The following is a 288,358-nucleotide window of genomic DNA, read 5'->3' on the forward strand; positions in this document are numbered from 1 at the left end:
CGTAGTCGGACGCTTAACCGACTGAGCCACCTAGGTGCCCCTGGGAGCCATTTGTTCTAAATGGCAGGGGAGGGCAGCCTCAACAGAGGGAGCACGGTTTCAGCTGGGTTTCAGGAGATGGAAGGGTCGCAGCTGGGGGCCAGCAGAGAGGGCAGATGGGGCTGTGAATCCTAGGCTGGGGGAAGACACTAGCGAGGCTGGAGCAACATCATGGCAGATGAGTCTGGAAAGTGGTTTGGAGCCAAATGGAAGAGGGTCTTGATCGCTGTGGTGATACGTGCACCGCGCATGATGTCAGCCCTCTGAGGGGTTTCACAGGTGTAGAAGCAGTGTGAGGTACCCGGATGTTGGTATCAGGCGGACTTAGGTTGAGAGTCCTATTACACCCCTCAGAGCCCTGTGGCCTTGGAAGGCCCTTCTGTAATGGTATTGCTGAAGTAAGAAGAGAAGTGCTGGAGGGACTGGGGATGATGTACATGGGGTGTTTGGTAGGTCATGGCCGCTCGGTGTAAGTCTGCTGCATGAAGAAACGACTCAGAGGGAGGTACGGGTATTTTATCTGATGTTATAGTTGAAATGTTTGAGGTTGAAAGAGTTTAACTAGCTCGTCTAAGCTGCCTGAGCAAGTAAGGATTCAGGTCCGGATTCTAGCCCAGAGCCCACATTCTTCCCTTCGAAATGTACTGCTTCATGGAGTGAAAGGTCAACCCGAGGAGGGCAGTATGTTATGGTGTGTGTCACTGTCCTCAAGGAGTTGACCATCCACCCCTTCTAACATGGGAAGATAGACTGTGAGTGTTGTGGTGCTGGAGGGGCTCAGAGGAAACGCGGTCCCTGCGAGAGGCCGGGGTGACGGGGGCATCCCTGGATTTCTCTGAAGAGAGGGAATGCTGGGGTGGTGCAGGCTGTGAGTGCTGCCCATGATGCAAGGCGGGTGACAGGCCCGGTCCTCTCAGCCAACTTGGAAAGACTCTGAAGGGCACCTCAGCCTTCCAGCTGCCGTGCCCCCACCCTTGCTCAGCTGAGGCCCTCCTTAAGGCAGCATCGCAGCTCAGCTGCGCTCTCCTCCCTTTCCTGCTGCTTTCCCCCAACCTACTGCAGGTGCTGACCTCAGAGCACTCCTTGACAGACATCTGCAAGCTTACTGTTATCTCAGCTTCCTGGGGGATCCCCACTTGTGATATCCAGATTCAGATAATAACCTATAGCTTTGGACTGTGGTTGAGTCTACAAAGGTCAGACCACTCCCTAGGTGCTGGGGCTAAGAGGACAGAGATCAACATGGAAGGTGGATGAATGCCCAAGAGCCCACTCTCTTACAGGACCTGCAACCTGTCTGGGTCCACCACCTTTGATCTATCCCCTTGAAATTCTTGTCTGGGATAGACATTCTCTCTTAGGCCTGGTGAGAGGAGCAGAGTATTTGTGTGTGTGTGTGGTGGGGGGGGGGGGGGGGATCTGACAGCAGTGGTCAGGAGGTAGGAGGAGGGTCAGTGGAGGCACCCATCTTTCAAATGCACCTGGGGCTGCTCTGTGGAATGGGGACAAGTGCAAAGCATGGGAAAGGAAAGCTGGAAGGCGCTGGTTGGGAATGAGGTACCACACGGAGTCGGAAGGAGAATCAGATTCTAGGAAGGGCACTTTAGCAATCTCAGTCTTTTGAGATCCTTTTATACTCCGAAGGAAGGCTGATGTGCAGAATGGAGAGCTCAACATCTGCTAACCTCCACCAGGAAAGTTCCATTGGGATGTCTTTTCTATAGTTTGGGTGATGAAAGAAGCAAGTTATTCTTTATTCCATTTTATGCATATAAAGCTGTAATTTTTAAGACTGAGATTCCCTGCCCCCACTCCGCTATTGGAAGCACTATCTTAGTATTAAGCCAGCAGCCTGAGGTGTTTTGATGTGAACCTGGAAAATCTGGCTGGCCAGGGCTATGAGGGTCCCTTCACTGCTGAGCAGCTCCTGGAACTCAGGAACCCCAGGAACTGTCCTTACACACCAGTGACGGGAGTATGCACACCTGGTTTGTCTGTGGTTTTACAAACTTAGCACTTGAATATCCAGTGAGTTTTCTGTGTGGCTCTCTGACCTTCCCCTGGCTGAGTTCTCATGGGCAAATGCTGGCCAGTTGGAAAGCCAAGACTCGGCAGGGGACTGGATCCCACTTGGGCATGACCTCCGAACATCCTTCTTCAAAGCTGTGTTGGAAAGGGTCTGCCCTGGTCCTGTGAATGCACAGGACCCTGTTTCTTCTTATTTTTAGGGCACTGAAACAGTGGGTGTACATTATATAATGAGGAGGTCACAGGTTTGGAGCTGTGTTCTAGAAATATTTGGCTTTGTCTCTCTGGCAAGTCCTAGCAGCAGCAATAGAAAGGGCAGACTGGGGGCAGGAAGAACAGTTTGGAGGCTCCCGTGATCCACTGCCTGGTAGTTACCAGGAGCCAAATTAGAATGACGGTGAAGGGACTGGAAAAGAGGGGATCATTTGAGAGACACTGGAGGCAGAATGTGTGGGAGGTTAACAGTGGCTTCCACAGAGAGAAGTCGGCTTTCAGCCCTGGGTGCGCAGTGGTTGATGATGCCATTAGAATAAACTGGGAAGCCTGTTCTCACAAACCCTATGAGACAGACTTCAAAAATAGACCTGGTTTCAAATTCTAGCTTTGTTACTACTAGCTGTGAGGGTGCCATTGGATATACGTTACCTCATGGAGTCTGATTTGTTTTTTTTTTAACTTGTAAATCTGAGATGATGATGAATACTTCATAGAGTTATTTATTGTAAAGAATAGATTTAATGAGAAAATGTCATGAAGCATGTACAGTGGGGCACCAACAATCAGCCCTCAAAAGGTAGAGACTGGGTAGAGTCTGATTGGTGCAATGTATGAGATTGGGGGTGTGGTGGTAGGATGCACCTGGGGAGAAAAGTGAACAGTTCTGGTTAAGTTGTTCAGGGAAGGCCCATAGAGGAGTCAAGGGTTTGTGCTGATGTTTCTTTAGATTTTCAATGTGTTAGAAGTCCAATTCTCTCAAGCACAGAAATAAATTGATTTATAAAATGGTCTCTCTCTCTCTCTTTTTTTTTTTTTTTTTTTTAAGAGTAGGTGCAAACAACAAGGATGAATACTGTTGATAATCTCTTTTATCCTTGCATAATGTTGGGATCATTTCCCTCCTTTTATTACCTTTTTAGCAGCAGCTGTTAATTTTTTTTAAAGGAGGATTAAACCATAGTGACATTTATTGTTTAACAAGAACATTTCAACCATGTTATTAAGGACGCAAGCTTTTCCCAACTTTCTGCTTCCCCATTCTTGTTGGGTTCTGTTCTTATGCTTGTTGCCTCATGGTTTCAACATGGTTGCCACAGTGCAAGACATCACACCTACATTCAAGACAGATGAAAGAGGAAGGTGCAGCAACACTGAGTTCTCTGCTATCTATCCCTTTTATTAGGAAAGCAAAAACCTTTCCAGAAGACTTGGCAAAGTTTCACTGACCAGAATTAGGTCACATGGTCACCTGCAAGGATTAAAAGACTCCGAGAAAGCAAAAATCTAGCCAAGAGGAAGGAGATTGCCTGAAAACAATTCCCTACCTTAGTAGTAAGGTTTTAGGTAGCTGGGATTTCAGCATAAGATTTTGGCAAACTTAGAATTCTGGTTTATCCAGTGATTTATCATTTAACTGTAGATCAACAGACATTTTCATGGCTGAGTAGGTAACACTCTGTTTTCTAGGAGGTAAGAGAGTTGAAAGACTATTTTAGAAGAAGAAATATGTTTGCCTTTTTGGTTTACCAGGACTTATAGAAGCTTTAATTCTCTTTCTTTTACTCCCTTTTTTTTTTCTTTTTTATTTCAGTAAACAAATACTCGGTCTTTCCACCCAGATAATAACTCAAAAATACTCGTGGACTTCAAGATCAAACTTTGTTGTTTCTGTTTAAATGTATCTATGAGTTCAGTGGTAGGCTCAATGGCACGCAAAGCTGAAATAACCGGAAGGAGGACCACGAAGCCAGTCCCGCCTTGTGCGGGAAGGGGTTTGTGCAGGAGTGATTAGCAGCTGCCCTCTTTTGCCCTCAGGCCTGATGGCCAGGCCCAGGCACCTCCTCGTAAAGGAAAACTTTCTTGACCTTCATGATTCAGCTGAAGATAGCTTAAGGGCTTACAGATCAGTACAGTGGTCTAACCATCAAAACCCGTGATAAAATGAATTAGAAAAAGAGTACATTTGATGTGATAGTGACCTTAGACTCAGGGATAAGAGAAGTTATTATAATAACTTCAAACACCTCTGGAATAATTAAGCCTGAATTAGTGAAATGAATGACCAAATAGTTACTTTTGTGAAGAGGCAATTAAAAAATACCAATAACAAAAGTCTGAAGATGCACAGTGGTGATGGCTGCACAGTAGAATGCCACTGAACTATACATTTAACACTCGTTAAAATGATAAATTTGTTATATATATTGTACCGTGATAAAAAAAAAAAATCTCCTGAGTGTAGTCTTGTTGAGAGACCTGCTCTAATGAATAGACAGAAAATTTGTAAAGAGGAAAACGCGCCATTGCACATTCCCTTCACCACATGCCTAGTGCACATCTTGATCACAGAATTCCTGGAGCTTTGGGCCTCTATACCCAATGGCATTCTCTCTGCTGTTCCCATCTTGCAAGCCCATCAGGTGCACCATGTCTCAAACTAAATTCCATGTCTTCAGGCCATCTGGGCATACCTCCTCCTATCTTCCCTGTCTTAGTTAAGGACTCTAACTAGCGCTCAATGGCTCAAGCCTGAGCCCTGGATTCCATTCTGGAATCCTACTTTTCCTTTATTCTCCATACCAAATCACCACTTTGGGTTAATTCTGTCTCCTCAGTGTTGCTCTAATCTGTCCATTTTTTCTTCCCCTCGACAGTTGCCACTGTGAGGCAAATAAAGAATCAGGAACTCTCATCTCATAATAAGCACCTGGCATCCATTCGCCATCCACTTAATCCTAAATGCCTGAAAATATTTCAAGGTGTTAAGAAGTAATTAAAATTTTTATTGTGGTAAGAACACAGCATGAAATTTACCCTCTTAAAAGACTGTTAAGGTCACAATACAGTACTGTTATCTATAGGCACAATGTTGTACAACAGATCTCTAGAACTTACTCATCTTGCCTAACTGAAACTTTATTCTTGTTTATTAGAAACCATTCTTTTTCTTTTAGATTTTATTTATTTATTTTGAGAGAGAGAGAGAGAGAGCGCGCGCGTGAGCGTGTGAGAGCAAGCACACAAGCGGGGGAGGGGCAGAGAGAAGGAGACACAGAATCCCAAGCAGGCTCTGTGCCATCAGCACAGAACCCGATGCAGGGCTTGAACTCATGAACAGTGAGATCATGATCTAAGCTGAGATCAAGAGTTGGAAGCTTAACTTACTGAGCCACCCAGGTGCCCCTACAAATCATTTTCTTAATCAAGGTGGATTACCTATTTTCCTTCTTGGATATATTATCTATTAACTTGGCCAACTGCTTTTACAAAGGCTCTCAGTCATAATTTTTGCCAGGTAGAAATGAGTGACACCTGAACAGGATTTCTACACATGCTTAAAACTTCTTACTCTTCCACAAACATTCATTCCCCCCCCCCCACATATAGCTTACTAATATTAATATGGTAAGTGTCATGTCCTCAAAGCATGTTGCAGAAGATGGCTTTCTTTCATCAGCAAGTGAGTGGTCCAAGTGGGCAAGGTTATGTCAGTTTTATTAATTCATTCATCAGTCTTACTGGACATATGTATGTATCAGGCATTGGTGGGTAGAGACATGGGACAAAGTCCCTACCCGCAAGGAATGTACAGCCTGGTAGTAGAGACAGATTTGAAACACAAATGGTTCATGCAGTAAAGGGATAAAAATCAAGCAGCGTGGCTTGGAGTCATCGAGGAGGGACATTCCTTGGAGTTTGGGAAAGGTTCCCAGAGTGAGAAAGATGTCTAGAGTTGAGATCAGTGCTGACTCCACATCAAGCCCTTTTTCCATCTCAACTAAGAATGTAGTCAGTGTCGCAGGCACTGGATTTTGAAAACCTCATTATTTTAATCTGTGTTTCCCTGGCTACAAGTCAGGTTGAACATCTTTCATGGCTATTGACCATTGTGTATTTCTCTTCTGTATATTGTCTATTCTTGCCATTTGTGGAAAATCTCAGTGTTGAAGATAGACCCTCTGAGGCCGGTAGGGAACTTGTCTGATGCTCTTTGAAGGATTAATTTCCTAAATCCCACACACATCTCTTGACAAAAATAAGGATCAGGATGTTTTCCTAAAAGCCCCCTTGCTTCCTGCCAATCTCTGCCTTCTCTCTTCGCTGAATCGGGTTTCCTCTTCTAGCCTGGTGGTGGATGAGGAAGGTCGGCAGGACGTGATGGAATCTGTATGTGCAGATGCTGTTGTCGTCTTTAATGGCATAGTTTTGTTTTCTTTTTCCTGTCAAAACTAGGGGAGAAATACTACACAGATGGACAGAGTTATGTGTAGGCTTACAAATGTGAGCACATCTGATAAAACAGAAGCATTTGAGTGTGCAGATCTTAAAAGAATGAGGTCCAATTTCATATGTGGTTTGAGAAATGTCTATAGATAAACCACTACATGGATTTGAGAATGACCCTCATTCAAGTCATGGACAATGCATTACCTTCAACCTTAGATATCAGTGTTTTGTTTCAAGTAACCCCGAGGACTCAACCTTCATATTTTGCCTGATAGCAGTCAGAACAACTTTGCAATGTGCCTTGTGTTCTAACCTTTTGGTGGCTAGAGGACAGACTCAGAGCTGCTGAGATGTAGGGGAAAGGGACGCCCAGAACTTGGAGCCCCAGGTACCTGGGTGGGACTGTTGGCTCTGCTAGTTAGCTGTGTTTTGTCAAACAGTTCTCTTCACCCACCTTGGCCTTGGGTTTCTTGTATGCAAAGTGGGGAAAATGCTTCCTAGTTCCCTTAGGTATTACAAGGATCAAATAATATTGTGATACCAGATGTTAGTACGTGTTGTATGCATTTTTTTCTACTTTCTCTTCTTTACCTAACTGTAGTTGGTACCTCATACTTGTACACTGCTTGATTATATAGGCAATGGTTCTCAAAGCATGGTCCCCTGGCCAGCGGCATCAGCATCACTTGGAAACAAATTAGAGACGCAAATTCCCAGAACTACTAAATCAGAAACTGGGTGGGGCTCAGCAATGTTTTACCTCCAGATGATTCTAATGCTCACTGAAGTTTGAAAACCACTGAAATAGAGTTTCCTTCCTGCTGTGGTCTATATAGCATGAGATTTGGTGAGAAGAAAAAAAAATTGTGTGTGTTTTCATGATATAAAAGCTATTTAAAGTCCCGGGAGGTGACTTTCATCTCATGTCAGGTTTTCCTTAAAATAGTGAGTGAAATATGTTTCAAACAGGAGAATTTTTTCCTGTTTTTCTATTGAAGAAAAGCACCCAAGTTCAGCTGAATGCAGGATTTGAGAGAAGCTATCAAGATGTATACCCTGAACTGAGCAGATAACTTCTTATCCTCTTTCTTTATAAATATTAATGAACTTATACACTAATGGATGCTACTGGAAGATCTGACATTATGATATTTTGCTATGCTATTTCTGATTAAATGTATTTTAATTTCATTGAAAGACAGAGCCATTTGCCTACGTTCATAATCATAGTGATTAAACATAATAGCTAGGTCCATTAACACATTTCTGCATATCAGTGAACATCTTGATGCTCTACCTGTATCAGGAAGTTTGTTCCTACAACCAAGAGTATAATCATTGTGGCAAATCTGTGTCAGGCTCATTTCTCGTACACTTTAATTGTATCTTCTTATTGTACAGTTTTTGTGAGTAACAGACATTAATGAACAGTTGTACCTAGTATGAGTGTTCCGTATTCAAGCATGCCTAAGCTTCTAATGAGAAATGCATCAACGCTCACTAGTGTATCTTCTGATCAGTAAGAGCCCGGATTTTTATTGTCTGTCCTTTGCTTTTGAGAAAGAACTCCTTTAACTATTTGAGGTCCAACTGATTCTATATGCAGAATGCATTCCTTAGTGCAGGAGGATCTGATGCTTAATGAACAAAGAATTCCATTTCAATGAATTTAAATAAACACCAGTTAAGTACTATTAAAAATATTCAAGAAAACAATTTAGGCGATGTAAACAAACTTTATTTAACACTTCAAAAAGTGAACAGTCTCCCTCTGGAGAACTGCAAAATAGGGTAGAAGTCAGGATGCTTTTATAGGTTAAAATATAAAGAACAGGAATGAGGAAAAATAGAAAGTATCTGATTGGTTGGGGCCACAACACTCAACCTTGTTTGGCGTGAGCAGACCCAGAGTTGGCTTGGGGTGTGGGGATTGGCCGACTGGATATATTGTGTTTCTGGTCAAATGGAACATTTACAGCGATTCAAAAGTTATTGAAGTTCTGGTTTGTTGACATAGCACCCTAGGCAAAGGAGGCTCCATCTTGGGCTTAGAATGTTCTTCCTTTCTTTTCCTTCCTTCCTTCCTTCCTTCCTTCCTTCCTTCCCTCCCTCCCTCTCTCTATCTCTATCTCTATCTCTCTGTCTCTCTCTCTCTCTTTCTCTCTTTCAAGTTCTGATTTGTTGACATAGCACTCCAGGCAAAGGAGGCTCTATTGTGGGCTTAGAATGTGTGCTTTTCTTTTTCTTTTTTCCTTTTCCTTTATTTCTCTTTTTTAGAGAGAGAGGGCACAAGTGAGTAAGGGGCAGAGAGACACAGACAGGGTGGGGGAGAGAGAGAGAAAAGCAGGGCTCACTTGGGGCTTGTGTTTTTCCCCAAAGCGGGGCATGAGCTCACCCGAAGCAGGGCTCACCTGAGACGGGACATGAGCTCACCTGATGTGGGACTCAAACTCACCAACTGCGAGATCATGACCTGAGCTGAAGTCAGATGCTTAACGACTGAGCCACCCAGGCACCTGAAAGTTATTTCAACAGTAACATAACAAATGTTTGATGAAAGAATAAGTAAAAATTGCTGGTAACGTTGAGACTATTAAATGTAATAGTTACCTACTAGATGTCGAGAGTCTACCGCATGTTGGGGAGTTGACTGAAGTTCTCTACTTTGATAAAAACACTAAGAGGCAGGTATTATTCCCATTTTACAGACACGAAAACTCTCCTCACAGTGTACCAAAATGGACATGTGCTGTTTGGTGCTGGCACAGCCAATGAACAGGGGGACAACTCATAAGGAAGTGTGTAGCTGGTTCCATAAACTGGCATCTGAGAAAGTGGCATGGCTGAATTGAAGCCTTTTTATGCTTCTCTATTTGAACTAATATCCTCAATTCAGTTGACATGTTTGTCAAAGTGCACCAGCAAACTGTGTATGTCTAAGCATGCTGCTGGTCTGGGGAGACTGACAAAGAACCATGATTCAGTGCAATGGAGAGCTCAGGTTTTGCAGGGCATGGAGGGGTCAGGCAGTGTAGTGAACACGTAGGCCACATTAAAATTCCTGAAAACTTGTCTTTAAAAAAAAAAACAACAAAAGGTGGGGGGTGCCTTGCTGACTTTAGTTGGTAGAGCATGTGACTCTTGATCTCAGGGTTATAAGTTCGAGCCTCACATTGGGTGTAGAGATTACTTAAAATCTTTAAAAAAGTTAAAAATTAAGTAAAACTCCTGAAAGAGCAGGGTAGCAAGTAGGTTTACAGTGCTTCCTTTATAATTTACTCAGGTAGTCTTTAGAATGTCAACACAAATACAGGTAAATTGTTGATAGCTGGAGTGAGCCAATGGAAACGAAACTCAAAAATACAGTGTAGGGTCTTCTCTTTTGTGAAGGAAAATATAGATCTGATTATTAGAAAAAATGGGTTCTTTCTATACACAAAAATCCGAATGGAAGAAAACCAAATTGTAAAGTACGTAAATACTGGGAAATGACGTGGACAGTGAGAAATGAAAAATTATGCTGAGTCCCCCACATTACTTTGTATCATGACAAACAGATGTAGATAGCATCAAACCTTATTTTGGGCACAGATGCACTGCATTCTTTGCGGCTTTCTTGTGTTCAGATTACTTCCCAAATTCTTGCTTGGTCTCAGTGGACTGAGGAGTAAGAAACAGATTGAAGGGACACTTGTCTATCCTTTTAAATGTTCCATAGATTTGAATGTTTCTAACCTTTGCTTTTCTTTGGCCCAATTATCTGATGTAAAACTGTTTTCAAAATGCTAGGTCTAGCCCTTAAGGGATGGAGTCCACCACACCTGTTGGCTCTACAACAATGCTATGTGTGAGCATCTTTTTGGCTTTTATCAATCTCAGCAGCAGTTACGTGATTCCAGGTACTGGCTCCCGTGGTCAGAAGCTGTTGTTAGAACATGCCCAGAACTGGAGAATTTTAGATGATCTTTGGCTTTTCACCTTTGCTTCTACTTTGACTGCATGGAACTATGATATTTATCTATCAGATTCTTTTCTTCCAAATATGTGCCATCAATGGCAGGAATGTGACTTACATTCCTGAAATCAAAGACCTCTGTTGCTTTCCTTTGAACAAATATCATAATTCCATCAAATGCTCGATACAGTTCTTGATGTTTCATGAATGAGTTTGCTTGGGGCAAGGATGGGAATAAGAAAAGACTTGTACATCAATACTGTCATATCTTTTGCTGAGTCTATCTCTCCCTCCACATCTTCTCTCCAAAATTCTCGGCAAAGATTGATACACTATCATAGTAAGCGAACTGCTTTACCAATCACTAGCCGAACAAAGGTTAGGCCCTCACTCTTGTGTTAATTCTAATACTTGACCTAAATCAGATTTGGGATTCAAGAGAATACTGAAGAAACTATATGGAACACTGCGATGAAGTATCAAAAGACCATTACAGTATCTGTCTAAATCTTTTAAGTCTTTTAGGCACAATGTGCAATTTCTAGGTTAATTCTTGAGATCAAGTTCAAGCACACACACATACACAGAATTCATTTATGACATGTTTCTTACTCCAAAATACCATTTAAATGTGAAACTTTAGTTAATATTTAATATTTTCTGAGGCTCAAAAATATCATAAATACCTGACTAAAAGTCATGAAACAGTAGAGTATAAATTATTCAGAACTTTTAGTAAACTTTACTATAGTTAAATCGACCAAGTGTCCTTAAGGAACTTACGAAAATGGCTTCATTCAACCCATACTGTTACTTTCAATTTCATCATATTTTCTACTTTTTTATGGTTGATGAGGATGACAGTGTGGAGTAATGATAACCAACATATGAAATGAAATAGCACATTGAGAGTCAGATCTGAGACTAATATAATTTTTTTAACATTTTGGCAGGTAGCCTCAGGCAAGTCATTAACTGGAGAATTCTTTCCTAGGGATCTCATAAGAATCTAACGAGTCATTGACGTGAAAATTCTTTGTAAAGCCAATGTCTCACATCATACTGTACAGAAAATGGCATTTTAGTGTAGAGAAGGAACTCTGTTAAGTGTTCACCACTGAGGAAAGAACATAATCTGACCTGTGGCATAACCTTTAAAAAGGGGCCTTTATAGTGGGATCTATTTTTTTTTTTAAACTTTTAATGTTTATTTTTGAGAGTGCAGAAGAGAGCGAGCGAGCATGGGAGGGGCAGAGACAGAGAGACACAGAATCTGAAGCAGGCTCCAGGCTCTGAGCTATCAGCACAGAGACCAATGTGGGGTTCAAACTCACAGATCGCGAGATCATGACCTATGCCAAAGTTGGATGTTCAACCGACTGAGCCACCCAGTCGCCCCTCACTGTATTTTTTTTAATGCGTTTGAGACACTTAGAGAAATTAAAATTTTTTTCCTAGTTCCTCCAATTGGTAAAAGCTAACACAACAGTTATTATGCGCCAGGCACTGTACTAAGCACTTAACATGAATGAGCTCATTTCTCCTTCACAACCACGTTGCGAAGTGTGTGCTAAGTGCTACGGTTATGCCCATTTTACAAATGAGGAAACCAGGGTCTGGGCTTGAGAAAAATCCACAATTAATCATGACCGTAGCCAGAATTCTATCCATATCCATTCATTCAGCAGTAGTCATTTTATTCTATATGTTTTGTTATTTGCTCCTACTCCCATAAATGAGACTCCTATAGAGGCTAGTACAGAACACTGAAGTACTTTTCAGTACTTTTGGGGTAAGAAGGAAATGCTGGACCACAAACCTGGGATCACGAAACTCAGCCTGGTGAACTGCTGGGTTCCTGTATTGGCGAAATATGCCACGTGTACAGCCACATAGTAAGTTGGAAAGAGGAGGCTACACAAGTTTCCGAAGCATGGGAGGAGGGCCGCGAGTTGCACTGAGCGTATGCCTGGGGAGCCTGCTTACCATAGCTCCCGAAATAGCTATTGCATTAAAAGGGCATGTAGAATATTTTCCAGATTTCCCAACCACAAAGACTTCACCCCAGCTTTGGCTTCGGCCATCAAAACTTGTGGTTTGGACATGAAACTGGAATCAATACTCTTTCTTGCACCCTGTACCTTTGCCGCCTGCTCCAAAACAGTGTGTTCTGTGTTCCATTCTTTTAGGATTTACTAGGAGATTAATCATTTAAGTTGATAAATCTGTTACAACTTAAGAGGCGATAACTTTATGCATTATTTATGTTGGGGTCTCCAATACCTTAGCCTTCAACAGGAGTGACTAATTTGGGAATTTAAGAGCACCACAGCAGCTCCCTGGGAAGCCGTTCTGGAGGTGGTCCTTTTATTATATACCTCATTGGCAGCTCGCGGTGCGTCAAGGCTGCCTAGACCAGCATCGGACGGCCTCAAAGGGAGCCCGGGGGCTGGAAATTCTAGTGGCAGTAAGCTTATTCAACTGCACAGTGTGCTTAAGCTTCCAGAAATGTGTCTAAACAGGGGCCACAGCGAAATATTAATTTATTTGGGGCACAATGATCCAAAAACTTTAATTAATTGAAAAGTACCCAAGCAGGAGGGAGATTTACTCCAACTCTGGGTTTTCCTTAAAAACAGGAGCAGACATAAAACCCCGGATAAGGCCCTAATACAAATAATGAAGGCACTCAGCAGAAAAACGAATCTTATTTTACAAAATTATCTGAAACGCCCGGGAAGAAAAATATCACGGTATGAGTACCTCCTAACCATGTGGCTTCTCTGAGCATTTTACACCCCATTTCTATTGTTAATTTTTCAGATCTTTCTTTTAATACAACCACCATCAAAAAATTCCACATAATTTACTCACAAAGGAAACACACCTGCAACTTTATTAATAACCAACTTTTTTTTTTATTAGAGCAGATACAGTTGTGAAAACTGTACATTATACATTTTGGTTTCAAGGATTATAAATAAAGGAACTCACAGGTAGGGAGTTCTTTTTCACAGCAAGAAACTTTAAATAAACAAGGTCATGTTTTATTAAGTACATTGGCAGACTTCATGTGCTGTCCAAAATGTAGAGTACAGTATAACAACCCATTAGAAAGAGCCTTTCATGTAAAATACAGCTGTGCACATTTTAGAAAAATACCAACAATTTGAGCTTTGTTTTTAAAAAAGCTTATAAATCATACACATATTTATAAATGGAACATGCTGACTTTATAAACATATCCTTTAGTTATCTGTTACCCATTATTTCCAAAGCATTACACGTTTTAAATAAACACTTAATAAGATTAAATATTTTGTTTTATTTTTTAAAAAAAATCCGCTTTCCCAGCATCAAGAGCTATGGGGTTAGGAAGGCGCAGTGAGAGTACGGAGACTGACAGGAGCTGAAACGTTTCTTGGCTAAAAAAACGTACTTCCTAAATTTAAAAGTCAAAGCAAAATGTAAAAAATAAATAAATATACAAGTTGTAATTTTCATTTGCTCTCTTTCTGCTTTCTTCTTTATTCCATATCGGTCACACCCAGGATTCTCAATATATTGCACTTCTGCAAGAAACACCACTGGGTTACTGCCCTGCAGGGGACAAAGCATTCAGTCCACACCTGTGCTAACCTGTGAATTGTCTCTTCTGCATTGAAAAGGTAGCAAACAAGGTAACAAGAATCTGATTAAACCATGCAGACTGTGAAAAATATTTAGGAATAGCTAGCTCCTTCTCCATGATGTAATGTCTTACAGAGATTTAAGATACCTTTCCTCCCCTGATTTCTTTTTAAATAATTATTTTTATAAAGACCACGTAGTGTCTCTAAGTAAGCATGCGTTTGAGTAATAAAGGATAAATTATAAAACAGCAAAAAAAAAAAATCAGATTATGTCAGAATAACAAAGGACTGCAAAAGACAAATATTTAAATAAAAACGTCTAAACCTTTAAAATGTGAAATAAAATTACGAAAGGACTTTGAAGGACACGAAAGGCATAAAATCGAGAAGCAGAGGTTTAACAAAGCTTTATGCTCTACCTGAATGTATTCAACAAAAATTTAAGTTGGAGGAAAAAAAAAAAGATTAGAGCAGTTATTAATAGCATCTTGCTTAACTTTCATGGGAATTAACATAGTCACTGACAAGATTTTATTTGGTTGTAAAGTACGTCAGCAATGAAACTGAATCCTTTAAACACCGATTACTGCAATCCATGCAACACTTTGACTATACTTCTTAGAATTCTGTTGTCTTTCAGCTTTTAAAATTTAGCACCTCCTAAGTGCATAAATAATTCATCTCGGTAATGTTAAAAATATTTCAATTTTTTTCTTAGGAAGGTATAATGCCTTCACATTGCTAAATTTTAAACAGCCTGTTACAGGTTTTGGAAGACTGCATGACATGAAAACAATGATGTATTGCTATCGAAATGAACACATCTTCTCTAGAATTGTGTCGTTTCTCTTCCTTGAGATGCAACAAGTGTGTTTCATCCAGCCGGGACCACACGTTGTAGAGGACTATACATCCTACTTCAATAAACGGCAAAAATGAACATAGTCGTGCACAAGCCAACGAAACGTTCTCTCCCAGAACATTCCAGGAGATGTTAAAGCAGCAGGTCACAGCATAAGACTGGTGAGTGATGCTGCTACCTATTTCTTCCAATGAGACAGGAGTGAGCATTGGAACCGTGGCCACAGCAACACAATCCTCCGACCGCATTCCTCGGGCAGTCGCTCGTTTCCCCAGCTCCCTACTAAAAACGTCCGATGGCAAAATAGTAAGGCAGCTGTTGACTTCCATCAAGAAAAAAAAAAAAATGCAGCTCCATACATTTCCAGTTTAGTCACACTCTGCTAGGACAGATGGAGTAGCCAATGCCAAGAACTTCGCCGGATGGGGCTGCTTCAGCAGATTTTAAAAAAGAATGATTATTAAGTTTTGCTCTCCAACACGGCTGCTTGCTTCAGCTCCCAGAGGACCCCAAAGCCACAAAGCATTCCCAGGGGAACATGAACAGGTCCTCTGGCTGAATTTTCCAAGTGTCATCTCTTTCGCGATCCCATCCTAATTCCAAGCCTCCTTCCCTGAGTCTGACTGGGGTGTGCCATTTAAAGGGCTGATGACGCCACGGCAGGGAAGTGTGGGCTAACACCGCTAGTTGTCATGACTTCACTGAGGGGTCAAAACAGTTATATCATTAAGTAACTATGTTGAATCACATTCAGGCACAGCCAAAATGAAAGTGAAGGACAATATGCAGTTGTTAAAAAAAAAAAAAAAAAAATTGAATATGGGAAAAGAACGTTAGAAACGGATTTTTATGTAGAAATTAAGGCTATTCTTACCTTTCCTAATTCCAATCAAGTTAGAAAGTGAACAAAAAGAATGGCCAACCCGATATTCAACAGCATGACAAGGACAATCATGACTGAATTAGGGCCCTGGAAATGAACAGAACAAAACAAGGCATAACATTTCCATGTTAACATCAATATGTAAACTAGCTCATAAAATCGATTACCGAAAATACAAAAAAACTCAACCCCGTTGCAGTAAATATGGCATGAACAAATGACAACAGCTCCAAAAAGTATAAACTAAAAATAGCAAAGCCGTATTTAGATGGAGCCATCTCTGCACTTTCACTATGAAATGACTCCAGTCTTGATTTAATCTAAGAAAATGACTTACAAATAATCTCAACATTCACCTCAAAACATTTGACAACAGTCTGGGTGAGAGAGAGTTTGCCACACTGGGGTCAGGAACTAATGGAAAGTGGGCATGACTTTTTGTTAAGGCATAATTTAGATGAGGAAGAATTGTTTCTTCATGAAGGCAGTTGGAAAGTAAGAATAAGATCTTTAGGATACTGAGGCCTCTCGGGAAAAATTTAGGAAAACTCAAAATGAGGGTCTCTCTTTTTCCTGGTCGTATTTTTCGACACCACCACATCCTTGAAGTAAAAATTGCGAGCGGGAAGTTGAACACTTGAAGAAATTATTTTACAGGTCTAATTCTTTACGTCTTTTCTCACAGCCACAACATTTCAGAAATCAAGTTCTATTTGATGAACTGCAGACTCCTATTTTGATAAATAAGGCTACAACAAATACCAGCTAGCCAAGGTACCCAAACTTTGTTTACTTGTTTAAACAAAAAGCAACCTTATGACCCATCTTTTCAGAGCTGCTCATGCTTGGCCATTTTTATTACAGAGACATGATCTTGGTATTTACTATTAAAATAGAGTCTAATTCTTAAGTAGTATTAAATGTGTTCTAAACTGGCTTTAGGTGGGTGGCATCGGTATTTTAATTCTTATTTCACAGATGAGGAAACAGTTGTGTGATTTTTGGTGGGGGGTGTTAAGAAAGACTGGAACTGTCATTGGTCCACTGCTCATGTCACAAGGTCTAGAGCTTGGGTCATACACCCTTCTAGGAGGTTTCCTCCCCAGATGGGCCCACAACCTCAGAGGCAGAGGTCAGAGTGTCCTGGTCGTTGTCTGTCCTGACACTTCATACTTTGTCACTTCTTGTTAAATTCTGTCTTTGTCCTAGACTGAGTTCCACAGTGGCCCTGCACTGATCACCACTGTGTGCCCATGCATACGGATTGTCCAATTCATTCAGGTTTCCATTATGGACACCTACTATCATCTGGTACTTTTCCAGGTACTGTGGGTGTGGTAGTTGACCTTATGAATTCATCATCTTAAATGATGAACAGGGTGATTAGTAAAGTCAGGGTGGTTGAGAAAAGGAAGTAAACACGGGTTGAGATAGGGAGTATTAGGAAGAAGAAAAACCCCAAGTAAATGGGAGGAAAAAGCAACATTTACTGCATATCTTTATATACCAGGCAGTGGGCTAAGCATTTCTGGGTAGGTTATTTCTTCTTCACAGGTGATTAGGAGTTCCATTTCACAGAGCTCTGAGAGGGTAAGTTTCTTGCCTGAGGTTACTCATCCAGTTTAAACAAATTACAGAACTAAAATTAAACTTTGTCTACTTCAGAGCCCCTTTTTTCCCCCACATCCCTATTATGGCCACAGGACTTAGTTTAAAAATAATTAATTTCTAATCAAGTTCTTAAAAATGGCATTTTCATCTATACCCTATGATTTCATGGTAGCAGAAAAAAAACATCAAATCTTGATAGAATACAACTATTCTAGAAGAACAGTTGGTCCTAAGTTACTAGAAGGGTCCTAATCTATGTAACTCATCAATAATGATTAACCTAAAATGTATAATGTAAGAAACATTTATACCTCAGAAAATAATTGAAATAATCTTTTAACATTGTAACTCAGCATGGAACTTAAGGAAATGCTATTACTATCACAAACTTTGATTAGATTTTGCTCAGGAGTATGTTAAGGAGTTTGGATTCACTTAACTCTTCTGACTCAGGGGATTTAATTTATAATTCCCAAAGACCATGATATGAAAGGCAAGGAAAAGTATATGGGGTCAGAACAACATAATGTAGAGTTCAGTGTTTTATAGTGGACCGAGGAAAAGCAGACTAACAGAGAAAGTGCCTTTGGTGAATCTAACTTCAAAAGTTTAAGGTGAGTCTGGACTTTTTACTTCCCATTTCATAAATCCGTACAAGTTCCCTGAATTTATCTTTTTGAATTGGTTAGCATTTTTGGATGGATACGTATGTATATATTGAACACCTACATATATTTATTTATCCAACTAGGACAACTCCATTTATGAAGCCATTTTTAAAGATGACCCGGTAAAGATGAGGGTGAGCCAGGCATAAAAAGTTCAAACAGCAACCAGGTGGAAAATAAATTCTGGGATGCTATGTTTAATAGGTAGATATTGCGACGTGACCTCTGTGTTCTTCAGATACCTAGGCTGGGCACGGGGTGGAAAGCTTTAAGGTGAAGTCTCATAAACATGACTGTGGTAGCCAGTTGTAGCTTAAAATAGCCAAATGAAAAAAAAAAATCAGTCTTGCTTTTCAAGACTGACTGAAACAGGTGGAATAAAAGAAGCTGTAGCCGGCAAAGTGCAAGTCTTGATTGGAAGAACTTTCAGTCAGTTAGAAAAGAAAGTGTAGGACGGCAAAATGTGGAAAGAAGTTCTAGCTCAAGAAATTTACCGTTTTTCCTTCAAAAGACTATTCCTCTTTTAAAACTGTGAGGAATAGTCTGGTGAGCTACTACAGTTTATGTTAAATCTAAAACTTCTCTAAAAACGTGGAAAGCACATAATTTAGTATTAATAGCCAAGTTTTTACATATTTACTGTTTTTAGGGTTTCAGGGTGTGTGTAACTTCAAGGGATGCCTTAAAGTTTTATAACAATTGAAAAGCAAGATTAGGTAAATTTCAAAATAGACTTGGAAGAGAGTAAAGGGTAAGAAAAAGTGCAGGTAGTTCTCAGAAGGAGTCAAGATTCCTGCTTAGGAGAGCCCTTGCTGGTCTGTTTGATAAGGCTGTGAAGATGTCTCTCGTAGCTCCTACAAGTTGTCAATGTTGCAAAATCCTACAAAAATGTTGGTACCACACAGAACGGTTTCCCTGGGACATTAGTCCATGTGCAACCATGGCCCATAGGAGTCACATGTTTCCTGAGAAGGGATGCTAGAGTAATCCCTTGGCATCACCTCCCTTCTCTTATTTGCTTAGTGTCAGCCTGTGTCCCAGAAGATTTTCTCTATTTCTAGAAGATCAATATCCAGGGTGATCCTGAGAATGGGTCCAAATCTATTGGAATATTTGTGAACTATTTTATGCTTTAGGAACTTCAGTGTTGAAACCGTAATAACCATTGTTTTTTGAGCACCTATCCAGGTGTTAGGCACTGTGCTAAGAACTGTGGAAGGAAGCACTAACTCAGTTGATCTCCTCAACAACACTATGATACCAGTGGAGATGAGCAACTCACAGAACAGGTAGGAAACCTGCCCCAGGGCCCATGGCTGAGAAGCAACACAACTGGGATTTGAACTTAGAGAAAATCTGGCACCAGAGTCCACACCCTTAGCCACCAGCCTATACTGTCTCAGTCAATAGGCTGGTGACTAAAAGTCCAGATTCCAGTGTATCCAACCAGCCTAAAAATGGCGATTCTGACTCAAACCAGATCTCTCAGCTGCCCACCGGGAACACCGATTCAGTCTGATTTTTCCGTCCAGTGTGTGCTTTATTGTGAATACTCCTATGAGCTTTCAAGTTATTTGTAAACCTCTAGCTTATACAGTGTCTATGTCAAAATTGTATGCACTATTCCTTTGTTCTAAAGGTGGTTCATTAACTACCTTTATGACGGTTTTATCACTTCTTAACTGTCAGGAAAGCAGTCACCAGGAGTGTGAAAGGCAGCTTTCTGTTATTATCAGGAAAAGAAGGTTAATTGTTAAAATCTTCACAAGGAGGTGCCAAGGCACTCTTGACTTCTGGTTCCTGTCACCCACAGAGGCTGTGGAGTGCTAGGCCTCGTGTACCTTAAGGTGTGGAAGGGACCCTAGAGACCGACCTACCCAGCTGGAGGGTGCCCAGCTACCTCCAAGAATCAGATGGTTCTGCACAGAAGTAAAAAAGATAACTTTTTCTAAAAAGGAGGTGGTGAATTTATCACATACTAGTAACATTTTAAAGAAAGTTTACAAGACACTGTATATGGCCTTGCATTGTTTGAATTTCACCCTTGTAAGTCCGGCAAACCAGCACTAATAGAGTTAGTCTGTTTTGAAAACCATTTATCCCCATGGAGGATGACTCTCAGGAAGTTAACGCAGTTAATCTAATTTATATTTAGATGATTAAAAAGATGAGAACTAGTGTTGTAAATATTAGCAAAATAAACCTAAGAAACATCAAAGGTAAGTTAATAAAAAAGATGAATTTCAATTTTTTAACATTGTTACTGTTTAATTGTAAACAGTTTAACCCTGTTAAACTTAACAGACAAAAGAAAAAAAACATTACAGTGGTATTATATTCTTGTTGCCCAATTTATTAATCTGAACATTTACGGAAAAGTCTCAGAAATTACTAAGTATTGGGTCAGCTGTGGCTTCTTCTCTAAGCTACATTTAACAAGCAACACCTTTGTTCCAAAAAACATGTGACTAGGTCAAAAGATCAGTTGGTCAGCTTCCAGATTTTATAAACTCTATAGAATTTGATAAAGTATGAATTCCTTATATCATTGAACAAATAAATCTCTACATGCTTATCAAATGACATTAGCAATAATATGGTTGAAGAATTAAAAACCTTAAGTGCTCCAGACTGACAATAAAACTAGCATTTACCAGGAAACTGAAATCTCTGACAAGTTAGAAGACCAAGGCAATTTTCTCAAGTAGTTGAAAAGAAAATGTTCTAGTTGCAAAGCCTGGCTAATTGAGTAAAATCCAAACTAAGTATTTAGGGGAATAATTCGCAATAGCTAGAAAAGATTTTTTTTTTAATTTTTTTAATGTTTGTTCATTTTTGAGAGACAGAGCATGAGCAGGGGAGGGGCAGAGGGAGACACAGAATCTAAAGCAGGCTCCAGGCTCCGAGCTGTCAGCACAGAGCCTGATGCAGGGCTCGAACCCACAAACTGCGAGATCATGACCCGAGCTGAAGTTGGACACTCAACCGACTGAGCCACCCAGGCGCCCCAAAGATGTTCTTTTTTCTAAAGATGCTGACTGGAGTAGCTTTTCCTACTCCTTCACTTTTAGTCTGTCTCTTTAGGTCTGAAGTGAGTCTCTTGTACGCATATACATACAGATAGGTCTTGTTTTCCATCCATTCCTTTATGTGTTTCGTGAGGGTCAAAAGCAGGGCTAAGAACCTAGTGAATGGTAGTGGAAAAGCCTCTTCCCAGCTAGGGCTCTGAGAGGTGCTGGCCCTGGTCAGGGTCCCATGACTCCTTTCTTAGCTACAGTTAAGGACTACATGTTTGTGTGTCTCCAAAATTTGTATGTTGAAACCCTACTTCCCAATGTGACGGTATTTGGAGGGGAGCCCTTTGGGAGATGGGCCCTGGGTCATGAGGGTGGGGACCTCACGAGAAGAGACACCACAGAGTATGCTATTTCTCTCTCTCTCAGCCATGTGAGGGTATGTACAGCAAGACGGTCTATGAACCAGGAATTGGGTTCTTGCCAGACATCAAGTCTATGGCACCTTGATCTTGGGACTCCCCAGCCTCCAGAATTACAAGAAAGAAATATTGCTTAAGCCATCTAGTTTATGGCATTTTTGTTACAGCAGCTCAAACTAAGTGACCACAAGACTTACCAAGAAGTGTGGGTAAAGGCTTGCTAACATGTGACACACCAATAGCCCGGCTAGCTGAATGATGTCTAAGGTGGGTGGCTGAGCCAGCAGGGAGGAATTTCTGCTCTGACAGTTCTTTGCTGTCTTAGGCTACAAAGATGCTAAGCTCTACCCTATACAGTCCTATGTTCATTCATCAGAACTTTCGCTAGCCGAGCTGTCATCGAGATGCAAGTTATCCTATGCCACTACCTGAAAAGAACCAAAAGAAAGAAAAAACACATCTTGCACAACTTACCGAATTGGCTGCTTTTTCCAAAGAAGGGCATGAATCGTTGCTTGCTGGATTCTTTGGTATAGCAAGTTCAGACTTCTTAGCTTTTGGCTCAGCTTTGCTTTCTTTGGCAACTGGTTTTGTCACAGATTTAGGGGGACTCCACTTGTTGGGTGATGGCTTGTGCACCAGCGCTGAGGAAGACTGGCTCGATCCTTCATCTTCCTCCATGTCTTCCGGGGGGTGCTGGGGGGCGTTCAGTTTCACGTAGTAGCCGTGATACTGAGAATGCAGCTCCCCGTTACTGGGGTTAGGGATGTGGTGGCGGCCAGAGTACTTGGAAAGGGGCACCATGGCTCCCACCTCCTTCGTGGGAGGCTTTGACATCAAAGGCTTGTTGACAATGGCTGTCACCTGCTCATCAGCCACACTCCGTTTGTCTTGGTTGAGTCTTGCCCCTGAGCTAGGGTTCTGCTTCTTCGTGGGTTTCGGGGAGGAGGGCTGGGGAGAGTGGCTTTGTTTGGGACTTGCTTCAGGAGACCTGGGGGGTGTCGTGCCTTTGCGATAAAAATGAGGAGATTCCTTTGGTGTAGGTGGCTTTTCTGGTACTTTTTCTTCTGGATTTTCTTTAGCATCTACACCTTCCTGAAATCTCTGTTTGATATAATCTGGGCCTGGGGAAAAATTGACAACAGAAGGGAAGGTAATAAAATAAAAGCAAGGCGTTAAGGCTTGTTCCTTAGGGCTATCTATATGCATTTTTTGCTAGTCAGATTAGCCATTCCTCTTGTTTCTTTTCCTTTAAAAATATTGACAAGGCTTGGATTAAGCATGAGCACACTTCATTTCCCAGGGGAAAAGATTATTTGTTGCTGAAAATGTTAACATTTACCATTATTTATACTATTGTGATAGCTATAAAAGTTAAACAGTTTTGACTTCTCTAATAATTGCATCATTCCTGCCTGCTTGCAGAACACCGAGGTGAAATTCAGGTTGATGCAGCACTGGTGATAACACCAGAATTAATCTGCATATTCAAATTATGTGGCATAATTAGAACACAGAGTACATACTCTACTAAACAGACAAGAGTCCGTTTAGTATATTAAAATATTTAAATTATTTAATAAACTGACATTTAATAAAGCGTCTACTGCGTAAGTAAGAATAGAACCCGCAGATGACATTTTTAACGCAACTTCCTCAATGGGTCATTCAAACTTCATGGAGTCTCTTCACAGGGGCTGTCAGCATTAAAGTCATGACAATGCAGTTGTTGTCTTTGACTCTGTAGTCCCAGGATTTTTTTTTCTTTTTCTAAATACTTTAGGTTTGTTTACAACAATCATGTTATCTTTACATATGGAAAAATCTGCCTTTCAAGAAAGTGTTGCTAGTTGGACTTATTATTTATTTATTTTTTTGCTTTCATTTGCATGGAGTATCTTCCTACTCTTTCCTTCATTTTCAGTCTACAGTGAGTCTCTTGTAGGCATATAGATATAAATGGGTCTTGTTTTCCATCCATCCCTTTACTCTGTCTTTTGGAACATTTAGACTATTTAAAGTAATTATTGATAGATATGTACTTATAAAAAGCTGGGATAGCAATACTTACATCAGACAAAACAAAGACTGTAACAAGACACAAAGAAGGGCATGACATAATGATAAAGGGATCAATCCAACAAGAAGATATAACAATTGTAAACATCTATGTACCCATCACTGGAACACCTGAATACATAAAGCAAATATTAACAGATATTTATTTTCTGCCTGGATGATCTACCCAAGTGGGTGTTAGAGTCTCCTACTGTTATTACATTACTGTCATTTTGTCCCTTTATAAGGGAACAGTGTCTTTGAATGATACATTAGACCAGATGGATTTAACAGATTATATACAGAACATACATTCTTTTCAAGTGCACATGGAACATTCTCTAGGCCAGATCACATGTTAGGCTGCAAAACAAATCTCAATAAATTTAAGAAGATTAAAATCCTGACCATAACAGTGTGAAACCAGAAATCAATTATAAGAAAAAAAAAAAAAAAAAAAGGAAAAACCCACAAACATGTGGAGACTAAACAACATGCTGCTAAACAACCAATGGGTCAACAAATAAAGAGGAAATAAAAAAATACACGGAGACAAATGAAAACAAAAACACAGTGATCTAAATCTTTGGGATACAGCAGAAGCACTTCTAAGAGGTAAATTTATAGCAATACAGGTTACCTCAAGAAAGATCTCAATACAGATTAGCAATACAGGTTACAATACCTCAAGAAAGATCTCAATCTAACCTTATACTTAAAGGAACTAGAAAAATGGAATAAAGTCCAAAGTTGGTAGAAGGAAGGAAATAATAAGGATAGAGCAGAAATAAAGGAAATGGTGAGTAAATATACAACAGAAAAAAATCAAACAAAACTGATAAACATTTAGCCAGACTCCTAAGAAAAATGAAAGGAAAAAATAGAAATACAGGGGGAACAACCAGCACCACACAAATATGAAAGATTAAAAGAGACTAGTACAAAAAATTATATGCCAACAAATTGGATAATCTAGAAGAAATGGATAAATTCCTAAAAGCATATAATCTTCCGAAACTGAATCAGGAATAAACAGAAAATCTTTTTTCAATGTTTGTTTATTTAGAGAGAGCTTGTGCACAAGCAGGGGAGGGGCAGAGAGAGAGGGAGAAAGAGAATCCCAAGCAGGCTCAGCGCAGAGTTCTATGCAGTGCTTCATCCCACGAACTGTGAGATCATGACCTGAGCTGAAATCAAGAGTTGGACACTTAACTGACTAAGCCACCCAGGTGCCCCAAGAAGAAATAGAAAGTCTGAACATATCAATTACTAGTAATGAAATTGAAATGGTAATCAAAAAACTCCCCCAAAATAAAGTCCAGGACTAGATGCATTCAAAAGGTGAATTCTACCAAATACTTAAAGAAGAGTTAATACACAGTCTCCTCAAATTGTTCCAAAAAATAGAAGGGGAAGTAAAGCTTCCAAATTTATTCTACATGGCCAGCATTACCCTCATACCAAAACCAGACAAAGACATTACAAAAAAAATACAGGCCAATAGATATGATGCATACAGATGCAAATACCCAACAAAACATCAGCAAACTTCATTTAACAACACATTAAATGAATCATTCACCATGAGCAACTGGGATTTATTCTGGGGGATGCAAGGATGATTCAATATTTGCAGATCAATCCATGTTATATACCACATTAACAAAATTAAGGATAAAAATTGTATGATCATCTCAATAGATGAAGAAAAAACATTTAACAAAATTCATCATTTACTCATAAGAACTGCCAACAAATGAGTTTAAAGGGATCATACCTCAACATAATAAAGGCCATATATGACAAGCCCATAGCTAACATATTCAGTGGTGAAAAACTAAGAGCTATTCTCTAAGATCAGAAATAAGTTAAGAATGTCCATCTTGCCCCTTCTATTGAACCTAGTTCTGGAAGTTCTAGTTATATCAATCAGATTAAGAAAAAGAATTAAAGGCATACAAATTGGTAACGAAGATATAAACTTACTATTTGCAAAAGACAAGATACTATATATAGAAAACCCTAAACACTCCACCAAAAAACTATTAGAACAAATGAATTCAGAAGTTGCAGGATACAAAATTAATATACAGAAATCTGTTGTATTTTTATATACTAATAATTTGTATAGAAACATTTAAAGAAAATTTTTTTGTAATGTTTATTCAGTTTTTGAGAGAGAGAGAATTTGAAGCAGGTTCCAGCTTTAAGCTGTCAGCACAGAGCCCAAAGTGGGGCTCAAACTCACAAACCGCGAGATTGTGACCTGAACTGAAGTCGGACGTTTAACCGACTGGGCCACCCAGGCGCCCCTATTAACAATTTCTAACAAAGTGGCAGAAAGAAATTAAGAAAACAATTGCATTTACAAGTGCACCAAAAACACTGATTAAAGAAACTGATAACACAAGGGAAAGATATTCCATGCTCATGGGTGGGAAGAATTAATATTGTTAAAATAACCATACTATACAAAGCAATCTACAGAATCGATGCAATCCCTATCAAAATAACAATAGCATTTTTCACAGAACAAGAATAATCCTAAAATTTGTTCAGAACTACAGAAGACCTTGAATATTCAGCCAAAAACAATCCTGAAAAAGAACAAAGCTGGAGGTATCACAATTCCAGATTTTGAGATACACTACCAAAACTATAGTAATCAAACAGTATTGTACTGGCACAAAAATATATTACTGGAACAGAATAGAGAGCCCAGACATCCATGCTTATATGGTCAACTAATCTATGACAAAGGAGGCAAGAATATAGAGTAAGGAAAAGACAGTTCCTTCAATAAATGGCTGTTGGAAAAACTGGATGACTACAAGCAAAAGAATGAAACTAGACCATTTTCTTACACCATATACAAAAATAAAAACAGATTAAAGACCTAAATGTGAGACTTGAAACCATAAAGCTCCTAGAAGAAAACATAGGCAATAATCTGTTTGGCATCAGCCTTAGCCAACACTTTTCTAGGCAAGAGAAACAAAAGCAACAATAAACTATTGGGACTACACCAAAATAAAAAGCTTTTGCAAAAAAAAAAAAAAAAAAAAAAAAAAAAAAAAAAAAAAAGAAAGCTTTTGCAAAGAAGAAACGAACAAATCAAAAAGGCAACCTGCTAAAACTGGAAGAGGATACTTCCAAATGATATATCTAATGAGGGGTTAATGTCCAAAACATAGAAAGAACTTATGCAACTCAACTCCCCAAACACCACAATCTGATTGAAAAATGGGTAGAGGACCTGAACAGACATTTTCCCAAAGAAGACATACAGATGGCTAACAGACACTTGAAAAAATGCTCAGCAACACTAATCATTAGGGAAATGCAAATCAAATCCACAGTCACTTTACATCTTTCAGAATGGGTGGTATCAGAAAGACAAGAAGTAAGCATTGGTGAGAAAGTGGAGAAAAAGGAACCGTTCCGCACTGTTGGTAGAAACATAAATTGGTGTAACCACTGTGGAAAACAGTATGGAGGTTCCTCAAAAAATTAACAACAGAAATACCATATGATTCAGTAATTCCACTATTGGGTATTTACCCATATAAAATGAAAATACTAATTTGAAAGATATATGCACCTCTATGTTCACTGCAGCATTACTTACAATAACCAGGATATGGAAGCAACCCAAGTGTCCCTTGATAGATGAATGGATAAAAACGTCATATATAGAAATACTGAAGTATTACTCAGCAATGAAAAATAAGATTTTTTACATTTGTGATAATATGGATGGACCTATAGGATATTATGCTAAGTGAAATAAGTCCACATGAAATACCACATGATTTCACTTACATGAAGAATCTAAAAAGCAAAACAAACAAAAAGCAGAAATAGCTTCATAAATATGGAGAACAAACTAATGGTTGCCAGGGGGGAGGAGGGTGTGGGAGGGGCAAAATGGGTGAAGGGGAGTGGGAGATACAGGTTCTTGTTGTGGATAATCAGCCACTCTCATCTCCTGAGGTCACAGAGTGCAGGTGGCTCTTTTCTCTGCAAACAGGCAAGAGCTGACAACATCATCTCTTGAGTAAATAGGGAGAAACCACCCCACCAATTTGTTTACAGAAATTGGCATCTGTTCACTTTCCTTCCTGTCCTCCACTCCCATCCCTCACACCAAACTTAAAGGATTTACAGAGGAGCTTAAGAACAATTATCCTTAATACTTAAAATACATACTGTCCACTTAGACTTTTAATTGCTCTTCCTGTGCTGAGTAGTAACTTATTGTTATGAGACTATGTACTATTTATACGAGGTATTTCCCAAAGTTTAAAGCCTCACCAAAATCTTAGGAAGCAGGCATTATTATCCCAATATGATATGAAAATAGCTATAGCTGAAAACCTAAAATCACATAGCTCCTGTGTTTCCTTAAGACAAAATATAATTCAACATATAATGTAATATCTTAAGCCAAGAAATGACAATTCCCAAGGATCCACAATTACAGGTTATATTCAGGGGTGAAAACATAGCAAACAGCATTATCCCACTTTCCATCCTCCAGAAGTTTGAAGGATGCAAACTTCCCAAATAGGATAAAATCCTATGTCACCAATTGTGCTTTCTTCTCTAAACCTGATAAGCTCCCTCAAAGGCTACCACCCCTTTTAAACTTGGCAATTTTCGGGGTGCCTAGGTAGCTCAGTCAGTGAAGTGTCTGGCTCTTGATTTCAGCTCAGGTCATGATCTCATAGTTCGTGAGATCAAGCCCCACATGGGGAACTGTGCTTAGTGTGCTTGGGATTCTCTCTCCTAACTCTCTGCCCCTTCTCTCTCTCAAAATAAAAAAAAAAAAAATAATAATAAATTTGGCAATTTTCTTTGAAAGTATGAATTCCTGGCCCAGAAAAGGTATCTCAGTGGAGCAAAGAGAAAGGGGGATCTGCAAATCCCTCAAAAGGTGAGATCTTCCTGTTTCTGAATTCTTTCTTGGTGCTGTGACCAGCACATACCTCCACCAAGAGAAAGAAGTGGCAGCGGCACCAGAAAGTGACCTTTCATCAACAGATTTGCCCCTATTTCAAAAAACCCATTAGGATCATTTACACTGGTGTTTCATGGAGAAAGAACCTCATTATTCTATGGCAGATTTATTTTTTTATAAAACCCCTCCTACCCTCCTGTGATAAGGGATATTATCTGATAGAGTTTGAGGCAGTGTGTTCCTTACATACTTTTTCTCTGACTCCTTCTACTCAAAATTTCATCAGAGTTGGTTGGTTTTATATGTACTTCACTATTATTCAATTTTACAGCATTACGGAAATACAGAAATTACAAAGTACTTTTATTTTTATTTTTTTAACATTTTATTTATTTTTGAGAGAGAGAGAGAGGCAGAGCAAGAGTGGGGGAGGGGCAGAGACAGAGGGGGAACAGAGGATCTGGAGCAGGCTCTGTGCTGATAACAGTGAGCCTCATGTGGGGCTCGAACTCATGAACCATGAGATCATGACCTGAACTGAAGTCAGATGCTCAACTGAGTTGACTGGGTACTCAACACCCAGGTGTCCCACAGAGTTCTTTTAATGTCTTCAATCTAAGGGGTACAAGCAAAAGTTATTTTTGCAAATCTAAAGATCAAATCTAAAGTTAATATTTAACTTAAATAGCCATACAGAAGAGAGTGGAGAAAAAACAGACTCTGGCAAACACGATTGCTTATACGTTCTTAAAGTTGTGAGGAAAAGATACAGTCACTGAACCATGAGAAATAAAGCTGTCACAAAGCCCATGTGCTTCATTTGGAAAATATGAGACCGTAACAGTGCAGCTTACAAATTTAGGATTTATCCAAATTTGTAAGGAAGAAATAAACTGTCACTATTTGCAGATAACATGATACTATATATAGAAAATCCTAAGGGCTCCACCAAAAAACTATCAGAACTAGTAAATGAATTCAGTTAAGTTGCAGGTTACACAATATACAGAAATATGTTGTGTTTCTATATACTAATAATGAAGTAGCAGAAAGAGAAATTAAGACAAGAATCACATTTACAACTGCATCAAAAAGAATAAAATACCTAGGGATAAATTTAAGCAAGGAAGTGAAAGACCTGTACTCTGAAGATTATAAGACACTGAGGAAAGACACTGAAGGTGATACAAATGAAAAGATATCCCATGCTCATGGACTGGAAGAATTAGTATTATTAAAATGTCCATACTACCCAGAGCAACCTACAGATCCCTATCAAAATACCAATAGTATTTTTCATAGAACTGGAATAGTCCTTAAATTTGTATGGAACCACAAAAGACTTCAAATAGCTAAAGCAATCTTGAAAAAACAAACAAACACCAGAGGCATCACAATCCCAGATTTCAAGCTATACTGCAAAGCTATATAGTAAGCAAAACAGTATGGTATAGGCACAACAAGAAACACATAGATCAAGGGAACCGAATAGAGAGCCCAGAATTGTACCTATGCTTATATGGTCAGTGTAGGATAAAGAAGGCAAGAATATACAATAAGGAAAAGACAGTCTGTTCAATAAATGGTGTTGGGGAAACTGGCCATCTACATGCAAAAGAATGAAACTGGATGACTGTCTTATACAAGACACAAAAATAAACTCAAAATGGTTTAAAGACCCAAACATCAGATTTGAAACTATAAAACTAATAAAACAGGCAGTAAGCTCTTGGGCATTGGCCTTAGCAAAGGTTTTCTAGATCCGTCTCCTGAGGCAAGGAAAACAAAAGCAAAAATAAAATATTGGGACTACACCAAAATAAAAATCTTTTGCATAGAGAAAGAAACCATCTACAAAATGAAAAGGCAATCTACTGAATGGGAGAAGATATTTCCATATGATATATCTGATTAAGGGGTTAATTTCCAAAATATATAAAGAACTCCTACAACTCAACACCGAAACCCCAAAATAATCTGATTAAAAAATGGGCAGAGGACCTGAACAAACATTTTTCCAAAGAGATATATAAATGGCCAACAGACACATGAAAAGATGCTCAATATCACTAATCATCAAGGAAATGCAAATCAAAACCACAATGAGATGTCACCTCACACCAGTAGGAATAGCTAGCTAGTATCAAAAAGACAAGAAATAATAAATGTTGAAGGTATGGAGAAAAAGGAACCCTTGGGGTACTTGGGTGGCTTAGTTGGTTAATAAGCATCTGACTGTTTGGCTCAGGTTCGTGAATTTGAGCCCCACACCGGGCTCTGTGCTGACGGTACAGAGTCCGCTTGGGATTCTGTCTCCCTCTCTCTCTGCCCCTATCCCACTTGCTCTCTAGTTCTCTCTCTCTCTCTCAATCAATCAATCAATCAATGGAACTCTTGTGCACTGTTGGTGGAAATATAAATTGGTGCAGACACTGTGGAAAACAGTACAGACATTCGTCAAAAAATTAAAAGTAGAAATACCATACGCTACAGTAGTAATCCCACTACTGGGTGTTTGCCACAAGAAAAGAGAAACACTAATTCAAAAAGATATATGCACCCCTATGTTTACTGCAGCATTTACAGTAGCCAAGATGTGGAAGTAACCCAAGTGTCCATTTATATATGAATCAGTAAGTAATATGTGGTACAAACACACACACAGAGGAATATTACTCAGCCATAAAAAAGAATAAGATCTTGCCATCTGTGACAACAATGGACAGACCTAGTGAGTATTTTGCTAAGTGAGGTAAGTCAGAGAAAGACAAATACCATATGATTTGACTTATATGTGGAATCTAAAAAACAACACACAAAAAAGAACAGAAACAGATTCATAAATCTATGAAGAGAACTGGTGGTTGAGAGGGCATTGGTGAGATAGGTGAAGGGGATTAAGAGGTAAAAACTAAATAAATCAAGGGGATGGAAATGACGGCACAGGGAATATAGTCAATATTGCAGTAACACTGTAATAACTTTGATGGTAACTACACTTAAGGTGAGGCTTGCAGAATGCATAGGATGGTCATATCAATCACAGTGTTGTACACCTGACACGAACACTGTATGTCAAGTTTATGACAAAAAAAAAATTACTAGAGTGGTGGACGTACATTCTAGGGCCTACTTTACATCTTAAAAAAATTCTCAACTTTACTATGCATTAATAAATGGCTAGGTAAGAAAATAAATGTACTGTAAAGCAGTGGCTCCGTATTTGCTGCCTATCAGAGGCACCTGGGATATGATTCCCAGAGACTTTGAATAACTATGAAGTGCAGCCTTGAAATCTTGATGTTTAACAAATGCTCCAGGTGATTCTAATGTACCCAGATACAGCCATTTAACAGCATGCCAAAAAAAACCCCAAAACAAACAAAAAAAACATTGACTAGAGATGGACCTAATGCCAGCCTTACATGATTACATCCAGCTGGCAATGGTTCCAACATGGTGTAGTCATGTGGACACTGGCCAGGAAGGAGGATATAGAGTTAGATTTTCTAGAGTGAGATTAAATGCTTTTTTAAACAAGACATATAATGCAGAGGACAGAAGTTTTTCCTGGACTATCTTCTTGGAAGGCATGTGTTGCGCTTGCTGCTTGTTCTGTGGAGTAATGTGGGTCAGGCAGGGCCACACCAGCGACACAGGATTGAGGAGCCACAGTAGTTCATTAAAAAGACTGGTCAGGGGGCACCTGAGTGGCTCAGTCGGTTAAGTGTCCAACTTCGGCTCAGGTCATGATCTCATGGTTGGTGAGTTCGAGCCCTACATTGGGCTCTGTGCTGACACAGCTCAGAGCCTGGAGCCTGCTTTGAATTCTGTGTCTCCGTCTCTCTCTGCCCCTCCCCTGCTCATGCTTTGTTTCTCTAAAATAAATAAACATTAAAAAAAATTTAAAAAAGACTTGTCAGAATATTTCCAGGAAGCAAAATTAGGATACATGTTGATAGTTGTTGCAGTAAGCATTTTCATCTATTTTTACAGACTGTATCTATGAATCCTGAGGGACTCTTCCCCCACCCCAGGGATTCATATGAGGAAGAAGTCAGATACAGGCCACACGACATCAAACAACATTCAGCACGTGTCATCCACCAACACTGAGAGGTTACTTGCTACAGTTGGCATGGAGGCCCTGAACAGATACGGCAGATGGTAACAGCAGGGTATGCACCTAGTTCCTCACAGGTGAGCCGTGGAGGGCTGGGTATGGGCAGAAGCAGTGCCATGAAGACTCCCCCAAACAAATGTCTGCAAGGACCGGGCGGATAGCAAATGCTTTATGGCAATGTCAGAAGTCATTAAATAGAAATCAGATATTTTCTGTGGAGACTGCCAATCAGTAAAGATTGGAAGATTCTAAACAGATTATATAAGTGGTAGCAGGATTACTTTTATATTCTATGTGGAAAGAACAGCCGTTTCCTACAGGACTTCAGAGTCCCATCCTTAAAAACACTGCTACTTCTTTGAACGTAGCCATGGAGCTCTTGTCTGCAGGCTGTGGTACGTCCATTCCGCTGCCTTGCGCAGGGCTGGCTCTTAGCACACGCTTGTGGAACCGAATATACTGAAATGAGTAAGCGGTAAGAATAACCAAACTCATGAATTATTAATTTCATGTCAATAGATCATTTTTAAATATTTTAAAATATTTTTTAAAATATTTGAGAGAGAGAGAGAGAGAGAGAAAGAGCACACAAGCAGGGGGAGGGGGAGAGACAGGAGAGAGAGTACCAAGCAGGCGCTGTGCTGTCAGCACAGAGCCTGACATGGGGCTCGAACTCATGAACCAGGAGATCATGAACCAAGCCAAAATCAAGAGTCAGATGCTTAACTGACTGAGCCACCCAGGCATCCTGTATTTCCCTTTTGCTGTGAAAACAGTTACTCTGAATTCTGGGTTTTGGAAAGTGAGTTTAGAAGTCATCTGTTTCAGGATACTTCCCTTTTCTTAACCAAAAATACTACATATTAATGATAAGCATAGACCATTAAATAATGAAAATATGCTTTGATTTCTAAAGATTTATCATTCATACCACAAACGTGACCTTAGTTAACCCTGGCTCATAATAACCTAAAGACTTCACTTTTACTTTAAATAATATACAGAGTGTATGTGTGTGCACATACATGCTATTATGGACTGAATGTATGTGTCTCCTGCAATTCATATGCTGAAGCTCCAACCCCCAATGTGTTCGTATTTGGAGGTGCGGCTTTTGGGAGGTAAGTAGGTTTACATTAGGTTATGAAGGTGAGACCTTCATGATAGTATTAGTGCCCTTATTATTATTATTATTATTATTATTGTTGGTTTATTTATTTGGAGAAAGGGACAGGAGAGCATGGGCAGGGAAGGGGCAGAAAGAGATGGAGAGAGCATTCCAAGCAGGCTCCACACAGTCAGCATTGAAGCTCCACGTGGGGCTCAACCCCATGAACCACAAGATCATGACCTGAGATGCAATCAAGAGTCAGACATTCAACTGACAGAGCCACCCAGGCACCCCAGTGCCCTCATTAAAGAGGAAGAGAAACCACAGTTCTCTCTCTCTCCATACACATGTACCCAGGAAAGCCATGTGAAGAGAGGGAGAAGAAGGCCATCTGTAAGCCAGGTCGATGGCTCTCTACCAGAACTCAACCATACTGGCACTGTGATCTTGGACTTCCAGCTTCCAGAACTGTGAGAGATAAATGTCTGTTGCTTAAGCCACCCAGTCTGTGGTATTTTACTTTGTTACAGCAGCTGGGCTGACTAATACACATGCTTAAACACAGAAAGGCAAAACTTGCTGAGGATGTTGCCTAGGGAATAAGCTGGCAATCTCTTAAGAGGGCTCAAAGTAAATATCTTTACCACATTCTGGGGCAGTGTTTTTCAGTCTTTTTTAGCCCAGTCACTCCCAATTGATAAAAATATAAGTTTTACACCTTACTTAATATCACTTGGAATTAAAAACAATCAAGCATCTTGATGGAAAGGAAATGTAAACAGTGGGACAAAGAACCACCACATAGTTTCCCAGTCATCCTCCCCTCCACTTCCCTAGCGGTCATGCAAAATCTCATCTCAGCTTTCCTGGCTTAGAAACCCAATTTCATCAGCACTTTGAAGTAGAGCCATCCCCTGGGGCAGAATCACATCACCAGAGCTCACAATCCTGATGTATAACACCAGAAGGTCAAGTCATTAGTTCACAATGGGCAATGTAAACATGACACAGGCCAAGGGGCTTACTCCTGGAACGCCAGTGCATGCTGTTCCTGATGGCAGACCTCCATGACAAGCTCACCCGAAATCAGAAGGTTACAGTGAGCATGGACTCAGGACAAGACGCATGGGATCAATCAAATATCTACAGGCATCAGGCTGAGCAGGGCTGATGCATCCATTTCCCCAGTCGGATGATCTTGCCAATAAGGCCATACACGGTTGGCCACAGTTCCCTGCATCCTGCCCCATAACACAAACGTCCCTGCCAATTCCACTGCAATACTCCAAGGTTCTGGCCACAGCTTCTCTGTCCTCTGGACAGTGTTTGGGTGGGCTTTGCCAATTTTTGCCTCTGTGGCTTTTTCTTTTTTTTTTTTCTATACTACTTTCCGTGACCAATTGTTTAGATGTTTTAATACACTTAGGTTACAAAGAAATCTTGCTGTGATACAGCTGTGCTATTACTTATGCTCACTTTGTATATCTTTGTGCAGCATCACAGGCTCATTTTAATATTTCACTCTCAGAGGGAACTCTCATTTCTGAGTTCCTGGGGGATGCCTTGCCGTGCCGCTCACACATGACAGTGTAGGTTTCTGTGTGTGTACACGTGCAATTATCTACACATACATTCACATACCTCCACAGGTATGCTTTCTGTTACTCATTAGAACTTAACCCTTTGAGTGACAAAGCCATCCCACATGCTCCTATTTTTCTCTTAGTTTTTAACTGAACTGTAGAATAATGTGGTTTTGAACTAAAAGCATTAGATTTAACTAAGATGGTAAATATCTGAAAATACTGCCTGCTCCTGAGAAAGTGTTCAAAGTGTAAGCTACAACAGACCTCCTTTATTCCAGGGCCAACAGCTTCTATGTACGACAAATGCGTTTCAAACAATGGAAATATTTATATCTAAGATATGTGAATTAAATGAGCAGCCTGACTTAGAAAAAGGACTTGAAAGCCCTTTTAGAAATGTCTATCTGATTTGATCACCCTATAAATGCAGAGTGGAAAGCTTGAGTTATGCTCCCTTGAGAAGATCAATAATACTTAGTACAGAAAAGGCTTTCTATCCAGCTGCTGAAGGAAGAGTTGGCTATGGGTCAAAGGGGATTGCAGCCTTCCCCTTAGCTCTTGTCTCCAATAGACCCGTTGTCATCTCGTGCTACTGTGATGTATTCATTACTGATGGACAACTTGCGTGTATGAAGCTGGCATGTTAGCTCCGAGGCTGGAATTACATTTTCCCACAATATTTTTTTTCCCTCCAATGCTTTTATGCCATAAAAGGCTTTTAAAACCATTTAGTCTGGGCAACTGAGATGACCTTCAGTATCACTTACCTCTTGGTAACACCTAACAGAAATCTATTGGGACGCTATTCCCCAGGAGAATTAACAACAGACAACAATACTAAGTTTGTCTGCTTTCCAAGTAGCTCCAGCCCAGGGCTCCTCCATGAAGCGGCACTAGCTCCTGACTGCTGAGCTGCTTCCCAATGGCAGTGTCACTGGGGAGGGCAAAGGACGGTCCCTCCTGGGTGGCTGAACTCTGTCTGCAGCTCTCACACCAACAGGTAGTGACTGACGTACTTAGGCACCAGAGAAGTGTGAGTTCATTTCACACCAGAACATAGTTTATTCCTAGCAGCGGTCACTGCAATGAGCAGAGTTTCCCTTTCTTAGAAATATATGCATGTATTAAATGGCTGAAATCTCACCCAGAGGTTTAAAAAGGAGGCACATGAAAGAAAACCCCCATGACTGTGGTTGTCTCCCTGGAAGTGAACTACTATGGAAGGTACTCTGACAGCCCTAGCGCTCAGCGGCTAGACTGGGCCCCTCTCCATTCTCCTAGAAGAACGGGGTCTTCTCAACCCAGCCTTTTACCCGGTCTTCATTCTTCGTAGGAAAAAAAAAATCACCATGTCCCTCATTCTCATTCCTCCATCCTTTATTACAGCCAAGTTTGTAGCTTTGGTATGGATCTTGTTATTCTGTGCACTTGGACCTGCCTTGTTCATTTAGTTACAGTGCCCTGTGGGCTCCAGGATTCTAGGACATTTATTGGAAGCAAACATGGATTGAACACCTGTGTTGTGCAGGGTGCTTGTTTTCCAGCTTAACAGAAACCAGTGTGGAAAGATTCTTTACCAAGAAACTATAAATTGTGATACTAAGAAATTTAAAGCATTGATTTTGATCCCTTCATCTAGAAATCTGTTGACCCCTCAAACACTAGGGAACTGTGGGTTCTAAAACAATGAAGAAACATATATAAAAAAGAGGCGAGCATTATAGAAAGGGATAGAAACAATCTACTAGGAAACCACTAAAAGGGACTTAAATATTTAAACCTACCGCAAATATTTGTATATTGCTATTTTAAGACATTTGAGAGATAGACGATCTGGATTGATTTTTTTTTTTTTGAGGTTATTTTAATTTCTTCTACTATGACCTGGAATTTCCTCTTAATCTGTGCAAATTAATCTGTTTTTAAGTGATTTACTTCCTTACCTAACCACAGTCCTTTGAACTTTAGTTCAAGTATATTAAAAAAATTAGTCACAGTAGTTACTAGCTCATTTCTTTACTACTGCTAATGGTATTGTTATACGTGCCTCTGATTTTGGAGATTTGTTACAACATCTGCAGTGGTCACTAACACACTAGCACCGTTTCTTAGAATCAGATGCTTCTTTTAGATTCCCATTTCATTTACTGCTGTCAGCTCCAAGTTTGTGGCCTAGGAGTTGGGAGGCAGGAAGGGAGAGACATTGGGCAATAAGCCAAATCTCCACCACTAACACTCAGACTTCAAATGCTTAGGACTTTTTGTACCTACTTGTTTTGCAGTACTGCTGGTATTCACGAAGCATAGACCTTTAAGGAGGGAAAAAAAAAAAAAAAAAAAGGAAACCAGAGGCAATACCCCTACCTCTCCCATCACCGGACAACAGTCTCACCTGGTTGGTAGAAGTCCGGCGACAGCTCCCTGGCCACAGCTCTTGCGATGTCACACTCCTGGCGGGCAGCCTGAGCTGCCTGGTCAGCGGCGTCAGCTTTCGCTCGTGCGTGTGCGGTCCTACACGGAGCACAAAGGGCGAGTCAGCAAGGGCGGCACCTTGTTAATCACACACGGACATGCAAGCTGTCTGCGGTCTGGGGAGGAAAATGCTGTGATCGTGGTCACACGTCTCCAACTGCAAGCTTTATGGTCATATTGTGAGAGATCAATGACGACGACATGGATGAAACCACCCGTATATTGCCTCAGTCCTTTCAAGGGAAATGAAAAGGGTGAGCAAGTTCTGTGCAGCTTGATGCAAAGCCTGGTTTTCAAAACACGGGATCAAATCTCCTGCTGACTCCTGCTGACTGATCAAATCTCCCCTGCTCCAAACCATGGAGAGTAGAGTTAGAGCTTATGAATATATAGTGTTCATGAATTTAATTTCCTATGGTAGAATCAAAATAAGAATTTGATCGACAAGGGTCTGCCCGATAGCATGCTGGAAGAGTAATTCTGGAAAAAAAGTAGTAAAACTCTTTATTTGTGGCACTGATTACTGTGGTATAAATACTCCCTCCTTGACCAACTGAAGCGACCAATGTGATGTCACTGAATGTGTAGCTGGGGAGACACGCACACAATGGGCTCTCACCAGCCTGTAGAAGCAGAGCACAGAGTGTGCTCTTAGGAATGTGCTCTGGAGGTTCTAAGGAGCCCATTTAACTTTATGTATATGTTTTTGTGTGAAACAAGGAGACAGAGTTGGGGAGGAAGAAACAGATGTCTTTCAATCTTCTACCTGCCCCTTGGCCCATCCTCAACTGACAAAACATCTTCTCTTTCCAGAGGACTAGGGTGAGGGTGAAGGCAGCTGGGTAGAGAATGGCGGGGGTGGGGTGGGGTGGGGTTCTTATGGCAAGGCAGGAGAACTGATGTCCACCTGCCCAAGCAGAGAGGATTTAGAGGGCAAGACGGGGAGCTCTGGGTCATCTCCTTCCAAAGAAGATCTTGTCCAGTTAGTATTTAGATGATAGTCATGGGCATATATTTCTTAGAATTCTGTTAACCTTCCATCCTATTTTACTAGCACCAGGCACGGCTGTAGATAACTAGTAGTAAAAGCTAAATGAAAGTCTGAAAGAGGTGCTTGCGCTTATTTCAGAAGCAGCAGGAGACGAAAAGTTGGGAAATAGCATTGTGCCCTAGCAGTTCTTAGTGGGGAAAACGCAGGTGGCAGCTGGTGCAGGCCAGCTGGGACTAGCTGCAGGAGGACGTGGGGAAGATGGGGTCTGACCTGAGACGGGGGTGGGGGCTCACTGGCAGGAGGTCCCGTTCTCAAATTCTCCAACTACCTCCTCTCATTCTGTGTCCTCAGGGGACCCCTCACTCCTCCGCAGGACTTAGCGAAGCTTGGAGGCTGGCCGTACTAGGATGTAAACTTCCCAAAGACCGGGATTTTACATTTCTGGTTCTCTGCTAGATTCTCAATGTGTACAACACTGCCTAGCACACAGGGTTTATTGGGGGCTCATTTTATGAATAAAGGATTGAATGATGCTTCCTTAGGAACATCTGGGTAGTTGCTTAAAAATGAACAGATTGACACAACGATAAAGCCAGTAAGAAGATAAGTGGTGGCCAAGGCTTCAGGGCAAAAGTGGGGGAGGAATGAAGAGGTGGAACACAGGAGAAACTGAGGGCAATGAAACTACTCTGTATGACATGTGACATTATGCATGTGTCAAAAGCCACTAAAGAAGAGTGAGCTCTAACGTCAACTATGGACTTTAGATAATATTAATATGTCAATACTGGTTCAACTGTACCAAATGTACTTCTCCTGCAAGATGTTAATAATAGGGGAAACTGTGGGTGTGGGGAGAGGAGGTATATATACATGGGAACGAACTCCATGCTTTCTGCTCAATTTTTCTATAAATTTAAAACTGCTCTAAAAAATAAAATACACTAATTAAAAATGAATGGATCAACTTCCAATCATCAAAATTGTTATTTCTGAATCACAGAGGACATTTTAGGTTATAAGGGACCATGAAATGGAAACAAACTTAACGGTTAGTCCCCGTGTTGAGTCTGAGAATCAATGGATGCTCTGTGTTATGTTCTTTCAGTTTCTCAGAATCCCCAACCCTTTTTCTCAGAATTATTTTCCATTTTATCTATTCTTAGATAGAGCCTATGTCTAGGCATCATAACTAATGAAGCCAGAAGAGTACAGTTATGCTGCCTTATAATAAAATCTGCTAGCCCTTCAATGATAAATTTGTAAACCTAAGTACAAACAGTTTATTCTGATACTATCACAATGCACCACCATAAAATGGTACCATTTATCTCCACCACTTTTTACAATATGCTAAGCTGGAGAATAAACAGATATAGCTTAACCTTTCTACAAATATATTTTGGAAGTACAGTGTCAGTAAGGCCGTGACCCTTTACTTTTTTACTTGCTCCTTCCTGTAAGCCCAAACAGGGAGGGGAACCTTTCCATCTAGTGCCCCACCCTGCATCAAGGCTCCTGCACAGCCAGCAAGATGAGTCAAAACCACATTCAAAACCTAAACGAGAGGCCTGCGTGAGTTCTTTTGGTCGCCCTGGACCCAAAGACAGGAAGCAGAAGAGAAAAGGAACCCATCTGAGTTTGCTGTCACCGCCAGCTTGGGGTGGCCAGGCCACTGACAGGTCTAGATATTAGCCCGGGGAAAAATCCGGGCTTAACTCTGGCTCATGTTAGTGAATTCATGTGTTCAAATCCCAGGCTCAGTTCCAGAGCCACACACAACCCCTTTATTCAGCCAAGTGGTAAGACATGCCATTGTTCATGGGTTGGGGGGGTGGGGGGTTCAGGCAAGTCGGTCTGGGGAGGTCAGCTGAAACAATGCAAAGTGGACGCCTTGCTGCTGTAGCTGGTCACGTGGAAAACACACACACACACACACACACACACACACACACACAAAGGAGCACACATGCCCAGTAAGTCTTTCACATATTCAAACACTGCTGATACCTATAAGTGGTCAGACCCTCACCAATCTCAAAACACCATGATCACATACACTCGCTCCCATAAAATGCAGTGAAAAGTAAGTAGAAAGCAACTTCTTTCAGTTGGGCATCGGCTGTCGACTTTCTGTTAGGGCCATAATTTTACAAATAGACCCACAGTTTTAGCTTGTAGAGAGTTACTACGTATGGGTGAAGAGGCAAAGAGACCTGAGAGGCTGGCTAAGCTCACACAAGCAGCTGGGTGATGTCCCCCCGGACATAAGCCCCACAAAGGTCAATGGTAAATGTGAAATTTCTGGATGTGAGGCATCCCCTGTATACAGGTACTTAATCTCAACCTATTTTTCCAATCAGTAATTTGATGATGAATATCGGAGTTTCTTTCTTTAATGAAATAGTTTTTTCACAAACTCTCAAGTCACCATGCTCAGAACAAAACAGTCCTGCTTTCCTGATTTTTCTTAAACCTAGTAACGCTTTTACACACACGCAAAAGTCTATCGACAATATATTAAACATGCCTGGCATATACTCACTCCTGCTAAGGTAACATGCTGACCGCTTGGATGTCTGTCCCAACTTCTAACTTCAACCTTTCACTCATCCACTCGCTGACACAGCTGATGAAGATTTTAATTTAGAATGGACAAACTGTATACCACATTTACAAATTTTGTTCTTTCTGCTTTTTATATATTCTCTCCCCAACAGTAACTGCTTTTTAAAAAATGGATTTTGAGGTCTTTTAAAATTTGTTATATTAAATCAAAGTCAGCTCACTGATAGGATTTAAAATTTGATGGCAGAATCTATGATCTACTTGGTTCAGGGGTCATACGTGTGATTTGCCTTGATGTCCCAACATTTAAAGAAGATTATTAGGAAAACTTTAAAATGAGAGCAACTGTGCATTAAGAATCCAAATCTCAGGTGATGGCAACCCCATTCTTCCAGTTCCTGAAGCCTACACCCTTGGAGTCACCCCTGAGGCCTCCCTTTCGGTCACACGCCACAGCCACAGTCGGCAAAACCAGCTGGAACTACCTCCAAAACACATCCTCAATCCAGCTGGTTCTTGTTCGCATCCCTGCGCCTGGTCTGGTCACAGCCACCGTCTCCCACTGGGGCTACCACAGAGGCAGAACAGACCCTGCTTCTATCTTTACTGCCGACCATCCTATTTCCCTTCTGGTTCTCTTGGAAATGCCTGATAAGAGCTAAAACTCTTTGCTGGGTTAAGACATCATGGTAAGAAAATGCAACAGATATGACCTGTTAGCCTTCCTTTTGGACTGTCACCTTATTCATTTACAAGAGACCCAGATTTGTGAAAGCCAATCATCTTGTGTATACAATTGTAGTCCTTTTTAAGAAGAAATCAGTCTGTTAAGGAATACTCCTGACAGGAGTAAGAGTGAGGTGACTACACAGACCTCGGCTTAAAAATGAGGCATGATTTCTGAGTTCTTGCACCCGGAAGAAACTGTTCTTTCAATCTTGATTTGATTCTCTGATAAGACCAGCCTGGCAAGGCTCAGCATATACTCCCTCCTGCTAAGGTGCAGATGGGCCCCTTAGATGCCTGTCTCAACTTTTTTTTTTTTTAATGTTTATTTTTTGAAAGAGAGAGAGAGAGAGAGAGAGACAGACAGAGTGTGAGTGGGGCAGAGAGAGAGGGAGACACAAAATCAGGCTCTGAGCTGTCAGCACAGAGAGCGACGAGGGGCTCAAACTCACAAACCACGAGATCATGACCTGAGCGGAAGTCCCAATGCTTCTTTTCCTAAAAGTGATAGCAAGTGATTGAGACATAAAACGTAAACGAAGGAGCATGATATTCCCATTGAAGTTTGGTATTTGATCTTTCAAGGGCTCAAACTTTCTCAGAGGTGTGATAACACCGGCTTTGAAAGCATTACTAGCCAGAGACTACACTGAGGCAAGTCTAGGCCACAGATGATTCTTGTCCCAGAGATCAAAAGTCAAACCACACCTCCTTAGCTATCATAGAAATCCCTTCATAGAATCATAATTCATATCAGACTTTTGGCTTTTTATCAAAGGGAGAGAGGAAGAACAAAGATCCATATGAAGAATGTTTACATAACTTTTGTAAAATGTTGTCCGTTATGTGTGACACCATTATGTTTATACAGACCTTGGTGACACATTCCTCTTACAGTTTAGTCCCAGGGGAAAAAAAAGGTCTCTGATGATAAATTTGTGCACCTCCTTGTATCATACGATGAGAACTACATAATCTATCATTTCTCTTTTTGTTAAGGCTACGAGGAATCTTGGGAGTAAAACTATCCTCAATCTATGTGTATGGTTATCTTCTCTAGCTACATGGCTTTAACATTCCCCAATGTCAGGATGCTACTATGAATGTGAACCATAATGTCCTGCAAATCCTTTTTTGGAAACTGGCAGGATATTGAAAAAAAAAAATCACCAGATCAATAAGCTCTTGTTATACTAAGTTTTCTGAACTCTAACCCCTCACTGTGTGTTAAAGCCGAGGAACACACATCATAACTTACGGATGAGCAGAGCCTACTATTCAACTTCGTTTATAGGATTTTCTTCTATATTCAGAACACTTTCAAGCTTGAAAAACAAATCTTCATTCTTATGTATATTACAGATTTTACTCTCTAACATTTGATCAAACTTAATAAGCTTAAAGGCTGTATTCTCTGGACAGGCCAGGTCAAAAGCACATTTATAGTCCTCAGCTGAAAGAGGCCAAATAAATAACTGGCTATCTTCTACTTTATTCTGAATTTTATACAACTTACCTAAAAGTCACCTCCCTATGTATTTTATGCACTGAGAAAAATCTGATGAAAAAACAAATTTAAGGTATGTTTTATTCTTTAAATAATTTTTAGAAAAAGTCCTTTTTAATGAAGGTCATTCTAAAGTTTAAAAACTAGCACTAAATAAGCACTAAATAAGATTACAACTTCTCTTTAAAATATAATCACTGGTAACTCACCGAGTGGGAGAAAAAATTTGCTGACCATTTATCTGATCATGGGTTAATATCCAGAATAATATGTAAGAACTCCTTCAACTCAGTAACAAAAAAGGCCAACTAAAAAAAGGGCAAGGGACTTGAATAGACGTTTCTGCAAAGAAGATATACAAATAGCATGGGAGGATGCTCACCATTGCCAGTCATAACAGAAATGCATGTGAAAATCACAATGAGATACTACCTCACACTCATTAGGATGGCTACTGTGAAAAACAAAAAGAAGAGAAAACAACAAGTGCTGATGAGAATGCTAAGAAATTTGGAAGCTCGTGCACTGCTGGAGGGAGCGCAAGATGGCACAGCTGTTATACAGAATAGTATGGAGGATCCTCAAAAAATTAAAAATAGATTTACCGTATGATCCACCAATTCTACTTTTGGGTGTCTGGCCAGAAGTGACAGCAGGGTCTCAAAGAGAGATCTGTACACCCATTTTCTTAGCAGCACTATTCATTCACAATGGCCAAACGGTAGAAACAACCCAAGTGCCCATTAGTGAATGAATCAATAAACAAAACATGGCGTATACATACACAGAATATTATTCAACATTAAAAAAGAAGGGAATTCTGACACATGCTATAAAACACAGATGGACCTTGAGGACATTACACTAAGTGAAGCAAGCCAGTCATAAAAGGACACACATCCAATGATTTCATTCACAGGAGGTCCCCAGAGAAGTCAAGTTCATAGGGACAGAAAGACGTGTGGTTGCCAGGGGGCTAAAGCAAGGGGAACAAGGAGCTATCATTCACCAGGTATAGGTTTTAGTTTTGCAAGATAAAAAAGTTCTCAAGATGGGTTGCATAATAGTGTGAATGTACTAAACACTATTGAACTGCACACTTAAAAATGGTTAGGACTGTAGATTTTATGTTGTGTATATTTTACAATAAAAAATTTAAAAAAATCACCCGATATACAAGTATTTATGGAGCATCCTAGGTGTGCTGGGGGAAGTGAGGAGAAGAGACCAAAGGTTAGGCTCTCAGATAAGAAGCCACTGCACTAGTCCAAGCCAGGGCATGCTAAGTATCTAGTGAGGGCAAGAGCTGGAAGGAATAATCCATGGACGTTTTAAGGGAAGGACTATCAGAAGTCTGAAACATGAGGGCAGCCTCTGTGTTAAGCCAGCTCTTAATAAAAATCCTGGAACAGAGGCTGAATACTGGTGGAATGGTAAATGGGTAAGGAGAGAAACACAGAAGATAACCCCAAAATACTGTATCTAACTCGGTATCCAGATGAATTGCTTACTGACTACAGATAGAAATGGTGCTGAAACAAGCACATTTAGAATCTGAGTAAGGGTTGATGGTGCTGGGGAAAGGGGAGGGCATAGGAGAGGCTGCTGAACTTGATAAGAACCTTTGAGAGGGTAGTACTAACAAGCAGTCCCACTGCAGAAGCCAGTCGGATGGGGGGCTGGTGAGGAAATGGGCAGAGGAAGTGGAGGAAGCAGGTGTGGGCCACATGCTGGAGACCTTTGACACAGAAAGGCAGGAGGAAATGTGGACAGTAACCAGAACGATTAGCTGGGCCAAGGGAAAAGACATTTTACTCTTAAGAAAATGAAAACTGATCTTATCACGAGGTGGGAAGAAAGATGCCCAGACAACAGCAGAAAATGAAGAATCTTTGAGGTGACAATTGCTGGAGACAGGTCCTGGATGAGGCAAAAGAAAGGAAACAGGAAAAAACATAAGAACAGTGATGGATCCATCCAATGTTTTAAGGTTATCTGAAAGATCCTTTGAAAGCCTGCAAGAGCTCGAGAATGCAGTGGGCTTTGAAACCAGACAGGCCTGGGTTTAAACTCCAGGTTATCACATACTGTATTCCTTTCTCCTCAATTCCTTATGTATAAAATGGGGCAGGGTATTACCTTGTAGAGTTGTTCTGGATCACAATTGATTGATATGAAATACTCAGTCCTAACTTAGGGTATGGAATCAATAAATGGCCATTATTAGTCTTCTGCTAAAATTTAGGGCCAGTGGGAAGAATCTGAGGGGTCAAAAAGGTGAAGATTTGGAATCAGAACTGTACAAAAGTTCTAGGGAATGGAAACAAGGAGTACTGGAATTGCTGAACAGGACCAGGAGGACCTGACTTCAGGTCTCCATGACTCCATCACATCTTCCTCTTGAAAGGCTCTCTCTTCTGGGAGAAGCATAGAAAGTAGAAGATGGCCTTGATGCAGGGTAGATGCATCAACGAGGAGGACAGAGACAGAACCTTAGGTAGGGAGACAGGGCACATAGCCAATGGTGGACTGTGGACCAGGGGAAACAGCAAGGGTTAAATAAGGACCAAGAGAAAAATGTAAAGGCAATTTGGTAATTGCGAAGTCCTGTCAATGCAGACTATTATTATAGTTTTAGGAGCTTTTTAATTGATCAAAGTAAGGCTTCTGTCTTTCCTATGGCAGATTCATAGAAACTCCTTATTCTGAGACCGAATCTGATATACTACTAAAGGGTATATTTTCAGTTCAAATTATCAGCCAGGAGGCTCTTAGTAACAAAAGATGGGTCAAATTATTTGAAAATGGATGCACGTTCAATAAAATGACACTAGACACCATGACTTTATTTTCTATTCAGCACTGTAACAGAAACATCTGGATGTGTCTGGTAAGAACTTTGCAACCCTCAGAACAGAGAAGACATGGGTAATAAGAACTGGCAAGTCAGGGGCACCTGGGTGGCTCAGACAGGTGGACGTCCGATTCTTGATCTTGGCTCAGGTCATGATCTCATGGTTTGTGGGTTCGAGCCCCCACAGCGGGCTCTGTGCTGACAGCATGAGCCTGCTTGGGATTCCCCCCACCCTCTCTCTCTCCCTCCCTCTTTGTCCCTCCCCTGCTTATGTGTGCTTTCTCTCTCTCTCAAAAGTTAATTAAAAAAAAAAAAAAGAATTGGCATGTCAATGCTATTTTTATTTCTTCATCAGTGTTGTTATACTTCTTGTCCTTTACCAGGGGTCCATTATGGCTACAAATTAAAGTACAGTATGACTAAGAAGAAGAGCAACTTAAGACTACCCAGCGATCAAGACACAAGATAGCAGCCAATGGCGTTCAGCTGAGTGACAGGTTAACAGGGTGACTGGCTCACAGGTGGACCTAATCTCCACCTTCCTGCCACCAATACCCATTAAATGTACACCCTGGTGCTCAAGCTATTCCATTTGATAAATATTTCTACATTAGGAAAAATTAAGAGAACAGCATTCACTCATAAAAATCACGTAAAACCCTCAGAATTCCTCCCTGAACTCATAGTTGAAACACATTCTCTTAGGTAATAAGATACCCGTTTTCTATCTCAGATGACCTAAAATGGCTCTCTAAATATCCCAAATCTACCAGTTTCCACTTCACTTTGTTCTATTTAGATATGCTTTGACGGTGAACAACAAGGAACCTATTCCTCTGTTGAACATTAGATGTGGAACAGTATTAGCAAAAGCTGACTTGGGACTGGCCGTGCAAAACCATCCTGCATCTTGAGCTCTGTCATGCTAAATGTGCATGTTTTGAAGGTGTAGAATTTATGAGACTTCTTTGACAGGGATGCCGAAACAGAAGGGATAAACAGTGGACCCTTGAACAATATAGGGGTGAGCGGCACCAACTCCCCGCATGGTCAAAAATCCACGGGCAACTTTCGACTCTCCCAAAACTTCACTACTAACTGCCGACTGTTGAGCAGAAGCTTTACTGATCACGTAAACAGTCCATTGACACGTATTTTTAAAATATGTATTAATATTCTTACAATCAAGGAAGTCTGAGAAAAGAAAATGGTATTAAGAACATAGTAAGAGAAAATATATTTACAGTGTATTGTGCCAAAAAAAAAAAAAATCCATGTCTAAGTTCAAGGGTCAGCTGTAGTTATTCTCTCAGCAAACTAGTTTTAGTCACTTCATGTTTCCTTGTAGAAACTGTAATTCAGGTAACCCAGTTATTTCATGACTGGTTTGTGACAACGAATCACTCAACAGTTCGACTAAGAATCCTTGACTATGTTTACTTTAAATCTTCAGTCTTTTGCTGCAACAGGTACTGGGGACAATATAAAAAGTATACAGGATTTGCTCTGATTTATGTTAATCTTCTGGTTTTGAGGAAGTGACTCTCGAAAGTTCTGCTTCACCAGACAGATGAAAAAACGCACTTAGAACTGGAAGGGCCTCTGAGAGCCCACACGGTCCCCAGTGGGATGAAAGGGCAGAACCCGTCTTTGAAACTTTAGGGCAAAGTGGGGTGACTATGTTGTGAAATGATTTCTGTATTATTATCCTCTGGATTTTGCTTTAGCAAACATTGTATTTAATTTCATTTTCCGGTAATAAACTTCTTTTTGCTATAAAAGTTCATTCATATCCATTGTTCTTATATTCATGCCTTTCTCTGTTGCCCTCATTTCTCTATCCAATGCTTTAAAATTAACAGACTTATGACTCCCATTGAAAAATGCAAATTTTGAGCTTTCTTCTTTAAATATTTTTAAAAAATCAGTCTTGGCTGACTTTCAAATGAAAATAACACAGCTTAGAAAACATCTCACTATAGACTATAGGAAAGATTCGGTTTTCATCAAGGGTATTCTTTAGCAGGAACATTTTTAGGTGGTGTTAAAAATACTACAGATTCATCCAACTCATAGTTGCCTTTCCCCATATCACCAAATCAGTAATTAACGCCTCCGACTTTAAAAGGAGATATCAGAAGATCATCCAGTTCTTCCGGAATTCTTAAAAAGTTTTCTTCTTCATCTCCATGAGAATCTCAAAAAATTTCTGTTGTAATTTTACCTGTATTCAGTATTTGCTGTGTTAAACTGAGAACAGCAATTTTTCATCCCAGTATTCAATAGATAAAATAATGGCCTACCCTGGGACACAGAAAAATGGAAACAGAAAACAGATATATAAACCAGGGTAACTGGTTTTCTGTGCTGCATCTTTCAATAAAAGTAACAATACGATTTGGGGGGCAGAGGCAGTCTTGAAGATGAATATATGTATACTGAGATAAAAATGTATATTTCATTAGCGATGGTGGTAGAAACACAAGGCAGGATTCAAAGGAAGTAAAAAAAAAAATCATGTTATATTCTGGATCAAATAATAATCGTTTCCTTCGGATCCCAATAGACTATGAGTGATCTGCTCCAATACTCCATTTTTATGGTGCTTATGCTACTTGGAATATTCCTGTTGTTGTCCGCTTGCTGTCTGCCTGGGTTTCTATACTCTAGACACATATTGATGAACTTTTAACCTTTAATTTTCTTCTCTGTGGGATTGACACAGGGGCCTGGGATGCCATGCCTGTCAGCAGCATGGATGGGCCCCTGCTGCAGGCCCCAGGGAATGCAGGGGCTGTCTTCCGGGACTCCATTCCTTAGGAGACAGATGCATTAACCCAAATGGAGCTACTTCTCACCAATCCGAGGTTCAGATCAAGTCCAAAGAATATCAGGAAGAATTCCAGTCATAGAAGGAATACTGCACATCCCAAGAATGGGGGGAATTTAGGATGTGATCTGCATTAAAGTAAGGATTTCCTCTAAGGCCCCAAATTAAAAATCTACTAATTGCTATCTTATGACTGGAGGAAAGTCAGAGTGAACTCTGGAGGGACAGGAAGAATTACCTGGCAAACTCCAAAGCCTACTCTTCCCCTGGCAGAGAGATCCAGGGTCTTACGTGCCGCTTCACTGCTTTCTGACAGATGCTTTAGAGGTCTGCAGGTTTACCTCAGAGCATTGGGCTCTACTTTCCAAGTTGGATTTCCTGATTGTGCTAAGTTCTAGTCACAGCAAGAGTACTGGAAATAGTGTTTCCTTCCTTTTCAATACAATCACGGTATCTACTGAAATGACAACAGTCTTGGGGACAATAGGACATGCTCTTGCCTTAGGGCTGCTCTCCCTATCTGAGGTAGGAATGTGAAAAATCCCCTTGCACTTAAGGCAGAGGACCGTGTAGCATGAGAGGCTTTGTACGATTCTGGTAGAAACCTGTAAAATGTATTTATAATTCTGGACCCAAATAATGTCACAATGGGCACAATGGAGTATTACACTTCACGGTCTTCATTTTGTTCTAGAATGAAATGGGCGCCCTTGGGTCCATCAGATACCCTGAAAACATGAAGGACATCAAAGAAAGGAGATGCCTTTGAGAGTCAATCATAATGCACAAAACACACCCGTCCTGAAGAGACCTCGTTCTTCTAGAGTATGTGTGGACTCTGCTGCCCTAGAGGCAGGGCTTCTCACAAGGAGGAATTAGAATGACCTAAAAAATAGCATTTGTTCCCAGAGTAAGAAGAGGAGTTCCACAGACTGAGAAAAGCTCTTTCCATCCATGACAAGGAGGAGACAGCACACAAAAGACCAAGGCTGGGGAGCAGCCTTAGCTGCAATCTACGCTCTTAGGAGCTCCTACATAATGTTCAGAATGTCCTGCTGTTCCTTGTCTTCCTACTGATGCTTCTCCAGGTTTCAGACCTTGGATTTGGCTTCCTAAGATAATCACCCCTGGCTGGTCTGTCCTGACATCTTTCCATGGAGATGCAAATCCTCACTTCATGATCAACTCCTAATGTCTCCTACCTCAAACACAGCCTCCGCGTACTTAATTATTACAAATGTCTAGAAATACTTTCAAATTATCTGCTACTCCAGGCACATATACTTCTACTTAATTCTAAATATCATGCTCACTTTTCTTTCCCTACTTAACTACATTTATATTGTACACATCACCATACTGCTCTGACCCCACTGTAATTCCAACAATGCTGGTGGTGAAATTAAAGCTTCTTTTCCCTTAAATCTCTCTCTGGCAGATGATCACTGTTGGCAACAGTCAGTTGTAAATATGAAATTTCTCTGCAATGTTTTTCTGAGACATCACAGCAATAGCAGCTCACACGAATGATCTTGCATGGCAAAATGAAATGAGAAAGGTTCTGATGCTGGTCTGAGAAAGAGGCCTCTGTCGTATCATGAGCTCTGAGACACTATATATATAATAAGTTAGCACAAGGGATGTATTTTAATATGATAAATAACTTCATGGAATTTATGTTAACATTTCTTTTCCATAGTGCTGGCATAATTCTAGTAAACAGCTTACCTATCACCTTAGTTCTACAAATCTGAAATTAATTTTAAAGAAAATATTTTTTATTCTAGATATAAGAGAAAGACCCAGGATTATGATTTTTTTTAAACCTGATTTGTAATCTTAAAAGTAACTATCAATTGCAACTATTAGCTATCAATTTATTTTTTTTTAATATTTATTTATTTTTGAGGAAGGGAGAGACAGAGTGTGAGCGGGGGGACGGGCAGAGAGAGAGAAAGAGACACAGAATCCGAAGCAGGCTCCAGGCTCTGAGCTGTCGGCACAGAGTCCGATGTGGGGCTCAACCTCCTGGACTGCGAGATCATGACCTAAGCCAAAGTCGTATGCTTAACCGACTGAGCCACCCAGGTACCCCTCAGCTTTCAATTTAAATGCTGTAAGACCATGAATCTCTTCTATCATTAAACACTTCCAAAGTAGTACTAAATGTTTACTTGGTAGGTTTAATCAGACAGTGAGTTTTAGGGGAAGAACACACAAATATATGTAAACATATAATATACACACATTTTAGTATGTGGACATTTGATTGAAATATATCTGTACCAACAAATATTGACCACTATTATGAGTGTCTGAAAGTTTTTTGTTTGTTCTCATCTGGGGCAAATATTTCACTGTACTTATAGTCCTCTAATAAAGTGTTTTTTGGTTTAGTGAATCCCAGGGAACGTGACAGAGTTGGAAGTAAGGAAAACTGAAACCAACCAAAGAAATAATTTTAGGAATAAATAATTTAACCAAAATACTAGCTAAAACTCTTGTGCTGACCACTAACATGCCTGGGCAACTAGTTAAATCAGGGCTGCTTGCATTTTTATTTATTTTTATGGTATTTTTTTTTTTAGGGCTGCTTATATTTTTAAATTATAATGTCATTATGTACAGCACCAGGCTCCTTTGTCAAAATGAGGCTTTAGCACAGGGTTATGATGTAATTCAATTCACCGGTTAAAACATCTCCTATGCCTGGAAAACCTAATTGCAATGGTATTGTTCTTGACTCATGATAAGAAATCATTAAACTGGAATTCAGGAACCAGATTCTAATTTAAAATTAATAATACAGCACATTTTAATCTGTTTCTGAGATACCCGTAGAAGCTTCTGAGTGTTTTGACCAGTTTTCTCTTTTATGCTCTGGGAATGTCCACTGACCTGAAATTTAAGTTACAAAGCAGGATCCCGGGGTGTCCTATTTGCTGTTGTTATTCAAGCATGTACAATCCATCTCCAAAGCCCATTTTCCCTGTCCCTTAGCCATCTCTTGGCAAAGAGCCCCACCGCCTGCCATTTGCCACTTGTTCTGGGCTATTTTAATTCTGGACAAGTTGTGGTAGTAGGCTATATTTAAGTTGGCCTGCTCTGTGAAGAAACACGGCAAATGCACGTGGCACCTTTTCCCTTTTTGACATAATCCAATTGTGCTTTGGCTGTGCGTTCAGCTGCGTGAGATTCTGTATCATCGACACTGGCTTGGTCCCACTGTCCGCCTTCCAGGTGCCTACTATCCATTAGGTGGGGCGGGGGGCTATTCCCCAGGAGCAATGAGCCATGGCAGGGACCCGTGGAGTAGTCACCAAAAACTTACAGAGTAAACTGAGAAACACGAATAATGAAAGGAAAAGTAAAAACACCTCCAGCTCTTGGCTAAGTGCTACTGGCACATTTGCAGAATAATTTTTCAAAGACCAACTTCCAGATACGAATGTTGAATTTTGTAAAATATGACGCATCTATTGGGAGAGCCTTAAGAGAAATTACATGCACCTAGAAAGCCAGCTTTCTCATTTCTGAGCTTTTAGAAGTGGACATTCTAAGAAACACTTGGTTCTAACCTGCCCCTCCTGAGGGGTCCCCACCCTTCTTCAGTGCTAACACTTGATATACTTTCTACCTAGCACAGAAGTGTAAGTTTTTACTTGCAGTTATGCTGTTCCTTCAGAGAAGAAAAACAGGTCTGAAACGCACCCTGATCATTAAAAGTTAAATACCATGTAAAAAACACCTTTCTAGAGAACTCCGCTGAGGTCTCGTAAGCTTTCGAAGTTCAAAGCTAGCCTAAAGGCAGGATCTGTGATGAAGAACCAGAAGACGCTTAACTTTTAAGGAAATATTTTACAAGTCTGGGAACTTTTGCCTCTAGACCTTGACGTTCAAATGCTGGTACTAACATACTTGTTTTGCTGGCAGTGGGATTAAAATGCAGACTAGTTACATGACCCTATTCATTTAGCCAGCCTAGACAGCTGAAGTATACAAAAACCAGATTCCTGCCTATTTACTTGAGAGATACTTACTCTGACTGCTCGGACTCTCAAAAATGATCAATTTACTGACTTACTGTCAGCCAAGATTCTACTTGATTTTTTTTGCCGCATAAACTTTACGGCCCAAGTAGGGAGTAAAGAAGACTGAGCTTTTGTTTTCTGGAATGAACAGGAAAACCATTTTAGACATACTATGTTAGGAAAGCATTCACTCGCACAGACTTGTCAATTAATATGAAACCACTTTTAAATGTCCCTGACAAAGGAAGGGCCATTAGTAGACTATTTGGTTACATGTAGTCAGGGCTACAGGCTTTCAAACTTCTCTACATAGTAGCAAACCAGAGATGAAGAAAACTGATCAATACAGAGTTGCATGTTTTTACTAGAAGGCACACAAGTGTCACGGAATATCATTACGTTCTGAGTATCATGAAAACACAAGGCAAAAAATAAATGACCCTTTCGTTCTCTAAGCTTTTGGAGAGCGAATTCCAAATTTCAATCCATACAACGCCATCTTCTTTGCCAAATGCATTCATTGCCAGGCTCCCTGGTATTCTTTTAGGAATGAAAATTACCTCAGGTTTCCCAGTTTACCTTTTCTTTTCCTCACATACTGTCCAAGCTCACTTTCTTAAAGGCAGCAAGACAATAAAAACACGTAAGCGACTGTTCCACCACAACCATGCATCAGGATTTAGGATAAATCATGGATTTATAAGTCTGGATCAGAAACCTGCCCTGGAAATGCTGCCAATGGGAGTATATAACTGTGGCTACAGCTAATAGAAACATAATGTCCCTGAAGGAACTTCACATCCCCTCATGGAACCGTGCTAACGGTCACCAGGACGTTCCTCCTATAACCAGGATATGACGGGGGCTCTCCTGCACTCCCTGCTCTGAGAACACAGAGACAGAAAGGTCTTTGTGAGAGCTGTCCTCTTAGGACAGAATCAAGGCAGGGAAGAAAAAAATTCTGGCTTAAAAAAAATAAATGATTATTAACACTGTATTTTCTTTTGTTTTTTTGAGAGAGCAAGAGTGAGCGCAAAGGAGGGGCAGAGAGAGTATCCCAAGCAAGCTCCGTGCTGTCAGCACAGAGCCTGACCTGGGGCTTGATGTCACAAACTGCGAGATCATGACCTGAACTGAAATCAAGAGTCAGATGCTTAACTGACTGAGCCATCCAGATGCCCTGATTACTAGCACTTTAACAGACGTTTTAAATAAGGTCTTAAGCATTCAACTTTTATTATATTGTGTGCTTCTGGTATTATCAACTAGAACACACATATATACAGATCACACATGTCCCAAAAGTAAAATAAACAGAGGGCATATGTGTCATCATTTCTAGGAAGGACAGGGAAAAGGAGAAGAGAAATTCTATCATATTTCTTAAGGAGCCCAGGGAGAGAAACATACATTAAAGAGACAAATAAAACCCTAAAACCATAGGTGGTCGGAGCTGAAAACAAAGGGGCACAGGCCAAATTTCTGGGCTTGAGGGTATAAGGAGGGCTAAGTGGATGGGACAGGTCCCAGAAGGTTAGAGCAGCCATGGGCCCCGGTTTCACACAACCTCAACAACAAGCCACAGTAAGCTGTGAAGTTATAAGCAGGTTAGTGACCTGTGAGCTCTGTCCTCTGTGGCCTGGAGGTCAGCCCTGACTCTGGTCATTAGGCCGCCCTGACAGGACCAGACACAAAGGAGAGGGACAGGTCCTTTCTCGTCAATGAGCTACACTCCACAAAATACCACCACTGCAAAAATATAAACACCTGGGATATACTTATTGTATTAAGTTAACCAAGCAAGCATTGATGGTGAAGCAAGCATTGATGATGATGACCATTGACATTTACTGAGTGCTTTTTACACACCAGGTTTAACTTGCATTGTCTGTTCCAAGAGCTTTATGTGTAATACCTCCTGAAATCCACCCTGGGTTATGAGCTAGTGAGTGGAGTGGTGGGAGCTAATCTGAATTGCAGATAGGAACTGACCATCCCCCCCCCCCCCCCCAAGTCCTTGTCAAGCCACAGACTTTCCTATGGTAATCTTTTCATTTCCTATGGAAAACTTGGTTTTCCTCATCATCTGAGTTACTAAAAGATGAACATTTTCTTCCAGGTATTATCTAAATTAGCATATACGTTTCTCCTTTTTGCATGAATTGATCCTTGTATAGAATAATCTTTTAGTGATAATTTTTAGTTTAAATAAGAGTATAATCGATGCTATCAAGTAACAAGTGATTATTAGCTGCACCAGCTCTTCAAATGATTTTACTCCAAGCTGTGGGATTTTTTTTTTTTTTTTTTTAACCAGGTTGCAATACCTCCCTCCGACCTCTGTAAGATGTTGAGGTCCTGCTGTCTTTCACTGGGGTTTCAGTGGGTGACACACACCAAACCCCCTGCAGTGGGCACCTCACCCCCGCGGTAGTGGCATCTGAAGCCTTCTGCCTGCCTGGCCACCCTGAGGCCACCTTGCCAGCCATCCTGGTCCCTGCTGTCTCCTGCCATCTGGAGGCGCTGAACTGTTCCCTCCCCACCTACTGCCCTCAGCATGTCCTTGGGTGTCTCAGCATTTGTAATATTTGGCATTGAAAACCCAATATCTCAATCTACAGCATGTTGTTACAACCACAGCATAAATGTAATCCTTGGATTAGATTAGCATAATGGGAATTTCACGGTCTCCCTGGACTTACTCTATAGATGTGGACACATTATTTAGGATTCACAGACTTCAAAAGTGCCAAACTAAAAACATCTCTTGTGTCATATTGGAACACACTCAAAACTGAGTTTCTTGCTGTTTGTCTAATCCTTGCCTCTACTGGTTATGAACATGGGTTCTAGAGTCAGGCTGCCTGCATACAAATGAGCTCTAACCACTCACTAGCCTGTAACCCAGGGCAAGTTACCTACTCTTGCTATGATGCTGTTTCTTCTTCTATAAATTGAGAACAGTGGTAGAACCTACTTTGCAGAATCATTATGAGGATCACAGGTGATACAAGTAAGACACTACAAACAGATAATGCAGATGAAGCTGGGCACAGAAAACATCATTATAGATAATATTTATCCATTTAACTAATTTAATAACTTAAAAATATATTAAGTTGCTAAATAATATATTCAAATGGCTCAATAAAATATAAAAAAAATAATGGAAGGGGCGCCTGGGTGGCTCAGCTGGTTAAGCATCAGACTTTGGCTCAGGTCATGATCTCATGATTTGTGAGTCTGAGCCCCACATTAGGCTCTGTGCTGACAGCTCAGAGCCTGAAGTCTACTTCAGATTCTGTGTCTCCCTCTCTTTCTGCCCCTCCCCTGCTCGTGTTCTGTCTCTCCCCGCCCCCCTCTCGAAAAGTAAAAACATTAAAAAAATAATAATAACATAAAAACTCTCCCTCTTACCTTGTCTGTTATTCATACCTTGGTGTTAACCCAGACACAGCTAACCAGTGTTTGTTTTTTTAAAAAAATTCTTCCAGAGTTTCTTTAAGTATATACAAGAAAACTGGAATGTGAGTTCCTATTTTCTCCTTTCCTATACAAAAGGAAGTAATATATGCAATATGTCTGTACCTTTGTGACATGCAACAAGAAAGTGGTGACCAGACAGCATTAGGCATCATCTTGTGCCAAACTAATGTAACCCTTAACCTTCATGGGAGGGGGCAGCAGAGAGGTAACAAGGGCTCCGGTCAAAAGACCTATATGTATGTCCTGGTCCCACCATCTGCAAACTATGCAGCCATGGACAGATTACTTAAAAGTCTTGGAGGCACAAATTGGTTGTCAGCGTGTTTATTATGAGATATGCAAATCGGAAGACACACACAGACACACCCAACCCACAGTATAATTACCAGTTAGAAGCTTCCACAACCCACAGGGCCACTCCTTCTATCCTGGAAACACCTGTTTGTCAATACGGAGACACAAAGTCTCTACACATGACCCGGTATGTGGCCTGCCAGGTGAGGTTCCTTGTCTAAGGTGGCAATGGTCTACTTTTCCTTGAGGAACAAACACCTGGTATGGGCTACACTCTGTATCTTAGATCTACCTTGGTTAACTTTTCCAACAAGGATCCAATTTTTTGAGAGCTGATCTAAAATTGCATCACCAGTAATGTTTACCTGACACGAGGCTTAAGTTTTGAAAATAAATAAGAGGTAAATTGGGAAGGAGAAGAGAAGACTGAAGGACCTAGTGGTTTTCACTTCCTCAGAGGCAGCCAAATGCGTTCAGTCCCCTGAAGGCATGGCTGATGGGCCTTCTCACTTTGTGTGGTGACACTGGCTGCAGCTGGGCCCATTGCTTCTCTAGGGGGCTGAGCCCTTGTCCAGGAGAAGCTTTGCCTGGGATGTAAGAGATCTGGCTTCTATCGCTGATTCCTTACTCTCACCTTCCTCTGATATATTAGCATCCTCATCTATAAAATTAAGGAATCAGAATGAGAACAATTTGAATTTGTTCTTATAACCAAACTTAACCTACTTTCCCCCACCCCCTTTAAAATAGGATACAAGTGCTTCTGTTCCAGCTCACAGATGCCGATCTCCACCTCCTTGGCTTTCCCCTGCGTCCTGTTCACCGCCCCTCCACAAAACCTGACAGCTCTGAGGTATCCAACTACCCTGGAAAAGTCAAGAGTTTTTAAAGTTCTCCTCGACTTGGGTTTTCAAGAACTGTGGCAGGTGCACTTATTTCTAGGGAAATCTGCTTATTACATGTAAGTAAGAACCAGGCCTCCTTTTGTTTTTTTAAAGTGATGATAGTCTTCCTACTAAATCTGATGAATTGTTTTGCTTTGGTAAATAAAGATAGGGGCATCAGATTCAAGTCAGAAAGGCAGCTGTACCTTCTAACTACAATTTTCCTACAATTTGAATGATAAAGAACTCTAAAAACAGCCTGTACCCAGCAATCAGATCATCTGCGGAAAGTAAAAACTCAAGTCGTATGTGTTTCATGACAAAACAGATACAAAAAAAAAAAAATCTAGCAATAGGTGCTAATACATATGAGCATAATAGCCCAAGACTCTTTGAGGATTCATGGCTGATCATTCTTATAAGTGGATACCTAATGCTGGCCGCAGTCTTTAAACATCCCGTAATCAGCTAATTAAAGCTGGAATTATTAATAGTACATCAATGTATTTTACAAAATCCGGAAAGCAAGTAAGACCTCAGAAACCATTTGGCTCCAACTCATTTACGTAGACCAGGAAGTTCAGGTCTAGAGGGGTCACGGTTCTGTCACACACATGCACATGCACACACGGGGGGCTGTCTGTGTTAGGTGACCCCAGGCTCCCCAGGCCAGTGCCCGCGGGGACTGCTTGATGGGAGGCTCTATGACAGACACAGAGGATGTGAAGTAGTAATATTCCTAACTAGTTGGGTAAACGGTATCAGTTCACCAGCCAGAAGGTGGTGGAAGGGGACCTGCCATCCTCAGGGGACAGTCAGGACCCCTGTGTGGGGATGGCAGTTTCAGGTGTGACTGTCAACAACTGGGCTACTCCTCAGCAAAGTGGACAGGTGTTTTCCACTCGTTTTTTTCCCATTAGTTATACTTCTAAGGTATTCCCCTTGCTTACTCGTGATGAAATGGATGGGAGAGGGGAGCCGCAGGGAACTAGCAGCCCATACAAAAGGAAGGAACGTGACTGGGAAGGCGAGGGGGTGGGGGTGGGGGGAGGAAAGATGGCAATGCACGGGGCTACCCTGGGTTCAACACAGCAGAGGGCAACCGCGTGGCAAGTATCCTAGAGCTAAGGCTGATGTTGAAAAATGATCTTAAGTCCCTGAGAGGAGCATGAAAATTAAAGTTTTCATATTTACTACACTACTATAATGTGTGTGTGTGCATACACAAATACATACTACCCTGCAATCACTGAGCATCTATATTCCACGAACTGTGCTACACACTTGATGAACAAAATTACTGTGTTGGACTCCTGCCAATAGTCCTTCAAGGCTATTATTCTCTCTATTGTATATAAGGAAGCAAGTTCTCACAGGTAGTGTTTTGCCCAAAGCACACAGCAGAGGGGCATCTGGGTGGCTCTGCAGGTTAAGTGTCCGACTCTTGATTTCAGCTCAGGCCATGATCTCCCGATTCATGAGATCAAGCCCTGCATCGGGCTCTGCACTAACAGCACAGAGCCTGCCTGGGATTCTCTCTCTCCCTCTCCCCAGCTCGTGTACTAGTGCTCTCTCTTTGTAAATATAAGTAAATAAACATTAAAAACAAATAAATCCAAAGCACACAGCAGAATCGGGACTGAACCCAGGTATGTTTAATGAAAAAGCCCATGCTCTTTCTTCCACATTATGCTGACCATCTTCTGGAAATAACTAAAATGTTATGGGGGGAAATCTGCCAACCTGTGATAATGGTTTACCTATTACGCTGGTTTTTGTATTTAAGTCTAACGTAATCCCAAAATCAACTTTCCACTGAGTTGATCATTCAGATAAAGGTTATCAATCCTGTGAGCTCCACATAAAACTAATAATCAGCTGGAAATTCACTGCTGAACCAACTCTGCTTACCATTGTCCTCCCCAGGTCAGAATGTTACCAGTGGTCACTTAGGCATTTAAAACTTGCCTTAATATAGTAGGCGCAAAAAGCCTACTGATCCCTCAGTGAGCCAATCTGGTTAAGAGAGCTGAAAATACTAAGTGGACAGATGTGTTTACCCCTTTATTTCAGGCAAACAGACCCAGTCTTAGTAGCCAACACACTGAAATAACCCCATTCTTCTTTGGAAGCAAGTGTGCATGGACAAGTTTCTAATGGAAACTTGGTAAGAATACACTGTTTTCATGAGAGTTTGTAAAGGACGCTCCATGTTCTTCCAATTGCTGGAGCCCAACTACCCAGCCCTGGCTCCTCACAATGTGCCAGACCCGTTCTCATCTGTCCTTTGTGCTTAGTGGGAGCTACTCGACCCTGACCTAACTCAGCCCACAATTATCTCCTCACATTCACACTTTGATGATATTAGGTCATGGGATAAATCTTCTTAAACACAGTTGGATTTCCCCCTCCTACACCCTGTCCTTTTCTTATAACCACTGGTACCGCCCACTGCCAGCCTCTCCCTGCCCAGGAGTGCCTACTACCCGCCATCTTTGACATTTTAACAGATGGAAGATGGGGAGAGGCTGCAGAGAAATGACCAAGCTGGCTCTTGGAAACATGTTTGAGAAGTTGTCTAATCCAGTCTGAGGTGAGACTTTCCTAATGTCCCACAGTTACCCCATATGGAAGGCTCACTATGTGTCACAAAAGATCCATCTCACGTATTAGCTTATTTAATCCTTTTGACATCCCTATGAGGAGGACTCTACAATCCTACCATTATTGATGAAGAAATGAAGGCTAAAAAAAGGTTAAATAACTTGCCCAAGGTAGAGTTAAGACATTCCTGGACTCCAAAGCACGTGTTCTTCCCATACTTTATGACCTTAAATTACAGAGTGTGAATAAGATCAGTCCCCCACACTAGTCTAGAATGTTCCTCCAAGTTCTGCTTTTCAAAGACCCAAAGTATTAGTAGGGAAGATGTGCGAGTATTTAATTCTAAAACAGAAGACCCAGAGGCTATCTGCCCAGCCACAAAATGCATTCCATCCTCTATCAGAAAGTTTTATTTTTTTCTGTGCCATCAGGGCAGAGATGCCAAGAATACTCATTCTGTGGTGGGCACCAACATTATTCTAAACTATACAAAAACTTTTAAATTAAGAACTTTAGAATACATACATTTGAATTTTAATAGGTACCCTAGGATTTCTCCTAGAGGTACTTTAATGAACTGCAACTTGGCTTTTAAAAGGTAGTTGAACATAATGTTTTTATAGTGCTGTTCGTGACAGTGGGGTGTTAGAGGCAACGTAAGCATCCATCACTAAAGGAATGGTAAGGAAAACAGGATGCATGTGTACTTCAGAATACTGTGCAGCTGTCTGAACCAATGGCCCAGGTGTACATATGGCAGCATGAATACCAGGTGTACATCTTTAAATAGTGTTGAGTGGCAAAAAAAAAAAAAAAAAAAAAAACAAAACCCAAAAACAAACCCAAAACTATAACATTATATAAAAAATGTAACATGTTATGTTAAACATAATTAGAAATAAAAGAAAATGAACTGTGTAACATAGTGCCTGCCATATAAACTAAAAATATATAGAAACAACACTATACTTTTCTATTTATACAGAATCGATGGCATGGGATCAACATTTATTACTGAGTGCTTAGGGAAGGGAAGGGAACGGGCCCCGGGGAAACAGATAAAAGGGAAAGAGGGAAAAGAAGAGAGGGGCCTTGTATTAATGGTTGCAGACAGAAAGCCAGAACCTGAGGCCGTGATGACTTTAACCTTCCACACCAAAGGGTTAAGAAAACAAAAGGGAGGAGGAAGGGAGGAGGGAGGGAGAGAGGGAAGGCGGGGAGGAGGAGAAGGCCAGAGGAGGGAGGGAAGACAGAGAAGTAGGTAGACAGAGGATGGACACCAGCTAGGAATCCAGCTTGGAGCTTTGTCTCCACACTCATTTTTATCTCTTAGCTCTGTTAGTGGTACAGTACCTAATCACCAGCTTTGGGAAGCTCTTTAATGTGTACACAGTCATCCCTCACCCCCAAGCCGTGCACAACCAAGCCCGGATCAGGAGCCCAGTTTGTAGGCTTGAATACTAATATTAACTGAAAATCATACTTGCTGGCATTAGAATTGAACCCTTGGATTTACTCCTACAAAAAGAAGCCACTTTCTTTTTATAACTACATAGAATGGTAGAGCATAAACAGTGCAGAATGGAGACGAAAAATTAAAAAAAGAAGAAGAAAAAAGAAAAGAAAAAAAGGCAAGCTAATGACTGGATGTGATTAAAAGTTCGTTTCCTCCCTTCTTCTCCCTCTCGTCCTCCTTTCCCTCCCCTGCAACCTGCACCCAGTGAGTCCCAGGGGTAGCAGTGGCTGCAAATCTCCTTTCCTGGGACCCCAGCCTCAGAGAGGAGAGGCCGGCTGGGGAGGCGCTGTGGTGGCTGGGGAAAAAGCTGTCGCGAGCCAGGACTGGTGAATGAACTCCTAAACAAACTCTCCTCTGACACATCACTAAAAATAAGTATGCTTACATGCATAACACATTTTTGGAACAGTAAACTGAGCTCTCTCTTTCATCCTCTCTAGAGATTTTATGTTTCACATTCAACTCTACAGAAAATAAGATGCAGGTGTCGACAACGGCGAGCACTGCAGGTCCTAACTTTGGATGTAGGTGATAGATGCACATCTGCCAAGACGTTACGGAATTGCAGAGGGCGGACAAGCTCCGCACATCAGCTGCTCCTCCGTACTGCGCTCAAACGCTGATAAGGCTCAGTTGGGCATTGCCTTATTTAGTCAGGCTCCTCTGCCCAAACACCGGTGCACGGTGACAACGGCACATGCTATTACCAGGCTTTCTCCTTTCAGTCATTGGTGCTGACACACCAATTAAAAAGAGCGTCTCTGATATTTAAACAGCTTCTTGCCTCTCCTAGTAGCAACTATTCTACAAAGAATGATGATAATGACACGACAAATACATCTGCATATGTTTGCTTGGCAAAGAATTCTCAGAAGGAATACTGAAAAGGAAATTCTAGTTCTTCAGGCTTTTTTCCCCCAACACCGAACAAATTATAATGCTGTGTATTATGGCTCTGTTGGTTTGGCTAAACTGTGTCACAAAGACGATTATTACTATTTTTATTTTTTTCATAAACCAGTATTATATTTCATACTATTATTTTTTAAAAACAGGCATTAGAGTTTCGTAAAGAGGCTTGTATTAGTTAATAATTTGATCTAGACCTGACTCTGCTAACTATACACACATAAATGGATACGTACACAAACCACTATATGTATTTAAATTACTTCCTACAAGAAGTCAAGTATATGAGTCCATTCTAATTGTTTATGGAATGAGGAAGTTATGTACTGGCATGGGATGAATTCCAATATATACTATTAAGTAAAAAACAACAACAGGATACAGAATAGTGCACATTCTAGGCTACAATCCTTTATCTGTAATTCCAGATCTAAAAAGTTTTAAAAACCAAAACTTTCTTTTATAAGTTTAATGCCAGAACTTATTTGACAGTAACACCTGAGAGCAACTGAACAAGCTATTTATGGTTCCTAGTTACTTCTTATTTACCCCATATGGTGAGAATATTCAGTTTCCTTGGAGAATTAGTATGTTCGATTACTCTGCTGTTCAGACCCCTGTAGATATTATGTAATTTATGCTATAAGCACCATATTGCTTTTTCTAAAATCCAGTAAATTTTGAATTCTAAAACTTATCTGGACCTAACATGTCTTGAGAAGACTATGGACTTGTATGTAACCATTTGTGTTAAAGGGGATAAAATGTGTATTTGTATGTATAAATATCGGAAAAATTTTATGAAGATACTAGTAAAACTGGCTGCCTTTAGGAAAAGGAACTGATTAGCTGAAGTCAGCAGTGGGAAGGAGATTTATCACTGAGTCTCTACCACTTTGTGACTTTAAAATTTTGAACCGTGAGGGTGCCTGGGTAGCTCAGTCAGGTAAGCGTTTGACTTCAGCTTAGGTCATAATCTTGTGGTTCGTGGGTACAAGCCCCGTGTCCAGCTCCGTGCTGTTGGCTCAGAGCCTGGAGCCTGCTTTCAATTCTGTGTCTCCCTCTCTTTCTCCTTGTCCCTCTCCTGCTTGTGCTCTCCCTCTCTTCCAAAAATAAATAAACATTAAAAAAATTTTTTTGAACCATGAGCATGTTATCATTTATCCGAAAAATAAGGTTAAAATTAAAAAAAATCTCCACTTATAAGCACACGACAAAGCCTCATCTATTTAAAGTACATTCTGTTAACAAGTCTTCAGTAGGCTACATTTATACCCACTGTCAGTGGATCCCCTCGACTAGTCCTCCTTACCATGAACTCAAGTTGTTCTTGGCTCTCATTGTAAGCCCAGCTCTTTCCAATGCCGCCACCACTGCCTTCAAAATGCCATTTAGAATTCATTTTTTAAAAATTATTAAAAAAAATTTTAAGTTTATTTATTTGAGACAGAGAGACAGTGTGCAAGCAAGCAGGGGAGGGGCACAAAGAGAGAGAGAGAGAGAGAGAGAGAGAGAGAGAGAGAGAGAGAGAGAGAGGAAGAGAGAGAATCCCAAGTAGGCTCTGTGCTATTAGCACAGAGCCCGACATGGGGCTCAAACCCACAAACCATGAGATCATGGCCTGAGCTGAAACAGAGTTGGATGCTCAACCGACTGAGCCACCCAGGCATCCCTCAATTCATTTTTTAAAGTTTATTTATTCTGAGAGAGAGAGAGAGAGAGAGAGAGTGGGGGAGAGGCAGAAGGAGAGAGAGAGAGAGGGAGAGGGAGAGGGAGAGAGGGAGAGGGAGAGGGAGAGAGGGAGAGGGAGAGGGAGAGGGAGAGAGGGAGAGGGAGAGAGGGAGAGAGGGAGAGGGAGAGGGAGAGGGAGAGGGAGAGGGAGAGGGAGAGGGAGAGAGGGAGAGGGAGAGAGGGAGAGGGAGAGAGGGAGAGGGAGAGGGAGAGGGAGAGGGAGAGGGAGAGAGGGAGAGGGAGAGGGAGAGGGAGAGGGAGAGGGAGAGGGAGAGGGAGAGGGAGAGGGAGAGGGAGAGGGAGAGGGAGAGGGAGAGAGGGAGAGAGGGAGAGGGAGAGAGAGAGAGGGAGAGGGAGAGGGAGAGAGGGAGAGGGAGAGGGAGAGAGGGAGAGGGAGAGGGAGAGAGGGAGGGAGGGAGAGAGAGAGACGGAGAGGGGGAGAGGGGGAGAGGGGGAGAGGGAGAGAGGGAGAGAGGGAGAGAGGGAGAGAGGGAGAGAGGGAGAGAGGGAGAGAGGGAGGGAGGGAGGGAGGGAGAGAGAGAGAGAGAGAGAGAGAGAGAGGATCCCAAGCAGGCTCCACACTGTCAGCACAGAGCCTGACATGGGGCTTGAACCCACAAACCATGAGATCATGATCTGAGGTGAAATCAAGAGTCAGATGCTTAACTTACTGAGCCACCCAGGCGCCCCCAATTCATTTCTTAAATGAAGCTCTTGTCTTCCTAACTCACCTGTGGTTACTTCAGTTATGCCTGTCACTCTATAAAACCCATGGAATTGGCCAGCTATATGCTCTCTATTTGTCCCATCTTTTCTATTACACTGGAAATTCATGAAAGGAGTGATCAAATAATCTGGCTTTAAACATTCTACTTGGCAGTTTTTCTTACATTGATGGTTAATTATACTGTGTGTATTTGGTCGTACTAATGAGCCTTCCAGGGCCTGCCCAAATAATAAATGATAAATATTAGCTAAACTGAACTAAGCCTACAAAACAAAAATCATTTCCCAGGAAGGCTTTATAATGAAAATGAAATAAAAAAAAATAAATCAAGGCAGGCTTCTGAAGACTCAAATGCCACCTGTAATGACAATGAGCAGTAGAGCCTGGGCTGACGGGGAGCTTTTTGAAATTTCCCAATTTCTAAGTGCTAAGATGTGCACCGATGGTGGAGAAAACCCAGTTTCATTTTGGTGTTCTTGTGCATATAAGAAGTGGTCTAGTAAGAACTGCTGCGAGTTAAAAATTGCATTTGTTCCCTGTAATGTTAAGAAGTAAGTTCTCAGGGCACCTGGGTGGCTTGGTCAGTTAAGCAACCAACTTCAGCTCAGGTCACAGTCTCACCGTTTGTGGGTTCGAGTCCTGCGTAGAGTTTTTTGCTGACAGCTCAGAGCCTGGGGCCTGCTTCAGATTCTGTGTCTCCTTCTCTCTCTGCCCCTCCCCCACTAACTCACACTCTATCTCTCTCTCAAAAATGAATCAACATTAAAAAAATTAAAAAAAAATAGGATGTTCTCGACTAATTGTGATGAATCCTGAGGACTCAAACTAAGATTCAAAACCTTTAAAATCATGGGCTACTGGATTTAGAAACAACTAAATCCTTATATTTTTTAGAATCTTTGAAATCACTTCAAAATGGTTTTTGAAAAGGTCACAAAACTGCATTACTATATTCAATTTAACAATTAGTCCAGTTTTTCTTTTTTAAGACAAAAAACACAGCCTTTCGAAGAAGACTAAAATTCAATCCAATGAAGTAAAACTTCCCTCTGACTATACATTTCCTTCAAGGTCACTGTTTTGGCATTGGTAACAAACTTTCGTATTCAGAACTATTAAAAAAAAAAAACACCAAGAAGAAAAACTGCGTTCTCTCTCCTTTTTGTCCTTAGAAATTAATCCTACTAAAGAAATTAACTTTTAAATCATGTCTGTGTCATCACAAAATAAAGACAAAATGTTTACAGGATTTTCAATATAAATATGTACTTATTTTAGTGGAGTATCATAAGGTGTTGTTTTTTGTTTTTTTTAAAGCAGGAAAACTTTGGCAAGAATTCGAAGTCACTGTTCTCACTTTACAGAGGAAAAGACCGAGCCTGAGCAAGTCAGTTTGCTGGATGTGTCCTACTCCCCATCCAGTGTTAGGTGTACGATTACTAGTAAGAACTGGCTGGTGAAAACAAGCACATACGTATAGTCTAAGAAGTACCGAAACAAGAGGTCTGTATGGAATGGCAAGGAGCAGGGAGGAAGATGGAGGGGACTGGAGAAGGCGGCCCCAGGAGGGGCTACGGCGGGGGCAGGTTTCATCCTCCCATCATCCGTGGGTCGCTAAGCCTCCCGCCGCCCTCTCCAGCAGATTTTCAGCCGCACCAGCACTTCTGCCTGTAATGGGCTGTTTACTTGTTTGTCTCACCTCATGACATGATGAGCACCCAAAGGGCAACTGCTGCCTTTGAAAACCCATTTCTTGAACATGCATCATGTCAGCAAGGAGCAGGTTCTCAGTTAACATCCATTAAATGAATTGCGTCTACAAACGACACTGGGGTAAAAGTGAACCACGCAGAGCTGGACATCCAGAAGGGAAATGGATGGTAAGTCCAGAAGTGGGAAAGGTTGGGGGTGGGGAAAGGCAGACGTAGGCAGAAGTCAAGAACAAGCAAGAGGCAGAAGGAGACGCAGTGAAGGAGCAGACAATGAGCATTCAAGGAAATGTTTCAGGAGGAGGATGAAACAAAAAGAAAGCTGAGCCCATGGACAATTTCTCAAAAGAGATTAATCTGATTATCATCCTTAGTCGGCACGAAGTTAAACAGAGGCCATGAAACCACGGTCTTACCTAATTGTAACGACAGTCTTAGGTTATTTGAACAACCTTTTGTTCACATGTTTCTGTTAAGAGGTAGTAAATATTTTCACCGTGTGGAGCTACTTAGCCTTAAAAGTGACTTTCAAACTATGCATTTCTTTTGTGCGATGGAGTGAGGATTTTACTTAAGAGTTTGCTGCTTAGCAAACATGGCCTCACCCATACGTGAAGGGAGTGGATGGACTACTGGAAAGGAGGCTGCTGTGTAAACTACAAAGGATACCAACAAACCAGTCCCAAGAAATACACCCGCACTAAAACCACAAGGTCCATTAAACCAAGCAACCGTCAAAAAGGGGAAAAGAACATTTTCTATAGAAACCTCACCTGAGAGAATGGAGCGAGAGAATTCAGTTAGATCCAATTTTCATTGCTTTATGGCATTAAAAGGAGATAAATGACTACTGAGATTACCATAGCTGCATTTATGGCAATGAGTGCATCTATCACAAATACACCACCAGCTACAATATGGCCCTCTTCAGAGAGAGAACACAAATCTGCTCAGCAAGAACAAGATGGCCTAACAGATTTATAATGGTAATTAAAGCTTTTTTTTTTTTTTAAAGGAGATATCCCCAAAGGTATTTAACTGGAAAATGCACAATAATCACAAACCTTCAGTAGCACACCAGGGCCTGGGTACATTATGGGATGGTCCCCATCGTGTCACTGTTGCCCCCCGCCCCCATATCCGCTTTTGTGCCCTTTTCTCATGCTCTTTGCTTAAGATGTGCTCTTGCCCATTTCTGTGTGTAGGAATCCTTCCCAACGTTCAAGATCCAACTCTAACCCCTTCCCAGAGGCCTTTCCTGACGCTCCCACATGGAAAAACGAATCCCCTTGTTCTCTTAAACTTCACGCAGGACTAAAAAGAGTCTGAAAAATGCAATGGACTCTATCATGGCACTTAACTCTCCGCCACGGTGATTTGTTACAACCGCACTACTAGACGACATCCTGCTAGAGCGCCAGGAAGATCTCAGACCCGCTTCTGAACTCCTAACAGTGTTCACCCATGGAAGCATCTGCAAGTACTTCCCGTCTTCCAAATTTGTCACAATGGCCTACCGCATAGGGGTCTGTAAGTACTGACTTCTAGATCCCTACTTTTTACTCCATTCTTCTGATGTCACTTTGCAGACTGCAAATTTACCCAACTATATATGGGGGAAAAGGTGGGTTTCAGTTATTTCCCTAAAGCCTAAACAGACATGCCCAAGAAAAGACAATAGGAGGATGTTTTAATCATCATACAATAGACATTTCATGCTCTGTCTTTTTAAAAAATTTTTAAATGTGTATTTATTTTTGAGAGAGACGGAGTGCAAGTGGGGGAGGGGCAGAGAGAGAGGGAGACACAGAATACTAAGCAGGCTCCAGGCTCTGAGCTGTCAGCACAGAGTGCGATGCGGGGCTCAAACTCCTGGACCGCGAGATCATGACCTGAGCCAAAGTCAAATGCTTAACTGACTGAGCCACCTGGAACCCCCTCTCTGTTTTTAATCAAACATGAACATAGTAGGAGGAGAATTTTCTATCTAACTTTCACGTCATCTTCTCATACTTTCAAGTCTGGCTATTTTTTCTGAAAAGTTGGCTGAAGCACTACGAGGCAGGAATGCAGAAATGCAGGCATGCAGGTGGGTAACTGTGGAAAAGAGAAGTCCAATCAGATCCTGTTTTGCAAGGCAGGACCCAAAGACACAGGTGTTCGGCTCAAAGCTGTTTAAACTTCCACAGTGCACAGCACACAATGGTGAATGAATCAGGCTGGTCTGAGTCTCAGAAAGGAAACCTGCGCCACCGAAATCTGTCTTTCTATTCACAGCATGCACACACCCTGGCGTAGCCTTCGGGCACTTCAAACAGAGGTGTGGCTCCGTACCCCGCAGGCTGGAGTTTGTCTTCCTATTTGTAAGTGATGTATTAGGAGAAAATCATCTATCCTATTCCAGAATTTTGGGAAAGAACCTCTATAGCTACCTATGAATGCCGATGGGCTTCCACTAACCCAGTGACTGAACATGCATATTACTTAAACTTCAAAAAAGCGTCGGGTAGTGAGTGCCGCAGAGGCATTGTATCCTCACGTGTGCCCAATGAGGCCTCAGGAGAACAAGTTCACCCCAGATTTCTCTATGTGCTCTGTAACAGGAAAAAGAGCTCATGCCTGCACAATGCTTCCTGATGTCTAGTACTGTTCCGAATACTTAACACACACCAACTCAGGGAGCACTCATTTTAACCCTTGGCACTATTAATGATCACACCCATTTCACAGATGCTGAAATTAAGGCTTAGATAGGTAACATTGTTTACCTGACGCCACTCAGCTAAAAATGTGACAAAACCAAGACATGAAGATGCTTTGGCTCTAATATCTGTGCTCTTAACTACTATACCATATTCCAGAGAGAATTCCCAAAACCTCTCTGGGGAAAATTGGGCTGTCAGTTACACATTTATTTGAATTGTTTCCCTCTTTTCTCCCTTCTGAAACTCTTTGCACCATAGCTCACACTCACTTCTTCCTTGATTTTCAAAGGCAAAGATGACTGGGTTAGAGCTGACTTACAAGCCTCTCTTGCCAGGACCAGCCTGACCAAAACAGAGGGGATGGCTCGTCATCAGAGCTCAAGCTGTGGGGCAGAGTCAGGCACAAACCACCATCCGTGAGACAAGTTCTGCCAGAAGTAGGAAAGCATGGACCCAACTGTTGGAAGACACGGGCCAACAGAAGCCCACCTCTTACCTGTCAGCTGGTAGCCCCTGGGGGACATGGGGACTCTTGGAGAGCATGGCAGGTGCTCTTTCACTATAGGGGAGGGTTGCTATCACTTCTCTGCTTTCTCACATCCAGTTTCCCATTCACAGTGCAGGCCTCACTCCAGTCTGTGCTCGGGGAGCAGTGGGGGTGGCGACCTGAAATTCTGAGGGGGTTCTTCTGAATGTGGGGAGTCGGCGCTGGAACCAAGAGCAACAAAACAGAAGCAGTGCAGGGGCTGGAAGGGGAACTCCGTGAATGGGCTCCAAAGCCTAAGGCCTGGGGATGTCCCTGTAACCTGACTTCTTCCCACTGCAGATAAAGTCCCAGTTCCTGACTGCCCTCAGCTCCTGCTCTTCCTGGCTTACGATATAAAGACCTACCTGATTCACCCTTCCAGCTTCAGTTCTAAGGGAAGCATTTGAATGGCGTCCAGGTAAATGGCAAAGGAGCCAAGACAAAGTCGGCCCTGGAGAGGGAAACAGGCCCAACAATGCGCCTGGATGGTCCTGTGCTGAGTCACACACAACAGAGCCAAAGCAAGCCCAAATGAGCACTGGGTGAAAAGTCTACACCAACCGCACTTCTCTGAAGAATTCCTCCTCCTCCTTGGAACAGATTTCTTTTCTAGTGATGCTCCCACACACCGCTTTAACCTCCACATAGCTCTTGTTTAATTTCCAGCTGCACTGCAAGTTGTTGACCTATCCATCTCTGCCACTAGGTTATAAATTTCCTGGAGGACAGGGCCATTTCTCTCTCTCTCATTTTGGTTTCTCCCAAAGCACCCACTCTTCCTGCTTGTGCAGAGTGGTATTCAGGAACCACTGATTGAAATAATTACAACATTTACTCTAACGTGAACCAGCATCCACTTTCCACTTCAAATTTATTACCTCGCTTAACCCTCACAATAATCCTGCGAAGAGCTATTGTTCTTTCCCCACTGTGCAGACAAAGGCACGTGAGGCCCGAGTTTCATCACTGACAGTGCCAGGATCTGAACCCAGACTGTAGCCACTGTGTTCTTTCTTAAAATTTTTTAATGTTTAATTATTTTTGAGACAGAGAGAGAGTGCGAGCAGGGGAGGGGCAGAGAGAAAAGGAGGCAGGGGAGGGGCAGAGAGAAAAGGAGAGAGAGGATCTGAAGCCGAGCTTGAACTAACAAACGAACCACAAGATCATGACCTGAGCTGAAGTTGGACACTTAACTGAGCCACCCAGGCGCCCCCACAGCATGTGTTCTTAACCACAAAGAGCACACACTGCCTCTCTATGTCCTGGAACCCCAGGAGTATAAATGACAATAGCATTTTATCAGGGAAGGAACAAACGAGAGGTCTAAATCTTCCACGCTTTTCCCCATGTGGCTCCCTCTGTTAGGCAAGTCTTTCTTCCCCTTCTGTTCCCGGCAATGCCTACTTGTCTCAAGACGGCCCAAGAGTTGCCCCTTGAAGTCTCTCTCAGTTCCTCCAGATACCTAGCAATCTTCTGTTGCTTTCTTATATGCACTGTCTTTTGCTGTATCACATCATAGAATCTGCTGCTTTTCTCCTCCCTCTCCTGCCTTGGAATATGCCTCAGAGGGTGAGGGCTGTTTTTATACAGTACTCGACACGGAAGTATTCAAGGACTGCTGGTTCTATCAGTTCATTTAATACCTACTGAGTGCTACTTATTGTGTTAGGGGCAAATTGAATTCTCCCAACTTCCGTGAGTTGGATGCCAAATCATCCCATTTTTTGATGAGTAATCTAAGGCTTAATATGTCACATGGTTAGATGACATCTGAATAAAATCTCCTACCTCAGCCCAGTTTGCTCAGCTCCCAGAGTCTTTCTGGCATCCTGGTCCCCAAACATAAGGTGGGGCCAATACCATGAGGAAGAGCAGGATGTTCTTCAGGTTGACTGTGAATGGGTTTCTTGGGGTCTCGCTCCTGGGCCCTGCTCTGAGCCTGTTTGAGAAAGGGATACAGTCTCCAGGTGATGAGTGAATCAGACCTCTCAAACTTCAACTCTTTCACCTGCTTGTCTCCTATCGCTCAGGTTTCATGTGTGTGTTGTAACTGAGCCCTAGGAAATCGGTGTCACTAGCCATAAAGGACTCAGTAATGAATGATCGTTTTCATTAAACTTAAAAACTTTTAAGCAATGATCTCAGCACAGAAATTAAAAAAAAAAAAAAATATATATATATATATATTTATGCAGTATTGAACTGACATATGAACCATCAGAAACCTGATGAGGTCTTAGCTTTGAGGTGGATTTTAAATCCCTGGGGGAGAAAATCAACTCAAGGATGACAAATGAGGAGCTCAGTTGGTCAAGTGTCCGACTTCGGCTCAGGTCATGATCTCGGGGTTCACGGGTTTGAGCCCCACATCGGGCTCTGTGATGACATATCAGAGCCTGGAGCCTGCTTTCAGATCCTGGGTCTCCCTCTCTCTCTGTCCCTGTCTCTCTCAAAAATAAATAAATACATTAAAAAATTTTAAAGAAAGAGATGACAAATGAATCAAAACCAAGTACTTCAAGTGCCTATGAGTTCTTGATACTTGTGCTGGATCCCATGTACCGTGTAAGATAGAATTAGCTTTATTTGCTACACAGTCTATATTAATAAACATAAAGTAGACTACTGAAGTCTAAAAATGACCAAAAATGACCACTTACTCACAATTATCATTTTCTTACTAGGTATAAGAAACATCTTATTCTGGGCATAACTCTCATAGCTCTTACTAAGAATGATTCCAGCATATTTAGATTTGTAAGTAATTATTAGGAAAAACTTATAGTAATTCTAAACAGCTTTATAGTTCATTAGTTCAGCAGCAACTCAGATTTCTAAAAATTATTTAGTACTGAGGTGAGCAGAATTTCATACTAACTGTATACAGAGATACAATGGATGAAGAAAAGGAAAACAAAAAAAATTAAGAGAAAAAAAAATCTTGAAAATGTCATGAGGAAAACCAGCTACATATGGCCTATTTTAAGCTCCTAAAAGTCACTACACCTGCTTGGTACAGGGACTGTAAATATATTTATTTGTCTACAAGTTTTACCTTTGTTTTCCTAAAAAAAAAATCTTAATCCTTAATTAAGGAATCCTTGATTAAGGAATCCTTAACTCCTTAATCTCCATGGCTTGAACACCTAAATTTTTACATTCTTAGCTAATTCAGAGTCCTCTCCGACAGACAAAAGTTATAAAGCATGACTCGATATAATCCACGCTTTTGAAAGAGCTACAATTTTATATTTTGATTCATTTAATAAGTGTTCATCATTTAGTGAAAGTTGTTTTTCTTTTCATATTTTCCTGTTTCATGAGAATAAGAAAAACTGCTGACCGACTAGACCACAATATACAGGTAACCAGTTTCTTCTTAATGGAAAAATTGAGACCGCTCAACAGAGACCCCTGGACCTCATCAAGCACACCTGCACCTGCCTGATTTCCAGCAGGAGGGGTGATCTCTCAGGTGATTGGTCAGACCCTGCTGAGCAGGGGGCCTCTTCAAGCTGGGACTTGCCACTGCAAGAATTTGCAGGCAGGGTGGACTGTGTTCCTGGACACTCCTGCTCTGGGAGGCCAGGCAGATTCTCTATTACAAACCAGAGAGGGGTCAAACAAAATAAACTTGCAACGAGTTTGCAAGGGGGAGACCCGGGGAGAGAAAAAAATGTAGATGCTACTGTGGAACACAATCATCACAAAACAGACGCCCGGTTCTCCCGTGGTTTTGATCTTAAGCTGAACTCACGTGCTCTTTGTAAGACTCGTAACTCACTCGCTGCTCTTGGTCCTACCTCCTCTGTGTAGGTAAAATGCCTACTTATGTCCTTCTGGAGGGAGGTCCCAGCTGATAAGGTTTGGGGCCTGAAATTAGCTTCTGCAAAGTTTTCATGCTTTTTGTTTAATTAGTAACTCAGGCATCTTCATGCAAGTCATGTGCTTATTTTCTTGATCCATTTTGTATATACAACAACGAATCAAAAATCAAAGATACCTTTTCTAAGGCAAAGAAAATCATAGATGTCAATTTCAACCTTTTACAACAGGCAGCATAAAGAGTTAATGAAAGCTCTGATTACTATACGGCTGACCATCTAGATACTTCGATGGCTACTCTATTAATGGAGTAAATAAAAAATTAAAAGGATTTGCTAATTTGACTTGATTTCAGACAACAGAATTATGCGAATAGAGATGTTGGTTATAACCCCAAACCTTGGCCAGTATCTTGCCTAAAACTTCTCTTAGTATAAAATAATTCCCGTTTCCACAAATGGCTATCTCCAATGATTCCTTCTACATTTCTCTACCCAAGCCTTCTCTACTCATTTTCCTAACAACTATTACAAGTGACTATGGAAATCTTTGATGTTGATGTTTTCATTTCCGTTGGAAGCTCTTAAATGCACCATTTAGAGGCTTCTGAGCACCATCCTTACAGGAATCTCTTTGTTTTGTTCTTCTTTGAAAGTCCGGGATTCAAAGATTCATTATCCCTCTCCCCAAAGTGTCACCACCATTATATACGGTCCATGTGTGCTCTTAGCTGACTATGCTCAGATCCTTAGGGTTTTAACTCTCTTGCACACAACCAGTGATATACAAGATGAGTTCTCCTTTACCATTTTCAAGGATCCAGTTTTTCACATGTAGACTGATTTGTTCATGCCCTTGATGGTCCTGTCCCAACTCTGCTTCCAGTCCACCTTGTGCATGACAGCTAAAACCATTCTCCTCAGATGTTGTTTTGATCATGTTACTAACTTCCTCAGGACTCTGAAACGGTTTCCACTTGTGTGTTGCATAACACCTGATTAGAGCTTTTAAGATCCTTCAATAGTCAGCACCCTTATCTAATTGTCCTCCTCTCTCACCATGACTCAGCTGTACTCTACACCACCCACTACAAAGCAAAATACTGTGCCTCTTACATTCTACACACCAGCAGTGGGGTGTACAATCCAGAAGGGTTTTGAGTATGTTTTTGTACACATATTGTAAGATTTCTCAAAAGAGGATGAAGCTTCAGAGTAAAGATCTAACAGAAATGTTAGATCCGGTGTCCCTAGCCTCCCACCTTCCTATGATTTTTATTCTTTTCTACAAACCAACCGCATTAGCTTTCAGGGACTTCAGACTAGCACCACTACTGCTACGCCCAAATTTACTAACTTTCTGGATAGTTTTTTTTCCTGGGTGGTAGGAGGAGGGGGAGAGGGAAGGGTCTGCATGTGAAAGACCCTTGTTTGCATGTTCTGTTGGCCATGGGAGTCACCACGGAATATCAACATAGAACATCAAAAGGTTAATAAGGCAATGAGGCCAAAAGTAATACCTACTGCAGCGAAGCACACGGACACAGTAATGCCCATAGATAATGAACACTGGTGATCTCTACTGCCTTGAAGCATTTTTCTTTCTCTTCAGGCTGTGAGTCATCAGAGACACTATTCTTGCCCTACCTGGTAAAATCTCTGTTGCCTCTGTGACAAATCATGCCTTCGCTTCCCTTCAAAATATCGCTCAAGGCTCAAACTCTTTATGAAATCTTTCCAGACCAATTCCACCTGACACGCCAATTATACCAGAACATCCTTTACTCATGCTGTCTCTCTCATTTTTCTCCCCCTTCTCATTACTCGGCATTCCCTTAGGACCAGCATCTTATACACATGAATTTACATAGATTCATATGCATACACGTTCACATAGACACTGTTTATGGGGGGATTCTTGAGGCTTTTTTTTCCTTCCCTTTGTTGGCTTATGCCTTCTGTTTCCTTTGAAATTTCCATTATCAGGCACTGAATAGAGGAGGCTCTGTAACTGTTACAAATATAGCAAACTGTAATTTAAAGAAAACTTTTCAAGAGTAAATGTTAGTAACTGAACTTTAACACCACAAAATTAACCTATTACTGGAGATTCTGAAGGGGGCGGGGAGAAAACTGTTACACATGGTTGTCTTTCCTTTGTTTTCATTTATAGAATGAAACATTAGAGACTGTCTGCTCACTCTATAATTAGATTTTAATCATTCCAACAATGGGCTGAAAGTTATTCTGATTTAGTGAGGAGTTAAGAAGAATAACATAATTTTGAAAAATGCTCTGTCAAGTTTGTGAGGTAACATGAAAAAAAAAAGACCTCAAAATATTCCTAGTGGCCAAGCAAAAAAAACCTTGGGAGGTGCTTTATGGACTGGTCCATCTATTCTTTTTTAATTCCCGTAAGACTGACCATTCAGACATTTACATAAACTACTTCAAGACCTGTATGGGATGAGGCAGGCACTAATAAACAGCTGACTGAATGAATTGGTGTCTTATTATTTAACGACTCCCTACAGGTATGAGGTCTCTCCAATCAACCCTAAACTTGTGGAAGATTCAGGCCCATGCTTCCTTTCTCTCACTGCAGGTCTAGGGCAGTACTAAGTGTGTAAGCATTGAATAATAGCCCTCAGATGATCAAGAATGATTGGCATGTGAGTTTTGCTCCTGGAATGTTTATGGGTACTTCAAAAATGGTTTTGATTTTGGTGATATGTCCCTCACTATAATCTTGTTCCTAACAGTATACACAATAGGACATTTGTCCTTTCAGTACACCATCTTCTGAATGAGGACAAATCTGGAGTTGGAAAAGTGAAACGTCAGTGATATGTTCCACCATGTTTCCTATCTGAATAATTTCTGTAAGAAATATTGTTGGTGTGGTTTTGTGAAGTGCAAAAACTGGCAAAGGAAGGGAATTCACACAACAGTGGAGGCCCAGACTTGGGCTTTCTGTGACAGTGTGGTCCAGTTCCTCACTTCCTCATCTCCACTGATGAGAGACCCAGAAAGATTACTTTACTTTATATGTTTGAAATAAATGACCCACATTCCAGGAATGATGAACCTTTTCACTAATCTTATTCAGAAGCATTAGAATATCACACGCACAAATGTCTTAGATGTGCCTCTGTTCCTTGCCCACCACTTCTACCCACCAATTCCTGCTAATTTCATTTCCTGCTTCTCAGGCAAGGGCACGGGTCTTTATCATCTGTCCACAGCCCAGGCCCTCCACAGCCTTGGCCCCACTTATATCCATCTCAGAGACAGATGGTTCCCTGCTCACCTTCCTTCAAAGACTCCCCAAGGCCAACAAACAGTAGACAATCCAGCTCCCAAACCTTCATGACATCATTTGCTATCCTATCTTAACCTACATTTATCAACTTTCAGCATACCTCAGAATAACCTGGGAAGCTTGCAAAACCAAACTTCTGAGCCTCACCCAAAGAGATGTGAAATCAGCAGTAGGTGGGAGCCAGAAGATTTTAAGTGCCCCTTCTGATCTGCTGCAGGGGGTGGATGGACCGCACCTGGAGAGGCAATGTCACCTCTATCCAAAGGCCAGTAGGAACCTACCCTATGTACTTTTATCCCACTCCATCTTCCTCCAGATACTCCTTCTGTCTGGGGCATCCTTGCCACCATTTGCTTCCTGCGGAATCTCGATTCACTCTGCACAGCACAGGCTCAGCCCCACATGTGTTCAGTGTTCTTTCTTCTGATGTGGTTTCAGTTTTTCTTAGAATTTACCATATTAAACTGACATTATCCGTCTGTTTGTCTCATCCACAAGATTTGTGGCTATCAAACGAATATTGGTTAAATGAAACTGGCAAAATGAAGCATATGACTAAATCACACTGCTCCCAGATGGATCTTCCTTTATGAGCCTAAGGCAGGTACGTGGGGTAAAAGGAAAAAATTTCCTACCCCAATTCTCAAAATCTAGTGGCTTGGGCTCTGATGCTGTGCTGCCTGGGGTCCACCCTACACAGGGCACCTACTTGTTTTGTGACCTTTCTACGTCACTAACGGGGTTGCTGTGGGGATTAAGGGAGGTTACAGATGCCAAGGTCACGGCACAGGTTCAGGCACCAGGTAAGCACTCAACCAGGTCAGCTTTGTTTGTATGTGGCCAAAAGGCATCACCGAAATTGCAATCCTCAGAGCAAAAGGGGAAGAGTGCTTGCACTGGTGCGTAGGATACGTGGGGGAAATGTTTAGCGGTGTCGACACTGCTTCCTCAGCTGGAAACACCGCCAAAAAATCAACTTACCGCAAAATAGCTAACTTTGATGTTTCTATGTCCAAATGATGCTGGGATTCTGCTACCATCAAAAGTCACATCTTAAAGACTCTATGCAGAGATAAGTTAAAATGTGATTTAAAATTATTTAACTATTGAAAAACTTAAAAAAATTTTTTAAGTTTATTTTTGAGAGAGAGACAGAGCGAGTGAGGGAGGGGCAGAGAAAGAGGGAGAGAGAGAATCCGAAGCAGACCCTGCACTGTCAGCACAGAGCCTGATATGCAGCTAGAACCCACAAACCGTGAGATCATGACCTGAGCCGAAACCAAGAGTTGGATGCTTAACAGACCGAGCCACCCAGGCACCCTGAAAAATTTAATAGTTTTTTTTTTTTAACGTTTACTTTTGAGAGAGAAAGAGAGAGAGCATGCACGCCTGCACGCAAGCCTGGGAGGGGCAGAGAGACAGGGAGACGGAGGAGCTGAAGCAGACTCTGTGCCGACAGCAGCAAGCCCGACGCGGGGCTCGAACTCATGAACTGTCAGATCGTGACCTGAGCCGAAGTTGGACACTCAAGTGACTGAGCCACCCAGGGGCCCCATTAGTTGTTGCTGTTGTTTTTTAAAGAAAGTGCTAGTCATCCTCTCCCTAGTACTATTCAACTCTTACCTATGTATATTCCGTTGATAGCACTGCTATTGTCAGGGGTAAAATTACATCTACGAAAAGACATTTTGTTAGGTTTTTTTAATTCAGTCCCGTATGGACCTTGAGCGTGATCACAAAGGACTAAGAGAGGTTAGGCAAAGGGGCGTGGGTGTGAGGGCGTTCCAGGCAGAGAGCTGCTTGTGCAAACAGCGCAGGGGAGTGTTGGTGACAAGCTCACCCAGTCGGGTCAGGTGCTTCCCAGTGGGTGCTTCCACCTCACAGCCCCCATCCGGCTCACAGCTCCCAACCTGCCACACGGAAGTGCTAGGACACCCCCCACCCCCAACACACACCGCCCCAGGGTATTTGCTCTCAACGGCAAGTTTTGTTTCTTATTCATCATTGTATTCCTAGGGCCTAGTATCTATCGTATTTGGACAGAGCTGGCACTAAATAAATGTTTGCCAAAGGATGTTTCTTCAGCACAATAATTTGTGAGGGTGATATTTTGTTCCAGGATGTTGCCAAGAAAGAAACAGGCCAACAGATCTTGCTCACTGGGTAGGTCCTTTGAGCACAAATCTTAGAAAGCATAATTTCACAAATTCAAGAATAGATATTCTGATACCTGAATTGCATGGTCTTAAGGCAACAGATTCCTCCTAGTCCTTAACATGAGAAGTGCTTTATTTGTACTTCTTTAAAAGAGCTGCCTCCAGTATCCTGGACGTGGAATTCCTCTTTTGCAATGTGCCTCATAAATGTCTTTGTTCCTCAGGGTTGGGTCTGAGCTCTTTATGTATGGTACAAATCTGAATTCCAGGCTATGTTCCCTTTTGTCTTTGGGGCCAGCATCTCCCAATTCAAGAAGTCAAAATCCAAACCAATTTTCCTCTCTAAACCCATACTTTCCTCTCCGGTCCCTGTCTGAATAAACAGTACTAGCATCCATCCAGTTGGCCAATCCTGAAACTCAGGGGTCACTCTGACTCTGCCTCTTCTAGGTTTGCCACATTTATTCAACCAACCATCAAGTCCTATGGAGTCTGCCTGGGACGCTGTCACCATACATTTTCTTCTTTCTATCCCCGCTGTCACTGCTTAGCTCAGCCCATGGGCTCTTACCTAGATTGCTAGTTAGCACATTACCACTTAATCGGCCTCCAATTGTATTGCCCCTTACTCTTCCCAGTCCCTATATCACCTGCATCCAGAGTGATCTTTCTAAATTTGATCATGTAATTCTGCCTAAAACTATCAGTAGCTCTCCTCGGACTTTGGGATAATGTCCAAACTCCCCCTTTATAGGTCAGTGAGCCCCTCATCTCATCTCCACTTCATCTCTCAACACCCCCCACACCTAAGTAGTCTTTTTTCCAGCCATACCAAACATTTTACAATACCCCAAATACATGTGGGCCATTATCCTTTGTACCAGCTGGATACAAGCTGGATACCACCTGCACAATCATGCCTCCGGCCCCAGGCTATGACTAAGCTCCTCCTATGTGCTATCTAAGCTTGTAGCCAGGTGCCAATCACCTGAGAGGTAACTGCATTTTTATTTTTTGAGAGAGAGAAAACACACGTGCATGCGTGAGCAAATGAGGGAGGGATCTCATAAGTGTGAGATCACGACCTGAGCAGAAATTAAGAGTTGGCTGCATAATGGACTGAGCCACCCAGGTGCCTGGGTAATTTCAATTTTATCTGTCCTAACCAGGCTCTATGATGGGAAGAGCTGGATCCTAATCATAATTTTACATTTACATAGTATGTCATCGATTAATATTATAAGAGTGATTAAAATCATTATTTCCCTGAGATAAAAAACCAAACCTTATAAAATGGGCTGGTAACTTAGACTCTTTTCTGCAAGTTCAGACCAGGGTGTTAACTAACGTGTTAGCTAATGACCCTTCCAGGGCATTTTCATCTTTGCAAGGTATCTATCAGTCACAGCTCAACTCATTCTCAAATTGCTAGGGTGAACAGCAGGGGTGGGAATGAGGGACGAGGGCCGGCAGTGGGTGGGTATGGCCCCATCACCAGACACTCCTCCATTCCTACTCCTTAACCTGAAAGTCCAGCTTCTCTGGGATTTTTCCTTAACATGTTTTGACTTAGTAGGGTCCCCATAAGAATATCAAACCTTTCCCTTAATGGATGGAAGTGAGTTAGGAAATCTTGAAATACTAATTCAAAAAGCTCTTACACCAATGTAAAAAATTAAACAGGGATCTCTGGACCAAGCCAATTGAGATCAAAATTTGATGGACTTTATGTAGTAAAACTCAGCAAAATTTTAAACTTATTCAAAAGAAAACTGACAAAAATCTAACAGTTATTTGTTAATCTCTGGCACAATTATTTTTAAAATGTTAGAAAATGAATTAATGTATTTTACTTGACTTGAATAAGTTTCTTTCGGCACACAGGGAATTCCTAAGAAGATCTGACTTCAAAGAGTTGCACTCTTTTGGAGGCAATCTTGATTCCTTACATGTTAATTAAATTTCTGATAAAGAAGCTTATTTTGAATTGAAGCATATTATACAAATAAATGTGAAACACCGACTAAAATAGAAGGGCAAAATTATTAAAGGCTTATTTAGTTTTATTCTCAAGGGGCCGTTGTACTAAACCTGAATGAGTTACATAAATACCTTTGGCATTTGTTGGATCCTGTTCCTAAACACAATGTTCATATTTCATCTATAATAAGAAAAGCATCTCAAAGATTTGCAAGGCACTAGTCTTGCAAGCGGCCAGTTTGGTGTCTTGAGTAAAGTGAGATTGGCGGAGTCAGCTTAATCCATGATGGAAAGTTGTGAGCGGGGTCCTCTGGCTGTCGGGCAGCTGCCGCTCAGAGGAGTCTCCTGGCTCTGTGAGCGTGCATGCAGAGCTCTGCCACTCGCCAGCAGACAGAGGCTCTGTCTCCAGGAGCACATGGGATGGAACATGGATGCTATCACACTTGTGGCTTTCATCATGTATGTGAGAAAGCCATTGCTGCTTTAACTCTTCGTATTTACGGCATCAGGAAAATGTCACGTTTCAGAGATAAAGGAGATCGAACCTGCTGCGGTTTGTACCGTCTAAGCCAACTCTGATTTCTATAGTTAAAACAAGGGTGACATGTGTCCCAAAAACCTGGCTTACCCTCCCCTTAGAACGTTGTCTTTTTGCTCCAGTTTTCACCAAGTTGATCTCCGCAGGACTGAACGCTACCTCGTATCCCATGCACACCACACACAGCATCTCCTCCTTATGTTCTCTGTTTAATCAAAGTGGAAAGCCATGCCTCTATGATCCCCAGGTTTAAAAAAGTATGTTTCTAATGGCCCGGAAGTCTGGATAACTGTGTGACCCTCTCATTATTACGGCATAAGACTAATTTTCGTGAAATTTGTATTGCTTGAACCTACTTGTTAAATCATTAGAACACCCGGCCACCTCAAGGCCTCAGTTTCTGAATGGGGCTGGACTCGAGAGGGCAGGTGGAAGAGTTTTTTCAAGAAAGATCCTCAGAAACAAGATTCCCATAACACAGTAGGTTCCCCTGTTATGTGTAATGACCCACTAAATGGCGACACATCTCACAAAATGTAAACTATATATGGTTATTTACAGTTTATAAAGCCCTATGATACCCACTCTCTCATTCAACTGTTAAAACAACTCTCTTGTGAAGAAAGAGGCAACTATCAATTCCCATTTACAATAACTTTTTTGCACCCCAGCCTGCGTGTATTAACGAAGCCTCTGGAATCTGCTTGTAGAAGAGCTGGTGATAACAGGGAAAGGGGTGACGGGTAGCAGAGGTTGATATGGAAGAGTACAGGAGGCCTAAATAAGGCAAATAATTAATGCTCTCCTCAGTAGTGAATTCCCATATTTTAGGTGATTTCCTCCAAAATCACTTTACCTACTTAACAGCCTCTTCATTAAAATGGCTTACAAGGCATTACAGAAAAATTCAACCTTCCTGAAAAAAATCACTTACGTTAAAAACTGAACATTAACCAGAGCCCCAGTAGAAGATCATCTACAATGGTCTGATAATCTACAATGCTTTTTAAAGATATGATAGGACTACTAACATTACAGAAAAGAAATAAAGATAGAATATAAAGTAGAATTTTGATTTGCAAAAGAGAACGAGAATCCTTTTCTCCAACTGAATTTAAGAATTTCAAATTCCTGGCTCTTCACAATAACTTGGAAGAGACTCAGCTTTTTTTTTCTAAAATTGGGAGAAGTTTATTTGGATCCATAATGTGCACTGACTCATGGTTGACTCTGGGTTTTAATTACTAATAAGTGAAATGAATCAAGTCAAGTAATCTTGTGAGGAACTGTTCCATTGAACGCTATTTTTTGAGCTTAAGAAAAATGACCAGGAAAAAGAAAGAGGTAAGACAAGAAAAACTTTCAAAAGGAAAAAAAGACAAGTGAGCATCTGGCAAACAGGTTTTTAAAAAACAGTAAGCTCTTAGGCTCTGCTCTGATTTATCCCATATTTTGGTGATGTCAACCAGGTAGGGATGAGCTAGTATTTTTATAGTGAGTATAAGCTGACTTCCTGGAGTTTCCATATCTGTTTACGGGAAGCACTCACATGTATCACTAGACCAGCTCACACCTATGAAGAATGGAGATAAGAGTTTGGCTTAACCTCAAGTTCTTATTTCCCAGCCTTGCCTTTGTTATGATTTTTTAATGCTGTTGACATAGTTAAGGAAAAAGGTACCTGTAACATGCACTTTTGCATTTTCTTTACTTCCTTCACTACAGTCAGATTATAGCATGATGAATTATGAGAGCTATGTTTCCTTCCTTTAAAGCTGGTTTATAAATGCCCAAGAAAACAGAAGCACTGGCAGTGTTTACAGCCTAAGTAGTGAGAATTTAATTCACTCATTCATCAAATATTTACCGGAGCCCTTACCAAAGTGCCCTGATCTAAACTAGCTCCTGGGGTGTACCAAAGTGAGCAAAGCTGCTTTCAGGGCCTGGCTTTCTGATCTAGTTGGAGAAAGAGATGTGAAACAAACATACTGAACTAGACGAGAGCTCAGACAAATGGGCATTTAGGTGGAAGGGGGTGGCAGTAGAGTGGGAGGGTATGGGGTTGGGTACACCCTCCATGAAGAGGAGACTTGATGCCTAGACCTGAAGACAGAGCAGCCCTGAGCAGCTGGCTGGAGCCAGGCCACCAGGAAGAGGGAAGGGATGAGCAAAGATGTCCTTTAGAACTTCAGGAAAGCTGTCGTGGCTGAATCATTCAAGCCATGGAAGAAACAGGGAGAGTGGTAAGAAATCATAAAATACCTTTTTATTTAAAAAAAATTTTTTTTAACATTTATTCATTTTTGACAGTGAGAGAGACAGAGCATGAATGGGGGAGGGGCAGAGAGAGAGGGAGACACAGAATCTGAAACGGGCTTCAGGCTCTGAGGTGTCAGCACAGGTCTCGATGCAGGGCTCAAATTCACGGACTGTGAGATCATGACCTGAGCTGAAGTCGGACGCTTAACCGACTGAGCCACCCAGGCGCCCCTTAAAATACCTTTTTAAATGAAAAAGCATGGGGTGCCTGGGTTAAGCATCCAAATTTGGCTCACGCCATGATCTTGCAGGTTCATGGGTTCAAGCCTCGTGTCAGGCTCTGTTCTGACAGCTCAGAACCTGGAGCCTGCTTCAGATTCTGCATCTCCCTCTCTCTGCCTCTCCCCCAATCGTTCTTTCTCTATCCCTCTCTCAAAAATAAACATTAAAAAAAGTATGGAAAATATGTCTTTTATGTAGGAGTTTTGAAAAAAATGATGTCATTTTTCATATTCAAGTCCAAACCTGGCAACATGGAATCCAATCTCTAGTTGTGAAAACAGGTGCAGCAGGCACACCTGTGCACCAGTTCCTTGGGCTTTAGGCCTCCACATCCGACCTGGTGCTTCTGTCCCCTGTACAACTACATCTGTGACAGGCCTGGCAGGGAGAGTGCTGGGCCAGGGACAGCACAAGGCTCCCTCCTGACATTACTGGCCCTGCTGTTACCCCCTGAAGTTCAGGAGAGGCTGGGAGCAGCAGTCACTGACACGTCACGGTAGTCCTGGAAGCCTGCCCAGTCGAGTGAGCACCGTCCCAGCTTCAGGCAGTCTGGCCACAGAGTCAGAGAACAGGGTAACTATTCCATTCCACTCTACATTCCCACCTTATTTCCTTTCTTCGAATCTGTGTGCTTCAATGAAGGCAGTACAAACAAACGCCTAAGGTTCTCAATTGCTTTACATTTTTTTTCAAATGTTTATTTTTGAGAGAGAGTGGAAATGGGGGAGGGGCAAAGAGAGGGGGGGACAGAGGATCCGAAGTGGGCTCTGTGCTGACAGCAGTGAGCCCGATGTGGGGCTTGAACTCACAAACCATGAGATCATGAGCTGGACCAAAGTTCAAAACTCAACTGACTGGGCCCCCCAGATGCCCCAGGTTCTCAACTGCTTTAAGCCAATTCTCTTCCATCCTTTAGCATGATAACCATGTCCTCTGGGGCTCAGAGTTTACAAACCTCTTCTTTTGTCTATATCCTTTTCTAAACGATCTTTTTCCAGAAAAGAGTGGTTCTCTGAGGGCCACTCATATGCTATCTCAGCCAAATTCCTCACTTTAAAACTCCTTAAAATATTTTTCTCAAGAAACAGTACTCTGAACATGTCTTAAGAAATTACTGAAGACAAGAGTTAAATGGGGTAAAAACGCCCAAATGAGAACTGTCATTGAAACAACAGGTATGGAAGGGTGATCTTGGGCACAGCGTTGCTCTCGGCCTCTGAATGTGAGGGGCTTGAGATATTCAGAGCTGCTCCCCTACATCTTGAACCTTTCTTTAAAAACAAGGTTGAGACAGTTTCTCGATTCTAGCAGGTGATTTTTACCCGCAGGACCAAGACAAAAAAGGGAAGAAAACATTTTGTTAAATCTTATACATTTGGTACTTTTTAGATCAGAACAGAAACCTGAGGAAAAGTTACAGGAGTCAGCAAATTAATAGCACCCCTTAGAGTTTTCACTCTTTCTTTTAAAAAATGTTTATTTTTGAGAGAGACAGTGTAAGCAGAGGAGGGGCAAAGAGAGAGGGGGACAGAGGTTCCAAAGCAGGTTCTGCACGCTGACAGCAGTGAGCCCAATGCGGGGCTCGAACTCACAAACTGTGAAATCATGACCAGAGTTGAAGTCAGATGCTCAGCCAACTGAGCCACCCAGACGCCCCAGAGCTATCACTTTTTAAGTGCTAACCTGCTAGTAAAGGATCAGTATCTACTGATTCTTTATCTGCTGCATTATTTTTACTATCTACTGGTAACATGATTCCCCACGTTCTCTTATCTGTAAGAATTAAACAGGGGCCCACAATAAGTCTTCTGAAATACGCCTCCTGTGCATTTCCTACGGAGATACACCACTACTCCCTATTCAACAAAGCAAAAGAAAGGTCCACAGACCTTCTGGGCTCAAGTTGGTTGGTTCCATGTCCCCTGATCTCCCTGAGGAGGATATAATTATTTTCTCTCAAAGCCAACTTGAAGCTTTGCTTCAGGATAATATAAGGTGATGGTACACAAATGGATCCAACTCCCTGAGACTTAAGTAACAAAAATTCTCCACAGCCTATGAAATAACAGCAACAGAATAATGATTAGCACTATCTGGGTGGCAAACTAAGATGGTCAGTAACTATTAAAGTTATCATCTCCCTCTGTTGCTAATGGCGAACAAGTGATTTTGAGAGCAGCAGCTGCCAGGAGGTAGTTATTTCTAGTTGTTATTCTGCCATTACTGGGGCAGGATGAAGGGGAGAATGTCACCTTATGTTCTTAAACTTTTGCTATTTTGTAAAACCAAAACACTAACAGTAACTACTGGAGGGTCCAGGAAGTACTGAGCAGATACTGAGACATTATAAAGAGCCATGGTTTATGACAATATAGCAAGAAGTTCTTCCCTCCTCCCCCCCCCCCCCCCCCCCCCGCCAGCAATCTCCAAAACCTTAATGGAAGCTTTTTTTTCCTATTATTTATTTATTCATTCATTCATTCATTCATTCATTTAATGAGAGCATGCTTTCATGCTGGGGCAGGGGAGATACAGAAGGAGAGATGGAGAATCCCAAGCAGGCTCCAGGCTAAGCATGGAGCCCAGCGTGGGGCTCAATCCCATGATCCTGGGCCAAAATCAAGAGTCTGAGGCTCAACCAATGAAGTCAGCCAGGTGTCCCTCTCTTTGTTTAAAAAAAAAAAAAAAAGCTTTTAAAAGAATGTAGAACTTTAAACTCAGAGCTACTGAAGGGGAATGTCAATCCATCAGCTATTTTCTACAAAAACAAGTGGCAAAACTCTATATCTGAAGTATCATTAAAGCAAGGAATCTGGAAAGAGGAGTAACACAATGAAAGTAAGGAAGACATAAAAGGTTACTTGAGAATTTTGTTTTCTCTATTGCATCATCCAAATAGTATACATATATTTTTTTACTGTAGTTAGAAGAGTTAACATGATATCTACCCTCTTAACAAATTTTTATGTGCACAATATTGTTAACTGCATGCACAATCGTCTTGCTTAACTGAAACTTCATACCTGTTCAACAGCAGCTTCCCATTTCCTCCTCCCTCCAGCCATTGACAACCACAATTTTAGTCTCTGTTTCTAGGAGTCTGACCATTTTAGACACCTCACTTAAGTGGAATCATGCAATATCTGTCCTGTGACCGGCTTATTTCACTTACTATAATGAATTGAGCATTGAAAAGATAGCTAGGTGAAATTTTTAGGAAGTAGTTAACTGGCCAAAAGTATATTTGATTAAAAACTGTACAACACAGTAATCTCAAACTATATTACCACTACCCCCAAAAGATTTTCAACAGAGAGGATGTGGCTAGCACTTGGGTAGGAGTTTATGATACTAGTATAATCAGAGATCCTTGCATTACAAGCCTTTCCCTTTCATTATGTAGATTCCTCCCATTTAAACTAATCATAAAAGTCAATAATTAAAACAAGCTTAAGAAAATCATTTGCTAGAGTGTCCTGCACAGTTTTACTTTGCATCTGCAGAGATCAAACTGCTTCTACTAGGATCACTAGGTTGTAAGGTGAAAGCAAATGGAAAAATCCAGGAGTGCATTTAAAATTAGAGGCCAGGGCATAACCAAAGGTATAGCACTAGCTCAAAAGTTAGCTGAGGGCCAGGAAGCCAGTAAGATTAGAGATGCCAAGTATCCCATCTATAAGCAAACTGAAAAGCAAGTAATTCAACGCTTGGCTATTAGGGAAACTGTGGTCTAAAATAAAATATGCTCAACAGAGAAGAGCGGAGAGGCCCTTCCCGAAAGTTTATGCTAATTACCAATAAGCAATATTAACTTTAAAATAGGTGGAGTTTGGGATAAAGATGGAAACCCTGAAAACTTTGACACCTATGTCAATATAACACAAAAAACATGACCTCTTCATTTTCCAAGTAATGTTTCAGATACTCAGAAGTAAACAGTGACCATAAAGTTTTTATTTTTTAAAGAAACTTCAAAAGTCTGAAAGTATAAGGTTGAACCTTGTGCAAGTGCCAGTTTTTGAACATCAAGAAGTTCAAGTATCATAAATTTTGTATGGTTCAACCAAAGAAAAGAGAAGCTTAATTCAATGCTAAGAATAAAAATCTGAAGACACGCTAATATTCTGTGGCTTCCAAAGGACATTTACTTCTACAGGAAAATATTACTGAAGCAAGAAAAGGGTTTTTAATATTCTATGCTAAATGTACGCCTCAAGTCACATGATACTGTGGCCATTCGGTGGCCATGTAAATAAGCCTAAAAATCATATTTTCCATTTATAACCATCTTTTTTTTTCTTTTTTTTGTCTACAATATGACAATTCTATTCCCAATAGATTTCTCCATCCCTCTCTTTGGACCCCAAATCCAGCTATTCATGGCAAAACTTCAAGCACATAGTCCTTCTGTGCCCACATACACCCCACTTCTCAATCTATAATTCATCGCGATCTCCTACTCACTCCATCCCTTCTCTACTGCTCTACTTTCTTCCAACTTTGGCACACTGACAGTCCCATCTGTCCATGGCAGGTTCCCCCCACCCCTTTCCTTTTAATACACCGGTGATCTAATCATTCCAGCATAGAATGTGACAATTTGTATCAGCCTTAGTCCCTCTGCCATTCCCATACAGTTGAGCTCTGTTGTTTTAAACAATGCATAGGAGATTTGGTCTCGTAACTTTCCATTTCTGCCATATCTAGATCTTGGTGCCTTTCTCAAAAAAAAAAAAAAAAAAAAAAAAAAAAAAAGAAAAAAAGAAAAAGAAAGAAAAAAAGAAAAAATCATTCTCTGTGGTAGTATTAAAACAACACACCCCTGAAAGTAACTTTCTCGATTCCTGAAAATGTGCACAGTCCGAGTGACCCGACGTTAAGTATTAGGGAAGTAGTTTGTGACAGCAAGGGGATCTCAATGTGCTTCCACATTTTGCGATGACGGCCAGGTTCAGAACAGTGCAGGTACATTTCTGACTCTCATTCCATTGGAATTAATCATTTTCTAACTTTGATTCTGGCAGTTACAGAAGCAAATATGGCGATGTTACCAACAGAATGACAACCAAAATATTTGATATCCCACTGTTTTGAACGACCATGCACAACCACCCGCCCTGCATTTACATACCTTGAATTTGCTATTTCCACTTTGGTTCTCGCCATGGCAGCTGCCCTTTGCGCGCCTTCAATTGCTCGGTCCACCTTCTCCCTAGTTTTTGTATTTCTTATTGGTATAAGCTGCTTCCTTATTCCACGGACCAGAATATTATTTTTGTATTTCCCCTCTTCTTTGGAGCCGTCGGGAAACACGGTGCAGCCATATCCATGCCTCTTGTTATTTGCCCACTCTCCTTCATACTTCATGCCGTTGGAGCGCTCGCTAATGCCAAAACCATTTCGCTTGTCGTTCTTCCACTCGCCCATGTACGTTTCCGTGGTGGTGGCGTCGACGTGGTCTTCCACCGGGCAAAAATCACAATCTACGTCGCCGAAGCTGATCGTGGAGTTGGCATCGCTGGAACTAATTCTGCTCATGGCCGCGTCGCTGCGGACCGAGCTGCGTTTGCTGGAGATGGAAGACTTAGATTCGGACTTGCGAAGTTTCATACTTCCGAGAAGGGAGCCCCTTCGGAAGAGGCCGCCCTTCTTCTTGCCCGCGAGCTCCGCGTCGGCGTGGAAGTTGAGCACGAAGCCGCCGCGGGTGCCGGCGGGGCTGTCGGCAGCGGCCGCGGCGTCGTGGAGCACGCTGCCATTGCTCTGCTCGCTGCGCAGCGAGGCCATGGACGTGCGCAGCGGCGAGCGGATCACGGTGGCCATGCCGTAGGGCACGCTCTGGCGCACGCCGTAGCCATGCCGCATGCCGCCGGCCCATTGGCCCTGGTAAGTACCTTCGAGAGAGACGGCAAGAAAGCACAGTGTGAGTCGGGGGCGGAAGGGGTGCGATCTCGCCTGCCAGCACCTGGGTGCGCCCCAGGAGAGCCCGGTGCTCAGAGCAGGCAGGCTCAAGGTCAAATCCTACACGTATCCAAGTCAACTCTAAGTGACACCTTACGTTTCATCCACTTGTGAGTTCCCGCCCTGTAATTTTGTGTCAATGGTTTCAATGTAATTGTTTAGCATTTTCCAAGTTTGGTAATTTTCCTTTTCATTTAAAAATTTATACGAATGTTTCAGATGAAACCACCACTTTCTAATACAAAAAGAGTGATCATTAGAAAACAACTTTTCTCCCCTGATCAAAATCCCTCATCGGAAGGCAGTGTCACAGAAGATGAAATGAGTTCTCTTCCTGAATTTTAATTTTACTCATTCAGCTGAAAAGCTCTAAAAGCTCTAGGTCTGTCACAATAACATTCCAACAAGCTAAAAGACTTAAAATTGTTAATGATCAGGACATGGGTCATCAAACACATTATTTTACTTTACATTTTCTGTCTTCCATGTTCACCATCTTTTTTTAGGGCAGGGAAAACTTTAATATTGAGGATTATTTAGATTTGGGAGAAATTTTTGAAGCGAAGAGTGATTTGACAAATATGATACAGATCCTGAATATTGTGGGACATGAAAAAAATGGGCAATTTAACATTTTGTACTTCCAGGTGAAATGGTCAAAGATTTGCCCTATATTCCTTGCCAGATTTCTGCTTTCTCCCCGTCATTCTCTTCATGGATTTCCCTAGTCACTGCCACTACATGAGCCACATCATGGACTAGAAGCACTCAGAGAGCAGGAGTTCCCTCCTAAGCGAAGACAAAGTTTCCAGTCTCACGGCTTATGTGTCTTGTGGTCTGCAGGTGTAGATGACTTTACAGTAAACAGCTATGATGGCTCAAAAGAATATGCTATTTACCCCTAGAAAAACTGGACTAAGGGCAAAGTAAAACTTCCATTCTTTAACAGTCTGGAATTCATCTCAGAGCAAAGGGGTGTTTGACAGTGTCCCTCAAAACTCTGTTGACACCAGATGACTTCAATGAATATTATGCCTTTTTAGGAATAGGATAATCTCTAATCTAAAGCATTTGTGCTCAGTAGACTTTTCTATTAAACAAGTTAGCAAAATAACATAGTGCTGCTTTTAAAATAATCACATGAAAAACTGAATACTAAAATTAGGGAACTTATGGGTGGCTCAGTCAGCTGCAGGACTCTTGATTTTTAGCTCAGGTCATGACCTTATGGTTTGGGAGTTTGAGCCCCGCGTTGGGCTCTGCCCTGGTGGTATGGAGCCTGCTTGGGATTCTTTCTCTCTGCCCCTTACCTGCTCGCTCTCTCTCTCTCTCTCTCTCAAAATAAATATAACTTTAAAAAATATTAGGGAACATAGGGAAAAAATTAAATTTAGGAGTTTAGAATTTTCTTTTCAAAATCAAGGCCATTTCCTTTACTTAAAGGCACATTTTAAATTACAGTATCCCCCAGAAGTTATCTAGAAATTTTAAGATGTAAGTACTTCTGTATGATTCATAGTAACTCACAATATCATAGAAGATAAATTACAGCGATATAAGTATTTGATGTAATCAAATGTCTTGACCTCTCTCAGTTTCTGATTATATAGATCCACCTTGCAGTTGCCTTTCATTTTATATTGCTACACACAGATTTCCACTGTGTGGCATACATTTACTTTTTAAATACTGAGCAATGATGCTAGTGGTTTTGTACCATTGTGTTAATACGTGCTGATTATTTCATTGCATTTAGAAGTTAAAACTGTAATGGATCCAAAATCAAAAGTTTTGACTCATTTCAAGACTACCTTCTCTTTTTGTTTATTCTGATATATTTATGTCCTATAAACAGACCTAACAGCAGGGCAACAATGAAATTCTAGGATGCCTGGTACTATGAATGTCCTATTCTAGGCAAATGTAAAAGTTTGAACCTGACCTTTATGAACTTCTAAGAAGGTAGGTGGGCCATAGCTTTCTCAAAAGGAGTAAATCCAAAAGGATAAGATAGTCATTTAGACAATTCAGGTTAAGAAGGTTTCTACTGAATATTAGCCATTTCCAAATACACCACCTTAACAGGGAAGGGAATTAAATTATTAGGAAATTTGAGCTTTGACTTTTCCTTTGTCTATATAGATAAAATACAAGTTCTAGGATAAAAGTTCTACAACTTGACTTACAAGTACTAAAACAACCTTTTTAAAAAATATTTTGTTTAGATAAACAAGGGATCCTATAATCATCTCCTACCTTTCTACATCATGACAAGTTAATTTTTCAAAAAATAGTTTCCAAAGGTGCTATCTGAGATCAATTAAGTTTTATACTTTTAGTAAATGTTTAACAGTGAGGGAGAATTAATAAGTAGCTTCCTTGAACTGGTATCTCCAAAAGTAAGACAAGCATTCAGAATTTCCAAATAAGTACTGCTTGAAAATCCAAGCAGTTTGAGGCAACAGCAGTAATTAGAAAGTTTATCTCTATGCTTAACTGTCAAACAGGGAAGTGGGGGGTGGGCAACAGCGTTGGCCACATTCCCATCCTATTTTGTTAAATCACAGTATATGGAAGACTTCCTCCATAGAATTGCTAAAAACCAATTTACAGTCAAACTGTTAGTAGTTCATCTGAAATTTAAAATAGGGTTAGTCAGTGAACTTAGGAAAAAAGGGCTTTTATTTTTATGAAGCAGGTGGGTACCAACTTCTCCCCGCTGTCCAAATAAAGTTCTAATTAGTTCCTCTCCATTCCTCAAATAAAGATGCGTATTTCACAAGTGTAAAAAGTATTTTGATGGGTTTTTAAATTACGTTCTATGATTTTTCATCTGGGAGCTGGTTTTCTAGATATAGCCATTTTAACTACAGCCTTGTAGTGGAAGGCATCCAGTTCCAGTAAAAGGTATACTGTGCTATGCCAAACTTACATCTACGTGCTATGAATGGGCATATGCAAGCATATACAGTTGATAAAGCAATGCATCTTCCTAGATATTTTCAATAGTTTTATGACTGGTGGAAAAAAATGAGGTGCAGATCAGAAGTTATGCAAAAAATTCTGGGCACCTAGATGTGATTTCATTACTATGGTACTAATTTATTTTTAATTAATTTTCAGGCAAGTTCTATGCCAGCAACACTTCACACAAATTACTGATAAAATAAGTGGTACTTCCCACATGAAACTTCTAGTTTAATGTCATCACAAAATACATGGAATCAGATTTTCCCTAAGTTTGACAGAAGGTGCACAGGGATGGGCATGTGGTGGTGCAGAGACAAAATAAGCTAATTCTTAAGTAAGAATAGGGAAGGTGATATTTCCTATTTTGGCCAAAACTTTTGTATAAAATAAGTTATTGCAATATACCTCTACTTAGAGCACCACTTCATGATTAAGGACCTTCTAATTAAATGGAGTGACATATGAAAGAAAGCAGAAAATCAACTTGCACAGAGGAGACCCTGAAAGTGATTTTTAAGGGTTTTTTTCCCTTCCTAATTGGTAGCATATTTGATTTCTTTTAATAGAAAAGGAAAACCACAGTCCTATGGTGATGCCAAATTTTAAGGGTTTAAAAAATTTTTAAGTTAGTTTTAAAACAGAAGGCAGATTATCCATAAAGTCATCCCAGTCACTTAACTGAGCTTCTAAAACACATAGAGGACCTTTGCTATGCTGCATATTATATATATATACATATATATGTATATACATACATGTATTTTATTGCTACATATTATATATATATATATATACACATGTATTTTATTGCTGCATATTATATACATGTATTTTATTGCTACATATTATATATACATGTATTTTATTGCTAAGTGTAATGAATATTCTAAACTAAGAGATTTTGTTTAATGAGTAGTAACTTTTAAAAGACTATTTTTAACCTTCCCAAACTGAAGAGAACTATCCTTGTCCTTCTTAAAAGGTTGTAAAATAACATGCACATTTAAAAAATAAATTTTGCATTCTACTTTTGAGCATGGAATTTAGTTATATTACAGATCTGGGGCCTCCAATAAAATCCAATCACAAGCTAGCATATTTATAGGGCTGTCAACCAAGGCACTATATGCCCATTCAGAACATTTAAGGGCCCGAATTAACTACTGTGGAGCTCAAGACCAATGCAACCCTTATAAAAGTATTATGGAAACAGTTCCCCCCCCCACCCCCGCCCGCCTCTTAATCCATGAGAACCATATCCTTTATTTATACTGTGGGATGGAAAGATGTCCGTTTTATCGAATTCTACCATTGTACTGTTTTGCATCTGAAATACAGCCCAAGTGTTCTGAGTAACTGAAGTGTACAAATTGTATAAGCTTTTATATAAGTAGTGGCCTGAGGTTGCAGTGGGCTGGAGAAACTTATAATTGGATCCTTTTCATACCCTTCAGCTCTGAGCTGCATAATTACGAAGCTGACACTGCCTCCTATAACCCTTTTCAATTAACTATGATTATGTTTATTACCAGAAAATGTATTTTGCCAAAGTATAACCCATTCATCCTTCTCCACTTATTGCACAAGGAAATTCATCAGGTTTTGCACCTGTTTCAGTAATGTATACTTTTTGTAATTAAAAAAAAAAAAAAGGACTCTGCCTCTACACAATTCATTTTGCAAATACTGTTAAATATTAAAATAAGGTGATTTTGTGCATAGCCAGCATGTTGAGGTCATACACCTTAGTGCAATTTGGTGATTCCATATTGCCACTCTCTGGAGTAAAGTGGCTAACTTAGCAACTGCAGGACCAGAGCTTTCTAATATATTTCTTAAAACGGAGGCTTCCTCGTTCCTTTCTGAGACATTTTCCTAGTAATTTGCCCAAAGCTCTCCAGGTCAACAATGACTACCAACCATTCTTTTGATTGAAAGCCACTTTAAGGAACGAATGAAAACTAGGAAGAAAAACCCACACCCTCTGAGCCCCACCTGCATCAGGTGGCCTCTCCACTTCCATAGCTAGGATATTTCCAAATGCACTCCAAATAAGGCACAATTCCCCTACATCCTAGTTATGGGGTTCTGTTTTCTATCTTTAGGCTACGAGAGGACCAGAAGCGAAATACGACTCCACGTGAAACCAATCCGGGGAGCGGTCAGCACCGACCGCCAGGCTCACAAGCCCAGGGCGTTCGCTCTAACTCCACGGGAGTGGCGTTTTCAAACCCGGCCGGGAGAGGGAGGGATCAGGAACGTAATGTGACGGGCTCAAGTGACAGCGTCCTCTCTCCAGCCCAACCCACCCGGGCGGCGCTCCCTCCTGGTGGCAGTGCAGCGCTGGCGCCGGCCAGGTATATTCACGCCTTGCTCCCCCGGGTGTGGACACACAGCCCGTTCCAAGAACCAGGGCAGATCAAACCCCCGCGCACTAGTCGCGTCTCCACGCTGGCGCGGGAGGTGGGTGGGAGGCTTTCCCAGGTGTTTTGGCGGGTTTCCGGACACGTGCGCCTCTCGTCCTCCCCGCTTCCCCGCAGCCTGGGCAAAGCCCACCGCACCAGCTCACGGAGCAGCCGAGCCGCCTGCGACGCTGCTCACCTCCGTCCCCGTAGGTCTCCACGCCGTACCCGTCCTGCAGCCCGTTACTCCAGGTACCCTCGTAGCGAGCGGGGGTGCACAGGCTCTGCCGGACCCCGTAGCGCCCCTTGAAACCATGTGACCACTCCCCCCGGTACATCCACTTGCCCTTCGTCTCCACCCCCAGCCCGTGCCGCTTGCCCTGCGCCCAGTAGCCCTGGTAGGTGTTGCCGCTGGGCCAGGTGTAGCCTCCAGCCACCTCGAAGCCGTGCGACCAGGAGCCCGAGTACTCGCCCTGGCCCTTGGGCCCCGTGCAGATGCCATGCCCGTGCGCCTTGCCCTCCTCCCAGCCGCCGCAGTAGGTGCCGCCATCGTCGAAGTCGAACCTTCCGCCCGTCATTCGGGGGGCAGCCCCGGCGCGCTCCCCGCGGGGGCACGGACGCGGGCAGAGCTGGGCACGGCAGGGTGTAGCTCGGTGATGGGGGCCCGGCGGGCGAGCTCACGACAGCGCCCCGGGCAGCTCGCGCCGCCGCTCGGCTCCAGTCCGACGCCGCCCCCGTCCTCCCCTCTTCTTTCGCCGCCGCCGCCACCGCCGCCTTCCTCCTCCTCCTCCTCCTTCCCCGCCGCCGCCCCGGCCAGCGCCGCGCGCGAGAGGACAGCCCAGGCTCCGGAGCGGACCTTCAGCTGCTCCCGCCCGCCCACGTGAGCCGGGCGCCGCCCCGCGCCCGCCCCTCGTCCCCTCCCCGGGCGCCGAGGCCCGGCCCCGCGGCGCTCCGGCCCCACCCGGCCCTGCCCCCAGCCCCGGGAGCCAACGCTTCCCCGGCGGGCGGGCGAGCGCGGGGAGCGGTTGGCGCGCGTGTGTTCGCGCAGTGGGATGCGGGTGGGGGGCGAGTGTACCCAGGGACGCGCGAGAATCCCTGCCGGTAGACGAAGGCGCGGCTGCATGTGTGGGGGCAGCTCGCGGGCGGCGGAGCCTCCTGTGTTTGTGTTTGGGGTTTATCAAAGTGGTTAAGCTCCTGTAAGTGCGACCACGTGTGCGTTGAGGGAAAACTCCTGTATGCGTGTTTGTCTGCATGGGGTTTGTAGTTGCATTTTTTCGGCATTCCAACTTGTGTACTGTTGCATTTGTCATGCTCAGCTGTCATCGTGAATTAACAGCTCCTAGATAGATGTATGCATGTGATATAAATCTCCGGCAGCCTAGATATAATTGTGCAGAATGTTCTTTTACACCTACCCATTTCTAAGCACATGTGTTTGCATTTATTTAATGAAGATACTGGGCGGGGGGAGCAATGAAATTTGAAAAGGCGCAGACTAAATAGATTAGCTTTTTATTTCTAATAACGAAGAGGATGTTTTTCATCTGTCTTTCCAGGGGTATAAGCTATTTCCTTTCACATCAGAGCCCCTAATGCCTCATTTGTTCTTCTGACAACCTTAGAAATTCTTCAGTCAGGAGCTATGTACCCAACAGGCAGACAGAGCAGTCTTTGAATATTGTGTATCTGGAATGTACACCTGGTACCTCTCCACCGGTATCCACAGTTTACCAAAGTAAATAGAAGATCTCAAGGAGGAATATGGTAAGTAAGACAGTGCTTAATGTAAACTTACAAAAAGCCTGTGACCTAAAAAACTGGGGACAGGTGTCAGCTGATCTACTTTCCAGCTACAACACTGCTTTGTTGAATTCACTTTAGGCAACTCTTTTGAACTTGCAAACCTCTGTGTCACTATCTGCCTAATGGGAATGACAAGATTTGTTTGCCCTTCTCTATGTTAGATAATAACGGAGTATGTTGTGGTATAGTGCAAAACCAAGAATTAGAGATTTGGTAAAAGGCAAGTTGAATAAGTTAGTATTGTCTCTGGTGAAAGCAGGCATTGGTCTCAACCTCACCCTCAAAATGTTTATGGGAGACACCTTTCTGTGGTTCAGCGCCGGGAGTCTTAGGTTGGCCTCTCAAGGATACTGCTTTGCAGAGTATTCATGATATTCCTAGGCTGAGAGGCTTTTGGATGACTGGGGGAGCACCAGAGGCTGCCAAAGTTTCTCTCAGTAGGTATTTGATAATCATAAAAATGATCTGATGTCAGGGTGTCAGGGTAAGGGAGCAGGAGAAAAATAGATTAAACTACACAGGAAAGGAACCGAAATTGACCTTGATTGGCTCTATCTCAGGATTGGAGCTGGCCTTTCCTGCTTATCTGGCTGAAATACTGAAAGAAAAAGTCTCAGTTTACACAGAACGAAATCACCAAAGAGAATTAGAAACCCTCATCCACGGCACCGCCTGCAGAGTCGCCCGGAATAGTGCTTACCCTAGTGGCCTGGAATAATTACGCGTCTTGCTCAGCATCTTGTCCTGGACTAGGGATTGATTTAGGCCACTGGGAAAACAAGGGCCCAGGACTTTGCAGCTGAGCCATAATTCCATTTCTCTGTTATGGGGTACACCACGATCAGGATCTAGCATAGAGACGCACATTGCCATCTATTGTGGGGTTCTATTTGATGTGAAAAACAGTGTAGTTACTCAAGTCAACATCTTTTTCTTTTTAAACTGTTTTTTCTCATGAAGTAACTTTTGTCCTTTTGCCTTTTTATTGTTTAAAAAATCTACACCCGTTTGTGTTAGAATCCATATAGGAACATCTCACGGCTAAGTTTTTGTTTGCAAGCATGGTGGAAACACTTTAAAAAAATTTTTTTTAATGTTTATTTTTGAGAGGGAGAGAGAGCAAGCGTGCGCGTGCACAGTAGGAAAGGAGGAGAGAGGGAGACACAGAATCTGAAGCAGGCTCCAGTCTCCAAGCTGTCAGCACAGAGCCCAATGTGGGGCTTGAACCCAGGAACCGTGAGATCATGACCTGAGCCAAAGTCGGACGCTTGACCAGCTGAGCCACTCAGGCACCCCAGAAACACTTTTTTAAAAAAACTTTTCCTAATGAGCTCTCATGCAAATGATGGATTTTTCTGAAATAAATTCTCACTGAGCAAGTTTCTGGCTTCTGTGACGGATGTCTACTCCATCTGTGGTGGGTGGACAGAGGATGATGATGCACACATATCTGGATAGAATATGGAGATTAGGGGAAGATAAGAGACAAGGCCATTTGTCTCTTTATCTCTTGCTGTCCGTAATAGATGTCTTCTTTGGAAGGAATCTTCATTAAAAGAGATAATCCACCACCAGATATGTGGTATTCCATTTCAAGTAATTATAATCCTAACCTGAGTCTGCCATTGGCTCTCTTCATGGGAGGAAATTAGTATCGAATTTTTGGTTCAAAATTCAAAAGAACAACTTTGGCACAGTAACCATTCAAGCCATGCTTCCACTTAACCTGCTGCCATCACAATGGAATGTTTCCCCAGTCACACTGATGTGTTTGTTAATGTAAGTGTTCAGGTTCAATGGTTGGAGAAGACTGGGAAAGAGAAGTAGGAGAAGGAGGAGGTGCTGACAGTGAGGGCATTGCATATAGTAAGAAGTGGAATAATGTTGTAGTTCACTAGTCGGGGTTAGTAATGTCCTTATTTTCCCTCTCACTCTGAACCTTTGCCCTGGATAAGGGGGAGTTGAATTTAGCTTTAAGAAGGGATTAGTAAGAAGAGAATGTGAATGTTGGTTTGACAGGTGGGATGGGGGAGGCCATCAAAGCCCAGGGGCCAACAACCACTCTAGCAGTTTCTTTTTCTCCATGCTCAAGATTCAACTATTATAGGCTTCTATTCTAAAAAAATTTGTAACAAAACGTAAGCCATTTTGAGTGTGAATGTCTAGTGACAACCTGTTGGTGAGGATGTTTTGTTTAGAATTTAATACTTTATGATGAAGATGTGCTTAAAAATGTATTGGGGACCCCATTTTATTTACATATTGGAATTGTTGAAATTCTTGGTAAATATTTACAAATGACAAAGTCTAATCTGTAGGTGTGTATGGTCTAAAGTGTGTTTGCTGCTTCAACGTGTGTAAAAAATCACATGCAATTAAAATTACTGCATTAGGTAAATAAATCAAACTGAGTATCATTATCGCATTTGTAATACAGCATTCATAAAAATTTAATGTAGTGTGGAATAGATACAAAAGTTAAGAAATATGGTTATAAGCTCTGCAGACAACTTGATATCAAAAGGGGAAGAAAATTCCAAAATTAATGGTCTTCAAAACTTTGAAGGCAAATACTAAGTGCCAGATGCAGTGCTAAGTTCTTTACATGCATTAATTCATTTAAATCTCATAATAACATAATACCCATGTGATTAATATTAGTGGTATAATTTTTTTTTTACAGAAGAAGAAAATAAAGTTTAAGACATTTATGTGCCCGAGATCATTCTGGGTAGAAATGGTCCAGCTGGGATTCAAACCAGGTCTGTCTGACTCTAGAGGTAGTTCGTTCTCTCTCTCTAATTTGAGAGAGTATGAGCAAGCTGGGGAGAGGGGCAGGGAATGGAGAGAGAGAGAGAGAGAGAGAGAGAGAGAGAGAGAGAATATCCCAAACAGGCTCTACACTCAGCATGGAACCTGACGTGGGGCTTGATCTCAGAACCATAAGATTATGTCCTGAGCCAAATGCTCAACTGGCTGAGCCACCCAGGCACCTCAGACATGGTTCTCTTTATTACCGTTCTTCACTGGAGCAAGGATTAGAGCTTTCAAATGAGGGAAGGAAGTGGCTGGGTGGAGAGCAGGAAGGGCTGGTGAAGGTGACATTTATTTCTTATGTTTTAGACTAGCTGGACAGATGAATGGTGATACTACTGTATAAAATCAAAGAAATGGAGGAAAGGGGCACCTGGGTGGCTCAGTGGGTTAAGTGGCTGACTTTGGCTCAGGTTGTGATCTTGCAGTTCATGAGAGCCCCCTCGACATCGGGTTCTGTGCTGACACCTCAGATCCTGGAGCCTGCTTCAGATTCTATGTCTCCCTTGCTCTCTGCCACTCCCCTGCTTGTGCTCTCTCTCTCAAAAATAAACAAACATTTAAAGAAATAATAGAGAAATGGAGGAAGAAGAGTAAATTACAGAGGTGGGAAGATAGGTTTGTTAAGGAGAAAAAGATTCAGACATATATCCCAGGGGAGATGTTCAGTAGACAGTTGGGTAATGCAGGTCAAAAACTAGAAATAAATTAGTCAATAAGTAAATAATTCTTAACTTGGCTCCATCTTCTCTAAGTCACTGCCCCATGTTCATCCAGGACTGGTGGCTCATGCCCTCTTCACCCCACACACTGTTCCCTGTCATTGTCCTGAGCAGCTTTGTCCTGCCTCACAGTCCATTGTCTTTCTCAGCATCATGACCTTTATCCTAATGTATCATCAGACACAGTCTGGACCTTACTTTGACTGTGATGTAGGCCAGCTTGAAAGCTGGAAGTTTACAATCCTACTCTTTGACAACACTGTCTGGTCTTTTCCACACACTGAACAAGCCCTTGACTAACCAGCCGTTACTCCTTTCATGCACTATGTGTCCTCCTAGCCCTTCCCTACCCTGCCTGAAGGCCCTGGTGAATGATTTCTACCACACTGTGCTTTACACAGTGATCTCCTGGTGCCTGCCCAATCCCCAATCTCATCCCCTGCTCTTAGGAAGCCCCTTCTGGAGACAATCACATCATGTACCGAATGCCATTGCCATGGCAAATGTCAGTCTTTCCACACACACAGCAGATCTCTTCCCAGGAAACTTCCAGATGCCTGTCACCTGCTCCCCTCTCAGCCCCAGCTGCTTCCCATTGAACAGGGGCCTTTCTTTTCCCTCACAGAGGAGAAGGGCTAACTTGGGAACATCTTCCCTCTTTTTCCTCTCTTTGAAACTTAACATTGGTTCTCATTTTCTTCCTTTTCCCATCTACTCTGTCCCAGAGGAAAAGATATCCCTTTTCTTTTCCTTGTTCTGGGTCAATTCCTCCTCTCATTTGAATATGCTGTAATTTCTTTTCTTCTGTCCAACAAACATGCTCATGTGTCCTCCATGTAAAAACAGTCCGAATTTCCTGGTTTACCTCAAGTGCTCTATGTTTGTTCTTCTCGAAACTGCTGACCTTCTTGAAAGTCTATTACATTCATAAAACATACATATTCAAGTATCATATATGTTCATATATACATTCACGTATCCCAGCTCTCATTCGCAGGCCTCTGGATTTGGGTTCTGTCCTCATGAGTCTAATGAAGCTAATCTCACCATTAGGGACCTCCTAGCTGACAGATATAATGGCAGGTCTTCAATTTCTATCCCACTAGTGGCAGCTGTGAATTTGATACTTGTGAGCAGTTCTCTCCCTCAGCTTCTGAAAAACCCGCATCTCTCGCCTCTGCTCGCTCTGTACCTCTCCCACCACTGCGGCTGTCTCATCCCCTGTATGTTCTTCTTATCCCTTTCTAGTCTCCTTAATTTTAGGCTGTCTTTTGTGTTCTAAGCATTAGCTTCTTGGTAGCAGAATTTTGTATAATTGCTGGATACTTGTTGGGTTATCTTATCCAACTAGGCAATCCTGCCCTAGGGGCTAAGAGTCTAATTTAGAAATAGTCTAATTCAGGTATAAAAACACCAGCTGAGCCTTATTTAAGTCTTAAGGGCAGTGCTTTGGTTTCTTCCCATGACTTGTCCCTTGTGGCTCTCTGCCTGCTCTTCCTAATGGGCAGAGATCCACGTGGACTTAGTGTACATGTCCAATGATAAGGCTTACAAAAGGTTTCAGGAAAGTTCTCACAGTGACAAAGATGAGAACAGACTAAAGGGAGACTTAAAACAGGCAGTAAGCTTGAAGACACCGTGTGGCTGCAGGTCTGTACCAAAGACCCAGTACCTGAATGAAGCCAAACATAAAATGTACATGTGTCTGTGTTTATGTGCATGTGTGCAGATATGTACATGTATATATGAGTAGTGGGTTAGGTTTGGAGACGCAGAGAAGTAGAAGGCTCAGCCCTTGCTCCTAAGGGTATAAAACATCTCTTTAGAGGCAGAAGATCTAAAAAGAAAAGTAATAAAGGGACAAGGGAGACAACTACAAGCAGCAAATAGATGCCAAGTGTCCTAGGAGCTCAGAGGACAGAGTGATTTTTGTGGGCTACAGTACCTGAAGCTGTTTGTAGGAATCACATGCATATTGTTTCACTCTGTGGGTAAAATAGAAGGGGCTCTCTTGCAGACATCTATACAGGATGACCTTCTTGCGTGAAGAGCTGCCCTACAGAGGGAGGGAGTGAAGGGAACCCACGCCTGCGATGGTGAGCAAGAGGAGGCCTCCTGGAATCTGCAGACATAAGGTGATAAGTTCATTTCTCTTGTGCTACCTGGAAAGTCACAGTGCTTTATTCTGAAAATAGGAAGATGTTGAGGCAACTGGATATTGGAAATAGCACACATTGGGGGTGGCAAAGGAATATAAAAACATATTTGGAAGTGCTGGCGTTTTTTCGATTTTTACTTAAAATATAGTTAGTTAATACACAGTGTAGTGTTAGTGTCCAGTGTACAATATAGTGATTCAACACTTCGTACAACACCCGGTGTTCATGGGAGTGTTGGTATTAAGATGTTAAAAGTTTTGAAAATTGATGATTGAACCCTTTTATAATGAATTGAATAAAGAACGGAGGCACACAATTTGCTGAAGGCACAACTAAAGGTAAGTAGCTGGTAGATGCCTGATAGCTGAAGGAGAGAAAAAAAAAAATCAATCATTAGGAAGTAAAAAGAAAGGCAAGTTACAATTGGGGCATGAAGAGCTCTGGAATGGAATTTGAAATAATAGCCAATAATAGAAAAGGCTGTCTTCTAACTGAATGACACAGGAGAATGTTTTATCCTTGCCAACTGTTGCTGTCCTGATCCACAGCTCACCTCAACATGCACACTTCGAAGCCTTGTTGGATTCTTCAGGTGCTGACTGTGTTCCAGATAAAGCTTAAATTCCTCTTCCTTTCCTTAAACATGTCCTAGCATTTTTGTCATCGCTGGCGTTTTACTTATTACTTTCCCATGGCAAGCACTTGGTAAGGCTTACTGAGAAGTAGAAACACTCTATGGGGTGGCCATGGAGAGCAGCACTCAGATCTCCCTTAGAGAGACCCTGCAGTGAGGAGGGTACTTATCAGACAGCCTCTAGCTGGTGCAACTTCGGATATGCTGTGGTGGTCACATCAAGGCCACATTCTTCCCAGGATGCCCCCTCCAAAACAAAAGGCAAACTGCTGTATCTTATGCCTTCTTATCCAGAAAGGTAGCCCTCTTGGGCCCTGGAAGCAACACAGATCACACTTGCAAACTGCTGCAGCCTATGTGCTGAGTGACACGGAGGAAAGCTACCATCTTGGAGAGGGCTCAGAACAGGGAAGAGTTTTGCAGAAGGCCCAAGGTGTAATGCAGGCACCCCTGCCTCTTGGGCCATACGATCAGGCAGATCCTTTCGTGTTGGTGTTTGGTGTCAGTGGTGAGAAAAGATACAGTAGGGAGATCATGGCAAGCCCCAGTGGAAGAATCAAAATGCAGGTCCGTGGGGGATCTGAGGCAAGGCTATATCATCTGCAAAAGAGAATTGTCTATCTTTCTTTAAAAAAAAAAAAAGTTTATTTATTTTGGGGGGGGAGGGGCAGAGGGAGAGAGAAAATCATAAGCGGGCTCCATGCCATCAGCACAGAGCCCAACACGGGGCTTGATCTCATGAACCTTGAGATCACCTGACCTGAAATCAATAGCTGGACACTTAACTGATGAGCCACCTAAGAGCCCCTAGAATTGTTTATCTTTTGAGAAACAGTTCCTGGTAAGTTGCTTGACCTTGGTAGAAAAGGAATGCTTGATCATAGGACACCAAGGGACCAGTCATCTAGAATTTCCCATTATAAACTGGGTCTTGTGGAGCCTGCCAAAACAAAAATCAGAAGGGGTCAAAGTAGTATACTGTAAGTTGGATACAGTATGTACAGAGTCAAGCTGAGTGGAAGCAGGGGGCATGAGTAAGTTACCAGAACAGGTTGCCCAGACCCCCATATCTGTAGTGTTGCACTAGGACCCCTTCCCTAACTCTCACCTGTGGGAAGATTGGGGTTCTATACAACTAGCTGAAAAAGGAAGAAAAGCCTGCACTTGGGTTTATAGATGGAAAGGCTCAGTATGCAGGTGAAGCTGAAAATGAATAGAGGCTGCACTCAGGAGTGGTCTTGAAAGTCTCTAGAGAGGGAGAATCTTTCAGAGGGGCAGAGTTGTGAGTGGTAAACCTGGTCATCTATTTTGTGTGGAAGGAAAAGTGGTCTGAGGTAGGAATGCATGTAGACTTCTGGGTAATGGGTAACAGCCTGGGCATCTAGTCAGAGGCCTGGAAGGAAAGAGACTAGAAGATTGGAGACATGGAAGTTTAGGGTAGAGACGTGGGAATGAACACATGGGAATGGACAGGAAATGTAAAGAGTTTTGTGTTGCATGCCAATGCCTTCCATGGGAGAAGCACTGAAAACCCAAGCAGACAAAAGTACTCAGCCAGTTGATGTCAGCCCTCTTCCTTATCAACCACCCCAGATCTGGAATAAGGGACATATGAATTTAGTGGCCTCAGTGGCAGAGATGGAGGTTATACATGGGCCCGCCAAGAAGGACTCAGGCTTATCAAGGCTAATTTAGCTACTTCTGCCTCTGAATGTCCAACCTGTCAGCAACAGAGACTAGTTCTTGAGAATACCAATAATTTGCTTGGTGCCGAGTTGACTATATATTGAGCCCCTTCCAGCCTGGAAGAGCCAGTCGTTTATCCTCTCTAGGGAGAGACTCTCTTCTGGGTATCGGTTTACCTATTCTGCTCACAGAACCTCAACCAGTATCACCACTAGCCAGGAACTTATAGAATACCTGATCACAGGCATGGAATTTCGCACGTCACGAGTGACCAGGGGACCTACTTCAGAGTGAACGAGATCCTAAAATGAGCCCTGACCATGGGATCCATTGGTCTTACTACATGCTGCTTTACATATTAGATACTGCATACCTCTATTGTCTATGAGGAGCTAGCCTCACAGAGTGATGGAATGGTCTAAAGGCACAGCTCAAGTTCCAATTTGCTGGTAGTGATCTGCAAAGGTGGAGTGGTGCCCTTCAGGATGCAGTATATTCACTAAATCAGTTTCTGTGTAGCACTATGCTCAGTAGGAAGAACCCATAGGCCTGGGAACTAAGAGGTGGAAGCAAGTGTACTTCACTCAACCTCATGTCCAATGACCTGTTCATGGTCTTTGTTCTTCCTGTCCCTGTAAGTCTGGGCTTTGCAGGGTGTCTAGTAGGGAAGTACTTTTGTAAGAGGACAAAATGAGAGTCCTGTTTAACTGCAAGTTTTGAGGAGGAAGAGGCTTTTCTATAATGGGGACAGTAGGGAAGATATGTGGAACACAGGTGGTCCATTGGGTGCTTTCTGGTACTCCACTGACCCTTTATGACTATGGATGCACAAATTCAGCGTCCCTGGTATGAGAAAGGCATGGTTTACCAAGATTCAGACCCTCTAGGAATGAAAGTTTAGGTCACACCACCAGGTAAACCACTGGAACCTGCCGCTAAGGTAGGTGAGGGGAATTTAGAATGGTTAGAGGAAAGGGAGAAGATAATCATTCACAGCCCCAAGACCTACTACAGTCTACTGCTACTGTGGACCTACTACAGGGCTCCTATTTGTCCCATTAACTCCCCTTTTCTAAGCTTTCCCTTAAGAAGAGAGCTCCCTAGGGGCGCCTGGGTGGCTCAGTCAGTTAAGTGACTCTTGATTTCTGCCTACGTCATGATCTTTGAGGGTCGGTTGTGAGATCGAGCCCTGCGTCAGGCTCTGCACTGAGAGAACGGAGCCTGCTTGGGATTCTTTCTCTCCCTCTTTCTCTGCCCCTCCCCTAATTGTGTGTGCGCTCTCTCTGTCTTGCTCTCTCTCTCCCTCTCAAAAATAAACATTTTTTTGAAAAAAAGAATAAAGTTCTCTATGAAATGATATGGAAAACTCCCTAAGATCTATTAAATGCAAAAAACAAGGTACAGTATAGTGTGTGTAACATGGCTGTATTTTTCTTTATTTGTATGTATGTAAAAACCTGTAAAGATACAGAGAAAAATAAAGGGAAGCGGGTGGCAGTGCTTCCTGAAGAGCATTTTGATTTGCTTTTAATTTGAACCTTGAAATTGTACTACCTATTGATAATTGTAATCAATTTTGCATCTTAGCATGTTATTTTAAAAGTCAGTACTTCATACATGATTGCATAGACTGCTGGTTGGCATTTGACAGTAATGTGTATAGTAGTGAGTGGACCTAATGAATTTTATGACCCTCAAAAACAGCGTCCCAAATGGAAAAAGACTGGGTAGTCCAGATGGCATGAGTGATTTCTGACTCACCAACTGATTGAATAATTCATAGGTTGTCTGCCTGGCTGTGGCAGAGTGGACATTTAGAAACCTCCAGCTGTATACTGGTGTATCATTCCTGCTGTGTTTGCTGGTCTGAAAAGTTTGCTACTTCTGGGAGGTAGTAGGCACCACCATGTTTTTTCTTCTGTGTTACAGCCTCGGCTAAATTATGCCTCATTTCCACACCTCAGATCCATATGAAATATTCCTTTAGGACTGATACTTCATCAAAGTGCAGGTTCAAATCTCTTGGTGAACACTTTCAAAAGATGCTTGTTCAGGTTCCCCCCTCCCCTAGCAAAATCTCATCACATACATTCTGAGAGCATCCCCATGATCCTAATGTATTTCCCTGATGAAGAATCACTTATGTAGGGCAATTTCCAAAACTCCCCTCATGACAATCACCAGGGGTTACTTGTGAAATAATACACATGCCCAAGTGTCTCCCATGGTGAATTCTGATTTAGTGGGTTTCAGTTGGGGCTCAGGAATCAGAGTGATCTTCAGGGAAACATTGTAGGTCAGGCAGTCCCTCCATGTGGACTACCTTATAGTCCATAAATTTATAAAACAAATTCAATGTTGCCTGACACCAGTGATCCTAATATTAGTTCATATTTCTTGCATGGATTCTCTTTCAGAATGCTGTGATATTACAAATAATATTCTCCCATCATTTTAAAAGCAAAATTCAAAAGGACTATGTAAGAGCCTGTCTCCTGAGGATAAATGCACAGCAGACAGTGAATACTTACAAAATAAAACAAGCCATTAATGGGGTGGCCTTGCAATCTAGACCTTAACAAAAATCTGATAACTCTAGACCAAATCAGTTGGTGGCCAGGAACAATCTCCATTCCTTCCCCTAACATCTCTGGAGCATTGACTCAGGGAGTTATGCTATGTTTAGTGATCACTGGCTTTGAGAGGACTGTCTCCTTCATCCATCTTGAAGCAGCAGGGCACAGAGTCTGGGCTAAGATGGGAAGACCTGAGGGTTGCCACACAGCAAAGGACTTCGAGCCCCAGCTCCTGAGGTTTCCAGACAGTTTAGAATTACCTGGCAAGTGTCATGTGGCCTTGGACTAGCTGGACACTGTGGCAGCTGGGCACACTGGCCTGCCCCCTGCTACTGATTATTGATTACCTGGATTAGCTGGGTTTTCTGTCACTCTTGGGAGTTTAGAGCAGTGTTGAGATAGGAGGGGCTTAGGGTTAAACACATGGGAAGAAAATGTGTCCAAATGAACCTGGGACCACGTCTTCTAGATTTAAAAAAAATAATTATATCCGTTAAGTGAAAAAAAAAATCTATTATGAGCAAATGGTTTAGAGAAGACTGAATCATACATATCTTAAGAGCCATTCTGCCCAATCGCTAACTGAATTTTACTAAAAAAAATCTGTAGTCTTTATAGTCACTTTCACACTGGCTATAATGTGTATATTTTTTCTTTGATTAGAGTCTCAGGGACTGGCTGTATGCAAGGGTGGTTTCAGTTTGTGGTTCTTTTTCACCTCAAAGGCCAAAATTTATCATTTTCCTCAAAATTTATCATTCTTTAGATTGTCCCATGTTAATGTCATCATTATTTAAAAGACATTAAAGTGTTTTCAGTTACTTTACTCCTGTGAATGTAGTCATCAGGTTTTCCTTCTGTTCATTTACTATATATATGTTATATATATATCATATACTATATATACACTATATAATATATATATTATGTAATATATATTTAATTACATGTAATAATCATGTAATGTACAGTCCACTGAGGGGGGTGTGGATAGATAGTAAGTTAATATTGAAAATCGCTGTAATATAGAAGAAAAAGTAATGCTATGGAAAGGAATGTCAAGCAATACTTTCATTTAGATTGCAGGGTCAGGAAAGGCCTCCCCACCCATCTAGCCATCCATCATACCAATAGATACTGCTCAGATGCTTCTCTAACAAAGTGACATTTAAGCTAAGCTCTGAAGAACGAGTAGGAAATAGCCTGGAAAGTACATAGGAGATCAGCTGAAGAGGAAATAACTGTGAGGTAGAACAGAACTTGGCACATAGAAGGAACTCAAGTGGGAAAATATGCTGAGGCTCACTGAGCAAAGGAGAGGATCTTGGTGAGAGATGATAGTGGGGAGGGAGGCAGGAATGAGGGCATATTTGTGATCTTATTCTAAGAGGTCAGTAAGAAATGATGACTGTTTTGTCACTTATGCCATAGTTGGAGGTAGGGTAGAGAAAAAAAAAAAGAGGAAGAAGGGTAGTGCTGGAAAGAAAAATACGAAATTAGTGCTAAATGCCAGCCTCTCCTTGTTCATTCTGATACACACCCTGAAGCAAGATGTGACCCCCCTCTTCTAGAGAACGGTGTTTTTCAATCTTGAGAGATGTACAAATAGCTTTTGAAGGAAAAAAAAAAATTATCCAGATCTTCCTCCCATGGTGGTTTAAATAATTTTATTTTTATTTGAATGTGTGATCTTTGCATATGTATACTTAAATATGTAAACCACAAAGTATACTTCTGTATGCTTAGTTTATTTACAACATGAAACAACATAAGTTGAAAGCGATACTGAAATTAACAACCTGAATTTAATGTGACAGGTGATGTTTTGATGAATTGAAACTAATGCTTACATTTTAAAAAATTATAGCCATGCCCACAGAGACATAGCGTCTCCTGATTCAGCACATGGTGATGCCTTTAAGGACTCCTGTATGGGATCTATTAGGAAGCCTTTCTTTGTACGGTGTACTGGCAGGACATTTGACTATTGCTTGGTAGAAGTGCATCATTTACAACTAGGTCTGCCTCTCTTCTCATTAGTCATAAACAAAGTAGAAAGACTCAGTGCCAAAGTTAGCCTAAATGTTAATACAAGATCAGCAACAGTCCATGGAGATGGAAAAATCTGGAATTACTAGACCCCTTAGAATACATGGGTTAACTCCCACGGGCATGTGGACTTCTGTTTGGAAGACAGTTCTATATGAGAGTGGATTATTCCCAGAGTCTTCCTAGAGGAAACTATTCCTTTTCACAGAGCCATGGGGACAGGATGAATTGTTTCTTTTAACAGTCTCCAAAGGGATCTTTGGAATCCAAGGTTTGGTGGAGTCAAGAGGGATCATTAAGTTTTGAGCCTAAGGAGAGACCAACTGGGGTGTCGTCAACAAGTGCCCGTGGTCCCTGTTTACGGCAAGGAAGACAAGATCAGAAAGAGGCAATCCAGAGGTCTCTGCCTCCCTGGCCTTGTGGGTGAAAAGGCTTCTAGCACTAGCTTCCCAAGTCAGGTACACAAACCCATCCATTGGAGTGTGGGAAGAAAATATTAAGAGTCCTGGGAAAGCTTAGCTCTGCCTTCAGGCACATAAAGAACGGCTTTCAAAGAAATGTGAGTGGGGACTCTGTAAAACTAAGCACTCAACAGTTTGTATAATTTTCCAAATGCAAAGAAGAGCTGGTAAAATGTGCATTTCCTGACAAGGCAGAAGATGATGTAGTAGTAAATTGATCAGGTTAATATATGTGGAATGTCAACTAAAGTTTACTGTTGGAAGTTGTCACAAGTCTTCCTATCCATCAGCAGCGGGGTAGATGACACAAGGGCAGGGACTGGATGGAAGATGTGGTTGAATTCCAGATGATTAGTTAGAGCCAAGATTGAGTCCGCGCTGGGGAGGGGAGACCGCCACACGCTGACTACGCCTGGCCATGCTGGAGGGACCGGCCATGCATGACCTCGGACATAAACCCTCCAGCAGATGCAGCAAGGCCAGAGCTCAAGTTCCAAAGATCCACCTGGACAAGATACCTCAGGGAGGCCAGTGAGGACAAGAGGCCGATTGTCAAATCAGATGTCCCTTTTCTTGAGGTCAGGTGAAAACTAAGGCACCAGAACACTAGACCCATTCCCCGCCCCCATGTGCACCACCAGAGAGAGGGATAATGGAGAATGAGTATTTACCTCAGAGAGACTTGTATTATATGGCAGGTGCCTGAATTACCAGGAAAGGGACAAAATTAAGAGGAAATGGGTGGAAATGGGTCTCTTATTTAGTTATTCCACCATCAGTGGAAATGAATGCAGAAATATGCAACTGAAAAGAGGGAGTAAAGACAAAAACATAAATCAGGGCACAAAAGGCTGCATATGTGATATATATTTATATCACTTTAACACTAAGAATCAGGCCTTGTTTTAAGGGCCTCTATTTAAATTGTTCTGTAATTTATGGACCGTTCAGGTGAAAATTATCCAAGTGCCAGCTGATAGTACACTTTAAATACTACCCTGGATATTGAAAAGGTATTTCCCCGGCTGGCAGCCAGAAACATCAGAATCTGGAGCACAACTCCTGCGTATTGTCATTTTAAGAGGCCCAGACGGAAGGAGAACCACAATGTGCTAGAGTGAGGTTAAATTTCTCTGCCCTAAAATGAAAAAAACAAGGCTTCCGTTCTCAGCCTTTTAATCTCCCTGTGTTTCCATATAGTTTTCTCATTTAATTCTTACAACCACCCCTGAGGGGCTACTATTATCATCCTGATTTTTATAGAGGAAATGGAAGCTTAAAGAGGTCCCCCAGTGGGGCCTTGATTGAGCAGGGCTTCAAACCCAGGTGGCTGGTTCCTAGCCCACACAGGCACACATGTCACCCCTGCACCCCACTGCTTCCCCCACGCTTTCTGCTTCTGTGTCCATTACTAATGTGATTTGTGTCAGGGCACGTGAAACCTAAAGAGTCCTGTTAGCAAAGCTAGAGACGTGGTTATTGCCAAGTGCAGATGATCAGCCAAGGTGAGCACTAACGTGGACGGATTATGAGCTTTGCTGAAGACCTGACGAACTGGGAAATGACTAGGGGCCAGTGGTAAAGTCAGAGCCACTCACTTCTGGTGCATGGGGTAATGCATGTGGTAATTAGTTATTTATGTGTCCACGTTCTTCATTTAGAAAATCTGTATATAGTTACTTTCCAGGAGCTGTCACCTGTGCCCTGCATCATTGTATCCTTAATAGGAATTTCTGCGGCTTGTCATTTGGTCCCTTCCATGTCCCAAGAGGGGAGTGTCTTAGTAACGAGGAGGGAAGGGATGGAACCAAGTGAGGTCTTCAAGTGCTCTGGTAACATTTGGACATTCCCAACAGACAGCAGTGGAAAACTCAACATTTGCCAAATTTCCAAATTGTGTTTATCAGTCAGGTTTCCCTGCATCCCCGCTGCCCCCCCCCCCCCACCCCCCTCCGGCTTTGCAAAGTTTTCTTTCCTGAGCAAAGTTACCACTAAAAGCAGTTTGTGATAACAGTGGGATACAAACGGTACACATGTAAAACTTAGGACTACAGAATTTAAAGCTTTTAAAGCCATAGCATTAAAGCAAATAGACTGGGAATACTTAAGAACTTCTCATTATAACTCTCCTCCTGATAGAGTCTATTTGTATCCCTGGTTTTAGCCTTAGCAGACTTGGAGGGAGTGGTGAAAGATGAACGGGCAGTGCTCAGCCACAAGGGGAGAAAAACGTCATCCGGGCCCCAGAATAGCAACAGCAATAAATATGGTCATGTCGCTCTTCTGCTGAGGCCGAAACGACAGACAGGATCACATTTGCAGCACCAAGCAGGCCTACTGGCGATGGGGGGCTGGCTCAGGAGTTGGGAGGAGACATGTACAAAAGCTGATGCCGACTGAGAGGCTTGATTTTGGAGCTGTGATTTAGCACACGACATGAGAGGGCACAGAACCCACCACAGAGCTAGACGGGGCCCTGCAGCCTTCTGGCCCCAGGGGACTAAGTTCTAAATCAGCTTTTAGGACAGCTGGCTCAGGGCTCTTGAGAGCTGAGCCGTGAACTTCCTTGCACGTCTGCCTGAGAACTTGCTGTTATCTGCAGCTGCCACAGCCATCAAGGCACCTGTGTAACGAGGAAGGTGAAAAAGAGGGCTCTTGTTGGTCATCGGTTATTTGAGGAGGGCCCATCGGATTTCAGCTACTTCATTGTACGGAATCAGCACCTTTGCTCTGGGAAAGTCTGGGAGGAAGGGGCGTCTCCCTCCCTCTAAAGCTACTCAAGTCTCCTCTCCAGACCAAGTTTCTGGGCTCTAGACATTTCTGGGACTCGTGGCGCTTCATCTTCCTCTGTCCCACTTCGTGTGTATTTCAGTGTCACATACTGTATGGCTATTTCTCTGAGTGCTTGTGATCTTACCATCTTCATATCGTTTTGCCACTTGGAATTGGCAAAACTGGGCTTTTACGTTTGCAGAACTTGCATGTAACACTAGTCTTTTAGGCTGAAAAGTTGACATATGCATCTTTTTGGAACCCAAAGTATCACCTGAATTTGACCAGTTTTTTTTTCTTTCTATTGAACTGCCATGCCCTAAAAGGATGTAATTCCTTCTAAAGCCAAGCTCCTTTTCTCTGTGAGGCTCACTGGTCTCCCCAACCAGTCCCCAATGTCACTTAGGGAGTTGTTGTAAGCAGGTTCGTTGTGGTCACGTCACCCATTTCTCTCATGCAGCTTTAACAAGTACAGATTCAATTCCATGCTGTCATTCGTCTCAGTTATATGCTTAGGATTTAAATTAATCTTTTCTCTATGAACCAGAATATTGCTTTTATCTGAAAAAAAAAGGCATGAAAAAATTAAAGCAAATGCTGCTTTAGATTTTGCTATCTCCATGTAAGATTCCGCACTTTACTCTATTGTCACTATTATCTTATGCTTCTTTAGGATCTTGTTAAGATCAACAAGATAAATGAAGTCGTTTCTGTAGCATTAGCTCTTATGTTTGTTCTCCCAGCATCCCTGGTGACATTGGGTGGTTAAGAAGAAAGTCATTCCATTGTGTTGGAGTTGGTGCCAAAGGAACATAGACGACTATTTGGTGCCCAGGATACGCTGCTGCCCAGAACCTTATCTTGTCCTATTTATACATTAACAAAGCAAAATCTTACTTAGAGCAATCCTTGCAACATTAGCATTTTCTTTCTTTAAAGCTTGTCTCTGAGTTTTTATGCCATTTTTCTCATGTGGCCAGAGACAGTGTAGGCATAAATTAACTTCTCCACTTATTATTTCGTGACTGAAAGAACACAAAAGCAAGGGTATTGGAAAAATAAATTCCAACGTATTATTGAATATTCTAATTTGAATTACAAAGATAAGCGCTGAATGATCTTACATCCCTGGAAAGATTCCTTTAAACATAAAAAGAGAGTGATAAGGTGTTTGGGAAGGCTACCTGAGGCACTTATTGGGAAATGGGGAGAAAAAGTCACTTTCCACTGAGAGAATGGCATTCTTCCGTGAAAGGGTGAACAGTACACAAGCACATTGTAAATTGGTAAGAAAACTCTTAACTTTAGGAAAGATAACTAATACAAAGCTGTAATTTCAGAGCCAAGCTGTAAGTATCTTGTAGGGAATATGCTTTTTCTAAGACTGTGTCTAAGTATCCTAGAGGCTTTTAGAGCTACAAACATTTATAAATAGACCTTTTTATTATTGTCATTAATGAAAGAAACGTTAGTGATATTATCCAAATACTAGTTAAGCACACTGGGAAGCGACTCCTTTTTTTCTCCTTGACCTCTCTTACCTTCATATTATAATTGATGTTTGCCTAATATGATTAATACAATCATCAAAATGTTCTTCTAGTGATCTACTCCAGTGGCTAGCATCAAGTCTAGAAATGAACTTGTGTAGATCTATGCGTAGTACCTAAGTATTTTATTGTTATTTCTTTCATTGGAAATATTTAATTTCCACCTAATGCTGATGTTTTAATATATATTTGTGAAGTGTAAATAGCTAAAATTTACATGAAATTATTAGAGAGAATTGCCAAAAATGAAGTTCCAAGTTTCAGCCAATGTGGCAGCGAAACTCCTCTGACTGGAGAGGTAACATTTACCCAGCGTGTTAAAAAAAATACCGGTTACTTTTACCATCCTATCACTATTCTAATTCTTACATATCCTATGCAAAAAATTGTGTTAAATACTTAACATTTTATAAGTCACGATCCTCAGTCTATCCCAATGAAAGTGGTATGATTGTTTTTCCTGGTTTATAAGTGAGGAAGCTATGCCCATGATCACATAGCTGGTGAGCGGTGGAGCAAGGATTTGTTTCCTGCTCTGACTTTAGAGTCCGAGCTCTCAACTGCTATGCTGTGGTCTGCCGTGGGGGGTGGCACTAAATTAAAGTGGACACGTTACACAATGAAGTATAACTGCAGGCACCACACCCATACAATGAGAGGATCCCATGATAGATATGGGATCGCTGTGTCCAAATCCTTCATTGGACAGTCAAGAAACGGACCGAAGTCAGACTGTGATGTAATAAGCAATGGAAGGCTCTTGGGTTGGCCTGTATCTTGGCTGAGGCAAGTGGGGAGCCTCTTGGAAGATGTGGGGTGGCATAGGATGTGCATAGGATTTAGAGCTGGAAGCCTTTAGTTCCTGCTCTACCAATGATCAGTGAGGTGGTATACGTCATATCTCAGTGCTGATTCTTTATCTCTAAAAGGGGGATTGTTGGGAAAATCAAATGAATACTGTTTTTAAGGCACTTTGTAAACTTTTGAAAGATATTAGATACTATTAGAGGAGTGTTGGTAGAAATTTGTAATAAGTGTTTAGTTTTAAGAGCATAGTTTTTCCGTCCTGTTATTCCCCATTGTTTTCTATGAACTCTAAACAATCCTGGACAAAAAATTCCTGAGCTAAAACAGTTGGTGACTGAAGGAGTAGGTAATATTTGCATATGAGGCTAGAGAAATCAGAGCTGATGACGCTATGGTTGTCCCTCATATACTGAGGCTGCATCTTGTAGTGGCATGAACATGATCTCTAGACCAGACTTCTGGGGTTAATAGTGTGGGTTTGGGAAATTTTGTGACCTGTCTATGTCTCAATATCCTCATCTATAAAATGGGGATGATATTTCTCCCTGTCTTAAGGGATTTTGCAAGTGTTAAATACAATCTACACATAAGTGCTTGAAACAGTTCCTGGCACACAGTAAACACTCCAAAAAATATTAGCAACCATGTAAGACAAATACATCTTTCTTCAAAGTATATATTAGTCCATATTCATGTGTTTATTCTGAAGTGTATACCATTCATCACAGAGATAGATGAGATAGATGAGAGAGTGAACAGATATGTCAAATTTTTTCCACCAGAAATATGGCTCAAAGTGAGTTCTCTACTCAAAAATAAAGAACTTAGTGCATTAACATTAGTAGCCATTCTTTGAGGGACTAGAAAATTAATCAAATTATTATAAGTCTACAGTAACCTCACAGCTAGAGCCTCCTGAATTAATAAGTTGCACTTGGTATTGAATATGATTATTTGCTCTGGGATGCAAGAAAGACCAGAGGCAACATTTTAGAGTTTCAGAAGCAAGTTTGGGCTATTCTAAGGTCATTGGGACTTTTGCTCAGAAGCCTGCAGGAGGTAATCTGCATCTTTTTGAGAGGAAGGTGGAGGTGTCTTGGCATCTTGGGCCTATAAACTATAACTGGTAACTTGGCACCATGGTTTTACCAGACTGTTTTGTGGAAGTAGTTTCAAATTATTTGCCTTTTTCCCCAGATACTATAAGTCAGGCTTTTGACTTCCATACCCTGTTCTTTATAAATTTTACAGATGGGGCAAAGCAGGGATAGAGAATTGGAACCGTTCATCAATTTTATACTGAATTGGTAGTTCTTAAACCCTACCAGCATCAGAGAAACCTGGAGGGCTTTTTAAAACACCAGTTGCTCTAGAGTTTCTGATTCAGTAGAATGTGTAGCAAGTTGCCAAGTGAGGTTGATCTGTCTGTCAGGGGTTCACACTTTGAGAACCACTATGATAAATCAAGTACAGGAGTCACATTGATTAGAGCTCTGGTCAACTAGCCAGAATTATTGCCATTCTTTTACCAAATCAATGTGCTCCATGAGCCATCTCTTAGCCCATTCAATTAGATAATACCTTGAGTCCTGCAGATGCTTGAGAATGTTAGACAACAGGATTTATTCACGTTTGAAAAAAAAAAATCTCAAAAATAATTTCTAAATAAGGACTTCCCCTCCTTTTTTCTTATGCTCACACCAGTTACAAATTCTATGCAATTCACATGGGTCAGATAACTGGCATGGGTCAAAGCAGAGCAGGGGAAGTAGCTTCTGGGTACTTAGTATTAAGGTTGCTATTATCAGGAGGAAGTGGAGACAATGCTGTTTTTCTACATATGAGTAAAAGATTTTCTTCTGATTTTGGAAAATTTGATTTTGAATGAGATAGCTTAATTAGTTAAATGTACTCTCCTGGGAATACCACCATTTCTGTTTTCTAATTTGCAAAGCAAAAAAAAAAAAAAAAAAAAAAAAAGAAAAGAAAAGAAAGACTATTCTTAAAAAAATAGAGACCTCTTGTGGTCATTCATAAAAGTACTTTAAAAAACAGAAACCTAGAGTATTAACAATTTGTCAAAAGGTTTCAAGATCTCTGGCTTAGTTGATATACGTTAAAATAATATATATTATATATATATATACACACACATATACGTATATTACCTAATACCTGCCAAAATAGATGACTGGTAGGACCTTGAATAATAGTAACTTTTATAAATATATACATCATTCCTTCATGACAGTTCTTTATGATAAATCAAGACTTGATTGAAGCAGAGGACACCAAAGGGACATATTATAACTGTCTAGCACAAGGACTTTTCCCAAACTGGTTATATCTGCATAGCCAGAATATCTGGAGGATTTTTATTGTAATTGTATAGGTCAGGTGACTCAGGCACGGAGAGGTTATGTGATCTATTATTTCTAACAATCAAATTCATTTTCACTTCATTCTTTAAAATATTTAAATGAATAAAGAACTTCAGTACATATTAATATAAAAGGCAGTTCACTTTAGAGTCATGAGTTCAGAGTCAGAGTTCAGAGTCAGGATCCACAGTCCAGATTTGTAAATATCAAATTCTTTCAAATAAAATTAGCTTTACACAGAATTTCTAGAGCAGTAAACCAAACATGCTACAATTTATTATTATTATTTTTTGTTGTCATTATTTGCTGCTCGTGGTGGCGGTGATGGCTAGCTAATATTTTTTTTCTATTAATTAAAAAACAGTTTGGATGGGGCACTTGGGTGGCTCAGTTGGTTTAGCGTCTCCCTTGATTTTGGCTCAAGTTATGTCTTGTGATTCGTGAGACGGAGCCCGCGTAAGGCTCTGCTGTGACAGGGTGGAGCCTGCTTGAGATGCTATCTCCCCCTCTGTCTGCCCCTCCCTAGCTCTTTCTCTCAAAATAAGTAAATGAATATTTAATAAATTTTAAAAAAGCAGTTTGGAGCATTTTTTTATGTACCAAGCACTATTTAGGGTTCCTAGGGATACCAAGGCTCAGAATGCAACACAGAAGGAAGATATATAAACAGTAATTTAACATGACAGTTTATGCTTTAATAGAAGTATGTATAACTGTGGGGCTAATCTTCAAGAAGGTGACTGTATTTTCCTCAAAGTCTATCACAGGCTGTGTAAAGCTTGAAAGTCCACAACTTTGGCTTAAAGCTAGCATAATGTAGTAGAAAATAATACCTTGATGAGTAGTCAGAAAAGTCACATTTGAGTTATAGTTCTTTCACTTACTATAGGATTTTGGACTAGTCTCTCAGTCGCTAAACCTTATTTCCTCAATTATAAATTAGGGGCGGTAGCTGCCTTACAGGCTATGATGGGGATCAAATGAAACTGTAAGAAAGTGGTCTGTGATCTTTAATGCAAAAAAATTCTACATTATGCCTTTTGTTTAGAAGGTATTATTAGTATTAAACACCAATGCAGTATTCAATTCACTCAGTGTTTACTGTGTTTCATGGCTGTGCTGCTGGGAAGATGTGCTAGAGAAAGTGCTCATTGTTTGAAAGTGGGCTGATAGATGCATGCATATCTACTTATTCCCTAAACACAGTGACAGGAATGAAAAGGAAGTAGGGAGTGGTTGTCTGAGAAGTGGAGAAGGAAGCAGAACTAAAGCCGGTTGGGAAAGGTACCAAGTACAAATTAATATACAAATGTATGCATTCACAAATATACTTAGAGTTCTCCTGATCATCAAGACAGTTTATTAAATATTAAATATGTGCATTCAGTGGTGTGCTGGTAAATATTTAAAAACCAACTTTCTTGAAAAAAAAAACCAAACATATTATATATACTACTTGCTGATTTCTGTAGTGTCAATACCCCTACCATGACTAATTTCAAGTTACTAACATGACATCCCTGAACAGGGAGTTAGGAAGGGATGCATTGTAGCACACCCTTATATATGATTTCCATCACAGATATAAGAGACATAAATAAACTCAAGAGTATAAGTAATAATTAACAAAATAGGAGTTTTGAGTTCTTGTTAGCTTTATTTTAAAAATCATTCGTTTAAATGCAGTTCAATTTTACATAATTTTTAGTAATGGCTGGGTTGAACATCCAGCTTGTGAAATTCCTGAAAATGTAACCATCAGCTCTCAAGAGCCTGTATGAGCCAGAGGCGGCATAACAATGGATATACTGGTAATTGCACTACTATGGTACTAGTTACAGTAAAGATCATCACCTCTTCTGGGAAGACCATCTGTATGAGGTGCCTTGTCTGTATTCCTACCATAATCTCCTAAATATCAAAGCAATTACCACATATGTTGAAATCTCATTTCTCTTCCTCACACTTGAGTTCCCAGTGACTATGAGTTTGAACTCCTTGTCTTCTGTATCTAGCACTGTTCCTGGGACAAGATCAACAATGCATATTGAAGAGATTAATTGACCTTTATCTGGCTGCTGTTCTCCAGGAACCCACGATCTATTATTACGGACACACAGCTACAGAATATATACACAATTTAGTCAAATCTCTGAATAAACAAGTGAATGGATAATACATTTTTCATATAACCTACAAGTGGATTTTAGTGGGATGGAAAATAACAGGAATTATGGATCAATGAGAAAAGATGTCAGTTTTTTTCCTACCCCTAGCATGATTAAAACAGAACAAACCCCCCAAACACCACCATGTTTCCTTATCTTGTTTACTTAATGATGTTGTTTTAATGTTCACATCTTTAAGAGGTAAAAGCAACACATATCTGTTTATAGAAAAATTACTATATGTAGAAGCATAAAGACATAAAAGCCATCTGTATTTTACAAGATTGATATATTCGTGAGGATGGGTTAAGGCAATAGCACCTGGTAATCACAAAAAATTACAATGGCTTAGCTAATAATTGGAGGTTTGCAGACTGAGATTGGTGTGGTGGTTGGTTCTGCTCCCAGGTCCTTAGGGGCTCAATTACCCTGCAGCTCATGGCTTTGGTCATCCCTGGGATGTGGTCCCACCCCTCATGGTCCAAATCAGCTTTCACCCTCCCAGAAGCAGGATGGTATAAAGAAGAAGAGGCACAGGACTAACAGTTTTCTTAAGAAAACTTCCTATAACTTGCCCTATGGGATGTCCATTACATCCCATTTATTAGAATGTAGTCATAAAGTCACATTTAGGTGCGATGGAACCTGGGACATGCAGTCTTTATTCTCAGCAGGTATGTGCTTAGCTAAAATTTCTATTACCACTGACGAAAGAGAAAGTAGAATTTTAGGGCCATCTGCTGGGATTTGCTAAAAGTTACTTCCTTAGTTAAACTGAAAATAGAAGAATAGCTAGGTTAGAAGTTATGCCCATTTTCAAGGTTTCTGATGCATATGTATGAATTTCCTTTCAGAAGCTATGTATACATTTGTACTCCCAAAGACATCTATGAATACTTAACATTAAACACCCACACAGTAATGGATCAGTTCCTTCAGTGTTTGCTATATGGCTTTGTGGAAGATATGATAGAGAAAGTACTCAGTGTTTGACAGACCTGAGATTTATTGTGAGAATGCTTTCAGCAGCAAGTGACAAAAGAACTGCCAAGAGTGTTGATTCTATTCAGATAGTGAGGCGAGTGAATTAAAGAAAGGTAACTGTATAGTATTTGTTGGAAACTGAAGTTGAAGAATTTAAAAGGAAGTTTTTTCTGAAGAGGAACGGAAATGGAGGATTATATAGGTAGTTGTAAAAATTTTGAAAGTATATCATATCCTCTTAATCTCACGGAGGAGGTTTCCACATATACTTTCATCAACCGCTATATTCCAGGCAATATCCTAAGTGTTTTATATACATTCTCTTACTAAATTCCCACAGCAGCCATATATTTTTATATATCCATATTTTATACATGACAAAGTGAAGTCTCAGGAGAGGTCAAGTTAGGGGTGGAGCCAGAATTTAAACCTCACTCTGTCTCATTTCAAAGTCTTACTTTTCCCTCTTCTACTATAAAGAGTGAACTGATTAAAAAAAAAAAACAAACAAGTTTGGTAAGGGTCATTTTGCATATTGAATTAACATATTAATTTATTAACCCATAGCTTATATCCATAAAAAGACATTTTAAAATCTTTAAAAATTATAAAAGAATTATAGAGAACAGTGAAGTGTTGTAAAGGGGAGGAAAGACCTCATGAGATTTTGTCTTTCCTTTTTGACCTGAGTTGCATACTTGCCTCTCTTTTCTTATAGAACCTTGTGTTCATTCTAAAGCTGACAGTTCTCATCTCTATTGTGTTGTCTATTGATATTGTTGTCTGTGCCACCAGACATTTCTTGAGTGCCGGGTCTTTGTATTCTCAGAGCCTACTGCATTGCTTGGAATGTAGTAGGTGTTCAGTAAGGATTTACTGAATGAGTTATACAAACATTCATTTTATGGTCATATTAACACATTGGCTAATAGAGAATTTTTATTAATTTAAAATTATGCCAAATTTTAAGAGATCTACAATAATAACTAGTATAAAATTATGGTTTTCACTCTGGCTATGAAGAGGATATTATAAAGCAACCGAACTTGTGAATATTATTGTCTACATCATGTCAGGCTATTTTGAGGGTTTAACATTGTATTTACTTATTTGTCAGGAGAACCTTATGGGTTAAAGAGAATTATCACCTCCACTTCAAAAACCAGTACATGAACCGGGGTAGTTCTGCTTTAAAAATTCTGTGTTTGGGGCGCCTGGGTGGCGCAGTCGGTTAAGCGTCCGACTTCAGCCAGGTCACGATCTCGCGGTCCGTGAGTTCGAGCCCCGCGTCGGGCTCTGGGCTGATGGCTCAGAGCCTGGAGCCTGTTTCCGATTCTGTGTCTCCCTCTCTCTCTGCCCCTCCCCCTTTCATGCTCTGTCTCTCTCTGTCCCAAAAATAAATAAAAAACATTGAAAAAAAAATTAAAAAAAAAAAAATTCTGTGTTTAACAACTAGGCTGTTTTAAGTCGTCGTTGGTTATGAGATCTATTATCATTTATTATTATTCCTTTGCATGACTCCATAAGAGCATCTTCTAATGAAAACTCAGGATCTTCACCCTGTTTTGTCAACCAGAGCTTCCTTTCCGCTTGGGGCACAAACCCTCCAAGAGGAAACCTAAGTATCCTAGGAAGTTGCTGCTTTTATACGTGAGCAACCTCTACTCCACCCTACCAAACCAATGAGTAATTTGCAGTCAACATTATTCATTACTAACTTTAGTATTCAGGGACTCTAATTTTAGATTATTTCCCCAAACACATCCACTTGCGCCTTCCATGTGTCTTCCACACGCCAGAGACTTCCAGGCGCGCAGACACGCCCGCATCTCGGCGGACGCGGCGCTGCAGCTTTCTTGCCGGTGAAACTACACTTCCCAGTGGTCTGTTCGTCCGCGCGAACCCATCTTTCCCGGATCCGGGCGGCAACTCGGAAAAACTAACGACGCTTTGCGGGGCAGTGTGGGTGGGAGAAATAAAGGGCCGACGGGCAAGGCCCTACTGTACTCGCGCACCCCAAAATGGCTCGGAAGCAGGACGAGCAGAGAGGGGGCGCGCCCTTGATGGCGGAAGGCAAGTCGGACGCGGAGGTTAGGCTCATTCTGTACCACTGGACACATTCTTTCAGCTCTCAAAAGGTAATTACAGGCCTCTGCTGGGGCGGGCGGCGCGGCTCGGGTTTCAGCACCGGGACAGCTCCCTCAGGGCTGTCTCCGGTACTCCAGCGCATCTGCAAGTAGGCCTCTAAAGCCCTAACCCGGGCAGGCGCTCCCTGAGGGCAGGGATGCGCGCTGCGAGCGAGCACGGATGATCAGTCTGGGATGGAAAGGGTATGACTCAGGCTTTGCCACACATGAGATGCGACCAAAAAAAAAAAAAAAAAAAGCATCACTTTAGGTATTCGGGCAGGAGGCCTTGTCCCCTGGGCTTAGGGGAGTGAGGCAGAGGGAAGTTCCTTCATGCAACCACATGCATAATTTACAGTTCCTTCTTTTACTCTTTCTGGTACGCATTCGCTCTCGTCAACAAGGCCTAGCACATCTATATATCAGATTCTTGTCTGGGGAGGACACATAATTAGGTTTAGGACGCAAAGATAGTAGTGGTGATGGAGAGTCACTGTGGAATAAATATAGCCAGAATTATTTTCATTCCTTATTTTATTATCCTAATTTATATGAGTAAGATGCTAGAATATATCTCACTTGTTAATTCCTAGACTAGGAATAGTTAAAAAGAATGTGGAGAATATTAATAACGAAGGGAAGCACAGAAAGTCTGCTTAATGGTATCCAGGATGTCATTTAATTCAAAGCCTACATGTGTTGTAGTAACCAGTGTGAACTCTTTCAGGTGCGATTGGTAATTGCTGAAAAGGCATTGAAGTGCGAGGAACATGATGTAAGTCTGCCCCTGAGTGAGCACAATGAGCCTTGGTTTATGCGTTTGAACTCAACTGGAGAAGTGCCTGTCCTTATCCACGGGGAAAACATTATTTGTGAGGCCACTCAGATCATTGATTATCTTGAACAGACTTTCCTGGATGGTAATGTTAAGGCTATTTGTGATTTCTTGGATTTACTTTCAACACAAATATATATGTCCTCCCTTCCTTCCCTCCCTCCTTCCTTCCTCCCTCCCTCCCTCCCTCCCTTCCTTCCTTCCTTTTTTGGTTTTATGATGATGGTTTCATGCTAAAAACCTTTTCCATTTCCATAAGCACACAAATATAAAATAGGTCAATACCATAAATTTATGTAAGCCAGTGTAACTCCATTTAAAAGATTTTATATAAACTACAAATTTTAATGTTGGAACTTTCCTTTTAAATTCACTTCCGAAACACCTCTGTAGGTGTTTGGTTTGTGGTGATGAATTTTTAGCCTCCAAGTAAAAGTTCATAATTATTTGAAATGTACACTATGAAAATCAGCTTTATATAGTCCACCAAATAGTTCCACCTTAAACACCATAGGAGAAAAAAAGAGGAATCAAATGTAGGCAGGGGAGAATAGAATGTTGGTATATGTGGAGATCTTTGCTCTATAGTTTAAATTTATATCTTTTGTGAAGAATTTTAATACTTTGTAAAGTGCTTTTAAGTAATAATCATTTATTGACAGCCTGTTTTATGTCAGGTGCTTTATAATTCTGTTATATTTAGTCTTCAAAAGAACCCATCTGAGACAGGCATGATGGACTAGTTATTCCCACTGTACATGAGGAAAGAGAAACAAAGGGGTTGCCCAAGATAATGCAGATATTTAATGGCAGAGTGGGGCTGGGATGCAGGTCTTTCCTATCCATACCTTCATGTTATACCAGCTGTCTCCCATAGTCATTGCCACTTGTATATCATCTTGCTTGCTCCTGATGACAATCCTTTGAGATGAACTATATCTTGAATATTTACCAAAGATCATATAGCTGATCACTGGCACAACTGAGAGAACAGAAGGCTCCTAGCTTTCAGCTGAGTGCTCTTCTGAAAAAGAAGCTACACGAGATCTAGTTGCTTTCCATCTGCCACTAGTTACATTGATGTTAACTGGGCAGGATAAAACCAGAATATAACCCCACATTACTGGAAACTGAGAAAGGAACTTACTAGGCTAAAAAAGTGCCTGAGGTACTTAGAAGGAAAATAGGTATGGGACCTAAAATTGTGTAGAGGGAACCCCAGGGAATTAGATTGACAGTGGGCTGCCCCTATTCTTATTCCAAGTGTTTGGTTTCCTAGGACTCTGATTGGAGGTTTTAATTAGAGTTGGCCATTGGTGTAAACCAAAGAGTTATTTTCTTTTTAAGATTAAAAAAAAAAGTTTATTTATTTTTGAGAGAGAGAGAGAGCAGGGGAGGGGCAGGGAGAGAGGGAGACAGAATCCTAAGCAGGCTCCATGCTGTCAGCACAGAGCCAAACACAGGCCCAAACTCTTGAACTGTGAGATCATTATCTGAGCTGAAACCAAGAGTCAGACGCTTAACTGACTTGAGCCACCCAGGCGCCCCTAAACCAAAGAGTGTCATGAACTGTTTCTCCTTTATAATTACTTCCTATTCTTTATATCTATATGCTGGGGACAGTACTGAAAATGGTGGCAAATTGATTTAAGACAATTTTTCTCAACCTTGAGCTTTTTGGAAATGGACAGGTCTGTTAAGTAATTTGTATTTTTTGAGAGAAGTGGTTATAATGTGAATAAAGCAAAATCATGGTATAATAATTCTGTTTTAAATCATCAGAAGTCTCCAAAAGATACATAAATGGAAAATCATACTTAAATATCTTGTTGGCATCCTTTGAACTACTATTGCTAGCCATTCTCCACTTCTTCCTCCTCTTCTTGCATTCTTTCTTCTCTAAGATATTCAGTAATATAAAATATGTTACTTTATGACATGGTAATGATTATTAGGCTTTCTTAAAGTGTTCGTTAGGCTTTTTCTTTTGCTTTGATTATATAAAAACAAAACTGAAATACATTCTGAGCCCTACTCAAAGAAGGGAAATATTAAATTCTTCTTCTTACTACTTATGGAATCAGAGGAGAAGGCACTGTGGGCTAAATGTTAAGATGAAAATATGGAAACTAAGGACTTTAACTCTGGCTATACCAATAGAATAAACAATCAAGGATCCTAGCTCTTAGTCTGAAGTTGTGGCTAACTTGTTGCATATCCTTGGTGACTTGACTTCTCTGTTTATCCTCTTAGATTAGGTGATAGAGCTTTATCAAGTGCAGACATAAAGCAAGTCCAATAAACTCTTACCTAACTCTTTTCTCTTTCCCAGGAGAGTAGTCACTCCATTGGGAAGAGTTAAAAGAAGATTAAGGGACCCCAAACCCTTAGACATGAAGACAGCAAGAAAACAGTTATATAAATGAAGGCTAGTCTATTTAATTCTTTAAATGTTTATTTATTCTGAGAGAGGGAGATAGGATGGGGGAGGGGCAGAGAGAAAGGGAGAGAGAGAATCCTAAGCAGGCTCCATGCTAAGTATAGAGCTTGATCTTATGAACCCCGAGATGATGACTTAAGCTGAAACCAGGAATTGGATGCTCAACTGACTGATTCACACAGACACTCCAAATGAAAGGTAGTCTACAGATGAAGTTTATCCCAAAGTATTAAAATAAAAAATAAACATGTGTGGGTTATCACAATTATCATTAAGATAATTTATATTTGTCATTAAGAACTTATGGATATTAGGAAAAGAACCAGACAAGACAGATATTACTATCCTAATTGTCAAGGATGGGGTAAAGTGAATTCTAGCAATCCTTGCTACTTAAAGTGTGTTCCATTGACCAGCTGCATTGGTATCACCTGGAACTTGTTAGAAATGCAGAATCCTAAACTCTACTGCAGATCTCTTGAATCACAATTTGCATTTTAACAAGATCCTTAAGTGATTCATATATAAAGTTTCAGAAGCACTAATGCAGATTACTGTGTGTTAATTGCTTAAGCTGTAAGCAGCACTATAAATAACTTATATATACACACATATATAATTTTATATATATCTATACACATATATAACTTTTGAGTATCTCCGTTAAAAGGAACCAGCGTAAGTTTACATTACTGAAGAATGGCTTTAACGCCTAAAAAAAAAAAAAAAAAAAAAAGAATCTATTGTGTACTGGGCATGGTTCTAGATATAACGTATCTTGGTTTAAGTAGAGCACTTCAGATTGTCTCAGAAGATACCCTTGTGGAACGAAGGACCAAATATGGCTGGATAAAAGTGATGTACATTCAAACCACCATATTGAAGAATATTTATTTATAAATGTCTTGCACATGTTGCCCATTTAGCTAAAGATTTATCCTATATAATTTTATTACATTTATTTCAATTACTGGTAGACCACAGTAAACACCATAAGGTCAGAGGCAGTGTCTGTCTCACTAATAGCTGAATCCCCAGTTCTTCATATAGTGTTTCATATAAGCTCTTTAACAGGAGCTTAATTAATACTTCTGAATGATGAAAATGAATCATTAATGCACTTTTGAAAACAGACGTGAGCCTGGACAGGGATCTCTACTGATGTCCTTATAGGTTTCTGTTCTCTGACTTGAGCCTAACAATTCTATAAATGACTTGAATAAGACATTGTGGAAATAAGGGATGACAAAAGCTGGGATAGTTAACGGCTAGCTTGTGAAATGTTTGTCATGGAACAATAAAAGGGAAAAATAATTAAGATGAAGTTTAACAAGACTAAATGTAGTATGTGCATTTTATTTTTAAAAATCAGCTGCATTAATGAAGGATGGGAGACCTAGCTTGCTAAAAAGTTATCAATAATTTAAGCTAATAATAAAAGGCTGGTATGATCTGAAGTTGTTTTAAAAGTATAGGTTCTATCTGGAACATGGCAAATTGTGAACTGGTCAGAATATGCAACATTTTGTTCAATTATGAGTGGAACTTAAAAGAACATTTACAACTTAGAATAATGAGTGAATTGATTTCATGAGATGTATAGTTGCCCATGATTATAAGAGGAGACTAAGTGAATTTATTCACCTGAAGAATATAGTCAACTGGTATCTCTTTTGCTGTTATTTGTCATCTTATTTGCTTACCAGCTAGAAATTGTATTAAAAATGATGGCTTGCTGACCTGTAGACATTTCTCAGCATTTGTATATAATTGCTATTTACATCCTTATGCTTTTGGGATAAGTCCATTAGATAGCTAATAGTATTAGGGGAGAAATCTGGTAGCCAAGGCAATCTTTTTCAAGTCTTAGCCTAAAAATAGTTAATATCTAAATTGGATGATGGCTTTTTTTTTTTTTTGAAAGAAGCTATAGATGTAGATATCAGTGTTATTCTTGAGGTCAGAACATGGGTTAAACAAAGAATTTAGAAGTATTCAGTTATGGCTGCTCAACCAAGGGCTGGTGAAGAACAATCTCTTTATTCTTTTAGTAGCTATTTTTTGGGGGTGTTAATTGGTGCAAGGACCTGGAATATTTCAAAGATTCCTAATCATTGGAATCTTACTAATCTAAAAAGATAGTTTCATTCTATAAACTTGAAAATAATACCAAACCTGTCTTTACTACATGCGTGTGCTATTACTACTCACTTTTACAGACTTTTTCATGTACATGACACCTATTTCTCTTTGTGCATGTAAAGAAGAGTAGATATATTAAAGCATGAAATTCATTAAACTAGGTAAGGCATGATATGAAGCAAACTAGGGAAACTCAGGAACAGTGGACATAACAATTGAATATATGCACTATTAATATAGATTTAAAAATCTGGATATTTCTAATACTGTTCATAACCTCATTCAGTGAATTTAATCTGACCTTTAGATAACTTGAAAAAATGAGTATGAAATAACTACAAAATACTAGAACATTACTATTTATTATTGCCAAATGACTCAGTGGTAACTTGGAATCAAGGATCTCATATGGTGATATCGAATTTTGGTAATTTAATATAGAACAGTTCTCTGAAGATCATATCCGATACCTTAGGTCTGTATATACATCATTTATTCTTAGGAAATGGAATTTGGTTTGGAAATAAAGTATTCTGGTATGATATTAAAATATTGTTTATAAGTCTCATTAGGAAATATATTTTGTAGATAAAATCTTTGTCAATATCTACTGAATATCAACTCAGATTTTTAAAAAGAACATTAATTCTGAAGTCACCGTTACATTAAAAAGTTATTTATGTAAGGGTTTCTGATTATTCCAATTATACAATATTTTTGTATATTAATAAAAGCCTCTCATAAATAGTTGAATTACTTTATATGTATTTTAGCACATCTACTGAAATTGTAGAGTAGCACAAAGGTTCTAACCAAGTGTGGAGAAAATATGTGGTAAGGAAAAGAAAATGAACCTTTTAAAACTCATGATTGTGCCAACGAAAGTGGCTTTAAAAAGTAACTTCTTCTCCCCTCTTTGATTTGTCCAATTTCAGTGGACAGGTAGGGGTGTCAAAATGCAGAGACTCTGGTTCTATATTATGTGCAAACAATATTTGGAACAAACTGTCTGATAAAGGAGTTTTGCTCCCAATTACAAATGTTTCTGTTAAAAGCCTTAAATACCAATAAAGAGAAGTTAAACATTTAAGGTATAAAGCTTAGTGAAAATGATGGTATAAATTTGTCTTTGTCTCAGCAGATCATGACTGCATATAGTGAACTTCTGTAATTTGACATTATGTATTTTTTCTTCATCTGTGTTTAGATTTGATTGTTCTCATTGCAAAGTTGTAACAGCTTTGAATTGTAGTCAGTTTGTAACCATAACTTTTGCCTCAGGTTATAACTTATTTACATTATTATATTTTTTTAATAGCCTGGTGTTTGACTAGTTGAAGGGTACAGTTTTTTTTCTGCTACATGATGCATACCTTCTTATATATCGATGTCATCACAAAGTGATCTACTAAGTAAAATTAAAAAATCAGCAAAGGAGTAAAGATAGAAATGAGGTCTGTTTTCATTGAACTACTAATAGTAAGAACTGAAAATTATTCAAATAGACCTAGGGGGAAGTCTTTCTTGAAAACAAGACATAATTATGCCTTCTTTGTCTGCCATCACTGGGGAACGTAGGAAATCAGAGCAGTCAATGTAGTAAAATAATGGAAGCTTAGCCTGTAAGACCCTAAATTCTTTTAAATTTTTGCTCTTGGGTAAACAATGTAATATAAACAACGTAATTTTTTTTTTAATGGCTCAAGGCCATGGTTTTTCTACAAGGCAGTATAGGGACTTGAGAATGTGGGGAACTGTTTGTCCCTGTTAAATAGCTGCAGAACACTTGCATTGTGTCTTTTCTTTCTGGTTTTAAAAAACTATGTTTTTCTCTCGTTATCTCATATTTCTGCTTTGTGTCTACCCGTCTGTTTCTAATTTGCTGCCAAAATTTTGGTGCAATACAAGACCTGCCTTTGTCCCCTACTCAGTTCTTCTAGGAAGTCAGGTCTTCTGCCAATTTATTCATTTATTCTTATTTTTTCTTCCAGCTTAGTCACTAATCCTGGTTTCCAGTACAGCAACCCTATTCCCTAATGCTGGAAACTCTTTTCAATGCCTGCTTCTTAAAAGTCCCCTGATTCCTTGCCCTGCCCCTTTAGGCCTTCTATTGCTTTTGCTTTTTCGCTCCTGACTGAGGTAGAATAGCAAGAACAGTTTTTATTTATTTATTTATTTATTTATTTATTTATTTATTCCCTACACCCAACGTGGGGCTTAATCTCATGACCCCAAGATCAAGAATTGCATAGCTCTAAGCTAGCCAGGTGATCCCTTTTCTTCTTCTTCTCCTTTTAGTGTTCTAACACAAATGCTTTATGGAAGGATTGAAAAATAAAATAGAATGAGAGTGAGAGGGAAGATCTGTATAATTAAAAGGAAATTCCCAATTGCTTTTTGAAAAACTCTGTTTCCAAAGGCAGTGGACACTATTGTGCTTTGGTGTTGAGGAGGACAATGACCAACACATGGCAGGTGTTGCTCTGGAGGTCCTGGAAGAGAGACCGTGAGGCTGGATGAGAGCTTTGGTTCAGTGGATATTTTATGGTCTGTCTGACAAAGTGTTAGAGGAGATAGTTGTATTGTAATGGTGCCTTGAGTAGAAGAAACTTATTTTCATGGATTTAAACATTTATATTCCTTTGAGAACTCAGGCATAGGCAGATGGAACTTCCCCAGAAAGCAATTACTAGACAGTGTTTTTCCTGCTTTTATTCACTTTCCCAGAAGGAAGTGGTATGCTCTTCTGAAGACATGCCCCAGGCCTGGCACCAGAAAGTAGCCTGAGCCACTGGCCATAAATTTAACCACTTGTAAGCATTTTAAAATGCTGTACCATTTTTGGTTATTAACTTGAGGTTTTTGGACCCTCAGAGCAGTGGTTCTTAAACTGTTTGGTTTCCAGGCCCCTTTATCATAAAAGTTATGGAGAACACTGGAGAGCTTTAGTTTCTGTGGGCTGTATCTATCAACATTTACCAAATTAGAAATTAAAACTGAGAAAAATTTGAAACACGCAAATACATAAGCCCACACCTCATTAACTGTCAGAGTGATGGAGCCATCACATGTCCTGTAGCCTCTGGAAAACTCTGCTGTATCCTTGAGAGAGAATAGGAGTGAAAAACCAATTAACATTGTAGTATTACTATGAAAGTAGCTTTGACTTTGTGGACCCCCTGAGGGTGTCTTGGGGAAGCCCAGGGATTCTTAGACCACGCTTTGAGAACTGTTGCCCTTAGTGGTCTATGAATAGCATTCAGGAGATTTGAGATCCTAGAGGAGAAAAATTATTATATCTTTATTTTCACTAATTTCCAACAGAAACATTACTTCCTTTCATTTCTAGTGTAGGGATAAACCACAGCAATTGATGAGGAGTGCCTGTGACTTTGTTACCAATAGAAATCACAGGTATGTTCATAGCATATCAAGTTATTGTAGATATCTTAAAAATAACTTATGCTCATAATTACTTTGAAATTATGGTAGTTATTAGACCTGCTTCTAGATATTGTTAATGTGTTAAAAAAAAGGCACCCATACTAATGTTTTATAATTTAAAAATAATTTGATAAATATATTTCAATATAATCAATTTCCTTTGCAATTCTATGTCTTGTATGCACTTAAGGACATAAGGTTAAGAACTCTTTAGTATTTCAAGGGCCTGAGAAGGACTCCAGTCTGTTGTCCTTATGGAAATTTCTACCATGCATTGGTTGGGATCTTAGTGATAAACTGAAATCCTCAAAGATCACCAAGGAAGTGTGCTCTAGTTGGGTAAATTCACTGTTGACAAGCAGTATGTGGCTGACACTTCATTCTCAGTTATTCCAATGTAGATTTCGGAGTTGGACTTCCCAGCAGGGAATTAGATATTTGTCTGCTGGTTTGAGGAGTAATCCATCTTATTTTTTCTGAGAGAGTCAGAAATAGTCTTTTGGCTTAAAAAACTTGTTCCACTTGGATTATGGCATTATGAGATCTTGTCTGAAATGCTCTGCAACCAACTCTGAATTGTCAACACTTATAAATGAGTGTGGGGTGCTCAAAAGGATTCTAAATTAAATAACCCAAACTAAGAAATAAATTAATAAAATTGAGGCTGTTCTTTTTACTTGTTGGAATAAGCTTGTTGGCATTTTTCAGGGCCTGTTTCAGGGTCAAAAGTAAGAAGTGATTCTGAAGGGACATAGCCCTGATCTTTGGATCATTTGGTTCATATTTATTCTTTTTAGATAATCTGTGAATTGTGAACCCTTTAGAGATGTTACAATAATGTTATAAGACAGAGCACTGCATTAGGACTTACTGACTTTAGTTGTTGTTCTGCCTTTAATTAGCTGTGGGATCTTGGGGAGAATGCCTCAGCCTCTATGTCTCAGTGTCTTTGTTAACTGCTGCAGAGCTTCTCCAGCTCAAACATTCTATAGCAACTAGAAATTTGGGAATATGTTCATTAGTTGAAACTTACTGAGCATCTACTATGAGCCAAACATTATATTAGGCACTGGGAACTCAACAGAGAACAGTACATGGTCCCTGCCTTCAAGTAGTCTAGAGTTTAACCAGCACATGAGGATTCATGCAGAACCCACTTTCTAGAGATAAAATACTAGAAATTCATGGTGAATTCTGTGAAGATTGTCAATTCACATTCACCTAGCATCAGCAGGGCTACTCTTGGTATTAATTGGAACCTCAGAAAGAGTGGTCCTTGTTTATCTTTCCATAATGGTCTTTCATTCACCTAACCAACCTCTATCAATGGCCTAAAGTATAATGGACACTGTGGTAGACCCTAGGTCATAGGCTCCCTGCCCTGAAGAAGCTCATGGGTCAAAAAGATACAAACAACTAAGGTGGTAAGGCTATGAAGGTATACGTACAAGGTATTTTGCATGTACCGAGGAGGTACATTTGACCCAATCAGATATTGGTGGTTGTAGGATGTTAGGGAATGTTCCACAGAGGAGTTGGCATAAATAACTGGACCTTGAGGGTTGAGTAGCAATTTGTAAGGTAGAGAAGTGAGAGAACTGCAGTGTGATCATTGTTTGGGATCTAGCCTCGTACATCTGCCCATTTCAAATTTTGAATATCTGGGTGGGGGAGATACCATCTTTTAAATGCCTTGATATAATATTGAAAACATTGATGAGGAGATTTGGGTTTTTGATTTTGCTTTTGGATGTAACATCTCATTTGTAACTTTTTCTTCAATGTTTGTATATATGTTTTTAGAAAAAACACCCAGGTTAATGCCTGATAAGGGAAGCATGTATTATCCACGGGTGCAACATTATCGAGAACTTCTTGACTCATTGCCAATGGATGCCTATACACATGGCTGCATTTTACATCCTGAGCTAACTGTGGACTCCATGATCCCAGCTTATGCAACCACAAGGATTCGCAGTATGTAATGATCTTAAAGACTTGGAATTCTATCTCAAGTTTCTTTTAATTCATTTTTGAGACCTGGCACATCTCATGAAGACCTGGGCACAGGGTTGTTGAGTTTGTTGCATGGATGCTCATGTTACAGATTGGTCCATGCACTAGATTAATATGTGCTTCAGCTGTTCAGCTGGACTTTTATTATCTATAGGAGCTGATTTTCCAGCTCCTAGTCTTGAGGGCCACGTTTGGATAAAACTCAGAGGCCTGTGGAAAAGAAAAGAACATAACATGTTCTAACAGACATGTGGACTAAGAATCATGAAATCTGGAAACTGCTGGGGATTAAGGGGAACTGAGTTCACATTTCTTGTCCTTAATTCTTGTTTCATTACGTGAGGGAGCCAGACTGCAGGCTGTGTAACCATTATTCTACCTCTAAATTCAATGATTTGGGATTGATTTGAGTTGTGATAACCAGCTCTCTCCTTTTCTGAGGACAGAGTATGGTCAGTGCATGGGATGTGGAGAAGGAGATGTGCTCTATGGCACATGTGACTGGGATAGGAAAGTAAGGGAAGGTGGCTGTGGTCGGACTCTGGGGATGTTTGACTAGAAACACTCAAATGCAGATCTTCTAATTCCAGAAACTACATTCTTTCCATTACATCATATCTCACCTTTATAATTCTTTTAATGTTACTTTTCTTTCGTTTTGTACTTTTCCACCTTTTTCTCCTCTTCTTTCCCCGTCCTCCTTTTCCTCTTCCCACTTTACCTTCTTGTTCCTCCTCCTTCCCTACATAAATACTCATTATATGATTTGAAACAAGTGTTATGACTATAATTCCATCATTTAGAGTTAATATTTTTTCAAATGAGTCTTTTGCCTTCCCTTCATATAGAAATCCATTATAGAAAACTTGAAAGGTATTGAAAGATAGAACAACTACTGAGCACTGAGCACTTCTAATGTGCTGGCCTTGCTCTGAGTGCTTTCCTGGGTGTCTCACATTTAATCCTTAGCCTATGCAGCAGATGCTCTGAGAAGCATTTGAGAAAACTGAAATTAAAACTGAAGCATTTTCTTGCATTTGAGAAAACTGAGGCACAGAGAGGGTAAGGCCATGGCAGAGGGAGGGGGTGAATCCCAGAGCTCATGTTCTTACCATGGAGTTTCCCAGTTTCTCCTTGTTTCTTGTGTAGAAGGGAGGAAATAACTTACTATTTCAAAAATGATTTTGTTCTCAGGCCAAATTGGTAACACAGAATCTGAACTGAAAAAACTTGCTGAAGAAAACCCAGATTTACAAGAGGCATACATCGCAAAACAGAAGCGACTTAAAGTGAGTAAGCCAGGCTGTCCTCAATTGACATCCACTGTTTGTATTAAATGTTCCACTTTTGGTAAAGTATCACTATTTCTAGAACATCTTCACTTAAATATTGCAGGTCACCTGTGCATGTTACCTTTGGCTTATGCTCTGCTTTTAGAAAGAAGTTTTCTTTGTTAGATTTGATATTCAAACCTAATGACAGTTGCCTATAAAAAGGCAGGTATTGCCCATGCTGGTTGCCAAGGAAAGTTATAAAACGTAAAAAGTTCATAATATGTACTGGGAATCTGTCACTTCAGGTATTCCACTTAGCTAGACCTTTGACTTTTGTTTTTTAATACCAATAAGGCAATTGGCAAGCTTATTCTATATATACTCCCCTCCCTCATTTTTTTTTTCTTTTTATCTTTCACCCATTTCTTCCTCCTCTAACCTCCACCTCTGGCAACCATCAATCTGTTCTCTCTGTGAGCTTGGTGTTTTGTCTTGTTGTTGTTGTTGCTTTTAGATATCACATATAAGAGAGATCCCACAGTATTTGTCTTTCTCTGTCTGACCTATTTTACTTAGCATAATGCCCTTGAGGTCCATTTATGTTATTGAAAATAGCAAAATTTCATTTTTTATGCTTGAATAATACTGCATTGTGTGTATATACCACATCTATTCATTCATCCATGGATGGACACTTAGGTTGTTTCCATATCTTGGATATTGTAAATGAAGTTGCAAAGAACCTGGGGTGCATACATCTTTTCAAGTTAGTGTTTTCATTTTTTTTTTTTTTTTTTGGATAAATACCCAGAAGTAGAATTGCTGGATCACCTGGTGGTTCTGTTTTTAATTTTTTGAGGAACCTCTATTCTGTTTTCCATAATGGCTGTACCAGTTTACATTCCCACCACTTACTACTTGCCTTTTTGATAACAGCCATTCTAATGGGTGTGAGGTGATATCTTGTGGTTTTGATTTGCATTTCCCTGATAATTAGTGATGTTGAGCATCTTTTTATGTACCTGTTGGCCATCTGTATGTCTTCTTTGGAAAAGTGTCTGTTCAGATCCTCTGCACGTTTTAAAATCAGAGTTTTTTTGTTATTGTGTTTAGGAGTTCTTGATATATTTTGCATGTTAGCCCTTATCATACGTGTAATTTGCAAGTATTTTCCCCCATTTAATAGTCTGCCTTTTCATTTTATTGATGGTTTTCTCTGTTGTGCAGAAACTTTTTAGTTAGATGCTGTCCCACTTGTTTACTTTTGCTTTTGTGTCTTTTGTTTTTGGTGTCAGATTCATAAAATTATTGCCAAGACCTGTCAAGGAGTTTACCACCTATGTTTCCTTCTAGGAGCTTTCTAGTTTTAAATCTTATGTTCAAGGCTTTAATCCATTTTCAGTTAATCCATTTTGACTTGCCTGCCTCCTAAGGAGGCCGTGGGCTTTGATTCATCAGTTACAGTCAGCCTTTCTCTCTCTAGTGATTCTTTCCTCATGGTCCAAGAATACATGCACGCTTCTCGCACATTAAAAATGTAGCCAACATCAACACTCTTCGCCCTCCTCAATCTCCCATCTTCCGTCATCTTATCTTAGATAAGGGAGCTTCTCAAAGGAAATGACTTCATACACAGCACCCCTTACTTTCCACTCTTTGAAAGAAGAGAATTTTTTTGATAGAATTATCTTTGCCTTTATTTATTTTTAATGAAATTTATTGTCAAATTGGTTTCCATACAACACCCAGTGCTCATCCCAACAGTTGCCCTCCTCAATGCCCATCATCCACTTCCCCTTCCCTACCACCCCCCCATCAACTCTCAGTTTATTCTTTTTTAAGAGTCTCTTATGGTTTGCCTAAGTTTTTTTTTTTCCTTCCCCTCCCCCATGGTCTTCTGTTAAGTTTCTCAGGATCTACCTAAGACTGAAACCATATGGTATCTGTCTTTCTCTGTATGACTTATTTCACTTAGCATAACACCCTCCAGTTCCATCCACATTGCTACAAAAGGCCATATTTCATTCTCTCTCGTTGCCATATAGTATTCCATTGTATGTATAAACCACAATTTCTTTATCCATTCATCAGTTGACGGAAATTTAGGCTCTTTCCATAATTTGGCTATTGTTGAAAGTGCTGCTATAAACGTTGGGGTACAAGTGCCCCTATGCATCAGCACTCCTGTATCCCTTGGGTAAATTTTAGCAGTGCTATTGCTGGGTCATAGGGTAGATCTAGTTTTAATTTTTTGAGGAACCTCCACACTGTTTTCCAGAGTGGCTGCACCAGTTGGCATTCCCACCAAAAGTGCAAGAGTTCCCGTTTCTCAGGAACCCACTCTTCTTAATTCTCTGCATTCCTCGTGCCTGACCCTTCAGTCCTTCATTCCTCGAAAGCTGCTGAAGTTCCATTCATTAGTTGGGGTTGAGAGGAGTCCCTTTGTGCCCCTCATATTCCTTGCCATTTCTGGTCCACTGGTCCCACAGGGGTTGCCAGTGAGCATTGGATCTGGCCCGTGGAGTATTCTCCAAGCCAGAGTATTTTCCCTCAAGTTTGCTTTTGCTTTAACATTATTCTGTATCTTCTCATTGTCTCAAATAAACAGACTCCAGCTCTGGAAGAGTTTATATCTGCTTTGCTCTATATTGATTGCTTTTTTGCAGGCATCAATAACCTCTTTTGTTATTTTTGCTAATTAGTCAAAGCTTCTTGACCATGACAATGTCAAATATTTGAAGAAAATTCTTGATGAATTGGAGAAAGTCTTGGATCAGGTTGAAACTGAGTTGCAAAGAAGAAATGAAGAAACTCCAGGTAGGTTCTCATTTGTGGGCTTTTTTTTTCTCTTTTGCTGGACACTAGGCTATTTATGGGAATACTTTTAGATTTTGCCAAAAACATCCTGTAATCTGTTTTTATTATTTTTATTCATGGGCAGTTTAAATTATCATGGCAACAATAGTACTGAACTCAGCAAAACCCAGGCATCTCATGGTATTCCAGTCTGTGTATATGTGAAATGTGACTGGTGGGGGATTTTTCCGCACAATTTGAAGTTATAGCTGGGAGATTCCTACTTAGCCCATTTCACACATTTGTAATTACAGTAGTTCATTTGGTTGAATAACCTGAGTAGTTGCTTGAATGGTCCCTCTAGTTTCTGGGCAGGGACAGTGCTTCCAATCTGGAGTATAAAACAGGTCCTGGCCTGTGTATATCTGCAGGTTGGCTGGTGAGCATCCGTGTATTGTACTTTGGGGCTTAAGTGCATCACCAAGCCATTGCCCAGGTACATGCACATGGACCATTTGTCCCATTCTAATTGGCAACAAAGTTGAAGACCATGTTATGTGAAAGTTGCTTCCCAATAGGAACTTCTGCTTTATATAAGTAACTAGGAGCAGCAGTCACTTGAGTGACATTTCAGGCCCAATTTTATGGGTGTTTCTAAAGCTTATCTGCTGTTTTCCTAAACCAGGAAGAAAGATCTGTTGACTCCTCTGGGTTGGAGGCTCTCACTTCCTCAGAATCCTTTTGAAAATGAAAGGCTTTGAGCTCAAATGGCTCTAGTTTGACCCAGGGATGTAGGTGACTGACAGATATCAAGCAAATTTCCCTTAGCTTGGGATACATTGGCATGGGCTTTGTTTTAGGATACAATTACTTGCTGAGTTTGATTGTCAAGAAAACGTACCATGGCCTTCATCGTTTGCTGTACTCACACTCGCCCTCAAGACCGAGATAAAAGATGCCAGCCAGAGTCTCTCTGTACAGCACTTGCCCCTAACTCTCCGTGTCCCTTTCTCTGATTAGAAGAGGGCCGCCAGCCTTGGCTCTGCGGAGAATCCTTCACCCTGGCAGACGTTTCACTCGCTGTCACATTGCATCGGCTGAAGTTCCTGGGGTTTGCGAGGAGAAACTGGGGAAATGGAAAGCGACCAAACTTGGAAACCTATTACGAACGTGTCTTGAAGAGAAAAACATTTAACAAGGTTTTAGGACATGTCAACAATATATTAATCTCTGCAGTGCTGCCAACAGCATTCCGGGTGGCCAAGAAAAGGGCCCCAAAAGTTCTTGGCACCACCCTTGTGGTTGGTTTGCTCGCAGGAATGGGATATTTTGCTTTTATGCTTTTCAGAAAGAGACTTGGCAGCATGATATTAGCACTTAGACCCAGACCAAATTATTTCTAGGCTTGTAGGGATCTCATGGTGGCAACTCATCCAGCTATTCAACTAGACCCTTGTCCACTCTTCCCGGCCCAGTGGAGAATGACCCTGGGCAATTAGTAAAAAGCATAATTTACTTTACTCTTTGGATAGTTTATGTGGGGAGAGGAGATAATGAAAGTGTTTTTGTGGGCTGGTAACTTTGAGGTCACTTATTTGAAAACCTGAACTAATCCATCCTTAAAGTGTGCAAGGTCAAGATAACGTAAATGTGACAGAGAATCAGACCTTCAACTCAAAATGTCAGTTCAAGTTCTGAATTATTTTGGGGGAGAAGGTTCTTACTATAAGCAGACAGTAATAGCCTGTGATTGCCCATAGCTGTTCATTTGAGACTATCTGGATGTGCTGAGTGTTGAGTAGTTAGCAACATTTTCCACTGGAAATTCAGAGATCACCTTTGTTTTAAACCAGTTCAGATAGTGGCAGGGGCACAGCAGCACGTCATATGATCACTGTTAGCTTCAGGCAGAAATAAGTAACACAAAGGGAACAGGGAGAAGGACAAGAGGGAAAATGAAGTCTATAGTGAAGAGCGGTAGAAGGCAACTGCCAGGTGCCTCCAACACAATTCATGGCTGCCTGTCCCCTTAGTAAACATTACATTTGACTACTTGTGGCCATTGCCCACATATCTTCCTGTATGAGAAACTTGGGAAGAGACTAGGGAGTTACTGGGGGAGTGGACAGGAGAAAACCCTGGGCTTTACACTCAGAGCTCCTCATCTGACCTTAGTATTAATTTTAAATGCATATGAATCACACTCATTATTTTAATAAGATTAACCGCTTATGTACTTGGGTGTGAAATGCCTACTGGAACATTTCTGCTTAGCATTTACATGATATAAAATGGTTCCTTTCTTTTCCTCATAGTTCCCTAATTGGATGCTGCCTGAGAAATATCACTCCTATGGACCGTTTTCTCCAGTCACTGGGGGTCTTGCCTTCTACAGCCTCTTTTAGCACACAAGTGGGAGTCAGGTGAAGGTCCCTGCTAATCCCTAGCATGGCACGTGGCTAGGTAGTAGGTGTTTGAATGATCTGGGAGCACTAAATATGCTTATTCTGATTTTGAAGAAGCTGGTGTGTTAAAAAACTGTTGTCTAGGCCTTGCATCTGTTTATTGTTATTAGCAGGGCCTTAAAAGGTTAAAGAGAAAGAAAAAGTTAAAGAGAAAGAGAAAAGTGTAGTCTTAGCGCATTAGGGGAAATGAAATAAGCCAATAGTGATGTCCACTTGTATTCTTCATGTGTGTCTAGGCATTTCAGGGGTACCTCAGTCCATCTGGAAGGGATAATCCCAGTGTGTCCCATGAACAACTATGGAATCATACAGTTTGTGCTTAGGAAAAATTTTTCATGGTGACAGCAAGATACAGTTTCCCTGGCATTGCCCTGAAAGGAATTGGGGGGATAGTTTTAGGTCTCTGGCAGGAAGTATGTATAGAGAATGATGAGCTAAGGTTCAAGAAAATAACAAAAGCTTGGATTGCCTCAGGCTGGCTCTGCAAAATAGCCAAAAAATGTACTGACTTTTTTTATTAATAGGAAACAGTCAAACTTAGGAAACAATGACTTTTGATGGTAAAATGAGTCTATAATTCCATTTCATGAATCTGTTTTTAGAAAATCTTGAGGAAATGGATGTTCCTTGTTTACAAAAATTGATAACATCTCAGTGTAAACTTAATCCAATAATAACGAACAGACTGGCAGCTTTTAGAATGTCTTAATTTTGCCCCTCCCGTGCACTGTCATATAGAGTAGTTGGATTTGTTTGTTGCTGGGACATTCCAATCCCTATGTTCATAAAAGAGCCACAAAACTGATTATTCAGTAGTTTATAGTGTTTCAGAGATCTTTATATCACCCTGCGAGAAGCAAGAATTCAGACATGAAGAAGACAAAGTTGGATTTTTATAAAAATCTACAAAGGGTATTTACCTATGTAAAAGTTGTTGATCAAGAATAAAGATTAGAAGCCCAGTGCTGGCTTTTCCTTAAATTTACTGAATCAGAGAAAGTCTACTGGGAAGTATAATTTTCTGATACGGTTTCATTGGAAATATGCTTGTGTCAATATTAAAGATGATGCATCATGGTGATTTCACTCGTTTCATGCGTACCCATGGGTTTAGACTCATAAAATGTTAGGGGACATAATGACCACTAGATGGCACTGTTCACATAGTAGTCTGAGATCAGGCATTCTTTAGGTTCAGCAAACCTAAAATTGCTCAAGTGAAGATAAACATTAATGACCTTAGTTTCTGAAATGAGGGCATCTTCATCAGATCATTCATCTGTACAAAAGCTTGAGGCACATGTAGTATTGATTTCTAATGCTTTAGAAGGGATAACAGTACCACACAATGTCAAACTAAAGAGCTAAACATATACTATTAGCAAAATAAGCACTTTTATCTATTTTGTTTCAAGACCTTTGGTGACTGGCCAGTGTGCTCCTCAGTTTCCAAAGTTTGTATAAATACCATAATTATAAAAATGTCTGAGGTACTAAATTTAGGTTGACTGTGTATGTCTTAATACATAAATACTATTTTATTGTTATTGCAATTATATGCCTTTTGAATCTGTTTTCCTTAATTGCAGATAGTTATAAATGCTTGCTTGATTTTTAGTTATTATTGATATTGACACCAGAGTTGTAGATATTTTGGTGTTGTTTAATGTAATAGATCAAGATACTATTCTACTTGTAAGATCAATAAAAGTAATTGGATAATCAATATGAACTATAAAAGTACCAATTTTGTAATCTTTTTTGAGAAAACAGATTTATTGGGGCACGTGGGTGACTCAGTTGATTGAGTGTCCAACTTCGGCTTATGATCTCAGGGTTTGTGGGTTTGAGCCCTGCATTGGGCTCTCTGCTGTCAGTGTGGAGCCACTTTGGATCCTCTGTCCCCCTCTTTCTCTGCACCTGCCCCTCTCATGCTTGCTCGCTTTCTCAAAAAACAACAAAAAAACCCAAGATTTATTTTCATTTAAAATCAAAGTATACTGTGCTAATTGGAAGGAGTAAAATAAGCAGAAATTAGGTATTCAATATATTTAGCTTACAAGATGGCATATTTTCCTTATAACAATTACTGACTCATGATTTATTTAAATACACAATTTTATCATTAAAATGAGTGTCAGCTTAAAGAATAACATATTGCTGTTGACCATTAAAGAGATTATTTGGCAGCTACCTAATGGGATAGGCATGAAAATGATAAATACCAAGAGAATATTGTTTTTTCAAAATAGTTTTGTTACATTTTTACTGGGTTTCAAAGATTACTTTTATGATATTTATGTATATTTTTGATAGAGCTCTTTTATTGAGTTATGGGTTATGGATATTCAAGTTACCATCCATATTTCTAGCCTTGCGAAGCTTAACCATTATTCTAATCATCAAAAGAAACTGAATACTACTTTTATTTTACAATGAACAAAGCAAATGAGAATCTAATTGACTTTATTTTCCCTGAATTTGCTAGCAAATCAAAAAGCAACAATATTGACTACCCATGGAAAGGCAAATGATGTCATATGCTCAGAAAAGGAAAAGACACCATGGTATGGACACAAAAGTCAATGCAATGAGTGAATTGATATTTACTCACAACCTTCATATTGTTTATGCCAAATATTTGGCTCATTTATATTGTTATTCTCTATGTATTCATATCAGAATGTTTTGATTTTCTAATTTACCACACTTGTGGTAACCCAACACTAGATAGGATTCCAAACCAAGTAAGGAAGTATAATTTCTAGAGTGAGGATAATAGTTTTAATTGTGTATGACATTGTGAAAATGGATAGGGGAGAGAAAGAGAACTCACTTCATGGATTAGAAGGGTAGTGCATTGATGAAAGAAATATCTTAGATTACTTGCATTTGAGTTGAGCCCTGGATTTTGTCTTAGGAGAGAGGAAGGACTGACATATGGGTCAAAAGCAGCAGGGTAGAGCAGGCTCTGAGGTATATGATGACAAGAACATGTGGAGCTTGAGACAAAACATACTTATGATGGGCCCTGATCTCCTCTGATTCCACTAGGCAGTGTATCTCATCCAGAAAACCTCATCATAAAGCTCGTTTGGGAAGGTTAGAATTTTTTTTTCAGCATTTTACTGTACTCATTATTTACACATTGACTCCTTGATTACAAGGTGCTGTCTTTAAATTCCCTTATTAAGAGAAACCGATAGTATGGATGAAAATATAAAGATGTTAATGAAATGTAATGCAAAGTGTCAGGTTTCCATGCTAACAGAAATATTCACATCCATGTATATAAGTTAATTCCTAATCAATCAGATAGGTAAATTTTCAGGCATGTGGCTAGTACATATACCTTTTTGTATCATCAGATTAAGGTGTCTTTTGAATTTAAGAATCTGATATTCAACAAAGTCACAAACATCAAATATACATAATAAAAATATAATGATGATATACTTTTAGTGATTCCATTTATTAAGGTCAGTGAACAAAAAAAGTAAAGATTTACATTGAAAAATTGATATGAACTAAAAATGATTAGCATTAAAAGCAGAGATGGCTATGTTGTAAAAATGACTGCAGATTGTGCTCATTTCTTTGCAATGTGATGTTACAGATCATCTTGTCAGAAATACCATCCTCAGAGCATGACTATAGTAGGCTCACCAGAAACCAGAGATATTAGACATCAAGTAGTGATGAAAGTCACTAGAGGTCCTTGTTAATACCTTGTTAATCCTCCAGGCAGAAGTAAGGACTATGCCCTCAAGTAAGTTAGAAGAAAGTTTTTCAACCTTGTCACTACTAATATTGTGGGCCAGGTAATTCTGGTTGTATAGATCTGCTTTGTGTGTTTGAGGGTGTTTAGCAGCATCCCCGGCCTCTACCTACTAAAAGTCAGTAGCTCCCCATCGATTCCCTGTTTTGACAACTAAAATCATCTTCAGGTATTACCAAATGTCACCTGGGGAGAAAATCATCTTTAGTTGAACACCTCTGCTCTACATTTATCCTAACAAAGCCTAAAACTAAACCCCAAAAAGATCTTCAGAGGAGATAGACATTGGAGGTTGGATTCTGCCAAGTTAGAGTGCTTGGGAAATGTCTTGGATTTCCACATATCCTCCATATCAAAGCATAAAACCAAACCTACACATTTAAAGGTTATTAGCTAGTAATTGAACTGCCTACCAGAACAAGAATCAATACCCTTCAGAGAGGATAATAGAATCCAGAATCTCTGTAAGAGGTCACTATCAATGTCCAGCACGCAATTAAAAAATTACCAGACATGCAAAGATACAGGAAAATAGGATCCATAGTCAATTAGAAAAGGAGTAGTACACAGAAGCAGGATGTGATATGACTCAAATGTTGGACTTAGCAAACACTTCAAAGCAACTAAAAGATAACATATATTCATAGAATTAAAATGTAGTTTGATTGAGCCAACAGATTAGGCATCTCAGTAGAAAAATGAAAACCATAAAAAAGAACCAAATGGAAATTCTTAAACAGTAAAGTACTGTAACTAAAGTGAAAAAATTCACTGGATAGGCTTCACAGCAGATGGGAGAAAGTAAAGGAAAGAGAGGAACAGAACCTGAGGCTCACATGAATAATATCAACTTGTTTAATATATATGTTATAGGAGTGCTAGAAAGAAAGAATTTGTGGAAACAAATATATAATTAAATACCAAATTTTCCCAAATTTGATGGAAAATGTTGACTTGCAAATACAAGAAAATTGCTGAGTTCAATGAAAAATACTCAGAAAGCTGCACTTAAGCATATCATGGTCAGACTGTTGAAAATAACCAGAGGAAAAAAGTCACATAACACTAAAGTGAACAATAAAAATATTTACTGAGTTCTCGTCAGAAACAGTGCACTTCACAAGACAATGGAAATGTCCATAAAATGCTGATGGGGAAAAAATCCTCAAAATTCTATATCTGGAGAAAATACCCCTTAAAAATGGAGTGAAATAAAGACATTTTCCTGATAAATGCAAACACAGTAATAAATTGGATCTGGCAGAAATGCAAAACAAAACATGTTAAAAGCATTCTTTGGACTGATAGAGGAATCGTACCATATGGAAAATCAAATCTAAAGAAAGGAATAGCTAAAAAGAGTGCCAGAAATGGCAAACAAATGGGTGGTATACAAGATTATTTTTGTTACTTCATAATTTCCTTAAAAGGCACCCAATTTTTTTATAACAAAACTAATAGTAGTGTAAGGTGGACTTTATAATATACATGGAAGTAAATATATCACCACAAGAAACACAAAAGTTGGGAGTGATGGATAAATGGAATATTATTGTAAGGCTAGTTAGATTTGTGGAGTATGAAGTGTGAAGAGGGGTGAGTCAAGGGTAAAGTAACAAATGTCTACTGTGAAGTAGTACAATTTTGACTCCAAATAGACTCTGATAAGAATGCATTGTTGTCACTGGAAGAATACTAAAAATTAATTTTATAAAAAGCTGAGAAATAGAAGGAATAGAATAAAAATACCAATAAAAAGAGCCAACAGAATGAAAAAACAGAAGAGACAAGTGAAAAACAAACACACCATTGCAATAATTACATTAAATGTAAGATGTTCCAAATGAAGGTCAGATTGCTAGATTAGATAAGAACGCAAGACAGAAGTATATGCACCTGTTAGAGATGCATTTTAAATTTAAAGTTACATGTAAATTGAACGTGAAAGGATGGAAAGTACACAGCAAAGGAAGCCATCAACAAAATGAAAAGTTAACCTACTGACTGGGAGAAGATATTTGCAAATAATGTACCCAAAAAGGGGTTAATATCTAAAAAATATAAAGAACTTATATAATTCAAAACTGAAAAACCAATCTGATTACAAAATGGGCAGAGAAATTGAATGACTTTTTTTTTTTTTTCCAAAAAAGACATACAGTTGGCTGACACTTGAAATTCAAATCAAAACTGCTATGAGGTAAGTAGAATTGAGGAAACAAAACAAATGACCATTTGGGAAGGAGGGGGGAAAAGAGGAGAGAGGGAAACAAACCAAAGGAGACTCTTAGTCATAGAGAACAAACTGAGGGTTGATGGAGGGAGGTGGGTGGGACATGGGCTAGATGGGTGATGAGTATTAAGGAGGGCACGCTGTGATGTGATGAGCACTGGATGTTGTGAATAAGTGACAAATCACTGAATTCTACTCCTGAAACCAATATTGCACTATATGTTAACTAACTAAAATTTAAATTGAAAAAAAGGCAAGGATTTTATCATGGAAAATAATAAAAAGAAATGAAATCACAAAAAAAAAAAAAAAAACTGCTATGAGGTAGTACTTCACACAAGTAGAATGGCTAAAATAAAAAAGACAAGAAATAACAAGTATTGGTAAAGATGCTGAGAAAAGGGAACACTTGTGCACAGTTGGTGGAAATGTAAATTGGTGTAGCCACTGCGAAAAAAAGTATGGAGGTTTCCCCAAAAATTTAAAAGTAGAAATACCATATGATCTAATAATTTTATTTCTGAGTAGTTACTTAAAGAAAATGAAAACACTAATTTGAAAAGATATACGCACCCCTATGTTTACTTCAGCATTATTTACAATAGTCAAGATATAGAAGCAACCCAAGTATCCACTGATAGATGAATGGATAAAGAAGATATAGTATATATTCAGAATGGAGTATTACTCAGTTATAAAAAGAGGATAATCTTCCATCTAAGACAATATGGTTGGATCTAGGGGGTATTATGCTAAGTGAAATAAGTCAGAGAAAGTCAAATACCATATAATTTCACTCCAATGTAGAATTTAAGAAAACAAACACACAAAAAATAACCAGACACATAAATACAGAGAGCAAATGGTGGTTGCTAGAGGGCAGGAGGTTTGAGAGATGGGCAAAATAGGTGAAGGTGATTAAAAGGTACAAACCTCCAGTTATAAAATTAGTAAGTCACAGAGATGAAAAGTACAGCATAGGAAATATAGTCAATAATATTGTAGGGGCGCCTGGGTGGCTCAATCGGTTAACCGTCTGACTTCTGCTCAGGTCATGATCTCACGGTTCGTGGGTTTGAGCCCCGTGTGGGGCTCTGTGCTGACAGCTCAGAGCCCGGAGCCTGTTTCAGATTCTGTGTCTCCCTCTCTCTATGCCCCTCCCCCAGGAGCACTCTGTCTCCATCTCAAAAATAAACAAACATTAACAAAATTAAAAAATAATAATTTTGTAATAACGTGGTGACAGATGGTGACTACGCTTATTGTGCTAAGCATTCAAGTAATGAAAAGAGTTGTCAAACCACTATGTTGTACACCTCAAACTAATATGATACTGTATGCCAACTTCAGTAATAAATATACATTTAAAAAGGACTGAAAGTGATATACCAAGCAAATGGCATCAGATAGATAATGTGTTTATATAAATTCCAGAAAAAGTAGACTTTAAGACAAAGCATTTTTCAAGAGATAAAGAAGTACATTTACAAATCACAAAAGGACCAATTCATTAGGAAGACATAATCATAAATATGTATGCATCTAATAACAAAGCTTCAAAGTTAATGAAGTGAAAACTGACAGAACAAATGGAAAAAATAGTTGGAGAGTTTAATACCACTTTCTGAGTATTCATGGAGATAGACCAAAATTAGTTTGAGGATAGATCTGAGTAGACCATCAACCAATTTGAGCCAGTTGACATTTATAACACATTCTACCCAATAACTCTGGAAGGAACATTGTGTTCAAATGCATATGGAATGTTCATCAAAGTAGACATAGACTAGGTCATAAAAGAAATCTCAATAAATTTTCAAAGATTAGTATATTATAGAATATATTCTACGTATATTATATTTTATAACAGAGCCAAATCAGAAATCAATAACTAAAATATTTAGAAATTGTCCAAACATTTGGAAATTAAATAACACATGTCTAAGTATCCCATGGCTCAAAGACAAAATTATAAGCAAATAAGAAAATATTTTGACTTGAATAACAAAAGTACAACATATTGAAATTTATGGGATATGGCAAAGGCATTAGAGGGAAATTTATAGCTTTATTTTATTTTTTATTATTATTTTTTTATTTTTTTATTTTTAGAGAGTGGGAGAGAGCAAGCATGCCCAGGGGAGATGGGTGGAGGGAGAAAGAAAGAATTTTAAGCAAACTCCATGTTCAGTGTGGAGTCTGGTACAGGGTTCAATCCCATGACTCTGGGATCATGATCTGAGCTGCAGTCAAGAGTTGAATGCTCAACTGACTGAGCCACCCAGGCACCCCAGAAATTTATAGCTTTAAATGACTGTAATAAAAGAGAAGGAAGGGTTAAAAATCTTAATGTACAAAGAGCAAATTAAACTCGAAATAAGCAGAAGGAAAAAATAATGGAGTCAATACATAAGTCCATGATTTAAACACAAAAAAATTAACAAAGCTCAAAATTCATTCTTCAAAAGATTAATAAAACTGATAGCCCCCAACAGGATAAAACAAGAATTAGAGAGCTAAATATAAATTACCAGTACTCCCAATAGTTTATTTTTGCTTTTGTTTCCCTTGCCTCAGGAGACCTATCTAGAAAGAAGTTGCCACAGCTGATTTCAAAGAAGCTCCTGCCTGCGTTCTCTTCTATGATTTTTATAGTTTCAGGTCTCATATGTAGGTCTTTCACCATTTTCAATTTATTTTTGTTTATGGTGTAAGAAAGTGGTCTAGTTTCATTCTACTGATGTTTCTGTCCAGTGAAACCAACACCATTTGTTGAAGAGACTTTTTTTTTCTTATGGGATATTCTTTCCTGCTTTGTTGAAGATTAATTGACCATGTAGCTATGGGTTCATTTTTTATTTTTTTCTGTTCTAATGATCTATGTGTCTATTTTTGTGCCAGTAACATACTGCCTTGATCACTACCGCTTTGTAATATAACTTGAAGCCTGGAATTGTGATGCCTCCAGCTTTGATTTTCTTTTTTCAAGGTTGCTTTGGCTATTCAGGGTCTTTTGTGGTTCCATACAAATTTTAGGACTGTTCTAGCTGTGTGAAAAATGCTGTTGGTATTTTGATAGGGATTGCATTAAATGTATAGATTGCTCTGGGTAGTATGGACATTTTAACAATATTTGTTTTTCTAACCAATGAGCATGGACTATCTTTCCATTTCTTTGTGTCATCTTCAACATTCTTCATCAGTGTTTTATAGTTTTCAGAGTACAGATCTTTCACCTCTTTGGTTACGTGTATTTCTAGGTATCTTATAGTTTTTGGTTCAATTGTAAATGAGATTGTTTTCTTAATTTCTCTTTCTGCTGCTTCATTATTCGTGTATAGAAATGTAAACAGCTTCTGCACAGGAAAGGGAACAATCAACAAAACTAAAGGCAACCTACAGAATGGGAGAAGATATTTGCAAATGCCATATTTGATAAAGGGTTATTATCTAAAATAAAGAACTTATAAAACTCAACACCCAAACAACAAATAATCCAATTAAAAAATGGGCAGAAGACATGAAGACACTTTTCTCCAAAGACAACCTGCAGATGGTCAACAAACACATGAAAAGATGCTCAACATCACACATCATCAGGGAAATGCAAATCGAAACTACAATGAGATATCTCTTTACACCTGTCAGAATGGCTTAAAAAAAATCAACAATACAAGAAACAACAGGTGTTTGGTGAGGATGTAGAGAAAGGGAACTGTCTTGCAGTGTTGGTGGGCATGCAGGCTGGTGTAGCCACTCTGGGAAATAGTATGGAGGTTCTTCAAAAAGTTAAAGATAGAGGTTGGAAGATGGTGGCGTAGGAGGATGCTGGGCTCACCGCGTGTCCTGATCACTTAGATTCCACCTACACCTGCCTAAAGAACCCAGAAAACCGCCAGAGGATTAGCAGAACGGAGTCTCCAGAGCCAAGTGCAGACGAGAGGCCCACGGAAGAGGAAGAGGGTAGGAAGGGCGGGGAGGCGGTGCGCGCTCCACGGACTGGCGGGAGGGAGCCGGGGCGGAGGGGTGGCTCGCCTGCCAAGCAGAGCCCCGGAGTCTGGCTGGCAAAAGCGGAGGGGCCGGACGGACTGTGTTCCGACAGCAAGCGTGACTTAGCATCTGGGAGGTCATAAGTTAACAGCTCTGCTCAGAAAGCGGGAAGGCTGGAGGACAAAGGGAGGGAGAGCTGCTGAGCCCCCGGAAGACAGAGCTCAGTTTGGTGGGGAACAAAGGCGCTCGCCAGCGCCATCTCCCCCGCCCATCCCCCAGCCAAAATCCCAAAGGGAACCAGTTCCTGCCAGGGACTTGCTCGCTCCACACAAACACCCAACTCTGTGCTCCTGCGGAGCCCAACCTCCGGCAGCGGATCTGACTCCCTCCCGCTGCCACAGGGCCCCTCCTGAAGTGGATCACCTAAGGAGAAGCGAGCTAAGCCTGCCCCTCCTGCCCCCGTGCACCTTGCCTACCCACCCCAGCTAATACGCCAGATCCCCAGCACCACAAGCCTGGCAGTGTGCAAGTTGCCCAGACGGCCATGCCCCCCACAGTGAATCCCGCCCCTAGGAGAGGGGAAGAGAAGGCCCACACCAGTCTGACTGTGGCCCCAGCAGTGGGCTGGGGGCAGACATCAGGTCGGACTGCGGCCCCGCCCACCAACTCCAGTTATACACCACAGCACAGAGGAAGTGCCCTGCAGGTCCTCACCACTCCAGGGACTATCCAAAATGACCAAACGGAAGAATTCCCCTCAGAAGAATCTCCAGGAAATAACAACAGCCAATGAACTGATCAAAAAGGATTTAAATAATATAACAGAAAGTGAATTTAGAATAATAGTCATAAAATTAATCACTGGGCTTGAAAACAGTATAGAGGACAGCAGAGAATCTCTTGCTACAGAGATCAAGGGACTAAGGAACAGTCACGAGGAGCTGAAAAGCGCTTTAAACGAAATGCAAAACAAAATGGAAACGACGACAGCTCGGATTGAAGAGGCAGAGGAGAGAATAGGTGAACTAGAAGATAAAGTTATGGAAAAAGAGGAAGCTGAGAGAAAGAGAGATAAAAAAATCCAGGAGTATGAGGGGAAAATTAGAGAACTAAGTGATACACTAATAAGAAATAATATACGCATAATTGGTATCCCAGAGGAGGAAGAGAGAGGGAAAGGTGCTGAAGGGGTACTTGAAGAAATAATAGCTGAGAACTTCCCTGAACTGGGGAAGGAAAAAGGCATTGAAATCCAAGAGGCACAGAGAACTCCCTTCAGATGTAACTTGAATCGATCTTCTGCACGACATATCATAGTGAAACTGGCAAAATACAAGGATAAAGAGAAAATTATGAAAGCAGCAAAGGATAAACGTGCCCTCACATATAAAGGGAGACCTATAAGACTCCTGACTAATCTCTCTTTTGAAACTTGGCAGGCCAGAAAGGCTTGGCACGATATCTTCAGTGTGCTAAACAGAAAAAATATGCAGCTGAGAATCCTTTATCCAGCAAGTCTGTCATTTAGAATAGAAGGAGAGATAAAGGTCTTCCCAAACAAACAAAAACTGAAGGAATTTGTCACCACGAAACCAGCCCTAAAAGAGATCCTAAGGGGGATCCTGTGAGACAAAGTACCAGAGACATCACTACAAGCATAAAACATACAGACATCACAATGACTCTAAACCCGTATCTTTCTATAATAACACTGAATGTAAATCAATTAAATGCGCCAACCAAAAGACATAGGGTATCAGAATGGATAAAAAAACAAGACCCATCTATTTGCTGTCTACAAGAGACTCATTTTAGACCTGAGGACACCTTTAGATTGAGAGTGAGGGGATGGAGAACTATTTATCATGCTACTGGAAGCCAAAAGAAAGCTGGAGTAGCCATACTTATATCAGACAAACTAGACTTTAAATTAAAGGCTGTAACAAGAGATGAACAAGGGCATTATATAATAATTACAGGGTCTATCCATCAGGAAGAGCTAACAATTATAAATGTCTATGCGCCGAATACCGGAGCCCCCAAATATATAAAACAATTACTCACAAACATAAGCAACCTTATTGATAAGAATGTGGTCATTGCAGGGGACTTTAACACTCCACTTACAGGAATGGATAGATCATCTAGACACATGGTCAATAAAGAAACAAGGGCCCTGAATGATACATTGGATCAGATGGACTTGACAGATATATTTAGAACTCTGCATCCCAAAGCAACAGAATATACTTTCTTCTCGACTGCACATGGAACATTCTGCAAGATAGATCATATACTGGGTCACAAAACAGCCCTTCATAAGTTCACAAAAATTGAAATTATACCATGCATACTTTCAGACCACAATGCTATGAAGCTTGAAATCAACCACAGGAAAAAGTCTGGAAAACCTCCAAAAGCATGGAGGTTAAAGAACACCTTACTAAAGAATGAGTGGGTCAACCAGGCAATTAGAGAAGAAATTAAAAAATATATAGAAACAAACGAAAATGAAAATACAACAATCCAAACGCTTTGGGACGCAGCGAAGGCAGTCCTGAGAGGAAAATACATTGCAATCCAGGCCTATCTCAAGAAACAAGAAAAATCCCAAATACAAAATCTAACAGCACACCTAAAGGAAATAGAAGCAGAACAGCAAAGGCAGCCTAAACCCAGCAGAAGAAGAGAAATAATAGAGATCAGAGCAGAAATAAACAATATAGAATCTAAAAAAACGGTAGAGCAGATCAACGAAACCAAGAGTTGGTTTTTTGAAAAAATAAACAAAATTGACAAACCTCTAGCCAGGCTTCTCAAAAAGAAAAGGGAGATGACCCAAATAGATAAAATCATGAATGAAAATGGGATTACTACAACCGATCCCTCAGAGATACAAACAATTATCAGGGAATACTATGAAAAATTATATGCCAACAAATTGGACAACCTGGAAGAAATGGACAAATTCCTAAACACCCACACTCTTCCAAAACTCAATCAGGAGGAAATAGAAAGCTTAAACAGACCCATAACCAGCGAAGAAATTGAATCAGTTATCAAAAATCTCCCAACAAGTAAGAGTCCAGGACCAGATGGCTTCCCAGGGGAGTTCTATCAGACGTTTAAAGCAGAGATAATACCTATCCTTCTCAAGCTATTCCAAGAAATAGAAAGGGAAGGAAAACTTCCTGACTCATTCTATGAAGCCAGTATTACTTTGATTCCTAAACCAGACAGAGACCCAGTAAAAAAAGAGAACTACAGGCCAATATCTCTGATGAATATGGATGCAAAAATTCTCAAAAAGATACTAGCAAATCGAATTCAACAGCATATAAAAAGACTTATTCACCATGATCAAGTGGGATTCATTCCTGGGATGCAGGGCTGGTTCAACGTTCGCAAATCAATCAATGTGATACATCACATTAATAAAAAAAAAAAGAGAAGAACCATATGATCCTGTCAATCGATGCAGAAAAGGCCTTTGACAAAATCCAGCACCCTTTCTTAATAAAAACCCTTGAGAAAGTCGGGATAGAAGGAACATACTTAAAGATAATAAAAGCCATTTATGAAAAGCCCACAGCTAACATCATCCTCAATGGGGAAAAACTGAGAGCTTTTTCCCTGAGATCAGGAACACGACAGGGATGCCCACTCTCACCGCTGTTGTTTAATATAGTGTTGGAAGTTCTAGCATCAGCAGACAACAAAAGGAAATCAAAGGCATCAAAATTGGCAAAGATGAAGTCAAGCTTTCGCTTTTTGCAGATGACATGATATTATACATGGAAAATCCGACAGACTCCACCAAAAGTCTGCTAGAACTGATACATGAATTCAGCAAAGTTGCAGGATACAAAATCAATGTACAGAAATCAGTTGCATTCTTATACACTAACAATAAAGCAACAGAAAGACAAATAAAGAAACTGATCCCATTCACAATTGCACCAAGAAGCATAAAATACCTAGGAATAAATCTAACCAAAGATGTAAAAGATCTGTATGCTGAAAACTATAGAAAGCTTATGAAGGTAATTGAAGAAGATTTAAAGAAATGGAAAGACATTCCCTGCTCATGGATTGGAAGAATAAATATTGTCAAAATGTCAATACTACCCAAAGCTATCTACACATTCAATGCAATCCCAATCAAAATTGCACCAGCATTCTCCTCGAAACTAGAACAAGCCATCCTAAAATTCATATGGAACCACAAAAGGCCCCGAATAGCCAAAGTAATTTTGAAGAAGAAGACCAAAGCAGGAGGCATCACAATCCCAGACTTTAGCCTCTACTACAAAGCTGTCATCATCAAGACAGCATGGTATTGGCACAAAAACAGACACATAGACCAATGGAATAGAATAGAAACCCCAGAACTAGACCCACAAACGTATGGCCAACTCATCTTTGACAAAGCAGGAAAGAACATCCAATGGAAAAAAGACAGTCTCTTTAACAAATGGTGCTGGGAGAACTGGACAGCAACATGCAGAAGGTTGAAACTAGACCACTTTCTCACACCATTCACAAAAATAAACTCAAAATGGATAAAGGACCTGAATGTGAGACAGGAAACCATCAAAACCCTAGAGGAGAAAGCAGGAAAAGACCTCTCTGACCTCAGCCGTAGCAATCTCTTACTCGACACATCCCCAAAGGCAAGGGAATTAAAAGCAAAAATGAATTACTGGGACCTTATGAAGATAAAAAGCTTCCGCACAGCAAAGGAAACAACCAACAAAACTAAAAGGCAACCAACGGAATGGGAAAAGATATTTGCAAATGACACATCAGACAAAGGGCTAGTATCCAAAATCTATAAAGAGCTCATCAAACTCCACACCCGAAAAACAAATAACCCAGTGAAGAAATGGGCAGAAAACATGAATAGACACTTCTCTAAAGAAGACATCCGGATGGCCAACAGGCACATGAAAAGATGTTCAACGTCGCTCCTTATCAGGGAAATACAAATCAAAACCACACTCAGATATCACCTCACGCCAGTCAGAGTGGCCAAAATGAACAAATCAGGACACTATAGATGCTGGAGAGGATGTGGAGAAACGGGAACCCTCTTGCACTGTTGGTGGGAATGCAAATTGGTGCAGCCGCTCTGGAAAGCAGTGTGGAGGTTCCTCAGAAAATTAAAAATAGACCTAGCCTATGACCCAGCAATAGCATTGCTAGGAATTTACCCAAGGGATACAGGAGTACTGATGCATAGGGGCACTTGTACCCCAATGTTTATAGCAGCACTCTCAACAATAGCCAAATTATGGAAAGAGCCTAAATGTCCATCAACTGATGAATGGATAAAGAAATTGTGGTTTATATACACAATGGAATACTACGTGGCAATGAGAAAGAATGAAATATGGCCCTTTGTAGCAACGTGGATGGAACTGGAGAGTGTGATGCTAAGTGAAATAAGCCATACAGAGAAAGACAGATACCATATGGTTTCATTCTTATGTGGATCCTGAGAAACTTAACAGAAGACCATGGGGGAGGGGAAGGAAAAAAAAAAAAGGTTAGAGAGGGAGGGAGCCAAACTATAAGAGACTCTTAAAAACTGAGAATAAACTGAGGGTTGATGGGGGGTGGGAGGGAGTGGAGGGTGGGTGATGGGTATTGAGGAGGGCACCTTTTGGGATGAGCACTGGGTGTTGTATGGAAACCAATTTGACAATAAATTTCATATATTGAAAAAAAAATTTAAAGATAGAACTAGTCTATGAACCAGCAATTACACTACTAGGTATTTACTCAAAGAACACAAAATTACTAATTCAAAGGGATGCATGCACCCTGCTATTGATAGTTACATTATCTACAATAGCTAAAATATGGAAACAGCCAAAGTGTCCATCGACTGACAAATGGATAAAGAAGAGATGATAAATAGATATAGATAGATAGATAATGGACGATTACTCAGCCGTAAAAAAGAAGGAAATCTTGCTATTTGTAATGGCATGGATGGAGCTAGAGAGTATTATGCTAAGCAAAGTAAGTCAGAGAAAGAAAAATGACATATATGATTTCACTCATATGTGGAATTTAAAAAATTTTTAAAAATATTTATTCATCTTTGAAAGAGAGAAAGAGAGAAAGAGAGACAGAGTGTGAGTGGGCAAGGGGCAGAGAGAGAGAGGGAGTCACAGAATCTGAATGAGGCTCCAGGCTCTGAGCTGTCAGCACAGAATCTGATGCGGGGCTCGAACCCACCAGCTGGGAGATCATGACCTGAGCCAAAGTTGGATGCTTAACCAAATGAGTCACCCAGGTGCCCCTCATATGTGGAATTTAAGAAACAAAACAAATGAGCAAAGCGACAAAAAGGCAGAGAGAGACAAACCAAGAAACAGACTTTTACTATAGAGAACAAACTGACGATTACAGGAGGGGAGGTGGACTGAGGGATGGGTTAAACAGGTGATTGGGGATTATGGTGTACATTTCGGATGAGCACCGGGTGTTGTATGGAAGTGTTGAATCACTCTATTGTACACCTGAAACTAATATTATACAGCATGTTAACTGGAATTTAAATAAAAACTGTAAAAAATTACTAGTATTGCAAATAAAAGAAGGAATACCATTACATTTTTGTCAATTTTAATAGGAAATAACAGAATATTAGAAAAATTGTGCTAATAATTTGATAACAAGATGAAATAGATAAATTTCTTGAAACATAACTTATCAAAAGTGACTCAGGAAAAAATAGAAAATTGGAATATAAGTATTAAAAAAACTTGAATTTGTAATAATGTTAAGAAAATGTTTGCACAAAGAAAACTCAAGACCAAGATGGTTTTATTGGTAAATTGTATCATGCACAAAGTAAGAAATAATACCAATCATACATAAACTCTCTTTTCTTTTTTTTTGTAATATTTTTAACGTTTATTTATTTTTGAGAGAGAGAGAGAGTGCAAGCAGGGAAGAGGCAGAGAGAGAGAGAGAGAGAGAGAGAGAGAGAGAGAGAGAGACAGAATCCGAAGCAGGGTCCACGCTCCGAGCTGTCAGCACAGAGCCTGACACGGGGCTCAAACTCAAGAATCGTGAGATCATGACCTAAGCCGAAGTCGGACACTCAACCAACTGAGCCACCCTGTTGCCCCAACTCTCTTTTCAAAAAATAGAGAATAGACTGTTCCCCAAGTTATTTTATGTGATCATTGTAACAGTGATATCAAAATACCAAATTTATAAGGTAAGAGTTTCGAGATGGTTATAGACTGAATGCTTGTGTCCCTCCAAAATTCATATGACACCTTGATCTTGGACCTCCAGCTTCCTGAACTGTGGGAAATAAGTTTCTGTTGTTTACAAGCCACTTATTCTATGGTATTCTGTTACAGCAGCGTGAACTGACTAAGAGAGTAACAGAGAGACCAGTATCCCTCATGAACATAGATTAAAAAATCCTCAACAAAGTGTTGGAAAATTAAATACATTAATGTTTACAAAAGGATACATCTTACAAGTACAATTTAAGAAATTCAAGCTTGTTTTAATGTTTGAAAATCACACAATATAATTAGCCACATTAACTGAACAAAGATGAAACATGGTCATCTCAGCAAATGCAGAAAAATATTTTGGTAAAATTTAACACACGTTCAAGATAAAAAAAAAAAACACTAAGTAGAGTAGAAGTAGGAAATTTCCTTAGTCTGATAAAGGCATCTATGAGAAATCTAAAGCTCATATCATTTAATGGTAAAAGACTGATCAGCAATCTCTCTCATAGGTCAGGGATAAGGCAACAATGTCCAATGCCATCGCTTCTATTATCCTACTGGAAAAATAGTACAATAAAGCAACTAAAAGAAATAAAAGGCATAAAATTGAAAAGGAAGAAGAAAAACTGTTTTTGTTTGCAATTCATATGATTCTATATGGAAATTCTAAGGCATTTTCTAAAAAAAACTACTTAGAAATATTAAGTGAAGTTATTGAGGTCATAGACTACAGGATCAATATGTAAAACTAATTGTTTTTATATGTACTCACAATTTATATGTGAAAAATGAAAAATACTTAGGTTTAATAAGTGTGCAAGACACTGAAAACTTCAAATAGTCGATAAGAGAACTTTAAAAAGACCTAAGTTGATATAACATGTTCATGTATTGGAAAACTCAATACTGTTAAGTCCATTCTCAGATTTATCTGTAGATTCAATGACATGCCAATCAACTCTCAGCAGCACCCCTATCCTTTTAAAAAGAAGGTTAAAAATTTATTCCAAATTTAAAATGTAAAGGACCTAGAATAGCCAAAACAATTTTGAGGCAGAACAAGATTGGAGGACTTGGCATTATCTTAGTTCAGAATTTACAAGCAAGCCATGGTATTCAACTTAGAATGGTCTTGTCATAAAGGTAAACATAGGGCAGTGGAACAGTATAGAGAATCCTGAATAGGCTTTCCATCTAAGGTCAACTTTTTTCTTTTTAGCATAGGAGCCAATTCTTTTCCAATGGCTGGGACAGTTAAATATCCTCATAAAAATATATATATACCTCTGACAGTCATCTCCGACAGTACACACAAATGACTTTGAAATCGATCATAGTCTTAAATATACAAGCTAACATCATGAAATTTGTATGAGAAAATATAAGATCAGAGGTTTGCTACTTTGTGATAGGCATAGATTTATTAGAGAGATCACCAAAGAGTACTCACTATAAAAAATGATAAGTTAGACTTCATCAAAGTTATAACTGCCTACTTTCCAAAAGACACCATTAAGGAAATGAGAAAACAAACCACAGAATGGGAGAAAATATTCACAATGTATGTATCTAACAAAGGGCTTATAGCCAGAACATATATTCTTACTATGCAGTAATAACAAAAAGTTGAATAAAAAAATGAACAAAAAGACATGACTAGATACTTCACAAGAGAAGATATATGAATGGTCAGTTCACATATGAAAAGGTGCTCGATCGACATCTTTATCCATCAAATCCAATTAGGCAACTGGATTCAATTGGAAATCAAATGTACCAATTATTATACCAATATACAAGCTATTATATAACATTAATCCACTGTGTATCATATACACTAAGTGCTAAAATTAAAAAGAATGATGATAGTAATTCTTGGCTAGAATATGGAACAACTGGGACTCTTAGAAATTGGTAGGGATGTAAGATTTATATCTACATTGGAAAACAGTTTTGCAGTTTTATATAAATTAAACATGCACTTAACCTATGGTCTAACAATTCCACTCCTAGGGATTTATCCCAATGAAATGACAACCAATATCTACATTTATGTGCAAGGCCTGTACATGCTTACAGCCACTTTAGTAATAATAGTCAATAATTAGAAATCATTGAAATGCACGTCATAGGTGAATGAACAAGCTGTACTGTATTCACACAATGGAATACTACACATCTATAAAAAGAATACACTATTGATTTATACAGAAATATAGCTTAATCTCAAACACAAGTTATGTGAAAGAAGCAATGAGCCCACACTTTGACTCAAACTGAAGGGTGACCATCACTGAACCAGAACCCTGAGCTTTTCCTATGTCTGAGTAAGAGTCACTCCAAATCAATGTATCAACACTATTCTGGTGAGCCAACTTTGTGTGATCCCATGAAAGAAAAACTACTGGTCAGCAGAGTGATTTGCCTGTTAGGTCACCCTTCTGGAACTGGGACCTGACTATGGTATGCCAGGAAAGTCTCATGGGTGTGTGTTGTAGAGTTCCCCAGGGCATCTGGTAACCCTACATGTAGACTAGATGGGTGGAGAATATCCAAAATCAAAGAAGCAGAGATGAGGCCCCTGTAGGTTTTGGTCTGTGCTCAAGGTACTCCACCTGGATGGAATTGGTGGCCATGGCCAGTTCTAGGCATCTGAGGTGGACTTACAAAATTTTGAAGAAAGCTCTCTGAAGTGCAGGGACCCTTAAGTTGTACCAAGGGGGGTACCTAGACTGCTTGAGTTTAAGGGCAATACTGATGAGGGGAATGTGTGAGAAGTTCAATGGTGGCTATCCTTACCTGACCAGGGTTGACAGAATATAGTACCATCAAATAAGCACCATCATTATCAAATTAGTACCAATTCCAAAGGATTGTGAGCAGAGGCTAATTAGATGCACTTAAAGCAGGAATGGTGTAATTACCAAAATGAGGAGAACAGCTGGAGTCATAGTCCTTGACCCACAGAGATCTGTTGTGATAGCTAACAGACCACATGTTTTCAGAGGCGTAATATATGGGCAACCCACTAGGATGTTAACTTGACTTGTAGAACCAGAAAAATTGAGCTGGTGAGAAGTTGATAACAGCTGTTGTAATGGGAAATCATGATCCTTCACTCAGTTTCCAGATCTAAACAAATTCTCAGACCAGAATCTGTTGTCTAAAATGAAGACTATGTCCCTTTGAGAAAGAAACTTTCATGTTTACCACAAAAGTATGTGACAAATATTTTTTCAATGTTTTACCAAAGGACCAGTGGTCAGGAGCACATCTTTCAGTATAAGCTGAGGGCAAGTGTATAAATGGAAGCTACTGACCCAGAGCCTATCCCTCTTAAGATAGCGTGGAAGTACTAAAATTTGCTTCCTGTTTTTAATAGTCCAAGCATATAAATCTAAAGTCATTGGAAATTATTCAGAAGATAAAATAAGAATTTTTCTTCGAGCATCTTCAAGTTGAATTCTGTGAGATTGAAAATATTGTTTATAAGCCACCCAGCCCATGGTATTTTGTTATAGGAGCCTGAACAGACTAAGAAGTTGATACTGAGAAGTGGGGATGCTGCTGTAACAAATCCTTCAAAATGTGTAAGTGGCTTTGGAACGTTTCAGGGTACATGCTAGAAAAAGCCTATACTGCTCTGAACAAACTTTTAAGGGCAATTCTGCTAAGGGTCCAGAAAGAAAAGAGGAAAGCTGTATTAGATAAAGCCACAATCTTCTTAGGGAATACCCAAATAATCCTAAACAGAATTTTGGTAGAAATATGTAAGGCAAAGCCTATTCTGATAAGGTCTCAGATGCAAATGAGGAACATGTTATTGGAAACTGGAGGAAAGGCCATCCTTGTTATAAAGTGGTGAAAAGCTTGGCTGAATTGTTTTCATCTTCCAGTGTTTTGTGGAAGGTAGAACTTCTGATCAATGAAATTGGATATTTGGCTGAGGAAGTTCCTAAGCAAAGTGTTGAAGGTGTGGTTTGGCTTCTCTCCAAGTCTTATAGTAAAATGTGGGAAGAGAAAAATAACTTAAAGATGGAATTATTAGAAAGAAAGTAGAGCTTAAAGATTTGGAAAATTTCAGCCTAGCTATATTGAAAGAAATGAGAAAGCCTATTCAGGAGATATTCCAAAGGGTACGGCTAAATGACCATTTGACTAAGCCGATGGGTTTGTATCAATTACATTTGATGTAACTATTTTAAATTATTGCTAATTAGCAACCCCTTGTTTTCCATTGCTTTCCTCAGCAAATCATAGAATGCAACACTACGTTTCCTCACACTGACATATGTGGTCAATTGACTTTTGACAAAGATGCAAAAATAATTCAGTGACAAAATATAGTCTGGCAACAAATGATGCTGGAATAATTGGATATCTATGTGCAAAAAATAAACTTTGATCCAAACCTTGCATATATACAAAGCCAACTCAAAATAGATCATACAGGTAAATGTAAAACTTAAAACTGTAACACTTCCAGAAGAGAACATAGAAGAAAACCTTTGTGACATTGTATTTGGCCAAGATTTCTTTTTCTTCATTAAAATTTTTTAAATATTTATTTTGAGAGAGAGAGAGAGAGAGAACGCAGGGGAAGGGCAGAAAGAAAGGGAGACACAGAATCTGAAGCAGGCTCCAGGCTCTGAGCTGTCAGCACAGAGACTGATGTGGGGCTCAAACTCACAAACCCCATGATCATGATCTGAACCAAAGTCAGATGCTTAACTGACTGAGCTACCCAGGCTCCCCTGGCAAAGATTTCTTAGTAACACCACCAAAACCACAATCCATAAAAGAAGAAAAATTGATAAATTGGACTTCATGCAAATAAAAACTTCCACTTTTCAATTTTTATTAAAAAATTTTAATGTTTATTTTTGAGAGAGAGAGAGAGAGAGAGAGAGAGAGAGTGAGAGTGGGAGAGGGGCAGGGAGAGGGCGAGACACAGCATCTGAAATGGGCTCCAGGCTCTGAGCTGTCAGCACAGAGCCCGACGTGGGGCTCAAACTCATGAGCCATGAGATCATGACCTGATCCAAAGTCGGCCGCTTAATGGACTGAGCCACCCAGGTGCCCCTAAAACTTCCACTTTTTAAAATATACCATTATCAGAATGAACAGACAAGTCACAAATTGGAAAAAGTATCTGAAATTCTCATATCTACTAAGGATTTCTATGCTAAACACCAAAATTTAAATCAGAAAACAAATAAGCCCAACAAAAATATAGGTAAAAGATTTGAAATGACAATTTATCAAAGAAGATATATGAATGATAAATAAGCTCATGAAAGGTGTTCATCATTAGTCTGTACAGAAATGTAAATTTAAAACCATAGTGAAATACTACTTGATACCTATTGGAATATCTAAAATTAAAAGAAATGATCATAAGCGGTAAGAAGGATATGAAGTAACTGGAAATCTCTGGTGGGAATGTAGAACAAAAATGGTTTGTCAGTTTCTTAAAACATGGTAAATACATATTAACCATTCAATTCCTAGGTATTTAGCCAGAACAAATGAAAGTATTTTCCATGCAAAGGCTTGAACACAAATGCTCATAGCAGCTTTATTTTTATTTTTTCATATTAGCTTTAGATGTATTTTTTCTTTGATATGTATTTTTTTCATACCGGCAAACTGGAAATCACCCAAATGTTCATCAATAGGTAAATGGGGAAACAAATGTGGTGTGTGAACACAATACCAGCCAGCAATAAGAAGGTATGAACAGTTGGACACAGGCAGCAGCATGGATGCACGTAAACATCTTTATGCTGAGTGAAGGAAGCCTGATGGAAACGCTACTGCCTTTGTGATTCCATTTACATGAAGTTCTAGAAAAAGCAAAGTAATCAAGAGTGTGCCTGAGGCTCCTTAGTGTTCCCCTCAACTCTTCTCAACTTTAGATGGGTCTCTTCCTGACATAGCCCCTGCCCTCCTGTTTCCTAGAGCACTTACTCTGGAAAACTTAGAATTGTAAATTTTTTCTCTGCCTCTTTGAGATGTAGTTCTCCCCCACCCAGCCTATTAAAATAGTCTTTACTTCTATTGTAACAGTCTTTTAAAAAATAATTTATGTATTTAAATTCAAGTTAGTTGACATACAATGTTGTATTGGTTTCAGGAGTAGAACCCAGTGATTCATCACTTACATACAACACCCAGTGCTCATCCCAACAAGTGCCCTCCTTAATGCCCATCACCCATTTAGCCCATCCCCCTCCTCCCCTCCAGCAACCCTCAGTTTGTTCTCTGTATTTAAGGGTCTCTTATAGTTTGCTTCCCTGTTTTTATCTATTGTAATAGTCTCGAATAAAGTCTTTCTAGTTTGTACATCTCATACATACATACATAGTACACAATACATTATGGCTATTAAAAGAACAAGTGGAAATATCAACAGCAAACTGACGATCAGTATGTGTGTGTGTGTGTGTGTGTGTGTGTGTGTGTGTATAAAATGTGATTCCATATATGTGAAGAGATATGTAAGCACACAAAAAAATTAACACTAAAACTCTTAATTGTGGTGGACTCTGGAGAGGTAATTATGTAGCAGGATTCTCACATAGAGGGATGGGACACTGAAGCCTTTCTTTCCAGGAAGCAGCTTTATTTGTGCCGGCACAGGCTCAGTGGGTTTGTATTCGAAAAACTGAGTCCCCAATGCAGTGAGGTGTAGCCTTTTATAAACTTTTTACTTCTTTGTTTCTCATACATGGTAACATACAGACATATGGTCTGATTGGGTGGTCTCATGTTACAGGGTCATGAGGGACGTCACGTATATGCACATAGCCAGGTTGCCTTCCCTTATCTTGAGGTTTTTTTTTTTCTTCTTCACCACATTCCTTAGGGAGGAGACTCTACCACAGTTGGAACTGTGAAGGATATGTGAGGGAGAAGAGTTGAACTTTTTACTGTATCTTCCATATTTCATATCAATAGCTTGCTGGTCTTTGAGAGCTTGACCCTCTGCTTTCTTCTTCACGTCCTCTAATATTGGCTACTATGCTGGGATGTACATTAAATGACTAAAATGTTGGTCTTTTTTTAATTATTATTTTCCAGTTCTTAAAATAGTGATTGGTTTCCTAGAGTCCTCCAAAGATGACCAATGAGGGTTTTGTTGGTGATGGGGTAATATAAACTTGATGCGGTTTTGGAGTGGTTGGGGGGGGTGGTGGTCTGGAACACACAGCCAAGAAATTCTTGAGACATCTTTGGTGCAAAAAGGTAGTTTTATTAAAGCACAGGGACAAGACTTGTGGCAGAAAGAGCTGCACTGGGATTGTGAGGAGTGACTGATTATATGCTATGGAGTTGGGGTGGGCAGGTAAGGAAAAAGAAAGGTTTCCAAAAGGACTTCCATATGTTAAAGAGGACTCATAAGATACTGGATACCTAGCTTATTGTCAAGCCAAGGTTTTTTTTCCCTCTAGCAAAGCATTACCTTTAAGACAGCAGGGGGTTCCTGGGGAAATGTTACCTTCTGCCTGCCTCAAGCATTTGCCAATGGGCTGCAGGTTATAAAGAAATTTAATTTTATCTACATCTTCTTCTTGCCTTTGTTCCTCATATCACTACGGAGGGGGGTGGTGCTGTTAGGGCTCCAGGGAATTGAGTCCATAGGTTTCTGGAGGTTGTTTTTTTCTTGTAAATCATTAAAACAGTTGCAAACTGATGGAGATTCATGTCCTGCATAATTATGATCTCTATCAATTAACCATTTGTTTTTTCCCTTTCCTTTGTTCTTGGGCATCCAGGGGTACCTGAGGAATATCACACATATTCCACCCAAGGGGGATTGGAGTTTGTGGGGGTGTCAGCTTGCCTTATGCTCCCTCATCAAACTCAGGGACTTAAACTTATTTCATGTGTTTAGTCCATTACCTTTATTATCTTATTGATACTCAAATTCTCCTCTTTGGTCACTATATGCTTATTCAGCTTCACTCTTGAGTTCTTATGCTTATGATATAATTTGACAGCTTGATTCCTGGTATGATAAAGTACTTCAAATGCATGTTTTACATTTCCTGCCCCAAATTTGGAATCAGCCATTTTCCCAAGGAGCCCTGGTTCCTGTTAATGGGAAATTTGATATGAGAGTTGGTCATTGTTATAGGGTTGATACTTTCTTTCTAGATCTGAAATTTTCAGTGGCTAGAACTTGATACGTTCTCAAATTATCTTTAAAAGCATGAAGTTGTAATAAGACCTACTTCCCAGCTCACACACTGTTAGATACCCTTGGGTATTTAAAAAAAGGATAATAGAAAATACTGTCATTGATATTAAGTTCATAGTCTAACTGGAGTTTACTGATTTTGCCTAAGAATAAAAAATATTGGGTAACATGCTTTGAATTACTGAGTCTAACATCTTTTTTTTCCATAGGTGAATACTGCTTATGAGTTCTTTCTTCTAGATGAAATTGTAACAAATGCTCTCTGTTTAGAATTCCTTTTTTTTCCCCCTGAGGATATATCTGCTTGGGGGTTTGAATTATTTAAGGGGAGCATTTTTGGATTATTAATTCTACCTTTTATTTCAATCATGCTCTATTTGGAATCTCTCTTTTCCAGAATTTTTAAGCTTTTCGCCTCCAGTTTTTGCATTAAAATCTCAGAGTTAACGGAATCTGAATTACATTCAAACTAAAAACACAAAACGAAAAAACAAGAACTTCTTCCTCAATTTGCTTACAAATCAGTCAGCTTGAAAAATGTAAAACTTTCCAATGCTTTTTATAAACCTGGGTTAAGTCTGGGTCTTTCCAGGATTTAGCTTTCCAATTAAGCAAAGTTTCATGAAACATGACATTTTGTTTCCCTGGGTATTGCATATAAACACATTTAAACAAATCCAAATCCGGAACAACCATTCAGTACTTTAGTTGGACTCTCTAAAATTGGGTTGAAGGAAATCTTAAAAATCAGTTCAAATTAGTTTGCTTTGTGAAATTTCACCTGTTTGCAGGTTTCTGGTGGCTTTTATCCCAACTCTTAACCCAGTCCAAATTTATTTGAAAACCAGCCTGCATTGACTATAGAATTGACCTATGCTTGTCCCAAATTCATCTCACTCAAATTGCAGTCCAGATTACTCCAAAACTCATCTCTAGAATTCTCTCTCTTTTTTTCTGGTGGGGGGAGAGAAGAAGCTGGCTGTATTTTGGGGAGTAGAACTGATTTCAAAAGTTTTAGATTTAATAATCTGTTTGAATTTTTATAAATATTCCCATCCTTAATTTAAAAATGTGTTTTTCTAGCAAAAGAGAATCCAACACTGTATCTAAGCCATGACAGAAATTTTCTCATTTCCAGATCTCTCCATCTTACCCAGATTTGGGGCTTAATTACCTCTTTACATCCTCTGACATTCATGGTCCATACCTCTTCTCTAAATTCTTTCTATATAATTCTAAGAGGTTATATTTTCTCTTAATTTACTAGTTTACCACTTATTTAGCTGTACCCCTTGCAGATTCATTTCTTCCACGAAACCTTCCAACAAAAATTTATGAAACGCCAAAAAGGAAAAGTATAAGCTCACAAATGTAACAGCTTTCTTCTATCTTGTGAATCAACCCAGATCTTGGTTATAGTTGGTGTCTAAGCAATAAGGTTGTAAGTTTCCCATTATCACACAGCACACACAAATTGAACTCTTAACAGCAAGTTACAGATTTCCTGCCTCTGAAATGATGAGAATAGTGATTTCATTTCTTTACCTCCCAGGAACTTAATATTTGGAATGCAATCAGCTGAATTCAGACAATGCACTGATAACTGCTTTTTAAAACATTCCATTATTTTAAAAACAGCTTTGTTTAATTTTGTCCATTAAATAGGACTTACATTAACATTTTCTTGCCCAAGAAGATTGTGTGTGTCAACACCTCTTATAGCTTTTGGGAATTCACCTCAATAGGGAGAATAGCAATAGGCAGTAACATACTGTATTACAATTTCTTTAAATTCCTCTCAGGCAACCTCTTTTCAACCACTATGTTTTGTTCCAGAACCCACGCATGAATAGTTTTTATATTTTTCCAAAGTAAAAATTGTTTTCTTCAGGTCTTTTCTTTCCACTAGGAAGTCATGTTTTCCCTGTGAATGGAACTTAAACCTCAATTGTTCAATTCTAAATTCAAAACCCACAGAACTTGGTCTACAGAAAGCAAAACACATTTATTCTTTTATTCCTAATTGCTCGAAATTCTATCCAGGTTTTCTAAAAGTTGATTGAGTCTTACCAACATTTTCTATGACCCACACATGGATTTGGAGTTTATAGACAAACCCCAAACCTCTAGAAATAAACCCCGCATCAAGAAAATTTCATTGGGTTTCAGGTTTCACTACAAAAATTCAATATAAATTTATGAAAAAAGCACTACCGCAACACAGGCTGGAGATGTTATTTGCCACCAGTGAAATGCTGTGCTTATGTATTATTGCACATCAGTACTAATATATGTCCTTAAATCTTGAGTGCAAGTCTATTCCATGTTTTGTCATCAGTACAACTATGTACATTTTCTTTGTAGGTAAATTTACATCTTGAAGTTACACAAAGAGGGTACTAAAGATCAACACTATATGGGGGTGGATATACTCTACATCATAGCTCAATGATGTTAAGGCTAGCAAAACAAATGATCAGGATGCTAGTTAAATATTAATTTGTTAACTTCTGAAAGACTTAAACACAGAGAAGTAAATGACACTTCAGGGGTTTGTTTGTTTGACTATGGTACTTCTGCAGTAGGAATTAGATATTACCAAATCCAGGTGACATATGACATAAAGAAACCTGATTCATACATATTTTCCCTGGTCCTTTCCATATATGTTCTTTTCCCATTGGAACACAGATGTCAGGACTCAGAGAGTTACAAAGCCAAAGACAGAAGTAGCTACATGGCATGAAGGAAATTTACTACTGATTAGGAATATCCATATGGAACTTATGTTAGTAAGAAAGATCTATGGGATTTAGATATGGACATTTGGGAGTTTGTTATAGATGCTAGTATTATTCTTACAAATACAGTATTTTATGCTCATTTTCTATGTGTGTTATTTATATCAATACCAAAATATTAAGGTATTAAAAGGAACTTCAAATTTATAAGGAGAAAGTTTAATATATTTAGCAGTGTCTTAGAATTGCATAAGAGTTAGTATTCTTAACAAGCATGAGAATTATAGTGCATAAACTGTCTTTAGATTTACTAGTTAAGGCTATATAATTTAAATAATTTAAATAATTGTTCCTTTCTAGTAAAGAGATTGACAAAAACACAAAAAAGAATCTGAAGATTTCTGGCTTGGACAAAAAAATGAGAAAAAACTATTTTTCAATTCCCTCTCCCCACTTTCCCAATAACTGGCTTTGAAATCTTGGAACATTATTTTTTTTCTCATTTTGGTTGAGTGGCTTAGTCTGGGATAAGGGGTGATAGGCATAAGGTGTGAATAAAAGGATTCAGGGATTTTTGGAGAAAAACTTGGCCACAAAGTTTTGTTTAATGTGCATAAACTGTGTAAGGTTTCTTGGATCAAAATGTCCTGAATAGCCTTAAAAGATGATAGTGACTATTTTATATCTTTTTGTTGATAAAAAAGAAAGAAAAATTATGGGGCAGAAATTTAAAAAGAAATTTCCACAGACTTTGACTACTGTCTCAGTATCTTCTGTTGATCTGAGAAATAGTTATAATTGATTAAAAAATCCCATCAACCACAAGCAGGATGATTAAATATTGCCACAACTGATAGTTAAAAAAATATTATAAACCTCTCAGTTAACACTTAGGTTCAGTTAAATGGGGGAAATGTCTTTTAACAGACATATGTTTTTGTGAATACTTTCATGTGCTAAATAACTCTTTAGCTTCTGAAAATATACCTACAGAAAATAGAACATCAAGGTGGTAGTAACAATGTTTGGATATTTTGTGAAACCTATATTTCTCCTTATATACTTGCCCACAGCCCCTACCTATTCTTATGTAACTCTGTTCTTTCCATAGCAATATTTAATAAAATCCTCATTGCATTTTTGTCTTGAGCAAGGAGAGGTAACAACCATTTTGGAGAGAACCTTCTAGTAGCTGTCCTTCCAGTATGTTTTCTCACATGTTCTCTTATTCTCAGCTTCAATGTTGAGAGTTCATCATTCTTCCTCTGTTTCTAAAGCATTTGATCCCTACTTCTGTTATACATACGCTTGCACATATGCACTAACATTGACGGGAGGGTTGAGTACAAAAGTGTGATGAGGTGATGACTCAGAGAGGATGCTGAGAGGTAGGCAGAGTGAAGCTGAGCTGAGACTGAGGAATGGTACTGCTGGCAAAGAGCCAAGACACAGGGATCTAGAAACTGAAATCCAAAGAATGTTCAAACCTGGACATTGACGATAACAAGGTCAGGTCAGGAGGCAAAATCATGAAATCTGAAGTTGAGGGATACCTGAAGTTGCATCAACAGCAAAGAAAATGTGTACATGGGATCTAGATACTGCATTGGTTGGCTTTTTCATCTTTTATCACTCCTGCAGGGTGGCCCTTGATCATATCTGTCTCCTTTACTAGCCTGTGACCGTGTCACAGGCATGTTCTATATTCACCTGAGTTCACAGTGCCTTGCCTAGTTTCTGGTGTCCATACAATGAGTATTAAATGATGTGGAAGACTAGAAGATATTGTTTACCTTATTTTACAGATGATAAACCTAGGGGTTCACCAAAGCTTTTATGCATGTGAGTATGGACACAGCTACAATAATACTTCAGTGAGACTGTGGTGTAATTTAGTGTCTACAGTCTTCTTTTCAGTCCAGAGAACAGATCATGCCTTGAAACTACTGTATGTGATTTATATATAAAGGTTCTAGTTTGTGTCCTTGAAGAATCCAAAGTTAGGGTGGATTAAACACAGTAATCAGGAACCTTAATTTCATGTCTTCTCTTTTTGTGCAGAACAGTGAGAAAACTAGGTGAGAAGAATTATTATTCTCTTTTGTACAAAATCATTTCACTGTATAGCAGCTCCAAGGCCATGGTACTGAGAATAGGGATGGACTACTTTGAGGTGAAACTTAGAGTCACACAATCCCGCTTTCAAACAAATGCCACTGGCACATAGCCCTTTGGTAATTCCCTGATCCCCTGTTGCATGTGGGTTTAAGACTGGGACGCTCTAATACTGTCAAGAAATTTAACTTCATCTTCAGTCCAACCTACATAAAAAAAAAAAAATGATCATGCCTCTACTGTTATCTCTCGTCATTTGGTCTCTGGTATAATGAAAGTATGTTTACAAAACCATACAGACAAACCCACATTTATTTAGCACCTAGCGCCACACTGTTTAAGATTTCAGAGTGACAGAGGTGCACCTGGGTGGCTCAGTGGGTTCAGTGTCCTACTTTGGCTCAGGTTATGATCTCATGGTTTGTGGGTTCAAGCCCCACATTGGACTCTGCTGATACCTCAGAGCCTGAGGCCTGCTTTGAATTCTGTGTCTCCCACTCTCTCTGCCCCTCCCCCACACTCATTCTGTCTTTCTCTCTCTCAAAAATAAACATTAAAAATAATTTTAAAAAAAATTCAGAGTGATAGAGAAATAGGTTAAGAGAACTGAAAGACACAGTTAAGGTGCAAAGCAGCATCACCAAGCTAGTGGTTGGTGAAATTAATTAATGGTGAAATTAATTCAGTGGATCATGATTGGCATTGAAAAAGAAAGGAAGTTGTATAGAATGGAAAAGAATAAATAGAATGCCTTGTGTATAGTAAGGAGCATTGATTTTTTTTTTAATAATTTTTCCATGTGTATGCATGTGCATTCTGAGTAATGATATAAAAGATGTTTCTTACTGTGTATCATAATAAAAAGAGTTTGAGAACCACTGCCACAAGGAGTTCTGCTATAGAAACACTGGAATTTACATTATAATTTTTTGGAAACTAGAAGTCTTTCTCTCCATGTAGCCTTTTATTTTTAGAATTTGTAAGAAAGAGATATTTTTAAATATCAGAAAAATTGAGACAACAGCCCAGGTAATTATTGTTTTTCACAATTCCAATGTAATATTATCTCAAAAAAGAAAAAAATATTTTAACTTTTGTGATGAAAGCAAAAATAGCTTTATAAACAAATTACTTTTTGAACACGTGAAAAGTCTTGAAGTTAATCCTTAAAAATTCCAATTTAATAGAAATTAATGTTCCATAAAATTGCTATCAAAGTATATCTGAACAGATATATTATCGATCCTCCTCATTCTTTGTTATTTTTGTTGGGCTTGGTTTAAGTAAAGAAAGTCTGTCTCAATGTATAATATTCTTCAAGCTTTAATGAAAAAAAATGAATGGATATGTAGAAATTTACATAAATAGAAATACTTCTGTAATATAGTAGTGTACATTTTCATTACAAATATATACATGACCATAATGGCCAAAGAATGTGTTAAAGTGAGCCCGGGTGGCTCAGTCAATTAAGCATCTGACTTTGGCTCAGGTCATGATCTCAGGTTAATGGGTTGGAGACCCGTGTTGGGCTCTGTGTTGAGCCCGGCAGCTCAGAGCTTGGAGCCTGCTTCATATTTTGTATCTCCCTCTTTCTCTGCCCCTCTCCTGGTTGCACTCTGTCTCTCTCCCTTTTAAAAATAAATAAATATTTAAAAAATTTTTAAAAAGGAATGTGTTAAAATGTAATTTCACACCTTGAAATTATGGGAGAAAGGGTCATTACTGGATGTGTTTGCCTTATTAAAAATGTTTGAATATTTTAAGTTTGGTTAAATTCAGATATTTTTGTAAAGTTTATTTTTTAAGAGAGAGAGAGAGAAAAAAGGAGAGAGAGAGAGAAAAAAGAGAGGAGAGGAGAGGAGAGGAGAGGAGAGGAGAGGAGAGGAGAGAGAGAGAGGAGAGGAGAGAGAGAGAGGAGAGAGAGAGGAGAGAGAGAGGAGAGAGAGGAGAGAGAGAGGAGAGAGAGAGGAGAGAGAGAGGAGAGAGAGAGGAGAGAGAGAGGAGAGAGAGAGGAGAGAGAGAGGAGAGAGAGGAGAGAGAGGAGAGAGAGGAGAGAGAGGTAATATCCTAAGCCCTAGGTGGGGCTCGAACTCATGAACTGGGAGATCATGACCTGAGCTGAAACAGAGTTGGAGGCTTAACTCACTAGCCATCCAGGCGCCCCGATTCAGGTATTTCTTCATGATACAGGTGCTTCACCTTAATTGCTTAAGGTTTGTTAATACTGGATTTTCCATCCTACCAGTTTTGTTATAGTATTGACTGCATGTTATTGTTTCACATGAATAAAATTTCAAAAGAAAGAAATATAAGAAGGGGGATTACAAACACATTCAAAAAGTTTAATTCTTAGCTTTTCCCATCTAGTCAGAGAAAAGTACAGGGCATGTTTACATGTTTTATTTGGGTGACTATCCTCATCTACCCATTCTACACGGGAGAGAACAAGAATTGCAAATGAAGCCAGATGGTGGAATTTTCCTTTCTAAACAAGCCTGCCAAATATTTGTAAGTTTTACATGTTTACTTTTCAGCTTTTGCTGATGAAGCTTATCCACTGAATTTCACCAGCAGTTCCAGTAAAAGTATATGGATTATGGTCACTAGTATTTGGGTAAGACATTTGGGCAAATTTCTCAAGTGGCAGAATCTTCACTATGTATGCCTCAGTGACTTTTAGAGACCACTTGAGAGAACAGCAAGGCTGAAGTTTGTCTGAAAGATACTGCCTATGTTTAAGCATGTACCTTTTTTAAAAAAAAAAAATTTTTTTTTAACGTTTATTCATTTTTGAGACAGAGACAGAGCATGAACAGGGGAGGGGCAGAGAGAGAGGGAGACACAGAATCTGAAACAGGCTCCAGGTTCTGAGCTGTCAGCACAGAGCCCGACGCGGGGCTCGAACTCACGGACCGTGAGATCATGACCTGAGCCGAAGTCGGACGCTTAACCGACCAAGCCACCCAGTTTTTTTTTTTTTTATTTTTTTTTTAACGTTTATTCATTTTTGAGACGGAGAGAGACAGAGCATGAACAGGGGAGGAGCAGAGAGAGAGGGAGACACAGAATCTGAAACAGGCTCCAGGTTCTGAGCTGTCAGCACAGGTTTAAGCATGTACCTTGATGGAGTTACTTTTTTGTTTAGATTCAATTAATATTTAAAAAATACTCTAACTTGGTGCTATGTATAAGTTTTTGAGGCTTATAATATCTGGAAAGCTTTGTGTTTTAGTCTTTTCATTAAAAATTTGCAACGATCCATCTTCAAATATGAATTATTTTAGAAAGGAAAGAAAATAAGATAGTGTTTGGAGTTTATATGGTACATATGAACTCAGAATGTAAGAAATCTCTATAACAAAGAGATTGTGAGACATTAATTTGTAATTAATAAACATGATAATGGTCATTTCTTCAGTGCTTACAGTATACTAGGAAATAAATTAAGTGGTTTGTACATATTCTCATTTGATTGCTAAGGGAAAAATATTTACTTTGTGCATTAACTAAAAACAAAAATCCTATCTTAGTCTTATTGATAGCATTCCTCTAATAATAGGAATACTAGCTATCATTTTCTAGATGATTACTATGTGCCACGTAGTTTATATGAATTAATGTATTCAATCATGCCAAAAACTCTCTAAGGTGTGTGTGTGTGTATGGAGAGCTTGAGTCGCTCACCCAAAGTCATAAAGGTAGTCAGTGATGGAGTTAAGACTCCGATGGCAAGACTGTCTAACTTCGGAAATTATATTCTTAACCGGCTACACTGCCATACTTCTTAAAGCTCCTTACTTTTTTGAAATTTGTGCTTATTGGATTGTCAATTGATCTTCTAGGAAAACCTTCTTTCCTCAATGACTTTTGAAATTTTCAGAGTTATCTCCTCCTCATCCTCTTCCCTCACCTTTTGAGGACATTCTTGTGATACTAGGGTGTACAGTATTTGTTGAACCAAGCCAAATTAAAGTTCACCATTGCCCTGGTCTAAGGTCCCCCCCTTATGCTTTACTAGTAACTTCTTCACGTCCTTAAATTTACATTTTTCTTAGATTTATAAATGATATTTTTAAAGGGAATAGCCACATTATTTTCAAAATTGGAACACTAGTCTTGATAGAGCAGAGTTGAAGGATTTTAGCAAATCCTGACACTGATCAAGGGAAGAAGTTGAAGGACTAAAACATGAGTGAGCTTCTTGAGGGAAAAATCTATCCAAAGGAGTAGAATTTCGATATTTCAGCACTGGAGGATAGTCATGAACATGACACTGAGAACATTACGGGGGAGCTGTTGGGGTTCGAAATGGTGTGTTCTGGCAAAGAATAGAGGTCTCCTCAGACATTCTGAATTGTGAAAGTTTCCACATGAGACATTTTCCAAGGAGCCAAAAATATATTGGAATCAATAAATGTCAGTAGCTTGCATAGGCTTTTAAACCATTTTAATGTAAGAATATAAAGCCCTTGGCGTAAACAAAAGCTAACCAGTCAGCCAGATGATGTGCCTTGGATCATCCAAGATACTCACCTGATCTTGTCTTAGTTTAAATCCTGTTTTTAATCACTACAGAGCTGTAATTCTTAGATGCTGAAAGGGAGACAGGGTAAAAATGTGTGGTGCACATGTCTTTTCAGCAACATGGCAATATATTGAGAATATTTGTGGCTCAAATTAAAGTTTAGGACAGTCAGCACCATTTAATGAATTCTAGGTTAGCAATGATAAATAAACAGTGACTCAACAACACTGTTTATTTTTTATGCTTGAGACTTTACTTTGGAGTGGGCCCTATAAACACACATGCACTTCTAACAGGACTGGCATTAACATAATACTCTGTGATACCAAGAAAATCTGGTCTGAAACATCAGCTCTGTCTTAAATGAACAGCTCCCTTCACTTCTTATTACAAGAAACGATGGAAAATTGTCCTTAGAACAACAGACTCATTTAAAGAGCTACTATGCTGGGCACACTTTCAAGGTCACTTAATAAATTCTGCAACTATTACTCTTGCTTTGAAAACAGCAGATGGGAGGTAGAATGTGTTATCTGTCTCCTAACTGATAACACTCCTAACTGGTGTTATCTGTCACCAGTACCTGGTGAAGCTTATAAATGGTGAATGTTATTAATAATTTAACACCATTTCATCCTTTACTTGTGCCATGGATGCCCACAGTGAACTGTGGCTTTTGACTAATAGTTGTTCACACTGATAGCAGTGAAGTCTGAGAGGTTAACTCACCATGAGACAATTCATGTTTCAAAGCTAGAGTAAGGCTTCCATTAAAGGACCTATGGGTAGCTGTGAAATTAACTCAAAAGAGAAAAGTTTACTTAAAATAACAGTTAGAAGCAGGCCCACAGATGCATCTTAACTGCTTATTCTTAGAGTCCTCATAACATAATTTTGTCTGTTGATGTAATACTTAATTGCACTTGACATAATTGAAAAAAAAAATCTGTATCAATTCCTCTTGTGACATGAAATGTTTAGACTTTAATAATAGAATTATCAGAGAAAAGTGTATATGTTGCAACAATCAAAGAGAAATTCTAGTTCTTAGAAAGAAATAGCTTTCTGGAACAAGTGCCTGGTGACACCTTGACAAATACAGACTTTATTCATGGGAAAAATATCCATTCTCATTTCCTGTTTTTTTTTTTTTCCTGCTGGCAAACTTGCCTAGACAACCAGAAAAGTACTTATCTCTTTGCCTCTCTTCTTAAAATCAGGCCTGATTGCAAGCCTACAATATTATCTTTCTCCTCTGGAGAAATTTTAGTTTTAGAGTTTAGTTTGGAATTCCACAAACTAAAATACCTAGAGGCCAAATTATACCTCCATCCTGATACAGCCTGCTTAAGGATCCTCAAATTTTACAATCCTATTATACTTAGGAGCAACCAAAATCTCTCATACACCAGGACTGTAATACTTCCAAATAAGAGAAGAGGGGAGAAAAGGGGGAATATACCTACTTCTTTTTCTTCTTGGAGGATAGACTTAGAACATTTTTCCTTGTATCTGGGCAATGTTGTTTTGCATTTTTATGTTGGTGCGTAATGCAGTCTCCATCAGAGATTGCTGAATTCTCCCAAGGTGTGTCCCAGTAGAGGTGGGTAAAAGGGTAGAATGTGGCATCATTCTCCCAGTTCTCTGCCCTGTGCTGATTTTAGGACTCACTTGTTCATGGTATCTCTGTAACAAGAGGGCCAACCAGGACACTCCAAATATTTGAGTCTAATGTTGCCATGACCCACACTATGATCACGGGGATATAGAGCATAGGCACTAAGCAAATGCACCTTTTATTAGTGGTTGGAAATTTGGTCACTAATCCCATTTGATACCCTCATCTCCAGGGGAACTGAGGTGGATCCTTTGTAGAGCAATAAGGGCAATGTTTGGTCCTAGACCACCACATCAAAATCACTTGGGCAGGGGGGCTGCAAACTAGAAGATTTCTGGACTTTATCCTAGACTTCCTTTTTTTAAAAAAATTTTTTTGGTAATGTTTGTTTATGTTTGAGGGAGAGACAGAGTGTGAGTGGGGAGGGGGGGCAGAGAGAGAGGGAGACACAGAATCTGAAGCAGGCTCCAGTCTCTGAGCTGTCAGCACAGAGCCTGATGCAGGGCTCAAACTCATGAACTGTGGGATCATGAATTGAGCTGAAGTCGGATGCTTAACTGACTAAGCCACCCAGGCACCCCTATCCTAGACTTTCTTAATATGTGATATTGGAACCTGATAAATGTATGTTAAAAATATGCTCCACAGGCAATTCTGATATGCAATAAAAATTTTGAACCTTGTATAGGAGCCCCAATTAGAAGCAGAGATTAGTTTTAATGTTCCACCTCCCCTGGGTCTTTTGCTTTTTGGTATCCTAAAATTAGGTACACTTACTTAATTGAAAATACTCCTAGCTTTGTGGAATAGTGTCTACATTACCATAGAAAAGGAAATGAATAGAGATGGTTGACAATAAAAGAATATGCCATGAGATCCACCTGCCTCTTGAACTGGTTATATGAAGTCACCAGTGGAACACTCTGATGTCAATTCTGATCCCAACTTAACCACTAAGACCTCAGTCTTATAGACAGGAAGCTAGGAGGCTGGATGACAATAAAAGCTCCCACAGAGAGGAGAGAGAGAGGAGTAAGAAGGAATCCTGATTGATTGCATTTATCTAAATTTACAACCAGAAATGATTGGAATACCTTGAAATGGCAATTTAAATTTTCTATCAGCAGAAATGGAGACTTGGGTACTAATTTAGATTCAGTTAGAGACAAATCTGAGTCTATGACCATGAAATATTAGGCTAGATATAATTTTAAATAGATATCTACAGTTCTGTATTAGTGTTTCCTCTTGAAGATTCCTTCCTAGAATTTCTTGGGGTTATTTAAATGTTTTTTTTTGAATCCTAAGAAAACGCGGCAGAGAAATGGGGAAAATGGGGGAAGATGTATATAGTTCACTGCAAGAATTAAAGCTTTAAAGAATTAAAGAGTCAACATAGCAGCATTTTGGGTTCAAAAGAATCTACAGATGCCAAGTGAAAAAGAAGGGTGATAAATATAGATATATAGAGTTGAAAATTAAGGTGGACAATTATGGGAACCTAGCCAAGGGCAAATACCTACAGAAGCAGCAGTTCAGTTGTCATAATTGAGTCAGTCTTGCTTCTAGCTGTTGCCACATTTATAAGCATGTGTTAGTGGCCCTATTTATTGGGGATGGTAAGCCATGCTTGTAAATAAACACCAATGTTTTAACACATAGTATGTTTTATACAAGTTTGGGAAGCAGAGTAACTCCTCAAAGTGTCAATTTTGACTCTGTATATTTGTGTTAAATTTGCTAGGAGATCTAAATGTTGTGTTATGTTATGAGAATACTATCCAGTAGTGTTTGCTATAGTAGACATTTCCTTGTAAATAGTACTAAACCAGCATTTCTTTTAAACAAAAATTTTCCTTTAAACAGAATTTTATATATTCATAACAGTACACAAAAAGTGTAAGAATGTTGGAGGTATTTTAAGAACATTTAAAATTTTGGGACTTGATGAGAACTCTAAATTTGTATTCCCCAATCCCAAACATTAATATCTGCCGGAATAGTTTCTTTTTTTTTTTAAAAGCATTTTACGAAATTGAGATAAAATTCAGGGCATTTTCTTTATCATCGAAGATTACCACATATAAGGTCCCATGGAACATGAGTTCACAATCTACAATAATACAATAAAACAATTTACTATGTGTGAGAGTTACACTCTGGATAGATTAAAAAGCAGATTATAATTAGCCAAAGGGAAAAGTATTAATGGGAAATATTTTCAAAGAATTTTGCAAAAGTAACAAAAAGACACACAGAGATAAAAAATATTAAGAGGTATGGATAAATGAAGAAAGCAGACATATAAAAGTCAAATTGGAGTTCCAGAAGGACTAGAGAGGGGAGAGACAATATTTGAAAGATAATGCCTTTGAATTTTCAGAAACAACTAATGACACAAATTCTAAGAATTAGGAAGCATAGAAAATCCTAATCAAAGAGAATAACATTTTAAAAGGACCAAAAGAGAAGAACATATTACTCATAAGGTAAATAAAATTAAACTGATAGCACATATATCAACAACAACAATAAAACCCCCCCACAGAAGATAGAAGACAGAATAATAGCTTCAAAGTACTAACAGAACATTACTGTCAATCATAAGTTTAATGTCAAGGTAACAAATTTTTATGCTAACAAAAACTGAGAGCAAAGGAATGACAAGTTGGAATAATATGGAATAAATACTGGTAAACATACATAAAATAGAAAGAGAGTGATTAGATACACAGATTTCAGAAGCCCTTATATGCAGTTTTTCAATGTAGGTAGGTATGTTAAAAATAGTAAAGAGGGTTCCATTTCTGGATAAGATGAAGTAAGGTCACTTCTGTTCCTTCCACTGAATGCAGCTGTAAAACCTGGACAATACACATAACAGCTATTTGAGGACTTTGAAAAATAAAGAGTAGCAGGCAAATTTCAGAAAAATGCAAGAATTTGATGTACCACTGAACTGGTTGTGAATTTACCAATGTCTGTCTTGGTTCCTGTATTCTGCCACCATGGATTCAATGCAGCCAAATCCCAAAGTGGGCATTTTTGGAAAATAAGGGAAAGGAGGGAGGGAGGGAGGGAGAAAGAGAAATAGAGAGAGAGAGAGACAAGAGAAGCCCTAGTTATGTGTTAGTTCTGGCTGAAGGGGTAGTAGAGGCATCTCCTAATGTTTAGAGACAGTATGAAAACCACTCACTTTTTTCTGTTCTCTCTCACCTCATCCCCCAAGCATTTCTGTAATGGTGTGGCAGCAACAGAAGTAAGAGGCCAGTAGAAATCTAAAACTCTTAAGGAGGGGAATCTTTCTCACTAGCTGGGGTTTGGATAAGTGGTAGTTCCTGGAGTGTGGAATGAACTCCTGTTGCTTTCTTTCTCCTGTCCTCCCACCATTTGTCTCCAAAGCAGGCATAGTCATGGGAAGTACACAGCAGAGGAGGGTAAATAAAGCCCCGGCTTTTTGGCCAGAGGACCAGAAAAGTGGAGCAGTAGGGAATAGGAAAGTACTGGGGAGACTGCAGAGAGGAAGGCTGTTGAGAAAATGACCCTTTATGTTGTTTATAAATTACTGGCTTCACCCTTGAGTTGTACCAGCCTGAATTTATTATTTTTTTTTTTATTTATTTTTTTTTTATTTTTTTTTTATTTTTTAATATATGAAATTTACTGTCAAATTGGTTTCCATACAACACCCAGTGCTCATCCCAAAAAGTGCCCTCCTCAATACCCATGATGCTAAGTGAAATAAGCCATACAGAGAAAGACAGATACCATATGGTTTCACTCTTATGTGGATCCTGAGAAACATACCAGCCTGAATTTAAAACACAGATTTGAAAACTGGACCACATGATAGATCACTACCAAAATCTCAGACCAGTCAATGGCAAGTTGCACATACAAGAAAAGTAGATTTCTGCACCCACTTGCCAAATCTTAAACGTTTATACAGAGGCCTTAATTGGGTTCACCCATGTATACTATTCAGATGGTCTCAACACCATGGCAGTAACATAAAGTGAAACCCTTGGGGCAGCTTCTGGAGGTGGGAAATGAAAGTGGAATGCACATTCCAAGGACAGAGGATGGAGTGAAGAGCTTCTGATAGCCTGGGTCCAGTTCATGTCCTCTTAATGACCTTCCCAACACAAGACTTATTCAATATTTGAAAATCAGTCAATGTAAACCACTATACTAACAGTGTGAAGAAGAAAAGCCACATGATCAAATAAAACAAAGCATAAGAACATTTGACAAAATTCAATACCCATCCATGACAAAAACTACCAGAACACTTAGAAGGGAATTTCTTCAACCTGATGAAGATCATCTATAAGTAAACCCTAGAGCTAATGTCATACTTCCTGGTGAAAGACTGAATGCTTTACCTTAGGAATAAGACAATAACTCCTATTTAACATCTACTATAAGTCTAAACTAGTGTAATAAGAAAAAAATTAAAAGGCTTACAGATTGTATAGAAACAAACAAAACTGAGATTCAGAGATGCCATGATTGACTATATATGATGACATGATTTAACAAATCCCAAAAGGAGTAAAAAGATCTCCAAAAACTAACAAATGAGTTTATCAAGGTCATATGAGATACACAAGTATTGATCCTATTTTTACATACTAGCAATAAATAGTTGCAAACCAACAATTTTAAAGCTACAATTGATGTTAGTTTTGAAGTACTTAGGTATAAATCTACCAAAACAAGTACTGGAATTGTATACTGAAAATGACAAATTGCTAATGAAAGAAATAAAAGAAGACCTAAATAAATGGAGAGATAACTATTTTCATGGATTGAAAACTCCACATAGGAAAGCTGTCAGTTCTCCTAAATTGATCTGTGGAGTTAATGCAATTCCAATCAAAATCCTGGAAGAAGTTTTCATAGATATAAATAAGTTTATTATAAAATTTATGTGGGAAGGCAAAGGAATTACAAGAGCCAAAAAATTATAAAAACAAAAAGTAGGAGAGATTATATTTTAAGACCTACTACAAAGCTAAAATGTTCTAAACAGTGTGGCAATGGCAAAGGAATAAGCAAATGGCTCAATGGAACAGAAGAGTCCAGAAATAAAACCACATAAGATATAGCCCATTGATTTTTGACAAAGTTGGAAAGGCAAGTTAGTAAATATGTGATAGTGTTTTCAACAAATAGTGTATGAACAATTAGAAATTCATATTTATAAGAACCCGAAGCTAAATCTCATGCCACTTGAAAATATCTAACTCAAAATGCTTTACATATATAAATAAAATATATAAAATTGGGAAATAGTTTGAAGAAAACAAGAGAAAATATCTATGTCCTTGGATTAGACTAAGAAATCTTAAACACAACACAAAAATCATGATGCATAAAAGAAATTCTTGATAAATTGGACTTTATCTAAAGTAAAAGTTCTGCTCTATGAATGACACCACTAAAAGAAGGAAAAGACAAACTGCACATTGGTAGAGAAGATTTGCAAGCACATACCCAAGTCTGGACTTAAATCCAGAATATATAAAAGAATTCTTAAAACAAATCAATTAAAAAGTGGGAATTGGACTTGGACATTTCATCAAAGAGGATATACAGATAGCAAATAAGCACTTTATCGTTGTTTAACATCATTAACCATTAGAGAAATTGAAATAAAACCATGATGAAATATTACTACACACTTATATCAATGGCTAAAATTACACACACCAAGAATGGCAATATCAAAGCTGGGAGAACACAGAGCAGTTGGGAGTCTCATAATTGCTTGGGAAATGCAAAATGGTATAAAGTCACTCTGAAAAATTCTTTAACAGTTTCTTATAAACTTAAACATATACATACCATGTGACTCAAAAATTCCATGTCTAGATATTTACTTCAGAGATAAGAACTGTGTTCACATGAAACCCATACATGAACGTTCATAACAGATTTCTTCATTATGGCTCCCAAATAGAAATTATCTGAATGCCCTGCAACGGGTGAATGATAAATTATGGTGTATTCATATCATGGAATAGTTCCTACCAATAAAAAGAAATAAACCATTGATATATGCAACAATTTAGATGGATTTCAAAGGCATTTAGAATGAGAAAAGTGGGTCTCCAAGAGCTATATTCCATTTATATTACATTCTTCCAAAGACAAAATCATAGAGTACAGATCAGGGGTTTGAGATGTGTCTATTTTTAAACTGGGTTGCTTCTCTTTTGGTTGTTGAGTTATAAGAGTTCCTTATACATTCTAGATAATAGACTCTAATCAGATATGTGATTTGCAAATATTTTCTCTCATTCCGTAGGTTTTTTTTTTCTTACTTGAGGTGTACTGTGATGCATAGAAATTTTTAAATTTGATGAATTTCAAGTTCTTTTTTCTTTTTTGGCTTGGACTTTTGGTATCAAACGTAAGAATACATTGTTAAATCTAAGGTTGTGAAGGCATTTAATTTTAAGTTTTTTTTTTTTAATTTTAGTTCTTATAGTTAGGTCATTGATACATTTGAAGTTAATTTTCATTTATAGTGTGAGGTAGGAAGTCCAACTTTATTTTCTGTATGGATACCCAATTGTTTTAGCACAATTTGTTAAAGAGAATATGTTTTCTCCACTGAATGTTCTTGACCTCCTTGATGAAAATCAATTGGCCATAGATGTATGACTATTTCTGGATTCTCAATTCTATTTCATTGGCCGATATGACTATCCATACACCAGCACCATACACTTTTGATTGCTATAGCTTTGTAGTAGTCTTTGAAATTGGGAAGTATGAGTCCTCCAACTTTGTTCTTCTTTTTCAAGATTGTTTTGGCCATTTGGGACTCCTTGAAATTCCATATGAATATTAGGATTAGCTTTTCCATCTCTGCAAAAAAGTGCAGTTAGATTTTGATAAGGATTTTTTTTCCAATGTAGTGAGGGGTATCATAAAAACAGAAATTGCCAGGCCTTCTATGTTCATGTCCCAGCTGAGTAGTAACATAATATAGTAGGAAAAGGTTAGTATTTATAACCTGCAGACCCAGTTTCATGTTTCCGGATTAATTGCTTAACTTTTGGTCTCACTTTCTCCATTTATAAAATGAAAGTGTCAAAGAGAAACTCTAAACTGCCTTTGAACTCTGATTTACTATCACTGTAGGTTTAGTGAATGTGTCAGATGCTGCACTAAGTGTTTTGTGTTATCTAGCTTATTTCATTGTTCATGTAACTCTCAGAGGTATTTTTGTCACCATTTCTCCGAGGAAGGAGTTGAATTCAGTATGTGCAATATGATCTAGGTTATGGGGATAGTAGCAGTAGAGATGGGACCAAAGTCTGTTCACTGTATTGTAAAATACTTATTCCTGGGTCTTTTCTATCATGCTTATGATGAACTATTTTTCTTCTCTGTCCTGAAACGCTTCCCTCCCCTTATCTTCATTGTTTTCTCTTTGTCAAAACTTTGGAATGATTAGAAGACATATAGCTATCTTCCCTTCCTCCCTCCCTCCACCCACCTTGTAAGAATTGTGAGTATGGACTTCTCAGGAGAAGAAATTGATTATTCTTCCTCATGGGAATAGACACACTATGGCTAAGCTTCTGATTTATCTTATTGTCTGGGCAGAGTCAAGGCAACAGCCACAAACCCTGGCCTAAAATGACATTTCATTTTCCAAGTTAAATGGTTAAAAATATTTGAAAGATTTAAAGCACCAGGTAACTCAACAGTTTATATAATAAAAACGTCATCCTTTTCCAAGATCATTTTCTTTTTTTCCAAAAAATTTTAAAATGTTTTATTTATTTTTGACAGAGAGGGAGAGATAAAGCATGAGCAGAGGAGGGGCAGAGAGAGGGGGAGACACAGAATCCAAAGCAGGCTCCAGGCTCTGAGCTGTCAATACAGAGCCTGACACAGGGCTTGGGCTTGAACTCAGAGTCACGAAATGATGTGAGCCGAAGTTGGATGCTTAACCAACTGAGCCACCCAGATGCCCCAAGGTCATTTTGTTTTTTAAGGAGTTTACCACAAGCATTCTTTCCTGAACGGAAATTAAACAAAGTAGAGAGAAAATAAAAAGAAAGTAATCAGAGAATTTAGCTTTGATTCACACACAAGTATTTGAGACAAAGAGTAAACTATTGTCACTGTTTTCACATATATCAAGAATGTCATTTTCCTATTTCAAAAAGTAAGAGCCTACAACCTGAAGTACTTCGATTCCTGACTTGGAGGAGCAGGGTGAAAATGATGGTAATTACACTGAACAAATTTCACTTAGAGCCAGCTACATAGTTCAAACCTAGTCTTCAGGGACTGCAATTTGTGAAAGGTTGCCATGTGAAATCCAGTGAGTGGTATCATTCCTCCAGGGAAAGCGATGCCCTCCCTTAGCTCTCTGCTGGGACATTACAGCTGGGCCATCTGTTCCACCTTTGCTGGTCACCCTGGCTGTGAACAGGCAACTGTTACAGCAAATACAGGGCTGCTTGGCAACTGGTCAAAGCTGTTTGCTTTTTATCAGACCTAGCACTGTTATTTTATTTTCATTAAATGTGGCTGTTTTGTTTTTTATTTATTTTTTATGGATATATTATTTTATTAAAATATAAAATCTAGAAAAAATATAATAACTCAGTTTATCAGAGACTCTTTTTAAAAAGTAAAAAGCTAATGGGGCACCTGGGTGGCTCAGTCGGTTAAGCGTCCGACTTTGGCTCAGGTCACGATCTCACAGTTCGTGAGTTCGAGCCCCGCGTCAGGCTCTGTGCTGACAGCTCAGAGCCTGGAGCCTGCTTCACATTCTGTGTCTCTCTCTCTCTCTCTGCCCCTTCCCTGCTCATGCTGTGTCTCTCTCTGTCTCAAAAATAAACATTAAAAAAAAAAAAAGTAAAAAGCTAAGCCACAGTCTGGGAGAAAATGCTTGCAAAGCATAAGTCAATAAATCAATTAGAAAAAAATATTATATTTTATACATAGTAGATATGTAATGGTAAAGAAACATGCATATTGTACTATAAAATATAATTTTAGGGGCTAAGTATTTTTCAAAGAGCTTATAGGTATTATAAAGGTCAATATAAATTGACTTAAATATGAATTAAATGAGATATATATCTTGTTGATCCATTGCACATGAAATAAGAGTATTTTCAAATTGTGATTATGAGAAGCAATTTATAATAGAGGTTTAATTCAAATTTACTACATAGAAAAATCACAAATTAATAGGTGCTAATACCTCCTGCTTATTTTGTCCATGTAAGCTTAAATTATTTCTACTGCTGACATAGGGCTTCCTCATTTTTCCTTCCTGTTGATTTCTGAATACGAGAATGAACAAAGCTGATTCAGGATTCTCAAAACCCCAATTTTACCATAAAGAACTATAACAACTATTTTTTTTTTACAATGAGCAGTGTTTTTTACTTTTTATTTTATCTTTTTAATTTACATCCAAGTTAGTTATGATATAGTGCAACAATGATCTCAGGAGTAGATTCCTTAATGCCCCTTACCCATTTAGCCCATCCCCCCTCCTACAACCCCTCCAGCAACTCTGTTTGGTTTCCATATTTAAGAGTCTCATGTTTTGTGCCCCTCCCTGTTTTTATATTATTTTTTCCCTTCCCTTATGTTCATCTGTTCTGTGTCTTAAAGTCCTCATATGAGTGAAATCATATATTTGTCTTTCTCTAATTTCGCTTATCATAATACCCTCTAGTTCCATCCATGTAGTTGCAAATGGCAAGATTTCATTCTTTTTGATTGCTGAGTAATACTCCATTGCATGCGTATGTATGTATGTGTGTGTGTGTGTGTATATATATATATATATATATACACACACACACACACACACCACATCTTCTTTATCCATTCATCCATCGATGGACATTTGGGCTCCTTCCATACTTTGGCTATTGTTGATAGTGCTGTGATAAACATGGGGGTACATGTGTCCCTTCGAAACAGCACACCTATATCCCTCAGATAAATACCTAGTAGTGCAATTGCTGGGTTGTAGGGTAGTTCTATTTTTAGTTTTTTGAGGAACCTCCATACTGTTTTCCAGAGTGGCTGCACCATTTTGCATTCCCACCAGCAGTGCAAAAGAGATCCTCTTTCTCCACATCCTTGCCAACATCTGTTGTTGCCTGAGTTGTTCATGTTAGCCATTCTGATAGGTGTGAGGTGGTATCTCATTGTGGTTGTGATTTGTATTTCCCTGATGATGAGTGATGTGGAGAATTTTTTCATGTGTCGGTTGACCATCTGGATGTCTTCTTTGGAGAAGTGTCTATTCATGTCTTTTACCCATTTCTTCACTGGATTATTTGTTTTTTTTGGTGTTTTGATAAGTTCTTTATAAATTTTGGATACTAACCCTTTGTCTGATATGTTGTTTGCAAATATCTTCTCCCCTTCCATTGGTTGCCTTTTAGTTTTGCTGATAGTTTCCTTCACTGTGCAGAAGATTTTTATTTTGATGAGATCCCAGAAGTTCATTTTTGCTTTTGTTTCCCTTGCCTCCGGAGATGTGTCGAGTAAGAAGTTGCTGTGGCCAAGATCAAAGAGGTTTTGCCTGCTTTCTCCTTGAGAATTTTGATGGCTTCCTGTCTTACATTGAGGTCTTTCACCAATTTTGAGTTTATTTTCGTGTATGGTGTAAGAAAGTGGTCCGGGTTCATTTTTCTGCATGTCGTTGTCCAGTTTACCCAGCACCCCTTGCTGAAGAGACTCTTTATTCCATTGGATATTCTTTCCTGCTTTGTCAAAGATTAGTTGGCCATATGTTTGTGGGTCCATTTCTGGGTTCTCTATTCTGTTTCATTGATATGAGTGTTTTTGTGCCAGTACCATACTGTCTTGATTACAGCTTTGTAATACAGCTTGAAGTCTGGGATTGTGATGCCTCCAGTTTTGTTTTTCGTTTTCAAGATTGCTTTGGCTATTCGGGGTCTTTTCTGGTTCCATACAAATTTTAGGATTGTTTGTTCTAGCTCTGTGAAGAATGCTGGCATTATTTTGATATGAATTAAAAATTTTTTACTTGAGAGAGCGAGCGAACGTGAACAGGGGAGATGGGGCTGAGGGAGAGAGAGAATCTTAAGCAGGCTCCATGCTCAGCACAGAGCCTGATGCAGGGTTCCATCCCACAACCCTGAGATCATGACCTGAGCTGAAATCAAGAATTGGATGCTCAACCAAATGAGCCACCCGGGCACCCCTAAACATTGCTATTTTGTAAAATGACTCACGTGATATTAGACCATAGAATTTTTTATTATTTATAACTTGCTTTAAAACTACTGTTATTAAGCCTAACATGTATATTTGTTAAATTCCACCTCTTGACACATCTTAGTATATGTGTTTGGAGAGAGAAAGAGTTGATAGGTTGAAAAACTTAGATTGCAATGAGGGAGGTGGATCAAATGAACCTATTTAAGCATATAAGCAATGGTAGCACATGATGATGTAAAGTAATTAGCCGTTTTTGTTTTTAACAAACACACCAGGACTAGTTTCAAATATATGTAAAATCTTTTCTGTGTTAGGGTCTTTGCACATTTTGTCCATCCTCTGGAAGTACCTTCTCCCAGGTCTTTGCATGATTGATTCCTTTTCCTCCATTAAATTGAGGAAAGAGGTCTTCCCTGACTACTGATCTGAGAAGGCTTTTGCTCTGACCTCTTTATTCTCTATTTTCTTAAAAAAATCCGTACCATTTAGTTTAGGTACCTACCATGCTTTAAAAACATTTTTTTCTTCTCATTTCTTTCTCACTTCTTTCTGGGCTCACACAACTAGCAAAACTTGTAAAAATTGGGAGGGGAAAAGTTAGTTTTATTAAGGAATATATTCCTATTGCCTAAGACAGTGTTTTGCACATATTAGATATCCACTAAATATTTGATAAATGAATTGGTATTATCTCTGTTCATGACTCAGAGCTAACTGCATTTTTCTAACCCCTTTGGTTTTCATAAACCCAATACAAGCTTGGTAAGTTTTGATTATGTATATTTAATTTTATTATCCCGGATGCAAACATGACTTTTCTGCCAGACAAGACTTACCAGTTATCATTTGCCAATGATTTACCAATGGTAAATCAAGACAGACTTACCATTATTACTTAGGGCAATAACCAGATTAATTCCCCATGCTCTATTCTTCCCCCTTCCGGGGAAGGAAAGTTATAAGAGCCATATAGACCTTGGGTGTGCACAAAAAAGATTTTTTTGCACCACAAGAGAGGAATCTCAAATTGTGAGTCTGGGAGCTTATATGCATGTTGCACCCAATCCCCCTCTACCACCTAGGAGAGGAGGAGAAACCCAATTTCTCTAATGGAGACAAAGTCTCCTTGGGAAGCGAAGGGGAAGGTCCCTTGCTTCTTACCCTTTAGAATACCAATCTTTATCTCCAGGAGGAAAATAAAATAAACCTCCATGGTTTACAGTCCCTAGAATGTTTACATAGTTCCAGGTTTTATCTTCTTTTGATATGTAAACATATATCTAGGGAGGTAAATCACTTTTCTGAGTTTACCCACTATTTATTCAGTCATCATTTAGCTTCCAAGGGCTTTCCTTTAATCTAGTTCCAGTAACACTTGCTCAGAAAGCCCTAATCATGCAGAAGCATGAAAATATTTACTGTCTGACAAGTAGTTGCAGGTACCTAATATCCTTTATGCTCTTCATCATGGTGACTATTAATCCTGTAACCATATCTTGTTATTTAAAGTGTTACTAAGAGTGCATGTATTACCATATCACATTTATTTTTAAATATTTTGATAACTATTGCAATAAAAACAAGTTTCATTGTTTTATTTTATACATTTAAGAGTATTCTGAGGGGACACCTGGGTGGCTCAGTCGGTTAAGCATTTGACTTCAGCCTAAGCTGATCTCACAATTTATGGGTTTGAGCCCTGTGTTGGGGTCTGTGCTGACAGCTCAGAGCCTGGAGCCTGCTTCAGATTCTGTGTCTTTTCTCTTCCCCTCCCCACTAGTGTTCTGTCTCTCCATCTCTCAAAATAAATAAAACATAATAAATAGTATGCTGAGGTGTTCACAGACTTCACCAGATTGCCAGAAGTGTCCGTGCACAAAAATGGTTAAGGGTCTCTGGTCTAAGTATTGGAAATTGTATCTGTGGATTATATTAATCAATATTTATTTTACACCTCCTAGACCATACCACACACTAAGACATACTGAGTTTACATGTTAACACAGGTTTAGTTACACAGTCAAAATCTTTGAACTTTTCTCTTAGGTTGTCTTATACTCCTAAGAATACTTTATCCTTTATGATAAGAATGAGCATATATATTGGCTTCTTGGATTCTTCTCCTTAAAGAGGCAAAATGCACTCAACTCACACTAGTTGGGAATGTCCTCAGCAAATCAATGGATATATTCACTGCAGGCACACACATTTGGTTTAGGTCCTCAGGAGGAATTCTGGGCTTTGTGGATGAAGCTAATAGTGAGCCATATTAACTCCTAGAGCAAACTGCACAGCACATTGCTTGTTCTTTCCCTGTTTACCTTGGGCTCCGGGCACTGAAGCTTTTGAGTGATGCTGTAGATTAGTACCATTTGCAATGTCTGATGTTATTCCTCTTCTATTTGCTCCAGAAAATACTTGTATTTACCTTTAACCTTCTTCAAATCAGATTATGAAGACAGATGATGGTAACTTTGGTTTACTTTGCTGGGCTGGGATTCAACCAGGAATAGGCTATAGCAATATGTCATAAGAAATGATTTTTTAAACTAGACATTAAAAGATCAACTGTGGTTAGCTGGAACAACCCGGAAGGAGTCATAAAGTGGAACTGGATGAAATCACAGGAATAAAGCAATTATCCTGGAAATATCTGGGAGAAATTTGGTCACATAAGAGCAGTTGGAATATTAGGTCTGAATTAGACAAGAAGGTTGAGTATTTTGGATTTTATTTAATTATAACTGGAGATCTATTTGAGACTTTGAATGAAAAATTGCTGTTATAGGATCCAATCTAGGATACTATATTACATTTAGACCTACTATATTTTGAATGTTTGCTACAGTCTGTTTTAGCCCCACCTCCCTCCAATTCATATGAGGATACAGCACTCATGAAGGGGATTAATGCCCTTATGACAGAAACCCCAGAGAGATCCCTTATCCTTCTACAGTGTGAGGACACAACAAGTAGGCATCAGCTATGAGCCAAGGAGAAGGCTTTTGTCAAAAGATGACCACATTGGTATCTTTATATTGACCTTTTTAGCCTCCAGAACTGTAAGCAATACATACCTGTTGTTTATAAGCCAACCAATCAGTGGTATTGTGCTAGAGCAGTATGAATAGACCATGCTCGTGCTAGCAAGATTTGCAATTCTGTGCATCACAGTTAAAGCTGGAAATGTAAAACTCTTGTATAACTGTTCTATGTTACTCTTAAATGTAGGTTGCTCTTTTTCTGGAAAAAGTTTTAGATTTAAGGATGGGAGTGTAGTTGTAAAAAATGTCTAGACTGAATCCTGGCCAGAAGTGTCTTCTCTATACTTAGCTATCTTTCTATTACCTCTGTGTACAATTACTTTTTTCTTTGAACAGATATCTCCTTGATTGCTTGCCATAAACACTGCCATGTTCTCAAGGCTTTTAAAACACTTTTTTTCAAAAGTGAACTACGGGAAATAAATGGAAAATATCCACCTCATTATATTGTCGGTGTTTTTTTCCCACCCGGAAATTAGAGGAATCTATCTTGATGGCACTTTGCTTAATTTGAGCTTAGTACCTATGCGGTCAATTGTTACAGTATTGGCTTCATATTTCCCTGTACCTATACTTGTATGTGGTCCCTTCCTACACTGACTCTGGGCTTGGTCATGTGACATGATTTGGCCAATGAGCCCCAGCAAATGTGACACAGAGGCTATAAAAGTGCTTCCATATTAGGGCTTTCCTTCTTGAAATCCTTGTGAAGAAGCCAGGGTTAGCCTGCTGAAGACACGTAACCTAGTTGACTGCCTGATCCATTTGCCAGATACGTAAATGAAACCGTTTTCTTCAGCCAGCTCCAGCTGACCCACAAATCATCACAACCACATGAATGACTGCAGGTGAAACCAGCATAGAAACTGCTCACATGAGCCCAGCCAAGGTCAAATTACTGACTACAGAAATGTGATAACATGGTTGTTTTTAAGCTGCAAATCCTAAGGTGGTTTGTTACACAGCAATTCATAACCAAGAAAACCTATAGAATCTCAGAACCTGTGTTCAGTGGTGGGTAAATGAGTCTCAAAACATTCATTTTCTTTAGACAATAATTTCTCTCATTATGAAAAAAGTAATTCTTTGAAGTCCTGTTCTAAAGCAGATAATATTTTGATTCTCTTTTCCAACCCAGTTTATCAGTGTTTTATCCTTTTTGCACCTTATAAGGACTTTTTTTGAACTATAGGTTATTACTGAAAAATACAATAAACAAACACATTCACTAAGAGAAAAAATATGGACTACTGCTCCAGGCAGTGTGTACTCAACTTTCCTTTTCAGTGCTCATTAAGAAGAAAATTGTTGAAACTGGGTGGAGAATGGGTAAACAGACAACCACTTTTCTGTGCAAAATCCTTTTGTAAAGTAACTTTTGAATTTTTTTCCTTGTGCATATATAACCTTTTTCATTTAAAGTAATGTTTAAAAATAATATCACATTAAAAAGTTTAAAATAACAATAAAAAATCCCCTCTATCCCTGACAACATCCAATGGGAAGAATGTTTTTAAGAAATCGTGTGATTACTGAAGTCCATTCCAAGATGGTGACATAGAAGACCCTGAACTCACTTCCTCCATGGGTATACCAAGTTATACCTATTTAGAGAGCAATTCCTCCTGAATAAGAACTGTGGGATGACTGAACAGCTTCTGCACAACAAAAGATAGAATGGCAAGAGAGAACAGCAAGAGAGATGGAGACATAGATAGTGATGAAGGGAACTCCCATCCCTGATGCTGCGAACTGCAGTTCACAGAGGACAGAGTGGTTTTTCCTTGGGCACAGAAAAAAAAAAAAGTTAAGTTTAAAGAGCAGCTAGCATACAAAAGAGCCAGCCCTAGAAGTTTACCAAATGGTAGAGGAGCAGCTGGAACTCTCTCTGGGTCAGAGAGATTGGAAAGCAACATGGTTTATATTCTCCCTCCACCTTGAAGGTGCAGAACAGAGCAGGGTCCAGATGCCATACTTGGCTTGCTGCTTTATCAAGCCCTGAGTCCGCTAGACCATATCAGTCCTGGGCACAGGAAAAAAAAAAGCCATGGTTTAAAAAAGCAATTAGTATATAAAAGAGTCAGTCCTAGAACTCCACTAAAGGTGAAGGAGCTGCGGAAATCTCTGGTGGGAGGGGTGACAGTCTATGCTTCCCCTTCCATGTTGAAATCACAGAGCAGTGTACAACCTGGGTACCCTAACTGGCCTGCTGCCTCAGTGATCCATAGCCCCTAGTTGATACAGGCCTAGCCATCCCACCAGGGGCAGTGCACACCAGGACACCTCTGGTTAATGCTTACTATATCTCCAGTCTTTCTGTCAAGGTGACACTGATGCAAAGTACCCTGGACACTTCAGATTCACATCACTTCAGCTTCAGATGGCTTGCTAGGGATCTGCCAGCACAGAGTGTTCCAGAACCACCCAGCTGAGATCTGCTTTGGATCCAGTTGCCTTGCTAGGGTAAGCCCTGTGTGGAGCACTTCAGAACACTCCTGTCCATTCCAGTCTTGACTCCAATCACCCAGATAGGGCACCCCCTGCAATGAGCACCCACTTTAGTTTTAGCTATTCTGCCAGGGTTCACTCAGTGTGGGAAGCCCCAGGACATCCCAGATTGCACTCCCTTCAGCTTTAGCTGTCTTGCCATGGTGTCTGCTATATGGTGAGTCCCATGATCCCCTGGCTTACACCCCCTTCAGATCCAGCCACCCTGCCAGAGTGCCTTCTATAAGGAGCTTCCCTAACCTAAACTTCACTAACCTAGAAAAGGAAACAGCCATCCAGGTTCAAGAAGCACAGACAGTTCCTAACAAGGTAAACCCAAAAAGGTCCATACCAGGACACATAATAATTAAAATGTCAAACGTTAAAGTTTCAAAATCAATGAGAGAGAAGAAAAACTTAGGTAAAAGGAAACCCTGTAAATCTATCAACTGATTTTTTCAGCAGAAACTATGAAAGCTAGTTCAGGAGTGCCATAATATATTCAAGTCCTGTAAAGATAAAAAAAAAAAAAAAACCCTATTACCAAGAATACTCTATCTGGCAAGATTATTATTCAGAGTTGAATGAGAAAGAATTTCCCAGGTAAACAAAAAATAAAGGAATTTATCACCAGCCTCATAAGAAATCATAAAGGTACATTTTTAAGCGGAAAGGAAATGACAATAAGTAGAAGAGAATTATAAAACACGACAGAATATACATAAAATGTGAAGTAGGGAGAAAAGATTTTTTAGAATGTGTTTGAACTTAAATGACTGTCAACTTAACATAGACTTACATATACTTAGAATGTTATATATGACCCTTATGGTAACCACAAACCCAAACCCTATATAATAGACACACAAAAAATAAAGAGAAAGTCAAACACGAGAAAAACCCATCACAAAGAGAGCAAGAAAAAAAAAAGAACAGAGAATACAAAAGTAACCAGAAATAATTAACAAAATGGCAATAAGTACATACCTGTCAATAATTAAATATAAATGGCCTAACTGCTCCAATCAAAACACACAGAGTGGCAGAATGTATTTAAAAAAAAAAAAAAGAAAAATCTATTTGCTGCTTACAAGAGACTCACCTAAGACCCAAAGACTGAAAGTAAGGGGATGGAAGAACATTTATCATTCCAGTGGAAGAAAAAAAAAAGCTGGGATAGCAGAAGTTATATCAGACAAAATAGATTTTAAACCAAAGACTGTAACAAGAGAAAAAGAAAGGCATTACATAATGATAAAGGGATCAAGTCAACAAGAAGATACAATTATAAATATCTATGCACCCAACGTGAAGCACCTAGATACATAAAGCAAATATTAACAAACATAAAGAGATAAATTAATGATAATACAGTAATAGCAGGAGACTTTAACACCCCACTTACATCAATAGATAGACCAACACGACAGAAAAACAATAACGAAACAATGCCTTTGAATGACCCTTTTAGATCAGATGGAGATAATAGATATATACAGAACATTACATCTAGGAACAACAGAATACACATTCTTTTTAAATGCACATGGAAAATTCTCTAAAATATATGTCAGGCTGAAAAACAAGTCTCAATAAATTTAAGAAGATTGAAATCTTACATCATTTCCAACCACAATGCTATGAAACCTCGAAATAAATCATAGTAAAAACACTGGAAAAACATAATGTGTGGAGGCTTAACAACATGAAACTAAACCACTAATGCGTTAACAAAGCAATCAAACAAGAAATTTAAAGAATACATACAGACAAATGAAAATCAAAACACAATAGTTCAAGATCTTCAGGATGCAGCAAAAACAGTTCTAAGAGGGGAATATATGGTGATACAGGCTTATCTCAAGAAACAAGAAAAATATCAAATAAACAATCTATTCTTATACATAAAGAAACAAGAAAAAGAAGATTAAACAAGGCCCAAAGTGAATAGAAGGATAGAAATAATAAAGATGAGAGCAGAAATAAGTGATACAGAAACTAAAAAAGAAAAAGAAAACCAAAAATAGATGTTTTTTAAAAGATAATAAAATTGATAAATCCTTAGCCAGATTCATCAAGGAAAAAAATAGAACACAAATAAATCATTAGTAACAACCAATACCACAGAAATACAAAGGATTTAAGGGAATACTATGAAATTATATGCCAATAAATCAGACAACCTGGAAGAAATAGATAAATTCTTAGAAACATACAATATTCCAAAACTGAATCAGGAAAAATAGAAAATCTTAACAGATAAATTACTAATACCAAAATAAAATCAGTAATCAAAAGACTCCCAACACACAAAAGTCTAAGACCAGATGGATTCACAAGTGAATTCTACCAAACATTTAAAAGAGTTAATGCCTATGCAGATCAAACTATTCCAAAAAGTAGAAGAGGAAGGAAGCTTTCAAATACATCCTATGAGACCAGCATTAATTACCCTGATACCAAAACCAGACAAAGAAACGACCAAAAAAGAAAATAACAGGCCAATACCCCTAATTAATATAGATGTGAAAATCCTCAATAAAATATTAGCAAACCATATTCAACGACACATTAAAAGGACTGTTCACCATGATCAAGTAGAATTTATTCTGGGTATGAAAGGATGGTTCAATATTTGCAAATCAATCAACATAATACATAATACACCACAGCAACAAAATGAGGATAAAAGCCATATGATCATCTCAATAGATGATGAGAATTTGACAAAATATTCAACATCTGTAATTGATAAAAACTCTTAACAAAGTGTGTTTAGAAGGAACATACCTTGACATAATGGCTGTATATGAAAAATATACATTTTTTTTCTCTAAGGTGAGGAATAAGAGAAAGATGTCCACACTTGCCACTTTTATTCAACATAGTACCAGAAATCCTAGCCATAGCAGTCAGATAAGAAAAAGAAATAAGAGGTAGCCATACTGGTAAGGAAGAAGTTGTCACTATTTGCAAATGACATAATACTGTACATAGAATACCCTAAAGAGTCCACCAAAAAACTATTAGAATAAATGAGTTCAGTAAAGTTGCAAGGTATAAAATTAATATCCAGAAATTGGTAGCATTTTATACATTAATAGCAAAGTAGCAGAAAGAAATTAAGAAAAATTTCTTTTTATAATTATACCAAAAAAGAATAAAATATTTAGGAATAAACTTAACCAAGGAAAGAAAATACCTGTACTCTGAAAATTATAAAATATTTATCAAAGAAATTGAAAAGAGAAGTGAATGAAAAGATATTCCACACTCATGGATTAGAAGAATTAATGTTATTAAAATGTCCATACTACCCAAAGCAATCTACAAATTTAGTGCAATCCCTAACAAAATACCAATGGCATTTTTCACATAACTAGAAGACCCCAACTGCCCAAAACAATATTGAGAAAGAAGAAAAAAACTGGAAGTATCACAATTCCAGATTTCGAGATATACTAGAAGCTGTAGAAATCAAGGAAGCATGGTACTGGCACAAAAACAAGACACTTAGATCAATAGAGCAGAATAGAGAGCCCAGAAATAAATCCATGCTTATATAGTCAATCTATGATGAAGGAGGAGATAATATACCAAGGGAAAAAGACGGTCTCTTCAGTAAATGGTGGAGGGAAAACTAGATAGCAACACACAAAAGAATGAAACTGGACCTCATTCTTAAACTATACACAAAAATAAATTCAAAATGGATTGAAGACCTACATGTAAGACCTGAAACCATAAAAATCCTACAAGAGAACACAGGCAGTAATTTTCCTGACATCAGCAGTAGCAACATTTTTCTAGATATGTCTTCAGAGGCAAGACAAGCAAAAGAAAAAACTAAACTATTGGGACTATACCAAAATAAAAAGCTTTTGCACAGTAAAGGAAACTATTAACAAAACAAAAAAGACAATATACTGAATGCGAGAAGATATTTGTAAGTGGTATATCCAGTGAGGGATTAATATCCAAAATATATAAAGACTTAGACAATTCAATACCAAAAAGCCAAACAACCTGACTGAAAAATGGGCAGAAGACCAATGGGGAAACACCCCACTGAATAACACAGGAGTATATTTTCAGTGGCAACTCAGAGTCAATGTACAGAGTGATGAAAAGGAGATTATTTCAATACTCTGTTCTTATCTTTGCTTCTTATTCCATCCAATCCAAATGAGAATCTTGAATTATAAAAAAGGATTATTTGCATGGTGGCAAAAATTCCTGGAACACATCTGAATTTTAAATAACGTAATTAAGGTAGATTATATCAAAGCAGAAGGATACCGGGTCTCTAGAGAAATAAGCAGATTCATTAGCTTTCAAATCAAAGAGTGAAAATCTTCAGTAGCATATAAACATTGGATTTGGTTGTGATGGTTTCTATGTTGAGTCTCAAAAAGACTTTCAGGAACAATTCTACTTTGCTTCTCCCAAATATTATAAATCAACTCTTTGGTTTCTCTGCATATTATCTCCAATTTTTTAGGCTAGAATGTAAAAGAGTTTGTTGTAACCTTTTAAATGAATCAACAAACGTTTCTAGACTTTAAAAGGAACAAGTGTGCTATGAGGCCAAGGAAGAAAAGATCCAGTCTGTGGCTCAATATTAGCACATTAATATTAATGAGTTCAAATCATCCCCAGGGTGTCAACAGGAGAAATTTTTGGAAATATTTTCAAAATGAATCCCATCCCATGCTGATTCCAAGGTGAAACTCTTTAAGCTATTAATAAGCAGGCAAACACACTCTCCTCATCTGACCCATGTCATGACAAAGGCTAGCCACAAGAGACTCCTTTTGGGGTTGCCTACTTGCTCCTATTACTGCTTTCTGGAAACTGGCATTCACAGTCAGAGGAAGTCCCCAATGAATTTGTCTGCAATACATAGCTTTGCCCAATTGAACTAAAAGTATATATTTGACCCAAGCTGGACTAATTAGAGTTTGTAACCTAAGAGTTAAAAAATTGGAAAAGAGAACTGAGAGACTAAGGGTATTTGGCACTGAATTTTATAAATGGTAGAGGTCTTGGGAGAAGGCCAACAAATTTGATGCAGGGATTCTTAAAATGTTCCCTTCCTTAATTATCTCTTCCTTTGATTCCAAGAGATAGAGTCTTTCCAGTCTTTGTCTTTCTCCTGGCCCTTATTCCCCTAAATCCAGCCAGAATCAGTTTCTGTTTCTTTTACTAGAAGAACTTAAAGGTTAAACAGTGATTAAATTAAGACTCAAAAATTTCACAAAAAGAGAATAGCCAAAAATCCCTCAAAAAACAGCAGAAGATGGATCTTCCCAGGCCGGGAATAGTCATGTGACAGCAGAAGGAGAGGTGATTTTCTGTTAACAATCAGGCTAGAATACAAGGTGGATATTGTTGGAAAAAGTAACGATAGGACACTGACGCAACAATACTCACAAATTTGATCGAGGGAACAACTGAACAATTACATAGTAGGAGTCATGGAACACCCAACTATAAATTTATGTCTTCACTTACAAATTCGACTCTAAAATCCAAATTACTGGAAGAAAATAAAAGTCCAAATCATAATTCATGCTTTGGTTGCTGCAAATCCTCTAAAGTGCTTTGAGTTAAATTTTATAGCTGTCAAGGAATCTTAAGAGATGGTCTTAACTCTCTCTTTATACAGATGAGGAAAGTAAGGCCCAAAGAACTTGAGCAATATGCTTCTTAAAGACCTAAAGCTCTAACCCAGGGCGGAGCAAGAAGTCCAGTATTTACAGTTACTTATTCGTGAATTATATGCTTTTCATGATAATTTGACTAGTTTTAATTTTAATTAGGATTCACTTTGTGATTTGTTTTAAATTCATACTGTTATTTTTGTACTTTAAAAAATTTAACGAGAGATAGAACATTCAGATATATTTGAGTTCTCTGTATTTGTATTCTCAATTTTATTTATTTCTCCTTCTCATGATAAAATTTCTATTTGTCATTTCTGCTACTTTTGGCTACATATGCGTAATATATGTCAATAAAATATATAGTATCATTTTGCATTAAACAATTTATATAATCATACCCTAATTCCACACTTTATTTTTTAGATTTAGCCACATTGATATACATACAACTGTTATTCTTTTTTTTCTTCCAAGTTTTTATTTAAATTCTAGTTGGTTAACATACAGTGAAATATTAGTTGTAGGTGTAGGATTTAGTGACTCATCACTTACATACAACACTCGGTGCTGATCACAAATGCTCTCCTTAATACCCATCACCCATTTAACACATCCTCTCACCCACCTCCCCTCCAGCAACCCCCAGTTTGTTCTCTAGTCTGTTTTATAGTTTACCTCTTTTTCCCCCCAATGTTCATCTGTTTTGTTTCTTAAATCCCACATATGAATGAAATCATATGGTATTTATCCTTCTCTAACTTAGTCTTTAGCTCCATCCATGTCCTTGCAAATGGCAGTCTCTTTTATGGCTGAGTAATACTCCATTCTGTAAATATACCACCTCTTTTATCCATTCATCAGTCAATGGACATTTGGTTTCTCCACAATTTGGCTACTGTTGGTAATGCTGCTATAAACATCAGGATGCATGTGTCCCTGACACAGTATTTTTTGTATCCTCTGGGTATATACATACCTACGCAATTGCTACCTCATAAGGTAGATATTTCTAACTTTTTGAAGAACCTCCACACTGTTTTCTGCAGTTGCTACACCAGTTTATATTTCCATGAACAGTGCAGGAGTGTTCGCTTTTCTCTGCATCCTCGCCCACATCTTGTTTCCTGTGTTGTTAATTTTAGCCATTCTGACAAGTGTGAGGGGATATCTCATGGTCTGATTTGCATTTCTTGATGATAAGTAATGTTGAATATCTTTTCATGTGTCTGTTAGCCATCTGTAGGTCTTCTTTGGAAAAATGTCTATTTATATATTCTTCCTATTTCTTCACTGGATTATTTGGTTTTTGGCTATTGAGTCTGATAAGTTATTTTTTAAATATATTGTTTTGTTTTTAATTTTTAAAATGTTTATTTATTCTTGAGAGAAAAGGAGTGTGAGCAGGGGAGGGGCAGAGAGAGAGGGAGACACAGGATCTGAATGAAGCAGGTTCCAGGCTCTGAGCTGTCAGCACAGAGCCTGACTCAGGGCTTGAACTCATGAACCACAAGATCCAGACTGAGCCACCCAGACTTTCCAAAGAGCATAATTTTCTATAGGAAATCATGAATTTCCTAAAATATTTAAAGTGCTGACACATTTTTGCCAACCAGCACAGAAAGTAGTTCTGTTTAGAAATATATATAGCAAACTGATGTCAGTAACAATTGTTGGCGGATCAAATCATTCAAAGCACAAATATTTCCTTTTTCATAAAATATTCGGTTTTGATATAATCTTTAAGAGGATGTTTTAAGACATCTGCAAATTCATGTTGTTAATACCTGCCCTTCAGAAACTCTAATTAGTCAATCTTTAAAGTAGTAATCTGAAAGTATCGTGATAGTTCTTCCCTATCGTCAAATTTGCATTTTACCAGAGTTTAAGTTAACAAGTTTGTATTTTCTGAAAAGTCCAGGATTTGAATTCCGTGGGTAGGGTATTTGATATTAAAAAACGTCTTAGATTTGTAATGAAGTACAAATAATGAAATAATGAAAGACTAAGGCTACTTGCCTTTTGTTTACTTTTACTCTGTTATGCGAGTGGCAGATTTATGCATATGCGACTTTATGACTTCATAGGGTCACCGTGAGTTTCATTTAAAAAGGAAGTACCACAGGGGCGCCTGGGTGGCGCAGTCGGTTAAGCGTCCGACTTCAGCCAGGTCACGATCTCGAGGTTGGTGAGTTCGAGCCCCGCATCAGGCTCTGGGCTGATGGCTCGGAGCCTGGAGCCTGTTTCCGATTCTGTGTCTCCCTCTCTCTCTGACCCTCCCCCGTTCATGCTCTGTCTCTCTCTGTCCCAAAAAATAAATAAAAAAACGTTGAAAAAAAAATTTAAAAAAAAAAACAAAAAACCATGAGATCATGACCTCAGCTGAAACCAAGAGTCTGCTGCTTAGCCAACTGAGCCACCCAGGCGCCCCTAGTGTCCCTTGTTTTGGGGAAAAAAAAAAAAAAAAAAAAAAAAAAAATATATATATATATATATATATATATATATATATATATATGTGTGTGTGTGTGTGTATATATATATATATACATATATATATATTCATTTAAGCTTTTTGTTTGATTTTTAGAATTAAATTTCTGAAAACTTAAGTCGCACAGACAAGATATTTAGTAATGAAATCATGTCATACTAAAGTAATAATGTTAGGGGCGCCTGGGTGGCGCAGTCGGTTAAGCGTCCGACTTCAGCCAGGTCACGATCTCGCGGTCCGTGAGTTCGAGCCCCGCATCAGGCTCTGGGCTGATGGCTCGGAGCCTGGAGCCTGTTTCCGATTCTGTGTCTCCCTCTCTCTCTGCCCCTCCCCCCTTCGTGCTCTGTCTCTCTCTGTCCCAAAAATAAATTTAAAAAGTTGAAAAAAAAAAATTTAAAAAGGAAGTACCACAGATATCAAACTGTTGCTAAAGAGCAAATGGATTCAGCAGTTCATAAACTGACTCCGTTTTGGTTTCCTTTCGTTCTAACCTTTGAACTATTGGAGCATAAAATAAAAAGACTGAGTGGAGAGTGCTATTTGAACTTTTATGTCCATGTGCTCAAGTGCTGAAGTAACTTGAAAAGATTAATGAGATAGAGCTCATTATGTGCAAGAAAATTGGCATAAACTTTGTAGTGGCTCTCACTGTTTCCCATCGAACCGGTAGTCATCACAATTTCCACATTTTGTTATTCTAACTCTGAAAGGGAACAATGTTACAGTTTTTAGGTATTTATAACTTAAAATTTAATATACAAATTGAAGTTAAAGTTATAACCTAAAAGATTATTTCTTTTGAGAGGAAATTATCAATCTTCTTCCTAAACTATTTAAGACTGGCTCTGAGAATTTTACTCACCATAGAAGGTAGCTCTCTATTTACAATGTTTTATTTGTGCTACCTCTACTCACAGACATAACCATTATTTAACCCCCATTGCCCAACACACGCTGTATCTTGATCAGACCAAAATATGACATGGTGGAGGCATAGTTTTCTATTTAAAATTTCTGAGTTCTTTTGAAAGAATTTTCTTTAAATCATATCTTACACTTTCATGTTACCATTCAAAACATTTGTCATAGATCTTAATGACGGAACAAACTAAGTTAAAGAATTTTTTAAATAATAATGTATTACCCCTGGCTAGGATAGTTGCATTTCATAAGAGAAGACCTGATAATGTCTATAGTAATCTCAAGGGCTAAGTCTATGAATCGGGGAGGTCACACACTTTTGAAGGGATGTGGGGTATACTTTGGCTTTTCAGAGTCTCATTTCTTCTCATAGCACCCCATGTTTACTTCCAGGCTTCCATATGAGTATTTTCCTATGATGCCTTCTCCTCTGTTTATATGTTCCCTTATCGAGGAGTTCACTTACATACAGAGCTTACTTTTTAGATTTTCTTTCAGTTCAATGCTAGTGGATAGTCTGATAAGGAACTTTGACATGATGCTGATGCTGATGCTGATGATGATGATGATGATGATGGTGGTGGTGGTGGTGGTGGTGGTGACGACTGGATTACAACTCCATTCTTGAGGCCACAATTTGATCCAGGTCCAAAAAAATTAGATTTTACTAACTGATTTCTGCAATTAGGCATAGTTTGATTTATGAATCTCTAATACATCTTTGTACAATCTCCATAGGTGAAAATATTGATTAAAAAAACCTTTCAGGATGATTTTTCATTTTGTGAAAAAATGAAAAAGTCTTCCTTGAAAGCTTCTCTGGTGATTATAATTGAACTTTCTGAAGTTGAGAGAATTGCAGGCATTACCACAGGAGAGCAAATGTAAAAACTGAATACAGAAAGAAGAGCCCAACGCTACTGGAGAGGCAATAGCAAAGGAAGGTCATATACAAACACATAGGGTCAAAGTTTCAGATATATGCATTTCTCAGAATGTCCAAGTACAAATGAAGCAAGCATTGTATGGGGCTCCAATAAGTGGACAGTTATCAAAATTCTGAGATTTTATTCATTCATCCATCTATTCTTTATCCGTTCATTCACTGAAACATTTGAGCTACACATTTCGCTACATTAAACTGAAGGGCAGTCTTTACTCTCAAAGGACCTAGAGACCAGTTAAAAAACAGGGAAGCAGAAATTGATTCATTGGTAGAGAAACTGGGTCATTCTGTATGTGAACTGGGAGACCAGGGGAAGGCTTACTAGTATGGTAAGAAGGGAATTGTTCACTGGAGTATTAATCTATCAAGTAAAAAAAACAAGCCCAGCACAATAAGCAGACTGTTGAGGTCTGCCTGATCTGTAACTTGGTTCCCAAATGCTGTTTTGTTTTTTTTTTTTTTTTTTTGCATGAGAGCAAAGTTCTGTAATGAACTGTTAGTCTAGTACAAAATAAAAAAAAATGTAGCTAGAATTTCATAAAGTGAATTTTGTCAAATTTAAGGAACTGTCATATTTCCCCCAGAGATTAGTTTCTTTCTACTTTTTAAAAAGATGATGGCATTAGGTAGTCAAAAAAAGTCTTTGAAGAAAATGGCATCACCAAAACTGTGGCGTAGGAGACTCTATCCTCTCTCCTCCCAACAAAGATAAAAAATTAGATAGCTATCCAGGCATTAAAAACAGCTCTGGGAGAGCTCTAGATTTCACTTTCCAAGCAAGACAATGGAACGGAAAACCTGAGAATAGCTGCAAAAGAAGGAAAGCAGCTTCGTTTTGTTTGCAGCACCCCATCCTCCAAACCAGCGTTGCTCAGCACCGAGGGGCAACTTCCCAGCTAGAAAGAATTCACCTTGTCAGGAAAGGAAGAATGGGGCAAGCACTTCTGCGGTATTGCACAAAAGTCCCACTTTGGTTTCTTCCCCCCGTCCCCCCCCCCCCCCCCCCAGCCTGGAAAAGCTGAGACCTATTGAGATAGAAAAGCAGGGGCTTCCAGGAGCAGGTACACAGCAAGAGCAGTTTAGGTTCACAGTGACCTGTTCTGTAGACAAACCCAGCAGACTTTGCCACCGAAGAAACCAAAGTCCAGCACAGCCACTACAAACTCCCTTGCAGATTTCACCAGCTTTGGCCCCACAGGCATTCACTTCATTGATGCCAGGCAGCTAAGGCCCTCCCCACTTGCTTCCCATGCCCCCTCCACTACCAATGAGCCAGCTTAGGCCTATGTGACTGTATAAGATGCCAGCTTAGACTCCTGTGGCTGGCACTCACCACTGTGTACATGCTTTGAGCTAGCCCCTCCATCTCTGCACTTGCATGCTGTTGGCCCGATGCCAGTCACTGGTCTCCATTACACTGCACGTGCCTGGAGGGAGACTGTGCAGCCATGGGAGAGAATGCCCAATAGCCAGGGTCCCCACAGCTGCTCGTGGGCTGGATTAGGCCCTGTCTTGTGTCACTGGCTTACACTACTGTGCTCACCTGCAGCTAACCAATTTTATCTGTGTACCGGAATGGTTCCAGCTGAACCGCTGTCACCAGCCTAAATTGTCATGCCCACATTCAAGGGGAGATTGTGCAGCTACAGGAAAGCATGCTAACAGTCAGGGCCCGTGCAGCTGCCAGTGAGCCTACGGTTGGCTCCATCCCTTGCTATGTGTCCAGACCTCTGCCACTACATGTGTGTCTGAAACTAGCCCCTGCGAGTAGATAGGCACTTGCACCTGGCCCCTATAGCCAAGTATGTGTATGCCACTGGCTTCAGCTATTACTGCTTCTCACTTTGGTCCCTAGATGCTGGACCTGGAGGCACCACTGAGGACCCCAACTGCCCTAACAGTCTCTGTGGACTTTCCACTGTGCTTTCCAAGGACCATGTAATCGTCAATATTATGGACACTGTGGCCTGAGCCAAAAAGACATCATGACCCCCAGATCCATTGTCACCACACATCTCCAAACTTAGCACCCTGCACTATTAGACCTGGGGTTACAGCAGGCTTGTGTGACCCCACGTGCAGGTGAGTCTTTCCTTACTAAAGTTAGCCTATAAAGTAAGGGGTCATTGCTTCTTTAAATGTGCAGATATCTGTGCAAGGCTGCAGGAATCACAAAGAATTAGGAAAGCATGACCTTGTCAAAGGAAAATAGTAAACTTCTAGTGACAAGCCCCAAAGAAATGCAGAAATTGCCCAACAAAGAATTCAAAATAACTAAAGATGCTCAGAGAGCTACAAGAAACACAGAAAAATAATGTAGTAATATCAGTAAAGCAATACAAGAATAAATTGAGCAGTGCAACAAAAAGATAGAAAAGAAAAAAAAGCAACAAAGAGAAATTTTGGAGCTGAAGAATACAATCAGTGACTGAAGGCTTCAATGGGGAGCTTCAACAGATTTGAAGCAGAAGAATCAATGAGGTAGAAGACATATCAAGTGAAACTATCCAGTCAGGTGAGCAAAACGGAAAAAGAATGAAAAGGAATAAAGAAAGTCTATAAGACTTATGGGACACTATCAAGGGAAACAATGTATGCATCATTAGAATCTCAGGAGAATAAAGGGAGAAAGCTTATTTAAAGAAGTAATGGCTAAGAACTTTCCCAAATTGGGAAAGATTTCAATTTCATGAAGCTAATATGTCATCCCCAAATTTTAATCAAATGATCTTCTGATCTTCTCCAAGACACATTATACTAAAACTACCTAAAATCAAAGACAGGGAATTTTGAAAGCAGCAAGAGACAAAAAAAACTTATCTCATACAAGAGAACCCCCATAAAATTATCAGGGAATTTCTCTGCAGAGATCTTGCAGGCCAGGAGAGAATGGGATGATATATTCAAAATGCTGAAAGAAAGCAACTGCCAACCAAGAATGTTTCATCAAGTAAAAAAGGTCTTTGACACATTAAAAAAGGTGGCAACTCTATCTGAATATTGTTTTTTAAGCTGTATTACAAGGCTGTAATCATGAAGATGATTCTGTATGATACTGGCACAAAAACAGACACTCAGATCAATGGAATAGAATAGACAACCCAGAAATGGACCCACAAACGTATGGCCAACTACTCTTTGACAAAGCAGGAACAAATATCCAATGGGAAAAAACAGTCTCTTCAGCAAATGGTGTTGGGAAAACTGGATAGCTACATGCAGAAGAGTGAACCTGGACCATTTTCTCACACTATACACAAAAATAAACTCAAAATGGATGAAATACCTAAACATGAGACAGAAAACCATCAAAATCTTAGAGGAGAAAATAGGCAACAATCTCTTTGACCGCAGCCCTAGCAACTTCTTACTAGACATGTCTCAGGAGACAAGGGAAACAAAAGCAAAAATGAACTATTGGAACTTAAGCAAAAGAAAAACCTTCTGCACAGCAAAGGAAATAATCAACAAAATTAAAAGGCGACTGATGGAATGGGAGAAGATATTTGCAAATGACATATCAGGTAAAGGGTTAGTATCCAAAATCTATAAAGCACTTATTGAAAAACACCCAAAAAACAAGTAATCCAGAGAAGAAATAGGTAAAAAAACATGAACGCTTTTCAAAAGAAGACATTCAGATGGCTAACACACATGAAAAGATGCTCAACATCACTCATCACCAAGGAGATTCAAATCAAAACCACAATGAGATATCACCTCACACCTGTCAGAATGGCTAAAATTAACAACTCAGGCAACAACAAATGTTAGCAAGGCTGTGGAGAAAGGGGAACACTTTTGCATTGTTGGTGGGAATGAAAACTGGTACAGCCACTTTGGAAAATATTAAGGTGGTTGCTCAAAAAATTAAAAGTAGAGCTACTATGCTACGACCCAGCAATTGCAATACTAGGTATTTATCCAAAGGATACAAAAAGCCTGATTTGAAGGGGCACATGCAGCCCGATGTTTATAGCAGCATTGTCAACAATAGCCAAATTATGGAAAGAGCCCAAATGTCCATTGACTAATGAATGAAGAAGAAGTGGTGTATGTGTACATACATACACACACACACACACACACACACACATACACACACACACACAATGGAATATTATGCAGCAAAGAGAATGAAATCTTGCCATTTGCAACAATGTGGATGGAATGAGAGTGTATTATGCTAAGTGAAATAAGTGAGAGAAAGATAAATATATGATTTCATTCATACATGGAATTTAAGAAACACAATGGATGAACACGGGTAAGGGAAGGAAAAATAAGATAAAAACAGAGAGAGAGGGGCAAACCATAAGAGACCCCTAAATACAGAGGACTGAAGGCTGCTGGAGGGGTGTTGAGTGGGGAATGGGCTAAATGGGTGATGGGCATTAAGGAGGGTACTTGTTGGGATGAGCACTGGGTGTTATATGTAAGTGCTGAATCACTAAATTCTACTCCTGAAGCCACTATTCCACTATATGTTAACTTGGATTTAAATAAAGTTTTAAAAAAAGATTGATATGAAAAGCTGACCATGTATATTTGTCAGATTATCAATTATTAATAAAATGAAATATTTATTCCCTCTATGAAAGAAGAGCTCATATAAACCTCAAAATTGTTATTGTTTCATTTCTATTTTATAATTTCTCTGCTTACATTAACCTACTCTTGTGTTAATAATCTTTATTATTTCTATTCCAGGAGTAAAATATAATTTTACATTAAAACATTCATTTGGCTTTTAAAATCCAAAGACCCAGGATTTATCATCCTAATTCAAGACCCAACCACCCAGCATCCCGGCTATAGAACAGGTTGTTGTGATTGCACCTGCAGACTGACATGCATCCTCAGTCATTCTCTTGATATTCTGGACTCCCTTTCCTCACAGTTCTGTTCTCAGTGGCTCTCAGAATCTCCCCCCTCTACCTGTTCCCATCCAAATTTAAATATAGCAAAGTGGAGCCATTCACAGAGTTTTCTCCAGCTGTTGCTCTTTCTCAGCCTTGTTACATTCTTCTCTCATCTTCAGTTACAAATTTCCCAAACCCACTTTCAACCTTGTGTTGAAAAGTGGTTGAGAGGTAATCTCTCACCATCAAAACTATGGTCACCGGAGTCACCAATGGACATTGTCTGTTTTCATCTCATTTGACCTTAGGGACCATTTACTCCAGGTAACTACTCTTGTATTTGAACTGATTTTTTCCCTTGATTTCTACAATTCTGCACTTTCTTGGATTGTCTCTTGTATCTCTCCTTTTCAGATTTCTGAATACATGTGGAATAAAGTCATACACTGCTGTTTCTTCTTCTTCCCTCTAAACATATCATATCCTCTCTAAACTTAAAAACCAAATGCCTTTTCAAACAGAAAAATCTGGTCAGTTTAACTAAACAAAATAGTAGATACATCGTCCATTTATACTTTCCATTAAGTCTTACAGTTAGAACCTATTTACATCCAAGGTGAGGAACTGTCATTTCAATGAAGGTTAAAATGACTCTAGATAATTTAAATCTCTATGTAGTCATAATAGCAGTGTTCATGGAAGATGTCCTGTCCTCAGCACCAGACAGTGCTCTGAGCGTTATCTATGATCTTGTTAGAATGCCTCGATCTAGAAGAGTCCTTTGGGAGAGACTCAAATCTTATGTTTCAAATGAAGAGACTAAAGTTCACATAATTTAGGAGTCTTTTAAGGAATTGGACCATGAATTGATCAAGATTAGGTTTCCCCTATCTGGAAAAAGTGATCTTAAAATAGAAATAAAATTTAATTACAGAAGAATTTTAAAAATTACACTTCTTGCTTTCTTGAACTATAATCAGTTTTTTACCTACCACACATACACACTTAAACATACCTACCCTTCCCTGCCCTGCTGACGCAAGGCTATTTTCACTTTTAAGTAAAGATACATTAAGCATAAAGAGAATGTGTGGCATGGTTTAATCTTTGCATAAAATTGCCAGAGAATTTCTTGAGATTAGGGATGAGGTCTATGTGAACACGCCGGGTCATCAGTACTCAATGAACTCCTCCTTTGAGTTCTAGGGTACTACAAGTTCAGAAGGAGTTATTAGGGAGCCAATACTGACAGCTGTGGTCAGTTAATGGAGTAAGAAACAGAAAAATTGGAAAACGATGATTATACAACTAAATAACTTCAGACTTGAATTTTGGTCACATTTATTTCCACTAAAGATCTGTAAACTCTTCATTACTACATAACGTGAGAAAAAGTGAGCCAAAACTTGATGGGAAAAAAATAAGAAACAAAACATATGTTGAGCTATGGACTTGTACAAGATATTTAGAAATTAATAGTATGAAACACTTTATTTTAGATGAATGGCATTTCTTCTTTGAGATTAAAGTAAGAAAACACTTAAATCGGACTGCAAATTAGATTACTGCTAAACATTGGAGATCTTTGAAAGCATCATTAAGAGATAAATATATATTCCATTTCCTTTTTTTTTAAAAAGGCTTTTATTGCTCACTCTTATCAGAAAACATAATTTGATATTTCTAGTAAAGGAATAATAAGCTTATTCGTTTGATTCTGGGGTTCCAGGATTTTCCAGAGAACTGAGACACTTTGGCAAATTTCTCTTTTGCGTCAAAACAAATTTTCCTTTGTTTATTTTTGGGGTGTCAAGTTTAATGTCTTAGTCAATAAGCAAGTCTTTTGGGGCTCTACATTAAGCTGCAATGAATCACAGAGTTGGAAGGGCATCCAAAATTAATGTAATTCTATCTCCTGCTCTTAGGCAAGATATCGGACTCATGCTTCACCCTGGTTCTAAAATCTGAAAAAAGGAAACACAATAATCTACAATACATGAACTAAATACCATTAAGTTTATTGTTGAAATGGTTGCATCTCTTATAACCTTCTTTATTAAATTAAGATCAATAAGTAAGAATAGGCAAGGTTGTTTGCTTCATTTCTTTCGCAAATGGTAGAAGTCTATTCAAAACTAAAATTAGCTTGGGCATTTTTTATCAGTCCACTTCACAATGTCACATTGTTATGATAGCCAAAGGCAGTGCTAACATCCTAAAGAACTGTGTTATCATTACTGTGGTAAATAGTCCATACTCTTTTTGTTTACAACCAGATTTCATTTATCTTATTTCCAGTTTCATTCAGGTCCCGATCCTGTCCATAAACACTAATTTATATACCACTTAAAAAAAAAGACTAACAAAATATTCTTATCATTCTGGTCCATAAAGGATTTTAATTTTCTCTTCTCTAAGTTGATTGAAAAAATGTAGTTAGGAACATATACTGTTTATATAACCTCTGAAATTGAACATTAGACAAGTAAATCAAAATATAGTCACTACAGTTTATAGTTTGAGAAGACATCAAATCAGACACGATTCTGAATCAAAGACAGTCTTGTGCAATGACTCTCCTCAATGTGGCATCTGTATGAGTGCCATATTCACTCATGTGAAGTGAAGCAGAGGTATCAGGAAAGATTTTTTTGAAGGGATTTTCATCCATTTACCCTTTTCCTTTTCTTGACATTCAAGAAAACTTCACATTTCAAATAAATCTGTCCAACAAAATGGCAAACACCCCCCTGACTCAGATGATCGAAATAAGCCTCCTGCCCTTCTCACCCCGGACAGCTCAATTACTATTGCAAGACTGTGATTCAAACTGTGGATTAAGAAAGATTGCAACACCAATGTCCTGGAGACTTTCAAGAAAGTAATTTCTTTTTCCTTTATACTTTAACATGTAAATAGCATGGAAAAAGCCCTCATCAGAATTTCCTTGGGTAACATGATCAGCAGAAAAATAATAAAGCAATGGGGGAAAACAATCAATTTTTCACTCTATTGTGATGCACTTTTTGGCTTCTCAAAAATATCCAGGGATCTGGAATTTGTAATGTAGAAATGCTGAACTGTCTGTGATGGGCGCTGGAGTCCAGACCAGAAAGCAAGAAGAATCTATTTGTTAAGACCACAAAGCATCCTTTGAGAGAAACTAGTAAATCTCTTAGAAACAATTTAGCAATTTAGTAATATAAAGCCTACTGAAATTGACATTAAAGCACCTGCTTTAAAGATCAAAGTGAAATCCTGCAGTTTTCAAATCACAATTTTGAAAAAGTTTTAAATTTTCTCTTTTGGTTAAAAGACGAAGTGTTTAATTGAGCAATTCATATGGGCCAGACTCCCATAAAAAATGTGGTGTATTCATATGATTGAACATTATTCAGTCATCAAGTAGAAGTACTGATACATACTGCAACATGAATGAACCTTGAAAGCATTATGCTAAGTGAAAGAGGCCAGACACAAAAGACCACATATTATGGGATTCCATTCATATGAAATGTCAAATAGGTAAATCCAGAGAGACAGAAAGTAAATTAGTGGAGTAAGGGGCTAGGAGGAGAGGGAAATAGGGAATGACTATTAATGAGTACTGGGATCTTGGGGGAATGATAGAAATGTTGTAATGGTAGCACAAACTTGTGACCATACAGAAAACTACTCAATTGTACACTTAAAAAAATGAAACTTTTTTTTTTTACATGCAACTTTCTACATGGACCTTCTTTCACCTTCCTAAAGAAAAGATTAGGTGGGTTGGGAAACAAAGTGGAGCAGAGAGGAATTATGCTTTCAAGAATTTAATTATCCTTTTTGGTGATTGAGGTATAAATTAATAACTTAAATACAAGATAGGATGAAATAATTATTATGGAGGCGAACGTACCAAAATTTTATGAAACTCTTTTTGCATGTGTCTTCCAAATTCAGTCTAATTCAGTTAAGAATTTTGTTCCAGGTATCACTATGTCTTTCTCATTAACAAAGTTAAGAGATTTCTTGAGATTAGCATAAAATTCACAGCTACTGAAGCTGAGAAATGGATATATGGCATTCATTGTTTTATTATTTCTACTTTTATGTTTGGGTGAATATTTCTTCAGTAATAAGTGAAAGAAATTACCTGTTTAGAGGAAGCATTGTTTTCCATAAAAGTTGGAACATATTTTTCTTTCTTGAATTTTTGTAATGAAAATAAATTTTATACCAATGAAATGCTGTATATCCTAAATATATAGTTCGAGTTTTGATAAACGTAAATACTATCCTGAGATACAAAATCATTCCCTCACTCCAGAAAGTTCCTAAGCATTACGTCTCACAAGCAACCACTGTTCTGATTTCTGTCACTATGATTTGGTTTGCCAACAAGTACAAACAATATGTACTTATTGGCAATTTAAGCATCATGTTGAATAGCCTTGACATTTCTGTAAAAAATTAAATATATGTATATGTAGGTCTATTTCTAGACTGTATCATATTTCATTGATGTATTTGTCTATGTTTGTAACTCTAATACCCTGCCTTGATTGATATAATTTTTCAGTAACTATTGAACCCAAACTTGAATCAACTGTGTTCTTTTCATAATTATTTTGCTATTCTAGCTATGTGTCTGTATAGAATTCTGTCAATTTATACGAAAAAATCATTTGGTATTATAATAGGAGTGTATTGAATCTATAGAACAATTTGTGAAGAACTCTGCTAACTATACTGGCTCTTTAAATTCATAAACATGGTTTTTAATCTTCATTTATTTAGGTCTTAGATTTTTCTCAACAATGTCTTGTAGTTTTTGGTGTGGAGGATTTACATGTCTTTTATTAAATTAATTCCTAAGTATTTTGGGTTTTTGATGTTAATATAAATGGGATTTAAAAATTCTATTTATTAAAAATTTATTTTCAATGTTTGTATATAGAAATACAAGTGATTTTTTTATTGATCTTCTATAATGCTACTTTGCTTAGTTCACTTATTTGACTTAGTCATCATTTTGTAAACTCCTTTGAAATTTCTATGTACAGGATTTTGCCATCTGTGAATAAAGACAGCTATTTCATCATTCCAATTGATAGGAGTTTGTTCGTCTTGCCTTATTGCTCTTACTAAAACTTCAAGTAAAATGTTAAATAGAAGTAGTGAGATAGGGCACCTCCGTGGCGTATTCGGTAGAGTGTCTGACTCTTGATGTCGGCTCAGGTCATGATCCTAGGGTCATGGGATCAAGCCCCATGTCCAGCTCTGCACTGAGTGTGGGGCTTGCTTGGGATTCTCTCTTTCTCTCTCTGCTGCTCTCCCCCACTCATGCTAAGATAAATATATATATGGAGAATGGAAATCTTTGTCTTGTTGTCAATCTCAGGGCAAGTGTTCAATATCTCACCTTTAAGTATGATGTTGGCTATAGGTTTTTTGAAATAACCCTGAGAGGGGCACTTGGGTGGCTCAGTCGGTTACACATCCAACTTCAGCTCAGGTCATGATCTCGCAGTTGGTGAGTTCCACCTCAGTGTCCAGCTCTGTGCTGACAGCTCAGGGCCTGGAGCCTGCTTCAGATTCTGTGTCTCCCTCTCTCTCTGCTCCTCCCCTGCTCACGTTCTCTCTCTCAAAAATAAAGATTAAAAATAAACAAAATTTTAAAAAATAACCCTGAGAAAATTCCCTAAATTCCTAGTTTACTGGGAGTTTATTTTTAAATTATGAATGTGTGATATTTTTTTCTGTACCTATTAAGATGATTGTATGGTTTTCTGCTTTATTCTTTTAATATGATGAATTATAACAATTTTGGAACTTTTCACCTTTTGAATTTACACATGAGAAATTATTCATTTCTTTTTCAATACTTCTTTAGCTACATCCAAAAAAATGACATGTTATATTTCATCATCATTCAGTTTGAAATCTTTTTGATTCAGTGGTTATTTACATGTGTGTTGTTCAATTTCCAAGTACTTGTTTTTCTAATTGAAGTATAACATATGGTGTTGTATTACTTTCAGGGGTACAATATGATTCAATAATTCTAAGCATTTCTCAGTTGCTCAAGATAAATGTGCTCTTAAGCCCCTTTGTTTTTAAAATATATTTTCTTTTTATTGATTTCTAATTCAGTTGTTGTCAGAGAATGTACTCCATAAGATTCCACTCTTCTAACATTTACTAATACTTATTTTATGACCCAAGATATAGTTTATCTTTGTGAACACCGAGTAAGTACTTAAACAGAATGTATATATTTTGCAGGAGTAGTTTCAATGTCTATATATGTTAATCAGATCAAGGTCATTTATAGTATTGTTCAATTATTTTATATTTCTTATTTTTGTAGTATTTTGTAATTGCCCGTTATATTTTCCCCATTCTTTTATTTTCAGCCTGTGTTTTTTATCTAGAAAAAATACTGCTTGTAGGCATCGTAGTTATATTTTACCTTTACTTTTATTTTTATTTTTTGTGATCTGGTCTGGCAGTCTTGATCTTTTAACTGGAGGCTCTTTCTCTGTTTATATTTAATGTAATTATGAATATGTTTGGATTTAAGTTTACTCTTTCCTATATGATTGAGCCATCTATATTTTTGTTTCTCTTTTCATCTTTTTCTCCTTTTGCTATAATCAAATATTTTTACCATTCTATTTTAATTATTTTATTTCCTTTATATTTGTATTACTGTTTATCACTTTCTTTAGAGATTACAAACACCTGCTTATCAAGGATTAGTGTTAATATTTTACCATTCTATGTAAAATGTAAGACTCTTAAAAAATATTTAAGAGAGAGAGAGAATGAGAGACATAAAGAGAGTGGGGAAAGGGAACAGAGAGAGGGAGAGAGAGAGGGAGAGAGAGAGGGAGAGAGAGAATCCCAAACAGAGGCCCACATGAGGCTTGATCTCATGAATCATGAGACCATGACCTGAGCCAGAGTCAGATGCTTAACTGACTGAGCCACCCAGGTGTCCCAAATGTGAGATGTTATTAGTATAATCCTATCTACACCCATTTATTTAGTTATGTATTTTATATGTACATGTTACACAACATCAATGTTATATGTTGACATAAAACATCAGTTTTCTTTTAACAAAATTAAGATCATAAAGCATTTTAAAAAAAATTAGGTGTACATGTAGTGTTTTGGTTCTCTTTTCCTCCTGTAGATTTGTTTCCATCTGGTGTTATTTCCCTTTAACTTGTAAAACTTCCTTTTGCCTGAATTTTTAATATAGGTCTGTTGGTGATAAATTATTTCAGTTCTTTTGCTTGTCTTAACATATCCTTAATTAACTTTTTTTTTTTGAAGGACATTTTCACAGGATATAGAATTCTAGGTTGACAGTTTTCTTCTTGCAGGACTTTGAAAATGTGGTTCATTTTTTTCTGGCCTCCGCTGTTTCTAATGAAAAGATAGTCATTCCTACTACTGTAATCTTATATGCATTGTGTTATTTTCCCTCTGGCTCCTTTTAAGACTGTTTTTATTTTGGGGTGCCTGGGTGTCTCAGTCAGTTGTGTGTCTGACTTTGGCTCAGGTCACAATCTCACTGTTTGTGAGTTCAAGCCCTGCATTGGGCTCTGTGCTGACAGCTCAGAGCCTGGAGCCTATTTCAGATTCTTTGTCACCATCTCTCTCTCTCTCTCTCAAAAATAAGTAAACATAAAAAATTTAAAAAAAGGCTTTTTGCTTTTAGTATCTGACTCTAATGGGTGTTGGTATTCTGTTCTCTATATTTATCCTGCTTGAGGTTCACTCTATTTCTTGGTTGAATAAGTTAATATCATGAATAATTAATTAATGTCAGTATTTGCCCTCATTTCCTTTCCAAATTTTTTCTTCAATTTATTGATTTTCAATTACACATATGTTGGACAACTTGATACTTTCCTATAGGTCACTGAATATTCATTTCATTGTGTTTATTTTTTATTTTGCAGATTGGAAACTTATTGATGGTCTTCATGTTCACAGATCCACTTGTTCAACCCTTTAAGTCCATGTAGAGAATATTTTATCTCACGTTTTTTCTTTTTCAGCTCTTGAAGTTCAACTTGGCTCTTTAATATAGTTTTTAATGTACCTCCTATTTCTTATCTTTTAATAATTTTTAAATTATTTTTTGCACATATTCATGTAATTTTGCACATAATACTTGATATTAGTAGTTAATTCTATCATCTGACTCATCTTGGGATTTGTTTCTACTAATTGCTTTTTCTTTTGACTGTCATATATTCTTTATTTTCACATATTTCAATACATATTGGGCATTACTGATGATATGCTATAGAGTGTCTAGGTTTTGTTATCTTCCTTGGAAGAATGTTGCTTTTTGTTTGCAGCAGGAAGTTGAGTTTTTAGCTGATCTTATTGAATTGTGGAGGATTGGGTTTACACTTTATTAAGGGATATCTGCTTTTGCTTTTAGTCTTAGTGTAAAATCACTTAGTTTGAGACACAGACTTTACTTACAAGATGTGATCTTTCTGAAGTTTTAGTGGAAATCTTGAGGCGTTTCTAAGCCTTCTAACATGGTGGGACTTATTCTTCAAACTTTTTCTTCTTTGTTGTAAGGAGAAGCTGAAATATTTATTACATTTTACATCTTCTAGCTGCTGCTTTCTATCTTCCCTGTACATGTGTGGGTTAGGAGTCAGGCAAGGTTTGAGAGAGAGTTTCTTTGTAGATCCTGAGACTATTCCCTCTATGTACTCCCCCCCCCCTTCCTAGTTTTTTTTTTTTTTAGGTTTTATCCAATCACCAGTTGTTCTAGAAGTCCTAAATCCCAACTTAGATACTTCACACCAGAAAGAATACAACCTTCTGGTTAAGTTCACCTGCCCCATTTTGTAGGTCAGGGGATATCACTAAGGAGAAAACAGAATGAAAATATACCTCACCCAGTGCAACTCCTGCCTCCTGAAGGTCAAATTCTCTCCAGTTCCTGCCTGCTTTTGGTTACTCTACAGTGCATTCAAATGATTGTTTAAAAACATTTTGTACATAGTTTATAATTGCCACGTATAGTAGGATTAGTCTCATACAACCTCCTCTGCCATTACTGGAACCAGTACTCTCAGTGGAGTTTTTGAGGTATATGTTAGGGTTAACAGAGATCAATGTATAGCTTGTCAAATGGTTCATATTTTATTTTTTTTTTAATTATCCCTGTTATTTTTGTATTTTGATAAGTAGCGCTAAGACAGAAAAACACTTGAAAATTAATTAGACCAAATGGAAAGTTTCTGGGAAATTAGACCATATAGGCAGCTGCTGTTGAAATGCCAACCCAATAAGGATTCTCTTCCATTTTATTCTTTTAAATAGCTCTTTATGTATACTAAGCTAGCAATCCAGGATAAGAAGGTTCAGTGCCCACAGGATAATTTTTTTCTAAAATGTTGAGTGGTTGTGAAATTAAGAGTATAAATAGTTATTTCTGAAGGAAGAATTGAGTGTGGAGCTAGTAAAATAGCGTTAATCTTGGAGAAAAAGATCAAAGATTTGAGGAACTTGAATAAAAAAGTCTCAACTGGATATCTATTGGGAAATCTCAAAAAAACAATAGTTGTTATTTTATAGAAATTTATCATTATCAATAAAATGAGGACATTAATTGTATCCTCTCAGACTGTGTGAAATTGAAAGATAATACATATCACTTATCATAGAATCTAGCATTATGGAAGAACTCAACAAATATTAGCTACTTATTCAAGTGCCAAAGATTTCTTAGTTACTGATTACATGCCAAGTGGTGTTCTAGTCTCTACAGATGCAAAGATTCAACTTATTAAAGGAAATAGCCTTTGTATATTTGTGTTGATTTTTCCATATGCCTTAGGAAGGTTTGGTATTTGTTTTCCCCTAGTAAGCCAGAGTAGAGTCCAGAGATGTTTTGGTTATAGGTTTGTTACTTTCTCCTTCATTTATTTTGGGACAAGCCATTCCCTCTCTTTAGTTATCAGTTTTTCACCTGAGCATTACAACAGGTATAAATCAGAGTATTATAATAGGTGAATGGAGTCTGAGTTTTTTCCTGAAAGTTGAACAAGTCCTATATCTAGTAACAATTTACCCTCACAATTTTACCAAGATGTTAATTGAGAGTTTGATCAAAAGGATAGTGGTCATCCCTTTATAGACAGTCTTTGTTATCTTAATATTTGATCATTTGAAGGAAATGTATGCATAAGAAAGTATTCTAAAGACCTAAGGGAAACTTCCTTCTATAGCCAGACTTGAAAATCAAAATATTAAATACAGTATGTGAGTGACAATTGCTGGTGCCAATCAACTAATTCTGTTTTGTCCTGTTATTTAACTATTTAATTGGTATTTAGGTCTGTGGTTGAACTTTTTTTTTTTTTTTAAGTAAAAAAAAGACTGACAAAAGAAAACAAAAGGTTGACAAAAGATTTACCAAAATATAAACTACATAAATGAATCTAAACACTTTCCAAATGTGTTCACCTGAGAGGAGTTTAGAGCAGTGGAAAAGAAAGTAAGATTGGGGGCAAGTGGCTCATCAATGAAAATATACTTTGTAGATCAGAAGTGTGCATAACTGGGGTTTGGCTTCCATTGGCTGTGGTAGAGAGGGGCCAGGTTGAGAAGAAAGAGCCAAAATGTGGGGATTTAAAGCCAGACACAAGCTAATTTTAGATTGCAGATACTAGATACAGAAAAAAGATCCACAGGATAATATTACTGAACCCACTTTTCTGCCAGCTCAGGATTCATTTCAACAGAGATCAGATATGAAACTGACCCCAACCAAAGGCCAGTGCTTAGCCATTGCTCTGAGCCCTAAAATAGAGATGTGAATAAAATTTAGTTCAAGTTGATACTATTCAGATCAAATTGAATACTTCTGCATCTTTAAAAGAACCTGAGAGAGAATTAAAAAAAAATTTGAAATCAAAAGAAAAATATTCTGGAAATGTCACTACATTTTCTACATAGTATGGGTGCCATGCTTTGCTCTGCATGTTGTCTGCAGGAACAGGAACATGAATTAATGTTAGAGTGTGCCACAATATCCCAGAAGAGCGATTCCAAAATGCCAGTGTATAGATTGATATGGCACACAGGATTGAAGGGAAAAATAAGGATAATATGAGTTTTCATAGAGCTAATAACTAACTAGAGCTAATAACTAGTTGAATCTTTAAATTCGTTAAATTAGAAAAACCTCTCTACCAGAATAGAACTTTTAGTCGATTTTTATATTTTCTCACTGCTTAGTATCCATTGTACACGTACAGAGAAGCAGTAAGTTTCAGGGTAAATGAAATGAAGATCTGGACTGAGAAAACTAGGTCATGACCCCTTAACTAAAAAACTTACATTGGCCTCTTCATTTCTAAATCTTCTTTTGATGGTGCTGACCCTTTATCAGAGATAGTAGAGAAACACTAATGATATTTGTGGAAATGTTAATAGGTATAAAAGGGAAACACAGCTTTAGTTGTTTCTACAGCTAAGATAGCTATAATGAATAGTATATATTTGTTCTCAATTGTGCACATTGACAATGAAAAACAACTGATAGAAACACCATAAGGTGTTATAAAATCAATTATAAAATGATCATGATAGTGAAATCACAGTCTTGTTTGTGCCACAGGTTCAGGGATAGAAAAGAATTCTAATATTCTTAGGATATGGGTTTGACCTAACATTCTGATATGTGAAGTTGAAAATATGTAACTTGGAATAAGAAAACGGTCTGTAAGGAGAGGGAAAGGAAATTTGTGGCTTTTTTCCATTTGAAAATAATTATGGTTTCCTTTAGCCAACTCCAGGAGATTTAATAACTTCTTGTATTAGAGAAGGGTGGCCTATGCCATATGGCTACCCCCCACTTCTGTGTTCAACCTACAAATAGCACAATTTGGGAGCCCAGGACAATTTGTTCATTGTAAGTCTATGCTGTAATTCTTCTTTATGTCTTAAAATTATATTCAAGACTCCATTCTGGCTCTTGAACTGCCTTTAAAAAAATCAACTGGCAAGAGTTTGAGAGAACAGTTTCTAAGTGAGTGACAGAAAACTGTGCCCTTTCCGCAGACCATTTCAAAATAACCTTTGATGAGTCCACAATCCATTTTAATTACCTGTGCAAATATCCCATTTCTAATATTGTGAGCAATGAATGGCCTTGTAACTCTGTGTAATTGCTTGGGATATTGCTGCTTAGATATTGAATGTTTTATGAGGGACACCTATTCAACCACAAAATTAAAGGCCAGAGTATTTTGAATTTTGAACTAATATTCAGCCATGCAACCTTGGATAATTCCAGTTTTCCTTTTAAATTCTCTCTCCCTGTTTGTATAGAGAGAAGGAAAAATATTATTTCAGTATGTCATATTGTTTCAAGCAATTTATCACATTATACAATACATTCAGGCAGAATAAACATTGATTTCAACATGTAATAATCAAGGAAGTAGTTATAATATTGTTTTATAGAAACAGGAAAATACATAAGCACACATTAAATAACTTTTTTAAAAACAAAGAGTATTTGAATAATTTTATAAAAATTTTTGTTTTGTACCTTTTCCAAAGTAGAGGCAGGGGAAATTTACAGCTTCTTGGTAACTGACAGAAATGTTTGGAGAATGACCACAATTACTCAGTTTTGCTTTGATTCTGAGTTGTGTTTTACCTATAAGGCCCCATAACTCAGTGATCAGAAAAAAATATCTTATCAGTCATTTAATATTTATTTCTCCAAACACATAATAATGATCACCACCATAATAATAATGATTACAGATAATAATAATTATCTGTAAGATCCTTTGTCATTTTTAAAAGTAATATACTGTTTATTGGAATTATGATAATTTCTTCTTCAAATGATAACACCCATTTTAATTTTTGAAAGAATAACCATTCACTGTTTTTAAATGAGCTGCCATCCTTACCCCTAAAAGTAGAGTTGGGGATATCCTTGCAATTTTCCTGGTGTATCATAAACACAATACTGACATTGTGTACTTCTATGTTTCTTAAATAATTCTATTAACTCATTATAAATTGTTTGCTGAGGTGTAAACTCAAATAACTATATTTTAGCAATGTAATCTACAATGCAAACTATTTTATAATATTAAGATACCAATTTTAAACTAAGAGTAAATGAGCATGACCAAATCATTAGAAGACAAGCACTCAGTTTAACTTTGCAAAGTCATCATGAATGACACACACAAAATGAGATCGGTGTTTATGATAATTGGTTCCATGACACAGTTACATGGACATACTTTCTTAGTAGGGTAGAACAAATTCCCTGGTTTGATCTGACCATGCTGGGACGGGTCTAAGTGAGGAAGAAGTACAAGGTGCATCCACTACTCAAGGACCTGTTTTATATGGTGAATGGAAAGAAGAACATAGGTTGATGGATTTAATTTGGTTTGAATGTAATGGGATATTGGAACATTTTAAAGACTAGTCTTCGAATTGTAGGCTACCATTTGCACAGAGGTGTGTACTGGGTTGAGCAGCGTCCCTCCAAAACTCATGTCTACCTAGAACCTATGAATATGACGCTATTTGGAGGTAGCACCTTCGCTAATATAAGCAGGTGTAGATGAAGTTTTACTGGATACAGGTGGCCCTAATTATAATATGACTTATGTCCTTATAAGAGAGGACTTCCGATTAACTTTGTAATCTTGCAAAGATGTATATGCTACAAATGGAAATTGTAACAAATTTCATTCATTATAATCTCCACTAAAAAAAAATAGTGCATTTGTAATTGTATATCTTATATTGATAAAGTACATTTTGATAAGAGAGAGCACTCTTTTGACTAAACATCAATGAGAATTGCATCTTCCTTTTTAACTTTTCACAGACTACCTTCTAGCTTTCAAATCTGGATTTTCCTCCAAATCAAAATATTTCAGATGTCAGGTACTATACTGCGATACAACCTCTGGCCCTTCAACTTCATGTCATTTTGCAAACTTTACCAAAACCTATGTCTACATGAACATATTGCTACAGCCACTCCCATGGCCTTGGACACTAGCCCCATTTAATAGAGGGACTCTGAAGCTTAAGCTTGATTAGCTTACTCAAGATCTAACACGGATTAACAGGAGAAGCCTGCAGAAATAAAGGAGTATCTGGTGGATAGGCAGTGGAATGTTTATAGGAGCCTGAGAGTTTAGGGGAATTAGCCAGGAAAAAAAAGGCAAAATAAAGTAGTGACTAGAAAGAGGGGTAGGGTCACATGAAAAGGTTCTATTTGTGGAGTTATGGATTGCATTTGTAAGTTTGGAAATATGAATATATAGAGAAGAGGGTAGAGAGGGACAGAGAGGATGAGGGGGAAGGAGGAAGGGGAAGGATGGAAGGGAGAAGGGGGAAGGAAACAGGGGAGGGAGAAGAGGGAGGGAGAAGGGAAGGCAGCTGGAGCAATGACAGGCAAAGGAGGAGGAAAGAAGGGAAAAAGAAAGGGGAGCATGGGTGGCTCAGTTGGTTAAGCTGCCAACTTCTGCTCAGGTCATGATCTCCTGGTTCTTGAGTTCGAGCCCCAGTCAGGCTTTGTGCTGACAGCTCAGAGCCTGGAGCCTGCTTTGGCTTCTGTGTCTCCCTCTCTCTCTGCCCCTCCCCACTTGCACTCTGTCTGTCTCTCTCTGAGAAACAAATAAATATTAAAAGAAAAAGGAAGAGAATTAGGGTAGTTTTGAAATTTTGAGTCATAACTCCTAGGCTCTTCCCTCTTCCTTGGAATTCGTCCAAATTCCTAGTGGCTTTCCCTGTTGTCCTTGTACTGGAGAGGGAATCCTCTGTCCTCTCAGACTTCCTTCCAGTTGTTCCCTCTCTGAGGCTGTTGCCAAAGCTTTGTCCCGTTGTGGCCTCTGGGCGTTAGACCCTTACCTTCTTCATTTTTCTGCTCTCAGCCACAAAGTGTTTTCCTGATCCACATCTCTTCTGGAGAAACCCCTCAGACAGCAAGGGAGGATTAGAGGTTAGGCACATAACATGGTGAGTTAAAAATGGGGTCAACAGGAAGCTTAAGACAGATGATCTCAATCTAGATACTTCCCCTGGAGAGCAGAACATTAATTCTCTGTTCTATAAAATCATTTGAATGAAAATGCAAATTCATCTAATGAGCTTGTTTTTTGCCATTATAACTGCTCACTATAAACTCTTTATCAAAATGAATCATGAAAGAGTGCATTCTAAATAGGTTTTCTTTGGCTATTGAAAGGCTGGGACTTTTAAGGTACTTTGGAACCTGCTGCCTGAAACTAACACCACAATCAAAAGTGCCACATTTGGCTGTGTTTATATGCTGCCAAAAAAAAAAAAAAAAATCGGAAGAAAAGTGAAAAATTCACTCATTCATCTGGAAGTTTCCAAATATCCAGATGTTTGGCATCATGCATGCTGTTAGGTGACTAATTGGTTGGGCTGCTCATATTCCACATGTTTGGCATTGTGTATGTAGATTCGGGTTTCATTTTCAGATAGGGAAGTACAATGTGTTTTATGTGCTCACTTGGGACCCCAAGGCTAATGGTGTCAAATGGATTTTTTTCCATTTGACCCCCATGAACACAGTTGTTTTACTCATGTTATTTAGTCCCACAAAAATGCAGGTGCAGATATTTTATTGCTCTTAAATCTCAAAGTACTAAAAGATTTGAATAAGAAAAATAATTGTGTTCCAGCAGAAATCATTTCATCCCAAGGAAAATTTTCCTCTCATTATTCCAGCAAATGAACAATAAAAAATACATGAAATCATAGTATCACCAAGTCTGAAAATAAACAGCAAAACTTGACTGTTTTTCTTTCTTTTAAGGAAGAATTAGGAGAAAAGATTTTTTAAAAAGGACTTTCAATTAAATTGTACCTAAACACACCTTATGACTTTAACGCATCAAGATCTAGAAGAGTTAGGAGAAGGGTAATTTTCACTACATATAGTGACTCCTTGAGTTTTGTTTGCTTAGAGTTAATTTTTTGTCAACAATTTCCCATCTGGGCTATGCTATTCATTTTAAATTGCTTATGTGTTCTATATAGAGGTATAACAGAAAAGTGGGAACATAGATCAATTTAGGGACCAGAGAGAGACCACAGAAGAGATATTCATGTTAAGAGACTTAAGCCTGTAAACCTTTCCTTCAATATGTCTAATAACTTCATTCAACAAATATTGACTGACTTGTTCCCATTTGAAGAGTACTTGCTTTACTATCATGGGACAAGCAGAAATAACAGAATAAAAGTCTTTCATTTCAATTGACTGTAAGAAAATGTTGAGCTGGAGAAATTTGATAAAAACACTGTAGGGAAGAAATGTTTACCAAGTAGAAATTTATTATCAATTATCAAGATCAACTCTTAATATTTCACATTCATTATCAGTATCAATATTTTGAGACCCGGACTTCAAACAGTTACTAACATATTCTTAAGGAAAAGGATTAGAAATTAGGGGTCATTTAAGGAAATTTAATTCTTCCTGTTTCTAGTTGACACAGAAACCATTAAGGAGAAAATAGAGCAAAACAAAATTAGGATTAAGGGCTTCTTTTATAATTGAATGATTTCAAAATATATGCCGCCATTAAAACAAGCTTCAAGAATTCTGGTAAATTAGTAAGCATTTCAGTGATATAAATGCTAATAGAGTAAGTGCAAATAACAGAATAAATGATAGAACATGATGGATTTGTTCTGAAGAGATGAAATTATTAAATGATCAAGTGCAAAGGGAAAATCCATAAATATTGATGTGTCCTGATACACCAAGAAAAAGAACTGCACAAAGACACATGATAGCTCTGGGGTGGTTGGCTAGTGATTGCGAGAGGTACCTAAGGCAATAAATTGTAGCAAATAAGCAGATAACATTTCTCAGATTGATCCTCATTTGTGGGCTGAAGCAAATTAATGTGGTACAGTAAAAGCACGACTTTAAGAATATTTTAGAAGAGAACTGCTCCACGGTGCACCGTAACAGATCAAAGTGTTCTTGTGGGAAGTACATTCTGCTATGGAATAGTTTCAAGAAAGCAGGGGAAGTTTCTCCTCCCAAACGGTCCAGTAGAAATAAGCATCAGAAAAATGTGGCTCCAGAAGAGGGACTAAACAAATGTAGAAATAGGAACATCAACATTAAAATGGTCATTATCACAATTACAAGAATCTGCTTCTTCAGTAATTGTAATAAAACCCTTTCTGTGCTTTGTTTATATAAATAGACTCAGGCATAAGTACAAATTGATACAAATGGCTAAATACAAATGGAAGTTTGATTCAATCAGTAAAGACTAAATAATTGAAAGATCTAGTATAAAGGGGAAAAAAATCCATACATATGTATGTATTCTGCTGCATTGCAGAAAACACCAAATAACAACTAAAGGCAACATGAAGGAAATGTTCGGTTCTAGTGTGGAGTTCAACAAGAACATTCTCAAGAGAGAATGAGTTAAGGTGATAATGGAGTTGGATTTTAAAGGATAAACATGTTTCCAGAAAGGAACAGGACAAACTTAGTACAAAGAAATGGAGATTTTGATCAACAAAACAGGCTTGGATGAGGCATGCTGGAAGCCCATATGTGGCCCGATCAGTGAACATAGAGAAAACTGACACCATAAGGTGGTAGATAGTCCAAAACACAGCAACAATAGAGGAGCATCAAAACTTCAGTTTAATTTAAGCTACTCGGATCCACGGTGCTTTGATTTGGTAAGCTCTATCAGTATAGCAGGAGGATCCCGGCTGTGGTAAAATTTAAAGTCAGGGAGTGGCACTTTTACACTTTGGTGGTTTGCTTGCTTTGCCATAAGACCCCCAGCATTAGCTACTGTAATTAGGACAATGTGCAACCTTGAGGGAGGAGAAATTGGAAGGGACCAGGAACAAGTGAAGCAATTTTGTTTTCAAGGAACAGTTTGGAGACCAAAAAACATATGGCTGTCCTTGCTTTCATCTAAACACCCTGAATACCGGTTTTAAGACAGCAAGACTAAATTTTGTGCACAATGACAGATGGAAACACTAATGTGCTGCCTGCCTTGGCGGTATGCATTTGAGTTGAGTTTGGAGGACATCATATATGCTAAGGGTATTTAGTGGTTACAGATAAAAAAGAATTCAGTAAAAGAAAGCCTGAAGGAGGAATGAAGAATCGGGCTGTATTTAAGAGAAAGGACTACTGATGTCCTATTCAAACCCAAATGCCTGCCAACTAGCATCTCTAGCTTGTTTTCTACATACCTTCGGTTTAAAACGTCTAAACCTTAAGCTTTTATGTTTCCTCCAAACTTAGTTCCTATCTTCATTTTGGGTATAGGTACCTGGTTGCTCAACCCAGTTATTTAAGAGCCTTCTTTAATGCTCCCACCTCCCCTACCACTGTCACTCTATTCATCAGCAAGTCCTGTCAATTTCACCTACAACTTGCTCCTGGTCTCCATATACTTCCAGCTCTACTGCCACTCTCTGGTCCAAGCCACCATGTTCTCTGGACTAAATGCCCATCAGGCTCTCCACGTCTCTTTTTCCCACCCATTCCCCATGAATCACATCGATAATTTACAATTATAAATCATATTCACTGACTAATCTGCTTAAAATAACTTCAAAGACCTAAAAATTAAATTTCTTAGCAATTTTCCCAAGAACCTCTGGGCCACTAGGCCCCAACCCAGCTAACTTCCCAAGGGCCAGTGGCTTGCAGGGCCCAAGTCCTGCTGCCTTCCCAAGGTCTACTGGCCCATTAGGCCCTGGTCAGGTTACTTTCCCCAGGTCAGCTCCTGGGCCCCTGGGCTCTTCTCCAGCAGGCCCTGTGGGCATCAATCCAGCTCTTTTTGCAAGGCCAACTGGGACCCTGGGTCTAAACCCAGCTTCCTTTCCAAGGATGAATGGCCCTGTGAGCAAGGCTTTGGTCCCGTTTCCTAGAGTGGGGAACCTCTCTGGCACAAACCCAGCTGCTTTCCCCAGACCAGGGGGTCCTATGGCTGCAATGTACCCAAATGGAACGTTACCCCTTTAAACACTTTTCTCTTTGATGTTCTGCATGGTCTGGTCCCGTCTGCTCCTCCAAGATGTTTTTTTTGATCATTATTCCCCATGCTTCAGGCACATGGGTATTTTTTAGTTCTTTAATCACACCAAATCATTTCTCAACTTAGGGCCATTGTAGCCTTCTGTGTAATTTTTTCATCATGCTACTAGGCCAAAAGGAAGGCCTAAGAGTTTCATTTATTAAGTAGTTATGGCCGAAGAATTTGATGAGTATTTATGCCCTAACAACTTAGTAGCTGTTTAAAAAATACATATAAGTTGAAAGAAAGTTTTTTCTTTTAATTTGAGTGAAGGTGAGCAGCAGAGGGAGGGAGAGGGAGAATGAATATATCCCAGACAGGCTCCATGCTCAGTGCAGAGCCCAATGCGGAGCTTGATCCCATGACCCTGGGATCATGCCTGAGCTGAAATCAAGAGTTGGAGGCTCAACCAACTGAGCCATCCACCCAGATGCCCAAAATTTATTTCATTCTTAACCACAATTATTAATGAATGGGACATGTGTACCATTTTTAACAGCATCAATTCTTAAACCTTGGGATCCAATTGAATACTGCTACACTCATTTTCTATTCCACATTTGTGTGTGTGTGTGTGTGTGTGTGTGTGTGTGTGGTACTTGCTTTTTGCTGCCACAACTGTTGAAAATTTTGTAAATCTAGTTTACAAAAATACCATATCATGAAAAGAACTGTAATGTGATCTAACATTGACACTTTCAACTACATAGAGTTAGTAATTGACCTGGGGTTTCAAAGATATTGGGTATTCCTGTATTTTGCCCTTGAAATTTAAGTTATCACAGAGAACTGTTGAGTTCTCTGTGGTGCCCTAGGGCACCTTGGCACACCATTTGGGAACCATAACTCTGGACAGTTTGAGTGACCTGATCTGGCTTAGATTTTAACAGAATCACTGTGGCTACTGTGAAGAAAATAGTGAAGCAAAGGTAGCAGCATGACCAGTTAATAGTCTACTGCCATAACAGAGCTAATGGTGTGGTAATAGTGTCAATGACGGGAAGGAGAGCTATATTTGACTGTGCTTGTAAGATTTGCTTATAAATAGGATTCCAGCTGTGGAAGAAAAAGAGGACTTAAACCAAGTTTATTGGTTTAAGTAGCTGCAAGAATAGGCCAGCAATCTAAACAATGGTAGGCTATAAGGGACTCAATTTTCTACATGTGGAATTTGAGATGCCCATTGGATATACAAGGAGAGGTGGTGAATAGAAATTAGGGTTTGGGACTCAGTGAAGGGTTATGATCTAGAAATAAACATTTGGGGATGATGTTGTATTATCATCATATATTTACAGGCAGGGGACTAGATGAGATTTCCAAGGGAATAAATTATACAGAGAAGAGTTTCAGGAGACAGAAAAGCAAGCTAACATATAAATTACAAATACATTTTTCTAGGTAGAGGGGAAAATTGATCTTGCTGCTGGAAGGGAAGAGCGCTGAAACAATCATCTACAGGAGAGGAGAGGAGAGATCACGGAGTCTAATCCAGAGGTCTAGTTAGGAGCTGGCACTAGTTGATATCCATAGTAATAGGGGAGAAGGTAGTAGACAAGGAGATAAATGAAAATGTGGTTTTAAGTCCTGTTTTAAAAAGAAATTGTTATGATTTTCAAAGAAACATAAGCAAAGTCATCAGCTGAGAGTAACAGAGTGGGAAAAGTATCGGAATTTTGAGGAGAGAGGAGAAGTTATGGAATGTTAAAGAAAGTAGGAAAACAAATGGAATAGGTTAAGTCACATTGTTGGGGGACATTAATGGTCGACTGGAGGTTCGTGATCGGGGACCAGAATGAGATATTTTGTGTGGTTATATGGTTTCGTGAGCCAGGCTCATTTCCCTGGAGCAATAAGTAGACAGCTATATTTAGCCAATGTTGTATTTTTTAAAAGTATGTTGAAGAAAGAGAGGGGAAGGGAATTAAGGGTTTGTGTAAGGTAGTAACTATAATGACTGATCCTAGATTTTAAGGTGATTAAGGAGGTCAGTGAAGATATTAGGAAGGTGAGGGCCAATGAAAAATTAAGAGAATTAAATAGTTTCTAAAACTTGGTGCATTCAAAGGATTATCAGGGTAAGGGTACGAGAGGTACTGCTGGTCAAAGAATAGGTTGTTGAAATTGAGGTTACAGCAAAGTTGTAATAGTAGTAAATTACAAGGTAGAGGCATGTACATGGGGTGACTGAGTCAGTGTGTTAAACAAGATATTTGGAGGAGGGGAGGTCAGGGAACTGTAACACCAGGGCATTAGAATGATTAGTATTTGCTTTTTTAAAATTATTTTTTATTTTTTTAAATATTTAATTGTCAAATTGGTTTCCATACAACACCCAGGGCTCATCCTAACAGGTGCCCTCCTCAATACCCATCACCCACCATCCCCCCCCCCCCCATCAACCCTCAGTTTGTTCTGTTTTTAAGAGTCTCTTATGTTTTGGCTCCCTCCCTCTCTAACCTTTTTTTTCTTCCCCTCCCCCATGGTCTTCTGTTAAGTTTCTCAGGATCCACATAAGAGTGAAAACATATGGTATCTGTCTTTCTCTGTATGGCTTATTAGCATAACATTCTCCAGCCATCCACGTTGCTACAAAAGGCCATATTTCATTCTTTCTCATTGGGTAATATTCCAATGGGTATATAAACCACAATTTCTTTATCCATTCATCAGTTGATCGACATTTAGGCTCTTTCCATAATTTGGCTATTGTTGAAAGTGCTGCTATAAACATTGGGTACAAGTGCCCCTATGCATCAGCACTCCTGTATCCCTTGGGTAAATTCCTAACAGTGCTATTGCTGGGTCATAGGGTAGATCTATTTTTAATTTTTTGAGGAACCTCCACACTGTTTTCCAGAGTGGCTGCACCAGTTTGCATTCGCACCAACAGTGCAACAGAGTTCCCGTTTCTCCACATCCTCGCCAGCATCTATAGTCTCCTGATTTGTTCATTTTGGCCACTCTGACTGGCGTGAGGTGATATCTGAGTGTGGTTTTGATTTGTATTTCGCTGGTGAGGAGTGACATTGAGCATCTTGTTATGTGCCTGTTGGCCATCTGGATATCTTTAGAGAAGTGTCTATTCATGTTTTCTGCCCATTTCTTCACTGGATTATTTGTTTTTTGGGTGTGGAGTTTGGTGAGTTCTTTATAGATTTTGGATACTAGCCCTTTGTCTGATATGTCATTTGCAAATATCTTTTCCCATTCCATTGGTTGCCTTTTAGTTTTGTTGATTGTTTCCTTGGCAGTGCAGAAGCTTTTTATCTTGATGAGGTCCCAATAGTTCATTTTTGCTTTTAATTCCCTTGCCTTTGGGGATGTGTCAAGTAAGAAATTGCTGCGACTGAGGTCAGAGAGGTTTTTTCCTGCTTTCTCTTCTAGGGTTTTGATGGTTTCCTGTCTCACATTCAGGTCCTTTACCCATTTTGAGTTTATTTTTGTGAATGGTGTAAGAAAGTGGTCTAGTTTCAATCTTCTGCATGTTGCTGTCCAGTTCTCCCAGCACCATTTGTTAAAGAGACTGTCTTTTTTCCATTGGATAATCTTTCCTGCTTTGTCAAAGATGAGTTGGCCATATGTTTGTGGGTCTAGTTCTGGGGTTTCTATTCTATTCCATTGGTCTATGTGTCTGTTTTTGTGCCAATACCATGCTGTCTTGATGATGACAGCTTTGTAGTAGAGGCTAAAGTCTGGGATTGTGATCCCTCCTGCTTTGGTCTTCTTCTTCAAAATTATTTAAAATTATCTTTTGTGGTTCCATACAAATTTTCGGATTGCCTGTTCTAGCTTCAAGAAGAAACTGGTGGCTTTTGAATATATGAAAACCAGTGATTCCTGGATACTAATCTTTTATCCTGAGACTTTGCTAAGTTTCATTGTCTGCAATACTTTTTTGGTTGGTCCCATGTATTTCAAGGTATACAATCATCAATTTTAAAAAGTGAAAGTTTATCAACTCCTTTCCAAATTTCATATTTCTAAATTTTGTTTATTGCCTATATTGTTAATTGCTTTGACTACTCATTTGAGTATGATGTTAAAAATAATAGAGATACTGATAATTTTTGTCTTGTTCTTGTCTCTAGAGGCAGTTCCTCAGTGAAGCATATGCTGATTTTAGGCAATGACTGTTTTCTCATCTATACTTATGCTATTATTAAAAATCAAAAATGGCTTTGAATTTTGTCTTTTTAGCATTTAAGGAAATGTTTATATATTTTTTCTCAGATATATTAATTTGATGAATTACATTAGGTGAATCATATTAATAGATTCCCTAAGTCTGAGGTATTCTTGTATCTTTGAATAGATCTCACCTGGTTTTTAAATTTTTTTTATTTTTTATTTTTAGAGAGCAAATGAACATGTGTGTACAAGTGCGGGAGGGACAGAGGGAGAGAGAGAATCCCAAGTAGGCTCTGCCCTCACTGCCCCTTGTGAGGTTCAGTCCCACAACCCTCAGATCATGACCTAAGCAGAGTTCAATCAAGAGTTGGCCGCTCAACCCACTGACCCATCCAGGTGCACCAGATGTCACCTGGTCTTAATGGATCATTCTTTCAATGTACTGCTTGCTAATGTATTAGTTTTACTGTATTCACAAGGAATTTTATTATATTCACAATATTATATTCATTAATATATTAATCTGCAGGGTGTGTTTTTTTGGTATTGTTTTTTCAGTGTCTTGCAGATTTTGGTATCAATGCTATATTTGCTTCATTAAAAAAAACTGGAATTTTCTTCCTTTTGAATGCTCTGGAGCAGTTTACATGTCATTATATTTAGTCTTTAACAATTTTTTAGGACTCTTCTATGAATCTATTTGAGCTTTGGAACATTTAGGAATTAGCTCTTATTGTTATTTCTTCTATAGATGTTACTCTGTTTAGGTGGTTTTTTTTTTTTTTTCTTTCTCACTTGTGGTAAGTTATGTTTTCCTAGAAAATTATTCGTTTCATCCAAGTTTTAAATTTCGTTTGCCTGATGTTGAGCAAAGTTTTTTACGGTTCTTTTAATTTCCTGTTTTTAATGGCTTTATGTTTTTCCTCTTTGTAATTTCATTTAAAACTATTTTCAGTTCTTTTTTCCTGATTAACTTTGTGAGTGGTTTATTTCATTGATATTTAAAAGATCAGTTAATCTTTTTTAAGCCATTTTTCCAACAGTAAATCTGTTTATTTTTATTAATTTCTTTTCTCTGCTTTCTGTTGGTTTATTTTCATTTTCTTTTTCTAAATTTTTGAGTCAGATTTTTATCTTTCATTGACATAAATTTTTAATGCCAAATATTGCCTCTAAAAAGTGTTTTAGCTGCAGTTTATAGACTTGATTTGTAGTGTTTTCATTATTATTGCTTTCTAAAAATTGTATTTAAGAGTTTTTGCATTTCCAGATAGAAAAGCCTTCTATTATTTTGTATGTAAGTTCTATTTTCATTCCATTTGAAAAAAGATGTATTCCCTATTTTTAAGATGGAGAAGTCAATAAATATTAATCAAATCTACCTCATAATTATGTTGTTTGGATATCTTATATCTTTACTTTTTCCCCATTCAGCTTTCATGAACCCAGAAGGGGAAATTCAAGTCTCCTATTTTTAAGTGTTTCTATTTATCTTTGTCTCCTTTATAATTTCTCCTTTATGGATGTTGCTTCTGTGTTGATATTCTTATTTGAAAATTTTAAAGTATTAAATGCAATCTTTATCTGTTCTCTTTTGCTGCACAGCAACCGACCTCAAATCTAGTGGCCTAAAATAACCATTATTTATTTAGTTTTCCATTCTGTGGGCCAGTTAGTCGATTCTTCAGGCCTGGGCCAGTTCAGATGATCCTGTGAGGTTCTCCCATATGTCTGCAGCCAGCTCACAGATTGAGTGGCAGCTGAAGCAGTCAGGACGACTAGGTTGTATATCCTTCATTATGGGCAGGCTAACCTCTTGAGGCCCAGGTTTGGTACTCATGCAGTGTCACCTTTGCAGCTTTCTATTGGTCAGGGCAATTAGTTAGACTGTTCTAGATTCACATGGCTATGGTAAAGCGGAGAAATAGACTCCGTCTCTTGATGGGAGGAGTTGCCAAGTACTATGGCAATGTTTGCAACCAAACACGTTAACTGTCCACTCTACTTGGAATGGAGACTGGAGATTATTTCTATGACGACTAGGCACAAGCACAGGAAATGGATGCTAAAGGTCTAAACTAGAAGAGTGGCAGTATGGGCAGAGAAAAATGATCAGTTGGATGTGGAAAATAAGGGAGACTGAGGAACTAAAGGCTCTTTAATCTATTGATTTCTTGCTTTGATGATGTGTCAATGATAAAATTGTTGTTGGTCATAAGGAGTGTGTTGCTCCACAGAAGCTCATACTTCCCCCACTCTCTCCTATTCTGAAGCCTCAGAGTACATTATGCATTGGTCAAATTAGAAATCACTTAATTGAATCACATTTTTAGAGGCTGAGTCTTAGAAGTGTAAACAATGAACCTGCATTAGGGGATTACACGTGTCTTTTGCTGGTGCCTGTGGTCCTTCTTCACACTGCAATAGAATTGGATACTGTGGTGGAAGTTTGCAGGACAGAACTATTGCCCTATATTTGTTTTAAGCCATTCAAGTAATGGAATTCATCTTGGATTCAGCATAGCTCCCTGGGAATCTAAGGCTGGTTACCTTGATTATGATTAAGCACTTGTTTTGTCTGACTTTGTCTTGGGAAGAGACTAGCAGTTGATATTCACTGAGTGCTTATAATGTGTTTGACAGCATTGTAAGTGCTTTTTCATGTTTAATATTTAATTTTTTTAATAATCCATTTGGGATGCCAATGAATTATCATTATCATTTTCATTTAACAGTTGAAGAAACTAAGACACTGATTGCTTACCAAACTGCTGACTTCTGGGGTTAGAATGCCTGGTTTGAATTCTAGGTCTGCCACTGCCTAGCTGCTCTTCTCTTGGGACATCCAGTATACTGGTGTGCTAGTGGAAACAAAGCAGAAGTAGAGGAAATGGTTCCTGTTCTCAGGACATTCCTCTTACTCCAGGTGGGACTAAGCCAAGTGAGTCCTACTCCTCCTCTAGGATGGCACTAGCAATAGCGGTAGTGTTGGCACTTCTAAAATGTTATCATAAGCATAGATCATTTTTGATATTCTAGTCCTAAAATCTACTCTTCCACTATGTCAGTCTTTTCTGGTGAAGATCAAGCCTTAATATGTTTTTCCTCTTTTAACTAAAATTATGATTATTTTTTAAACAATTTTTTTTAACGTTTATTCATTTTTCACACACACACACACACACACAGAGAGAGAGAGAGAGAGAGAGAGAGAGAGAGAGAGAGAGAGAGAGAGATCATGAGTGGGGGAGGGGCAGAAAGAAAGGGAGACACAGAAACCAAAGCAGGCTCCAGGCTCTGAGCTGTCAGCACAGAGCCCCACGCAAGGCTCAAACTCACAGACCGCGAGATCATGACCTGAGCCGAAGTCGGACATTCAACCGACTGAGCCACCCAGTCTCCCCTAAAATTATTATTATTTACCTGCAACAGTTTAATAACTTTATGTCTTATCTTTGTTTTTTTGTGTGTGTTGCTGCTCTCCACACAAGCGTTCATTTTGGGCAATAACACTTCCCTTCCTGATAAGTTGTTCACCCCTGTGGCTTTGTTTTTGTGTGGCTGAATTTAGGCCATGGTTCAGATTTGCTCATTATTCTGGAAGCAAAAATTAGGAATTGGCTCCTCAGTGTACTATTAAATAAGCTTTTCTTCTTTTAAATAATTTTCCTATCGATAATACAAAACATGAGTGCACAATAGGAGAAGAGGAAAAAGAAAGCTTGAAAACTGCTGGGAAAATACCCAACGTTTTGTTTGTTATGTTTGGTGATGGAAACTGATTACATAACTTGCCATCATTTGTTTCACACAGACTAGAAAAAGGAATAAAACAATGGGGATTTAAATATGGGAGGCTGTTCTTTATCAGGGAGTCTAGAAAAGGAATTTTGTGTAATGGAGACTTTATTTTCAGTATTATGAGGTGAGAGGGGCAGAAAGGAGGGAAAGGGATGAAAGGGGGAGGATTTTTTATTACATTTCCCAAGAGTTTCTCAAACTACACTGAGGCTTACTGGGAGTAGATCAAGTTATTTAATATTAGTACTATTTGTGTTATTTATATTTTTATGTTGTTCTCAGTATCAGCATCCAACTAATAAAGATCAAGATTCCTTTAGGAAAAAGTGGCTGGGCCCACCTGGTAAGGAATACCTTTTTGATATTTGGCCTTCATGAGTATATTAGCAAATTATCTATAAGCAGCAATCCAATAGGCTTTCCAGAGGCATTTCTTCCCTGTTTCCTCCTCTGTTCCTGAGGAGTCACTAGGGATTTGTTTCTTTTAATTAAACATTGTATTCCAGATTCCATGTGTGTGAGGATGGGCAGGGCATACATCACTTATGCGAGAAAATGAGTTATGTGGCATGGCTGAAAAATGAAAAAATCATTTCGATGAATGAGTATTCCTTTAATTAATATGTATACATGCAAAAAAACCCATGTGGGCTAATTTTTCTTTCCTTCTTTTGAAGTGGCTTATCTGGAAGCACTGTCTCAAGGTTTTTTCTCTGCAACACATGCATATGATGGCCTCCCTTTCCTCGTTGTAAATAAGAGATGCCTTCATGGGACAGAATGAAGTGTTTGGTTCTGTGCCACTGGGCAGGGCCACCTCCTAACAGAACTTTGGTTTGAAATGATCTGATTTTCATCACAGTCACTGTCCTCCTTGCACTTTCCATGACTGCAAATACTCAATGCTGTTGTGTTCTTTCCTCTGGTTTAACAAACACTCCGAGAGACAGTACAGTGCGGTGCTTACAAGTAAGGGTTCTGGAGTCAGAGCATCTGGGCTTCAGTTCTGGTTGTGACATTTGCTGGCTGTGTGGCCTGAACAACTTACTTACCTGCCCTAAGCCTTGACATCTTAGTCTTAAAATAAAAGTAAAAATAGTCCTACTTCATGAGATTGTTACTGATAACAATAAATAAATGAGACTGTGGAACTAGCACTCTGTTGGATAAAGCTCTATAAATATTAGTAATTAGTATTGGGTATTAACTAGACACAAAACTAGGACCATGGGGAATACAAAGAATTATAATATCCCATCAAATACTCAGAGTTTTATTCTTACAGGGGAGATACGATAAACACACAATAATGGCAGGAAGTATATGATGGGAATACACATTTGAACCATAGCTTTTCAGAAGAAGGCTTTGCATAGAATCTAGACTTACAGCTGAATTTTAAAGCATGGGTACCCTTTAAATAGGATGGTATTGCTTTTTCCTCATTACTAATGCCTACTCTTTAGAAAGAGTATTGTATAAACCATCTATGTGTTAGCGTGCATTTTTGAAGTTATGTTTTATAGTAAGAGTTATATACATTTAAAACAATGACAAGGTATGTTGTAAGAAACTTCATATCCTTAGAAGCATTACTAAGCAGGGGATGGAGATTATTTTTGGGCAGAAGGCTCTTCCTAGAACTTCTGAAATGACATTATATATTACATATTTTATCAGCCTACAAGGGTAATGCTTAACTCTAGTCATATTGGAAGAATGGCTTCCACTTAGGAGGAGTTGGCAAGCTAATTTTTCACTTTTGTTGACTCAGAATCAGGCTCTTCTTGAAATGCAGTGAGTGCTCCTGCTGCAGAGGGGTGGTTTGTTCTGGGGACACATTACAGGATAGTAGGACTGCTTTCCTTCACAGTGGCTATAGAATTCAATAGGATGAAGTAACTTAAGAATTAATATGAGGAATACATGGCTCTACTTATAAATGCTCAGTCATATCTATGTTATTCACTGGAGGGAAGAGAACATTAAGGTCAATATGCAATTGTTAAAAATAAGGCATTCAATATGGATCAATGTGTATTTTTATTATTTATTAAAAAAATCTTTAATGTTTATTTATTTGTGACAGAGAGAGACAGAGCATGAACAGGGGAGGGGCAGAGAGAGAAGGAGACACAGAATCTGAAGCAGGCTCCAGGCTCTGAGTTGTCAGCACAGAGCCTGATGCGGGGCTCAAACTCACAGACCGTGAGATCACGAGCTGAGCTGAAGTCAGACGCTCAACAGACTGAGCCACCCAGGCACCCCTGTATTTTTAAATTACTGATTAAAATCACTATTTGAGGGGTGCCTGGGTGGCTCAGTTGGTTAAGGATCTGACATTGACTCGGGTCATGATCTCCTGGTCCATGGATTCAAGCCCTGTGTTGGGCTCTGTGCTGACAGCTTGGAATGTGGAGCATGCTTCAGATTCTGTGTCTCCTCTCTCTCTCTCTCTCTGCCCCTCCCCTGCTCATGCTGTCTCTCTCTCAAAAATAAACATTAAAAAAATTTTTAATTACCATTTGATGTGGAAAATTTATATAGAAATAACTTACAAAACTGGAATATCCTAACGTGAAGTCAGGTGACCTAAAATTATACCATAAACTGAACATTCCAACTAAATTCAGGTTGAATTGTGGATACTAAGTCTTACTGGGAGACTGACTGGCATCAGTTAGCTTAGACAAAAGCATAAATTGCTTTTTGAGGAGGGGAGAGAGCCCTGGGCTTGGTAACTTGTTCAGAGCCACAGTATGCAGTGGGAGAAAGAAATCCCCTCCCTGGAGTGCTGTGGGAAAAAGGTATATAACCATTAAAAGGGCAAAGACTGCCTGCACCCGCCAGCTAGAGGCCATATATCGGTGGTGTGGAGTGGCTCTTCCCTGGAACCGGGGCGCATGGAGCAGGACCCTTTAAGACCTGGGGGGTTAAATCCCAGCTGAGTGCCTGGGAGGCATGGCAGTTGGCAGAGTGGGAAAAACCACCTCAGTTGGCCCATGGCATAGTGAGGATGGCCTGAACAGACTGGTTTGGGATACCCGGTCCATGGAGGAGAGACTGGGGTGTCGCCATTTTTCTCTCCACCACCACCAAGGGGGGACTTCAGCAAATGGATATTAGACCCACAGGGGAGGTGGGACCCGCCTGCACCAAACCACAGCCCTCCATGCCTGGTAGCTGAGTATCTACTGGAGCAGGATTGACTCTGAACAACTACACAGCCCCTCCTCCAGCCCAGTGCTGCCAAGGTTTCCAAGACCCCCAGCGTTTTTACATTTTCTGATTTAATTCTTGGACAATTCTTCTTATATATATATTTTCTTCCTTTTCTCCTTCTTATTTCTTCCCTCCTCTAGTCTGGTTATTCTGGTTGTTGGTTTAAGCAGATATATTTAACCTATTCTCTTTATACCTGTTCTGTATCTCCTTCTTTATTTTCCTCTCTCTCCGGATTAAGCCATAGAGTTTCTCTGCCTGCTTAATTTTCTTTTCTTTTTCCCTGCCCCTGTCATTTCTCTCTTTGTATGGGATAAGGCCCCTTCCATCAATGATGTCCTCGCCCCATTGATTTGCTGTAGCTGGTGTTTTTGTTTTTTTGTTTGTTTTCTTTTCCAGGGCTACTTCAATGAACAAATCAAAGCACACCTTTTGGAGGGTCCAAAACATCACTACAAGCAGGAAAATAAAGCAACCAGAGTCACACCAACAGAGAGCAAGTAACATATTACAAAAACACCTCCTAAAGGGCCAGGCCCTGGACGGTGTATGACCCCTCTTTAATAAAGTAGTGCTTGCAGGTGCAGGACACATAACAAACTTTCAAAACACATAAGGGACAGAAAACTAGCCAAAATGACAAAACAGAAGAATTCCCCTCAAAGGAAATTCCAGGAAGAAATGGCAGCTAAATAATTGATCAAAACAGACATAAACAATATAACTGAACAAGAATTTAGAATAATAGTCATAAGATTAATCACTGGGCTTGAAAAAAGCATAGAAGACAACAGAGAATCTTGCTGCAGAGACCAAGGAACTAAAAAATAGTCATGATGAATTAAAAAAAAATACTGTAAATGAGGTACAAAATAAACGAGGTGGTGACAATGAGGATTGAAGAGGCAGAGGGGAGAATAAGTGAAATAGAAGATAAAATTATGGGAAAAGGTGAAGCTGAGAAGAAGAGAGAGAAAAAAAATTCTGGACCATGAGGGAAGAATTAGAGAACTAAATGATTCAATGAAATGTAATAATATCCTTATGATAGAAGTTCCAGAAGAAGAGGGAGAGAAAGGGGAAGAAGCTATATTTGAACAAATCATAGCTGAGAACTTCCCCAATCTGGGGAAAGAAACAAACTTTGAAATACAGGAGGCACAGAGAACTCCCTTCAGATGTAATTTGAATCGATCTTCTGCACAACATATCGTAGTGACACTGGCAAAATAGAAAGACAAAGAGAGAATTCTGAAAATAGCTAGGGACAAATGGGCCTTAACCTACAAGGGTAGACACATAATGGTAGTAGCAGACCTATCTACTGAAACTTGGCAGGCCAGAAAGGAGTGACAGGAAATTTTCAATGTGCTGAAAAAGAATATGCAGCCAAGAATCCTTTATCCAGCAAGTCTGTCATTCAGAATAGGAGAGATAAATGTTTTCTCAGACAAACAAAACTGAAGGAGTTCATCACCACTAAACCAGCCCTACAAGAGATCATAAGGGGGACACTGAGTGGAATGTTGCAAAGACCACAAAGGGTCAGAGACATCACTACAAGTATGAAATCTACAGATAACACAATGAATCTAAAGCCATATCTTTAAATAATAACACTGAATGTAAATGGACTAAATACTCCAATAAAAAGACATAGGGTATCCAAATGGATTAAAAAATAAGACCCACCTATTTGCTATCTACAAGAGATCCATTTTACACCTGAGGACACCTTCAGATTGAAAGTGAGGGTATGGAGAACCATCTATCATGCTACTACATAAATTGCTTTTTAAAGGACAGAATGTTCATCCATCCATCCATCTACCCACCCACCCACCTATTGAAAGCCAGACACTATAATAGAAACTATAAAGGTAAAAACATTCTATTGTATATATATTTTTAAGTACATTAGGGAAGAATGTCAACTAAACATCACAGAACTTATCCTGCAATGGTCTTATAAAAAAGGGAAATTTCTGCTTAACTTAAATCTACAAAGTTAACCATTAAATGACTCTGAATCATGAAATGGGAATATGTTTTCTCCATCACAGAATAGTGTCTATCAGTGGATAGTGTTAAGAAATACCCAATTCTTGCTCCAAGTTTTTTGGGGGGCAGATGTTATTTCTGTACTTGTCTCCAGGGATAGGAATCTCTAGTCCTGCCCACAAATACTGTGTACAGGCAAAAATGAGCTTGCTAAGAGGACAACACATGGAGGAATGATAATAGATATCTAATTCTTATGCATTCTGCTCATTATTTCTGTGAGGCAAACCTTATTATTCTGAATATGTCTATTGATTTTCCTGAAAATCCAGAAACCTAGAAATTTTAATTATTTTTCAACACCCATGAAATAGTTCCAAAATCTATGAAATCGGTAATATCTCCCATTGCCACTGACCAAGTTCAAGTTCTCATTTCCTAGACTACTGTAGCAGTTGATCACGTCTCCTTGAATACATTCTTAGGCTTTCCAAGTTTATCTTTTGCCAGTGTAAACACACACATTCATACTAAGCTGACCAAATTATCACACTACTTAAAAGTCATCAATGGTACTGTACTATCTACTAAATAAACTTGAACTCTAATATGCAATGTTCTTTGTAATTTTTTCCTTTTGGCTTCCATAGCTTAAGGTACTAATTTCTCTTTTACTTTTTATGTGTTAGTGACACAAAACTGAAAACAATGTTTGTGATACAACTACGCAACTAAAAAAAAAATTCCAAAGATCTGTAAATAAAATTCTCTTTGTCCTTTGGAGGGCAATGCAGCAATTTCAATCAATAAGTAATTATTGACCACCTGAGTTCCACACTAGGGATTGTGACAGATACAAATAACAGGGTGGTGATTAGTTTTGGTTCACCAGGAACCCCCTTGTTTATGTTTGAAATCCAAGACTAATTATTAATATCCTTTTTTTGCTTTCAGTTTGGATGATAAACTAGGTGAGTTCCCATTATGGAAGGCACAGTTCTTGCTGTTATAGAGATGTCATTTGGACAGGTATGTAGGAAATTATTGAAGAGAAATACAAGATTTGATGCAATCAAACATTTAATTTTCTGATAGAGTCCAAAATGTTACATTCAGGAAGGACAGTGAGAAAGTTGAAGTTCTTAGGGAAGATTTTCAATGGGAAGAATCTAAAGGCTGGATAGACAAAAAGGGAGGCATGACATTCCAAGTGACATTTCCAAGAGGAAAGAGTCATAGGAGTGGGAACATGCGTGATAACTTTGTGTCCCACTAAGGAAATCAACTTAAATATAGTGGGGAGAAAGGTTTGTGGGATGAGGTATGCTACTTGATGGGGAAGGATAGACCCCACTTGGGGAATACAAATTGTGGCATCCAGTGCACAGGAGTGAGAAAGTATGGCAATAGTGATGATTTTGGAAAACTGGTCAAGAGTGGTGAGTGGGAGATGACTACTGGTCCTGTGTGAGGAAGAAAAGTTGAGATACTAAACTCAGGCAGAAGTTTTCCTTTTATATAGCCTCACTTGAAGAATTGCACTGAAGGGGAAAATCCATGTTAGCAATGTTCAGGTAGGCTTCTGTCATCCCATGGGACACACCTGGTGAAGACTAATCTTAATCTTGTCACAGGACTAATTGGACAGAAATAATTTCCTGGAGGAAATTGTTTTGTGTAATATGACATAACTTATAGAGTTATTCCTTTCTTTTTAGTGAAAGAACAGAAATAAAAACACATTGATGTATTTTATGTGGCTTACTGCCACATTTTACAATGCACCCATAGACAGTCTATTTTCTTGTCCCTGGTGTATTTTGCACACTTATCACACACAAGGCAAATGTTCCTTTTACTCCTCTCTCTCTCCTTCCAAATTTTGCATACTTAGGATTGCATTTTAATTGTATTTTATCATTAGTGCTTTGCATAATGCACTCCATGAATAAATTAGTGAAGAGTCAGATGATGCTGAATTTCTGCTTCTGATGATTCAATTTTCACCCCAAAAGGTTAAGAGATCCTAAAAAAACCTGAGAAAGGAATGCAATGTGCTTTTTAGGGCTAAGCATAGTCAGGGAGTATAAATGGTTTCACTTAGTGTAGGCTATTGTGATTTTTGTCATGGATATGACTATGCATAAAATTATTACCTGAAGGATGATAACCACAAGATGTCTCTCTTCCTAAGCTAAGACACATGCTGTTCCACGTTTGGACATTGATGTATTTTGCTCTTTCTGTTCTTTTATTCTTTCTAGTAATATCAGTGTCTAATAATACCTAAATCAACAGGCAATTAATATTAAAATTTAGGTACAGAATTTTTCCTTTATTGTACTCCCTAATGATTCTAACACCACGAAAAGTCATATTAAAAACTTTGATGGGCTTTGGAATCAGATGCACCTGGCTTAAATTATTCTATTTCACTAACTAGCTTTGTGACCATTCATAACTTATTTTTCTCCAAGTTTCCATTTCTGTTCTATAAAATGGGGATAATAATGGAACATCTCTTATAGAATTCTTGTGATTTTTAAATGAGATATTATTTGAAATGAATATTGTAGGGAGGTGATGTCATCAAGACGGTTACATAGGTCATTTCTGACTTTAGTTCCCCTTACAAGAATACAAACTAGCAACTAATCATAGAGAAGACACCATTGTGAAAATCCCAGAACTTGGGGGTAAGGCTGAAACACTCCCCAGGAACACAAAGACTGAGAAGAACTTTGTTGGACGGGTAAGAGGAGTGCTTTCACTTTGGCCATATTGCCCTTCCCTCAGGCTGTCACAGCACAGCACTGAGAGAGCCCTTTTGGGCCTATGCTTTCTCCAGTGAGAAAAGAGAGCCCAAAGTAGACATCCAACTTCCCCAGCACTGTGGGACACTTCCTCATAGGCTCAGTCAGGTTTTGCTTCACAGAGATCATAGAGGGGATCTGCAAAGGTTAATCACTAGGATGGAGGAGGGTTGGGCTTATAAGTACCCAGCACTCTTATCTTGGTGGACCACACTCCTGATTGCAGTGGCACCCAAGCAGAGATCCCACCCAGCAGCTCTGCGCAACTGCAGAGTTGAGCTGGCGGGCCCATGTGGCCAGGGAGCTTGGTTGGCAGTTCTGCCTGATTTAGAACCCCAGGCAACTGGCTATACCAACTGTGGAGCCCATTCTACATGTTGGGAATGGAAACAAATTTGAATCCCTGCCCAACTCTGTAGTCTCCAGTTCTACCTGACCACGAAGACTGGCCAGAAAACCTGGGTAGCTGTGGAACCCATTCTACAGCCCTGCTTGGGCAGCAAGCCAAGTCAGCAGCCCTGTCTAACTGTTGAGATTCTAGCCGTGCATAATCATGGATCTTAAACAGTGACCCTGGCCAGCCTCACAGCCCAGCCTATGGTACTGCCCAACTGTGGAGACCAGGTTATAGCCCTTCCCAGCAATGGAGATCAACCTAGATAGCCCTGCTTGATTGCTGAAACCAGGCAGGAAGCCCAGCTAGTTATCCCTCCCAGTTATAGATCATAGCTTGCAGTTCCACCTGACCAGAAAGTCTGGATTGTGACCCTACCAACTGTGTAGCACAGTCTCCAGCATCACTCAGCTGCTGGAAAATCCATCTGCACAGAGAACCTGGCAAGTAACTTTGCTCTTCAACAGAGCTTGGCCAGTACGACCTCATCACAGGACAGCCTGTGGCACTGCCCAACTTTGGGTCACAGTCTGTGGCCCTGTCTGACCATGGAGCCCTGCTTGTGACCCTTCCTGAATGCAAAGTCCAGCCAACAGCACCAGCAGTTGAGTAGCATAGCCTGAGGCCTCGCCCAGCCAGGCCCAATTGTGGAGTCCAGCTCACAGCTCTGCCCAATTGCCGAAGCCAATCGGTAGCACTGCCTTGCCAGGGAACACAGCCTGCAACTTTGCCCGACCATGTGTGAATGTAGAGCCTAGCTAGTAAAGCAGAACCAGCAGCCCTGTCTGATCAGACAGCTTGCCTAATGGCTCCACTTAAACATGGAGCCCAGCCAGCAGCCCCACTTCCCACCTTAGAGCAGGCAGTGGCCTCACTTAACCAGAGGCCCCAATATGAAACCGAACTTACCTGTCGATACTGCCAGCTGACTCATCCAGTACCCCAAGCTTAGCTGATTGGTGAAGGTCTTTTCCCTTCCATAGCAAACCTGTAAAGTCAAGAAGAGGAGTTTGCTCACTCAAGGACACAGATATCAATGCAAGAATGTGGGATCGTGAAAAATTATGTATATATTCAACCAAAGGAAACTATTAAAACTCTGATAAGTGACCCTAAAGAAATGGAGATCTATGAACTATCTGAATTCAAAATAATCATCTTAAAGAAATTTAGTAAACTACAAAAATACAGAGACAACTAAATGAAATTAGGAAAATAATGCATAAACAAAATAAAAAATCGAACAAAGAAATAAAAGCAATCAACAAAAAAAAGCTCAACAGAAGGTTCAGTCGGTTGGGTGTCTGACTCTGGATTTCAGCTCAGTTCATGATCTAACAGTAGTGGGATTGGGCCCTATGTCAGACGTGAAGACTGCTTGGGATTTGCTCTCTTCCTCTCCCTCAGCCCCTTACCCCTCTCTAAAACAAACAAACAAAAAAACTCAAAAAACTAAAAACTAAAAGAAAGTTACAGAAATCTTAGAGCTAAATACAATGACTATACTGTTCTCACTCAATAAAGAACTTAAATAGAAGATTTAATGAAGCAAAAGAAAAATCATTGAACTTGTGCATCACTGAAATTATCCAGAGGTGCAAAAAGAAAAAAAAAAATGAAAAGGAGTGAAAAAAGATTATAGTACTTAGGGATTCCATAAATGAAAACCATTTATACATTATGGGAAACCAGACAAGAGAAAGGAACACAAAGTCTAATTAAAACAATAATGGAGGGACAGGACATATATTTAAAGCAGTAATGGCTGAAACCTGGGGAGAGAAACAGACATCTAGATTCATCAGCCCAAAAGATGCTAAATAGGTTGAACCCAAAAAGGAGCACAAAGAGATACATTATAATTATTAAAAGTCAAAGATAAAAAGAAAGTTTTTAAGCAATAAAAGTGCCTCATTATATACACAGGAGTCCCCATAAGACTACCAAAACAAACTCCACAGACCAGGAGAAAGTGGAATGACATATTCAAAATATTAAAAGGAAAAAACCTGTCATCCAAGGACTACATCAAGAAAGGCTGTATTTCAGAAATGAAGGAGAGATAAAGACTTTCCCAAACAAACAAAAGCTGAGAGACTTTGTCTCCACTATAACCACCTTCCAAAAAATGTGAAAGGGTATTCTTCAAACTGAAGTAAAATAATGCAAATTAATATTATAAAAACATATGAATGTGTAAAACTTGCTAGTAAAAGTAAATATGTAGTCAAAACCAGATTCCCTAAAATTATAATGGTCATACATAAATCGCAACTTTAAAAGTTAAAAAACAAATGTGTTAAAGATAACCATAGTACAGTAATTTGTTATTAGATACACAGTATTAAAAATAGAAATTGTAATATGAATAACCTAAAATATGGGGAAGTAAATTACAAAGTTTCTGTATGTTGTATGCTATTGAAATTATTTCAGCTTAAAATAGGATACTAAAACTATAAAATATTTTATGTAAGCCTCACTGTAACCACATTGAAAAAAAGCTGTAATAGGTACACATAAAACTATGAATAAAGGAGTCAAAAAATACTGCCACAAAAGTTCGTCCAAAAATAAAAGACAGCAAGAAAGGAAGAAAGCAACAAAGGATCTGCAAAAAGTAAAAAGCAATTAACAAAATGGCAATAGTAAGTCTTTACCTATCAGTAAATGGATTGAATTCTCCACTTAAAAGACAGAGAATAGTGGAAGGTTAAAAAACAAGATCCAAGGATGTGCCACCTACAATAGACTAGCATTAAGGATTCATATACACTGATAGTGAAGGGATGGAGAAGATATTTCAAGCAAATGGTAATAAAAAGACAGCAGGGATAGCTATGCTTGTATCAGACAAAATAGACTTTAAGCTAAAAATGGCCAATGACAAAGAAGGGCATTAGATAATGGTAAAGGGGTCAATCCAAGAAGATGTAATATTTTAAGTACTTATACATCCAACATCAGAGCACCTAAATCATAAAGCAAATACTAATAGATACTAAGAAACTAACACTAATAAACAGCAATATAATAATAGTTGAAGATTTTAAGGCATTATCACCGACAGTGATAGATCAACCAGAGAGAGAATCAGTGAATTGAACAATATAGACCAAATGGGTATAACAGACATACACCGAACATTCTATCCAGCAACAGAAGCATACACATCTTCTCACAAGCACACAGAATATGTTCTAGGGTAGATCATATTTTAGGCCATAAAAAAATCTTAATAAACTCAAGAAGATAGAAATTACATCAAGTATTTTTTCAACCACAATAGAATGAAACTAGAAATCAATAAAAGGAGGAAAGCTGGAAATTCACAAATACATAGAAATTACACAACACTTTTGAATAACCAATGGATCAAAAAGGAAGTCAAAAAGTAAATTGAAATATTTGTTGAGATAAACAAAAATGGAAGCACAACATACCAAAACTTAGGGGTTGGGGCAAAAGCAATTCTAAGAGGGGAGTTATAGTTATAAGTGCATACACCAGGAAAAAAAAGTTAAGATCTCAAGCAATCTTACATCACAACTCGAGGAACTAGAAAAAGAAAGAAATCAAGCCCAAAGCTGGCAGAAGGTAGGAAACAATATAGAGTAGAAATAAATGGAATATAGGAAAACAATAGAGAAGATAAATAAAATTGGCAAAACTTTAGTTAGACTAATCAAGAAAAAAAGGGGACTCAAAATTCTAAATGAAACAGAAACATTACAATAGATTCCACAGAAATACTAAGAGTCATAAAAGTACTATCAACAATTACATACCAACAAATTGGACAGTCTAGAAGAGATGGATTAATTCTTAGAAACATGCAACCTACCAAGCCTGAATAATGAAGAAATAGAAAATCTGGACAAATCAATAAGTTAGGAGATTGAATCAATAATTAAAAATCTCCCAACAAAGAAAAGCCTAGGACCAGATAGTTTCATTAGTGAATTCTACCAAAGATTTAAATAGGAATTTACACCAATCCTTTTCAAACTCTTCCAAACCACTGAAGGGAAGGAAACATTCCCAAATTCATTTTATGAAGTCAATATGATCCTGATATCAAAGCCAGATAAGGACACTACATGAGAACTACAAGCCAATATGCTTGATAAATATATGTACAAAAATTCTCAGTACTAGCAAATTGAATTCAACACCACACTAAATGATCATACACCATACTCAAGTGGGATTCATCCCTGGGATGAAAGGATATTTTAACATATGTAAATCAATAAACACATCACATTAATAAAAGATTAAAATTATGTGGTCATCTCAATAGATGCAGAAAAACATTAATACATTTCAACATCCTTTTGTGATAAAAACTCACAACAAACTGGAAATAGAAGGAATGTAACTCAATATGATAAAGGCCATATATGACAAACCCACAACTATCATAATACTTAATGGTAAAAGATTGAAAGCTTTTCCATTAAAATGAGGAACAAGAAAAGGGTGCCCATACTCACCATGCTATTCAACATATTACTTGTAGTCCCAGCCAGAGAAATCAGGCGAGAAAAAGAAATAAAAGGTATCCAAATGGAAAAGAAAATTGTCTCTGCCTGCAGATGACATGCCTGCAGATGACATAATCCCTGAAGCCTCCACCAAAAACAAAAATAAAAAAATCTGTTAGAATAAATGAAATCAATAAAGTTATATTAAAAACAATAAAATATCTAGGAATAAACCTAACCAAAGAGGTAAAATATCTGTAATCTGAGAACTATAGAACACTTATGAAAGAAATTGAAGAGGACACAAAGAAGAGGGAAAAAATTCCATGCTCATGAATTGGAAGAACAAACATTGTTAAACTATCTATACTACCCAAAGAAATCTACACGTTTAATGCAATCCCTATCAAAATGCCACCAGTATTTTTCACAAAGCTAGAACCAAAAATCGTAAAATTTGTATGTAACCACAAAAGACCTCAAATAGGCAAACCAATTCTGAAAAAGAAAAGCAAAGTGGGAGGTATCATGATTCTGGACTTGAAGCTATATTCCAAAGATGTAGTGATCAAGACAGTATGGTACTGGCACAAAAACATATGCATACATCAACCAAGAATAAAAAACCCAGAAAAGGACCCACAACTGTATGGTCAACAAAGCAGGAAGAACATCCAATGGAAAAAAGTCTTGTCAACAAATGGTGTTGGCAAAACTAGACAGCAACATGCAGAAGGAAACTGGACCACTTTCTTACATGATATACATCAAAATGGATGGAGGACCTAAGTGTGAGACAGGAAACCATCAAAATCCTAGAGAAGAATGCAGGCAGCAACTTCTTTGACCTTGGCTGGAGCAACTTCTTACTAAACATCTTGCCAGAGGCAATGGAAACAAAAGCAAAAATGGATTATCAGCACTTAAGATAAAAAGCTTCTGCACAGCAAGGAAACAATCAACAAAACTAAAAGGCAGCTACAGAAGGGGAGGAAATTTGAAAATGTCATATCTGATAAAGGATTAGTATCCAAAATCTACAAAGAACTTGTTGAACTCAACACCTAAAAAACAAATAATTCAATTAAGAAATGGGCAGAAGACATGAATAGACATTTTCAAAAGACATTCAGATGGCTAACAGACAAATGAAAAGATGCTCAATATCACTCATCATCAGGGAAATACAAATAAAAACTACAATTAGATACCACCTCACATCTGAGTGGCTAGATACCACCTCAGAATGGCTAAAATTAGTAACACAGGAAGCAACAGATGTTGGCAAGGATGAAGAGAAAGGGAAACCCTCTTATGCTGTTAGTGGGAATTCCAACTGGTGCAACCACTGGGGAAAACAATATGAAGGTTCTTCAAAAAGTTAAAAAGAGAACTACCCTATGACCTAGCAATTGCAGTACTAGGTACTTACCCAAACAATACAAAAATACAGATTTGAAGGGGTATATGCACCCTGAAGCTTATAGCAGCATTATCAACAACAAACCACAGAAAGAGTCTAAGTGTCCATCAACTAATGAATGGATAAAAAAAAGAAGTGGTATATATAGATAATAGAATATTATTCAGCCATTAAGAAGCATAAAATATCGCCATTTTCAATGACATGGATGGAGCTAGAATGAAAGACAAATACCATATGATTTCACTCATATGTGGAATTTAGGAAACAATACAGACGAACAGATGGGAAAGGTAAAGAAAAAAGAGGAAAGCAAACCATAAGAGACTCTTTTATATATATAATAATATACATATATTATATATAAATAATTTTATATAAGCTATTTATATACACATTTTATTTATTTATTTTTGATAGAGAGTGAGAGCAAGTGGGAAGAGGCAGAGACAGAGGAGAGAGAATTCCAAGCAAGGTCCTGCACTGCCAGCTCAGAGCCCAATACAGGGTTTGAACTCATGAACCATGAAATCATGACATGAGCCAAAATCAAGTGTCAGATGCTTAACTGACTGAGCCACCCAGGCAACCCCCAGAAGAGACTCTTGATGACAGAGAACAAACTGAAGGTTGATGAAGGGGGGTGGGTGGGTAGGCAATGGGCTAAATGGGTGATAGCTATTAAGGAGGGCACTTGTTATGATCAGCACTGGGTGTTATATTCAAGTGATGAATCACTAAATTTTACTCCTGAAACCAATATCACACTACACATTAACTAGAATTTAAATAAAAATTTGGGAGAAAAAAATAAAATTTCATCAATAGAAAAAAAGTTACAGGATACAAAATTGACATACAAAAATGAGCTAAGTTTTATATACTAAAAGTGAATTATCTGAAAAACAAATTTGATTTAAACAGCATCAAAAACTAACAAAAATACTGAGGAATGTATTTGACAAAGGATGTGAAATATCTCTACACTGAAAACAATATGACATTGATGAAAGAAATTGAAAGACACACGAATAAATGAAAACATATTCTGTTTATGTATAAGAATTAACATTATGAAACTGTTCATAGTACTCAAAGCCAACTATAGATTAAATGCAATCTGCATCAAAATTCCAATGACCTTTTCTACACAAGTAGAGAAAATCCTATATTTCATATGGAACCATGAAAGTTAGCTAAAGCGAACTGAGGAAAAACAAAAAAAGCTGGAGACATCATGCTTCTTTTCAAACTATATTACAAAGCTAGAGTAATCAGAACAGTTTGGTATGGCCACAAAAATAGACTTATAGACCAATGGAACAGAATCAAGAGCCTGGAAATATACCCATGCATATATGTTCAACTAATATTTCATAAGGGAATACTGAATGGGGAAAAGATAATGTTTTCAATTAATGGTGTTGGGAAAACTAGGTATTTGTATGGAAAAGGATGTAACTGTAGCCCTATCTTTCAACTCTCACAAAAATTAACTGGAAATGTATTAAAGACATAAGTGTAATTCCTGCAAACATCAGCTCCTTGGAAGAAAATGGAAAAAGCTCCTTAACATTGGTCTTGGCAATGATTTTATAGATTTGACTCCAAAAGCACAAGGATAAAAAGCGAAAAACAAATGGGACTACATCAAACTAAAAAGCTTCTGTATTGCATAGGAAACATCATCAAAGCAAAAAAACCCTACAGAATGGGAGAGCATATTTCCACACTATATATCTCAAGGAATTAATACCTAAAATATATAAGTAAATCATACAATGCTACAGTAAAAAAAATCCATTAAAATGGGGCAAAGGATCTAAATACACATTTTTGCAAAAAAGGCTTACAATGTCCAACAGGTACATAAAAAGATGCTCAACATCAGTAATCATCAGAAAAATACAAATAAAGTCCACAAGGAGACATCACCTCACATGTCTTATAGAATGGCTTTTATCAAACAGGATGTGGAAAAAGGGAATCTTTGTGCAGCGTTGGTGGGGACATACACTGATACCACCACCATGGAAACAGTATGGAGTTTCCTCAAAAAATTAAAAATAATATGGAATGCCTGGGTGGCTCAGTTGGTTAAGCGTCCAATTTCAGCTCAGATCATGATCCCACGGTTCATGACTTTGAACCCCTCATCGGGCTCTGTGCTGATAGCTCAGAGCCTGAGCCTGCTTGGGATTCTGTGTCTCCTTCTCTCTCTCTGCCCCTCCCCTGCTCACATTCTGTCTCTCTCCCTCTCAAAAATAAACACAAAAAAATTAAAAATAGTATTACCATATAATCTAGGAATCCCACTTTTGGGTATGTGTTTGAAGGAAATGAAATCACTTGTTGAAAAAATGTCTCCACCTCCCCCCCCCCCCATATTAATTGCAGCATTATTTACAATAGCTGAGATGTAGACACAACCTAAATATCCATTGACAGGTGACCACTGGATAAACAATGAATCAGTGTCTACTGGATAAACAAAATGTCACACACACACTCACAAATATTATTCAGCCTTCAAAAAGGAAGTATTATCATTTGCAACAATATGGGTGAGCCTTGAAATTGTTATACTAAGGGAAATAAGACAGAAAAAGACTACATCATCTCATTTATGTGTGGAATCTGAAAAAATTGAACTCCTAGAAACAGAGTAGGTTGGTGGTTGTCAAGAAAGAGGATTAGGGGAGGGGCGCCTGAGTGGCTCAGTTGGTTGAGAGTCCAACTTCGGCTCAGGTCATGATCTCACAGTTTGTGAGTTGGAGCCCCGCATTGGGCTCTGTGCTGACAGCTCGGAGCCTGGAGCCTGCTTCGGATTCTGTCTTCTTCTCTCTCTGCCCCCCTCCCCACTTGTGCTGTCTCTCAAAAGTAAATAAATGTAAAAATTTTTTTTTAAAAAGAAAGAGGATTAGAAGAGATGAGAGAAATGAGTAAAGATGGTTAAATGGTACAAATTACAGGTTACAAGATGAGTGAATTCTGGGGGATGTAATGGTGACTATAGTTAACAATACTATATTATATACTTGAAAGTTGGTAAGAGGATAGATCTTAAAAGTTCTTACCACCCCTTCCCCCACACAAATGATAACTATCAGAGGTGATGGATGTATTGACTAACCTTATGGTACTAATCATTTCATAATATATATACATATATCAAACTATCACGTTGTATAACTTAAACTTACACATTATATGTCAATTATATCTCAATAAGACTTGAAAAAAAAGGAGAATGTCGTACACTGCTCAGCAAGTGGTAAGCCCTCAATGTTACCTATTGCTGATATTATGTAAGAATATAAGCTCCTCCAAGAAAATATGTCTATTGTCCTAGAAGTAGCAGTTTTATATGTGGTGTTGGAAATAAAGGAAACCATTGAAGCAAAAATATACCTTAAAGAAGATGAATGTAAACTCAGGATTCAGGAGAGACAGAGAAATGAAGATATTTTCTTATTTTTCTAAAACATGAATTCTTAGTTCTTTTTTCTTCCATCTTGGTTTCCAATATTGCATGGAGCCAGGATATACTACCTCTTTAAAAAAAAAAAAAATAGAACTTCTCCAGCTATGATGGCAAATGTGGGCAAGTCCTCTTTTACCTAAAAATAACTAGACCTAGACAGCTGCCTGGCTTAATATAAATGAGAAAAGGGAAAAATCTGAATATTCAATACTCATTGAAAATGATAGGTTTGGCAGACTAGACCTGAATGGCTGAAGCCAAATGTGAGGTCCATGTTTTCCATTGGTCCTTTTTCTAGTAGGACTAGGAAGTACTGTGGTTACGAAAAATTTTCTAGCGAATTCAAGTGCTAGAGAGGTAAAGCAGGTCATTTAGGCCAAAGGATCTTTTGTTAGATCTTTAACTTAATCTTAGGATCTAAGAATCAAGTCTGGATTAAGCTTTGATGTGAACTGAGAGGAAAGGCATCCCATTTTCAACCAAAGGATGTGGCTATAAACTGGAAGACATTCTTGAAAGACATGCTTACTTAGGATGTTTCTAAGAAGTTACATCTTGATCCAAACATTGGGGTCTTGGATAAAAATGGAGATTTGGGTGTCAAACACTACATCCAAACTCAGTAAATTTGTAAATAGGCCATTCCACACTTAGACCATTCTCTTCTTAATTTTGGTACAGAAAGAATACTACTCTGAAATGTATTGCCTTTGCTGCAATTTTTCAATTTGTACTTCCTTTCTCGTACATTCTAGTGATTCAATTGGTGAAATAGGAAAAAAAGCATTAGAATCTATTTAAAAATTAACTCATTTATTCATTCATTCCTCTGCCTTTATCCAGAAGCATTTTGAACAGTTCATAATCAGAAGAGGTTTTGTTTTCTAAGACGCTATTGGTAAAGAATATATGCTTTTAGCTTTTTAAGGCATTTGTGAAAGATACATATGTCACCATTGGTGTCTGTCAAGCTCTTAAGAAATAATCATTATGAATTTTATTCTCCCCACTGGAGTTTGGGACAGCTCCTATATTCATCATTTTTTAGCATAACTCTCTAATCATATTTGGGTATAAGAAGGACATTTCTTGGACTCTAATAAAGTAACTATGGCTGTGGTTTGTAATTGTGCTTCTCTGGATCAAGTGAGCTAGGTGCTATTGACATTGACAAGTATTTTCTTTCCATATGCATTAAGACTTTGCTTTTTTGTTAATGTGTTCTTACAAACTATCTAATTAGATGTTTGAAGACCATGATTTATTTTGATGCAATTATCCAACTGATTTGTTTGCTTTCTATTTCCAGCTTCTTACATCCACTATACCAATGTAAGAACACCTCACCTGGTGCCAAAGATAACAGAAGACTCGGCAAAGCTGGATGCCTTGACAGTGTATTAACAACAAAGCTGATCTGGCACATGACAGTTGGGTTCATTTCAGCAAATCCGTTATTAAAATTTTATTATCCAATGACAAATAAATGGATTTGGAGCTTTCCTCTCTCTCTTGCTATCTTATTTTATATAATCAGCATTGTGTGGAAATCTTGTTTTTCTGGTTCTGCATTAGTGTTTTCAAAGTCAAGTAGTCAATAAATCTTCATAATTGACTCAAACTGTACTAGGATTACAGGCCAAACGTAGAGGGTTATTGATGTATTTTAAAAACTTGAGTAGGAAGCCAATGAGCTCAAGCATAAAAAACTTGGTTACTGGGACTTACAAAATATAGGATGAATTTAAAGTAAAGCAATTTGGCTCTGGAGAAATGGTGGTGTTTATGTAACTTGAGAAATGTTAGCCAGATAGATTGCTTTTGAATAGAGACCTATATAAAATCAGTGACGTATTGTCTGGCATATATAAACACATGTATTCACAGAGGCGTTGGGTCTTTATAAGGCAATGCCATGTCAGACATCTTGTCTGATAACAGAGTGATGCTTCAGGTTGAGGTACACTTGAGGTCTCACACATCATGTGTATGATAAACACAAAATTGTTTGTTATGCACAGCTGGCAGGAAAGAAATACCTCTTCCCACATCAGAAGCATTTCAGATGTCAATGGTCTACTAATTTCAGAATATTAGAAAAACAAGATATTAAAGTGGTGAGAAAGACCACTATTTCTGAATCCATTTATTAAAATTGTATAGTTTCAACAGGGATAGAATTGAGATAGGGACAGTATAAAAGGGTAAATCATGATCCAAGATCTTCCCATATTGTCTGATAACAACCATGTTAGGTCCCTAAACAAAACATCTTATTGGTTAATTTGACAGTGGAGGAATATGTTAACAACCATTATTTGTATTACTTTTGTACCCTTTATCTCATTATAGCCAATCTGTATTATTAATACCTACTAGTCTTAGGTATTATTATTAGCCCATTTTAAGGAATGGGAAATAAGGCTTAGAAAAGTTAAATGACTTCCCTAAAGCTACCTAGCTAGTACTAGTCCTGGGATTTGAACCTAAGTCTTTGAACTGAACTGGTATGCTCTCTTCATTCTAAAGTTCTGCCTCTGTTTTAATCACTGTCATCTGCCTTAGCTAACAACTCCATAAACGGTTGTGAAAAGTTACAACATTGTTGACAAATAGTCACATACTTTGAATCAGTATGCTTTCTGCAGATTTTCTGCATATGGAAACCTCATATTCATTTAGAACTCCTCCCTGAACTCCTAGTATATCAAGATGGTTCTGGGAAGAGAATATAGCTCTTCATCCAAGTCTGTGTTGTTATTTCAATCATCATGTCATCTGGGTTCACGAGACCATTTTCCAACACTCCCCAAAGCATTTTTCTTCTTATATAATAATTCTAAAGCATTTTAGATAAATGACCTAGGATACTTGTTCAAGTGATCAGCTTTATAAAGTTTCTTAAATCCTTTCTACTTAAACTGTTGTCATCAGCTTCTCTAGCAAGGCTATCTACTCTTTACTTATTTACGATGAACTCTCTAAGGGAAAACAAACATTTCCCTGAAAGAAGGTCTAATCTGTCCTTACCAACTCAGGAAATCACACATAATATAAGTGGAAAGAAAAGGCAGATTTTGCCAAACCGATTTTGCTTCTCGAAGGGCCACTGTACCAAATAAAAAGACATGCTTTATTCTTCCTATTCTTTTTCCCTTTCTTTTACTCCTCCCCTCTCTCATTTGCTCTCTTGTACAATCTGAGTCAGTATGGGATTTATGGTGGCTTAATGTTGCATATAAAATACTGCAAAGTGATATAATTAGAAATGGGTGAGGAATAAAAAGATAATAGGAAGAAAGAAAAGTACTCTATGAATTAAATACTTCAGAGGAGAAGGCTAGGACCAACTAAATTGCTTGATAAATGAACAATACTAAATATAATTTAAGCATGATCACTTTTAAATAAATATGGAATATTAATACTCAAATGATCTCTCAGAAAATTTAACTTACAAATACATATGCACAGATATCACTATTCATATTGTGCTGTTTATATTCTATTCATTTCTATGAAACTGCAAGCTGTGGTAGGACTTTTTGACTTATGAGTAGAACAGTGTTGGTGTTGCATACTTTAGAGGACTTCAAGGCACACCAGCTGACTTGAATCTCTTTGCTTAAGAATTTTTTTTAAGTTGAGGAAAGCTGCTTTGCTCATGCAAAATTAGCACCACTGCCTATTCCTCAGCACCGCTCCACCAAAAACAATTAGTTTACGTATAAATATTTCAGTTCCCTCACCCTTCAGGCAATGTAACCTTATGGTGCAGATTTCCAAGTCTTCGCATGGGACCAAGATCCAGTCACCCACAGTAATAGCTAGCTTGGTTTTGTCGACTGCCTTCTCCTCTAACTTCCCCCACTCTTCAACCAAATGAACTGCTTGAATACAAACTCTATTTAGCCTCTGCTTTGGGGTGGGGGGGACCCAAATTAAGACAAGTTCATCCCTAGAGCCTACCTTAGGACCTAAGAAATTGATGGTTGAAGAGGATTTTTAAAAATTATTTTAAATTATAAAATCATTGTTACCACCTAAAACAGATGTTTTTAATGCAAAGAATTAGGATATGGAATCCTGAAGCTCATTCCCAAACTTAACTTCTTGGGGGAGAAGGGCTGAGTGGTGGTCTGTTGGAGGTCTCCAGTGATGAAGTAGCCACATTCTAGCCTCTGATGTACAAAGTGTGCCCTGTCCACTCCTTCACTTGCTGTCTTTACTAATAAGGGAGACAAGAAAGTCTTGCATCTTAAAGGCCTTCTCCATTACTGACTTGAGGGGACAGAAATGAAACTATCTTTCCAGTGGTTCATGTCTCTTTTCAGCATTTTAATTACCTTTTTTTCCAAGGTACAGAATATGACAATACTTCAATCAATCACACACTTTGTGGTACTACTAGTCAATAGTTTCTGCTTTCTCCTACCCTTGAGAGCTGTGGTAAATGGCTGGGTTAACAGCTTGGCAAACTGGTTTCCTCTCACTTCTCCATACAGCCTAAATCTTAGAGCAAATCCTCAGCACCCAGATGCCTGCTTTCTTTCTCTGGTGCTACATCTATTTAGGTCCTCAGTGGTACCATGTACACAAAAATTCAGATTTCTGGCTTCTCTTGAAAATAATCAGAAGACTCAGTATTGATGGAGCTCTCATTCTCTAGTTTCCTAACATGCCTATTTCCCTCATTCATGTCACCTATTTGTCATTTGAGCTTATAATTTCTGATGGCTCCTTAAAGCTCTCATGTTCTGTTGTGCATTTTTTGTGCTGAGGCTAGGGAGACTGGGGAAAGGGATGGGCCAGCCCTTTCTTGCTGTCTTTCCTCTCTAATGAAGATCACTCTCCATGGTTGAACATTATCTAAACACTTTGAAACCTATGCCAAGGCTTAGAGTTTGTATGTTAAAAGGTAGGGGCTGTAAGGGTCAACTAAACGTTGGACTGGGTGACATGGATTGGTAGCATTCAAAAGATGGGATATATTCTTTGTACTTTGCCACTCCTATGCCTCCCTGCATGACACAAAGTACCATTTCAGAACTGATAAACCACTACCTTGCTTCATAAAAACTTCAAATTCAGGCCAGTTTTATCTTTTACGTAAAGGAGAAGCCAGCTATCAAGTCCCCTCCAAGCATGGCTTCATAGCCAAGCCACAGGCTCAGTTAGAATTGATTCCTAAATACCTCATCTTCTTTTTGTTTTATTTTAATGAAATAAATTTTCCATCTATATTATAATTTTAAGATACTTTCAAATCTTACTTGAGCTCCTTCTTTTGCTTAGTGAAGAACTGTGTCCTACACTCTAGAAACCCATGTTTTCACCAATGTTATCAGTTCACTGGATCAGGGAATGTGGCAGACTCAGAGTAGCTGGATTTTGTGACTCTGCCAGCATTTCTCATGACCCCTTTTAGAACATGAAACAACTGGATGATGGCATAGTGAGCACCTTAGTATCTATTTAATAGATACCCTGTAAAAGTGTTGATAAACTTACATTTAAGTGGGAGAAAGTTAATAGACATTTACTTTAGTACTGTCATATCAACTATGTATTTTTTTTACAACATGATTGTGGCATATTTTTTCATGTTTTCTTTTATTAGTGAATTTTATAAGTTTTCAGAAGACATACAATTGGGGATGCATTATAGTCAGTGCCAGATTCAGATTCCTGACAGATATTGCAAGAATGGAATGATGGGGTAAAAAAAAATACCATTATATTTAAAGGGGAAATCTGTACCTTTCCACACCCATACAGCAGGAAACACATGTAAGCCCAAAACATCGATGCCCAAGTCTAGGATGGAGATATGGTTTAGTAGCCACATATGTGAAAAAGGTTATAGTTAGCTGAAAACTGAATTAGAGTCACAAATATGATGCTGTTGCTTCAGAGCAATGCTATCCTAAACACATTAATGGAAATGATTTTTGTCCAGAAAAAGACAAATGATGTTACCACTTTACAAAGTATAGTTAAGGCCATACCTAGACCTGGTGTTCACTTGTGATATCATAGCTTAAGTGGGATCCTGACAGACTAGAGTATATTTGGAGGGCAGGGACTAGATGAAGATGACTTGGAAACTATTAACAGCTTGGAGATGGAAAGACTCAAGGCAGACATAATAATGGCTTTTAAACATCTCAAATGCTGATATATAGATGCTAGAACAGATGTATCCTGTATTGCACTTGGAGGACTGATGTGTGGTCAAGAAGACATTAGAAGTGGAGACTGATGTTTATCTTCCTATAAAAAAAATACTTTACATTTATACTCAGTGACACGGATATATAATTTTGTTTCCTGAATATTGGACTTGTCCAAAACTGCCCTAGGCTGATTCAAGAGGTATTTTCATTATTGTGAGCTATTCAAGAAAAGCAGAGATACACAGATATATAACAGTAGCAGCAAGTTTTTACTAGCTGATCTCCAAGTGTCCTTTAAAAGTTCTGAAGAGTTGGAGTCCTATAAACATTAGCACTAAATGATCTATTTAGTTTGGTTTCAAAATAAGTTCCAACTTCCAAACCATAATTTCCACTGAAGTATATGTAATCAAACCATTCATTTCTGTGCTTGCTGTCTTATTAGGCCATGGTGCTACTCATTCACCTCCAATCCTACTGTCTGGCAGAGAATGAAGTCTGACTTTGTGTTTCTTAGGTGAATATGTATTTTTAAATTACAAAAATCCTTTGGTAACATTAGGTAGCATTTGGTGATATTAGTGTTACTACTGAACACTTTTATACATTCAACATTAGAGATTCTTTTCTATAGACACTTTAATTTAAAAAAAAATTCCATTCTTCTGTTCTCTTAATACTGTGTTGCTCAAAGTGTGGTACTGGATACTGCTGGAGTTCCTGGTTGTGATTTTTTTTTTTATCATACTTTGCAGGAAATTTGGTAGTTTTAGAACAAAGGGAGATTATGTAATTTTAGTCATGTATACTGCCCATATTTGAGATATAAGAATTGAGATTTCCCCCTAAATACTGTAATATTTTGAAAATGCTCATCTGTTGTAAAGAATGCATTATTTTGCCTACTCTTTTCATGTAATGGAATCACTTTTATTCATTATATTTGCATATATATTATTAGCATTGTTTTTATAATATCCTTTATCCACAAAAGTGAATTGGTGGCTCAAAAGCTGTTTATTAATGTGTAAAAGTAATGATAAAAACAGGATAAAGTAAATCCTATAATTAATAATTTCTAAGTGTAAGTGGAAAACAGACTTCAATATTAATTATGAGTATGGATATTTATGGACTGGAGCAAACAAATCTGCAAGTGTTATTATTTTGCACAAGAAAAAACTAAAAATGTAAATAGGATGCATAATACATAGCTAGAAATTGGATATTATTGAAGCAGTAGTCCATTTGTTTCTTGTTCTTGAGTGGTGTTATAAACCTTTTCTGAAATAGAGGGATAAAGCCTTGGAAAATTTGTATAATTATGAACCAAAGTAGAATGGGTTCTCTGGTCCAAAACAAGCAAATGACTTGCAGTATGAAATATATAAATTTTTTTGTTGCTAAGGATAGTGATGAGCCCAAAACTTTGGGTAGCTACAGTTACATTTATCACGGCAAAAATCAGATACAAACGATACCATTTCTGAGATAATTTTAAAATTCCACAAAATTGGAGCACCTGGGTGGCTCAGTGGGTTAAGCAGCTGACTCTACGTTTTGGCTCAGGTCATGATCTCTCGGTTTGTGAGTTCCAGCCCTGCATCGGGCTCTACGCAGATAGTGCAGAGCCTGCTTGGAATTTCCTCTCTCTCCCCGTCCCTACCGCACTCAGGCTCTTTCTCTCAAAATAAACTAAAAACATTTTAAAATGCCACAAAATTAATGCCAACTTCTATGCTTGGAGAGAAAGCAGGAAAGCAATATGTAGAATCTCTTTATCAAATGACACAGTTAAAGATTGTAGAGTATCAATGGTATGCAGTCTAGAAAGCTAACTGTGCACCAGCAGATCCAGGTACATGATACTGCTGGCATGCAAAATAAGGATCCCTTCTTGCATATATGAGGAAGAATGGTCTCATGACTTCTGTCCTCTTCATCACTAAAAACTTCTCTTATGGTTGAGATTTTCAAAGTTAATTATTGTTTTGTGATCCATGTTAGACCCTGGAAAGGATACAATGGGATAAACAGTCATGAGAAACCCATTATATCAGGGAAAGGATTAACAAGACGAGCAAATTCTGGTCCCAGTTCAAGATGATAACACAGGAAGATCCTGAATTCACCTCTTTCCATGGACACACCAAATCACCTGCTATGCTATGGTACAATTTCCTCTGAAAAGAACCTAAAAACTTGCAGAGTAACCCTTCACATCAGGTAAATGGGAGGGAAACCACAGCAAAGCAGATAGGAAAGGCTCAGACACAAAGTCACAGTAAACCCTACCTCTTAGTACAGTGACTTAGGGAGAAAACCAAAACCTGGAGCCTTTGCCCGAAAAGCAAATAGTTCATCAGGCACCCCAACTTTTATGAGTGGCACCTGAGAGATAAGCCCTCCAAACAACTGGTTTTGAAGACTAACAGGGCTCATGCCAATAAGACCTGCGGTGCTGTGGTGTAAAGACACTGGGCTCCTAAAGGGTGTGCATGCAGACCCTTCAGGGCCCAGTGCAGAAGCATCCCTTTGAAAAGTACCCAGACTTGATGTGAAAAAGACTAATTTGCTAATTCTAAAGCATAGGCTTAAGGGTCAGGGTCCTCCTAGGTTACTCTTTGGGGGCACAGGCTGGTGGGTGCCATAGTCTCTTCTCTCTCTTCTTTGTTAAAGCCAGCAGAAGCACCTTTGTTTAAATTGTTCTTTTCTCTTTTTTTGGTGGGTGCCACCTTTGCCCTCCCCATTACCTTTCTCTAGCCAGGGGGGACCATCTTTATGTGCTCCCTTCTGCAACACTCAGGGTGCCAGTATCTCCTAAAGGGGAGCTTACAAACATGTCTGGTGCCCTGCTTTTTACCTCTGGTGACCCAGTTTTTGCAGCTGAAACCCAGAGGACACCTCTTGCTTACCTGACTCTGAAGGCCAGGGGGCTTATGTTCCTGGGTCCCATGGGATTGTAACAATTAAAGAGATGGTTTTTGGCAGATTATTCCCTCCAGGAACTTCACAGATAGCAGGATAAAACACAACCCCCATCTTTCTGATAGAGAGGCCTTTTTGCTTGACCAGGAGCTTTGTTTGGCCTGAGGGACAGGCATCTGGTTTGGTACATTTATATGGGCCTACAGAGATGTTTTTAGGAAAGGGAGGCTGGTGAACACAATGATTATGCTTTCTCTCTACCTCAGCTCAGCTCACTGGTATTTTAAGGAAAGGAGTTTATACCCTTTTCTGTTGACCTGATATTTGCAGCTGCTTCCAGGGGGCACCTCTACATCATTTGGCTCTGGAGGTTAATGGGACTTATGCTTATGGGTTGCCACAGGATTGTAATCATCAATGGAGAAATAGTTCTTAACAGCTACCACCTCCAGGGCTCAGCAATAGGCAACAGACCTGGAAGCTCAATCTTTGTATCAAAGAGGTCTATTAGCTTAACTTATCTGCAGCTTGAGTGGCAGGCTTCTCATTTAACACACATCTAAGGGCTGGCTTTAAACTTTTCTTGAGCTTTAGTGGGCAGCTGCTATCTTCACACTCTCCCTCTGCTGCTGTCTAGACTGCCAGCATCTCTTGAAGAAGAGCTCTTATACATATCTTGTGCCCTAGTCTTTACATTTGCTGCCCTGGTTTTTATGGTCACTGCCCAGAGTATAACCCTTCATTACTTGGCTCTTGTGGTCAAGGGACTTGCATATGTGGGTCCCACAGGACTATAAAAATTAGAGAGACAGTTGTTGGTGGGCTGCCGGTCTCAGGACACTGTACATAAAATAGACTGAAGCAGCCTTCCAGCCTTTCTGTGAAGGAAGCTTGCTTGCTAATCCTGTAGTTTTGGCCCAAGGTGTAGGTTTCAGGTTTGGCACAACACATGGGAGCTACAGAGGTAGTCTGAGGGAACATAAGGCATAAGATGTCATACTTGTGCCCTCTCTTTTCCTCATTACAGTTCACCAGTATCTCCAAGAAAAGAGCTTATAAACTAGTCTGCAACCCCAATTTTTGCAACTTCCACTTGAGACACCTCCAGATCACCTGGCTCTTGTGGCCAGTGGGGCGTATGCTTGCAGCATATATTTGCATTCTTTGAAAGCTGCTGCATGAGTGTCTGGCTTCCAATCTATAGATGTTGACTGAGATCCTCCTATTTGGGACACTAGTCTTGGCACACCCTCAATTACTGGGGGCTTTAAAATAATATAGGCTGCATGGACAATCACAAAGATTTGAGAGAAAACCAAGAGCTAGGGCAGGGTTGAACAATGTTTCATCTGCTACACCAGGCCAATCCTTCAAGATTGGGAGTGGTGGATCCTTCTTTTAATGCATAGAAAACAACAGAAAGTATAAGAAACAGAAACATTTCTAAAACGGAACAGTAAGATGAAACCTGAGGAAAAATAGGTTAATCAAATAGAGATCAGTAATTTACCTGATAAAGAGTACAGAGTTATGGTCAAAACATGTTCACTGAGCTCAGGAGAAAAATGGATAAACACAATGTTAACTTCAACAAAGAGAATTTAAGACAATACCAAACAGAGCTCGCAGGACTGAAAAATACAATAACTGAACTAAAAAAAAAATGCTACAGGGGTTCAACAGTAGTCTAGATGAAGATGAAGCAGAGCAAAGGATCAGTGAACTCAAACAGGCCAGAGGAACTTACACAATCAGAGCAGAAAAAAATAAAAAAAAAAAAAAAAAAAAAAAAGAAAACAGCCTAAGGAGTTAATGGGATAACTTCAAGCATACTAATATTCACAATAGAGGAATCTCAGAAGGAGAAACAAGTGGGCCAGAAAATTTATTTAAGGAAATAATACTGAAATCTTCCCAAACTTGGGAAAGGAAACAAACATCCAGATCCAGAAAGCCAAAGTTTCAAACAGCATGATCTCAAAGAGACAGACATATAATTAAAATGTCAGAAATTAAAGGCAAGTAGATAATCTTAAAAGCATCAAGAGAAAAACAACTTTTTACATACAAGGAAATCCCATAGGGGTATCAGCAGATTTTTCAGCAGAAACTTTGCAGGCAGGAAGGGGATGGTTATGATATACACAAAGTACTGAAAGAAAGAAACTTCCACAAGAATGCTCTTCTTGGCAAAGTTATTCAGAATTGAAATAGGCTTTTTTTTTTTTTAGACAAGAGTTAAAGGAGCTCATCACCACTAAACTGGCTTTACAAGAATTGTTAGAGACTTTTTAAGTTGAGAAGAAAAGATGCTAATTAGTAACAAGAAAACTTGAAAGAGTAAATCTCACTGGAAAGGTAAATATATAGTAAGGGTAGTGGATTAAAAATTTATAAGTGGATTCAAGACATGAAGCTAGTATGAAGTTAAAATACAAAATTAGTATAAATATCACTACAAAAATTAGTTAAGGGATACACAAGATAAAAAGATATTAAATGTGACATCAAAAAATAAAACAAGGAAGAGAAAAAAAGAGCTTTAGAGGGCATTCAAACCTAAGTTGTCATCAACTTAAAATGGACAGTTATAAATATAAATTGCTATATGTAAACATTATGGCAACTGCAAAGCAAAAACCTATAGTAAATACACAAAAGAGAAAAACAATCTAAGCATACTGCTAAAAAAAATTCCCAAGCCACAGGGGGAAGAGAGAAAGAAAAGCAAGGAACAGAGGAACTACAAAACAAGAGAAAACAATGGCAGTAAGAACATACGTAGCAATAATTGCCTTAAACGTAAATGGACTAAATTCTCCAAACAAATGACAGAGAAGTTAAATAAAGAAAACAAGACAAACAAAACCCCAAACAAACAAAAAGAGCCGTCCGTAGACTGCCTATGAGGCTCCTGATGTAAGTACACACAGAGACTGAAAGTGAAGTGATGGAAAAAGATATTTCATACTAAAGAAACCAAAAGAAATCTGGGCTAATAATACTTATATCAGAAAAAATAGACTTTAAAACAGACTGTAGTAAAAGCAAAAGAAGGGCTTTCATAATGAAAAAGGGGTCAATATAACAAAAGGATATAACATTTGTAAATATTTATGCACACAATATAGGAGAACCTAAATATATAAAGTAAATATTAATGGATCTAAAGGGAGAAATAGCAATATAATAAGAATAGAGAATTTTAGTAGGTCATTTGCATCAATGAATGGATCATCCAGACAGAAAATCAGTAAGAAAACATTGGCCTTAAATAATACATTAGACCAGATGGGCTTACCAGATATACACAGAACATTCTCTCCAAAAGTAACATAAGATACATTCTTTTCAAATGCTTATGGAACATTCTCCAGCATAGACAGATCAAATGTTAGGTCACAAAGCAATTCTTAACAAATTTTACAAGGCTGAAATCATACCAAGCATCTTTTTTGACAATATTAAAGTAGAAATCAATCACTCAGTTCCTTGCTCAATCCCTCAAGAAGTGAAAAATTCACAAATATGTGAGGATTAAACAATATGCTATTGAACAATATATCAGTGAAGATATCAAAGGAGAAATAAATGCCTGAAGACAAATGAAAATACAACATACCAAAACATGTGCAATGCAGAAAAAACAGTTATAAGATAGAAGATCATAGCAATAAATGTCAACCTCAGGAAATGAGACAAATCTCAATTAAACAACCTAATTTTATTCCACTAACAATCAAAAAGAAAAACAAGGTTAAAGCCCAAATTTAGTACCAGGAAGGAAATAACAAAAATCAAAGCAGAAATAAATGAAAGGCAAAAAAGACAATACAAAAAAAAAAAAAATCAAGGAACTCAAGAGCTGATTCTTTGAAAAGATCAAATTGATAAACCTTTAGTTTGACTCACCAGGAAAAAAAAAAAAAAGAAAGAGGACTCAAAATAATAAAAGATAAGGCATTATAAGTGAGTGATACCACAGAAATACAAAAGATAATACTAGGAACAATTATATATCAATAAATTGGACAATTTAGGAAAAAATGATATATTTCTAGAATCTATAACCTTCTAAGACTGAATCATGAAGAAATAGAAAATCTGAATAGACAAATTACTGGTAAGAAGGTTGAATAAGTAATCAAAAACCTTTCAACAAAAGTTTATGAGCAAATGGTTTCACTAGTGAAAACATTCAAAGAATACCAATCCTTCTCAAAATCATCCAAAAATAGAAGATCAAACACTTACAAACTCATTGCACAAGGCCAGCATCACAGTGATACCAAAACCAGATAAGGAGTCCAAAAATAAAATTATAGGCTATCCCTGGTGAACATAGATGCAGAAATCAATAACAAAATATTAGCAAACTAAGTTAAAAATACATTAAAATGATCAGATGCTTTGATTTTGCGGAATTTTTCCAGATATGCAATGTTGGTTCAACATCCAGAAACCAATTAAGGTGATAAATCACATTAACAAAATGAAGGACAAAAATTATATGATCATTTCAATAGATTCAGAAAAAGCACTTGCAAAATTTAATATAAATTTATAATATAAAATCTCAACAAAGTGGGCATAGAGGGAATACACTTTAAAATACTAAGGATCATATGTGACAAGGCCACAGCAAACATCATACTCAATGGTGAAAAGCTTAGAGCTTTTATTGGGAATCCTAGCTAGAGCAATTAGGCACGAAAGAGAAATACAAGGCATCCAAATTGGAAAGGAAGAATTAAAATGGTCACTATTTGCATGTAACATGATATTGTATGTAGAAAACCCTAAAGACTCCACCAAAAACTGTTAGAACTAATCAATAAATTCAGTAAAGTTTCAGGATACAGAAATGTGTTGCATTTTATATTCTAATAATGAACTAGCAGAAAAAGAAATTAAGAAAACAAGCTCATTTGTAATGACATCAAAATAGTAATAAATTTAACCAAGGATGTGTAAGACCTGTGTACTGAAAATAAGACACTGATGACAGAAATAGAAGACACAAGTAAATTGAAAGATATTCTATATTCATTGATTGGAAGAATTAATATTGTTAAAATGTCCATATTACCCAAAGAAATCTACAAATTCAATATAATCCCTATCAAAATACCACTGGCATTTTTTCCACAGAAATAGAAGAAACAATTCTAAAATTTTATGTTACCCTGAAAGACCCCAAATACACAATCAATTTTTACAAGGAATAACAAAGCTGGAGGTACCACATTCCTTGATTTCAAACCATATTACAAAGTTTTAGTAATCAAAACAGCATGGTAATGGCATTAAAACAAATAGATCAATAGAACAGAATAGAGCCCAGAAATATACCCATGTGTATAGGGTTAATTAATCTATGACAAAGGAGACAAGAATATATAGTGAGGAAATGACAGTTTTTTGAACAAAATGGCACTGGGAAAACTGGACAGCCAAATGCAAAAGAATAAACTGGAGCAGTACCTTATTCCATAGATAAAAATTACCTCAAAATAGATTAAATACTTGAACATTAAACCTGAAACCATACAATCCCTCAAAGAAACCATAGGCACTAAGCTCCTTGACACTGGTCTTGGTGTAATTTCTTGAATTTGACACCAAAAGCAAAGGCAAAAAAAGCAAAAATAAACACTCATCATCAGGGAAATGTAAATCAAAACCACAATGAGATACCACATCACACCTGTTAGAAAGGCTATTATCAAAAAGACAAGAAATAGAAATGTTGGTGAGGATATGAAAAATCAAGGAAATCTTATGCACTCCCGGTAGGAATGTAAATTGGGGCAATCACTATGGAAGCCAGTATAGAGGTCCTCAAATAGTTAAAAATAAAACTATCATATGATTTAGAAAGTCTACTTCTGGGTATTTATCCAAAGAAAATAAAAACATTAACTTGAAAAGATATATGCACCCCTATGGTCATTACAGCATTATTTACAATAGCCAAGATATGGAAACAACCTATGTCCATTGATGGATGAATATATAGTCATATATATATATATCATATATATATATATATGACTATAGATAATCTACCTAGATAGATATAGATAATGGAATATTATTCAGCCATAAAAAAGAATGAAATCTTGCCATTTGTAGCAACATGGATGGACCTCAAGGGCATTATGCTAAACTAAGTCTGACAGAGAAAGACAAATACTGTATGATGTCACTTGTATATGTACTCTCAAAATAACAAACCAAGACAAAATGAAAAAACAAACTCAAGACTATAGAGAACAGATTGGTGGTTTACAGAGGTGTAGGAGGTAGAAAAATGAAAAGGTTGAAAGAATCAAAAGGTACAAACTTCCAGTTTTAAAATGTCATGTGAATGTAATATACAGCATGGTGACTAAAGCTAAAAATACTATGTTGCATATTTGAAAGTTGCTGACGGGAGTTCTCATCACAAGGGAAAAAATACCTCAACTATGCTTGATGATAGATATTAACTAGACTTATTGTGGTGATTTCATGATATATACAAATAATTGAATCATTTTGTATAGCTGAAACAATATAATGTTGCAGGTCAATCATTCTTTAGAAAAAAAAAGACAACTTGTATTTCAATGTCTATTTTGGTTAGTGGCCAATAGTATTTCTCTCTCAATTTACTTTTGAAGGATATAGTGAAAATCAGAAATACGATCAAATCATGAACAACGAATGCATAGCCTATTGGTGTCCAATGAAAAGAAATGAATCGGGGATATAAATCTCTGTTTTTACACACTGAAGTATTCTGTTTGGGGGGACAAGACGCTGACAGTTTTTTTAGTAGAGTTTATTGTTTTAGAGGTGTTTTAGTTTCACATGTGAAACTGAGTAGAAGTTACAGAGAGATCCTATATACTTCCCATTCCAACATAGGCATGGCCTCTTCCATTATCAATATCACCCACCAGTGGTACATGTGTTATCACTGATGAAACTACATGAACACATCATTATCACCCAAAGTCTAGTTTCCATTAGAGTTTGTTCTTAGTGTATATTTTATAATAAAAGAAATTTTTTTTTTGTAAATTTATAATGACATGTATCTACCATTATAGTATCATACAGAATAGTTTTATTAGATCACATTGGATCTAAAAATATGTGCTTCACCTCTTCATCCTTTCTCTCCTTAATATCTCCAGCAACTACTGATCCTTTCACCGTTTCCATAGTTTTGTCTTTTCCAGAATGTCGTGTAGTTGAAACAACATACAACTTTTCAGATTGGCTTCTTTCTCTTAGTAACACGCACTTAACTTTCCTCCAAGTCTTTCCATGGCTTAATAGTTGTGTGTGCGTGGGTGTGCGCGCGCGCGCGCACGTTTTAACCATTGAATAATATTCCATTATCTGAATATACTACAGTTTATCCATTCATTAAGTGAAGGACATCTTGGTTGTTTCCAAGTTTGAGCAATTATGAGTAAGGCTACTATAAACATCTGTGTGTAGGTTGGTTTATTTATTTTTTTTTTGTTTTTTGTTTTGGCGGACATATCTTTGTATAGTAAGAGTATGTTTAGTTTGTAAGAAATCACCAGACTGTCGTCCAAAGTATCATTTTGCATTCTCATCACGAGTGAACGAAAGCTCCTGCTGCTCCGTGTCCTCACTAGCATTTGGTGTTTTCAGGGTTCCAGACTTTGCCCATTCTAATAGGTGCACAGTGGTATCTCACTGCTGTTTTACTTTGTATTTTCTTGATGAAATATGATGTGGAGCATCTTTTCATATGCTTATTTGCCATCTGTATATCTTTTTTGGTGAGGTGTCTGTTAGAGTTGTCCGTTTTAAAAATCAAGTTGTTTTCTTATTGAGTTTTAAGGGTTCTTTATATACGTCGTGTAGTAGTCTTTTATCAGATGTGTCTTACAAGTATTTTCTCCCACTCTATGGCTTGTCTTATAGTTCTTTTGACCTTGTGTTTTGCAGAGCAGAAAATTTTAATTTCAATGAAGTTCAGCTTATCAATTCTTTTATGACTTGTGCCTTTGGTACTTTATCTAAAAAGTCATTGCCAAACCCAAGGTCATCCAGATTTTTTAATTATCTTTTAGGAGTTTGATAATTTTATGTTTAGTTTTGTGATCCATTTTGAGTTCATTTTTGAGAGATGTAACACTTATGTCTACATTTATTTTTCCCCCCCAACTGGATGTTCAATTGTTCCCAGCGCCATTTTTGAAAATCTATCTTTACTTCATTGTATTGCTTTTACTCCTTTATCAAAGATCACTGGAATATTATTCATATAGTTCTATTTCTAGGCTTTATACTTTGTTTAATCAATATATCTAGTCTTTCATCTTGATTACTGTAGCTTTGTTTGACGTCTTGAAGTCAGGTTGTATTAGTCCTCCAACTTTGTTCTTTTCCTCCAATATTGTGTTGGCTATTCTGGGTCTTTTACTTCTCCGTATAAACTTTAGAATAATTTTGTCAATATCTACAAAATACCTTACTGGAATTTTGATTTGGATTGCATTGAATCCAAAGACGATTTGGGAAAAACTGACATCTTGACAACATCGAGTCTTTCTATCCATAAAAATGGAATATATCTCCATTATTTAGTTCCTTCATTTCATCAGTTTTACAGTGTTTCTCATATAGATCTTGTACATAGTTATATATTTATATCTAAATATCTTTTTTGGTAATGTAAATGAGATGGCATTTTTAAAATATTTAATACATGAAACTGTCAAATTAGTTTCCATACAACACTGAGTGCTCATCCCAAAAGATGCCCTTTTCAATGCCCATCGCCTCCCCTCCCCTCCCTCCCATCTCCCATCAACCCTCAGTTTGTTCTCAGTTTTTAAGAGTCTCATGCTTTGGCTCTCTCTCCTGAGAAACTTAACAGAGACCCATGGGGGAGGGGAAGTAGATGGCATTTTTAATGTCAAATTTCACTTGCTCGGTGTTTATATACAGGAAAGTGATTCACTTTTGTGTGTTAACCTCGTATTCTTGCAACCTTGCTATAATTACTATTTGTAAGAAGTTTTTAAAAATTCTTTTGGATTTTCTACATAGATGATCATGTCATTTGTGGACAAAGAAGTATACACTTTTTTATAGATTGAATTTGATTTACTAATATTTTGTTGAGGACTTTTGCATCTATGTTCATCAGAGCTATTGGTCTGCAGTTTTTTTTTTCTTCTTGTGATGTCTTTGTGAGATTTTGGTATTAGAGCCTTATAAAATTAGTATTTCCTCTGCTTCTATTATCTGAAAGGTATTTTAAAGAAATGGTGTGATTTCTTCCTTAAATGTTTGGGAGAATTTACCAGTGAGCCAATCTGGGTCCAGTCCTTTCTATTTTGGAAGATTATTAATTACTGATTCAATTTCTAAAATGGATATAGGCCTATTCACATGGTCTATTTTGTATGAGTCTTGGTAGATCATGTGTTTCAAGGAATTGGTCCATTCTATCTAAATTATCAAATTTGTCATCAGTTGTTCATAGTACTCTGTATCTTTTTAATATCCATGAGATCTGTAATGTCCTCATTTTCTGATATTAGTTTATGTATTTTTTCTTAGCCTGCATAGAAACTTAATTTATGTTTTCAAAAAACTAGCCTTTTGATTTCAGTAATTTTCTCTTGATTTTCTGTTTTCAATTTCATTGATAATTTCTCTTATTTCCTTTATTTTGCTTACATTGAATTTGTTTTTTGTTTTTAATATCTTAAGATGAAAGTTTAGATGATTGATCTATATCATTCACTGAATACTATGAACTTCCCTGTAAGCACTGTTTTCACCGCATCCTACAAATTTGGCTAAGTTGTAATTTTCATATAGCTCAAAATACCTTCTGGACCTGTGTTACTTAGAAATGTGTTGCTTAATCTGCAAATAATTTTGAATTTTTAAGCTATCTTTCTGTTATTGACAGAATAACTGAGTGTTCTGAGAACATACTTTTCATGATTTTTATTCTTTAAAATTTGTTAAGGTGTGTTTTATGGCCCAGAATGTGATCTTGTTGAATGTTCCATGTGAACTTTAGAATAATGTTTATATTAACTAGAGAGGAATTCCTATGATGAGAAGCTTTCTTTAGAAAATATAAATTTTTGGAGCTCCAGTGGTGCAATCAGTTCACAGTCATTAAAAATATAAAATTTGAAATTTACATTACAGTTTTACAGAGATGGGGTGATACAAATGGGTTAGTTAAGCATTCTGGTTAAAAAAAAAAAAAAAGCTAATTAATTTAATCTCTGTGCCAAAAATATCCATGGTATGTTGTCCCTCACAGCTGTTCCAAATTTAAGATTTGCCAATTCTTGTCTCTACTTATATTACTCTGTACATCTCTGTCCCCCATTTAAGATCATCTGATAAGAGAACTTCCTTTCTTCACTTTTCTCAAGTCAAACTCTATCTTTATGAATTTCATCTTTTTTCCTGTTTTCACTTACAAAGTCATTTTGATCTTTCTTCTACAATGTTTCATGGATTGATGTCTTCCTTTTTTTTTTTTATTATTGACATTTTTCTATTTCATGGCTTTTTGCTGTGAGCCCCGATAGATATAGGCTTATAATAAGACTGAGAGACTCGAAGAACTGAAAAGGTTGGAAGCTCTTTCCCAGATGTATTTCAAAATAAAAACTCTATTAAGACCTAAGTGTAAGATGTCCAACGTAATGACAGCTTCAGACCTTTTTAAATATAACATTTTCCAAGAGAGACTTCAGGAATGATGTCTGTACTCTTTTTGTTTCTGAACAATGCCCATAGGGAGAAAATGGCACAAAATACAGTTCTGGATTCTTGGGGTCTGCTACAAATTTGCACAAGAGATGGGGCAAGAGACATTTGCTTTTCACTAGAAGTTTTATTATTTTTTAAGACATACATTCCATGTATTCCATTACTCACAGGATTACTTTGAATCCACAAATACCTCTAAATTTCTGACCCTGATCCTTACGTTTTCTTTCTTCTACTTCACAGAATTTCTAATTATTTTTTTATTAAGATAAAAGTTAGGTAGGGGTGTGCCTGGGTGGTTCAGTTGGTTAAGTGTCCAACTTTGGCTCAGGTCATGATATCACGGTTCATGTATTCGGGCCCCATGTCGGGCTCTGTGCTGACAGCTCAGAGTCTGGAGCCTGCCTTGGATTCTGTGGTTCCCTCTCTCTCTCTACTGCTCCCCTGCTCACACTGTCTCTCTCTCAAAAATAAGCAAACATTAAAATAAAAAAATATGTAGTGTAAAAGAGCTTGTAAAACAAAACAAAACAAAACATCACATCATTTCTTGCCTCTTACCTACATTTTCCCTGGTTTGCTTTTCACAGGCAACCATTTTCACCTGTTTGGTTTTAGACTTTCCAATACACATAATACATGTGCATATATATATTATAGATATTGTCTGTTAACTTTCCACAATTATACATGGAAATTTAACTCTTTAATCCCATCACAGTTTTTATATTGTCTGGTTTTTTGTTTCATGTCTTCTTTTTCCATTTTGTAAAACATTGTAAAAATCCTTATTTCACAAATTTTAAAATATTCTATTATTTCCAGATTTGGAGATGATGATGATCCTCTTGTTTGTTATGTTTGATAATTCTTTCTCCTGGGTTGGTTTGTTCTTATGGTTTCTGTTTTCATTGCGAGCTTAACATGTGTGGAAATTCTCTTGTCTGGGAATCCTGCATGCCTTAGGCTATGGAAGAATCTCAACAGACTGGCTTTGTATTTGCCTGGGTTCTTAACTGTCTCTGAACCAAGTTTCTTAAAAATTCAAATTTAGGGGTTCTTATCCCCTCTGTTGGTGTAAATCTGAATGTATCATCCAAGCATGGAGCCATCTTGGGTTTCTAGCTTCTTGCAAGTAACTCTTTTTTCCATCTAGAGCACTGGCAGATGACAAGCTGTATGGCTTAGCAAGGCAGAATTTGGAGGGCACAGTGGTTCTATTTTTGTTTCATGAAGAGAACACTTCTCTCAGGCTTTTAACCAAGGGTGTTTTACTCCAAAGTATACAGCCTGTAGGCCCCATCTCCAATCTCCAGAGGGTCATTAAAATCCCATCCAGCAGCACTTTAATATTTACATCTAGGCCGTATACTTGTTTGGGCTCGTTATTTAAGTTTTTTTTTAATAACTCTGACATTGAGCTATATCTTCATTTCTGGCACCTCTAGATTTTACAAAATATGTTGTATACATCCTACCCAGCAATTCCATGTAATTCAAGTAACAAAGTAGTTTTGCTCATTAACATCTAGTTTTCCAAATATTGACTGAAAAACCCAACTGAATTTTTCCTTAATTTTAAATTTTTTAATCAAACTCACAACCATAGCTTAAAAAATCAAATAACATACAAGACTAATAAATTATAGGGATCAGATAATAAATGGAACTCTAAGGTCCACTGGGTCTAAAGACCCACCCAGTGACCATTTCTCCAGTCCTCAAATGTATAATTGGGACTGATATGCTTGGCAATTGGCTTAACCCCCATATTGGGTCTTACTCTTAGGGGTATGATCTATCATAGTGGGGAAGACAAGGAGAAACCCTCTAAAACTACTTCCCACACCAGAGCCAAGGTGGCAAATCAGTAACTATATTGGGTGAAGAGATGGTAGAGATAGATTAATAATATCACAAGGATCTGAAGAAGGGATTGGAAAACTACAGATCCCAGGCAAAATCTGATGCATGACCAGTTTTTGTATAGCCTTCAAGCCAATAGGGGTTTCCACATTTTTAAAAGATTGTTAAAATATGCCACAGAGACTAAAAATGTGGTCTGCAGCCTAAAATAGGTACAATCTTCATGGAAAATGTCTGTTGTCTCCTCATCTAAAGGATTCAGGGTAGATTCCCATCACATGTATTTACTTCTTTGGCCCCTGAAGAAAATAAATGGATCCTACAGGTTAAATGCAGACTACAGCAAGATTAACTGAATTAGATTCCTGATCATGGTCTTCATATCAGATATATCTGATGTTCTTGTGAGAATAGATTAATATGACATCAGATAGATAGAAGTATGGAGCCTTGATTTGGGGAAACACATGCTATTTGCTAAAGTACCATCAGAAAAGTTTGTAGTTATATAGAATGAACAACAATATACATTTACACTTTTGCCTTAGGGGTATCTTATGCCCTCTGTCATGATATGTTCCAAACATATTTGGAGCATCTTGGCATCCTCCAGATCATATCTATTCATTACATTGATGACTTTATGTTTATTAGTGAGATGAGCAGGCAGTCACATTGGAAACCTTGATGAGACACTTGGATACCAAAAGTAGGAGATAAACATTGCAAAATTTTAAGGACCATCCATATCTGAAAACCATTTAGAGATCTTTGGTGAGGGGTCATGCCAGGATATCCCCTCTGAAATGAAAGACAAATTAGTGCATTTTTCTCCTTCTACCATGAAGAAGGAAACACAAACTCTGCTGGGTGATAAGCAAACTGTGTGAGCAGTTAGCCCAGATGTCATCCATCATGGTTACACCAGAACCCCTTCAGCTTGTGCCTATGACTGTATGGGAAGTCCTGTATGATGAGCTGGCACAGGAGTGAAATGCCTGAGCTTAACTTTACAGATGGGCCGGCTTGGTATGTGGGTTTAAGCTGAAAATAGATGGCAGCTGCACTAAGACCTTAAGGGGTAGTCTTGAAAGAGAGTGGTAAGGAAAAATCTTCCTGGTGAACTGCTTTGTGAGTAAAAAGAAATGGTTGGAGATTAGAAGATACATAGATCTCTAATTAGGGACCTGAAAGGGGTAAAAAAGGGAAGGAGGGCCAAGGAGATCTGGGGTAAAGATATGTAGATTAACATATGGGAATGAGCATAAAGTATGGAGATCTTTGTATTTGATACACCCATCAGAGAACATCCTTCTTGGATAAAGCAGTAAACAACCAAGTAGAAAAATACTAAGCTGATTGATGTTTGCTGGTATGGTGGGCTCAGGAGAGAAGTAGCTGAGATGTGCAGACATGGAGGCTACACACAGGTGGACCACCATGTATCTCCAGTTATCAAGGCTGATCTAGCTGCTGCCATTGCTGAATGTCCAATTTGCCAGAAACAAAGCGCATCCTCAGCTCCCAATATGGCAGCATTCCTGGGGAGACCAACTAACCATTGATGACAAATTGACCACAATGGAGCCTTTCATCTTGGAAAGGCTAGTAATTTGTTCCCATAGGAAGAGAAACATTCAGATGTGGATTTATCTTTCCTGTTCCATTAACTGAAGACTTACAGAGTTCTTGATCCACCAGCATGGGATCCCACATAACATGGCATTGGACCAGAGAGCCTACTTTACAAAAGAGCAGGTGCAAAAGTGGGCTCATGACCATGAGATTCACTCATTATATCACATATGACACAACCTAGAAATTGTCAGCATTTTAAAGGTTTGGAATGGTTTGCTCAAAGCACAGCTAGAACACCAGCTCGGAGGTATACTATGTGGGCATGGGGCAGCACCCTCCAGGATGCCAACATACACATTGCTATATGTATAAGAAGAATTAAGAAAAGATTTTAATTGAATGCATAACCCTAGTCCAAATTCCTTTCCTTTTCTTGGTTTTGGGTAAAGTTGGAGATTAACTTAATAGTATACCTTATAGGAAAACAAGGAGATTTGCCAAAAATAACTACAAGTGGAACAGGCACAGTCTATAAATCCGCCCATTCATTGGGAATCTATTTTCTATTTTGATTTGCTTTATAAAAAGAAAGGTTGGACAAGAACCTAGCCCTGGACCATACAACTATGGACTACATAATTATTTAGTCAATCTACTGCTCTTGCAGGTTCAATGGTACCTCACAGAATTTGAAATTTGTCTACGGATTCCTGGTTTCCTTAAAGTCTCTGTTGCTTCCCTGGCATTTGGAGGGTTTTCAGATGACATATTATTGACTCATGCTAATGGTCTAAATATGCCTACTGTGAAATTTACTAGCTGGATCAAAAACAATAAAGGTGTTTTGTGTTAAGACTTAAAGTTTTGTTTGGAAATAATACATCTTTTCTTTTGGAAATAATAAAACTTTTCTTTTACTACTTGTTAAGACTGAGTTCAAAATACATTTTTTTTTTTTGCCAAATTCTCTCTAAATAAAGGTAAGCCCTTCATTCACTAATTTTATGACTTCTGATTAAACTGAACTTTCTGTCAAAAATTTCCTCTCTGTAAAATGCATTTTGTACCCAGTTTTCACATTGGGAAAATCACTTACCGCATATAACCAGTCTTTAAAATGCTTCTGTGTCACTTTAAGTTGAAATCCCAGTTTTACCATGGGAAGAGACTTGCTTTCCAAAACTATACTATCCCTACAGGATTATACTATATTTTATGCTTTTCTGATACGTACAAAGTGTTCCCATACACTAGCAGCTGCCTGTGTATGGTAGAATTAATGGATTAGTGCAATTATCCAGAACATTTACAGTAAATATTGGGAAAAAGCTTACACATTTTGGCTTTGATGCCTATGGTGATTTCCGAGACTGACAAAACTCAGAAGAAGGTTGCACAATTTTTCATAGTACAGAGGCAAAAATCCTAATATTAAAGATTGAGGTGTTTAAAGACAGGTATAATTGAGGTTTTAATTGGCAGAAAACTAGAATGTACCCAGGTCTGGGTGCAGTCTCCTTCAGATCCTCAGCTAGTCTCCCTGACTTCTTCATTCTTTTTCTGCAGGCCCTGAAGAATCACCGTTTTTTTTTTCTCTCTGTGCTTGGCACTACCCTATCTACTTCTCGGAATTCTGTTCCCTCAAATCTTGACTGATGGTTTCTCTAGTTCCCTTTTCTTATTTTTGCCAAATAGATACACATTAATCTTCCAATTCTCAGTGTGACACTGATAATTAGCTATGTGGTCTTACAGGAGATACTTAACCTTTTGGAAGGTTAATAAAGTTAATTAAGTAAAGAGAATGACTACTCCATAATGTTTCTGTGAATATTAAATGGTATGCCTTGCATAGCAGTTTTAATAGGTATGTGGTAAGCAGTTCTTTCCAACTTTTCTGTCTCATTTTGTCCTATACAGAATTTGAAACATTCAAGGCTACAAAAATGGTCAATATTTTATATTGGTATGATAATTGATAGTTTATAAAATATTTCCTTATGTCTCATTTGTTGTTCTCACACTGATTTGAGATAGGTAAGGTAATAGTTATTACTACTTTCAGGTAAGGAACTTGAAGCCCAGGGAGATTAAGTGTCCAGATTCATAATGCTTTTAACCGCAGAGCAGAAATGAAAGGGAGGTATGATACTTATTTCCTGGGTTATGGTGTTTAGTCGGGACAGCTCTACCTGGACTGTAGTAATGCAAACCAAATTATAAATCCTGGAAACAACGTTTCCAAATACTGGTGGATTAAGGCCAGGGAAAATAACCTGAAAAGAGATTGCACTCTATATGGGGAGACAAATTCAAGGCAACCAAAGCAGGTAAAGAAACCACAGATGGAAGAATTCCTCAGGAAAAGCCTAGGTTCCATGCGGACATATAGGGTGTCTTCAGAAATGTACAATGTTGAATTAAAGACCATTAAAATGTTTCTCCTGGAATTAGTCACTTTTTTTTCTATCAAATTACTTAAATTTCATTATATGTGTAGTTACTGCCTAAATCTCTTTTTCTGATTAACATCAAAGTCAACTAAAAATACATTTAATGCATATGCATAAAAGGAAAACCCTATGGGACTTTTATGAATGACACACCTAGGAATGTATTCTCTGCCATTCATTTGACAGATCATTCTCATATACATGGAACGTGCCAGTCCCTCTGCTTGGTACAGGGCTATAATCAGCAAACATTGCCATTATTTAAATTAAATTATTAAATTATTTTTTAAGAATTAAAAACATATGTATATGGAATCAATGGGATCAATTGCTGGTCACTGGGATAGACAAAGACCCAGGGAGATTTAATTGAAGTATCTTGCAGCCTGCAATTTTCTCTGCTTTTGTTCTATTCCAAACAAACCTGGTTGAGTAGGGGCAGCATAGAGGCAGTCAAGAAAATAGTATTCCTGTGTGCATACAACATTATTGGAATCTTTGAGCAAAACAGATTTTTAGGTCTGGATGAACACATTATTTGAGGTACACCTCGACAGATGGAAAGGGAGGAATTTTATTATTTTTATTTAAAATTTTTTTTTAACATTTATTTTTGAGACAGAGAGAGACAGAGCATGAACGGGGGAGGGTCAGAGAGAGGGAGACACAGAATCTGAAACAGGCTCCAGGCTCTGAGCTGTCAGCACAGAGCTCAACGCGGGGCTCGAACCCACGGACCATGAGATCATGACCTGAGCCGAAGTCGGCCGCTTAACCAACTGAGCCACCCAGGCGCACTGGAAAGGGAGGAATTTTAGAGTTTTAGGTAAATAGAGCCAGATTTTATCAAACTTAAGAGTCTTGGTAAGAGTCTGGATGGAAAATAAGAAATATGTACATGGGTTTATTTCCTATAGGCCGCATCATGTTAGAATTAGAAGGGACTTTGGCATACATTTAGTCTGACTCTATTGATAGGAGAACAGAAAAGTCCAGAAGCTATAATGGGTTGTTCAAGGTCACTTTGGTGGTTGCTAGTGGATCAAGGAGCCAACTCTACAAGCCCTGATAACACCTCAAAATTTCTTTCCATTTCTGGGCTTCTTTGGAGGGTAATTCAGATCAGTACAGACCTTCAAATACATGTCTTTCTTTTCCTTTGAATTCAGCAACTGTAAATTAGCCTTTTTGAATCAGTAATACAGAGGTTTATATAATAGTTCTTAATAAGCCAGTCATGATAAGACATTCATCTGGAGGAGACAGGCAGAAACAAAAGACCTGATTGATAATGGATAAATGGCAAAGAAGATTAAATAACATTGTGCATAGCATATATAAACTACAAAATTTGTAATACTGACATTGATTCATATCAAAGAACACAAATTATGTTCAGTACATTGTGTTAAATAAGTTGGTAAAGTATAATAATGATGACTTTCAAACAAATATTGGCTCTTAAAGTTATAGACCTTAGATTTTTGGAGACTACATTTATGTTGAGAATGCTAGATAACTTAACTATTTAGATTGGAAATAAGTGGCAATATACATTTAAAAGGAAAATGCGTAACGCCTGGGTGGCTCAGTTGGTTGGGCGTTCGACTTTGGCTCAGGTCATGGTCTCGCGGTTTGTGAGTTCGAGCCCCACACCGGGCTCTGTGCTGACAGCTCAGAGCCTGAAGCCTGTTTTGGATTGTGTGTCTCTCCCTCTCTCTTCCCCTCCCATGCTCATGCTCTCTCTCTGTCTCTCAATAATAATAAATGTTAAAATAAGTTTTTTTAAAGGAAAATGCAATTACTTTGTATGCACCTAATGATTTAAGTACAAATTTGGGGCTTTCTTGCATGTTAAATGAGATAAAACATTTAAAGGTGTTGGGAAACAGTCAACATGGATAAAACGGCAATGAGTTACATTGTGTGTTTAATGTATGTCCAATTTTTATTTCAGAAAATAGGTTATCTTTAATCAGTTGCAGTTCAATTTTATTCAATATACTCCTATTTAGAAGAGAGATGGCAAATATTTTGGTTACCTCTGCCATTTTCAAGTGATTGGTAACAACTTATTTTGCATGCTACATTATGGAAGATTTTGAGGCTCTATCTGGATTTGGTGAGGGAACAGTATTGTGAGTGATTAGCCATGTGTGTAAAAAAGCATGGAAAAGGGAGAATATTTGTGCCATTTTATGTTTGATCTCTGGCTTAGTTCAGCCATAAACCATGTCCTTTCCCTCTAATTCCAATTTTCCTGTTACTACAGTTAACCAGTTCTGTGCACCTGAAATCTAGCGAACTTGAGTATTACTCTGTACTGTAGTGGGAAGAATACGTACATTGGATTTGCATCTCAGCTTCCCTAAGGACTAGGATTAGTTTAAGCAAGTTATTTAACTTCCTCAAACCTCAGTTTAATCATCTATAAAACAGGCAAAATACCAACTTTCTATGGATTTTTGAGAAGTAAATTGTAAGTTATAAGTAAAAATGTAGTACTTTATTTGTTTGTTAATTGACTTCCCCAGCCAGTGTCTGTGTGTGCTTAAGGAATTTAATGACATTTTGATATTAACTTTTTAAAAGATTTTTAATGTTTACTTATTTTTGAGAGAGAGAGAAAGTTTGAGCAGGGGAAGAGCAGAGAGAGAGGGAGAGAGACAGAGAGGGAAACACAGAATCTGAAGCAGGCTCCAGGCTCTGAGCTGTCAGCACAGAGCCCTACCTGGGGCTGGAACCCACAAACTGTGAGATCATGACCTGACCAAAGTCGGATACTTCACACATTCTAAAGAATATACACATGAGATTTAAATATTGGCTCAACCCTTCACCTGCAATAATGTAGACAACTGAGGTCTATTTAATTAGTATAAGACACTTATGTGACTTTGCAAAATTGATGTGTGAAGAAAATTTATATATTCACTCATATTATGAAAACATCTTGGGAGAAAAAACTATTGAAACAGTTTAAATCAGTTAAAAGAAAACTAAGCAAACACTATATAGGCACATAAAATTATAGATGTATTTTAGCAATTCTATTTACTATGAATTTAAGCCAAGCCTATGCAGAGCTGATTGGTGTCTCACATAGATCTTTCTCTACTGCTGACCACAAACATCTGTTTTATTTTCAGAACTGCAGCCTGTCCTAGCTTGCCCTCTACTGGTTTATTTTTGGTGCACCAACACTTAGGTCCTAAAAAGAGACCTAATAAAAGGAGGGCCACTTACTTTTAGAGTAAAAGTAGGCATAATCAGAAGGAAAGCAAGCAAATACACACAGGTTATATTTCAGATACCTATCTTCTAGTATATTATCTTATACACATAACTTGCCCTGTGAATTTATTGTTCTAGCATTCTACACCACTTCTAAAGGCTTACAGCCAGGATAGCTTCTTTTTGTTCTTATACTTAACACATACACATGCATGGAGTTCACAGCATGTTTAGGTATAGCTCAAGAAAAGGAAGACAGACAAGATCTATACCTTCATTAAGAATCTGGTTTATATTCTTCTTGTAAAGCCAAACAATAAATTAGTTCAATAAACAAATGAATTCAATTTCAAACAGAGACAAGAATTCTGCAGAAAAGAAAACTGAAGTGAGACAGCTCCTATGTGAGTAGGCGACATGAGTATTGGTGACAGGTTCATCAACGAAGATATCTCAGAAGAGACGAATTGAGAAGAGGCTGACATTAAGTGGGGAAGAGGTAGGCAGGGGTCACATTACTATAGGACCTGCAGATCATTTAAAGGTTTTTTTTTTTTTTAGTGCATTGGGAAGCCATTTGTAGTTTTAAATAGGGGAGTGATGACATTCAATTTATGTTTTTAAAATGTGACTCTGTATTGACCAGGAATGGGGAAAGATGGCAGAGTAGGAGAGAATCCTGAACTTACCTCCTCCTAGGGACACACTGAGGCAACTACTGCATGTAATGCAACTCACACTGAAAACGACCTGGAGACTGGAAGAACAGACATTCCACAGCTAAAGATATAAAGCAAAGGCCACATTAAGAAGTGTAAGAGGGACAGAGATGTGGTCAGGAAATCTCCAATGTGAGGACTTACAAGCAAAGGAATATCAGAAGTGTGGAAGAGTGAGTGCATCAAGCCTCACACTGGGTACCCTTAGCCCTGGGGACCTGCACAAGGAAGAGGAGCCCCTGTAACACCCAGCTTTGAGATTAGTGAGGCTGATCTCTGAAAGATCCAGAGGGCTAGAGAAAATAGTCTCTGCTATTAAAGGGTCAGCACACTACATCACTTTGCAAGACCTAGCACAGAAGCAGCAATTTGAAAAGCATCTTGGTTATACATATACTTTTGGGACATGTGATGAAGGGTCAGGAATCTGTAGGAGTTCCTCTGGGAATGGAAGTGCCAGTGAGTGCCATTTATTTTGCCCTCCTTCAGCCTAACTGGCCAGATGCTTGTTGGAGCCAGTTCTGACCCTCTTTGTCTACCTTACTAGCACTGTTTGCCTTGCTCTGGCATTCCGCTGTGGACCTACCACACTCATCATGTCCACCACACCAGACACCCCTCCAAGGTGGCTTCTTCCCTGCTACATCTTGCAGGCAGCCCCAATCAGGACCCAATGTCGACCCCCCAGATTGACTCTTACTTCAGGGAGGAAAGAAGTTAGCCCCACCAATAGGCATGCTGGCAGTACATGCAGCTGGGACACTCAGCCAGCCACACCAGGGGCCAGGCTTGCCCGTCACTGCACCCACAGTAGTTTCAGCTAATTATTGCTGATAGTGCATTGAAAGCCAGCCCAACCCACCAGCATGCCCACAGCAATCATGGTCCAGCCACAAAAGGATGGTGCATGCAGTCCACACAGAGGATACCCTTAGAGCATCTGGTATGGTGACTAGGAATATTGCACTACTGGGCCCCAGAGGACACCTTCTACGATGGGCCACTGCCTTCAAGACCAGAAGATATAGCTCACCTACCTAATATGTGTATAACAAACAGAGTCAGCAAAATGAGAAAACAGAAGAATATGATCCAAATGAAAGAATAAGACTAAAGTTCAGAAAAATATAATGGAGATAAGCAATTTACATAAAATTGTTATAAAGACGCTCATTGGATTTGAGAGAAAAATGGATGAACACAGTGAGAATTTTAACAAAGAGACAGAAAATATAAAAGAGAACCAGTCAGAGAAGAAGAATATAATAACTGAAATGAAAAAATTCAGTAGAGGAATCAATAGCAGATTACCGGATACAGAAGAACCAGTCAGCGATCTTCAACACAGGATAGTGGAAAGCGACCAAGCTGAACAGCAAAAACAAGAAGAAAAAAAGGTAGAGAGATCTTTAGGACAACACCAAGTGCACTAATATTTGTCTTATAGGGGTCCCAGAAGGATAAAAGAGACAGATAAAGGAACACAAAACTTACTAAAGAAATAATAGCCGAAAACCCCCTAACCTAGGGAAGAAAACAAAGTGTAGATCCAGAAAGTACAGAGAGCCCCAAACAAAAAGAACATAGTAGGTCTATAACAAGACACAGAATAAAAATTTAAAGATAAAAAGGGAGAATCTTAAAAACAGCAAGAGAAAAGCAAAGTTATGTAGAAGGGAAACCCCATAGGTTTATCAGATGATTGATTTTTCAGCAGAAACTTTACAGGCCAGAAAGGAGTGATATTTTCAAAGTGTTCAAAGAAAAACCTACAACCATGAATACTTTACACAGGAAAGCTATCACTTAGAAATGAAGAAAAGAGGGGCTCCTGGGTGGCTCAGTCAGTTGAGCGTCCAACTCTTAATTTTGGTTCAGATCCTGATCTCACTATTCATGAGTTTGAGCCCCATGTCAGGCTCTGCATTGACAGTATGGAGCCTGCACTCTCTCCCATTCTCTCTGCCCCATCCCCGCTCTCTCTCTTGCTCTCTATTTCTTAAGATAAACTAAAAAAAAAAAAAGAAATTAAGGAGAGATAAAAAGTTTCCCAGACCAACAAAAATTAAAGGAGTTCATTACCACTAAACTGGCCTTATAGAAAATGTTAAAGGGCTTCTTTAAGTATATAAGAAAAGTGTATAAATAGAAAAAAAAAAAGGAAAACATTCCACTGTTAAAAGCAAATATACTCTAAAGGTAGATTAGTCACTTATAAAGCTAATATGAAGGTTAAAAGGCAGAAGCAGGGAGGTGAGGGGAAGTGGTGGCAAAGTAGGACCACCCTAGGCTCCCCCTGTCCAATGATTACAACCAGATAAATGTCAAATCATCCTAAATACCCCAGAAATTGATTGGAAGATTGGAAGAAAAACTCTACAACTAAAGGTAGAGAAGAGGCCACGGTGAGGAAGGGAGGAAGTGTGGAGGTGTGGCTTAGGAGAGAAATGGGTTGTGACTGCTGTAGTGGGGAGGAAGCTACAGTCACAAAGAAGGCCAAGAGGCAGACTAGCATACAGGGAAGTGCCTGGAGAAAACAAATTCCCATAGCAATTGGCTTGGAAAGAGAGACAGCCCAAAATTTCATGAGTTCTTGCAACCAGTAGGGCTTAAAGCCTGGAGTTTTAAAGGTCAGCATGATTGGCTTGGGGAAAGCTCAGAGGACATTGGGGCTGCTCTTGGAGAAAAGGCAGGGCAAACAGCCCACAGACATACAGTGTGGAAACAGCAAATTCAACGGTGCCTGGGGCACGCAGTAGGCAGATTAGTTGCTCATCTCAAGCATGTCCCAGGGAGGCAATGTTCATGGAGAGATGCCACTGGGAACAAAGGAACTGGAGGTACAATTTCCCTGTCCTGGCCATCAACATATGAACAGGGCCACCTGGGGGAACCAGCACAGCACCAAAACTCTCTACCCGACTTGCTTACACCAAGCCCTGTCCCTCTGTGCTCTGTTGGAAATGCCCTTCCCAGTCACGCTTGCCTTGGTCCCAGCGTGGTGGACTCCCTCCCCAATAAGACCAGAAGACCCATGCCAACACTCTCTCAACCCAGGAGTTTTGCAAGGCTCTGGTTCTGGTGGTGGCAGAAAGGAGGTCTTATTCACAAGCAGACCAGGGCACACCTAGTTAAAACATGCCACATTCAGACCAGGGACCAAACACTACCCACAAGGTCAAAGAGAGCCTCTGCAGATTACTGGCCTAAAGGATAAAGCACGTAGAACACAACAGCAGAGCACGTGCAGCACACATTGGAGACACTCCTGGAAGCACCAGGCCCTGGGCCCAGCTACTGCAACTGTCCAGGCTGGAGATGATAACCCCACAGCTACCATCATCCTCAGTAGGGAATACCTAAGAGCTAAGGTGAGGAACAAGACAAGGATGTCCACTGTCACCACTTACATTCAACATAGTACTAAGAGTCCTACCCACAGCAGTCAGACAACAAAAGAAAAGGCATCCAAATAGGTAAGAAAGAGGTAAAACTTTCGTTATTTGCAGATGACATGATACTATATATAGAAAACCCAGAAGTCTCCACCAGAAAACTGCTAGAACTGATAAACAAAATTGGTAAAGTCACAGGATAAAAAGTCAATTTACAGGTCTATTGTATTTCTATAGACCAATAATGAAAGAGCAGAAAAAAATTAAAAAACAATTTCACCTACCCAAAGAGGTGAAAGATCTCTACTCTGAAAATCATAAATAAAACCTTGCTATTTGTGACAATATGCATGGTTCTAGAGGATATTATGCTAAGTGAAATAAGTCAGAAAAACAATATATTATCTTATTTACATGGGCAATTTAAAAAACAAAACAACAAACAAACAAAAAAACACCACAGAAACAGACTCATAAATGCAGAGAACAAACTAGTGGTTGACAGAGGGAATGGGGGTAGAGGGATGGACAAAACAGGTGAAAGGGTTTAAGAGGTACAAACTTCCAGTTATAAGGTAAGTCAGTCATAGGGATGAAAAGTACAGTAGAGGGACAATAACATTGTACGGTGACACATGGTAACTACACTTACTGCGGTTAGCATTTCATGATGTATATAACTGTGCATCACCACGTTGTGCACCTGAAACTAATAGATCAACTACCTTTCTTAAAAATAGAAGTAAAAAATTTTTTAATAAAATAGTAAAAAAAACTTAAATGTGACTCTGGCTGTTTTTTGGAAAACATTTTGGGGGAACAAGAGTAGAAGCAGAGAGCCTAGCTATTGCAACCGTCCAGGCTGAAGATGATAACGTGTCTAACTTGGGCTGGTTGTGGTGGCATTAGTGAGAAAGACCATTATTCAGGATAGTTTTATTTCCCC

The 288,358-nt window shown here is 38.7% G+C and overlaps 2 protein-coding genes across 9 annotated transcripts; one reads left to right on the top strand and one right to left on the bottom strand.

Moving 5' to 3' along the window:
• Positions 1-13,359: 13,359 nt before the first annotated feature.
• JPH1 (junctophilin 1) lies at positions 13,360-96,940 on the bottom strand. 3 transcript variants are annotated; one of them, XM_060610746.3, is made up of 6 exons: positions 96,356-96,940; positions 89,958-90,717; positions 37,788-37,906; positions 22,032-22,681; positions 15,834-15,929; positions 13,360-15,390 (listed from the first exon to the last, which is right to left on the bottom strand). In XM_060610746.3, exons 1-5 carry the CDS (start codon positions 96,732-96,734, stop codon positions 15,849-15,851), a joined length of 1,989 nt encoding a protein of 662 aa, XP_060466729.3. In that variant the 5' UTR covers positions 96,735-96,940; the 3' UTR covers positions 13,360-15,390; positions 15,834-15,848. The 3 variants fall into 3 exon arrangements, with proteins under 3 accessions (XP_060466729.3, XP_060466728.3, XP_060466727.3); XM_060610745.3 differs by having other exon boundaries at positions 13,360-15,387; positions 96,356-96,939; XM_060610744.3 differs by having other exon boundaries at positions 13,360-15,660; positions 96,356-96,939.
• Positions 96,941-97,174: 234 nt separating this feature from the next.
• On the top strand, positions 97,175-142,992 carry GDAP1 (ganglioside induced differentiation associated protein 1). Of its 6 annotated transcripts, none has more exons than XM_060610749.3 (8): positions 97,175-97,352; positions 97,713-97,920; positions 103,513-103,630; positions 124,576-124,768; positions 134,513-134,686; positions 135,920-136,014; positions 138,702-138,816; positions 139,816-142,992. In XM_060610749.3, exons 3-8 carry the CDS (start codon positions 103,589-103,591, stop codon positions 140,196-140,198), a joined length of 1,002 nt encoding a protein of 333 aa, XP_060466732.1. In that variant the 5' UTR covers positions 97,175-97,352; positions 97,713-97,920; positions 103,513-103,588; the 3' UTR covers positions 140,199-142,992. The 6 variants fall into 6 exon arrangements, with proteins under 6 accessions (XP_060466732.1, XP_060466731.1, XP_060466735.1 ...); XM_060610748.3 differs by having other exon boundaries at positions 97,779-97,920; XM_060610750.3 differs by lacking the exons at positions 97,175-97,352; positions 97,713-97,920 and having other exon boundaries at positions 103,594-103,630; positions 124,576-124,623.
• The last annotated feature ends 145,366 nt before the right edge of the window (positions 142,993-288,358 follow it).

The sequence above is a fragment of the Panthera onca genome, chromosome F2 (assembly GCF_046562875.1).
Source record: "Panthera onca isolate mPanOnc1 chromosome F2, mPanOnc1 haplotype 2, whole genome shotgun sequence".
NCBI classification, from domain to species: domain Eukaryota; kingdom Metazoa; phylum Chordata; class Mammalia; order Carnivora; family Felidae; genus Panthera; species Panthera onca.

Excerpts from the sequence above, each read along its gene's own strand:
- JPH1 (XM_060610746.3), bottom strand. The coding sequence starts at position 96,734 with ATGACGGGCGGAAGGTTCGACTTCGACGATGGCGGCACCTACTGCGGC. Across the intron at positions 90,718-96,355 it reads GGAGACCTACGGGGACGGAG|GTACTTACCAGGGCCAATGG; the intron begins GTGAGCAGCGTC and ends TCTCTCTCGAAG. Across the intron at positions 15,930-22,031 it reads TGGAAAAAGCAGCCAATTCG|GGCCCTAATTCAGTCATGAT; the intron begins GTAAGTTGTGCA and ends GTTCATTTCCAG.
- GDAP1 (XM_060610747.3), top strand. The coding sequence starts at position 123,744 with ATGGCTCGGAAGCAGGACGAGCAGAGAGGGGGCGCGCCCTTGATGGCG. Across the intron at positions 124,769-134,512 it reads TGAACAGACTTTCCTGGATG|AAAAAACACCCAGGTTAATG; the intron begins GTAATGTTAAGG and ends ATATGTTTTTAG. Across the intron at positions 136,015-138,701 it reads CAAAACAGAAGCGACTTAAA|TCAAAGCTTCTTGACCATGA; the intron begins GTGAGTAAGCCA and ends TTTGCTAATTAG.